This window comes from Ictalurus furcatus, chromosome 13 (assembly GCF_023375685.1).
Source record: "Ictalurus furcatus strain D&B chromosome 13, Billie_1.0, whole genome shotgun sequence".
In the NCBI taxonomy this organism is placed as follows: domain Eukaryota; kingdom Metazoa; phylum Chordata; class Actinopteri; order Siluriformes; family Ictaluridae; genus Ictalurus; species Ictalurus furcatus.
Window position 1 is genome coordinate 19,335,981 of NC_071267.1, and position 288,358 is coordinate 19,624,338.

General features: G+C 38.8%; 11 protein-coding genes across 21 annotated transcripts in view; 5 read left to right on the plus strand and 6 right to left on the minus strand.

Annotated features, from left to right (window-relative positions):
- anapc16 (anaphase promoting complex subunit 16) overlaps positions 1-8,309 on the plus strand; it is an 8,850-nt gene extending 541 nt beyond the window's left edge. The window contains exons 2-4 of the mRNA XM_053639241.1: positions 2,056-2,238; positions 6,987-7,061; positions 7,219-8,309. Of these exons, the coding sequence (XP_053495216.1) occupies positions 2,094-2,238; positions 6,987-7,061; positions 7,219-7,328 (330 nt within the window). The 5' untranslated portion in view covers positions 2,056-2,093 and the 3' untranslated portion in view covers positions 7,329-8,309. The remainder of the gene's footprint in view (positions 1-2,055; positions 2,239-6,986; positions 7,062-7,218) is intronic.
- Positions 8,310-10,606: 2,297 nt separating this feature from the next.
- ddit4 (DNA-damage-inducible transcript 4) lies at positions 10,607-12,985 on the plus strand. Its single transcript, XM_053639240.1, has 3 exons — positions 10,607-10,763; positions 11,288-11,482; positions 11,899-12,985. Exons 2-3 carry the CDS (start codon positions 11,338-11,340, stop codon positions 12,387-12,389), a joined length of 636 nt encoding a protein of 211 aa, XP_053495215.1. The 5' UTR covers positions 10,607-10,763; positions 11,288-11,337; the 3' UTR covers positions 12,390-12,985.
- A 1,304-nt stretch (positions 12,986-14,289) lies between these two features.
- On the minus strand, positions 14,290-29,675 carry dnajb12b (DnaJ heat shock protein family (Hsp40) member B12b). The gene is made up of 9 exons (XM_053639239.1): positions 29,440-29,675; positions 25,271-25,445; positions 24,482-24,627; positions 22,954-23,127; positions 22,613-22,686; positions 20,989-21,098; positions 18,914-19,086; positions 16,041-16,180; positions 14,290-14,911 (listed from the first exon to the last, which is right to left on the minus strand). The coding sequence occupies exons 1-8, from the start codon at positions 29,570-29,572 to the stop codon at positions 16,062-16,064; spliced, it is 1,104 nt and encodes a 367-aa protein (XP_053495214.1). The 5' UTR covers positions 29,573-29,675; the 3' UTR covers positions 14,290-14,911; positions 16,041-16,061.
- A 3,579-nt stretch (positions 29,676-33,254) lies between these two features.
- On the minus strand, positions 33,255-36,342 carry LOC128617035 (cytochrome b-245 chaperone 1 homolog). The gene is made up of 7 exons (XM_053639993.1): positions 36,203-36,342; positions 35,769-35,856; positions 35,626-35,667; positions 34,826-34,899; positions 34,609-34,705; positions 34,350-34,494; positions 33,255-34,102 (listed from the first exon to the last, which is right to left on the minus strand). The coding sequence occupies exons 2-7, from the start codon at positions 35,854-35,856 to the stop codon at positions 33,916-33,918; spliced, it is 633 nt and encodes a 210-aa protein (XP_053495968.1). The 5' UTR covers positions 36,203-36,342; the 3' UTR covers positions 33,255-33,915.
- Positions 36,343-36,428: 86 nt separating this feature from the next.
- On the plus strand, positions 36,429-48,395 carry narf (nuclear prelamin A recognition factor). Of its 5 annotated transcripts, none has more exons than XM_053639990.1 (13): positions 36,429-36,607; positions 36,739-37,169; positions 37,585-37,655; positions 37,777-37,842; positions 38,405-38,530; positions 38,658-38,790; positions 38,986-39,120; positions 39,786-39,904; positions 40,896-41,025; positions 42,039-42,111; positions 43,201-43,338; positions 43,708-43,865; positions 45,751-48,395. In XM_053639990.1, the coding sequence occupies exons 3-13, from the start codon at positions 37,599-37,601 to the stop codon at positions 45,999-46,001; spliced, it is 1,386 nt and encodes a 461-aa protein (XP_053495965.1). In that variant the 5' UTR covers positions 36,429-36,607; positions 36,739-37,169; positions 37,585-37,598; the 3' UTR covers positions 46,002-48,395. The 5 variants fall into 5 exon arrangements, with proteins under 5 accessions (XP_053495965.1, XP_053495962.1, XP_053495967.1 ...); XM_053639987.1 differs by having other exon boundaries at positions 36,739-36,838; XM_053639989.1 differs by having other exon boundaries at positions 36,471-36,488; positions 36,739-36,838.
- A 2,667-nt stretch (positions 48,396-51,062) lies between these two features.
- nherf1a (NHERF family PDZ scaffold protein 1a) lies at positions 51,063-77,901 on the plus strand. The gene is made up of 6 exons (XM_053640396.1): positions 51,063-51,815; positions 63,844-64,014; positions 67,214-67,367; positions 69,879-69,925; positions 75,775-75,888; positions 76,042-77,901. The coding sequence occupies exons 1-6, from the start codon at positions 51,291-51,293 to the stop codon at positions 76,195-76,197; spliced, it is 1,167 nt and encodes a 388-aa protein (XP_053496371.1). The 5' UTR covers positions 51,063-51,290; the 3' UTR covers positions 76,198-77,901.
- Positions 77,260-94,169, minus strand: mbtd1 (mbt domain containing 1). Its single transcript, XM_053640394.1, has 17 exons — positions 94,072-94,169; positions 92,481-92,679; positions 92,258-92,391; positions 92,030-92,144; positions 91,811-91,893; positions 91,594-91,711; positions 91,320-91,454; positions 91,139-91,227; positions 89,972-90,206; positions 89,771-89,826; positions 89,522-89,626; positions 89,272-89,419; positions 89,095-89,177; positions 88,654-88,888; positions 85,410-85,481; positions 81,351-81,612; positions 77,260-77,898 (listed from the first exon to the last, which is right to left on the minus strand). Exons 1-16 carry the CDS (start codon positions 94,090-94,092, stop codon positions 81,494-81,496), a joined length of 1,947 nt encoding a protein of 648 aa, XP_053496369.1. The 5' UTR covers positions 94,093-94,169; the 3' UTR covers positions 77,260-77,898; positions 81,351-81,493.
- A 1,326-nt stretch (positions 94,170-95,495) lies between these two features.
- On the minus strand, positions 95,496-109,674 carry tdrkh (tudor and KH domain containing). The gene is made up of 14 exons (XM_053640395.1): positions 108,761-109,674; positions 105,466-105,614; positions 104,951-105,042; positions 104,544-104,736; positions 104,291-104,430; positions 103,150-103,462; positions 102,477-102,643; positions 102,215-102,390; positions 102,053-102,117; positions 101,802-101,953; positions 101,139-101,252; positions 100,983-101,037; positions 96,985-97,069; positions 95,496-95,630 (listed from the first exon to the last, which is right to left on the minus strand). Exons 2-13 carry the CDS (start codon positions 105,590-105,592, stop codon positions 97,014-97,016), a joined length of 1,650 nt encoding a protein of 549 aa, XP_053496370.1. The 5' UTR covers positions 105,593-105,614; positions 108,761-109,674; the 3' UTR covers positions 95,496-95,630; positions 96,985-97,013.
- A 146-nt stretch (positions 109,675-109,820) lies between these two features.
- tmem94 (transmembrane protein 94) lies at positions 109,821-143,816 on the minus strand. Of its 7 annotated transcripts, none has more exons than XR_008387552.1 (33): positions 143,188-143,815; positions 141,106-141,392; positions 132,940-133,059; positions 132,727-132,854; positions 131,733-131,869; positions 131,390-131,598; positions 131,058-131,209; positions 130,629-130,731; positions 130,439-130,525; positions 130,207-130,323; positions 128,519-128,575; positions 123,916-124,020; positions 123,278-123,451; positions 122,885-123,103; positions 121,448-121,760; positions 120,924-121,097; positions 120,730-120,832; positions 120,429-120,637; positions 119,646-119,827; positions 118,520-118,655; positions 118,255-118,370; positions 118,054-118,153; positions 117,717-117,825; positions 117,427-117,616; positions 115,894-115,971; positions 115,693-115,778; positions 115,524-115,605; positions 115,079-115,227; positions 114,903-114,988; positions 113,899-113,992; positions 111,979-112,161; positions 111,558-111,852; positions 109,821-110,914 (listed from the first exon to the last, which is right to left on the minus strand). XR_008387552.1 is itself a non-coding variant. In XM_053640391.1 (33 exons), the coding sequence occupies exons 2-32, from the start codon at positions 141,127-141,129 to the stop codon at positions 111,780-111,782; spliced, it is 4,095 nt and encodes a 1,364-aa protein (XP_053496366.1). In that variant the 5' UTR covers positions 141,130-141,392; positions 143,188-143,815; the 3' UTR covers positions 109,821-110,914; positions 111,731-111,779. The 7 variants fall into 7 exon arrangements, 6 of the variants coding, with proteins under 6 accessions (XP_053496366.1, XP_053496364.1, XP_053496367.1 ...); XM_053640391.1 differs by having other exon boundaries at positions 111,731-111,852; XM_053640389.1 differs by having other exon boundaries at positions 109,821-111,643; positions 111,731-111,852.
- A 1,848-nt stretch (positions 143,817-145,664) lies between these two features.
- Positions 145,665-186,298, minus strand: myo15b (myosin XVB). The gene is made up of 65 exons (XM_053640443.1): positions 183,617-186,298; positions 182,693-182,757; positions 181,303-181,366; positions 181,015-181,124; positions 180,614-180,688; positions 180,180-180,273; positions 179,972-180,075; positions 179,762-179,825; positions 179,508-179,621; positions 179,216-179,377; positions 178,990-179,103; positions 178,771-178,829; positions 178,473-178,596; positions 176,974-177,069; positions 176,622-176,753; positions 174,747-174,872; positions 174,562-174,639; positions 174,311-174,459; positions 172,911-172,956; positions 172,648-172,772; positions 172,404-172,518; positions 172,111-172,286; positions 170,469-170,559; positions 168,016-168,108; positions 167,861-167,918; positions 167,639-167,763; positions 166,865-166,960; positions 165,329-165,564; positions 164,082-164,251; positions 163,835-163,907; positions 161,892-162,065; positions 161,571-161,668; positions 161,361-161,431; positions 161,092-161,170; positions 160,202-160,234; positions 159,992-160,093; positions 159,464-159,582; positions 159,127-159,387; positions 158,949-159,027; positions 158,699-158,803; positions 158,334-158,499; positions 158,118-158,208; positions 157,525-157,807; positions 157,240-157,355; positions 157,082-157,141; positions 156,635-156,710; positions 156,416-156,534; positions 156,177-156,295; positions 155,917-156,058; positions 154,219-154,330; positions 153,750-154,056; positions 153,326-153,389; positions 153,170-153,242; positions 153,006-153,082; positions 152,815-152,891; positions 151,965-152,095; positions 151,726-151,820; positions 150,305-150,382; positions 150,079-150,175; positions 149,656-149,804; positions 148,322-148,440; positions 148,064-148,197; positions 146,530-146,663; positions 146,278-146,415; positions 145,665-146,159 (listed from the first exon to the last, which is right to left on the minus strand). Exons 1-65 carry the CDS (start codon positions 186,161-186,163, stop codon positions 146,088-146,090), a joined length of 9,831 nt encoding a protein of 3,276 aa, XP_053496418.1. The 5' UTR covers positions 186,164-186,298; the 3' UTR covers positions 145,665-146,087.
- A 5,699-nt stretch (positions 186,299-191,997) lies between these two features.
- asb3 (ankyrin repeat and SOCS box containing 3) lies at positions 191,998-205,102 on the plus strand. The gene is made up of 9 exons (XM_053640337.1): positions 191,998-192,597; positions 196,668-196,826; positions 196,910-197,022; positions 198,773-198,905; positions 199,166-199,343; positions 203,317-203,523; positions 203,604-203,873; positions 204,075-204,208; positions 204,349-205,102. The coding sequence occupies exons 1-9, from the start codon at positions 192,396-192,398 to the stop codon at positions 204,537-204,539; spliced, it is 1,587 nt and encodes a 528-aa protein (XP_053496312.1). The 5' UTR covers positions 191,998-192,395; the 3' UTR covers positions 204,540-205,102.
- Positions 205,103-288,358: the final 83,256 nt, after the last annotated feature.

Genomic DNA, 288,358 nt, shown 5'->3' on the forward strand with positions numbered 1-288,358 from the left:
ATATAAGATGGATCAGATCTATGACCAAAAGTTTGTGGACACCTGACCATCACACCCATATGTGGGTCTTCCCAAAAACTGTTCCACAAAGCTGGAAGGATACAGTTGTATAGGATGTCTTTGTATCCTGTAGCGTTATAATTTCCCTTCACTGGAACTAAGAGGCCCAAACCTGTTCCAGCAAAACAATGTCCCTGTGCACAAAACGAGCTCCATGAAGACATGGATGGATCAGTTTGGAGAGGAAGAACTCGAGTGTCCTGCACAGAGTCCTGACCTCAACCCCACTGAACACCTCTGGGATGAACTGGAACGCCGACTGCATCCCTGAACTCCTCACCCGACACAGGAAATATCACAGTATCAACACTTACACATTTTTGTTAAATCTATTTTTGTTGAGTGTTCCTGTGAATTAACTGTTACTACAGAAACAATCATATACACCATACGGTCAAAAGTTTGTGGACACCTGATCACACACCTGTGTGGTCTTTCCTCAAGCTGTTGCCACAAAGTTGGAAGCACATAATGCTATGGGATGTCTTTGTATACTGCAGCATTAAGATTTCTATTTCACTGGAACTAATCCTAAACCATGAGCCCAAACCTGCTCCAGCATGACAGTGTCCCTATGCAGACAGAGAAGTCCATGAAGACATGGTTTGCCAAGGTCAGGTTTGAGTCCTGACCACAACCTTACTGAACACCTTTGGGATGAACTGAAACACTGACTACATGCCAGACCACCTGACATCATTGCCTGACCTCACTAATGCTCTTGTAGCTAAATGACCACAAATCCCCACAGAAACGCTCCAAAATCTAGTGGAAAGCCTTCTCAGAAGAAAGGAGGTTAATATAACAGAAAAGATGGGACTAAATCTGGAATGGGATGTTCAACAAATTACATATGGGTGCGATGCTCAGGTGTCCACAAAATATTTAGTAATTAGTATTGATAAGCTGTCATTTTGTGTGCCTAGATAATTCAATTCAATTTTATTTGCATAGCACTTTTAACAATGGACATGGTCACAAAGCAGCTTTAGAGAAACCAGGGACCAGGGCTGGGAACTTGTGGATTAAATGAATCAAAACTGGAACAGGTAGATTCCAGACAAGGTGCAGTTACAAGGTATTCTGCTTCTGGCTTACTCATGAGGGATAAATTCTTACATTTAAAATGTATATTCTGAATGTATTTATTTCTGTAAAGCTGCTTTGGGACCATATCCATTGATAAAAGCGCAATACAAATAAAATTGAATTGAACTGAATGTATTAGTTAGGTACATACCAAATAGTTCACTTTATAGATAAACAATTACTGATAGTAGCCTGTGTGTAGCTATGTACAACTTGTCATACGTTCTCTATGCCCTCCGTCCTTATTCTTCCCCAAAGGGACAACCACAGGACCACTACTGACCTACACACACAAAAAACTAGCAAAACAGCAGAGCCACACTATGAAAAACTATCAATCCAGTGTTGTTTTTAATTAAAACCTATGTTCAATCAGCTACATGTTATTCTATGGAACAATGGAGGAGTACTGATGAGAGTATTGTCATAATAATTGCAATAATTATTGTAATAATTGCACGTCTCTCTGACTCCAATAACACTGCTGCAGCTAATACATTCTGTTCAGTATCACACACACTAGCCTGCTGTGTTGGGAATGATACATCACCCATATATTATCTGCTTAGTTGTGGTGCATTGAAGGACAGGGTAGAAGGGTGCTGACAAACTGCAGAGCAACAGATGGGCTAGAATCAGTACATACTTAGTCACCTATATGGTAGGTGTAACTGATAAATTCTCTGATAAGAGTAGATACAAGTTAGATGTACTTAATATCCTAATAAATCAGCTACATAGAGTATAGAAGGCATTGTTTCACACCTTTCATAAGGCACTTATATCCAGAATTGCATGCTGAATATAAAATAGCCCCATCTTTAACATCAAGTGTTGAAGCCCTTTCAGAATATTGTGTTTATTTATGGACTAGACAATCTTTTTTTTTTTTTTTCTTTCACACAGGAAACGCTGCCTTGTGTTGACCCAGCACTCCAGGCCAAATGGCAGCAGCTTCTTCATCGTCCTCCTCCGCCGGAGGGGTTAGCGGGAGCTCCGTTACTGGATCTGGCTTCAGTGCATCAGAGCTCATTCCCCCTAGAAAAGTCCTCTACACTTACCCTAAAGGAGCTGGGGAGATGATGGAAGGTCTGCCAAATACCTCACTTCTATTTTTGCTTTTTTAGTTTTTAAATCCAGGGGATTTTATTTATTTATTTATTTTTTATTATACACAGAGAGTTGAGAATCAGTGGCCTCAGGAGAAGACTGAAATTAATTTCATTGAATCGAATCGACTGGTGTCAGGTCAAGGATACAAAATGGCTGGTAGCAGTATGATGTATATCGAAGCAAGAGTACAAATAAAAGGAGAAGTACAACCCCAATTCCGAAAAGTTGGGACAGTATGGAAAATGCTAATAAAAACAGTCATTTGTAAATGTACTTCGACTTGTATTTAAACAAAAAAACTTATTAAGACAAGGTATTTGATGTTTTACCTTATCAACTGCATAGTTTTTTGAAGGTAAATGTTTATTTTGAAATTGTTGCATACATGTTCCAAAAAAACTGATACAGGGGCAATTTAGGACTAACAGTGATGTGACAAGTTAAAATAAGGTGATGTGAAACAGGTGAGGCAGTCGTCTAATCTAACCACAGATACAAGTTAAAGCCTTACTATGCAAAGCAGAGACCATACATCAACACTGTCCAGAAGTGCTGTCGACTTCTCTGGGCTCGGTCTCATCTGAGATGGACAGTAGCACAGTGGAATCGTGTTTTGTTGTCTGACGAGTCAACATTTCATATAGTTTTTGGACAAATTAGCCGTGTCTGGGCCAAATAGGAAAAGGATCATCCAAGCTGTTATCAGCATCAGGTCCAAAAACCACCATCCGTCATGGTATGGGAGTGTGTCAGCGCCCATGGCATGGGTAACTTGCACATCTGTGAGAACACCATTAATGCAGAAAGATATGTACACATTTTGGAGCAACATATCGGAATCACCTTAATTGCCAAGTACTGTGAGTTTACATGTACAAGGAATCTCTCTTGGTGTACTGGTGCTTGACAATAACAGTAAAATAAAAGAATATTAATAAGATAAACAGAGAAAAAGTTATGAAAATGAGAAGCATAAAAAAATAAAGCAATGTGAACTATGAGCATAAATATAAAGATTTAGGAAAATAAAAATAAGACATAAACTTTACATTAGTGAAGGATGTGCAAAAGTGGGCCAGTGCAAATGCTCACAGTTGAAGTAAAAAGGTGTCGTATAGCAGTCTGAGTTGTGTGCATTAATGTAATGCGTATGAAACAACAATGTGTGGTTGTTCGTTAACATAATGTGTAATGTCCATAGAGGTGGACAAGAGACCATGGTGGGTCCTGAGTGGTGTTAATGAGGCCAGTTGCGGATGTGGTGTGAGGTTTTGGTCTTGATAGACCGCAGACTTTTGCCAGCGGGGAGTGCCTCGAAAAGTTTAAGTCCAGGGTGACAGGGGTCAGCCACAATCTTAACTGCCTGCTTCAGGGTCCAGGAAGTGTACAGGTCATGAAGGGGTGGCAGATTGCAGCCAATCACCTTCTCAGCAGAGTGAATGACATGCTGCAGTCTGTCCTTGTACTTGGCAGTGGCAGCAGCGTACCAGATGATAATGGAGGAGGTGAGTATGCACTCCATGATGGAGGTGTAGAAGTGCACCATCATTGTCTTTGGTAGGTTGAACTTCTTCAGCTGCCACACGAAGTACATCCTCTGCTGCACTTTTTTAGTCAGAGAGCTGATGTTCAGCTCCCACTTGAGGTCCTGGGTAATGATGGATGAAGCGGAAGGAGTCCACAGTATCGACTGGGGAGTCACACGGGATGATGGTGGTAGACTTCAGGAAGAACCACCATCTCCACTGTTTTCACAGCATTGAGCTCCAGGTTGTTCTGACTGTACCAACTCATCAGATGGTCATTCTCCCACCTGCAGGCAGACTCCTCCCCCTCAGAGATGAGTCTAATGAGGGTGGTGTCGTCCAGAAACTTCAGTAGTCTGACGGACTGGTGACTGGAGGTGCAGCTATTGGTGTAGAGGGAGAGGAGTAGAGGAGAAAGAACACAGCCTTAGGCGGAACCATTACTGATGGTCTGGACGTCAGAGACATGTTTTCCCAGTCTTGCGTGATTCCTCCTGTCAGGCAGGAAGTCTATGATCCACCTGCTGGTGGAATCAGGCACTCAGCTGGGAGAGCCTGTACTGCAGCAGAGCCGGGAAGATTGTGTTGAAAGCAGAGCTGAAATCCACAAACAGGATCCTGACATAGGTTCCTGAGGAGTCCAGATGCTGGAGGATGAAGTGGAGGACCATGTTAGATGCGTTGTCTACAGACCTGTTGGCTCTGTAGACAAACTGCTGAGGGTCCAGGAGAGGGTCTGTGATGGATTTGAGGTGGGACAGCACGAGATGCTTGAAGGACTTCATTACCACAGATGTCAGAGCGACCGGTCTGTAGTCATTAAGTCCTGTGATCCTGGGTTTTTTGTAGATGGGGATGATAGTGGAGGTCTTGAAGCAGACTTGCACATGGCATATCTCCAGTGAGGTGTTAAAGATGTCTGTGAACACTGGAGACAGCTGATCAGCACAGTACTGAAGGGCGGATGAAGAGACAGAGTCTGGTCCAGCTACTTTGCGGGGTTCTGTCTCTTGAAGACTCTGTTAACGTCTCTCTCCAGGATGGAGAGAGTCGTACTTGTGGTGGGGGAGGAGGAGGAGGGGGCCTTTGAGGTGTGCAGCTGTGGAGAGGCCTCAGCCCTTACTGTGGTAGAGGTGGTGGGCTGAAGCTGATGGCTGGTGTCATGGGGGATGATGTCTGGTCTGTCCCCAGAGTCAAAGGCTGTTGGCCAGACACAGACTGGGGGGCTTAAGGTTTGCAGTTTGTGATCTGTCTGAGCCCTTTCCATACAGAAGCAGAGTCATTGGCTGAGCACTGCTGTTGTAGTTTCTCAGAGTACAACTGTTTAGCTTCTCTCACCACCTTGCTAAACTTGTACTTTGATTCTTGCTGCCATCAAGAGCAGGACAACACCAAACCACATTCTGCTCAGATTACAAGCACATGGTTGCGTAAGCAGAGAGTGCGGGTGCTAGCATGGCCTCCCTGCAGTCCTGACCCGTCTCCGATTGAGAATGTGTGGCGCATTATGAAGCGCAAAATAAGACAACGAAGGCCCCTTACAGTTGTGCAGCTGAAGAAATGCATCATGGATGAATGAGGGACAATTCCGCTTGCTAAATTTAACCAACTGGTGTCTTCACTCAGCACCCAAACACTTCACCTGTTCTTTTAATAACACTTGTTATGTTACACAGTGGTAAACAGTCGACTGTCCCAACTTTTTTGGAGTGTGTTGCAGTCATCAGATTGTAAATGAGTGTATATTTTCAAAAATAAATTACATTTACAAAGTAAAACATCAAGTAATGTGTTTTCAATATAGTACAGGGTGAACTGAATTTTCAGCTGACTCTTTTTGTTTGGTTTTTTGCATTTTCCATACTGTCCCAACTTTTTCAGATTTGGGGTTGTATAATAAACCAGGTTATTGTCCATATGTGCAAAAGTACAGTGTCAGCCCTGTTGAGTGAGAGTGCCACATGAGTCTTGATCTCTTCCACTGACTGAATGAGCAGTCAAGTTATAGTTGTGACCTACACTTGTCATCCTGGAACATTGGAGTGTGAATGTTATGTTCTACTTGAACATGAAGCACAAAAGGCATCCTCAGATTCTGGCACCTCAGAACAGAGAGGGTTAAGTGCTGTGCTCAAGTTGCAGCTTGGTGGTAGCTAATCAATAGCCACTGTTGCCCCTAATGCTATTGGTAGATGAGCCTAATTGTTTTTGTCTGGGGAGCTTAAGGACATGGGGGTCATTAATTTCCATATCAGATGATTAAAGAAATACTAAGATGGAGGGGGGGGGCACCATAATTTGGATCTCGAAAGGATGGATCCAATCCATTACAAGGTCAAGCCTGACTGGACTATGCACATCTAAAACCATGCCAGACCTTTTGTTTTTGGCCCAGCTATTTAGAAAGTGTCTGGGTCATTTATCCACACAGGGACATGCATTTCCAATCGTCTGCACTTTTTGTCTCCAGAAAGAACAGAGGGCATTAATGAATGAAACCCGCCATTCTCCTTTAGTCCTAATTCTGCTCTGGCTGCATTGGCATATTCTCAAATTGTGTGTTTAGCTAAGTTCTGGCTCGAAATAAAGGGAACATGGGGGTGGGTGGGTGGGTGTGCGCGCGTGCGTGTGTGTGTGTGTGTTATATGTGCATTTTTTGTGTGTGTAATTGTCAATATGGTGAAGTTTTCTGTGAGGTGACATTTAGCATTTTTGCAAGGTCTTTCCAGTGTCACTGCTTCAGAACACAAGACTTTGTGCTGTCTGGTTTCTCTTTAACATGACCAGCTGCAATTTTTTTTAATTATTAACTTCAGGAGAGTGGAAAAAGAGAGACTGTTTATAGCTACTATAATGTAAGTGTTTACAGGAACTAGTCTGCTTCATCAACATTCCACAATGCTAAAAACATAAAATGGACAACCTGTTGTTTTAAAAAATAATAATAAATAAACAGTTGTAATCTCTGGCACACTGCTGTGGAATAAGATGAATTAAACACTTCAGAACATGCCGTTATTGGAAAATAATCAACTTTGGGGGTGGTAATAGTAACTTTGCTTTTCACACCACCCCTCCATTCATTCTTTTCCTATAGTAGCCTAGCTGTGTTTTTATTCATTAATTATGGACCAGTAAGCAAATGTATTGTATCAGATGTTTGAAATCTACTGGACACTTTTACTCTTTACTTTTCAGATGGCTCAGACAGATTTCTGTGTGAATCGGTTTTCAGTTATCAAGTGGCATCAACGCTAAAACAGGTGAAGCATGGTAAGATGCACATTATTCTGATTTTTAAAGCACCAATATCACATTGTATAACAACAATCAACAGTAATTAACTAAATGTCAGTGCTTATGATTACGTTATTGTCACTAAGGTCTCAAAACGCAATACTAATGACTCGCTGGTATGGTTTGCTCTCAGATCAGCAGGTATCCCGTATGGAGAAGTTGGCTAGCCTGGTGGAGGAGCTGGAGGCAGATGAGTGGAAATATAAGCCTATTGAACAGCTATTGGGTTTCACAACTTCATAGCGAACCACTTGCTGCTCACATCAATGCATGAATTGCAATGAATTTTTGTTTATCATTTTACTTTTTAAAGAAAAATTTTTTTTAACCAGAATGGAAATGTTTTCGTATAATTTATTTATGCACATTTCCCATATTTGAAGAACATACACAGGCTGTAGACTTGAACGAAACTGTTTTGGACATTTTAATGGAACTTAATACTCAAATGTAAATATACTTATGTTACAGATCTTGTCACAGCAGACTAATCACGTGCAAAAGTGTACCCAAACTTTAACAAGTGTTTTTTTGTTTGTTTGTTTTTAAAGATGTTTTTGTGGAATAAAACTGCTCTAATCTACGTGATTAAAAAGTATATATTAAATCATTAAAATAAATCATTTTATTGATACTTTCATCCATTTCAAAGAGCTACATAGTAAGTGCACTGTCAGAGTTGCAATTCTAGATATTCTTTGATATTTATTATTAAATTGAAAGCATGAACAATATTATATTATTGTATGTATGTCATTTATTTGTGCTGTTTAGAAACAAAGGCTGATGGATCAATCGATCTTTGCTACAAATGCAGCCAGCTGCCTTAGAAGCCCAAACATATCTTGTTTTTGTCTTGAGTGTACAGAAGCCCTGTGCTATTTTCCACGCTCCTGCACAGTTGCTATTAATTTTAGTGCTGTGGTCTATGAGGTTATCCTCCCCCTCACTGTGTTTGTATGAGAGAGAGAGAGGGCGAGCGAGCGAGCGCATATAGCCTACTTGTACCCGCAGCTGTAGAAACAGGAGAAGACAAAGTGAGAGAGAGTGGGTGCAGGGAGACAGCAAATAAAACCCACACTCTTTGTCCTAAAAAAAAAATGTTAAGTGCTGTGTTCATAACAAGTTCTCAGAGCACTACGCATATGCATACTTAGAACTAATGTATTTTTCATAGTTGTTTTTTAACTATTTTTTTTGACTGATAAAATAATAATCTGTGCAGAGTTGGTGACTGTTTTTTTTTTTCTCTTTGAGAGCAGAATAAACACTGTCCAGTGAGCATTGTTTATATACACTGCGTCCTGAATACTAGGTTTGTGGTACAGTTAGTCCTGCTGGATGTTTTGCATCTGAATGTTTGAGTAATGCAGTACATTCTGTTCCAAAAAAAGGGTGGGACCAAACCTACAGTGTATACGGCTGGATCCTAAACACACTACATTTCTACCCCAACTCACTCATATACTGTCCATAAAACCTGTTTTATGCATGTTCAAATTTTTAACAGTATTGTAACTCGTGGCTGTAGGTTTTTTTTTTTTGTTTGTTTGTTTTTTTACTACTACATATAGACATTCCTAATAGCACTTCCATGTTGTACGTGTTGTACGGGTTATCCTGCCTGCAAAGGGAACGGTTTGTTCAGCCCTCACTCATACTACCAAAACATCCATGAACTCAGGCTAACTGGCCATAATTTTCACACTTTTTTATGAGCCAGCTGAAGTGCACACAGAAGAATGTTGGTCACACAGTTGGTCAAACAGCCTCTGGTAAATCACTAACATATTTTAACTGAGTTCTAAGAATAAACTGCTGTTACAATAAAAGTTAGGAACCATAATAAAACATGCTGAAGGGATATCCTAGGCTAAATGTCATATCCTGATCGTTGTCTAACTACCGGTTACCTGTTAATAAATAAATCTACACAGGGTTCATTATTAACTGATGTCATTTTATAGGTGTTTGTGTGCCATGGGATTGTTTTTGCCTCCAACATGGTTATCTGAAACAAAATGTAAATCAGACTTAGGATTAAAAGAGAATTATTATTATTATTATTATTATTTTTATCTCTAAACATAATTAATTTTCAAGGACCTTATTAGTATACAGAACTATATTGTTCCACCATAAAACATTAGCGTATAATTGACATTCAGACAGTCCACATTACACTTCTAAAACCAAATGTTTAAATAAAGGTCTAAACAAGAGAAAGTGGAAAATTTGTAGGAATATTAGCTATTTCTATATTTGAACTTTACATACATTATTATACATGTATGCATTACATATGTGTGCGCATATATATATATATATATATATATATATATATATATATAGATAGATAGATAGATAGATAGATAGATAAAATTTATAGATGTATGTAATATGTGTATATACATTATATACACATAAATTAGAGGTGTTGGGAATAAATTAATAGCTGTTAATAAGGAATAATAGTGGCACTCTGTAAATTCATATGACTGATATATGGCATTGTTTTTACTTTTTGCATCAGATACATCCGTACCTTTCAAACCAGTTATTTCTGGTCTTCGTCATTCCCAGTAAGTTCTTAAAGTTGCATCAGATGAGCAGTGATGACAGAATGTTGATTCATTTAGGACCATATAACATTACATCATACTGAATTATGTCTCCACAAGAGGTGCTGTAGTAGTACGTGAGCTTGCACCCACCAAATCAATGCACATTTATTAACCTCAGTGTTTTTGTGTGCAGCTTTGAGTGGTTACAAATATTGACAAGGCCACTAAAGTCATGTTTAACCCATAGTCCATGTGCATGGAGTGTACTGAGACAGACACTACCTTAGCTAGCTAGAGGACTGACTTATATGGAGTGATGTAATGTTGCATCACAGGCTGGCAATCTCCTGTGGAACTAGCACCTTTCTGTGTGCTGGATTCTCCTAGATATCCAGCCTGATGCTTGGATGTACAAACACAATGATGTCATAATGCAGCCCACAAATGTGATTCTTTCTGCATACAGAAATGACTGAAATCACTATTTTAATGCATGCATATTTTTTTTAATGTACTAGATATAGTGTTATTTTGTCATTTGTGGATATGTGCATTATTAAAAATCCATATAATGAGGTTGTTTTTTTTTTTACTAAACATGTTCACTTTCATACTGCAATATCACCCATTTTGCAAATGTATTCTTGTTTGTAGCCACACTTGTGCAGCACATAAAATAAACAGCCTACCAAACACTAACTTTGCCCCCAATGCCTATTTAACTCGGACACGGACACACAGATAGAAAGACAGGTTTTGTCCGAACTTGTCCTAGGTGAAACAAAAGACTACTTGCTGTGTTTTTCCCTTCCTCAGCAGACAATGGCTTGTGCGCGCTTCGTGTTACTGGGCAAAGTGGAACGCTCAGAACGTGCGCTAAAAGCTGATTGGCTGACTTGTCTCCGGGGGCGTGAAAAGCTACCGTTGGGCGGAGCTATATAAACAGCTTTGTTCTCGCGCATGACATCAGTGTTTGCAGACGAGCAGATGCAACGCTGAAGGAAAGAGCACTTAACCAGCTTACTCAGCTCTTTGTTCGTTTGAGCTGAAAATTTCTGGTTTATCATCAAATACTAGCAAGACATCGCCTGCAGGTTATATCTGCACGATTTTGGTGAGTGCTTATGTTGAAATCAATGTTACTTTAATGTGCCTGAGACTTGTTTTTGTTTCTATTTAGTCGTTCAGTTTGCAAAAGTAACGGCTTCTTAAAAAATACAAATAAAGACAATAATATGATGTTAAATGTAGCCCACTGAGGTGTTTTTCAGCTTGTACCTTTTTGAAGGAACTCTTAAAGGTTTAATTGTGGAGTTCTTCAACAAGGTGTTTTTTCTCAAAAGGTTCTGAGGAGGACCCTTTAAGAAAGCTGAAGCATTAAACCATATACAGAGAACCCCTGAGGAAGCTTGTTTTGCCTTCCTAAGGGTTTAATGCTACACAATTTTCTGAAGCTCATGTTCTAGACAATTTTTTTTAAAAAAATCTGGATTTCTTCAAGACATTAAAAAGAACAACTTGCTGTTGAATCAACATTGTTTATTGTCTGCATGAGGTGTTTTTTTTGACCCAAGTTGTTTTGAGTCCTGTTTTTGTCCTAGACACACATCTCTAAGTTAAGCTATCTTTTTTTCTCAGGTTTGAAAGCACATTTGACCCTGTAAGAGCTGCACTTTTGGTTAGGAGTCATGCAGAAGACACAGACTGAAGGGGTTTGGGTTGATGGAGCTCCACAGCGGCTGTCCTGGAGCGGCCTGGTGCAGAAACTCAGCAGCAGTAACAGCATAGACTCTGACTCCGAGCACAGTGGTGCAGATGATTGCTCAGATACTGGTAAGTTACACACAATTTTCTCTTCTTTTAAATTATCATTACTTTTTAAATTGCGTGGCTTGTTCATTGTAAGCGAGCTTTCAGTCATCTCACCTTCTAAAGGTTTGAAGTTCGTATTAGGGTTGAGTGAAATCTCTTGCACCTTAAAGGTTACAGTATTTATTGTGAAGCATGGTGATGTATGTGAAGACTGTTGATTTTGACAAGTGTTAAATGTGGTATTTTTGAATTGCTTGGGGTTGGCAAGTGTTTATAAAGACACCTCTGATATCTGCAGTACGCTTGGCTTGGAAAACCGCATTATGATGTAATTAAGTGAGAACGCATCCCAATATGATGCCTGCTGCTTAATGTGAGGTTTTCTTTTACTCCATATTGTGTAAAACTAACATTTTCCATCTCTTCTGTATCTGTAGGTTCTGTATCTCTTCCTGACTTGTCAGCTCTGGAAGCTGACATGTTCTACGACCCAACGGAGGAGAGCCTCTGCAAAGAAGTAGTCCAACAGATTGCTCTTAGCCTGATTGAAGCGAAAGGCTGCACACTGCACTGCTCCAAACTTCTCATCCCCAACAAGCTGCTGGAGCACATAGGGAGCGAGCTGGTGCAGCTGGCCTTGAGTGAGCCGTGTGGCCTCCGGGGGGCGCTCATAGATCTGTGTGTGCAGCAGGGAGAGCTGTTTCACAGTGTAAGCCAGATTGCTGCTGACCCCTGCCTTGTACCCACCTTCCAGCTCACGCTCGTCCTCAGGCCTGAGTCAGGAGGCATCTGGCCGAAGATCCAGGGCTTGTTTACTGCTAAATCCTCATCGATGCCTCTAAGAGGTGCCCTAAAACTCAGCACTGGCTTCAGAGTGATCAAAAGGAAACTGTACAGCTCTGAAGAGCTGCTTATTGAAGAGTGTTGAGCCCCAAGGACCAAAGCTGACCCTTTGAGACATTCTGGCTCACTTCTAGTGATCTGAGGGCTGTTCTCAACCGAGTGACAATACTGTGTGTCCATTGACTTTATACTGAAGACATAACCAGATATTGCAGGTCTCATTTTGTCATGAGGGTGCTCATGCAAAAAGAGCATAGGGTACACAAATGTAAAAGCATTCTTCTATTCACTGATTGCTGTGTATATTCTAGATACTGCATTCATATATTGCACTCCTTTCAGGCAGTTTTTGAACCTGTCTGATGCCGTTTTGTTGACTGCTTCGAAACGTTTACCTCACTTTTTTTTTTTTTTAATTTTCTGAAAGCAACTGTGGCAGCTATTTCATCAACCTGATTTACCTGTGTCATAAAAGATTTCTTTTTGTTTTTATCCAGTGAGCACCATTTCATGATCCAAGTTTGATCCTTCATTAAAATGGACTCTTGGCATCTTAAATGTTTTTAAACACATCGTGACATGCATATTCACTTGTGCATCATTATTTATTTGATATTCAAATACTGTTACATTTTATATGTGCATTAAGGAATCAGAAAATAAATTATTTTTGAAGAAATATTTGCTTGTGATTTTGCTTCTTATCTTCACCACAGTGAGACTTGGTTCTCATTGTGCTGCAAAACATATGGTGTTTGATTTCTGCAAAACGCCTACACTATAGAACAATTAGGCTCTTATTGAAAGTTTTTCTTTTAAATAAGAAACCTTCTGATTTCAGGTTTCCCAAGAAACATGCACAGAAGAAGCTATGGTTCTAGATTTTACTTCCAGAAATGCACTTTGGACAGAATTACTGGATTAATTAGCAGCCACTTTTGCCAGGTATGAATTAAATGTTAATCTTCACTATTGGAGAGTTTGTAAAAATGCTGTTGCAACAATGTTCTACTGACCTTTTTAATAAGTGTTGGTAGAAAATAAGTCCTTTTTTATAAAACTAAAGTCCGGACAGTAAATCGAGTTCAGGAATAAACTGAGGATCCTGGAGCTGTGAACCAGCAACACTAACAGTCATTCCAAAACCAGCTAGAAATAAAAATTGACCACCTTCAGCTATGCAGAATTTAGGGCTTTTTTTTTTTTTTACTGCAAAAGGATCATGACCTTTGCTATAAAAATGCACATAAGTAAAAAGTTCTTGACAGTACATATCAGTTAAGTGCTTACATGGAGTTACACATGTATGAATTTTTGAAGAGTTCTTTAATAAACAAGCTTGTCCATTTGATTTAATTCAGGACCTTTATTCTCAAGTATAGCAGTGCTGGAGAATAAGGGTTTTTCTTGAGGTACCTCATCTATAATAAGCTGATCAGTTTCCCAAACGCATAAAGAGACTGTTTTCTGAAACTTGGCCCGTTTGGATTAGGTTTTAAGAGAGTAGGGAAAACCTCAAACTGTAACTTTCCTCATGTCTGAATTTAAATTACTGAGGTCTGCTTTCAAAAACAAACCAATTTCACAAATTTCTAGTTCATGGTTTACCAACCTTGATATAATTTTTTAAATGGTGTACAAGTGTGTGCTCTTACGAAGTGCTTATTCAATTAGAAAAAATTTCCCAAAGGCTGAAAAGTGTGAGAGAAAAATATACAGTACTAAAAAGGATCCACATGAGAAATGCAAATCCAGCAGAAACCGGCATGATCTAGACGTGAGTACTGACTGCTGTGGAACGTGAACCACTGCACGTTAAAGCTTACATAGCCTGCCAAAATCTGGCATGACTCAACTGCACACACACTCTCACTCACATTCTCATCCTCCTCCCTTCCTGAAACACATACAGAGCCCAGCAGTCCCACCCCCGTGCACACAATATTACACTTCCTCAGCACAAACACACAAAGCACACTAACGTGTAAGGTTGAAGAGTGGCACATAGGACTTTATTGTTCTCTTATCATCCTGAAGAGAAGCATCTCTACAGAATTTTAGTCAGCAATGCAAAATTTTAAAACATATCTAATGTCATAACTAAAAAAAACAAGTCCTGATCCTTGCATAAATACTACAGAGCAGTGTAAAAGTCTAGTGGCGAAGATAAAAGGTTAAAAGTATGGAGTGCTTATTAATGCTTATTTAACATGTTGACCTAATCAATAAAATCCTGCATAGCTAAATCTCAAATGTACAATTATATAAATTAATAAATTAATACAAAGTGACTAGATCATGGTCTATATGGAACCAATTAAAGATATGTATAGGTTCTTACAGCCTGAAGGGAATTAAATGCATTTCCAATTGATAAAAATATTGGATCGTTTCTTAACTGAGGTGTAGCTCAGGTCTGTAAAAGGCTGGAGAAGATCCTTTCCTTTACAAACCCGTACAAGATAATCCTTCTCTAACATAGATATCTCTCTGTGACTCTCTCTCTCTCTCACACACACACACACACACAAACACTTCGAAGTCTCTCTCCTTTGGCTGAATGTCACCAGTTTGCCACCATTTTACTAGGAAGATTCAATTCTAGACCTAGAAAACAAAAGAAATCAAAGTTAAAACAGTAATGCTGATATGAATGTGGCACACACAGTGGGGTGGGGCTGTACGGTCTTCTCACACTGATAAGGGTGAGGTACGGACCACCTAAGAGTAAGGTCACGCTTGGCAAGTAAAGTGCACTAAAGCACTGACAAGGGACTGAAAGGAAACACTGGACAAATGAGAACTCTGCAAACATGTTAATACTGACAAACATTCAGTGCTGCTATAGTGCTGTTTGCTCTCCTTTTCTATAATAAATTCTATTGTTCAGCAAAGTGCTTGAAATGCTACATAAATACACTGCCTTTCACTGGGCCTGATTTATTACCTTCAATAAAGAGAGAGGAAAAGAAAAAAAAGAGAGGCTGGGTATTGAATGACTGTTTATAATTGCTATAACGTAAGTGACAACAGAAACCAAACTGTCTCACAGATAATCCACAACATTAAATGTAACTATACAATAGTCAATGCCACAACGTCATTCATCACTCAATTTAAAATTATAATAGTTGGGAAATTGCTGCGTTATAAGAGGAATAAAACACTTTGGGACATGCTGTTGATGGCAAATAATCCATTTCGGGGTGGTACTGGTGACTCTGCTTTGCGTCGAGACACATCACACCACCCCGTGGCTGATTAGTTTCCTAAAATAACATGCCCCATCGTATTTTATTCCTTACTTAATGCACTGTTTCAGAAAGGCTGCATCGGTGCAGAGCTTAATCTTACCAAAAATCTCTTTATTCATTTTTTTATTAACGTAGCGGATAATGTACAACATACACAGGGGGGAAAAAAGATTAAAACAATGGATTAAATCACATATGATAGGTTAGATCATTTCATCAAAGATTAATAACTGATTACACAGTTGTACGCGTTCGTATTTGTCACGGTGTACGAGCTAATGATAACAGTATGTCCCAAATGTTCACTTTCTACACCCATAAGGATTCAAGTCTGAGTGCACTATAGTCAGAGTGCACAACTTGGAGACGGGCTGCATGCGGGGCTTAGGATGCAATTTTGGGTTGGTTATTTAGTAAACATTACCTAGAGCATAAAGTATAAAGAGGGGCGTCATTCAGGGTCACACTTTTCTCCGCCTCACCTGCCATGTAATGTTGGTTTGTCAGTGGACATAAGTCTGAACTTCGGCCAGTCTGGAGCAGCTGGGCGTGCCCATTCTCTGAGCTCTCTGATATAAGTCACTGTCACCAAAATAGCGTGCACGGTACAGCAAACCCTCCTCTGCGGACACACACACACACACACACACACACACACACACACAGGGACATGATATTCAGTCTGCACATTGCAAAACTGGTCATTTAAACGGTTTTCGTTTCAGACTTGCTGACACAAACAAGTTGTCATGGCAACTTCCCCTCCGCAGAATCATATCCATATGTGGGGGGGGAAACCCACCATGCACCCATGAACCACGCTCAGTCGCTTTGCTGCAGGATTATCAGGGGCTGTGTTTACTCAGCTACTGAGAAAATACACAACGCCACCATCGATACTGATAAAGCAGATAAGCAGCACTTGTCTCAGTACAGGAGTTCGATTTCTGAACTGTAAACATTTTGATACATGGTTTAAAAGGAAGAGAGAAGTCCTTTTCTGCTGAATACTGACGATGAGCTTGATGATGGAGCAAGATAATAAAGACGCAGATTGTGAGTCAGAATGCAAGTGAATTAAGAAACCTGGTCTAAACCGTCCTAAGGCAATTCTGATTAATCATGGTGCAGCATGACGTGCCTGTTTGTTAAGAAATAACCAAAAACCCAAACACAATCGGAGGAAATGCTTTGTGGTTTTGCGGTTTCGTCTGGAGGACGAATTGGGACAGCTGTAGTAGTGCAGAGTCGGGAAACCGACTGACATTCACACACATTTCACTGGACCTGCCAGTCAGTGAGTAAAGAAATTTGACCCATAAAATTTGACTGATAAAAAGATACACAAGAGTAGGACTTGCGTCGCATCTGGGGTCAATTCTCCCTCCTTTCACCCAGGATCCACCTCAACCCTAAAGCAATTACTGAATGAAGTACAGCCAGGTTTTATTTTTATTTTTTTTGCATGTATAAGAAGTGTGCTTAAGTCTATTCTCTGTCTGACTGGAAAAACATGAGGGCCTGATTGTTTTATTTTAAGGTGTAGTACTAAATATCCGAACGGCAAACTTCAATTTCTACTTTCTAATAGAAAGCAAAGCGCACACACAGCAGGACAATAATATGAACGCAGGAATGAGTACGTATTAGCTTAGTCAATGCAAATATGTATCACCTTGCTGGTTTTACATTCATTTAAATAGATTTTTTTTGTTTAAAACAAATGCAACGCAAAGTACAAGGCTATTTTAACAGTCACAAGAAGTTAGTCAAGTTCAACAATCAATGGGCTCTTTTGATGGTTTTGAAAAATAGCAATAATTCATGGAGGTGTGAAAGAACTGCCTCTTATCGATGAGACGAGCATCAGTGCACTTATTCACTGAAAAGAACCCAAATTCCCAACAAGCCTACAGACCCAAGAATCCCTTCATTCTGAACAAATTTCCCATTATAATTAGGATTTGCTGCACACATCTGTGCTATTATTAAAGGGATAGTTCACCCACAAATGAAAGTTCTGTCATCAATTACTCGCCCTCGTGTCGTTCCGAACCCATAAAGACTTCTGTTCATCTTTGGAACACGAATGAAGACAATTTCAAATGATACCTGGGAGATTTATGTCCCTCCATTTACAGTCCATGTAACCAAAACCAAAACGGGACCCGGAAGCGCTGCACTGTTTACAGCAGAGGAAGAGGGACGCTGTACACAAACCGAGTCATGTAGAACCATCTTTGTAACAAAGATGTCTGCAGATTTCTACATAGAGGAGGACTTAAATTTTTTTTTTTTTTTGTCCGTGGTCACGTCAACATCACACGCACGTGCCGTGGATCTCTCGTGAACACGCGTCGGAGATCTGTGCGGAAGTGCAGATATTTCATGAATAAAGACTTCATTTTAGGGGTTGTTCTGCGCACAGAAAGCATTCGTGTCGTTTCATAAAACTGGGATTAAACCACTGGAGTCACATGGATTTACTTTTACGATGCCTTTATGAACTTTTTAGAGCTTGAAAGTTTTAGTTACTTGGACTGTAAATGGAGGGACAGAAATCTCCCAGGGTTCATTGAAAATGTCTTCATTTGTATTCCGAAGATGAACAGAAGTCTTATGGGTTCGGGACAACATGAGGGCGAGTAATTGATGACAGCATTTTCATTTTTGGGTGAACTATCACTGTCAGTGCTATTTTATGAGCTTGCAGTTGATTAATGGATGAACGTGCCATCTCTAATAATTACAATTATACCTAGAGCAGGAATTAGATGTTTATTTAAATCTGGTCTACTCCACATATGTATAATATTGCATCAATCTAATATTTAATGTTGAAATTGATTATACTGTAATGTATTGTATACTGTCAGCAAATGTTACCCATAAAATGCTATTTGCTTCATCAGTCCACATTTCCTATTGCTTATTTTAAAGGAAGTGCCCTAGATACAATTGAGAAACTCGCATCCTGTTCAGCTCTACCCAAGAACAACCTGGCAACCCAAAAAGTATGAAAGGTGACTAGAAAATCGAGCAGCGACTTCAGAAACCTCCGAGAACCCTCTGTTCTCCACATAAACATCGATGTGATACCTTGTAAGCTACTCTAAACTCCAACTCTGAATACAGCTCTGTAGTGAATATTTAAGATTGCTAATCATTACATTATAGGAAAATTAAAGTCCACGTTCGTTACGAAGGTACAAATAAGAGCGAGGATGATCATCTTACTTCTAGTGCATTGCACTAGGTTTGTAAGCTGACAGTATTTAACAGGGATCAACCCATGGCTTCAGATATATAACGAGGAAGGGTGGAAAGATTTAGTGTGTTTGTGGGAAGAGCGTACTGTGTTGTTTCTCCTTCCAGCAGTTGTTGCGGAGGGTGGAGATGTAGTCGTCCTCTACGCTGCGCTCCACCTGTCTCAGATTCATGCCACTGTACTCCTGACTGAAGCGCTCACTCACGTAGTACGGCACATGCAGGGTCTCGGTCAGCCGCTTCTGTGTGTGACCTACAGAACTGAAACCCAAAACAGCATACGTGTTTTAAAACCCAAGAAACTGATCACATGTACAGTTCAACTACGGCTGAGTTATTTAGGGGTTATATTTAGGGGACAGTCTCCAGATAAATGAATTTTAGTCTAGTAGTATAACAACAGCGTGACTGGACTTTTTTATTATCCGCTCATCTGCTCGACTCAATCGGGGAGCAGAAGAGAGAACGAGATACAGAGTCTCTGAAACACTTCTCTTTCAACACAAACTGCATGTGATAGGCAGTCTGGGTCAAAGGGAAGAGCGAAGAGATCATGCTTTCAGGTTATACTGTGGCCCAACTCAGCCCGCTCTGCTGAGGGTTTCAATCTTTCACCATCATTATCACTCAGGGGTTGTCTGACTGAGGAACATGACATGAGATTTCAGTTAAAGACTGCTAGTGAGGACCCAGCTAAGAATGTGAGCAACATACAAAGGCCCAAGACAGAACTTGCAAGGTTTTTTTTTTGTTTGTTTTTTTAAGGGCAGAGAGGCTGCTATATAGATACGGTTTACAGAGTTATTATTTAGTTACTAGTCATAAGTATAAGCCTGAATGCCTGGTCACCTGAATTTGAATTTGTTTCTTCCAGTAACTGTAATCTAATGCTTAATAATTAAGCAAAAATAAATGTGTAAACATGAATCTAACTGCAATTTTATATGTGCCTAATTTGTATAATATTAACATTCCCTTATTTAGGAAGGCCATACAGATTATTATCTGTTCAATTACTTTAGCTTCCAACCTAGGTAACATCTCTTACTATATCAAGAGTCAAGATTTTTATTTGTCACATACACAATTATATACAATATATAACTTGCAGTGAAATGAAAACCTGGCCTACTCCTCTTTAGATTGCTAATTTTATGAGTTTCACAAAACATGATGTGTACATCAGTTCTTCTCTCTGTTTGTTTTAACCACTTGTGCATGTGTATGTGAGAATATGTGTGCTAATAGACTCATATGCATGCATGCAAAAAAAAAAATGTTTATAGTCATACAGACTGCGTGGCCGGGAATTATGTCCGAGTAGCAGAATCAGTCATGTCTGCTGGAGCTGGAACAGTGAATCTAATCATGAATATGATTAGCTATTGATTAACAGGCTACTCAGTGACGGCAGCAGCTGGATTATCCAATAATACTACATGTCCACGCGGCCATCATTTCCTCATAGGTCTTACCATACCTCCAATGAGTGAACAGTCTGGATCAATAAGCCTTCAACTCAAGACCAATCCTGCTTTACCCCTTCACTGAGGCAGTTAGGGGAGGTTTCATCCCATTCCTAATAGTAGCAATAATAATAATAATAATAATGGGATTGCTGGTACAGAGAAATGGTTTAAAATGAACTTTGTAGTGAATCTAGTAATGAACCAGTAAAGAGTGAAGCAATCTAAGCAACACAAGTTAATACTGTTTTCCTTTTAGATTTTTCTAAATAAAGTCTTTGGGGTAAACCTTTTTACAATGTTGTGACAATGTTGTTTCATTTCGTTTAATAGCCTCCCACAGGTGATTAAAAGGTGGTAGGTATATTAACATGAAGTGGCGCTTGTGTGTTAAATAACCTTGTGCCAATTTTTTGCCCCAGACTGTATGTGTAAGTCTGAGTCACTGACTACACACTGCATATCTGCGTCTATGTGTGTGTGTGGGTGACAGTTGGTGAGGAAGTGACAGCGTGTGTGCGGCTGTCAGCGTAGATGGTTGAGCGAATGAATGGCAAAGTGGAGGGTTGTGTGTCTATGCATTTAATATGCAAGACAGATCTTCAAATTATAATGAAATCCTTGGGCTAAAGAAGTATTTGGTGTGTGTGTGTGTGTGTGTGTGTGTGTGTGTGTGTGTGTGAGTATGCAAACTTACGGTCTGTAATTGAGGCTGTAAGGAGGATCAGCCACCATCATCTGGCTAAGAGTGGACACAATAACAAGGATGAGGATGGGCATGAGCTGGACGAAGAAAGCCAAGCCACCCTGTAGCACAACACACAAATGCACACAGAGACACATACACACTTACTTAGGGGGAAACTTAAACTTAACTTATTTAATTTTCCCTACTTATAAACACAAATTATCATAGCATGACCCAAAGCCCAGTCTAGCCATTATATGCTGTCCAAAACTTAAACCTAACCAAAGCTGATTTCAAATGCAGAATAAAGGTCTAGGGTTAAATTAATTCACTTTTATAGTTGAACCTTTATAAGTAAGGTTCAACAAAATAGGCAGCAAAATGGCATGTATATCCTAAATAGTACCTTAAAAATAAAAATCACAAAAAGATATGCAATAAGTATGTGTAACATGGTGAATTATTCCACAAAATGTATTTATGCTACATAACTCATCAGGTTTCTGAAACCGAGAGTCAACATGACACCACTGACTATATTATATAGTCCTGTACACAGCTCACTGCTGACCTCTACTGTTCAACACATGCCAAAGGTCTTGCTGTGCATTCTGCCACCATCATATCCATAAACAATACCATCAAGGGTGAGCAAAAACCAAAGTAATGCACTCCATGAATTAGTACCAAAGCTTTGGATGCTCTACATAATACCTGCTGTGACTCAAATTTTATATATATATATATATATATATATATATATATATATATATATATATATATATATATATATATAAATACTGTGTGGAAACAACAGTTTCACAAAAGTCCTGTATAGCCAAAACTCTTCTGAAGTACAATATATAAGCAAATGTATATGGACACCTGACCATTATACCAATATGTGGTTCTTTCCCAAACTGCTGCGACAAACTTGGAAGCGCACAATTGTATAGGGTGTTTTTGTGTGCATTAAAAATCCCCTACACTGCAACCAAGAAGCCCAAACCTGTTCCATCAAAACAATGCCCCTGTACACAAAGCGAGCTCCATGAAGACATGGATGGATCAGTTTGGAGTGGAAGAACTCGAGTGTCCTGCACAGAGCCCTGACCTCAACCCCACTGAACACCTTTGGGATGAACTGGAACGCCGACTGCATCCCAGACCTCCTCACCCGACATCACTGCTTGATCTCACTAGTGCTCTTGTGGCAGAATGAGCACAAATCCCCAAAGTCACACTCCAAAATCTAGAGGAAAGCCTTCCCAGAAGAGTGGAGGTTATTATAACATCTCAAGGGGGACTAAATCTAGAATGGGATGTTCAACAAGGGCGTATGAGTGTGATGCTCAGGTGTCCACAAACTTTTGGCCATATAGTGTTTAATATAGATAAGATTATTCATCTATTAATCTGATTACATTATATTCACTAATATAACGGCATAATATTGAATTTTCCCCAGCAGCCAATTAAACTACATACTATACCAGACTGTCCACATGAGCATGTAACAGTACTACACATAAGAAAACACTACAGAATAGTGAAGTATTTTGAAGATTCAAAGTCTCAAAGCTGCTGAGTGTTCACTCTGGTTTATAGAGCTGTTTAAGGACACTTTACTTACACCTCTTTCTTCCCTTCTTGCACCACGCTGTTGGCTGAAGTGCATTCGCCCGTTGCTGTACATGTGAACGTTACCTGAGAACACAACGTGACACAAAATAAATCACATAACTATACTAAATATAGTAATGCCTCAAAAACACACTGAGAATGTAACGAGTAGACTACAATAGCTTAGACAAGAGCTCTCAAATACTTTCATGGGATGTGCACATCTGGAAATATGCTGCTGCAGAGAGCAGCACTGTCATGGTGTGCAAAAAGGTGTTTATCGGGACTAAATAAAAGTCTCTGTGTCTAATAGTGCAGTGTGACAAAGCAAACAAACACACAGACACTCACTAGAGGGAAATCCTCCACCGAAGAACATGTTAAACAGATCCTCTGGGGAGATATCAGGCTGGAAGTCTCGCTCGGAGTGCCTTCGTCTGCCAGCGCATCTTCTCACCTCCCCGTACTGGTCATAGTTACGCCTCTTCTCCGGGTTGGACAACACGGCATACGCGTTCCCAATAGCTGCACAATACAACACCGTTAGCGTACAACCACAACAGGAATACACGTGGAACATCTGGAACAGTGGTCAGCAGTATGTAAGGTACACTACCAGTCAAAAGTTTGGAGACACTCGACTGAAATGTTTCTCATGATCTTAAAAACCTTTTGACCTGAAGGTGTATGATTAAATGATTGAAATCGGTGTCGTAGAAAAAAATATAATTGTTCCAACATATTCATTTCTTTCATTAGAAAATGGATGTTTTATTTACAAAAATATATTTTTTTAAATGGATGACCCGAGAAAAATATTCTGAAAAGCAGCCAAAAAGTGTGCAGCGTAGGTGGGAACTCCTTTAATACTGTTTAAAACGCACCTCAGGGGAATTCCTCAAGAAATCGGTTGAGAAAATGCCAAGAATACATTTCTGGAAATTCTAGGCAAAAAGGCTGACCACTTTGAAGATGCTAAAATACTAAATTATTTTGATTTATTTTGGATTTTTTATCACAACATAATTCCCATAATTCCCATTTGTGTTATTCCAGAGTTTTGATGAATTTATTATTATTATAAAATGTGGGGGAAAAAAATAAAAAAGAATGAGTGTGTCTAAACTTTTGACCGGTAGAGTGTATAAAGATGAGTATCACTAGGCCTGTCTCGATAATTACGTTATCGACTTATCGTACATACAGGGGTATCCTCGATCGTTTTTGCTGACCTCGATATTGCCCGTCATGTTTACATGCGTGTTTGTTTACAAAAGAGTGAACGTCACCAACATTTCAGCCACTCGCGCTGCCTCTGTCCTCTCGAATGCTCTAGGGCTGTCAAATTAAAATTCAAACTTCGAATATTCAGCGAATTTAAGATAAAAATGCATGGAATTTAAGATGTGTAGTAGGCACTAGAACCGATTTTAATTAAAACATACTGTTGAAAAGAAAAAAAACGACACACAAGGTATTAACGATGCACTAACAATGTTTTTTGAAGATGAAAAATCTAGAAGGAATAGTTCTAGTGTTTCAAATAATCCAGTCGTAGTCAGTAATGTCGGGGATTGGGCTGCTTAAGCTGCGCAAACTGAAGTTGAACGGTGAATGAAGCGGGTTAATTAACTCACCCAAACACATCCTATACACACATGAGACAATACATCATCCAATAAAAGTAGTTATCGTGACAGGCCTAAATATCACTTCCAGCTGTTAAAAACATTGTAATACAGTGGTGACTTGTTGAAAGTATCACATATATGACATAGCCTGATGTCTATTGTAGAAATAACATAAATAAAAGCATCAAGAGAAGGGTTGGATTACTTTACAATATAAATAAGCAATATAACTAAAGTGTCACGCTCACCTTTAAAAGCTTCTGTAGCACCAGGTGCATGGTTCTTATCCGGGTGAAACTTCAGCGCCAGTTTCCTATACGCCTTTTTAAGGTCATCGTCTGATGCATCTTTCTGCACCCCGAGAATCTCATAGTAGTTTTTACATTGTTTTATTCTACCAAGAACAGAACAACACTGATGTTAGGACAAGGACAGACATCGTATGTGCCGTCTGTGTGAATAAGGGACTAACTAATCTTTATAGCAATAGCTTAGAGACGTCATGATGTAAATCCAGCTCACACAGGCTGGTTTGCGCGTATTAAGATATGAACAGCAAAAAAATTCAGTGCTGCTGAACAGGAGACTTTTCTTGTATGTTGTGCAAGTTTACTGCAAAGCTTCAGCGGAAATATTTCTCATTTGATAAGAGATTTGAGGAAGCTACTCCTCCTCTTTATGTGCCTTGTGGCATAACATGACCGGTTTATTCAGTGTGCATGTTAACAAAGACTGCTTATTGAGTAAACAGTATACAGTATACTATTGACCCCTGTATACTCATGCAGGTGGTCTGATTCTTATCTTTTCTTTCCTTGTGTCTTACAAAAAAATTAAAAATAACACACACACACACACACACACACACACACACACACATTGAGCTGCAATGTCAGTATAATTTGGCATAAATACAAGAAAACCCTAGGACTAGGGGTCACACCTTCTACTTGGAGCAAAGTGCATGCATGAAAGAAGAATTTGGGATGCTATGTCTGCCAGGTGAGAATTTTAACGACACAATCCACTACCCTTACCTTTTCACAGAATCTACTTGCTCTGTAGTGTATGCTTTAGCTGATTCGGATATCTTCTCCTCTGCAGCACTGTGGTTATTAGCACTGGACTCGTTTTCCTCTGGACTCTCGCTGTCTCCTGCAGAACTGTTGTGAGTGGACGCATTCCCATTCTGCTGCAGAGTCTCCAACAACTCTGCAAACACCAAAAGTAAAAGTAAATTGAATACTAGAAGTCAGTTATTAAAACGATCATATATGATTACTAAAATTTAGTCTCAGACTGAAAAAACAAAAACAAACAAACAAAAAAAACAGTAGCTGGAAATAAACCAAAGCATTTCCACACCATGCAAACACTCACAGTAATGGTGGGTGAAATGGCAAAAATATCATATATAACAATGATAACAACAACAATATATCATTTTGCTGAAAAAATATTTAAAATAATAGTAATAATAATAATAATAATAATAATAATAATAATAATAATAATAATAAAGAAGCACCAACAAGGGTCACTATAGGTTCAGAGACTTTTGGCCAGCATTTACAAAAAGAAATTATGTATTTCATGAAGAAAATAAAAGGTAATAAAATTATTGTGCCAAAATAGTTTTAAGGGTGGTAAATAAGATAATGACAATACTTAGAATAGCTCCACAATTCCTGTTAAAACAGAAGTTTTTAAACCAGACAGATCTTGTTCTCAGCACAGTAACCACAGTGTGCATATATATATATCTCAAGATTTTGTGCCAGTGATTAGAACCTGCTTAGGGAATGTCTGTCTTATTTAAACCTCTCATATCTAGTGTCTGGTGTTCCCTTTGTTACTGAGGTGTGTGGTGTCATTATGCCAAGATCTAAAGAGTTCTGTAAGGCCTTCAGAAAAAAGGTTGTGGATGCCTATGAGTCTGGCAAGGGATATAAAAAAAGATCTCCAAATAATTTGAAATACCTCATCTATAGTTGCCAATTGCCAATTTGTCCAGGACTGGCCGTCCCAGCAAATTCAGCCCAAGAGCAGAGTCTGATACAAAAAGAAATCTTCAAGAACCCCAAAATTTCATCACAGGATCTGCTAATTAATTAAGTAATTCCTGCAACTGTTGGTGTAAAAGTGCAAGCTTCTACAATCAGAAAGATATTTGACCTGCATGGGAGGCGTGCCAGGAAAACACCTTTGTTCTCCAAAAGAACATTAGAGCAAGACTACAGTTTGTCAATGAGCATATAGGCAAAGACCAGGCCTTTTAGAATAATGTGCTCTGGATAGACAAATCAAAGACAGAGTTGTTTGGCCACAGTAACAGCAGACATGTTTTGCACAGACCAAAGACAGCTTTTCAGGAGAAGCACCTCATACCAACTGTGAAGCACGGTGGTGGAAATGTTATAGTTTGGGGTTGCTTCGCTGGCTCAGGGACTCGACAGCTTGCATTCATTGATTCAACTAAGAATTCTGCATCATATCAAAGAGTGCTTGAAGATAATGGCTGTTTCTCAATATGCGTTCGTATGCGATCTTGCATCCCTGTGAACTCCTTCTCAAGAACATACTCAAAAACGCAAGTACCGCGGGCACATGAAATTACCCGGATGTGTTCTTGATATGGCAGATGCATCGGTTGCAGACTTGAGCACACTAAACCCGCTTGAAGTCCCAGAAATCATTACAGCAAAACAGTAGCAGATGACAGAGGCCTGACGCATACCTAGAGTTTTAACATCTTTTTAACAACAATAATCTAAATACATCAAAATATGCATCTAAAAAGACTGATTTTGATATATGATTTAGATGAAGATATATATATGAGGTTGTTGAAAAGTCTAATATATCCCTCAGAACTATTTGAATTAAATTGTGCTAGCTTCCATCCTGAGGTAACTCGTTAACTTCGTTCTGAGTTTAACTTCGTTTTTACATTAAAATATACTTAATTGATTTTGGTTTATTAACCGGCTGAAACATATTACTTAGGGAGCACTGAAGAGGTGAGGACCTTGTCCCATAACTAGAAATGTGCTAGGACGGTCCATTGTACAACAAGACGCTCACAGCACATCTAAATTCTGGCAAAAATGCATTCTATGTCCTCTTGTCCTTCCAAGTTCATTCTTTCAAGGTAGCCTGGCAAGACCGATCTTGAGGAAGTAAGTTTGTTCTTGAACCGAGTTGAACCAGAAGTGGACCTCAACAGGATAATGATCCTAAGCAAATCCAAATCCAACTAGCAAATCCAACTAGCAAATCCACCAAGGAATGGCTCAAAAAGAAGAAATGAAGTGTTATGGAATGGTCCAGTCAAAGCCTGGATTTGAATCCCATTGAAATGTTGTGGGGGGATTTGAAACAAGCAGTACATGCAAGAAAACCCTCAAACATTTTGCAACTGAAAGAATATTGCATGGAAGAGTGGTCATAAATTCCAGCAAGCCAATTTCAGAGACTGGTGGACAATAATGCAAAGTTATTTCTGCTAAAAGGGGCAATACTGTATTCTGAGGCCAAGGGTGTACTTACTTTTTCCACAGAAGAATAGCACATCTATATTTCTATTGAATAAATGATTGAAAAAGCTATTTTTCCTTGTGTTTTTTTTTTTTCAAGTATATCAAGAGCGTATTGAAATCATTCTCATGGTTGGATCAGGAAGCCGTCGCAAGGTTGCGATGGACTTTAACAGGAGACATGGCAAACATATCACACACAACATTGTCAAAATTGTTCAAAAAACAAATTCAGAAAGACTGGAACCAACTGAGAAGTGGACGTCCACGAACATGCACTGGTGAAGGCACAACCGACGTGGTGCTAGCAAACATAGTCCACTATGTATAGAGACTTTTGGGGCACCCTGTGCTTCAAGTGTGCCCAAGAACCATAATTCAAACTTTGAAGCGGGGATTCTCACAGTCACCATGTGTAGGATTGTATCAAACTGGTGGACAAGTAGGAAAAAGACTGGAAAAATGTTAAAATTTTCCCACTTCCTGGGCGTGTTTGTGTCTTTTGTGGCTTTACTACCCCTTACCAGCTTCCAAGTTCTGGTACATCTCAGCACAGTTTAACGATTTGTCTGGTCCATAATAACAATCATGTCAAGAAGAATATTAAACTGATGATCAGGCATGTTAAAGTAATGAAAGTGGTAAGAAGTGACTACTCTGACACACACACACACACACACATTATGCGGGCTTAATTTCAGCAGGGAATGTCAGGAAGATGCTGTTAAAACTAGAGACAAAATTATTACTCTGGTAAAACTGTCACCTCTTTTTTTTTTGTCCCCGCTGGATTATGGCCATCATGTGATACTGTGTAATCCATATTGAATCTTGGTGAATAACATTACAAGACAATTGTGATTAGAATAAATGAAAAGACAAATGTTTATCATCAACTGACCAATGAAAAAGACATATACTTTTTGTTCTTTATAAACAACTAGACTGTCTAATCAGTCACAGTATATAATCTAATCTAATCTATCTATATATATATATATAGATATACTCTCATACATACACTCACTCATTCATTCATTCATTCATTCATTCATTCATTCATGACAGCTCAGTGGTTAAAGGCTCTGGGTTACTGATCAGAAGGCTAGCCGGGCTACCACTGTTGGGCCCTTGAGCAAGGCCCTTAACCATCAATTGCTCAGTTGTATAAATGAGATAAATGTACGTCGTTCTGGATAAGGGCGTCTGCCAAATGCCATAAATGTAAATATATATAAAATCTAGTCGAGTCTGTCATAATAAATGACAGTTACTCACACCACACCTAATAACTACAACTCCAGTTTTACTTGTGTACTTATTTCATAGAATCACACATTTGTGACATGTACTTTGCTTGTATTTTCTCATTTGTAAGTCGCTTTGGATAAAAGCGTCTGCTAAATGAATAAATGTAATGTAAATGTAGTTAGAATAAACCTGACAGCCATCTGACACACAATCAATACCCAAAATACAGCCAACATATAGACACAGATAGCTATAACATGTCGAGTTGTACTTCTAAGACACTTATATTATAAAAGCATATTATAAAACAAAGGCGATTGTTGAGTCTTATTTGATATTAAATTTGATATTAGACTAACGCTAACTAGCTTTAATCTAGCTAACTAGGGGAACTAGCTAGTCGACTTATCACTGCTTACCGTGTGCCTTTTCCGTCGGAAACAGTCTCTGTGCTTTTTCTAAAAACCGTTTCGCTTTGTCAGCTTCGTTACTTTTTATTGCTTTGACTGCAATATCGATACACCTTTCCGCTTCGTCCTTGTTCACTTCCATTACGCTCTATATACCATATGAACCTTTAGAAATTAGCTAAATAAATAAACACATAGCATATCTAGGCGGCGCCTTCTGATGACATCAGACAGAGATTGTCTTTTTCTATGTCGCAGACTGAAGTGTTCTCCTTGTGTAACCCGAAAAGATTTAATAGTACATTTTCCTCTAATCGATTGTCATTTTGCAGCTGAATAAACTATATGGTTAATGGCTCTGTATGATCATACAGACAGTACAATAGTACAATAATAACACTACAATAGCCCAGGACTATGAAAACATTCTTATGTGACACATTTTCACGAAATATCCTTATTTCTAGCAATTAAAGGAATTTGCAATATTTTCAGAAATGTCTGGAGTAGTGTTTAGTAAGCTTTGAGATAAAAAAGATTTGAGGTTTTGGTGATATTGGATACACTGAGTGACATCCATACATTTTGCATACCACTTATCCTACACGGGGTCATGGAGGAGCCTGGAGCCTGTCCCAAGGAGCTCAGGGCACAAGGCAGGACCCTGGACAGGGTGCCAACCCATTGCAGGACACAATTGAAACACACACACACACACACACACACACACACACACTACTGACAATTTGGAGATGCCAGTCAGCCTACTACATGTCTTTGGACTGGGGGAGGAAACCGGAGTACCTGGAGTAAGCCTCCAAAGCACAGAGAGAACACGCAAGCTCTGCACACACGGGGAGGAGGCAGGATTCAAACCCCCAACCCTGGAGGTGCGAGGCACACGTGCTAACCACTAAGCTACCGTGCCCCCCAAACGGAGTGACATATATCTTTTATTTTTTTAATCATAAAGAAAGATATTCAAGTTTTTAATAAAGAAACTTAGCACCAGGTGCCTCCTAATCCTGCCAACAAACCATGTCATGCAATAGCCAGAGTGTTATGTAAAAAGACAAGCTTTTTGTACGGTGGAGTAATAATATCCCATCCATGGTGTGTCCTGCCTCACACTCACATACAGTTTGCACTATGACCAGGTAAAGTGCATTTTGAAGATGAATGAATGAATACATTAACTTAGGACTTAATGGTGCTCCGTGCTCTTTGATATATTGTTATGCACATGCATTACAATGATAATAATTCTGGGATATTTCTTGTGGGGTTTTTTTTGTCATTAATCCTGAATTCCCCTTTAAGCTATTCATCTTATTCCCGTATTTGCGCCTTTTCTCCCCACACCCTTTTCATATCTTTTTTCTGACATCTTTTAATAAATATTATGTTAGTAAATGTTAATAAATGTGAGTGGCCAACAATAAGCATATGCATTCCCACATAAGATTACTCAGTAATCATTACCTCCATACCGCCACCATAGACTTCTTTTACTGAAGATGTGAAGGAAATAACAGGGCACTGGTCATATTTAGATTTTTTCTTTGCAGAACGCTACTAGACTTGTTCCATATTACCTTAATGTATATCTATCTATATCTATCTGTCTATCTATCTATCTATCTATATATCTATCTAATATATATATATATATATATATATATATATAGAGAGAGAGAGAGAGAGAGAGAGAGAGAGAGAGAGAGAGAGAGAGAGATAATATGTGCCTGGTTTAACAGGACTATAAAGTTATAAAGGTGAAATCCTACAAGTATGTTATTTTTAGTTTAATACACACACATATCTAAAATCCAAGGATGAACAATAGAATTGTAAAACCCCTTGTTTTTCTTAAATTATATGTTTTGAAGTGATAAGTGATGTAGCATGTTCTTAACTCATTCTCAATGCAGATTCAAAATGAGTTGTACACATCTCAGCTTCTTGTTGAAAAGCTTAATTTGCATATAGACTAATTTACATTCTTTACCACAGAAAGAGAGGTGTTTAGTGTCGGTGTTACTACAGTAAGAATATTGAAAATGGCAACTAATGCTAGTTTAGAATGTTAGCTGAGGGTTGTCTTAAATGATCTCAGTTTCAGCAAAACACACCACCAATTGACTATTGACAAATTGACACCACAAATTGCTACTTATTGAACATTTTGCATCCTGCATCATTCTGCTTTGAAATACTAGCTTGATGCCCAACTCATCACCCTAACCCCCAGGTTATGTGCTAATTGTTCTTATTGAAACAGATTATCAGCATTTTAACTTTTAGAATTGTTGAAAGTTTTAATGATGATTGAGACCAACATGGGCTTCATCACAAATGAAGATGAGACAGCCTACAGAGAGGAGATCAGAGGTGTGTTGTAATGGTGCCATGACAATGACCTCTCTCTTAACATCAGCAAAAAGAAGGAAATGATAATGGACCACAGGAAGTCTCAGAGCGGTGTACACGCTATCTTACATAGCAATTACATATCAATGGAGCTGCTGTGGAAAGGGTAAGGAACTTCAAGCTTCTCAGTGTCCACATCACTGATGACCTCAACTGGTCCCTAGACACCCAGACAATCATAAGGTCTGCCTGCCACAGACTCTACTTCCTGCAGAGGCTGAAGAAGTTTGGACTTAACCCAAAAAACCTCACTGGCTTCTACCGCTGTACCATAGAGAGCATCCGAACTGGGTGCATTACTGTATGGTATGGCAGTTGCTCTGTGGAGTGAACAGCACAACTCATCACAGGCAACAAACTCCCTGTCATATAGGACATCTACCGGTCACGGTGCCTGAGGAAATCACACAAACTGACCTCAGACTTCAGTCACCCAGGACAGAGTTTATTCTCTGATTTGCCATCTAGCAAATGTTTTCAGAGCATCCAGTCACTGACAAGCCAGCTAAAGAACAGTTTTTACCTGCTGGCTATGGCCTCATCATCATCCCAAATATCACCAAGTCACTTGACACACATTTCACTTGTTTTTCCCCCTGCTCCTCCCTCTGCCACTTGGGACACTTACATATTGTCATCTTACATGACTTTAGTGCAATAACGTGTTGTTTTTTCCCTCTCTTTATGTTGTAGCGTATATTATTATTATAGTTATTGTACTTACTTGTCTATGCTGTTCCCCGTGTGTGTGTGTGTGTGTGTGTGTGTGTGGGTGTATCATGTTAGCATGTTTGCCTTGCACTTCCAGGGTTGGGGATCGAATCCTGCCTCTCCCCTTTGTACGCAGAGTTTGCATGTTCTCCCCATGCTTCAGGGGTTTCCTCCAGGTCCCCCAGTCAAAATATGTACATTAAAGGCTGATTAGCATTTCCAAATTCTCTGTAGGCTGCGTGACTGTGCCCTGAGTTGGGTTAGCACCCTATCCAAGGTGTCCCCCGCCTTATGCCCCATGTTCCCTGGGATAGGCTCCAGGTTCCCCTGCAACCCTGTGTAGGATAAGCAGCATGTAGCAAATAGATGGACTTGACTTGAGATCATATCATGTATGCTAATACACTTCTCTTTTTTCTCAAATGATCAGTACACGCCCAACTGCGTTGACAAGCAGACAGGAAGAACTCCTATTTCCCCATTATTATGCATTGCCAATGTAAGTGTTCTTCAGCATGTTATGCAAAATGTATATTTCTTGTGGATGTACCTGAGACATGTCAGTTCATTTATTTTCCTAGAAGGTGCCTAGTTTTACCAAAACTGTACAGGTTGAACTGAGCCTTAGCCCTCTTTGCACTTCAAAGCTTTCCATTTACAAGCGCAACACTGACAATATAGATCTATTCATCAAATTTTTTTTTTAATATGATCACAGTGAGCTAAAATATTTTACAACAAATATATACAGCCTAAAAATCATTACTTTGAGTTAAGTGCTGACCATTTTTAATAATGTCCAATGCCATCATACACACAATCTCATAACTCTTCTAGTGGTTTTTAAAGCCCTTATAGTTTTAGCACCTGTACACATGTCAGGGTCGATGAATGATTGTGCATCAAATCAAAATTTAAAATCATGCAGTACTACCTTCTTAAACCATCCAGAGGAAAATTTGCATTTTTTCTACACCAAAGATTTGGAAAGTATTTTCAAAAGACAGTTTGAATATATAATATCCTATACAGTCTTCTTCTTCTTCTTACTACTTCTTCTTCTTCATCTTATTATTATTATTATTATTATTATTATTATTATTATTATTACTACTACTACTACTTAGCCATACTCACTACCTATTTAGAGCTTGCCAGACATTCTAGGTAAGGCATCTTTACTGAGGTAGACAAAAAGATTACGTTAAGACAGATATAATATTCATGCACTGATATAAAGGGGAATGTTCTCAGATAGCTGCTCATCCTTAAGACTGAGTGTTTGGGTTGTTAATTAGGGTCAATTAAGATTCAGTGTCGAAAACATGTTCATAGGATCAGAGGTCACTGAGTTGGCCGTTCATGCTGATCGCTTGAATCACTGCTCTCGTCGTCCCCCTCCATCCCCAGCTGCTCAAAGTCATCATCATCTTCATTGCAATGCTCATCCTCATCTTCCTGAGTCAGATTTTGCTGCAAAGCCTCGAGTTCCAAAAAGCGCTTCAGAAGTACAGAAAGGTCCTCTACATCACTTAAAAAAAAGCCATAAACACAGTATATCAAAATGTTGCATACTTCTTGTTTTGGGATTATGTCCCTGAAAATGTCCCTTGTCATGCCAAGAAAAAGACATAAAAGTAACTTGTGGGGGGGGGGAACCCAACACATCTACAGATACACAGTGTTTCATGAGTTTGTGGTGAATTATGTAATACAAAGGGTTAAATTGCTTGGCACACTGTTTTAACCCAAATCTAAATGTCTGTTTTTGCACTAACCTGCGTCCACTGAGGGTAGCGTTCTGAGTGAGAGGATGTGAGAATCCAGTGGCCATCCGAAGCACCAGTACATAACCCGTCCCCAGGTACCGCACCTTCTCCTCTTGAATGCTTATATCACGCAAATGCCGCAAATCCAGCAACACTGAAATAGATTCAGCGACAACATTTTTCAATATTGCCGCTTTGCGAATAATATGCTTTTAACATGGAACGTAAGCCGTGAGAAATGTACAGTTATGGCTAACACAATTGACACCTTTTTCTTGTCCTTTTTTCCACAACGTGAGTATCATTGCATACAGACTGAAGGTTTTCAGTTCAATCACACTGTTCGGTTTGTCAAATGTTGCCTCCTGTAGAAATAAATAAATAAAATAAAATCCAAAAATTCCTAAATACGCCAGTAAAGAATGTGTAACTTACAAAATATGAGTGTGTTATAAAACACACACTTATCATCATGCATCTCTTACTTCCCACTCCTCCATGTTTTGTAAGGCAACAAATAGGCAGCCTGTTACATAAAATAGTTTCCATAACACGCTGTCTACAGTGTAAGATTGAAAGAAAGAAAAAAAACATGGTTATTAAAGAAATATATCAGAACCATTTATTGAAAGTGATTTAGATTTAATCAGGTCCACCTAGATGCACTTTGTAGGTATACAATTACTGAATGAAACAGGACCACCACAAGCTTACCGCTGAACAGATGTTATTAGTGTGTTGGACTGCTGACACTGACACTGACACTGACATGGTCACGGTAGTCACATGGTGATACCGTATGTGTGCTGCTGGTACAAATGTATCATGTGCAGAAGTGTTGTCGGGGATTTAAAACACTGCGTATTTGGCCACCTGTGCTCTGGTCACTTTATTAGACACCCACCTTATTGTTGCATGTTGTAGGTGTATATTTAGAGACTGAAGCTCATTTATCCGGACAAATTTTGCATTAATCGTCCTCTGCTGCTTTGTCAGTGCGGGTTTTTAAGACTACTCCACTAATATTAGCAGGATATTTTTGGTTGGTGGGCTATTTCTAATACCAGCAGTAACATTAAAAGGTTTACAAATTCCAGCAACACTAATGCACCTGATACATACTGTACATGTACCACTGTCAGTGCCCATATATTTGGTTGCTTTGCATTGATATAAAGTCAGTAATTGTATATGGAAAGTGCACTTACGTGGTAAGTCTATGTGATAAAAGGGTGTAAAAAAAAAAAAACAAACAAACATATTATTTATATATTGTAATATTTACCTGAACTGTAATATGCTGCTGCGAGGCCAACTGACACAATCCCTGGATTAAAAAAAAAAAAGTAAAACAGCAAGTTTCATGTAAAGAGAATATGCAGTTCCTTGTAAGCTAATTGCACAATGTCAACGTCCCCCCATTCATACCGACAAACAGGGACCAAGATCTCATCCCTGGTGATCTTTTCAGATGGAGAAGTTCAGATGTGTGCTTCTCAACCACCATGTACACCATCTGTAAAAAGAAAGAAAGAATATATATATATTTAGGTTTTCAAAATGAATAACATGGATAACATAAATGAGTGTGCTTAACAGTTGCGCAATTTCCTGTTTAACAGCAAGTGTTTTCATCTAATTGCATAAGACATTAAGTAAATTAGTTCTACTACAAAGTAATGATGCTTGCACATGACGAAAATACATAGACAGAACCATAATATCTTTCAAAGACATCAAAACATGTACATAATGAGGATGATGGGAAGGACAACACCCACACCAGTGTGGCGCATCGAGCCCGGATCAGACGTGGTCACGAGGGTGAGGCTGCAAAAACCCGGAAGCAACCGAAAACTCACCTTATCAGATCTTTAAAGTGTCCGTGAATCGAAATGGTCGGATGCACAAAATAACAGATTTCAATATTATAAGAGATGTTTCCTGCCGGTCCATACGTTTCTATAAAGCCACTTTCGGGGATTCCCAACTTCCCCCAAAGCGCAGTGAATTTTGATTGGGTGATGACATTTTTAAGTTCCGCCTCCTCAAAGACCCACCCACAAATATTCTTATTCGAAAAGGTACAACGGCTGTTTCCCAAACGGCTCCCTGTTGAGATTGTAGTGCGCTACGAAAGGGCGTGAAGTACGTTAGCCTTATACGCCTTTATACAAGTGCACTCGAGGAAGGAGTTCAGGACCAAATTGGAGATTTGACCAATGTTACAAAATGTGCTTTAGACTCTAGAGTCGGAAACTCATGGAGTAAATAATTTTTGTTGTTGTTGTTAATTCACCTTATATAGCCATATATACAAAGCGGATACCTTGTTTATTGTTGTTAATTCGAAATAAAATTATTTATTTTGTTTTTGTTTGGGGAAACAATGACGTAGGTGCGCGTGAGAGACTGAGCGAGAGCGAGTAAGGCAGTGCGGATTAGCGCATGCGCACTGTCCGAGCTAAAGGACAATGATGTGTCGATGTTGTGTCAAGGTATGATAGAGTTTCTTATTTATTTTTTCGGCGAATTTCGATGATTCTGAATAAGCTAGCTGTTACATGGGTCTCGGCCATGTGACTTTTACCTCTGAACTTCTTTATGAAGAACATTCGGACCTCGTTCAGCTCACGTGCAGAGTTCCTGCTCGGACGCTATCCCCAGTGTTTGACCCGGTTTGGTATTTGCATTGGGCTGTTTTAATGTCTGTTTCCGCTAAACTGCGTTTACATACTGTAAGAAGAGAAGGCTAACTGATTTCCAAGTCTAACTGGGATCTTAAACGTTGTCCTCTTGGTTCTAACTCGAGGAGCAGCCGCCTTCTAGGTAACAACCCCAACACCACCCATTTCTGCCACTTTCCCATCAACTTCAGCCTATAATGAACCAGTAACTCATCTGCTACTTGAAGACATAATGAGAAGATACACAATAACCTTGCTTGTCTTTATCCCTGATAGAAACAAAACAGCAATCATGGTCAAACCTATCCTGGGAACCTTTAATTATCAGACACTTTCCTTCAGCTTTGTCTTAATATATGTTTTATGTGATTGCAGTCGGGTTCAGGGTAGTGCTTTCTCCTTTCCATAAGATATAATTACAGAGTTACTTTACAGGATCTGAAGTCCCATCCCACGATAGATGGGAAGATGGTTTAGTTTCAGCCCTGATTTTATTTTCTTCTTTCTAGCAGCTAGACAAATTCATTTGTGCCATCGCTTGTGATTCTTTTTCGCAGGGATTCCTTGCACAATGTCTGAGGTTCTCATCGCAAGGAGAAAGGAGAAATGTGAAAATTGCACGAAGCAGGTAATGGCTTGAAAATATGTAACATTACGTATGCGTTTAAACATTACGAGATGCGTTTACACCGGCGTCTGGTACAGGGACGTGCTTTTAACTTTTAATCATGTTTAATCTGGTTTCCTAGTGCAAGAAGAAACAGAGTGATGAAGCTGGAAGTTTAGAGCAGGACAGAGAGGTTGCCAATGGAGAGGTGATGTATTCTTCTTAAATATCTTTATAATATGTAGGAATATACTCATTCTGGTTAGCCTCACACGTCCTTGGTGCCTCCAGGCTTGGGGGATGGATTCCTGCTTCTGACCTGTGTGCATGTTTGCACCCTCAGTCCAAAAGACCTGCTCTGTACTGTAGGCTGATTGGCATTTCCGAATTGTTCGTAGTGTGTGAACGTGTGTGTTTTTGTGCCTTGCAATGGGTTGGCGTCCCGTCCAGTGTGTCCTACACCTTGTGCTCCGAGTTCCCTGGGATAGGCTCCAGGTTCTACGCAAATCTTTGTAGGATAAGCGATATGGATGTAAATACTTAATACCTGGTGGTGTTAGCATACTGATTAAAGTCCTAGTAACTAATAGAGTTGGTCTACAACCCTCCATGCTTGCCAGATGACTGTGTAAATATTTTACATGGGTTATTACCAGTTTTTTTTTCTAAATGGGGATCAGATGTTTATAAATATTTGTTTCTTTTTAGCGATGTCTATCTAAAAGTACTACCTTCTCCATCTAACCTGGTCGGTATGATGTACTTCCCAGGTGAGTGGTCAACCTGTGTTGCTGAGCGCGTGTCTCACCTGCGACGGCTGTGTGTCTGAGGAAGAGAACCATAAAATCTCCCAACAGAGCCTGCAGGAGATCAACCATGTTCTTGCACTCAACAAGGTAGGAAACACCTTGGAATGTTGCCATAATGTCTGTCCATAAAACCATCTCGGGATGTTTTTTATGACATGATTGGATCTCATGATGTTATTTGTTTGGCGTGTGTGTGTGTGTGTGTGTGACACAGAAATGTGATTCCTTGAAGCACAAAGTCCTGGTAGTGTCTGTGTGTCCTCAGTCATTGCCATTCTTTGCTGTGAAATTTCAACTGGACGTCCAGGCTGCTGCACACAAGCTCTGTGGCTTCCTAAAGAGTGTTGGTGAGTTTGCCTGCCATGTTGCACGTTGTTGCTTCTCACCTCCTTTTGTTTGAAACCTTTTTTATACCAACCACTTTTATTTTTAAATGTGAGTGCATGTGGCAGTGTTTTAGCACTTACTGGATCCTGTGGCTCAATGGCTCAACAGTTTCCCTTCCAGAAAGAAAGCTAGAGATATTTTATCTTTGTCCTCAGGAGTGAAATATGTGTTTGACACAACACTGGCTGCTAGCTTCAGCATTCTGGAGAGTCAGAGGGAGTTTATACAGCGCTATCGACGCAGGCATAGTGATGTCCATGCTATGCCAATGTTCACCTCTTCATGTCCAGGTAAACTCATTCTCATGAGTGTGGTTATGTTTGTACATGTCTCCACCATGTTCTACAGTACATAGTGTAGCCAAGAATAACGACTACATTCGAATATAATCATTCTGTCTTTAAATAATTAGTCTTTATTGGCTTGGGAACATTTTAGTGTAATTTATCGTGATAAGTAAATAAGCGTTATAGTGTGCTGCTTTCTATTATAATGTATATATGTGACACACATGCACTCTTCTTTTGGGGCATGGCTGAGTTGAGATAGCCAAGGCATCCTGCTGTTGTGAGATAAATAGCATTTCTAGTCTCACACCCTCGCATAGAGATAGTTAGAGCCTTAATTCTGCCTCTTTGTAAACTCCTTCCCTCTGTGAATCTTCTTGTAGGGAATTAATTATAAATCATAAATTCTATGGTTACATGAGAGAATTAAAAACGCTGGTGACTACTTAGCTATTAAGTTTCTGCTGGACAATCTAACTATAATAGACCACACGTTTAATCTTCTTGTTCTAGGTAGCTTGACATCTGATTTGTACCCCCCCACGAGTACATATCGCACTGAGTATAGTGATCATAATATCATGTGCTTTCCTGACAGAGCATTTAATCACTCATTCGATACAACAGCTGCCTAACGCTTTGAGTGTGTGTGTTTTGTGTTTGATTAGGATGGATCCGCTACGCAGAGCATGTGCTGGGAAGTCTGGTCACGCCGCACATCTGTACAGCGAGGTCACCTCAGCAGGTCATGGGCTCTCTGGTCAAAGACTACTTCACCAGACAGCAGGTCAGCTTCCCGTAGCTTCACAGTTATCAGTCTGTGTCAAAAGACAGCTGAGTGATTCCATTCCCTGATTGAAATAATATTGTCACTAAATATTGGGTCATCTATATTTATTATTAACGGTCGTTATGCAACGACCCGAGTCTTGAGTGTGCACGGGTTCACTGAAACTGGATCGTTTAAGATTGGAAAAATATTGCCTGGTCTTGTTCCAAGCCGTAACTGTTTAATTTTTGGTTGTATGTTCTAAGATGCTTTTCTGCTCACCACATTTGTAAAGAATGGTTATTTGAGTAACTGTAGCCTTCCGGTTATCTCGAACCACTCCCATGTGTGGATGGCATTTCCACCCACAGAACTGCCACTCAGTGGATGCTTTTTGTTTTTTCAAAGCATTCTGTATATATATACACACACACCCCACCCCACCCCATTCTATAGGGATTTATCTAGCTGGGATTTTCACTCACTCACTCACACACACACACACGCACACCACTCTATAGAGTGGTGTGCGTGTGTGAGTAAAAATCCCAGGAGATCAGCAGTTTCTGACCAGCCCATCTTGCATTACACCACAGTCACAGAGATCACTTTTTCCCCCCTACATTCTGATGTTTGATGTGAACATTAACTGAAGCTCGTGACCTGCATCTGCACGATTTTCTGCACTGTGCTTTTGCCACATGATAGGCTGATTGGATAATTGCATGAATGAGCAGGTGCACTGGGGTTCCTAATAAGGTGGCCAGTGAGTGTATGTACAGTATATAGATACGGATGTATACACAAGTGGTGTTTTTTCTTTAATTGACACGCACAGCAGTAAGTTGCTTACCATCAATCACACTTGTCTTTACTTTACATTTACATTCATGGCATTTGTCAGACGCCATTATCCAGAGCGACTGATGTTTTTTTTTCCTCACGTCTATGTTAATTGTGGAAGAACATTACCGGTTGCCTGAATGAATCCTGTGTTGTGTCTTGGCAGAAGCTGAGCCCAGAGCAGGTGTACCATGTGGTGGTGGCTCCCTGCTTTGATAAAAAGCTGGAAGCGGTGAGAGAAGAGTTTTACAACAGCTTGCTCCAGACAAGAGATGTGGACTGTGTGCTTACATCAGGTAAGAGAGCCAGAAATCTGTGGAGTTCTTCCAAATATAAAAATGTGTAACTTTAGACATGCGTTGATTCCGCTCAGTCACTATCTTTGTTTTTCTATGATTGTGTCCTTCACCTGTGAAACTGCCTTATTCGGTATTATGTCTGAAGCAGTGTAACTTTTGTAACACTTGTGGGTAATTCAAGGATATTAAACTGGTAAACTACCTCATTGCCATCTAGGAAATGTGATTATTAGTCCTACAGACTATTTTCTTAATGGAAATATTAAAAAAAAAAAAAGAAAAGAAAGAAATTAGGGGAGATAAAGTGTATTTCAGGAAATTTTTCATTTTAGTGAATCACGTATCTGCACAGGTTTGACAGACAGATACACACTTAAATGCGTTTCTGCTAGAACTGAATGAAAGTAGGACTGTCAATTTTTTTATTTTTTTAGACAATCTTGACTCTTTTCCATCTTTTGCTATTGCAGAACTATGTTCACAGTACTGTGACTGTTCACTATGTTTACAGGACTGTGTTCACATTAATCAGTTGATTGATTTTCTTTGTTAAAGAGTGGCAAAAGGGGTGTAGTAATACTGTTTGTGTACGATTTCCTGTTAAGTAAGTAATACAACACAGCAGGATGTGCTGTTCTAGGAAAATAATTAACGTTGGGGTTGTGTAATGAAGTGGCGTGACTGTTACCAGCCCAAAGTTGGTTTTCTCATATAACAGCATACCCCAAAGTATTTTGTTGTTCGTATACCACAGCAGTTTCCCAAGGCTACCAATTTTTAATTGATTTAATGAACGACTCCTCATACTTTTTAACCGTTTGTAATGGCATTTAATCCGGTTAATAACCTTTTTCATTTATGTTACAGCCGACACTAGCTTCTATAATTGAAAGCTAACCGACCTTCCGACCGATCAGATTCAGCTTTTTTTTTTTTGGTATAATTGCACATATGTTACTAGGTACCTCATATTCTCGTTTATAATTAAAGTTGTACACATGTTATTTCAGTGGAAATTCTGCACATGATGGACCAGAGTAATGTCTCTGTGGAGGACGTTGAACCTGTTCCTCTGGATCACGTGTAAGTGTGTAAGATTACCAAACGTTCACTGTGGTTAATGTTTGCACTGAGGAAGTAACACAATCTCAGTAACTGAAAGCTGGAGCCTGGGGCATTGAGGCAGTTACCCCAACTATAATTGATTAGCCAAGACAAGTTTGATGTTCAGCACTTATTTAAGTGTTGTTTTGGAGTTATGGAGCTACTTGTGTTAATAAGTCATTTAAGTCGATGTCATCCAAAGTATCTTAGATTTCCAGTGCAACACTAAAGAAGCAGTTGTCACATATCATGGATGAGACATATGAAAGTAGTGTAAATTACACTTCTGAACAGTTTTTTTTTTAAGGCTGAAGGAATTGGTGTACTTTATAGTGGTTTTAGGTGCTGACTTAATAAATGAAAATGCAGAAAGGAAAAGATAAAAGATGATCGTCAAGCCAATTGATCTTATTGATTTCAGGTTTTGATTTCAGACAACACCATACATCATGCAAATCATAACTAGAGGACGACAGATAGTGGATTTTAGCGATACCGATAACTAAGTTGGGCAGTACTTGCTGATAACTGGCTAATCAACCAATTATTGATACTGAATGAAAACATAACAATCAAATTAAAATATTGCTGAACTTTATTACAAAAATAAACAGTGCGGACTGTAGCATAAAAATGTACTGTACTTTTTTTTTTAATGAAATAAATATTAATATATATTAACTATTAAGTATTAAAGTAAATAAAAGATATACATCCAAACTGAACCAAAAAGTAACAAATAAAATATAGAGACTTCCAAAATGAATTAAAAAAAACACTTCAAATAACACAACAAAATTTGTCAGTGATAGTTTTTATTTTGCCTCTAGAGGCCATTCTCGTACTGTAAAATGACAGCGGACCCTTCTCAGCCGCTTTGATAGCCAATAGTTCCAGCAATTAGTTATCGGTGCTGATTAATCAGCAAAACCGATCGCTCGGTTGACCTCTAGTCATAACTCATTATCAGTCCTACTGTCTTTGTGTTGTTATGACCGCTAAAGTGGTCTGGCAGGTTAAAATTGACCATTTTGTGTGTGTGTGTGTGTGTGTGTGTGTGTGTGACAGTTTTGGCGAAATCAATGATGCAAGCTTGATGAGGCACGAGGGTCGAGGCTCTGAAGGCTTTCTAGAGCACATTTTAAAATATGCTGCCAAAGAGCTGTTTGGCCTGGATGTTGATGAGATTGTATACAAGACACTCAGGTGAGTTGAGCAATCATTTAGTTAATGTATAAAATTGGGAAATGCATTAGGCAATAGACCAGGGGTGTCCAATCTTATTCGGAAAGCGACGGTGTGGTTGCAGGTTTTCATTCCAAACAAACAGAAGCCACATCTGATTCTACTGAAAGCCAAGATCCACTGATTAAACAGATGGAATCATGTTTGGCTCCTGCCTGATTGGACTGAAAACCTGCACCCACACTGGCCCGTTGCGGATAAGATTGGACACCCCTGCAACAGACTTAAGGAAGAATTCGTAGAATCCCGTTATTTACATTTTAGTTCAACTTACGACATATTGTCAGTTTAGTTGTCATCATTTCCTGCCATGTGCTGTGTTTCTGCTAGGAACCGAGACTTCCAGGAGGTGGTGCTAGAGCGTGATGGAGAGACTCTGCTTCAATTTGCTGCAGTCTATGGTTTCCGGAACATTCAGACCCTGGTGCACCGCATGCGGAAAGGCAAAGTGCCCTACCACCTAGTGGAGGTTCTGTCCTGTCCTGGAGGTATGAGTGTGTTTCAGTGAGGGTTTAAACTGAGATATCTGAGGATCTTGTTTTATTTTATTTTGCATGTAAAGGATTTTCTTTCTTTCTTTTTCTATTTTTATTGACATTAACACTTTACAACACAGCAATAATCAAACAATTCCCTACACATAATGAAGAAATCAAAACATCAGCATCGAATGAGAAACAAAAGTATGCATTTAAAATCAAGATGGATATATTCGAACCGAGACAGGAGAGTACCCAAAAAGAGCTGACTAAGAAACACTGGAGATGCTATGTTAGACCATAGTACAGGAAGGAGCCTCAGTGTTCTCAAGATATGGATTCCAAATACGATAAAAAGTATCAGTTTACGAATGAACAATACATGTCTGGAGCTCCACAGGAATAATCTCTTATCATTTCATACAACCCCAATTCCAAAAAAGTTGGGACAGGGGCAATTTAGGACTAATAGTGATGTGACAAGTTGAAATAAGAAGGTGATGTGAAACAGGTGAGACAATCATCTAATCATAGTATATAAGGAGCCTCCAAAAAAAAGGCCTAGTCCTTCAAGAGCAAGGACGGGTAGAGGATCAGCAATCTGACAACAGATGCATCGGTGAATAATCCAACACTTTGAGAACAACATTCTCCAAAGACAAATCGGTAGGATTTTGGGCATTTCACCTTCTACAGTGCACAATATAATTAAAAGATTCAAGGAATCCGATCAAATCTCAGTGCGTAAAGGGCAAGGCCAAAAACCACTTCTGAATGCGCATGATCTCCGATCCCTCAGACGTCACTGTCTTAAAAACCGTCACGAGTCTGTAATAGATATCCTTACATGGGCTCGGAGATACTTTGGTAAATCTTTCGGTCGACACCATTCGCCGCTGCAACCACAGATGCAAGTTAAGGCTTTACTAGGCTTTACAAAGCAGAAGACATACATCAACACTGTCCAGAAGCACCGCCGACTTCTCTGGGCTCGGTCTCATCTGAGATGGACAGTAGCATATTTGAACCGTGTTTTGTGGTAAATTAGGTAAATTATATTTCAGAACTGAATCATCGAAGGACATTAAAGAACCTTCCACAAACAGGTCACATAGCCAACTCGTACTAAGGTCGTGGTCCAGTTTAAATCCAGAGTCTGTAACACTAGGCAGAAACTCTGGATTATAGAGAATTGGAGTGAGAAGGGAGAAGGTTTTCAATTATGAGCAAATTATTATGTATAAATATTATCACAATATTCTAGTTTTAAAAGGAAAAAAATGTATGTATTTAAGCGTGAAATAAAATTGTCATTCAGAATAATGGTACACATTACGATTTTATTAAATGTTTTTAGAAATCTACAATAATACTATAAATCAATCTCTGTGGGATATTTTCTGACAATATTTCATTTTTATTCTTATTTGCCTTTGACCCATATGCAGAGCCTTACATAAGTATTCACCCCATTGGACATAATACTGAAGTGGCAATCAATATAATTAGCAAAATTATTTACAAGTAAAATGTATACCTATGCAAGGCACTGTATGTGGTTTTATACAGGATGGGTCTCATGAGCAGCATGCTATTTTTGCCTTCCAGTTAGGGTGCCAGTATATATTTAAACTTAATATGAAGTCATGTTTATTATTACACATCTATACTACAATTATTTTAGATGTCAAAATAACTTGAAACACAAGTTATTCATAGTGAAAATGCTGTATGTGTTTAAAATAACCTCTGTGATAACAAGTAATGCAGACCTCATTTCAGTTCATCCAGGAATTTTTTTTTTTACTTTGCTCTGCTTCTTTACATGCAAATTCTACAACTGAATCCATGTGAATAGCCCTGAACAGTTCTTCATGACTGCTTTGTGTGTCAGGTTGTATAAGTGGGCGTGGACAGGCAGAGGGAGAAGGAGGAAGGCCTGATCGCGCTCTAGTCCAGCAGATGGAGGAAGTTTATAGCTCTCTGTTCGTCCGGCTTCCTGAGGCCAACCCTGAAGTCCAGCGTCTCTATGAGGACTGGCTGCAGGGAGAGGACTCTCCACGTGTCCAGCAGACTCTCCACACTCACTACAACAACCACACACAGTCACCCTCAAACACCCTCGGTTCTGATATACAGTGGTGATGGAGGCCAGAAAAGGGACCTGTTTTATTTCTGTATGTCAGAGCTGGCAAACAAAAGGATCCAAGTAAAGATGTGGGTGTTGCAGACTTCCTGTTATAGGAGACGTGTGACCTCTTAGCAGCCAATCACAGATCTGCCTTTTTAAGTTATGTAACTTTCATTAAGATCAATGAATTGTAAAGGATATCATGATGTCATATGTATTTTACTCTTAGACTAAAATCCTTGAGCATAATAATAATAATAATAATAAAAAAAATGATCATAGCTTTGGGTTACATGGACTGTTAGTGCCTGTCAGGGGGAGTTCCTAAAATAACAAAGTGCAAAAAGTGCTCAAATATTTACTGGTTATTGGTGCCATCACCACATAAATATATTCATTGAAATAATTACCCTCACAATTATTATAATTCAATTATTTTTATAAAACTATATGGTTTATGAACCATAAAAGTTTGCTTGTCCTGGAATATGCTATTATTTTAATTTCATCCAACAAGGATCTACAATACTTCTGTATTTGAGTCAAAAAGTTTGCATACCCTCAGAACAAAAGGAAGAAAGGACATTTATCACAAGTAAAAAAAAAAGGTCAGATAGTATAATGCTAATTACTTCAAAAGTTTGTATATCCCTTTCTGCATGTGATATGGAATATTGATTAATAACCTGTATGCCTTACTGCCATCAACCTTTTTGTGTCCACTTCCACTAAACAGCCATTGGAGCATCAGCTGTAAAATTCTTCCCCATTCTTCTTGACACCTGTTACAACTCTGCCAGATCAGGTCTGGAAGTAGAGAGAGTTATTATAAAACTTTGAAATTGTGCTTTTGGTTCTTTTAAAACTTTGTTTTCTGTTTATTGCTTTGTTACACATAGGATACATCCACAAATTAGTACAGTCATGTGGGGGGAAAAAAGCACACCCCATGGACTTTTTTTTTTTTTTTTAAACATATTTGGACAAACAAACATTTGATCATCTTTGAAACAGCGCCTATTAATAAAATTGATGCACTTGAGCAAAACAAGTAAAAATAGCTTTTTTAATCATTTATTCAACAGAAATATCCATAGATTTAAACTAACAGTTTTAAATCCCCCACAACATTTCAATGGGATTCAAATCCAGGCTTTGACTAGGCCATACCATAACCCTCCATTTCTTCTTTTTGAGCCAGTCCTTGCTGGAGTTGCTAGTGTGCTTAGGATCATTATCCTGTTGAAAGCTTCACTTTCGGTTCAACTTCAACTTTTGGACAGATGGCCTCACATAATCTTCAAGCACTTTTTGATATGATGCAGAATTCATAGTTGAATCAATGAATGCAAGCTGCTGAGTCCCTGAGGCAGCGAAGCAACCTCAATACCATAACATTTCCACCACTGTGCTTCACAGTGGTATGAGGTGCTTCTCCTGAAAAGCTGTCTTTGTTCTGTGTCAAACATGTCTGCTGTTACTGTGGCCAAACAACTCTATCTTTGATTCACCTGTCTGAGCACATTATTTCAAAAGGCCTGTTCTTTGCCTATATGCTCATTGGCAGACTGTAGTATTGCTCTAATGTTCTTATTTGACAGCAAAGGCTTTTTCCTGGCACGCCTCCCATGCAGGTCAAATTTCTCTTCTTTCTGGTTGTAACATGGAAACAGGGACTTTGACACCAACAATTGCAAGACTTACTAGCAGATCCTGTGATTAAATCTTGGGGTTCTTGGAGACCCCGAGAACATCAGACATCTTGCACTTTGCATCAGATGGTCTGCTCTTGGGCTGAATTTGCTGGGACGGCCAGTCCTGAGCAAATTGGCAGTCATTTGAAATCTGCGCCATTTGTAGATTATTTTCCTTATGGTGGAATGATGTATTTCAAATAATTAGGAGATCTTTTTATATCCCTTGCCAGACTCCTAGACATCCACAACCTTTTTTCTGAAGGCCTTACACAACTCTTTAGATCTTGGCATGATTACACCACACACCTCAGTAACAAAGGGAACACCAGACACTAGATATGAGAGGTTTAAATAAGACGGGTTCCACCTGCACCTGCTAATTTTATGGATTTGAAGGTGTGATGAATGTAGGGGTGTACTTATTTTTCCCAGTGACTGTTCTTTTTTTATGTTAATTTTAATTGTGAAAAATACTGCACAATTTAAATTTTGTCATTTGATGGTGTATCACTTTTTTTTTAATAGCCACTGTTTCAAAGAGGATCAAATGTTTGCTTGTCCAAATATATTTATAAAAAAAAAAAGTTCCATGGGTTGTACTTATGTTTTCACATGACTGTACGTTTAGCTTTTTTACATCAATAATCCATGGGGGATGTAAACATTTGCACTTACCTGTGTACAATCATTATTAAATTTGTTGTTAGAGAACTTGGTGGTTGAAAATGAATTCTGCATATCGCCACATGATGGCAATGTGTGTCCCTGTGTAAAAATCTATTCCTGGCCTAGCAGGCACCTGTGTTTGAGGCATTTTTGTAATAGACTAAAGGTTAGTATTAGCGAGCTAGATTCCATGGTTCATCGTGTATCGTTTCACCTTATTTTTATTTGTCATGCTCTTTAGTGAAGCTGATCTTTATCCTTTCACACGCTGAAGCACTCGGCAGTACTCACCAGTATACCTAAAGTTAAACAGTGTATGAGAAAGCGTAGAGTGCTCACTTAATTCATATTTGCACAAGCTTAGATTTCACATTGTTGCCACTAAAATGCCTATTATAAGTGCACTGAATAACAGATGGCGCAATATGTACCTGTGCACAGAGTGACTTTGCTTGTCTGACCACACATCATTTGTTAGATCGATGCAGGATTATAAGTTACGTTGGGTGTGTTGGCTGAACCCTGGTCGATGATGAATGTTCAGGTAATACATAACTACTGTCAGCAGGTTTTATTTGCGTTTTCTGCACTGCTATAACACTGAAAGTTTGAAGATCTGTGTGGGTGGTGAGAGACTGTAAATTTGCAGCATGATTTTCTTTATGAGATCAATATCTCAAATCTGATTTGAAAAGTATCAGGACTCCGTGAGCGCCATATGACTGAGCTGTCGGAAAAAGTCAAAAGTTTTCATCTTTAATGGTTTCTGGGTGAAAACAAGAAAGCAATTTATACCTCTTGTACTGTACTTCAGTTTATCTCTCCTTAGAAAATCCATGTTCATTTGATTGCAGTTTCCTATTGAAAACTCATTACACCGTGTAAGCAGTTAAGTAATCAGTAAGGTTAAAAGTTTGTATCCCCGTTGTCATGTTCTAGGTAATTTATTTAAAGTGTACATTCAGAAGTTTTACAAAACTATTTTTACAAAAATGTTAGAAATGTCTTAAGACGTTAAAAGTTCAAACAGGCTCAAAGATTTGCTGTGATCAGTCAATCAGTAAAATAGCTCTCAACAGAGCCAAAACAGAAAATACTGCCCTTTTACAGATCTGCAGAAGGCATAAAAAGAGACAAGGAAGAAGCCTTATTTCTCACATATACATTACAGCACGTTGAAATTCAGTGCGGTTAAAAAGTATTCGATTGATCTGATTCCTTCAGCTTTTGTCTATATCTCATAATAAATAGTTTTAGATCTTCAAACGAAATATAACATAAAACAAAGGCAACCTGAGTGTAAACACGATAGTTTATTTATTTATTTATTTATTTTTATTGAAGCAAAAAAGTTATCCAACATCTATCACCAATGTGAAAAACTAGTTGCCCCCTTAAACTTAAAATCTGGTTGTGCCACCTTTGTCAGCAATAACTTCAACCAAACACTTCCGATAACTGGAGAACAGTCTTTGGATCATTGTCTTGCTGCATAATCCAGTTGCGCTTGAGTTTCACCTTACAGACTGAAGACCGGACATTCTCCTTTAGGATTTCCTGGTAGAGAGCAGAATTCATGTTTCCCTCAATTATTGCAAGTTGCCCAGGCCATGAACCAGCAAAGCATCCCCACACCATCACACTTCCACCACCATGCTTGACCGCAGGTGTGATGTTCTTTTTGTGGAATTCTGTGTTTGGTTTACACCAGATGTAACTGCACCCCTGTCTTCCAAACCATTCCACTTTCGACTGATCAGTCCACAGAATATTCTCCCAAACAGTTTGAAGATCATTAAAGTGTGTTTTGGCAAAATTTAGATGAGCCTCAATGTTCTTCTGGGTTAGCAGTGGTTTTCGCCTTGCCACTCTTCCATGGATGCCATTTTTTCCCAGTGTCTTTCTGACAGTGGAACACTGACCTTTATTGATGCATATAGAAATATATTAAAATCCTAAACAAGTCCTTAGAGGAAAGGGGGGTGGGGTGGGGTGGGGGGGGGGGGGGGGATTCCACATTTCTATCACATGAATTTTGATTGTTTAACTATTAATATCTTAACATATGGCTTTTGACTGTTTGTGTTACTTGTGATAAAAAGACATTGAGAGCACGTTCACCTCACACCTTCAGGGCTGGAGGTTCGATTCCCACCACGGGCCTGTGTGTGTGCAGAGTCTGCATGTTCTCCCCGTGCTGTGTGGGTTTCCTCCAGGTCCTCCGGTTTCTTCCATGCATGGTAGGCTGATTGGCATGTCCAGAGTGGGTGTGTGAATGTGTATATGAGTGTGCCCTGTGATCGACCGGCACCCTGTCCAGGGTGTACCCCGCCCTGTGCCCAATGCTCCCCGGGATAGACTCCAGGTTCCCCGTGACCCATTAGGATAAGCGGTATGGAAAATGGATGGATGGATGGAAATGAGGTAAGGGTGTGCAGATATTAGCACTCAACTGTAGGTAATATTCGATAGTCTTTTAATAACTTTAACAACAGTTTAAATAATAGTCTGTAAAACATACATAGGCTCAAACAAACAAAAATAAAAATAAGAAACAAACAGGCCACATCATAAGTGATACGTCAGTAGACACAAGGTACACCTCAAGTACCATACTGTTTTGATATAGTAGTTCGTGGAGTCGTATGCGAGATTTGATTGGTCGGTTTTCCTGTCAGTCATACTTACGTCACGGCGCTTTTAAGCACAGCCGCGTCAAGTCGAGTACTGAACACTTCTTAAGTTCAAGATCTTAGAGGAAGTGTCAGACATCATCCTTTACACCAGCACTGACTACATGGGAACTTTTCTCGACAAGTTTCCTTGGGAAGTGAACAGGTTTTAACTTTCTCTGAGCGCACTCTTGTCTTCGTTTCACTTTAATCCTCGTGTAAATCTGTGTTTCTGTCCGTAAGCGTTTGTCAGCTGTAGTTTAGGGCGATGTCAGGAGAGCTGAGGCCCCGACTGTGTGTGTTAGAGAAGGGCAGCGACGGCTATGGCTTCCACCTGCACGGGGAGAAGAATAAAGCGGGTCAATTCATCCGCCTGGTGGAACCTGACTCTGCGGCCGAGCTGTCGGGTCTGAGGGCCGGGGACAAACTGGCGTTCGTTAACGGTGAGAGTGTGGAGGGTGAGAGCCACCAGCAGGTCGTGTCCCGGATACGAGCCGTAACGGGCAAGCTGGAGCTTATCGTCGTGGACTCCGAGACGGCCGAGTATCTCAAAAAACACAACCTGACGTGCAAGAAGGAGTTCGTTAGTGACGGAGTGCCGAGACCAGGGGACCAACCGGGGGGCCAACCGGGGGACCAACCGGACACCGCCGCACAGGAGAGCAACGGCACCGCCACGGAGTCCAGCCCTGCTCCTGGTTCTACCCCTTCTCCTGCCCCTTCTCCTTCTCCTACCCCTGTCCCTGCTGCTAACGGAAGCATGGGCCTCGACACACTCAGCCTGAGCTCCAAGGTAAATTTAGATCAGATAAATGCTTTAATAAATCCGTTATATCCTCTATGGCACCACAGCTCCGAGCTCAGATCACACCCCAGACCCGTTCCCTATCACTGCTGTGTAACACATGCAGACTTCACGTGTCTCATGTGGAGTGTTTCAGCCAGTACTGAAGGCCAACTATGAAAGCAACACACTAATGTTGACATTTATAAATTTCACACCAGGGAACAGATCAGGTGTTTTAATTCAAATGGCCTGTTCTGTATATACACAGCATTTAAACTAGGGGAAATGTATCATTATTATTATTATTATTATTATTATTATTATTATTATTATTATTATTATTATTATTTTCAAAAGGGATTGTTTAAATGACAGGAGACTCTCTGGGGGATGCTGGAAATATAGATGCACAGGAATAAATATTGGGATGTAACAGCTATATAAAACTCACGACAAAACCCCTGACACCCGATGATATGTGTGATACTCCGAACCGTTTATCAGGACTGACATTAATATTATTACAGGATCTATACGATGTGAACATCTTCATCTTATCATAATATCGCCATGCCCTTCCAGCCAGTCTACTAATAGCCTAATTAGAGTGATGGCATAATTTCAATATTAAGCTGGATTTTATTTATTTATTTTACTGGTGTTTCCAGTACGATACAACAACAAGCCAAAGGTGATGTCCAAAGTCTGTTTCACATGGAGGGTGGATCATTTAAAAACAACAGTGCATTTAGGAGCTTTCTGCTGAATGGATATAAGTAATAAGGTTGTCTAAACTGTTTTTTAATACACGTCTCCAACATAATAAATGGGCAAGTGTGTGACTCAGGGGTTCAGTGAAAGTGGTGTGCTTCACCACTAATGCTACACAAGCTCATGTGGCTTTTTTTATTTTTAGCTCAGGATCTGACGCATGTTCGATTTGTTGGACAGCCCGAGTTTCATTTCTGTTATAATGGTTGTTTAGCCAAAGTGACTTGCTAAATGAACAATATGTGTACCTGTGTGGGACTCAGATGCTACAAAAGAGCAAAATACTGATGAATAGATTGTGACTGATGTGACCAGTCTCTAGTATTGTTTTTCTCCTCCTGTGTAAGGGCTTCTTCCAGTCAAACATTTGGAGACACCTGTTCATAGAAGGGTGTTCCTCATTTTTTTTTTTTTAGAGTTTCTATTGTTGTAGAATAATACTAAAGATATTTAACAAGATGAAATCATACATATGGGATTACACAGTGATCAAGAAAAGTGTTTAAAACAAATCTTAGCTATTCTATATTTTAAAGTCTTAACTTTATCCCTGATGAAGCTTTGCACATTCCTGGCAATCCAGCTTCATGAGTAGCTTCATCCAGGAGATTTTTCTTGAAATCCTCAAATAGACAGAGCGTTTCTCTGCTCCTACTCTAAAATAAATGTACTTGTTTGGGGTAAAACGGTTTAATTTATAAAGTATAAGAGACTTATTAAAATGACATTCCCCCCCTCATGAATCAATGTATTCATGGGACTTCATTATTTATATTTGTCTTTTTCTAAATGTCTTTAAGTCAATAATTAAGCAATAAAACAAGACAGGGTCCAAAGTGTATTTCTCTTTCTCTTATACCACAGTGATTTGTCAGTGCTAACAAATTAATACATATGTGTCATACTTCTTATCCATTTATAGTTACATTCAGACGTGTAGAACACTCAGAAAACAGGTTAGTTCCTGTTCTCGCTTAGGTTATAACAGCTGCACAGTCATTCTGTCACTACCCTCTCTCTCTGTTTTCTCTTTTGAAGTGAATAAGGCGAAGAAAAAATGTAGCTTATCATGTTATCCTCTTTGCTAGAGACACTCCCATCTCTGAAAAAAGGAGCAGCTTTACCGCCACTGAAACTGAATCTCTGCAGAAATGTTAAAGCATAAAAATGATGTGTTTAATGTCCCTATACAAGTCCCTGTGTAAGTTGTTACCATAAAATAGATAACAATAAAGTTACTCGTATTGCTATGAGAAACGTATTAGTATAAACTTTGGAAATAATGTCTATATTCAGTCTGGTGTGTCCTAAAGTTTAGCTGGTAGTGTATGACGAGATGCAGACAGAATGCTTATCGGACATTATAGAGATAAAGCTGCCAATTTCACCTTTGTACCCCTCCATAAAGAATCTTCAGTATGATAAGATGTGCGTCATCCCCAAGGTTTCTTAAGGGCTTAACGCTGATTGGTATTTAGTGGTACAAGGTTGAAGAATTTGCACAGCTTGTGCAACTACAGCGGAAAGTGTCTTCAATACGACTTTCCCACTGATTTATTTATTTTTTTTCTTTTTTTCTTCCCCCTGGTGTTTGAATCCACAATGCTTTGCGTTTAAGTGTGCCCTGACCTTTTCTGAAGGATTAGCTGGAATTCCTTTCGATTCAGGATCTTGAGGGCTGACACAAAGCCCTTTTTAAGTTGATGTCTTCTTGACAACAGCATCCTGAGAAAGTTAGGTTACTCAAGCAAGAGTGGAATAAATCATATCACCTTAGCGTTATGTCGAGGCCATGCTGTTCAGGATTTTATGGCGTACTGTTTGTATTTTTTCCAATGATGGACATGGCCAATTAGGCTTTGTGGAAACCATTAGATGTGTAGGTCAATAGAAACCTTTTTATTGTTGCAGGCGCCAACATGGCACATGGAATATCACATCAATAGTATGCTTCTGACATCCCAGGATATTTCGAATACATCAGATAATAATACTGCCAGTAGTGCACCGCTACAGGAAATGACCCAGTTTCAACTCGTATAACATTTACTACAATTTAGGTTGAACAAAACATTTCAGTGTTCTTTACTGTTTCAATAAAGAGATAGTGAGGAAAATGGACACACAGTGCTTACATTTTTAATTTCATGTCATATTGGGTTTATATTTTCTTGTCACTAAGTAGATCACATCTGAGTGCCACTTAAAGAATATTTAACCACAAACGCTGCATTTTTAAGATTCATGGTGTCAACAGTGCGTTACTGAGTGCCAGCTCTTCAGGATGTAATGAGCAGCACTGGTTACTCTTTTTCAGAACAGTTTAGATATGTATATATTACTCTTGCACTGATTAGGAGAGAATCTTTAACCTCAGATCCGTAGCACCAGCGTTGCATACTGTGGTAGTGTAAAAGATGCTAGGTTAATCCAATGTGCAGCAGTGATTGCACAAAACTTTGCGTTTTTATAGAAGGTATTACATCTTAGGTTGCACACAAATTAACTAAAGGTGTGGTATTTAAAGTACAGTAGAGAGAAACGAAGGCAGAACAGAATAGTATCATAGTTCATATAAGAAAGTGCAACGCGTGCTTTTTATCAAAGACTGACAAATCACTAGTTCTAGGGACAATCTGATTTCATAATCATGTAGTTCCCTGCTTGATGAATAGGTTCAACAACCAGAGAAAGAATATAAATCATGCTTCTTGTTGATATTTCGAAACACAAAAGTGTTCTCTTAATGTTTAAACATAATTTATACAGATACACAGTTAATACTAAATGTCTGAGGCCCAGGGCTATAATTAGGCTAGTCTAAGCTCATTGTAAGGCACACAGCGATTGGCTAATAACAATTTAATGTGAGTATACAAACAAATGATCACTCCTTGAAACAACGCCCCACCCCTGCATTCACTCCCAGACATCTCTGGAAAGTTAAAACTAGGACAGTAGTACACAAGTGAGAGTTTTATCCATCTGTGGCGTTGTATATTGTACACATTTTCATCCAAGCAATTACCGAAGTGTTTTTGAAGTCCTCATCATCCATGAATGACTCCTTTGTTGCTGGTTTTCTCTCAAACTCTTGCATTTTATGCTTTTTTTTTTTTTTTTTTTTTTTTTTTTTTTTTCCTGGGATCATTCAGAAGTGAAACCAGTGAATGGCCAATCCTCTGAGTGGCTGTCCATTTAACTCCCACTAAGCCCCCTTTGTTCAAAGCCAAACCCCAGTGGGGTGCTATTTGCAAACTGAGATGAGTTTTTGGTGTAGAACTCTCTCACACACACACTCTTTCTCTCTCACATTCTCTCGCTCAAGCACTCTCACACTCTGTCACACACCCACTCTCTCTCTCTCTCGTTCTCTCTCGCGCTCTCTCTGACACACACACACACACACACACACACACACACACACTTTAGTGCTCTTCAGCCATCTTTCTGGCCTTATTCACAGAACAACATGACCGATGTGGAATAATATTGTAAAAATGTGTTTTTGTATAATGTCTCTGGAGTCGTACTTTTATATCGACGAGCCGAGTATTTAGGATTTAACTGTTGTCTTTGCTTACTTTAGTTTGTAAAAGAAGGGGTTTCTGAATATGAAAGGAGAATGTAGTTGCGTGAGCCATTACAGAACATGAATGACTAAGATACCGTGGTGGAAACTCCCCTGTGTTGTAATCGTTTTAGTTCTCATGCTTTGTAGACTGATGTAGCCTGCTTAGAAGAGGTGGTGCTTGTTCTAATGTCCGTACAATTCCTCAGGTGATTCCTTATCATGTAGTTATTAAGGGTGTTGTTGCTTCCTTTCATCAGTCGTATGATCTTTACTCTGTGTGGAAAGAAACTAGATAATAGAAATGATGTTATTTTATATTATTTTGAATAGCATGGTCGTATTCATGCGAGCACCATTAGCTGACTTTAAGAATTAGATATTTGACAAACCACAATCTGTTATTAGTAAACAGTAACACCACTGATATCATGAAACAAGTTTAGTATGTTCCATTCTGATTCAGAAAAGCTGTCACAACACCCTTTTGCTGTAATTGTGTGTGTGTGTGTGTGTGTGTGTGTGTGTGTGTAGTGATTCTCGTCACAGCACCCTGTGATCACTCGTGTGCACTAGGTTGAGGTGCTTATTGTTCACAACCAATTGTAAATGATAAAACTAGTCAATTTGAGTGTGCAGCAGCTGCTGAAGGTGCGACTAGATGGGCAGGAGGGAGAGACAAAAGCACACTTTGAAAAAAAACCACTTCCTGCAATACATGGTTAGTGTTTTCCTGCCTGTGAAGTGTTTGTTTTCAAAGACAGAAATAAGCAGAGAAAGAAGCAGGGCGTCACTTGGTGGTTGTTGTTTTGTTTTTTTTACATTTTTTATTTTTAAATGAAACTTGGTGGGTGTGTTGTGCTCTTGCTTGTCATTACTTTAGTCATAGGTCTCTGGTTATTTTTTGTGAAGACATAATGTGAGAGCATGTGACCTATACACTATCAAATTCTCCTTTGAATCTATAATCATTGTGTTACAAAAGCAGTACTTTTGCTTACAGGGTGTTGAAGTGTTTTGCTGAGGAAAATTGAGACAGTGAGACATGAAAATCTACTCCTCTGCCTCCACCCCACCTTCAGTCTTCTTACATAAGCTACGAGTTGAAGCAAACCACAGACAGGATCATGAGTGCGCTATAAAGCCATTAACCTTTGCTATGGAGATGTTCTTGATCTTGTTTCTCCTCATGTTTTAATATGTTGAACAGGGTTATTCCTGGAATGAATATGCATGCTAGCAGCAGTGTTTCACTTTATTATGCTACCACAAACTTGTGTAAAAACACATCGAATATTTTAAAGGAGACCATACTTCCATCCATACTCTATACCTCTTATCCTTCCTTCAGGGTCACGGGGAAGCCTGGAGCCTATCCCAGGGAGCATCGAGCACAAGGCGGGGTACACCCTGGACAGGGCAGTGGGTGCCAATCCATTGCAGGGCACAATCACATATACACTCACACACCCATTCTTACAATACGGACACTTTCAGACATGCCAATCAGCCTACCATGCATGTCTTTGAACTGGGGGAGGAAACCGGAGTACCCGGAGGAAACCCCCGCAGCACGGGGAGAACATGCAAACTCTGCACACACAGGGCCATGGTGGGAATTGAACCCCCGGACCCTGGAGGTGTGAGGCGAACGTGCTAACCACTAAGCCACTGTGCGCCCATTTTTCATTTGGCCCTGTTATTAAGACTTTCATAACAGGGAATTCTTATGGAAAACATCTAGGACTGGAGACATTCACTGTTGGTAACAAGCAAGTAACATTAGGAAGTATTACATAGACCACATTAAATGGATTGGCCAAGATGGATAAGTCAGTTCATGTAAATATGGCACAGTCAGTGGTCACAGGCTCCCAACCTCACCATCTTCCCTCCACAAACCTGAGCTCACAGACTTACATGATTGGCTAGTGGTGTTGTGATTGACAGGGTAGAGGTAGTATGCCATCCCTCCCACACAGAAAGCGCAACCAGTTTTGCTCGCTTGGCCAGCTTGACCGGTGGCATCCTCGGGATTTTAACCTGCGATCTCCAAAATTCAATGCGTTAACTCGCCTGATTTTTCCATCCATCTGTTTATTTTCCATATCGCTTATCCTACACATGGTCATGGGGGTGCCTGGAGCCTATCCCAGGGAACTCTGGGTACAAGGGCCATTGCAGGGCACAATCGCATACACATTCACACAGATGAGTGAGCTCATGCATAGAGATTGCTTTGAAGTATACAGGTGTTATCTCTTCAAGCTCCGTTGAATTTAAATAGATTGATTAAAGGCAGTGGTTCGACTGGTTCTCAGCTGACATGGTGTCCTTCACTGCCATCTGCTTTTGAACAAGGCCAGGCAGTTATAGATGGAAACTGTTGCAACAAGGGTGTTTACAGTATTGTTTTCATCAAAATTCCCATTCTAACTGGAACTAGGTGACATGTCGTTATGATGTATCTTAGTATGATCTTGGATTAAAGTTTACATGCCACTGATCTGAAGACTGTATACTAATGAATTATATTTTCACTAGAAAGATTCCCCCCCCCAGTTCTTCTTGCCTGTTGTTGCTTTTATTTGCTCTGGGTAATGGTTATTCTTTCAGGTTAACTTGGCATGACCCCCACAGAGGGAATCTTTTAAAGCGGCACGCCTTTTCATTGTGAGACTTCCATGGCAGGATCATAGGCTCTGGAGAGACAATGGCTGTGTTTCTAAAGCCCATTATAAACCAGGCTTCTTCTCATGAACACTGGAGTAACATGGCCTACAGGATGTAAAAGGTCAACATGACTATGCAGGCTGTACAGTTCTTTGTATTGTATGAATAAGAATTTTTTTTTTTGTTTATCTTATCAGTAACAGACATTGTTGAGTTCAGGTTCTGTGTTGTTAACAGGAAGGTTGTGTTGTGGGGTTAGACGGCAAGATGCTCCATTACTAAGCTGTTGATTGGGCTGGAAATCTGCTTCATTCATTTGTATATCAGATAGAAGCGTCTTTCAAGTGATTCATTGTATCTTCACAAATAAAATGTCTGGGATTGAATGGTTTCCTGCTCTATTTCCTTTTTCTGGTTTGTTGCTGATTATGTTGCGTCAGTAAAACAGGGGTTGTAATGTATTGAGGGGAATGTGGGCCGTTCCTCAAAACAAAACAAAAAACTGAAAAAAAATGTCGAAACGGAAATCACACTTCAGTGACCCACCCCACAAGGACAAACAGCACTTTCAAAACCCCGAGTATCTGTGACTTTACACTTTTTGACCAGGGCTTCACTGGCTCATGACTCGGTTTCTCCACTCCCTAACACAAGCGTACCAGAGCAAACATGTGGCTAATTTATTACTCCACTATACCCGAACCATTGCTAACCTTCTCTAATGGACGGACCGCAATCAATCAAGTGTAACCGACATATAATCAATACATGCCATTAAACCAGGTCACATTTTCTATGCTCGCCTGTCCTTCACTCAAGCTAATTGCTGCTTATTGCACATTGTTAGCAAGCAGCCATGATAAGCACTTGAGACTTTATCTAGAAGTAGGGACTATCTTATCATATGTACATGGTGTGGCACCTTTTTATCAGGGTAACGATGGTCCTCTGCTGAGAGTGAATGGAGGGAATGTCAGATGGCTTGGTCTGTGTATGCATGTGATAATTAAATTGAAGTAGTTATGATTTAATAGTTAGATGCATGGAATTAAATCACTGCATCATCATATTTGAATCATTAGTAATTAGGATTTTACAGCATTGTGGTTCAATTGTGGCCCGTTCCTCTAGGCAAATTGTCTTCAATCCCCAAGGTTAAGAAGGTCCTGCTGATGAATTTCAAAATCTTCTATAAATAAAGATTGGCTAGGCTATGCAAGCACCTTCACTGTCTTTTTATTTTTATTTTTAGAAAGCATTCTTGAATTAGTTTGACTGCAGGTTATATACTGACTCCAGTATATAATGCACCAGTAGTGTTAACATTGAAGCAGCTACATATCATGGTGCTCTCACCCCTGTCCTTCACAGTGGGTAAGAGGATCTTTCTCCAAACCTAAAAAGCTGAATTATTGTAAGAGTTCTATTTTTGTTTAGTTGATCGTTCCACAAGATATCTGGTCTGAAGCACATCTCTGTGCTTCTTTTTATTTATTTATTTATTTAATTTATTGCAGTTCAGTTTATTGCTTATTGCTCTCTGTGTAAGTGTCATTCCCGCTGCTTTCAGGTTGTCCTGCAACTCTTTTTTTAAAAAAAATTTTTATCCCCCCTCCCCTCTCAGTGACTGTTTGCTTCTATCTAACTTTCCTTATTATTATTCTGCGAGTGTGTTGTGAATGCTGCTTGCTGTGTGAAATTGTGTTTTTATTTTTTTTATAATGACACCAGGTGCACAAGATTTTATATATATATATTTTTTGCAGCATTTATATGTAGACCTTGATTTATTTTTATGGAATCTTTACATATTTACAGTTGCATTTATGTAGAGCTTTTCTAGACACTCAAAGCGCTTTACATGGTGTGGGAGGGAATCTCCTCAACCACCATTAGTGTGTAGCATCCACTTCCTTCCTTATTTATGCTTAGGAATACATACTTTTTTTTTTTTCTGTTCATATTTCTCACAAAAGACTGTGTCTGTGTGTAAATGTGAAGTGGACATATGCACTGAAAGTATATTAAATAACAAACAGAAATGTCTGAATATTTACCCTGCCATGTATTTCATTTGAAAATGAAGAGAGAAGATGGATTTAAACGTTCGGTGGCTGTTTAAGTGTATTACACTACTCGCATACTTCTCTTATGAAAGTATCATGAACTCAACATTCATTCATTCTTATTTTTAGTAACTGCCTTATTCTGGTTAAGGTCACAGTGGAATCAGAGCCAATCCCAGGGAAACTGGGCAAAAGGCAGGAACACACCCTGGATGTAACAGGGTGTGTTACACACACACACACACACGCACGCACACCCCAGAGTAATTTTAACCAATCCGTCTTCTAGGATGTTTTTGGGAAGTGGGAGGATAGAGGAAGAACCAGGAGGAAACTCACATAGACACGAGTGGAATGTGCTGCGATGTGCCACCATGTTGCCGTAAACTCCGCAGAAAAGATCAATTGCTATTATAATTATATGTATCATGAGTGTCAGCCAGTATTTCATAATGGTCACAGGCCTAGGTGTACCTTTACATTTAATCTTTTTATTTAAACTCTCAGTTCATCTCATGTTCATTTCAAGGAAGTTTATCTTTGTTGCACTTCAAACTGGTTTCTGAGATGCTAGCTATTTCTCAGCTTCACTGTAGCAAGAGACTTGTGCAACACTGTAATATATTACTTACAACATGTTCGGACGCATTTCCCAAAGCAACTTCGGTCCCTTTACGAGCACGTAATGAAATGCCACAGTGGTGCAGTATAAACCCCATGCATTGGCTTGCTCTGAGCACCCAGATCCTGATCAGGAAGAATCTAATGCTCTTAGTGTGACATATGGCCTAGTGGATTAGCTGTGCTAAACGGTAGTGTGCAAAATGGCCTCTCACTTCCTGCACATCCTTTAAAAAACGCTTGCGTAGTTTCCTGAACCTCCACATCGAGTTTCATTTGAACTGAACATTTGACTGTTAAGGCTCATGTAACAGAGGCTGAGTTTTTTTTTTTTTTTTTTTTCTTTTTTTTTCTTTCTTTTTTTCCTGTGCTCTTCCTGAAGCAGGTACATGGAGATCCACTGCAGGACAGGGGAGATTAATAATCTTGTTTAAGCCTAAACATCACCACCCACACTAACCCTGTTTTGCCTTGTGCACACTCACACTTTATTTTTTTCAGCCTAGTTTTTCAGCCTATCCACTGTGCAGGGAAAGCAACTTTGGTCTAGATGTACTGTACTGTGCTGATAAGGACTGTACACTGTGCAAGCACAGCTTTGTTCTAGGAACCTCATTAGTCTTTTAGAGATTAGAAATGATTGCTATTTGAATATCCGTGACTGATACTGTTCATATGAAAGCTTAGTGGGTAGCACACTTGCCTCGCACCTCCAGGGTTGGGGATTTGAATCTCACCTCCACCCTGTGTGTGTAAAGGTTCTCCCCGTGCACCAGGGGGTTTCCTCCAGGTCCCCCGGTTTCCTCCCCAGTCCGAAGACATGCATTGTAGGATGATTGGCAAGTCCAAAATGTGTGTGTGTGTGTGTGTGTGTGTGTGTGTGTGTGTGTGTGTGTGTGTGTGTGTGTGTGTGTGTGTGCTCAGCGAAGGATTGGGTCCCATGTGCCCTGAGTTCTCTGGGATAGGCTCCAGGTACCCTTGCGACCATGTGTAGTATACGCGGTACAGAAAATGGATTGATTGATTAACCTATACACCTCAAAGCAGTTTTTAGCATATCATGCCATAATTGCCTAGCAATAACTTCTCTAAATAAATGAACAAATACACTTAGCCTGCTGGCTAATTATACAGATTAGTCACATTCAAGCAATTGTTCAAGGATTTGCTCCCCAAACATTAGATAATATTTCCTAACAAAGCTAGTTAGCTAACGTTGGCTAGCTAGCCTTGGTTAAGGATATTCTCTTTGCTAGTTACCTAGATATGTTTGAGGATATTCTCTAATAGTAGTAGTAGTAGTAATAATAATAATAATAATAATAATAATAATAATAATAATAATCTCTAGCTTTGGACATATTTGCAAATGATAGCCAGTTGATGTAGCTAACTTGCTATGTTTTCCCTGGGACTTTTTCTGTCAGATTTTCAGTTTTCTACTACTGAATTCTTTCTCTCACTTCTCGGTACCATGTATGAATGATCAGCAGGATAGTTTGCCACCTAGGAGAGACATAAGCACACATTTTTGTAGGTGTGTGACACTGAGGACTAGACAAATTTTAAAATAAAGATTTTAAGGAACATGCACACCTAGAGCTAAAGGTTTTGAGAAGTTATCAATATAACAAGTTAAATATGTACTTGTTTCACTGAATTCATTTACTTGGAAATACCGATGTTCAGGAGAGAATAGGCTTTTTTTTCTGTCATGAGTGCAGGATTTTTTTTCCCTGGGCCGGGTAAAACCTGGCTCATATATCATCCAGTGCTTTGAAAAAGGAAGTATAAATGACGAGGCAGAATCATTCGTTCACACTCGAGCGGAACGCACGGGCAGAGGGCGCGCTGATCAATTCCGATCTTTTCAATGGTATAACACACCTTCGTATATTTTATACTTCAGTTCTATTTAACAGTGTAGAAATAGAGCAGCTGTATGTTTAGTACACAAACTCTTACTGTTGTCATTTACTGTATTGTACTGCTTTGTTTAGTTTGTACTTCTTTGTAACCACCTTTTAAAATCTTAGATATATTTTATGATGAAAGTGGATTTCTATCCACTTAAGTGCTGTGTTTTTGATTAGTACAGTATGTAATGATTGATACTATTCGATAAATTACTTGATCTTTTTACCGAGCGCTTTTTTTTTTTTTTGCTTCCCGTTACGTAACATTCAATCAGATGTGACTCATTTCTCATGTTCTCATTGTTTAGTGTACGACTGTACTCCCTCTGGATTTCCATTATATCATAAATCTGGTTCATGGCCATTGATCAGTCTTTGGTTCTGACCGAAAATGCATGTTTGTTTCTCACATGTAGGATTCGAAGAATGAGCTGCGTCCCCGTCTCTGCCACATGAAGAAGGGAGCCACAGGTTATGGCTTCAACCTGCACAGCGAGAAGTCCAAATCAGGCCAGTATATCAGGGCGGTGGATGAGGACTCCCCAGCTGAGAAATCTGGACTTCGACCCCAAGATAAAGTAGTGCAGGTACAATACTCCCAACCCCTCCCAACAACTCTGTAACACACAGGTGCTTAGACCCATGTTGACTAATGTGTGTGTGTGTGTGTGTGTGTGTGTGCATATATATATATATATATATATATATATATATATATATATATATATATATATATATATATATATATATATATATATATATATATTATACACACACTATCCTGTCATACCCTGGCTAAAGAAAAAAAGACTTGCAGTCTAGACAGCAGTGTTTGGTGGGGAGTAAAGTGAAAATTTCCTGTTGGAACATGAAAGTAGCAATTTTATCATATCCTTACACGTATGCCACGTTAAACAGTAAAGGCGCCGCTTTCTGTATAGACACTGAGGTACTATTGAAGTGTTTGTAAATTAATCCCATTGTGCCTCCGAGCAGGAGTGGTCAGTGTAATTGCAGACCGTCTGGGAGTAGAGGGATTAGAACAACTCTGCAAGGGTCAGATTGCACCGCTTTTGTTATCATGAAGAATGTTAGCCTGAAGAAACCAGGCCCTAAATAATCCACTTAAAAACTTTGAAGTGGCAATAAGGTATCTAGGCAGAGACGGAAAACCCACTGCATACCGTGCTGTGGAAATAGAACCACAAAAGAGATCGGTCTCTTTTTTAAATTTTTTTTATGGAATTAGTTTTTTATCTTTAAATGCGTTTGAGAAGTTCAAATGTTAACATAGTGTTTTTCTCGCATTCCTTTTCGAAAAAAGAAAATGTTCTGATTTCAGGTTTAACATGTGACCCCTGTGTGTCTGTTAGAATGAAAAATGCAAATACATGCTTGATTTATGTTATTGTTATATTATGTTTTAACATGTATGTCATATATCAAATCAGAGGTCTAAGGTGCTGTCTTTGTTCCATGGGGGGGTGAAATTATTCCAATTGAATTACTTTTATTTGTTTTTGATCACTATCCTTACCATAATTCAGAAATCTGGTTACACTTATTGTAATTATGGTCAAAAGTCTATTCATTTTACCAAATAACATGTTTGAGAGATTTAATGAAAATATATGAGGATTACGTTAACTTACACACACAGGAGGAATAAACATGTTGAAATACATATGTGATTATTTTTGAAAATGCAGCCAAAGGACATGAAGGAGACAAACTTTTATTTCCGCTGCAAATCTCAGTCCTCTTTTTGAACACTTTGTTGAGGCTTACCGTATTGATGGTTTGCAACTCGCTTATGTGAGTCCATGGTTGTAAAGACCCTCCTGAGTTGAATGTACAGAGAAATATCCAATCAGCTGTTCGATTAGCTTGGCGATGAGCATCTATCATGCACCAATCACACAAACGTTCGCCCAAACACTGATTGTTGATTGGCTGGTCATTCTTGTTGCATGCGTACCTTTCCAGTTGAGATCAAGCCACGGCTCTTTTTTTTTTTTTTTTTTGGCAGCACGTAGAACTCTCACCGTTGTTTTTACATTCGTTCTGGTACGTCGCCTAAGTGTCATATTCCGTTCATTCAGCTTAAGGCGCTCCGCAAAAACACTGTGCCTAAGCATTTCAATGGTAGGGAAAACCCTGTGTATTATGTTCCATTAGAAATGTGCTAATTTGAAGTAGAAACCAAGCAGGTTTAATGTGTCTTCAAGGTTATGTTTCTGAATAGTTTTTTTCAGGACCTTATAACTGTGATATAACTGGGCTAGGGATTAGGCAAGATAGTGAGCAGCTGTAGTTTCAGTAATTCTGATCTCTTGGATGCCACAGTCTTCCCTGGATGGTTTGTATTTTGTTTGTAATGACCTAAGATTTGTAATGTAGCTCATCTGGTTACACTGCAGGGTAATGTAGTCGCAAACCTCGGTTGTGTTTTTCCAGGGCTTCACGCCAGTGTTTAGTGACCTAGGGGTTGTAAGCGCCTGTAGCCATCTGGCACACGGTCCGGCTTTGGATTTGTTCCCCACTCCTAATGTGTGCATCTCTAACTGATCCTCTGCTCTCCCCATCCTGATCACTCCAGTCGAGCTCCTTTCTTGAAACGAAACTGGTTTTCATGTCGGCATGAATAATAGTTCAGTCTGTTTTTAACTAAAGATGTTGAATAGTTTATTTGTTAGGCCATTTGATGAATTCCTACTCCGTGTAGTGTCGGGCTTCTCTACATCCTGTTACGGAAGGGATTTCCATCTTAAAGGCCCTTCTCTGCGCTACCAAGACAGAATAGTAATTTGAGTGTTGGCAATAGTTGAAGGAAGGAAAAAGCTTTCACGCTCTCGAAATCGTGTTTTTTTCCACCGCTGACACTACAGCCCAATGCTCTGAAAGTACTCGGATATGGAAAGGTCAATAAAAATTCTAAATCTTGAGGTTTTCCTGACCTTAAAAACGAACGCATACACAGAAAGAGTCAACATGGCTGGGTCTGCTGCTAAGACCTGTATTTAATCACTTATGGATGTGATACAGTTTTGTCAAATTATATGTCTTAAACAAGAGGACATTTAAATTCACTGCTCACTAGATATTCCGATATGTTTCCACTTCGTATTAAACAAACAGCCAAGGATTTTCGGCCTGCACTGGAAACACGCTGTCAGCACATTTACATCGTCATGACTATTGATACAGCATGCTTGTACGAGAGTATGTGAGTGTGTGTGGGTACAGAATATCCCATGTGAAGGCCGCGGGCTGTTGTTTGCTTGCCGTTCTTTAATAGTCTGGGAAATGGGAGGCTGGGACCGGCATTCCAGAGAGCCCACTCCTCTGCCCACGCTCTCCCACATACACATTCCTCAGCACTGAGACAGAACCACAGTGTTTCCTCAGGTGTCTCCTCACACACAGCACTCTCTGCTGCCTCCATATCCACAGAGCTGAACAACACACAGTTGCTTCTCTTCAAGCCCTTCAACCCTTTCTGAGTGACTCGGGGTGCGATTTATGAAAATTTTTGAAGCAGCTTAAGTTTTTACTTGCACACCGTACATTTTTAATGACAGGCTGTTTAAAAAAATAATAATAATAATTAAAAAAACAAGTTAAAAAGAACAAATAAAAAAGGCTAGGCTTAATGTTTTTTTTTTTCTTCTTCTTCTGATTCAACTCATTTTCGCAACTTTTATTCATCTTCTCTCTTCTGTAATAGTGCCTCCATATCTCTATCAGCTCTTCCTGACTCTTCCACCTCTATGTATCGTGTTTCAGGTGAACGGCATACCCGTTCAGGGCTTCCAGCACTCTGAGGTGGTGGCTGCCATCAAGGCAGGAGGAGATGAGCTGCGGATGCTGGTGGTGGATCCAGAAACGGAAGCCTTCTTCAGCAGCTGCCGGGTTCTTCCCACTGAGGAGCACCTCACAGGTAAACCACAATTAAAGCCCTACAGATTATTTACTGACTGTGTGTGCATGTGTGTCTCTTTATCAATCTCTCGATCTATCTATCTCTCTCTCTCTCTCTTTATCTATCTCTCTATCTACCTATAATAAAATTATATTATTTAAGCTTAATACACCATGCAGAACATGAGCCTTCATTTTGGCATGTGATTCCAGACGTTTTTGCATATAGGCATGTTTTCAGTCACTGAACCTTAAGCTTGCCCACAGGCTCATATTTCCCTCACACACACACACACACACACACACACACACACACACACACAGTGTGAGCATGTTGCTGTTTAAACATTAACTCCTAGCCTCTAGCTTGACATGAGAGTATTAGTCAAAGTCAACAACGTTCTTTCAGCAGGTAGTCTTGGAAACTGTGGCCGTAGCAACAGCAGGGACTCAAACCCTAAATATGTTTAATGGCAGAGATTATAAAAGCGCTTTAGTAGCTTTTCTGTATTTTCACCTACATATGACCAGCTGTTAATATGCCATGTTCATAAATTTGGACTTTGCTTATTGACCTGTTGGTTAATAGTTGTCTATTCTGCATTGTCCTACAGATACGGAATGTTTAACTTGGAAGAAGTCACTCATTTATTCGCAGATGTTCTGTCCTTTTACTATCGACCACGTTACCTCATGGTCATAGGACAAAATGAACCACCTTTAATGCTCAGTTTAATAACAGGGTCTCTGCAGCTGCGTAAAAACTCTCCATTTGTCATAAATGACATTATATGGACTAAAGGCATTAATAAATATTAAATTGTCGTGTATTCACATTGTCTATTACATTTTAGCCTTTTTTAGGCTATTCTTAAATGTGTGCATTTGATTTCGTCTTCTTATGTGATTAAAATAATTTGAAAGCGTTTATCATTGCACCTCACACATACAGTGGATAATAGAGGATCTTTTGCATAGCACATATTCAACTGAGGCTAATGTTAGCAACCTGTCGAATTTGCCTTTTACATTTGAAATGTAAATTCACTAATTGTAAAACTGGTTAAAAATACACCACATACGATGCAAAAAATATCTATTCAAAGCCTTTTTCCAGTGATATTTTTTATCTTATGGAGTATACAGAAATATCAGCAGACATTTTATAAAAAAAAATTTAAAACTATTTTTAATATTTGGTATGTCATCACAGCTAATTAGGTCTTATATTATAAATTAATATATATAATAGTATGTATGTATGTATATATGTATGTATGTATGTATATGGGTGTATATTTCTCAATGGAATTTTTTTATTTTTTTTATTTTTTTTTATTTTTTTACATATCTGGACAAGCAAACATTTCATCCTCTTTGAAACGGTGCCTATTAATTAAGTTGAGACATTATCAAATGACACATAAAATGTATATTTTATAGTAATTTTCACAGTTTAAATTAACAACAAAAAAAGTTACATGGAAAAGTAAGTACACCCCTACATTTATCATACCTTCACATCCATAAAATTAGACTCAGGTGTGAAGATTGGGTGCCAGTGATTAGAACCTGCTTAGGGAGTGCAAGTGGAACCCGTCTTATTTAAACCTCTCATATCTAGTGTCTGGTGTTCCCTTTGTTACTGAGGTGTGTGGTGTAATCATGCCAAGATCTAAAGAGTTGTGTAAGGCCTTCAGAAAAAAGGTTGTGGATGTCTATGACTCTGGCAAGGGATATAAAAAGATCTCCAAATTATTTGAAATGCATCATTCCGCTGTACGGAAAATAATCTACAAATGGTACAGATTTCAAATGACTGCCAATTTGTCCATGACTGGCCGTCCCAGCAAATTCAGATCAAGAGCAGATAGTCTGATGCAGAGTGCAAGATGTCTGATGTTCTCAGGGTCTGCAAGAACCCCAAAATTTCAGCACAGGATCTGATAGTAAGTCTTGCAATTATTGGCGTCAAAGTCCCTGTTTCTACAATCAGAGATTGCACAAATTTGACCTGCATGTGAGGCGTGCCAGGAAAAAGCCTTTGCTGTCTAATAACATTTAGAGCAATACTACAGTTTGTTGGCACTGACCAAACACAGCTTTTCAGAAGAAGCACCTCATACCAACTGTGAAGCATGGTGGTGGAAATGTTATAGTTTGGGGTTGCTTTGCTGCCTCAGGGACTGGACAGCTTGCATTGTCAGAAACTGGTGGACAATTATGCAAAACACCTACAAGAAGTTATTTCTGTTAAATTGGGCAATACCAGCTTCTGAGGCCAAGGGTGTACTTACTTTTTCCACAGAAGAATATCACATCTATTGATATTTTGTTGAATAAATGATTGAAAAAGATAATTTTCCTTGTGACTGTTGTTCAAATATTAAGTTCATTAATAGGAACTGTTTCAAATATTATCAAATGTTTGCTTGTCCAAATATGTCAAAAAAAAGGTGTGTGTGAGAGAGTGTGTGTAAATAGTGACTGGACATTGAATTGGCTAACCTTATTCCTGTTTTGTTCTTAGGCCCTCTTCCTGAACCTTATGGCAGCAGAGATGCTGATGATGAAAAGGTAACAATGTTTTTGTCCGATTTATAATATCAGCTTTTTAAATTTGTGTTCAAACCGTATAGTAGTTGAAAAGTGAATGGCAGTAGCAAGTCTACGCCACTTGGCAAACTCGAGCCTACAAGTCTGTTTCGTTTCATTCAGCCCAAGTGAACTTACAAAAAATAATATTGAAACGACTGCTCAACATTTTCACCCTAGACAAGTGATGTCTAGAAGTCACACCAGATCTGTACAGCGCGAGTGCGCTCACATCTTACAGAGCTGAAACTCTGCAACACTTTTCTGCTGCCATTCATGCACATCAGATGTTGGCCTTTACCGTGACTGAATCCAAACCGTAATATATCCCCCAGTGTAGATAACAAAATGGGATGGGAGAGTAAGGACATATGCTCTTAGTGCACAAACCCATGTTAGTTCTTCTTAAATGTCTTTCTTAATATGATATATTTGGAAAACAAGTGTATATTAGGAGTTGCACTGCTGTTAGTTTTTATTAGTCGACCAGTAATTAAAAAAAGTTGTGGACTAGTCGTCTTTTCTGTATTTAAAACAAAAGCAAATGAACTCTGCACACTTTATGCAAAGTGAATCATTTTATTGCAACATGTTCCATTAACAGGAAAGCCAATAAAAATAAAAGCTCCTTTTACAGTATAGTCTAGTGCAATGTAACATGTGGCTTCATCTACACTCCTGGGCAAAAAAATTAATAATAAAAAATAAAATGGGTCAAGCCCAAAATGGCAAAATAACCTTTAATGGTCTTAACAGCAAATCACTGGTCAGGAAATTAGCAAGAATTAAACCAATAGATCATGTAAGTCAGTATTGGATAGCTTTTTCCTTTGATTTCTTTAAATGTTTAAGCCTTATGGATAAACTTGTGCACAGCTTTTTATTGTATTTTGTTTTTATTTTTGTTTTATACACCAGACATGTGTTAGTTTGAATTTTACATCAAACATTTTAATCATTATCATGATTTCACCTTTGTCTACAAGAAGACTATAGAAGTGAATTTCCCTGTTTCTAGCTTTTTTCCAAACACTTCACTGCAGCAAAAGTAAACGAGCAAATGGAGGCACAGACGCTCTCAGGAGTGCATTTGTTTAATTCTTGCTCATTTTCTGACCAATGATTTGTTGTTAAGATCATTAAAAGCTTAATATTTTGCCATTTTGGGCTTGGACAGTGTTGGGTTTTTTTGACCCCCAGGAATGTAGTGAACATACTGTGTTACTGATGTCTGTGCTGTGAGCTGAGGTGGGTGGGGCACAGAAAAAGGAAAAAAACAGTGGGAGAAAAAAATGTTCAGGGCAAAGTCTTAGGGCGACTTTCCTGACTAAGCCAAACCAAGGCGTTTATTCAGTTACAAGTTAAAGGATCACAATCGCTACTGAGTGCCATAAAGCGGTCACTGATATACTTTGAGTTACTGGAGACTTCTTCAGCAGATAAGGCACTCGTGGAGGAGCAGGATCTGGTTTATATAAAGCCTAACACCCTGACGTGTGTGTGTGTGTGTGTGTGTGTGTTTGTGCAAACTTGCCTAATTTACCTCATGAGTTTCAGGCTGATCAGTGGGTCTATTCATATGTATGTTTTTATTCCTTCTTATTTGTCATATTGCGAGTTTATTGTGCATTTTTAAAGTCTTGTGAACTGTTATCTTGGTCTGCTCCTGCTCCTGCTGCTCCTGTGTTGTGGCCTTTGTGACACCGAATTTCCCCTTGTGCATCGATAAAGTACCCTCTATCTCTGTCTATCTATCTACATGTTAAAAGAAGACGTGAGGCGAAAGCAGGGTTTTAAACAAGAAGCTCCTTCTCTGAGAAGTTCTTGTGTAGGAACGTCAGTCAAACTGAGTAATAGACTTTTTCCTTCCAGCATCGTTACAGAGAGGAGATCACATCCTGCAGGGTGGAGCAGCTCTCGAGGGTGGAGTTTGTTAGTCTGGGAGCATTTTAATGAGAGATATAGTGTTCACAAGCAGGACGGTGTGATTTGACAGTATATCCTTAATCGCAATATATAATGACGCAGTACATATTCTGATCTGTATTTGTACCGGTAGAACACTTAATAATTGTGTTTAGTTTTCCTTTATTTTGTTCATTATGTTAAGATAACATAAGAGAAGATGTAGCTTTATTGATGCCCCGTAACGGAAGGTTTTTCATTTTTATTATTATTTTTTTAAACATGGCTCTGCTGTATGATGGCACTTTTGTTATTGCGCATCATGAAAATGACTTCACTGATTATCATAACATATTTTTGTCCTATCTCAAACCATACTCATTAGTTCTTTAATAAGAGAAAGATTTCTCAAAAAAAACCATAACGATTAAAAAAAAAAAGGATTGTTAGGATTGAATTGTTTGAGGATTTTTACACCTTACACTTACTCATGAGACTGAAATGAGCAACAGCAGTCGGTATACGTTACTGAAGGCCCTGGTTTTGCTTTCAAAAAGTTTTCTGAAAAGCCCCAGCTGCGTCCCAGTTCTGTCACGAATGTAGAAGTGTGTTAGAGAAACCACTAGAATGTGGTTAAAACAACACAGTGGCAGGAAGCTCGTGTAATATTCACATACTGAAGGTTTTCTGAGCAGGTATTCTAACTGTATTCCACATTTTAATATCTATCTGCTAGTGACTTCTCTCTTTGTGTCATGTTGGGGATTGGTTATGGGTGTGTATTTTTAAAGGCAGCAGCGAGTCTGTAAAATAAATCTCAAGGCTGCTCTCTAGTGGACGGAGAAGAAGAGAAGGAAGTTGTAGCTGAGGCGTGGTTCACTGTTCACTTTGGTTGTGATATAAGTGAGATATGAACTATGACAAGACATGCATTTAACCACCCCTTAGATTATTTGTCAATAAAAGCACACCCTTAAGTGTTTTATTACATAGCAGTTTGCTGATTAAACAGTTTTATGTTTTTTATATTTTTATTTTTATTATCTATATACACTGATCAGCCATAACCTTAAAACCACTGACGGGTGACATGAATAACATTCTCGTTACACTGGGTGGGATGTATATATTAGGCAGAAAGTGAACAGTCAGTTCTTGAAGTTGACGTGTTTGAAGCAGGTAAAATGGGCAAGTTTAAGGATCTGAGCGACTTTGACAGGTCAAATTGTGATGGCTATATTAATGGGTCAGAGCATCTCCAAAAGGGCAGGTCTTGTGAGTTGTTCCCAGCATGCAGTGGTTAGTACCTACCAAAAGTGGTCCAAGTAAGGACAACTGGTGAACTGAAGACATGGTCATAAGCGCCCAAGGCTTATTGATGCATGTGGGGAGTGAAGGCTAGCCTGTCTGGTCTGATCCCACAGAAGAGCTACTGTAGCACAAATTGCTGAAAAAGTTCATGCTGGCTATGATATAAAGGTGTCAGAACACACAGTGCATCACAACTTGCTGCGTATGGGGCTGCGTAGTCGCAGACCGGTCAGCGAGCCCATGCTGACCGCCGTCCATCGCGAAAAGCACCTACAATGGCACGTGAGCATCAGAACTGGATCATGGAGCAATGGAAGAAGGTGGCCAGGTCTGATGAATCATGTTTTCATGTGGATGGCTGGGTGCGTATGTTACTCCCCTGGGGAAGAGGTGGCACTAGGATGCACTATGGGAAGAACACAAGTCTGCAGAGGCAATGTGACCCTCTGGGAAATGTTCTGCTGGGAAAACCCTGGGTCCTGGCATTCATGTGGATGCACCACCTACCTAAACATTGTTGCAGACCAAGTACACCCCTTCATGGCAACAGTATTCTCTAATGGCAGTGGCCTCTTTCAGCAGGAAAATGCGCCCTGTGACACTGAAAAAATTGTTCGGAATGGTTTGAGAAACATGACAGAGTTCAAGGTGTTGACTCGGCCTCCAAATTCCCTAGATCTCAATCAGATTGATCATCTGTAGGATGTGTTGGACAAACAAGTCCAATCCATTGAGGCATCAGGTCGCAACTTACAGGACTGAAGGATCTGCTGCTAACATCTTGGTACCAGATACCACAGCACACCTTCAATTCAACTCAACTTTATTTATATAGCACCATTTAAAAACAACCATTGTTGACCAAGGTGCTGTAGACTATATCAAAAACCATCAACATTTAACACCATGTACAACATAAATTACAACACTGAACAAACCAGACACTGTACAAATCAGCTACAATTAAAAGCCAAAGAAAAAAGATTGGTTTCGAGTTTTACTCTAAAATCATGCAGTGTAGCGACGGCTCTAATAAAAACAGGTGGGCTGTTCCAAAGCACGATCTCCTCTCAATTTCAGTCTAGCCTGAGGAACATTCAACAGTCTCCGGTTGGATGACCTGAGAGACCTTCCTGGATTGTGAACAGATAATACATCGGAAATATATACAAGTGCTAATGCATTCAAGGATTTAAAAACCAGTAACAAGACTTTAAAATCAATCCTGTAACCAATTGGGATCCAATGCAGAGATCTCAGAACTGGAGTAATGTGCTCTCGTTTACGCACACCAGTAAGGAGCCTAGCAGCTGCGTTTTCTACCAAGAGATGCTTGGTTAATACCCACGTAAAGGGAATCACAATAATCAAGCCTTGGTGAAATACAAGCATGGGTCACCCATTCAAAGTCCTTAAAAGAAAGAAATGATTTTACTTTAGCTAGGACTCGGAGATGGGGGGGGTTTGACTCCCCCTTTTGAGCAGATGCTGTGTTTCTTAGAAATCGACCCCAGGGGCAGCTTATACAAGGAGAATAAAATCCGAGCAAGAATAGAACCTCGAGGGACACCACACATAAGCGGAGCTGCATCCGAAGTAAATTCACCAATATTAACAGAGAAACCTTCTACTATTTAAAATAGGATTGAAACCATGTAAGAGCATTTCCCTGAATGCCCACCCAGTGCTCCAAACGTGAGATGAGAACAGAGGGGTCAATTGTGTCAAACGCTGCACTCGAATCTAACAGCACTAACACGGCAGACTTGCCTGAGTCGAGAGTCCGAGGTCTTGTGGAATCCGTGCCTCGACGGGTCCGAGCTGTTTCGGGGCACAAGGGGGACCTACACAATATTAGGCCGGTTTTAATGTTCTGGCTGATTGTTGTATAATTACTTTTTAATGTTGTGACACTTCAACGTAACAAGTTAACGCTTTCCTTAAAGGAAGAATCACCATGGCTACAAGAACACTAAACAAAAAAATAAATAAATCTGTGCGGCTTGTGCCACCCTGTGAATGAGTTGCTATACAAATGATAATATAAGTAATAGAAAATTATCCCACAGCGCTGTTGATTTCTCAAATCTGGTTGGTTGAGAAGGATTCATTTTCTGCACAGCAGCTCTGAAAGTAGTGCAGCTGCGAATCACAGGTTTATGTTAATTGCTCATGTGAATACGTTCTCGGTTTAACGGAACTTTAATAAAGAGGACCTTCTACTGACCGGTCATCACGTGATGGTGTATTTGGTTGTGTACGTGACAACTGCTGGATCTGTTGTGTCAAGCTCGAGCAGTGTTCAGTGCGTGCCAGTTTGAGACATACCGTAGGGGTATAACCCCGGTGCCCTGGAGAAATTCCCCCATTGGCCGTTCTTGGTCATGGCCTCCTAATAATCTCCATCTCTGAATTGGCTACCTCACTCTCTCCTCTCCACTAATAGCTGGTGTGTGGTGGGCGTTCTGGCGCACTATGGCTGCTGTTGCATCGTCCAGGTGGATGCTACACGCTAACCCCCCCCCATTAATACTATGTAAAGTGCTTTGAGTGTCTAGAAAAGCGTTATATAGATGTAACTGTAACATGCTATTTGAGAATTTGCTATTGTGCAGGTGAAGGAGGAAGCAGTTCAGGAAGCCATGCCGGTGTCAGCGAGTCCCACTCCATCCAACGCTTCCTCCACCGCATCTATCCCTGCTGAGACGGCCAACACTCCCCCATCACAGGTCTGTCTGATTATGACTGATACACACACACACAGACACACACACCATCCTTATCGTCATGTAATGTTTGTTTTGCTAATGTTGACAGTTTAGATACAGCCACATTACATTTCGTTGTCCATCGTGTGACGTTAATGCTGATGTGTGTGACAGGAGAAGGCAGTGGAGAAGAGCGCGAATGCAGCCTCGTCGCTGGATCTGAACATTTCCCTGCAGCAGGCTAAAGAGCGCGCGCACCAGAAACGCTCCAACAAGAGAGCGCCACCTATGGACTGGAGCAAGAGGAGTGAAGTGTTCAGCAACCTCTAAAGCAGCGGTTTTCTCCACCACCATCACGCATCGTCTTCTTTAGATTTCCTTTATTTATAAAGTCCACACTTCCGTCTCGCTCATGAGGCCAGCTCTTCTGATTTATACAGACAACTGTTAAGCAGAAGGGAAGCGGGAAAAAGCAACTTCCTGGATTAACAAAGCCTGAAATCACATGTTAGAAAGAATTGCTGGATTTGTTTTTTTTTGTTTTTTGGTCCCACAATTTCTGTTCGAGTCTCAACAAACACACACACACACACACACACACACACCCCTCAGATGAACATTTAAAGCCAGTGTTATTTTGTCACTTGTGTTTTTATTGATCTTTATAGGCATTTTATTGAACTATGATAGAAATCAGATTTGTGATTTGATATTACTTTATTATGTACAGTGTAGATGTAATTAATGCACAATTTTTTTCCTGTTCACGCTGTTCATAAAGGTGTGTGTGTGTGTGTGTGTTCGCACCACCAGTTCATTATACTGTACACGCATCTGTCCTGTTGAAATAACGTTAATGTTCAGAGCAGTTTTTGTCGCGTAATATTACACTTTATAATGCTGTGTGGTGTGAAAGCTTTTGTCTGTGATTCTTACTTTTTTTTTTTTTTTTAAAGCTGTAAATCATAAATTATATGGAGAAATCGCTAAAACAGAGCTATACACTCTGACTAACCTGGAACATGTGGTTAGTTTTCTGACTGAAGGAAGAAAAGCACTGGTTTTTTTTCTTTTTTTTGATCATAAGATTTGTGTAAATTAGTCTAATGGTCTAATCACATCCATATTCTCAGTCGCGCAAAGTAATAGGGCACATTATACTTCTGATGGAAGAGCTTTGATTTTAATTTTTTTTTAAAGCAGTCATCGCCTCATTGTTTAATTTTTGTATAATGTTTGAGATTTATGTTGGGTTCAGAAGTTTTAGTCTGTTGACTACGGAATTGAAAGGATTTTTATGAACATTCTTAAGAAGAAAACCACTCGCTGTCTATAGCAACTTTAGCTAAAAGCTCTGCCTGGATGAATGAATAAATAAAAAAAGAAAAGAAGTCTATCGTCTGCTTGGGTTTTATTTACAGATCGACACTAAATGCACGTTGATGAATGAGCCTGGGTTTGAGTGTTATGCAGCATTCATGCCCTGTAGGAAAAATGTCATTCCTGGTTTCTTCCTAGGAAAAGCAGCTCAAGTGAATCTGCATGCAGTGGATTTGATGAGTTTATGAGGATTTTCAGAGCAGGTAGCAAGGATTTCTCCGACCAAGCACTGGAAGTGACACAACTGCTTATAGAAAGCATGCTGTGTTCAAAGACCTGATGATGAAATTTGTCATTTTTGTGTACATTTTTTTTTTTTTTTTTCCTTCTCCTAATTAATGCAAAGGGGCTTGGGGGCTTAGTGGTGAGCACGTTTGCCTCACAGCTCTGGGACTCGGAGTTTGAATCCCACCATGGCCATGTGTGTGCACGGAGTTTGCGTGTTCTCCCCATGCTGAGGGGGTTTCCTCCCTGTACTCCTGTTTCCTCCCCCAGTCCAAACACATGCATCGTACACTCAGTGGCGTGTCCAAATCATCCGTAGTGTGTGCATGTGTGTGATTTTCCCATGTGGTGGGTCGGCACCATGTCCAGTTTGTTCCCCACCTTGTGCCCATGCTCCAGGGGGTCGACTCCAGGTTCCCTGTGACCCTGTGTAGGATAAGCGGTATAGAAAATGGATGGATGAATTTCAGCTAATAAATTTCTCCAGGTCTCTTAAAGATTATTAAGATCTTGTGTAAATATTAGATTTAAAATAAATAAATAAATAAATGAATAAAAGTGCCACTTTTAATCAAGTAAACAAAACGGCAAGTCCGAATAAGTCTTGCCATCCTCCAGGAGTTCTCCGAGACGTTAATAACAAACTTCAGAAGAGACGTTTTTAAAAGCATCCTTTAATTCAGTGTAAAATGTTTTTGTCAAAAATCAACAGATACATTTTCACAGCCATGCGGAAACAGTTTGCAATGCTTGTAAACAAATTAACATGTTCTCAACCAACAAGAGACCCCCCCCCCCTCCCCACACACACACACAGATTTGAACTATATACATTAGAAGCTATCAAATCCTATAATCACAGCACAAAAGATCATAGGAAACAAAAGAAAGAACATGTACAGACTCTATGAAAAAAAGTTACAAACCCCACACCCTCACCTCTAATGTACCATGAGGGCTAATGTTAGTTCAGTTTTTATTATTACAAATAATTCAGCTACTTGTATCCAAAATACAGATTTAAAAATGTTTAAGCTTTTTTTTTTTTTTTAAATTTTATTTTTAAGATTTCACTTTTATGTTCAGTCTCCACCCTAAAATTACAGACTTGATTTCCTCTCGTAGATCAAGCGAATGAGTTATCAAATATATAGCACCATGATGTCATTACTAAGGACAGGGAAAAATATCACAAAAACCCGTTAGTATTCGAGACCAGGACGGCGCTGGTCTTCTCGGATTCTCACGTTGCTGCATGCACTGATGATTATCAATCTACTGCACATTGTTATCCCTTAATTTCTTTTTTTTAAATTAGAAACATTTTTTAAACATTTCTAATATTGAATAAACAGGATAAGGCATCACATTTGCTGTAGAGAATTTTTTTTAGCTTTAAAGGTGAAGTTGTGCGTTAGGGTGTGTTATGATTGATTTGAGGGTAGCAGCAAAAATCTCATGCCTTGAAACAGTCATGTCTTAATAGATGCAGACAATTAGGTGAATTTGGTCAAAATTATAATAATAATAATAATAATAATAAAAAAGAGAATAATCATTAAAAATAACGTGAGCTGACATCAAACCAGTGTTGACTGTAATCCTGATGCTATGATTTTGAGGAATAGCCTATATAGAAAACTGAGACTGCGTTAGAAGACCACAAGTGAACAGTCGAATGGAGAAGTAAAAAGCAAAAATATTTGCACAAATGTACAAAGCAACCACTGACGCAAAAACACAGCGATATGACAACATTGTAGCACAACATGTTATTGCTTCAACAGATGTCATATAGAGCTTAAAACAAAACACACATCGAATGCATTAACATCTAGCTCGGTGAAAATCTTGAAACTGGCACATGGAGGAGTGGAGAGGATAAAAACCCAGAGAGTGGAACGGGGTCCGTACGAGCGAGTCTGAGAAGTCACGAGTACTGCGTGGTTTAACCTTATCCGACTCGCACCTGATCCACAGCCTTCGTGAGCCTTGTCAGATGCACAAATGCAGAAAAAACCTAGACGAGCTCAGTGCTGTGGCTCTGCGAGACCGGGTTCGAGTGATAGGGCTTTAGAAAGATTTCGTTTGGCTTCTGAGTTCTGTATTACTCTATGAGGTACTGTAAATGAAAGCATATGCAGGAAAATGTTCACATCGATATGGAAACTGGATTCAGTAATATGAGGAAATAACAATAATAATAATAATAATAATAATAATAATAATAATAATAATGATAATAATAAGAAGAAGAAGAAAATAAAATAAAAAGCCAATGAAATACAAGATTTCCTGAGAAATTCACCAACAGCCTCACTGGTACTGATAGAGATTATAATTATAGAAGAATTATATAAATCACTATGCAAACAATATCTTGGTTTTTTTTTCTTTTCTCATTATAGAACACTCAAGATAGTCCATTAGAGGGAAAGTCTAGCTTCTACAAAATCATCACAGTTTTACAACATATTGTAAGAGTATCTGATTTAGGTTTATAGAATGTAAGTATATATTTATGTGTTCTGATAGTTTCTTCTTCTTTTTTTTTTTTTTTTTTTTTTAAAGAATAAGACATTGTAAAACAACACATTACTGTATTATTGCATATCTTCAATTTTAAGGACTCTTAATATCACAATATGTAACAAATATAAATGTTTGGTAAAGTTGTAAAGTATATTATATGGTGCATGTGAACTTATAAACTCATTTTGCATACGGTGAATTATAGTCCTTCCGATGGTAAGTGAAAACTAGCTATTGCAGGAAGATGGTTAAAGAACCGAGCAAAAGCGGCACGATTACACGTGAACCCTTAGCCGATGTAGATTTCAAACTCATTTTAAAGAGGTAGTACAAAAAAAAAAAATCTTTATTCTGGAATGAATGTTCGGATTCGAACACATCAGATTTAACGATTGCTCTCAGGATAGAAGCGTAATCACTCATTGGTTCAGTACAAAAGCAGAGAGGCTGGTAAACTGTCATGGCATTCAGGGATGAACTCGGATCTCACGTCTCAGCGATACTCAAAAGTCTCCGCTGTGTGAGTTTAAGATCATGGCAAAGTAGTGTTGAGTGGCTAGTAATGTCATGTTCTTCTTTTGTTTATTCTGTGGCTCATAAAATACTTAAACCAGTATATAAAAATGGCTCCACGTACAAGATCAAGAGATAAATCAACACTGGCTTCATATCAAAGAAATGTTCTTGCATATTGTAATGCTGATTAGAGCAGATATCCCCTCTCTGAACAGTTGACTTGTCAGCCACTATACATATTGTACATTTGTTTGTCATTTAATACAATAAAGCTGTAACTTCAACATTTTCACAGGCTGATATACATTTAATTTTACATCCCTGTAGTGCAAAATGTGACAGTGTTTTCCATTAGGCTATACCTCTTCTTACCAGGAAGGTTTATGACCAATAGAATATTAACCCTTACTCCACTACTCTACTATTTAGTTAATGTCATACATATATGGATATACTTTATCAATATAGATTTTTACTGCTCTTACAAAATCCACACCCATCCAAATAAAAAGGGCTTTTTGAAATAAAAATCAGCGCATGAGACACACGGTCTTGGAAAAGAAAAGAAAAAAAAAAAAAATTACTGAAAATTTTACAGGAAAAACAAAACAAAACAAACCAAACCCCAAAAAAAAAAAAAAAAAAAAAAAAAAAAAAAAAAAAAAAAAAACAAACAGCTACGAAAACTTCAAGTACAATGATCACTGAGGAAAAAAGTCCATCTGGCAAACTGATTGAACAAAAGTCAGGAAAAATCCCCTTTCCAAAGAAAATCCCCGTTACGTCTCTCTCGCAGAACTCTTAAGCGTCTCTTCATCAGCTTTTCTTACCTGAAAAGAAAAGGACCTGGCGTGCAAGAGGAAGTAAGGTCACCCTGTTCTCCCAGGCCACGTGTGTGTGTGTGTGTGTGTCGTTCTGAACGGGATTTTCCAGTGCTGTTGGCAGTGAGGTAAGGCTCCAGCAGGGCTGATGCTCACGGCTCCTGTTTGATGTAGTAACCGCCCGAGCCGTTGCTCTCTTGGTCTGATGTGCCCTGGGAGAAGGTGAACTTGTCCACCTCTGGAGTCTCCTCCTTTATCTGCAGCGTGGCCTCTGATCCAAACACAGAAACAAACAGAAGCACAATTCCTTATTACTATACACAGATCATATAACCTCCTAAACCTCAATACCTCCTAAAATTAATTAATCAATACCTAATGGCAGAAGTTTATATATTATACAAGTAAAGTATATATAATGTGTGATTTGCATTTTGACCTTTCTTAAATATCATGTATATTAAAAAGTAAAAATTGTCCATGTGTAGTAAAAGGATAAAACATACTTAAAAAAAAAAAAACCAAACAAAAACAAAAACAAAAAAAACTTAACATTCAGGTCAAAAATATTTAATGTTGATGAGGAAAATGATAGAAAATACCATTTTTGAACAACAGTATAGTAACCTTGAAAAAAACTGACAGTTCAGGACTGTTGCAGGATGCCGCTGATTTCTAGGCAAAATATCTTTTTTTTTTTTTTTTTTTTTTAAAAAAGAAGAAGAAGAAAAAAGATATTAAAAAAAATTCTAAGGCAATTGCTGGCACAAAGTCTGATACAAAAATGGACAATTTGTTACATACTGCATTGGAAAATTGCCAAGTAGTCTAGAGAGCAAGAGAAAAAAAAATTAGGATGTAAATTAAAATGATTAGGAGGAGATTTACCTCCTCCACCTACCTAGAATCAGTCTATACAGGATTTCAGGGAGGGTTTTTTTTTTTTTGCAACTGTTGCAGCCAAAAATGCTTGAATTTGCTGAGGCTTTTTTCAACATGGAGTTTTTTGTGCTTTTTTGGTGGAAAACTTCTTGAATTGGTGAAATTGGAGTTGCATGAAATCGTTTTGCACGCTCTTTCACAGTGATGTTTGTTGGTAAATGAGACCTTTTAGTTGGACTCATGTTCAACGCACGTGGATCAAGTCAAGCGGGTTTTTATCGTCATTCCTCTATATAGCTTGTGTACATTGGAACAGCATGAAGGCGAGTGTTGCAAGGCAGGAGGGTGTTGAGTAATCCTGCCAGACGGCAGGAGGGTGAAGAGTCCATGAGAGGGGTGAGAGGGGTCGTCCGCAATACTGGTGGCTTTGCGGATGTTGAAGGAGGTGTCGATGGTGGGTAAAGAGACTCTGGTGATCTCTTCAGCCGTCCTCACAAGCCGCTGTTAGGTCTTGCGGTCGGAGGCTGTGCATTTCCTGTACCGCACGGTGGGACATCTGGTCAGGACGCGCTCTATCGTCTCCCTGTAGAAGGAGGTGTAGGATGGGGGGGGGGAGTTGGGCTCTCTTAAGATTCTGCAGGAAGTGGAGGCACTGCTGGGCCTTCTTGACTAGACAGGTGGTGCTGAGAGCCCAGGAGAGGTCCTCAGTCATGTGCACACCAAGAAATGTGGAGCTTTTGATTCTGATGTGCAGTGGTGAGTGGTCCACTCGGGTTCGACAAGTGGACAATCACCTGTTTAGTCTTATCAATATTAAGAGACAGATTGTTGTCTCAACGCCATTCTGCGAGCTGCTTCACCTCCTACCTGTATGCTGACTCTTCACCGTTACTGATAAGACCCACATCTGTAGTGTCATCAGCAAACTTGATATGATTAGAACTGAACTTTGCAGCACAGTCATGAGTCAGCAAAAGGGTTTTGGCTGAATGTACATTGTGATGTCACATGATGAGTCTTGGCCCAAATTTGCTGTACTTTTGAAAAATTGCAAGCTCCTCTGAAATATAAGGGAGTTTGCTTGATTTTGTATAAATTTCTACGATCACAAAATCCTGGAGAGACTGTAATATCTCAAACACAGCCTTAAATGTATTATCCATAGGTATTGACTGTGCATGAATGTGAAAAAGAAATGACCAAAAAAAAAAAATCAATTAAAGGAATATTCTAGCACTGTTAAAATCCAGTCTCTGCTACATGTGTAGTGTATGTACAATTGACATGGACAATAATTTGGACATGTAGTAACAGATAACCTGTTTACCCCAAACTCACTTATAATGAACATCCCAGGCCAGTGCAGGGGCAGTCAACATTTTAACATTTATATAAACATATTTTTGTAGAATGCTAATAGGTTATTAAAATGTGTGTGCACGTGTTAAAATTCAGCTTTAAATCTAAAAATCCTCCTTTCAGAGATGGGAGAAATTTGTGGCCGTGTTATACCCTAAAACCATTAGGAACTGAAACTGCCGTCATGTTGAGTCATACTAAAGGTGTGTTCACATTATGTCTGAATAATTGTGATTACAAGCTTCCAACTTAAGACTATTTATGTGCTTGTTAAACTCGTTTAACAAGTATCACCTGGTTTCCTGAAAGATCCGTCGGTGTTATTTTACTAAGAAATCGTTTAGCGCTCTGTCTGAAAGATGGTAAATTCTCACCAGACGAGGACGTCCTCTATTTTGAATTGGTTTCCTCTCAAGGCTTGTTCATTAGCAAACCGAACCTACATCCAGACTTCTATAAAGCTGCTTTGTAACAACAGCTACTGTTAAAGCGCTATATAAATGAACTTGAATTGAATTGAAGGTGTGGCGTGCGCCTAAAGAGAACTAACTGGAGTTCAATGAGATGAACAGCACAGAGAAGAATCGATTTCCTAATTACCATAACTGTGACATGTCGTGAACACACCAAGACTATTATTAGAGTGTTGTAGCTATACGTTCATGCTATATGTTGCAGCAATGTTTATTGATGAAACTCAGCAACTGCCCATAGACTTCTATTATGAGTGAGTATTGAGAAAACAGGTCCTCAATCCTCTTCAGGTCTGTAGATTAGGTCTAAAAGGGTAGAGGGGTGTGCAGGACTGCTTTTTAGTTCCACTCCTGCCTGCTCCTGAAGCAATTCTGACTAATCCCTCCAGTCCTGATGGAATCACTACTTATCTAGGTTATGTTAAAAAAAGAAGAAAAAATGCTGGAGTATTTTAATCTGTGCATACGATCCATGTTATCAGGTTTACACATTCAGGTGCAACCTGAAATTTTTAGAAGTGAATCCCAAACAGGATCTCGGCTTAACATTTACAAGCTGGGATGATGAGGTTCAGCACTATATAAAAAACAGATGATGAGACACTATTTTCATCACGCAGTATTTGAGGGAATATTCAAGTTCACAGGCTTCCAATAGTGTGCAATTAAAAAAAATTAAATAAAAACACGTCCCACTGTATATAAAGGCCTTTTTAATGACGTGTAGTTATATAAACTTTGCACTCGAACAGCTGTGCCTATGTCCTGGCAAGTCGATGTGAAGAACACATCAGGAGCGCCGGCCTGAGGGATTAAGAATGAAATTACCTGAGTTGAGTGAGCGATCGCGCGCCACACCAGGTGGGTGGGGAAGGTAAAGGGACGGAGTCTGCTCTTCATCGCCTGAGAAACTGCTCCTCCGAGACCCGCCAAACCCGAGCGGCCTCCTCCCAACTGGAATCTTCCTCTCTAAACACCAAGCCACACTGGAGTTACCCACGTTACTTCATTAGCCATGCTGCAGAGTTCCACTTCTCACAACCACCCTGCTCAGGTTCCTTCCTTCCCTTCAAATGACTTTAACTGCGTTACATTCTGTTGTCTGAGCACCATGTCGAACGACAAACCAGTCACTTTTCCACCCAGTGATTATCTGTTCCCACCTCCCAGAACTGTCCTTAGCAATCTCTCACCACTGAATTAGTGCCACCATCACTCAACACGCAGCCAAATGAGACCAAGAGCAGAGCAGGAGGACGCCCTGATGGACAGGCTTTTGCCTCCACACACAGTGGCCAGTGAATAGAAAGGGGAAGCAGAAGGAGAGTTGGCTGAAAATGAAGAAGTGACTTACTTTTCTTCTGTCCTTTGTACTGTGGAGCTTTCTTTTTCTGCTTTGTCACATTAGGCGGTGCTTCCCTCGTGGCTGAAGAAAGAAAACAAAAAGTACTCACTGACAGTCAATGAAAATAAAGCTTAAACATATACAGTGCCCTCCACAAATATTGGCACCCTTGGTAAATATGACCAAAGAAGGCTGTGAAAAATTGTCTTTATTGCTTAACCTTTTGATCTTTTGTTCAAAAAATTTCACAAAATACTTTGATCTCATGAATATCAAACAATTGCAAACAAAACATAGGATTATCAAACAAAAAAAATCTTTGTTAAATATAGGTGTGCAACAATTATTGGCACCCTTATGAATTCATATGAGAAAAATATATGTGAAGTATATTCCCATTGATATTTTACGTTGTTTTAGTACACCTGGGAGACTACGAACCAGAAATTGTGCAACCATGACTAACCATCATAAACATGAGGTAACACATAGGCCTAATCCCCTTAGTCGTTCATAAAAATGGGTAAGACTAAGGAATATAGCTGTGATGTGCAGCAAAAGGTTGTTGAGCTTCACAAAATGGGAAGTAGCTATAGGAAAATAGCACAAGCATTGAAAATGGCCATTTCCACCATCAGGGCAATAATTAAGAAGTTCCAGTCAACTGGAAATGTTATGAATCAACCTGGAATTGGGCGGGTGTCTATATTGTCTCAGCGCACTGTGAAGAGGATGGTTTGAGTGGCCAAAAAATCTCCAAGGATCACAGCTGGAGAATTGCTGAAGTTTGTTGCGTCTTGGGGTCAGAAAGTCTCCAAAACTACAATCTGAAGTCACCTACATCACCACAAGTTGTTTGGAAGGGTTACAAGAAAAAAAAAGCCTCTATTCTCATCCAAAAACAAAATCTAGCATCTTCAGTTTGCCAGACACTACTGGAACTTCAAATGGGATTGGGTTCTATGGTCAGATGAAAGCAAAATAGAGCTTTTTGGCAATAAACACCGGAGGTGGTTTTGGTACACACAGAGAGGTAGCCATATGAAAGTACCTCATGCCCACGGTTAAATATGCTGGTGGCTTTTCAATGTTTTGGGTTTTTTTTTCTGCCAGAGGACCTGGACATTTTGTTAGGATACATGGCATCATGGACTCTGCCAGAAAGCTTAAAATGGGCCATGATTGGATCTAGGCCCGTAAACCACTATAGACATTGAGAGGGACACGTCCCCCCCATAATCAGATATTGCCAAATTATGCACCACTATGCATGCAGCCACACAACGCTTCAGTTTTAACAGTAAGAGAGTGCGAGGTAAGCCGTAAGCCATGTAAATAAAGTTTAATATTTGACAACTGTTTTACGACAGAAACGTTAAATGGCCGACAGTAATATTCAGGGATGTAAACATTTATGTGAATCTTGAAATATGAAGTGTTATTGTCAATGTGATGATACGAGAAACATTAACGGAGCCGTTTTCAGTATATTAGATAGAAGATGAACAATGAATGCATGTGCATATTGGGAATATTTTTTATTCCTTCAAGTCTCTTTTCTGGTGAATAAACCCAAAAGTGTCTGCAACCGTTGTATTTTGATGCTAGTCTGTATGTCCTTGTCAAGTCTGTGCTCAAAAAGTTAAAGGGATCGTTTATTCCTGTTATCATTTACTTACCCTAATGTCATTCCCAACCCAAATACTGTTACTTTTCATCACATAAAAGAAGATTATTACCCCCTCTCTCTTTTCCACTCTATTACAGCACTATTCCATAAAATGGCCAAAGATAGTGATCATGTGCTTTAATGGTGCACTATAAAGGCGCCATAAAAAACTATACTCCTAGTGGCCATATGAGAGCGTTGTTTCATATGGACTGCTTTTCTGTATAACAGTGTAAACATTCTTCAAAATTCTCCTTTTGTGTTACACTGAAAACAGCATACAGGTTTGCAACAACTTGAGATAATTTTGTGCAAGTCATTTTGTCTGGCTAGCTGACGCAGTCATGTCGTTTTACAGATACATAATGACAAATAATGAAAAGAATCAAATTATATATTTTTTTCTATGGGACAGCAGAAAAAAAGGGTAAGCTGACAGGAACAGGAAAAAAAGTTAGCAGTATATACACAGTGGAGGTTTTGTAATTCATATTGGTCTGCTCTACTGTTTGGAACATATTATTCACTATATCTGTGCATAATAAGATGAAAGGTCTGCCTGGGGGTAGAGAGTGAGTAAATCTGAAATATAATACACCATCTAAATCTAACTTGTTTTTGTATTGTAATACACACTGACCTTACTGTAGTTATTTTTGTCCTAAATATAAAATGTCTTGCATTGTACACACAATGTATATATAAATATTTGCTCCTTTATTACATAGAGAACTAAAAAGGACAGTCACATTTGTGACCCCACCCCCACCAAATGGTTTGCCCAAATCAACACATCATTAATTCTTAATAACAAATTGATAACAAGAAATAATACAAATACTGCTGAATATCAGTGTGTATATATTATTCTTAAGGGTTCTTTATGGGTTTGGTGGATAGTTGTGGGTTCTTAGCTTCCTAAAGGGGTTAAAAAGCAGCCACAACACTCAATGCATGTGTAATTTACTGTCTACGGTCAAGATAATGGAATCGTGTTGAATCACTATCAATCACATCTGACCAGTTCATCTGGTCAGCACAAGTGTGACTGCTGTATTAAAACCACAGCAACAAGGAGAACACACCATGGTTCAATTCAAATGGACTAAATGCACCATAAGTGAAATTCCTTATGGTTTTTATTCATTAATGGACACTACAAACAGTAACTGAACATAGAAACCTGCTAACTAATAGTGACTGAATGAGCTGTAAGTTTTATTGAGCATCTTGGAGAACCAGTCACGGTTCTTCTGGAGACTTTGACTGTCACACTTGCTTCTTATTTTTGCAGTAAAATCCAGCAGCCGTCATTGTGTTGTTTTTTGCCTGAAAAGTGTCTCTTACTACTTAATATGCTGCTTCCTTTACTGACATACAAACATTTTCCTCTAACATTTAATTTTGTGCTGGAAAACTAATGTTTGGATATCTTAAACGTTTTTGTACTGACTCCATAATGTAGAAGTCGTAAAATAAAAATCGATAAAGTTTGTACTAAAAAAAATAAATAAAAAAAATGCATAAGGTGCCTGAGACCTTTGGGCGGTACTGTAACTCAGTTGTTGTGTAACGCTCACTCACTCTGTGCGGCAGGTGGCTGGAGCTGGTAGCCGGTGACTTGACACCAGCCTACAGGGTAAAGGTCTGGAGACTCACAGTCCACCCACTGGTCATACTCGTCCTCCCAGCCATCGAAATGAATGCGCAGGAGTCTGTGGACGATCCTGGTCACGGTGGCTACACACACCAGACGTGGCTCCATTAGGTCCACCGCCTCCAGCTTCATGCCTTCGCGGAAGCCGTGATTCGGGACCTCCTGAAAACGCCACGTTTAACGACTTAAATACATGAAAAGAAACGTGGTCCACAAATAAAAATGGCACACGCTGTCACCCAATTTATCTGCAATCCTCCAAAACCATTTAATGACATAAAATCAAAAGCAGACTCGCATGAAAAGCGCTTAGATAATGATTAGGTAACAACTCGCAATGATTTCCCTTGTTCTTTATGCAAACTTACTTTGTTAAAGAGCTTCACAGGGGCTGCTATTGAACATGTTTCTCTGAGGTAGTCAAACCATTTGAATGGCAGTTTATTGTACCCTGTGGATCAGGTCAAGATTTTCAATTGAAATAAGTCAAAGCAATTATTTGTGGCAGAAAGCTGCAAGATGTTAACACCTGAAATGGCCTTTACCTCTCGGAGGCGTGAGCTCAATGCTGTTGATTTCACAGAAGCCCACCGGGAAAATGGAGGGAGAGGTGGAGTGGTAGCAAAACCAATCGGAGCCATCTGCTGCTTCTGAGCCGTCGATCCCAATCATGAGGTACCCATCTGCCAACACCTACGAGAGGAAAACCGAGTCCAGGAATTAATGGAGGACGTTTCCATTTATACACTTCGTCTATAATTTATGCAGGACACCGTTTAGGCTATGCGCCATTACCTTTCTTACAGTAGCGACACATATAGCTGAGAGATTGAGAGGGTCTATTGCTTCAAGCTTCATGCCATCTTTAAACCACTCGCCATTCTGGTCTACATCCCTCACCTGATAATGAGATGAGAAATGAACAAAAATGAGTCTAAATTTGCAGTCTCTTCAACTGGTCAGAAAAACAGAATCTTCTGAAAGAGGATCATTTTTATTTAAAATTTTTATTTATTTATTTATTTTTAAATTTTAGAAAATTACCTTGACAAATAACTGGGAAGGGGCGTCCATCAGACCCTCGATTTTCTTTGACACCTCTAAAGAAGGTAGACAATATATTGTAATCATAAGACAAAAGCATTTATGTTTTAGCGATTAAATTTCTCAACCATCTGCCCACTGGCTGTTAATGACATCCTCAAAACCCTAAGAGCAGGTGAACTCACACACACACACACTGACCAGATCTTTTAAAGCGGTGCCCGATGCTCCTCGACCAGCCGATGCAATGGATGAGTGGGCTGTACATGTGACACCAGAAGTCATCAGAACCGTCCTGGCTCTCTTCGTAGACGAGTCGCAGTCGGCCCCCGATCACCTGCTCAACCAGAGCTACACGCGTCCGGCACAGGTGGGTTTTATCCACCACCTCCACACGCATCAGCTTCTTAAACGGGTATTGCGTGCCCTCCTGCACCTGGTAGTTACACAGTAAAAATGGATTTGCACACAGTTGGTCAGTTCTAAACAGAATCCCCTTGCATGTTGCACAAGGTAACAAATGTCTACAACAGTGCACTTTTACAATCAAGTTCAACTTAAGGAATCAATCATTTGTTTTTTAATTAATCTCCATCTTCCAAATCTGAAGCGTTTTTCTCTGTACAGAACACACATTCATGCAAATCTTATACAAATATGAATTAATTCAACTTCAGTAAGCGCTTTATCCTTGTCAGGAAGCCAATCCACTGAAGAGCACCATACATAACACATGGACATACTCCTTCATACTTAGGGGTCATTTAGAGTCGCCAATCCACCTACAAGCAGGTTTTGATTGGTTTGAGGAAACTGAAGAACCCAGAGTGAGGACGTCAGTAGAACCTGTGAAACTTCGCCCAGTCAGTAACCCAAGCTATAAATGTTTATGCAAACTGCTCTTTTTTCAGTCAAAGCTATTTAGAAATTAAGACAAATCTCATTTGTTCTATCACAGATCTCATAACAGAATTTCTCATAATAGAAATGCATTTGACTCTACCAAGTATCCACAACGAAATCCACAAAACCTTCAGGAAAGTAACCTGAATTATTTATTCTTGTAACATTTTCTTATTTCTGTTTCATCCCAAGATTTTCATTATCAGAGTGCGTCGGCTATAGTTTTCAATTTGTGTTATAGTAATATATCTTACTGACAGAATCTACCTTAGACTTCCGTTATAAGAGTCATGAAAGCAGGCTTTCCGTTCTTTTCGCCGGACAAGGAAACATACACACACACACACACACACACACACACACACACACACACACACACACTACAGACATGGGGAAATAGTGATCACGTTGAAAACGTTGGCCAAATACGATTTTACGACAAAAGCCATTATGGAGAATTCTTACCCTTTTAGCAAAGTCAGGGGGAAGAGTTTTCACCCCGGTGAGTCGCTTCACGAGAAACACTTTCCAGTTAGAGGACTTATGCTGGATCGCTACAAAGAAAAAAATTAATTGAATGCATCACCTCTATGCCATTTAATTTATCTTAACTACACGTGTTCCATCATGGCTGTCGATTACTTACATTTAGGAGGTACGAGGGGTTTACCATTCGAGGCACACCACCCGACAGGATGGATTTCTGGGACACACAGATTACGCCAGAAGTCATGGCTCGAGTCGTTATCAAATCCCTCATATCGGAGAAGTGCTTTAAAACCTGGAAGGGGGGGGGGGGGGGGGGGGGGGAAGAGAACGGATTACAATGGTACGTTCAAGCCATTAACAACATACCTTCGGACACACAATTAGAGCAATTTAAAAGCGACACTTAAACAGACGTCAAAATCTGTCTTTACCTGCCAGTTTAACAATCCCTGCTATCCAGTAAACTTTGGTGGAGAGGTTTGTGTCAGAATTGAGAACCTCGACCCTCACACCCTCAGTAATGTCACCCCAGAATAAACCCATGGGTACCTGGAGAACACAGTGTACACAAACATGCGTTGAGGAAATACATGATCGTAACGATTTTCAGTCAAAGTAAACGAGGATCTGCTGACAAACAATACGCACGTGTTTGAAACAGCTCACTGGAGCGCCGATCATATTATTGCTACAAATGTACCGACCCCAGTCGAAGCCCTCGACAGGAATAGCTGTCAGAAATGAAACAGACATAATATAGTACAATATGCACAAGTCTCTTTCACTGTAAAAAAAAAAAAAAAAAGAAAGAAAGAAAGAAAAAAATTCACGCAGAGCGGTTATTGCTTTGCATTATGGTAGGCTTACCTGATTTTGATTTAGCTGGGCTCTGCTGATTCGATTGATACTGTGCATAAGCTGCCAATTTTGCCATGAGCGGCTGTTTCTGTAAGACCTTTGCTTTTTTTGTTGGTGGTTTCCCCTTCATGAGACGAACAAAACACACAGTTCGATATGCAAAATCATGACTGCATACACCTTCGAAAAGGTACTATTCAACTAAAAACACATTTAAACCATACACATTTGAGATACCTGAAGTCTGGCCAATATGCTGGCTTTTTTCGAGTTGGACGAATAACTTCTGGAGCAGGAGACGCTGCAGAACCTCTTTGTTTTGGAGTAAAAAGCATCTCGGACCCCGACCATTCCACACATTTCACAAGTCGCTACAAAGGCGCCCGCAAAAGAAGAAAATCAGCACTTTACGCAATTACGCAGTACGCACTGACTGAACACAAGCGAAACCTGCACTCACCCATGCCAGCTTTTCCATCCGGGTAGGTGTACACCTGTCCGTTGTTCTTGATGATGGGCAGACCGGCAGGAAGACTGCGCTCTTCATCCTCGCTGTCCTCAGTGCTGGAGCTGCTGCTCGACTCCTCGCTGCTCTCATACCCGTCAAACATGCCAAACGAGTCTCTTCGCTTCCTTTCTGACCGTGAAGTGCGCTCAGCCTATCAAAACAAGGTTCAAGTAAACTGGAGGCAGAATGAAATAGCACCGACATTCTATTATTTATTTATTTATTTATTTATTTAAAAACCTGACTGGCCGTATTAAGAGCATGCAAACAAAGTAGTGACCAGAAGCAGAAGGTCAGCAAGCAAGCTGCATGGTATCTAAGAAGAAGAGCATTCATCACAGATCTTATTAGGTATTAGAATTAAACAGCACAGGAATAAATAAAACTGAATACAAACAGAATTTGAATAGATGCATTATATTCATGAAATAAATGTATTCATTTATTACTATTTGTTGCTCACCCTCTAATGTTAACTGTGCAATAATCCAGTTATCACTTTTCTGTATATAAACCAGGTGTTACTCATCTGTATATATTCATATTCTTATTCATCTGCACATACACTGAGGTGTTCATAGTGTACATATTACCATTATTATTATTTTTACTACTACTATTCTTGTTTCTCTATTCCTATTCTATAAATATATTTATAGACAATTGATTCTCCAATTCTATTCCTATTTAATGCGTATTCTTTCCTATCTGTAACCAGGGAATTTCCCCAGTGTGGGGTCAATAAAGTTTATCTTAACTTATCTTATCTTAATATGAACATGATTGTAAAGGGAAATCACTGGAAGGATTTTCAACACTTAATAAAAAAAATAAAATAAAAAATAAATAGTCACTGGATGTTAAAAAAAAAAAAACAAAGGAAAAAAAAAAGCTAAGATCTAGATGGTTTGTAGAAAACGAGAGCAAAAGCAAAAGCACATGACAGTCAGTTGTATTCCCAGATATGGGGAATAAACAGTGAAGTGTGCTGCTCAGGACTCTACAGCACTCATGTTTGCAGGTTAGTGAACAGACTTAGAAACCAGTTACAGCCTTTCTAGCTTAGCAAATGAAATCTACAAGTCGAAAAGCGTTCATCTGAAAGCCTTTTTCACTCTCAATATCAGAATCCCCACAACAAATAGTCCTTATTTTAACGCAACAGGTCCTCTGAGCACTGAGCAGCCGCCTGTGTTTGTTGTGAACACTGTTGGATTGAAGCCAGATTAGCTATGGAGCTAGCCACAACATTACAAACCGAGCTCCACTATGGGCCTCGCTCTGATGTGCTCCACAAAACGCACAATAAAGAAGGCGGCCTGCGGTGAAAATATCCGCTGCATGGATGTCAGTACATTAACACGTTCATTTCAGGACTGAAAGAGCGCCGTTCCGCGGGTTAAGCTAGCTAGCAGGCTAACACTAGCTTTGCTGCAGAACTGACAACCAAAACAAAGAGGATTGTAATGGAGCTAGCTAACAAGCTAGCTCGGGCTATTTTAGAAGCGAAACAAGGAAGCAAGCAGAAGATAAATTTTCTTACCAAATCCCTTGCGTCTTCCATTAGCCCTTCATGAAAGACCGGAAGCTAATGTGAGTATGCTATATAGCAGGCCCCCACTGGCAGGGGCTCGTGCTCAAATATTTCACCAAACGCAAAAAAATAACTCCAGCTGATTATCAACAATTGTCATTGAAATAAGTGCGCATGCGCCCTCTGTGCCTGTTTACTATTGGTCCGGAAGTGATGTCGTCATGAGCAGATCAAACAAAATAAGGTGAGCGATTTTTTACTGCAGAGAGGAGCCGGAGATAAAGCTCAATAAACACACACCCCTGCCTCAGATTTAGACTCTTCATTTCATTTCATATAATAAAATATCTTGCACAAATTGTAAAATAGCAAATACATTTATTAGTTCTTTTTCTGTTTGGAAGTCCATAGTATTACTTAATTCATCCATCCATTCATTTTCTATACCGCTTATCCTACAGGGTTGCAGGGAACCTGGAGCCTATCCCAAGGAACATGGGGCACAAGGCAGGGTTCACACTGAACGGGGTGCCAATCCATCACATACACATTCATAAACTAAGGACACTTTGGACATTCCAATCAGCCTACCATGCAAGTCTTTGAACTGGGGGAGGAAACCTCCGCAGCACAGGAAGAACATCCAAACTCTGCACACACAGGGCCACGGTGGGAGTCAAACCCCCAACCCTGGAGGTGTGATGTGAATATGCTAACCACTAATACTGCGCTCAGTATTACTTAATTCCATTAACTGGAATGCAAACTCCCTATAGTGTACTGTTTTGTACTAATATTGTCCTAAGCCAGTTTCCTGAAAAAGTAAAAAGTAAACAGGTGTGGTGGACAGTACTGATGTGGTGCCAAGCCATGCAAAAATGTACAAGTCAGCAAAAGGATTCTGTAATCAATATGAAATTTTATTTGAAGTAAACGTAAAGTGACGTGGTCGAACATCCTGCCAAGTGTTATATCGATTCTACTTAAACACTCATTCATCATATTAAAATTCTCAATTCTACAATTAGATAAGCTGTGTCTTAGATCAACTTCAGGCCTACATTCTGAATAACAACACTGAAAAGAGCTTTAAAACAGTTCCTATATGAACAAGGAACACTAAATATGAGGAGAAAGAGACCAGAGTAGAACAATACTCTATTTTATTATATTCATATCCTTATAATAGGTGTTTACAAGCATGTTAATAAACCCTGAAATGCACAACATAAATAACAAAAGGTACAGTAAATTAATTACACATGCTTTCAAACAACTTCCATAAAAACTATTTAATCACCCAAGTGCACAACTAGAATAATACTGAGGTTCATTTCCATAGCACACACTTTCAAAGTCCCTGAGCTCCACTTCTCCTCTGGTCATCACTTAAATCTTCTCATGTAGTTCAGTACAAAGTGAGTAAAACAAAATCTGTAACACTGACAGCAACAGACCAGAAAAAAGTGACAAAGAAATAAACAGAACATATAGCACAGTGAGATAAGGCTTGTGTTTGCAGATAGGAAGCATGAGGTCCATGCCAGCAGAGTGTATACAGGTGGTCTCTGAGAGGAAAAGACAAAGAACAAAAACAGTCATTCAAATCACATCAAAACTAATGAGCACATCTTTAATTTAATCAAAATGTATTTAATGGCATATGTAAGGAATAAAACACGATGAGCTGTCTTATTATAAGAAAACAATCAATGACGGGGTGGTGATGATTATTTTCTAATAACAGACCCCTTGATGTGTTTTATTTCATTGTTCCATAAAAATTTGCCAAAGATTATTATGTTATTATTATTTAATTTATTAAAGAATGACACTGTACTTTTTAATCTGATTATAGTTACACTTAATGTCGTGGATTGTCCATGTAACATTAGTTAGATGGTTCCTGTTACAGAAGCTACAAACAGATGTTTTTTCACCCTCTCTCTTTTTCCCTCTCTTGAAATGAATGATAACAAAATGCAGCTCATTTGAACAAGAAACCCTCCTTCCTGAAGACTTTCCCTCGTTGAAAATGTAACGTTACAGCTTTATCCTGAACAAAGCACTCCACTGGAGACTCCTTCCAAAAATGCTAGTTTTCCCTCACAGGAACTGTCACAACACTTACACATTTTTGTTAAATCTATTTTTGTTCAGTGTACCTGTGAATTAACTGCTACTCCAGAAACAATCACATACACCATATGGCCAAAAGTTTGTGGACACCTGATCACACGCCTATGTGGTCTTTCCTCAAGATGTTGCCACAAAGTTGGAAGCTCACATAAGTGAAAGCACACATCCTATAGTATGGGATGTCTTTGTATACTGCAGCATTAAGATTTCTCTTCACTGTAACTAAGCCCAAACCATAAGCCCAAACCTGCTCCAGCATGACAAGGTCCCTATGCAGACAGAGAAGTCCATGAAGACATGGTTTGCCAAGGCTGGTATGGGAGAACTCAAGTCTCCTGCACAGAATCTTGACCCCACTGAACACCTTTGGGATGAACTGGAACACTGACTACATGCCAAACCTCCTCACCAGACATCATTGCCTGACCTCACTAATGCTCTTGTGGCTAAATGAGAATAAGTCCCCACAGAAACACTCCAAAATCTAGTGGAAAGCCTTCTCAGAAGTGTGAAGGTTATAATAGCAAAGGCCGACTAAATCTGAAATGGGATGTTCAACAAGCATATATGGGTGCGATGGTCAGATGTCCACAAACGTTTGGCCATATAGTGTATTAGAATGTGCACATATAAATATAAACTTAAGATTTGCCTTGCACCCATCACTACTGTCAGGGGGGAAGGGGGAAAAAAAAAGAAAATCACATTCTGACCAATTAAATTCGACAGCGCTGTGGTATAAATGGGTAAAAGACACTACATAAAGGTTTATGCTTGTCTTACCATTGTGAATACATGACTTTGGCCTTTTATCAGTTAAACTCGTCTTCAAGAACATCATCTACACTTCCAGATATTGAGGCAACTTCTGCAAAAGATGAAACAAAAGAAAAAAACAAACAAACATGGAATACACAGTGACAAAAGACTACTCAATTCTGTGCACCCGTTTAAAACACTGTATTGTGAACAATATTAAAGTAAAACACACAAATCCCATACTACCCTCTGCTGTGATATTAATTTCTTTATGCTTCTGTGAAGAAACCCCATCTTAACCACATCTTCCAGTTATAGTGAGCAGTTTTATCTTCTGAATTGAGAATTAGCCACTCCCATAGTGCTCCAGTGGACATGCGTGTATTTCATTCCAATCACCATCCACCACAAATGTAGTCGATGTGCAATGGGGGGGGGGGGGGGGGGGGGGCGACTAGCAGTTTATAGCATGAAACATATTATGGAAAAGGTAAATAACCAAATATTTAGTGCTGTACTGCTCCATTGTTTGAAAGTTGGAGGAAATGTCATTGGTAAGACATTTTCCTCATGTTTGTCCCATCCTAAAACCTTTATTTGTTTAGACTGAACAAATTTGTAGTTTGTATTTATTATTTACACAATTATTAACGGTCCCAAATTCTTTAACACAGCCTTCAAGACAAGTGGGAAATCTGAAGTTTCTTCTTTACACCTCAAAGCATTCAAACAGCCTCCACTGGGGGTCAGGAAAAATAGATATTCATAGTAAGCTCATGCTTGTTTGGCTTCTGAGAATATATTGAAAGCTCTCAAATAGCTTTTAAACGTGGTACATTGTTTAGTGCATGATTTATGTTCAAATGGATGTAGAGTGAAGGAGTTCGTATTTTGCCATTAATAGAGTGGAAAAAAAAATGAACATAATATGCTTAAAAAAGACAACTTTAAATTATTTAACTATCCTTCATGTATTTAGTAATCATTAGACATATCAAACACAAAAATAGACTTCTATGTCTAGGTAAGTGGCTTAAAATACACTGATTTTCCATGTTCTTACTTATGGGTACGGTCATGTTAAAAATGATGTGATGAATTTCCAACTTGGCAAAATGTGACCACCTGAGAAAGTCAGGTTTTTTGATTGGGGATTATGAGCTGTACTAATGGACCTACCCAGTTAAAAACTTCAGTTCCCACTTTTTCATGAACTCAGCATTTGAATATTACTACAAGTGCATCTAAAAAAAATTTGAATATCGTGGAAAAGTTCATTTTTTTTTTGAGAAAACACAGTGGACCGACACCAGCAGATGACATGGCACCCCAAATCATCACTGACTGTGGAAACTTCACACTGGACTTCAAGCACGTTGGATTCTGTGCCTCTCCACTCTTCCTCCAGACTCTGGGACCTTGATTTCCAAATGAAATGCAAAATTTACTTTCATCTTCCCCATGATTGTGGTTGTGTGTTCTGAACCAGACTGAGAGATTAAAGGCTCGGGAAACCTTTGCAGGTGTTTTGAGTTAATTAGCTGATTAGAGCTCTTCTCAGGTTGACATTTCTGTATTATAAATTCTTTATTCTGATATTTTGAGATACTCGATTTTTGATTTCCATGAACTGTAAGCCGTAATCATCAAGATTAAAACCAAAAAAAGGCTTGAAATCTTTAACTTTATGTGTAATGAATCTAGAATATATGAAAGTTCCACTTTTTAAATTCAATTACGGAAAAAAAAGAACTTTTCCACGATATTCAAATTTTTTGAGATGCACCTGTATAAGTGAGTAAACAGGGAGTACAGGGAAACCATGCTGAAATCCTGCTCTGTGATAAATTACACATATGCTACAGGTGTGGTGTTTAGTGATTAGGTTACAATACACTAGAATTTTCCTTTACCCACGTTATCCATTAAACCAGCAGCACCTCTTACTGATCCGTCTCCACTGTTCGCCTTCTTGTTTTCAAGTTCCAGGACCTTCTCTCTTAGCATAGCTTCTTCACAGACCTCCTCCGTCTTTTCTTTTAAACCTTCAGCAAGGCGTTCACTTGAGACATTGGTCCTTCCGGTTATTAACTGTTGCTTTTTCACTTTGATCTTAGATGTAGAATCATCAGAATTATTAGCTCCATTAACAGAGGGGTCAGACATAGATTTAGTAGCACCAATGTAAATGACATCACTGTCACTACTACTGCTATCACACACACAGGTAACACTACACTTTTGGTGAGACTTGCTTGGTTCAGATGGATCTCCATCAGGCATTTCTGCATCCTCAGCAATTGACAGGTCAGAGCTGACATAGATTTCAGAGGAGGAGGTCATAGGGGTCGTGTCCTCAGACTCAGTCAGACAGGAGGATGAGGAAGTTGGACAGGAGGACGAGGAAGCTGGACAGGAGGACGAGGAAGCTGTGGATGATGTGGGCGTGGTGGTGTTGAGTGACGTCTCAGAGGAGTCCTGAGAAGACGTAAGGTCATACCAGACACCTCTTATTCCATCACTACTTCTACTCCTACTGCTACTGCTACACACACACTCACTGCAGGTACTGAGAGAAGAGTCCGGTTCCATCAGCTCTGAAGGAGATGTGACATTGCTGCTTCTGCTACTGCTGGAGAATGTCCCAAGGAAGACACTATCACTCAGACTGATCGAATCCAGTGCTGATGTCACGACATCTATGGCAGATGAGGAGTATGTTGTGACCGATGAGAACCCTTGCATATGCTTTACTTGTGTTGCTGCTGGAAGGTCTGAGCAGGTCATGAGGCTCTGGTGAGGAATGAGTCTTGGATCCGGGCTCGGCGGAGACAGCACTGAGCCTGAGGACTCAAGAACATGGCTGACCAGCTCACTCAGGCTCAGAGACGGTGTGGAGTAGAGTAGCGATGAAGAAGGAGCCATGAGGCTGTCAGAGGAATTCCCGTCTACATCAGCTCGCTCGACATCTAAAAAGCTGGGGCAGCTCGAAGAAGACCAAGTCAACTGCTTTGCCACTGATGGACACGTAGAACCTTAACACACGATGTCTAAATTGTTGTTATTTATAGAGAGACATGTAATCTGATAAAAGTGTGATGGGGTGATGATTTGATGGAGGATTTGCCAGGCCAGGCCTTTTACTTCCATGTTGTGCTCTCCGGCTGTATATTGTGTTGAAGACACAAAATTATAAAACTCATGCACATTTGAGTTCAGGGCCATTTTCACCAACAGGGAAAACACTTGATTGAATACTTAGCTGTTCATAACCTTCTCTGAATCACTTTAAGACTTTTTTTTTTTTTTTTTAAATTAAGATCAGGCATAAATGTCACGCCTAGCCAGGAGCAGGAATCAACTCACATTGACTATTTGCTTTTATAATATCTATTTTAAGCACTAGCCATTTCATCAGGTCTATTACTGACTGCAAAAATGTGCAGCCCCATGGGGGGCAAAGCTATGTACCTAAATTAATATATAAAAACAAACATTAAAAGGTGTATATTGTGTAACAAGACAACAATTCAAAACATAACGTAAAATTAACATTAAATAAGTACCAATAACAGTACCAACAGACAGCAGCCAAAGTTTGACCCTTTCAATCTCAGTCCCGATTTGAAGAGTGACATTTGACATTTTGTTACTTGCAAATAATGAAAAATATTTGTGAAACCTAACGCACATCTTTTTGTGGCTTTGTGCAGATTGTATAATTCAATTACTATTTACATTTTTAAACATTAGAAAAGTTACTTCTGCATTTTTTTTGTTCCATTGCTGTTAGCATGAGTCATCAAGGTAATGGGTATTGGGCTAGTAGTAGTCTAACAACTGGCAATTTTGCTTAGGAACACAGGTTTCTCAGCAAGAGTTCTCGTCAGACTCCGCTTATCTGAGTCTAGGCGCAAGTCCTGTTTAATAATCCAAACCTTTTGAGCAGTAAAGACTGCCTCGGTTAAGATCTGTTGGTGTAACCAGTCCCTGAAGTAAACTCTGGCACTTTTGGAACTAACCTGACAAGCTTATGCAGGACATACTCAACTCTGAGGTGGCCCCGGTCATGTCATCCTGTAAACAAGCAACAAGACATTTGTTCGTTTGATGTTTGGAGCCAAGAAAATTTCCCAATTTCCAATTTAGAGAGAAACGTGGTGTTTAATATTACTTACCAACAATTTCTGCAGAGACCTTGGCTCGTCATGGTCTCCTCTCAGCCCGCTCCCCTCATCCTGACAGCTCACTGCATGGCCCAAGCGAATCAATTCTTCACCCAGATCCACAGCCTTATACACACACACGTATGGGGAAAATGTTATGTAAAATATCTGGTCCTACAGTATGTTGGTGACAAATGATAATTTTCCTATAACAGCATGTGACAGCAAGTGTTTTATTCATCTTATACCACAACAAATTGCTATCCTTTGATAGTTACCTTTAACGAAATAGAACGTCTGAAACAAGTTCCAATGATCATTGAACAGCTATTGTGTTAGTGCTAGAACAGCTAAAAACAGACATCCAGACCATTCTTTCCTCGCTCTCTTCCTCTACTCATGGTGAAAAATTACTTCCTACATTCAACATATCAAAAAACGATAAATAAATACTTCCTGTAATTGTTACAATCTCTGTGAATTAGGTGTTACTATAAATGGTGTATTAATATGAGTTAATTGCATTAATGCAAAGTTGTGACTTGCATTACAGCTGGCACTACTGCCAGAGCTGCTGTTACAGAAAATTAAAATCAACACTTCCTGATCAAAACTGTGGATTCAACAATGCTGTACTGTAAAATTATTAATTTTTGAAATAGAAAGTACTCTGACCTTTCCCTGGCTGTTATCATACAGCTTTACACTGGGCCAGGAAGACATCTCAGTGTGCGAGTAACTGCACAGTTTAGCTAGTAAAGGCTTCCACAGTGCACAGTACGTCATTCTCTCAAAGTCATCCAGTGCATCTTCTGTCCAAAAATCTCCTGCAACAATAATAACGTGTAATTATTTGAATAAGAATATGAAATCTGCACTGGCATATGTTTTATTGTCACGGTTTCATTACAAACATGAGCACTAACCTGCAGGTTGCACTTCTGCTAGACTGCACTCAATGGCTTGGAAGGGCAAGCTCAAGAAGTCACTCCTAAAACCACACAGTAACGGCACAAAAGATCAGTCCCAGTAGACACCAACACGAACAGATCACTCAGGTCTCCTTCAGGAACTTCAATCACTCCTACCTCAGGCTGCGTAACTGATCCCGCGGCAGCTCTCCATTGTCCCCAAAGTCCACGTAGTACAGATCAACCAAACCAGAGCTCAGGAGGCCCAGCACTCGAGCCCGGTTCCATGTGCCGTGGTCCTGATAAGGAGCAGCCACAATGTCCCCCACAACTATAGCGTCCACTCTGTGCTCCTGGACAGCACGGACACCCGTTTCCAGTTAACCGTGTGTGCTAAAAAGGTACATTTATGAAACGAGGAGAAACTCACTAAACTCACATGCAAGGTGTCATCGTTATAGAAACGGCTCATCTCAGCAGTCAGCTTGTCCAGCTGAAGCGATCGGACACCTATGATCTGGATCCAGAAGTGTTGGGGATTCTCCGATGCAGACACATACACCTCCAAATGCTCACCAGGCTGGAAGCTCAGGTCTGGACTCGGGACTGGTTAGACGAGACGGATGAAATATTAATGAGCATTCTGATCACTGTACCCTACTGTATACTCCACAATAAACATTCCCTTTTAGGCAGAAAACATTTTAATGCCTTTAAAATGGGTCAGTGTAGGTGATGGAAATGGTAATATTCAGTAGTGTTTAATAAGTATAGAGAACTTTTCTCAGCTGGTTTTAACAGGGTGAAAATTATTTTGGTATACAGCAATTCTGCATTCATTTAGTGTCAGGTCACATGATCAGTCACTTACTGTACCTCTACTACAACAAACTAATACAACTCCCCAACGAGCAAACCAAAATGGTGATCGACTAAAGAGAAGACTAAAACTTTCCTTTGCCCAATTTTAGGAAGTAATGTGAGTGCTATATTTGATGGGAAATCAAAGAAAAATGGGCTTGAACCGTTTTAGGCATTTTTTTTAAACTTAAAACCCAAAACAATACTCTCAGCTACTACATCAACACCACTACTGCTTCTGCTGTGCTTACTTTCAAATTTTGAGTACTCCAATGGTGAAGCTGGTGAGTAAATCTCCTCTTCCTCTGATCTAAGCGAATTTTCCGTTGTGTGGTCCCCACTATTGGCAAACCCATTAGAGCCACTGGCCTGAATCAGTCCCACTTCGGTCAGTGGAGAGAGCAGATCATCTCCATTCATGTTCTCGATGAGAACAGTTTCTGGGCCCTGAGGTTTGTGGACTGGCTCCAGTTCTAGAGCTTTCCTTTTCTGGCGCAGGGCAGAGGACTGGCTGATCCGTTTTCGTACCGTCTCGTTCTCCATCACCTTCTCCATAATCAAGTCCTGAAGGAAAACAAAACCAAAAAAAAGAACAAAAAAAGCCGTGAAACAGAGTTCCTAAAACTAATTAGTGGTTTCAGTGGTTAAGACGTTGGAATACTGATCTGAAGGTCATGAGTTCAAAATCCCAGCACTGCCCTTGAGCAAGGCCATTAACTCTCAACTGCTCAGTTGTAGAAATGAAACAAAATGTACGTCGCTCTCGATAAGGGCATCTGCCAAATGCCATCAATGTAAACGTAAAGGAATATTTCTCCATTTTCAGCCGAATCTCTACAGCATTTGTAGTATGTGTGATTACCACAAACAAGGACTGACAGCTTTCTCTGTCCTGAGAAAAAAACTGAAACTGTTTACTCAAAACTCTCGTCTAAGAGCAGCTGCAGCTCCATTATGGAAAGTTGCTCCAGTCATGGAACGTTAAATAAAACTACATTGAGCAGCATTGATATGAAGTTCTCTAATGTCTGTCTCATAATAATTGATCAACTATAACCGGTGTATTTTTTTTAAATTCTTGTTTTATGGTCAATTATTGTAAAATATTTATTGATAAGACTTCAGCAGTTGCTCTTAGACTTGCATTATAGGATTGTTTGGAGTAGACAGATTTTCTGTTCTTTTTTTTAATACAAGGAAAAATACAGAAATTTGATTCTGTGGTAATTGTATACATGTGGTGGATAGAGGGTTATGCTAAACTATTTGCCTGTTGAAGTTGTATATTGTCCAGTCACTGCGGGAAACATCCCTGTTTTGGTTTTGCTACTTTAGACCTTATATTGAGCATACAACCACCTCACAACCTCACAACATATACAACCACCTCACCTTAGCACGTAGTACTTCTTGCCGTGTCCCCATGATCGTAATCTTGCCCTTTTCCTCTAAGCTGCGACCTCGTTCACGTGGGCAGTTCACCCGAGCTCCTGATGTACGGCTAATTAACTTCAGCGTCTCGCCTCCACGACCTATCACACCAAAGGCTCTCTTATTAGTCTACTGACTTTTTTCCTGAAACAAATGAGGCAGAAGAACAATTTTGAAATCAAGAAATGTTAAGAAGTCAAGTTTAGTGCAGGACCTATGACTCGTCCGAAGGCAGTCTGTGGCACCTCTAAGACATCACTGATGAGCTCGCTGTCACTGGCCAGTTTCTCCAGAGCACATTTAGCCAAGAGGTTCTGCTGCATTGTGCCCTGGAGCAAGAAGCACACAGCGCTCTGATCCTCTGAATTCGGCAGCACGTTTACCTTAGCTCCTGACTTCTGACTTACCTAAACAAACAAACAAACAAACAAATAAACATTTCAACCTTTGCAGCCATTTGTAACCAATTCAATGTCAATCTGGTACAGTTTAGGTGAAAGGTCAGAACAGCAAGCTAAGAAAATGTTCCTATATTATAAACAATTTGATTTTTAATAATCAGGCACTCAGAGTTGCAAAATAAATACAGAAACAAAATAAATCAGGAAAAGAAAAACTCACTAGATCCAGAAAGGTGCTCTGGTGCCTTGCAATAGATCTGTACACGTCGAGGGGCACAGAAAACCTGGACTGTTCTGTCTTTTGCTGTTGAGCTGCAGAGCGAAAAATAAATAAAATAAAAAAAGAGAAAATTGCAGTTGGATAATATCTTTACAATGACTTATCTTATCCAATGATAAAAATCAAACTAGTCAGAGCTGCCTAGCCAGTGCTAAATGGTATAATAACTAATGCCAATTATGTAGACTAGAGATGTCAATCTTCAGGCTATGGTGCATGTAATGTGAACCTGGGGGATTCATTTTTATTTATTTTTTTTTAACCCATCTTTACCAAGCGTGCCAATAATTCTGGAGCTGGCTATAAGCCAGAATACAAACAGAACAGTGACCCCCAAAAAAACCAACAAAAAACAATTAATGAAATGAACCTTGAAAGAGTTTTACCATTATAACCCTAAAATAACAGATCACTACATTAAACTAGAGTCATCACAGCAGGTAAACATCTCTCACCACTGCTGCTCCGAATATGACGGTACAAGATGTAGCCCACTGTGGCCCCTACAGAAAGGCCTGCAGCCAGCACCACCTTCTTCCCTGTGCTCAGGCATTTCCACGGACCCTCCTGTACCACTGCCATTCAGCCAAGCACTGGACTGAACCTGACACAGGAGAGACACGGTATAGGATAGAGTGTTATTGATCTCTGTGTACTGGAATTTCCGTAAAGAACCGATCCCGATGCTCTGAACCATGGACTGGCTCTTCTAAACAAGGAAGTGCATACAAACTAAATAACCCATATTATGGGCAAAACTGGACCTGACACTATGACACTAAGTGTCATTCTCTCTCTCTCTCTTTTTTTTTTTTGGAAATGAAATGCAGTTGTATTTTCCCCCCTTAGTGCACCTACACCTTTTATCTAAAGACATCTCAAGTTGAACAAAACAAAGAATTCAGATAAACAACAGAGCTTGCATTACATTTGAGCATTTATGAAAATCTCGAGTACAGGCAGACTGGCTATTGGCTTGTACCTTAATACAACCTTTGTGAGAAAAATGGCCTTTTCTCACAAACATCGCATTTAATAAATAGAAGGTCTGCGATATTAGATAAGCTCCTGAAAATCACAAGTATGCAGTAAAGCAGCTCAAAAGAGGCTGGACTACTCCACTTCTCATGGCACCAGTTTTGTTGTTTTTTCCTCTCTCAAACATTCCCATTAGCAGCCTCTATGTTTCTGTCAGACTTCCACAAGGCCATGGGGTGTGAACTAATGGGCTGGTAAGGAGCATAGAGTATGGAGTTAAAACCACACTTCACTGGACTACTAGTAAGACAAGATATACCATTTTGCAGTACAGAGTATGCCCACCAGGCAAAATGGTTCTTACTGGAAAAGAAACATGCAGAACTGCAACCACAGAATCCTCTTAAGCTCACCCTCACTTCAGTAAAGACTAAAAGCTCATAAATCACATCTTGGAGCGAAGTCATAATCGAGACAAAGAAGGAATTCTACTACACCAGGAACAGCACCAGTTTTCAATGTACACCCCTTTAAACCACTTTATAATATTAGCATAAGTAATAATCTACTCCCTCTCTCTTGCCCTCTCTCTTGCCCTCTCTCTCTCTCTCTCTGGAGCTCTATGTGCATTCCTGCTGCCACTCACCTTCTGCCTCTATTCCCACATTGACTCCTTAAAGATCTGCACTTCTCAAAAACAGTTTACGTCCAAGACTCAACCTTGCTTTAGTGGATCATCTCACCTGGATACTGTAGATTTGTACATAAAGACTGCTGCTGTAATCAGAAAGACTGTCCTGTGCCCATCCCAGGACAATATGCTCATACTGAACATCCCATAAACACACTTTGTACTGTTCAGCTTTTTCTCTTTACAGATCTATACAGTATCCTTATTGCTTCAGGGAGTTTTTCCTTGAGACTCTGGCTTCCTCATTAAGAATCTAAATCTGCATCCGGCTTACCGAAAAGCTGCTTTGTTTGTTTTTTTTTTGACAATGTCTACTGTCCAATGTGTTGCACAAATCAAATTTGTGTATGAGTGAATTAATTTAAATTAAAGGGACTGTACTGTGGTCCTTCACCTGTTTATACAGGTTTATACCCAGCCTATCCGGATTTTATGTCTAGCACAACCATTAGATTAGATTAGAACTATTGCTTCTCAAAGTAGGGTCCATCAAGCGTACATGCATAGTTATTTTGGTGGAAATCACAACCTTAAGTTATTAACTTTACTAAATGTGTTAGTGAGTTTTTATACACTATATGATAACCTGAAGAATGTGGACACCTGACCAGAAGACCCCGGTGTGTTTGTTTTCTTTTGTATGAAAACCATGGGCATTAATATAGTGTTGGTCCCTCCTTTGCTGCTTTAACAGTCTCCAGTCTTCTGGGAAGGATTTCTGCTAAATTTTGGAGCACAGCTGTTAGGATTCTGGCATAACAGCATTAGTGAGGTCAGGCAGTGATGTTGGGTGAGGAGGTCTGGGGTGCAGTCAGTGTTCCAATTCATCCCAAAAGATGTTTAGTAGGTTTGAGGTCTGGGTTCAGTGCAGGTCGCTCGAGTTCTTACACACCGACTTTTTTCAAGCCATGTTTTCATGGACCTCACCTGTGTCCTGATGAAATTCCCCCATTGGCCGTTCTCGGTCATGGCCCCCTAATAACCTCCATCTCTGAATTGGCTACATCACTCTCTCCTCTCCACTAATAGCTGGTGTGTGGTGGGCTTTCTGGTGCACTATGGCTGCCGTCGCATCATCCAGGCGGATACTACACAATAATGGTGGTTGAGGAGACTCCCATATGGGTGTGATGGTCAGGTGTCGACAAACCATCGAGCATATAGTGTAATGATTAGATTGTTTGACTTGTCCCTTGTATTAAATGCAAACCTCAAAAACTCAAAAACATGTCTTCTGTCTGTGGAAAGTTCAGGAATAAGCTAAACAGCCAGAATATTCTCGCATCAACTGTAATAACGTTCGTGAAAGAAATCTGTTCCGAGAGGGTCTGAAGAATTTATTTTACACTTAAAGCAGTTTTTTTTTGTCATTTTAATAAGCTATAAGCAAGGTGCTTTCTGTGTCTCATATTCTACCCATCAACAATTGGTTTTCCAAAACGGTGGAAAAGGAGCCAAGCAGAACAATTGGCAGTTATTTATTATTATTATTATTATTATTATTATTATGAGGATAAAGATAATATATTACCAAAGAACAGAAACCATCAAAGAAATTCCAATGGTTTACACTACAAATACCATTACAAACCATCAGGTAACCATAAAAACCATCACCATTATCATTAATAGTATCCACTAGACATATGCCACCAGTTGAAGGCAACAAATTACCAGTAGAAACCCACAGGGACCCTTACAGTTTCCATTAAAACCAATTTCCAATTTCCAAATTCCCATTATAACAATTAAAACCATTACAAATTCTATGATTGTTTCTATTGTTTGTTTGTTTGTTTGTTTGTTTTCAGCAGGGATGGCGTCCTTCTAGTGAACTGGTTATACTGTACACAGTGTGGAGATCAGGGAAAGCTAATGCAGTGTTAGTTATCCAAGATGAAGAGATGGATAAGGATTGTATACAAATATAATGCACATGGCGAATATGAAGCATGAAACAGCAGCAACGCACGCACGCACGCGCGCGCTAGTCACCTTCACACCCTGGCCGATTTTAAAACTATATGCTGAACTTAAAGAGCAAGCAAAATGTAAACACTTAACAGATACACTATAATTACCTTTCAAATGTAACCGCAGATGAGAAACGCAATCTTTCACGGTTTAGCAAACGCTGTTAACCTTCTGACCATGAGTCAAAGAAATGTCTTGCTTGCTAACTAGTGCAGGTCTGTAGCACAGCCCGGAATTACACACAGCCGATTGGCTGAGATTTGGCAGGTCAAACCTCGGTAACCAATCACGAGCGGAGCCTACAATGTGACCACGCCCCCAACTGGAGCCTGAGCAGTATTGGCACACTGCTAGCGATGCAAGGCTGAGATGAGAAATATTTTATGACCTCAGTACTAATATTTAAATAAATCAGTATTCAAACTTTGTATGTATGATCTTTATTTATAGTAGTCATTAGTTGTTTTATTTATGTATTTATTCTGAAACCATGTTAGACTAAGTTATTGTGGTTTGAATACATCAAATTCAAGGTACCAGTCAATTAAACTCAAAACTAAATATCTCAAATACAGCAAGTTTTATAAAAATGTATTAAATCAAAATCTGTCACATTATTTTAAAAAATATTCACAGAAGGTCATCACTTTCCTGTTTTATATTTAATACAAAACATAACACCATATATATATATATATAATTTTTTTTTTTTAGAAATGAAGATATTTATTAAAAGATCACAAATCAATTGGCAAAAAAATACAAATCAATGACATCTTAAAAATATCTTAAAAATTTATAAACTTTGTGAACATTCACAAATAGCAATCTTTTCATGAGTAGCTGGCACCAACCAATGCAGGTTTATTTTTTATTGTTCTTATTATTTGCACAATTATTTGTACAATAGAGAGACTGGGCATGTTTCCAAAGGGCTGGCTAAGGCTGATATGAATGATGGAAGCCCCAGCAACATCTGCAGTGCATGCAAGATCCAACATTCTCGAAAGTTTAACCATTGCATTCGTGAATGTCTTAAGTCATGCATATACGTCAACAAAAATTACATGTACATATATTTAATCATTTCGTATATTCAAAAATATTCCAGAACTATACAAAAAAAGTTGTGCAATCATGCTCCATTACACAAGCTGAAAACAGAACAATACACAGAACTGATCAGTGCATTAAAACAAACAAACAACAACAAAAATAATACAAACGTCTCTGCTGATTACCCCAACATGTCACCTTCTATCATTTCTATACCAGCACTAAAGCAGCAGTTAGACTCTCACTCAGTTAACGCCTGTTTCATATCACTGCCCTGTCTGATACACAGATGCTTATACAGATGTTTCAAACCGCCCTGAGGTGGAAACATAGCAGGAGGACCAACACTGTTTGAATACATTCTGTGTATAAACGTGAAGATCTGCCTACATGGTGAAAAGAGTACAGTAAAGACACAAGTCATGATGTTCTGCACATATTCAGACACAGCAACTGTGTGGGAAAAGGCCTTCTTAAATATAATGCACTATCCATGAAAAATACAGACGTGTGCCGTAAAATAAATAAATAAATAAGTGCATCAGATGCAGGGACTATTAAGTAAAGGCTGGTTAAGACTAGTAGGATGGAGTCATGTATAAGCATAAGGAATAAGTACTTACAACACATCTATACTAAAGGTAGTTTAATAGATATGAAAAAGAGCTAAAAGGCATGAAGAGCTCATACTACTCTATATGGTGTTCAGTGAGAGGAGAAGTACATGGAAGATTAGAAGTCGGCAAAATGGGCGAGAAAGTGGAAGAAAGTGATGCAGGCAATCTGAAGCAATGTTTTAGTGGCCACACTGCATTAAAGCCACAGCGAGGTTTTGCTTGGCCTTAAACAGAACATCACCTCTAAGGAAGAAGAAATGCTGGTAAGTTTCAATAAACCATATTAATAATCACATATTGATCAGTAAAGCCCCCTTTTTTCCCCGATTTAAACATTTCTATTTACATTTATTCGTTTAGCAGATGCATTTACCCAACGTGACACTCCGTTGAGGATTCAGAACCTTGCTCAAGAAGCCTGAAGTGGTTCTCTGGAGAGCCTTAGATTTGATCTTCTGATCACTCGCTCACAACCTTTACCTTGACCACTGAGCCACTGATGGTGTAGAATATTTTCGAGGCAATCAGCAAGAGGTAGAACAGCCATAAACTCAATCACACCAGTATAACCCATAACAAGACCGTCATCTGTGGAATCGAATGAAATGGTTAGAGTTCAGAAGTGTAGAGAATCGATTTGCTATAGTGATCCATCTGATCAAAGGATGTGCGAGTAAGCAAAATTTTGGCTCTTATTTTGGCTGACACATATCAAGTCAGAGCATTCGTTAAAAGCGGTTCCACTCTTATAGTGTCGTTTGATAAGCACACCTTTTTATTTATTTGAATAAACTTACTTGAGTTGGTGTAAGTGCAAAACTATCTCTGTGGCAAGCATTAGACATGAGGTATTTGGAAGGATGTACAAAAACATTGACATTTAAATGTATGTAAAAGATTCCTCAGTATTTGGTGTGAAGAAACGTACATGAAGACAAAACAGCATGTTGCTTCTGCTTTCTAAACGCTACCTATAACCACCGAAAAATATCCTCCTAAGTCCTATAGTTCTTTAGCTTATCATTAAAATCCGAGTCAACACACAATGTGCCTTATTAAAACTTCCACACTCGTCTTGCATACCGTTACATTACAAGGTAAGGAGATTGTCCATCTATAATCATCCTGTCATTTTTAAGATAACTTTAGTTGTACACCAATTGTACTAAACTCATAACACTACAGTTTTCTCCTAGCCAAACCACAGGGAGCATGCATACACATAACTCACACCATAAGAGGTAAAGAAAATTTGAACGTGGAAGCTAGTGATGGAGAATAGATGCCGTCTCGGTATTCTGGTGGCTTGAAGCGATGCTGGAACGCACAGAGTTTGTGAGTTAGTGTCAGGAGTGAGGCACTGAGAAAAAAAAAAAAAACAACTCCTCTTACTCCACTGCTCACCAATGGGAACAGTGATCTTACAGCAAAAAAAGACTCGTGTTACAGCAGCTCAGAAAGGAGAGTTCATTCCTAGCTTTGTCTCAAACTGGAGCTTCTGCCTCTTCTGGTAACGCACACGGACCCTGAAAAGGACAAGATTTATATTATAAGCAATTAATGCGCTCTAAAAGGTGAATATATTTCATTTACACAGTCCGACAATCAGAATGAAAACGTTTCACTTCTCTCTCGATCGGATCGGGCCGTACCTGATCTCGTGCAGTTTGACAGCCTCGTTGATCAGCACCACCAGCACAGTGGACAGTGACCCCAGCAGCCACACCTCCATGGGCACATGGCTTAATGTAAAGTCCAGACCTGTCTTGCCATTATTACTTCTGTCGTGCCATAAATGATAATCTATTATAGCCTGCACCACCTGACCCAACAGCCTATGAGAGAGAGAGAGAGAGGAGAAATGTAGAACCAAGCATTTAGTTTAGCATTTAGAGGTGCGCTAACATTACAGCCCCCTTCAAAAGTATTACAACAGCAAGGCCAATTCTCTTGGTTTTGCTATACACTGAAGACATTTGGGTTTGAGATCAAAAGATGAATATGATGAGATGACAGATCAGAATATCAGCTTTCATTTCCTGATATTTATGTCTGGATGTGTTCAACAGCTTCGAGCACGCTACCTTTTGTGTCAGACCACCCGATTTTTAGGTGAACAAAAGTATCGGAACAGATAGTGTTATAGTAAATAACATTTAATATAATATATGCATATCCCTTGCTTACAATAACTGCATAAAGCTGGCGACTTACTGACATCACCAAACGGCTGCCTTTTTCTTTTGTGATGCTTTTCCAGGCTTGTTTCACAGCTTCTTTCAGTTTCTTTTTTTCTCCCTTTAGTAGATGCGTCACTCACCTAACTGATACCACTATTATACGAGCCTACATTTAATGGGTAAAAACCAAAATTTCGGAATTATAAACTAAGGCGATCAAGTGATTATAATAATCAATTGCGACTAGCCAATAATAAGGTAATTGGTCATGGTTAATAAGAATTTAAAAAAAAATAAAAATAAAATCAAATTTAAGTGTGAAGAAAAGTCAAATTTGTAACAAGAGAAAGGGACAAGTTCAAGGGCCATACTGAGGAACCCAACAAAAAAAGTCACAGGAGTATGAGTTTTTTTTGTACTTTCTTGTTGGGGGTCAGATATGAAGCTTGTGGAACACACTCATTAACATGAGAGTATATATGGTGCATGTACGGTGAAGCATGGCGCATGTACTGCTTTCATTCATTCATCTTTAGTGACTTCTTTTTTATCTAGTTCAAAGTCACTGTGTTTTAAATGAACATGCTGGGTATATTTTGAAAAAAAGAACAAACTCGGTTCATCAAAAACACTGCAGGCAGATGCAAACTGTGTCCATGTGGAAAAGGCTCAGTATCCAGCACTCACCAAACTGAGATGATCTCATGCATGGAAGTTTGGATATCTTTCTCTCCAAGCAATTCACAGCAGCTTGCACTCTCCTCTAACAATCACACTCACTGATATTACACTACTGACCTCACATTCTCCATCATCAAAGACACCATTTAAATGCCATTCAGTCTTTCCATTATATTGCCAATGATCATAATTATCTTTGGTTACTGTGCATTAATGAAGTCCAGTAGTCTATAAAAAAAAAAAGAAAAAGAAAAAAAAACCTGGTTGCAACCTATTTTTTTAGACAACTGTCGATGGTTCAAAAGATACAACGTGGAAAATGGATTAATGGCACCAGAAAATAGTGGTATTAAAATGTACCATGTCTTCATGAACCATGTTATTATGCTATCTTTGGCAGTATTACAGTGAACACATTCAGACACAAAATAGAAAGAAGTGATATGGTGATCATGTCAAGGTGCTAATGATATTTTTTTTATCAGCAGCCACACCTCAATCTGTGGATTTGTTCGTCATGTAAGGAGGCTGCAACCTTTCAGTTGTCAACAACTCCAAATATGGAAACAGCTACAGGGATCGAAGAGTGAAGTGTAAAACCACATGACTTCCTGTGAACCACCCCTCTACACCAGTCGCCTAGAACACACACCCCAACCCTCCCACCCCTCACCTCCACATTTGCATGCGATGTGAAACACAGACACTCACACAAGAGGCACGGTGAGACACCACCATGTGTTGCTGAAAGGATTCTTCCTCCAGAGTGGCTGAGAACGGTGCACATAGCTAAAAGAAATAACCACTGAGAGAGAGAGAGAGAGAGAGAGGGAGAGAGAGGGAGAAAGAGAGAGATGGTAATATCACTTAAATAGATCATCATACCATCACAAGTCCATGACATTGCATTACTCAGTGACTACGTTTACATGGACAGCAATAATCTAATTACTGACTTTATTCTAAATAAGATAATATTCTGATTAAGATGTTTACATGAATTGATTTTAGAATATTCCTTTCAAGTTCCCATTTTACATCTTATAGAACATAGATCGATTAACAGTACGTCATTATGTCCCCACGCCGCGCTGTCCGACGTTCCCTCCAGAATTTCACGTATCAACATACAGTTCGTCTTCGTTATGTACCGTATACAGTTCTGGGTGTTTCATTCTTAATTTTATGAAAGCTTCGAGTACAGTTAATTATTTGTCATGCTATACGTGCAAATAGACGACTGCTTGAAGCTGTGGGCTGCGTCCGAAACCGCATACTTACCTACTATATAGTAGCCGAAGTACATGTATTTCACCTACTATATAGTAGGAAAGTACGCGGTTTCGGACACAGCCGTGCTCTCTTGTTTGCCGTCAAACGGTTGAGCACTGCCGTGCGTGTACGTGTCCTGTCGCACAATGCGGTGAAAACTCCCACATGACGTTAATAATGTGATTAAGGTGTGTACATGTCTGTAACGCACGTCGATAACGCGACTAAAACAGGAATACTCCAAGTGTCTTAATTCCATTTGTGTTTACTACGAGTATGATTTTAGTCGGATTAAGGTCATCAATAATCGCTGTTTACATGGTAGTTTCTTAATCAGAGTATTATCTTAATCTGGTTAATATCGGATTAGTGTTGTCCATGTAAACATATTGAGCGATGTTTCACTTTACTCATAATAAGCAGTCATTGTAAGTCGGGCTTACCAGTATGCAGAGCCAGGAAGCCTGCCATGACTTTCTGGATGAGCAGCAGACCATTCGATAATTCATGAAACCACTTTTCAGATGAGCTGCAATCAGAAATAAAGACGCGATTAACCTGTTAATCAATAATAAAAGCATTCTTGGCCATGGTAATCTATAGTGTTTGGTTTGTGTACCTAGCAGTAAAGATATGGGTACTGTTAACAATGCTGTCATTAGCATTTTTAGCAAACACTGTCTGCAGGGAGAATCCAAATCCCAGCAGGTAAACACACACTGTCAGACCAAACTTGAGCAGGAACCAACCCAGGAAGTACTGCTGAGTCTGTGGAGAGAATAAAATACACACTGGCCTTTATCGATCAAAGTTGCATATGAATAAGAGTGTAAATTAACACACAAGTTCATCAGTAGTTTTAATATTCATCCCTAAATGAAATTATAATTAAGTTATATTCTCATTAGTGTGTCATACAGACATAATATGAAAGAACAACTTGTACTCTCACTTGATGCTAATTCTGAGACTAATTTACATACATTTGTAAATGAACGAATAAGGGTTAATGTAACCGGACAGAATCGCAGTGCTCGTTCTCCTCGTCATGAGACATGACCAACCTTACGAGGGATGTCGTCTAGATTTTTCCCAGTAGCCACTGTCATCACGGAGCTGTCTGGTGGCTTCCCCAAGAAGGACACGCTGACAGTCACATGCACATACGTGTGAAAAACATTAGCTGCCATGTGGTTACAAGGTATCACCAAACAAAAAAGTTTTCTTTCTCACCTCAGCAGTGGGTAACAGAAGCAGGAAAGCCAAAGAATGTCTGTTATGTTTAGTGGAGGTGGAAGCTGAGTAAGACAAGCCAAGAACTAGCACCAAAAAAAAAAACAACAACAAAAGAGTAAATTGTCTGTGTAAAATAGAAATATGAATGTTGCAGATTTAATCTATGGTCCCATAGTCAGCAAATGTGCCTGTGGTTACCTGAATGAGGACCAGCGTGAGCTGGCACTGCAGCAGGAAGAGGAAGCACTTGCGAATGCCGTATGTGGTGTGCCTGGCCTACACACAGAACATGCAAGGATACACAACCTCTACTTAGTTCTCATTTCACATTGTTGATTTCATGTTAGGTGCTCCGTTCCCACACAAACAATACACATTATTGCATTGCAGTGTTGGGCTGCAGGGAGCTAGAATAAGGATATACAGTCCCCTCCGAAAGTATCGGAACAGCAAGGCCAATTCTATTATTTTCACAATATGTTGAAGATTTTTGGATTTGAGATCAAAAAGATGAATGAGACGATGGATCAGAATTTCAGCTTAGAACAATTTACAACATGGTTAGCACCCATCCACTTTTTCAAGTGATCAAAAATACTGGAACGTGAGACCGATGCAACTGTTTGGTGACGTCAGTGGGTCACTGGCTTGATGCAGTTATTGCAAGCAAGGGATATGCAACCAAATATTAAGTGTTATTTAAGACGATCTGTTGCTCACCAGTCTGCTCACCAAATGTGTCATGTTTTAAGTCGTTTAACACATCTAGATGTAAATATCAAGAAATGAAAGCTGAAATTCATCATCCCATTATCTCATATTCATCTTTTTAATGCAAACCCAAATGTCTTCAATGTATAGTGCAAAACAACAGAATTGGCCTTGCTGTTCCAATACTTTCAGAGGGGACTGTATACAGGTGCATCTCAAAACATTTGTATATTGTGGGGGGAAAAAAATGAATCTAAAAGAAATTAGAATACTGGATTTTTGATTCCATGAGCTGTAACAAAAAAAAGGCTTGAAATATTTCACTTTATGTGTAATGAATTTATTAACTAGAATATATGAAAGTTCCTCTATTTTAATTAAATTACGGGAAAAAATTAACCTTTCCACGAGTTTTTAAGATGCACCTGTATGTATTCGTGCTCTGTGACTCCAACACCACTCCACTCCCAATGGTCCAATATACCTTTATTTAAATTAAACAACCTGTGGGGAAAAAAAAGAACAGTGTTTCTGTTGCTTCAATGCTTTTCCTTTTTATTGCTTCCTGAATACAAAATTGCTGGAATGCAACTACTGACTAGACTTGACCAGACTACTGCTGTCCTATCACACAGATGAAGTTCATTTGAAGAATATCGTGTAAAAGATAAAACGCCTCTACACCAGCGTGACCCTGCATGTGTATCCCATACGTGTGTTCTGTGATCACATGGTATTTAAAACAAATATCCAGCCCGAACAAATTGCATTTGAACGTTTCTTATTAACATGTGATCTTCAATGGCATCCAAGATTTATTTTCAAATTCTTGAAATGACTTAAATCTATGTGTATGGAGACCCCCCCCCACCCACCCCTCCATGTGCAAAACTCCATATGTGTATAAGTGAGCTTGCAAAGTTGACTTGACACTGATAGTCATGGCTCCTTCGTGAAAAGTGCAGCAGAGGAACACATTTATTCACATTTATTTAAATGCAGCTAAAGTGAGTGTGTTACCTGCTCTATAAGCCTGACCAGGCTGAAGCTTTCACCCTGGTGTAAGGTGACAGAGCAGCTGAGGCTGTTGAGACGTGCACTAAGCCGCAGTGGGGTCAGTTCCTCCATCTCCTCGTTCACAACATTGCCGGAAGCATAGCCAAATGTCTCCCATGAGCACCGAGATGGGTACAGCGGGTCCAGAGAGATACTGCAGTCAAACATGCACAGAAACACACAGCATATAACACACCATGGTGCACATTATTAAAAAAGAAAAAAAAAAAAGAAAAGAAAACAAGTCACCTCACCTGAGGTCACTCTGTATAAACAGGCAGCTGTTATGGAAATTAGCTGAGCTCCCCAAACAGCATGTCACCTCTCTGTTCTCCTGCATAATCTTCATCATCTCACACATGGCTGTAATGCACACACAGGCAACCAAATCAAACAAAAACAAAAAAAAACAAACGTAAATCTTACAACTTATGTTTAAATGTGAATACTTTTAGTACATACCTACCAATTAGAATAATAAATTCTACAGGCAAGTCTCTAAAATGAACCCAGTTAACTCTAGAAGGGAAAATGCTAGATATTTTTCTATTGTGATAAACAATAAAGTAATGCTGGAAGAGAGAGACTCACTTTCAGGAGTGCAGTCGGTGAAAAGGGGCACGAGCAGTGGCACATTGTCAATGTTCTTCAGGTGAGGGCGGACCTGATGGATGCCACGAGGCAGCTTGGCCTACAAAAGATAGAGGGGAAAAAAAAAGAGCGATGTTTAATTCTCTGAGCTGGATAAATTCAGTCACAAAAAAGCACTCCAGTGACAAAGAAATCGCATACTCGATTGCCATCAGCGAGGAAGCTGGGCACGTCGCTCTCTGTAGCCTGGAAGCTGGCGAGATCCGACTGGCCTTCGTCCTCGGCGAGTAACGGGCCCTCGGCATCATCCCGGGAATCTGTTCAGACAGACAACGGATTCAAATCTGATCCCCAGCTCACGGACACACTGCAGATCCATCTCTCCAGTTAAATAGTAGTTGAAAGCATTTAAATTGATCCAGACAGATGTTCAGTACTTCAACTACTACACACATTCTGCACAGACCTGGCAGTAGATCATCATGAAGAGAGCCTGCCTGGCTAGGGCTAGAGGGAGCTCCATCACCATGGCCATCTCCATTAGGGGTCAGAGAGATGTGACAGTTCCAGCCTGTTTCCAAACCCATCTTCTCTGCAAACACCTACACACACACACACACACACACAAACACACACACACACGCGCATGTATAAAAACGTTAACAAATTATTTATGTTATATAAATTCTGTTTAGTTTTATACACTATGGTTTTGTTAGTTTTTTTTTATTATTCTATTCTTTTATTTCGTCTTTCTGTTAAACTATTCTTTTATTTATTTGCTTGTTTGAATTCCCACTCACTAGCTAGCTCACCCCTAGGACAAAAGCCACCAAGATGGGAGAACGAAAGTGCTTCCTAGAAGACTTACGAAGTCACCGTAACTTTTCAAAAGATGCTGATGTGACATATCCGGGATTCAAATTCGAACCACTCGGGAGCCTGTAGTCTTTGTTTTAGTTACCTACATACACTAGCGGTCAAAAGTTTGTGGACACTCGACTGAAATGATTCTCATGATCTTAAAAGCCTTTTGATCTGAAGGTGTATGATTAAATGTTTGAAATCGGTGTTGTAGACAAAAATGTAACTGTGCCAACATATTCACTTCTTTCATTAGAAAACTAACATTTTATTTACAAAAAAAGATATTTTTTTAAATGGACGACTCGGCGTGAAATATTCCGAAAAGCAGCCGTTAAGTGTTGAGCGTAGGTGGGAACTCCTTTAATACTGTTTAAAAACGCATCTCAGGGGAATTCCTCAAGAAATCGGTTGAGAAAATGCCAAGAATACATTTCTGGAAATTCTAGACAAAAAGGCTGACTACTTTCAAGATGCTAAAATATTAAATCATTTTGATTTATTTTAGATTATTTTATCACAACATAATTCCCATTGTTCCAGTTGTGCCATTCAAGAGTTTTGATGACTTTGTTATTATTCTAAAATGTGGAAAAATAAATAAAAATAAAGAATGAGTGTGTCTAAAATTTTGACCGGTAGTGTATAATAACGCTTATAACAAGCGCAAACCGTATGCATTTTGCCAAGAGAGAGTGCACATTGTTCGTTTCCATATTTGACAGTACCTTGCTGCGCAGCTCATCCTCCCTGGAGAAGTAGACGAATCGGATGCAGGCTCCCACCAGGTTCTCAATGAGCCGCACCGTGTCCAAGCGGGCCTGGAACTGTGACGACACCATGCCCATGAAAATCTGCCCGCTCAGGGCCTGAACACAGTCCTCCTTCTCCAAGCCCTCGCCTATACCCTCTGAAACACACACAGAGATACACTTCTATAGTAAATGAAGATGATTATATGGAAACAAGTTTGAGACTGCGGTTCAAAAAATTGTCTTCCTTGCCTTTGTTAGTCTGACTGATAATTTGAAGGTTTTATATAGTTTGCAATGCAGCAGTTATAATGCAATTATTTTAACATATACTCGGTTGTTGTTGTTTTGTTTTTTTTAAACATTGAAATAACATACCTTATAATGCAACTTTGAAACTTGTAGCTTGCAACCATTCATGTAAAAGCATAAAGGAGATTGGAGGGGTGATATGTATTATATATATACATATTTTTTTTTATCATAATACTGTTATATATCCTGGTGCTACATGCGTAATGATGTTTAGTGGAGCCATATTATCAATCTCGAAGTTCAGAGTTTTGTATTCAATATTAAGAAAAACATGCAAGTACTTCAGGAAAAGAGAGAAAAATAAAATGTAAAATATACACAAAATACAAAAAAAGATGCACAAAAATATATTTCAAATGTCCAAACATGTACATGCTATTTATGTACTGGCCAGCCCTAAGGGAGATCAAAAACTGCCTCAGCCTACTTCTCCGTCTCTCTCACCATCTGAGCTCCAGCTGTTGCGGCGGCCGCTGTGTTTGATGGGCGTGGTGCCGGGCAGCTCCACTCCGGAGAAGAGTGCTGGGCCGGGCGCCAGCTCTATACACTTCCCGTTTAGTTGACTTGACAGCGCCACCTGCATGGGCTTATATGCAAATGCAGAGCAGTAACCAGACAGGCATGCACGCTGGTAGAAATCCAGAACCTTCTTCCTGTGAAGAAAGAAAAATAATTCTCATCAATCTGTATGAGACAATTTCAAATAGCCAAGAGGACAGATCGAGTGAGTGAGTGTGTGTGTGACCTGTCAGAGCCAGAGAGCGGGTAGATGTCTGTTCCGTCCCAGAAGTCGGTGCAGGCCTCCAGGATGAGGTCAGCCGAGCCGTGGGAGAGCATCTGTACATTGTCTGAGAAGAAATCAAACGATCGGTGACATGAACGAAGCAACATTTCCTGAGAAAACAGGAAAAAGGCAGAGAGAGGCTGAAGCGTCCTCACTGGTTGTGCTGTCTCGCACTAGCAGGCTGATCAGATGACTAATAGGTGGCTGGCGTTTGGTGACCTGGTGAACGCGGCGCGTGCACGACTCACTGGCCTTGTCTCCGTTAGGCAGCTGGTACAAAGCCAAGTGGTTCTCCTGGTTAAAGAGCTCTCGTGCGCCGGGAGTAAAACCTTAAAAAGATCAGCAGGTACCGGGTCAAACAGAGGCAGCACTAATTAGCTTTTAGCATCTTTTAAAAGCTAAATATAAACTAAACCAGCATGCAATCGAATAGACTGTTACAACAAATGAATACGGATATAACACAATAGAGTCAGTTAAGCCTCAAATTTTAGCTGACTCACCAAAAGTGGAACTGATTATGTTGAATTAATTCGAGGAAGACCTATGTGAGGTTCGTATGTTTGAAAATACATGCATTAAAATCCATGAGCATACAGCATGTGCTGTGCTAGAATTGATTTCCTCAAGCTGTAACAGTGCTGTAATTCTTAAAACGTGCACGCTAACATGTTTTCACCTATGAGGCGAGACAGCTCGCAGAGGCCCCAGGGAACGTGCACAGGGAGCACAGCACCATGACTCTCCTGCAGTGCCAAGTTGGAGAGGTGGTCCGAGAAGCGGCATAGCAGCTGCGTGACCCGAGCGTTGCACAGGTTCAGCATGATGTTTAGTCCCAACGGCTTCAGAGAGGACAAGTGGCCCTGCCAGCCCGAGTCGTCAAACTGAATACTGACAGGGTTCTGCTGGTCCTGGGACAGACTCAGCATCTCCAGATGATAGTCGCAAACAAAGTCCTCCGCCTCACACAGATCATCACCAACGATACACAGCTGGTGATCCACACAAACGTGTACAGACAAAGAAATGTAAGCAAAATGTACAGTAGGGGATAAAAGTCTACAGCTATCAATTCTACAGCTTTTATTGCGTTAGTCGTATTAATGAACAATAAACAAAGAAACACTAAAATTGAAAAATATCACCTGACAAAACTGTATTACTCTCTCGGGACTTTTGGATTCTACTGTAGATACCCAAAGTGCAAGAATTTATGACTCTGGAACCCAGTTACAGTCATTGAGACACACAAGAGATAAGCCTCGCTACTCCAGAGTGCAGTGCTAAATAAAACAGCCTGTGAGGTAAAATTATTAACACACCTCTGCTCATAAATTTACATACCCCAGGAAGAATCTGCAAAATGTTAATCATTTAAAAAGCTAAAAAAATAAGACCCAGGGGGTGTAAACTTTTGAACAGGATGATTGGTGTAAACTGTTTTGTTTAAAGACCTTATTTCTTTTTCATTTAGTACCGCACCTCAGAAGCTAAATAAGATATTTACATGTTTCCCAGAAGACAAAATAATAACAATTTACACCAATCATCCTGTTCAAAAGTTTACACCCCCCCCCGGATCTTAATGTATCGTATTGCCTTCTTGAGCATCAGTGAATGTTTGCACCTTTTGCAATAGTTGTGTACGAGTCCCTCTGTTGTCCTCAGTGTGAAAAGATGGATCTCAATATTATATAGCCACTGTTGGAAAGGGGTCAGAAGATGCTGGAAAAGCAAAGAATGTGCAGGAAGTGGAGGATTTTTCTGAGGAACAGTGGGCAGTTTAACTGCTCAGGACAAACAAGAGACTCATGAACAACTCTCACAAAACATACAAACAGTTGTTGATCATCCCGGTAATGACACACGGTATTAAGAACCAAGCGTATGTAAACTTTTGAACTGTGTAAATTCAGTTAGTATTGTGTCTTGTGGACAATATGTAAACATCTGTGATGTGAAATAGCTGATTCAGGACAGACTAATAAAAAACAAAATGCAATTTTACAGATCCCTGTTATTTATTAAAAAAAATAAATAAATAAAAAGTTGAACATTTTGCAGATTCTGCAAGGGGTATGCAAATTTATGAGCACAACTGTAAATGTAATAATACCTGAGCGCTGGACTCCTCTCCGCCCTCAGTGTCATGACTGAAGCTGACATTGGAACCCGACGGGTGTTTGGAGCGTGTGTTCTGAGGACCTCGACGTGTACGGTGCATGTCGCAGGAGCGGCCCGTATCATGCAACACCTCACTGGACTCCTGCTCGTTAACTAGATGTAGGACAGGTTCACGGGCGTGTACGTTGAGGAGAGCCTCACCTTCCTGAGCCTACAGACAAGACAGTCCACAGGCCAGAAAATGAAATCAGCTGGAACCAACACAACCAGCATGGCCAATTTTTTTTTTTTTTTTTTTTGAAAGTACATGGAGATTTTTGACCCCATATACTTGCTTACTAAATAACAAAAAATCTCACTACACTATATATGTCTACCCAATTACCTCAGCTCTGTCGTCCTCTCCGTCTGTACGACTGAAAGAGTTAACAGACAGGTCGTCTCGGAGATCCTCCTGGCTGTCGTGAGGCGGTTCAACGCGGCCGCTGAAGAATAGCACCGTCTCTGGACTAGGGTTGGGCCAGGACAGAACACCCTGCTTATCCACACAGCATAGTACCTGCGATGGCAACACACACAGACATGCGTTACTCTGCACTTAACGAACCGCAGTTTTTAACCGAGAAGATTCCGTGCTAGACTGAAATGCAATCACGAGTGTGAAAAATACACAACCTTTCCTGTTTTTCCATTAGTGACATATAGAAAAAACACACCACACTGAAAAGCAAACCTTCAATCGCTTTTTTTTTTTTAAATCATGGAATAAAAACACACATTTAAATGCAATGTATGCCGCTTGAATTGCATTTTGCTCTGCTACAAAATTTTCTTTGTAGGTTCAGACTTTGTAATTTTGGATTTTTAAGTAAAAAAAAATATATATATATTATATATATATATATATATATTAAAGTTCCTGACTACACATGTGGAATTAAGCAAAACAAACAAATAAACAAAAACAAACAAACAAATAAAAATGATTCTCTATAATATTGAGTGAGAGTCGGAGGCACTCACTGTGACTGATCCCAGGTTGCGTAGCAGGCTCGAGGTATAACACAGTGTCTGAGATTCTCCTTTCAGAACACCGACCAAATGTCTCCACACACAGCGCAGCATCTCCTACACACACACACACACACACACACACACACACACACACACACACACACACACACACACACAGTTTTGGATTGGTTAATAAAAGTCTGCAGGAGAAAATCTAAAACTGGAGGTTTATATCCAAAAGCCCCATCTGCTTCTTAAAGATTCAGTCGAAAGTCTCACTCACTTATACTCATTCACTCACTCACTCTTCCCTTATTTAAAGAGTTGCATGTACCTAGAAATTTCTTTCAGGACAAAGCTGATGCAGAAGAGCCGATTAGGCTTGTGTGAGATTGTGTGAAGCGGCCCTACTCAACCATACGCTGACACAATATTCACACTGAAATGGATTTTTATACTAAATGTGCAAATTTGATAATGTCACCTTTTAATGATTAACTGCTGTATCAAGTATGTACCAAGCAGAAAAAAACCTTTATTTTTTATTACTATTATTTTTTAAATCACCTGCTGTGTAGAGAAACCAAATCAACACCACTATCTGTTGAAGCTGAAAAATGTCATGAATGGAAAACAGAAGAAAGGTGGCAAAACCTCCCTCTGTGTTTGTGTGTGTTTGTGGGAGGGTAATATTCTTAATCACACCCCCCCTCCTCCCTCCCTCCTGTAGTGTGTTTAAATCCCAAATGGTGAAAAAGCCAGTTTTCCTTTCCCTGGGCTAAGATCAGTCTAGTTTCACTGCATGCACGTTTTGTTTAAAGCTTGCCACCTTACAGCTCCAGGGTCTCCAGTTTGATCCTCAGCTCAGGTTACTGTTTCGCATGCTCTCCCTGTGTCTGTGTGGGCTTCCTCCGGTTTCCTCCCAGAGACATGCTGGGAGGTGGACAGTCTGTGTGAAATGACCCCTAGGTGTGAATAAGTGTGCGAATGTGTGCACTGTGCCCAGGGAAGGACTGGTGTCTCGCGTCTGACCACGATGAAGCAGTTACTGAAAGATGAATGACTGAATGACTGTTTAATTGATTGTAAAAGTGCCTATAAGTTACTGACTACTGACTGCTTAATGCCATACAACATGGCCACTCAAAACTCAAAGTTTTTAGAGCTTTTAGATGATTCAATGGGGATTTTTATTTGTAAAGAAAACTTGACAGAAGCCTAGAGTGGAGTTCACAAGGTGAGCAGCAGCTTCACCAAACCAAGTTCTTGAATGTAAAAGCATGACAGTTTTTAAACAACTTAAAACACTGAATTTTACATACAACCCCAATTCCAGAGAAGTTGGGACAGTATGGAAAATGCTAATAAAAACAAAGAGGAGTGATTTGTAAATGTACTTTGACTTGTATTTTAACAAAAAATGTATAAAGACAAGGTATTTGGCCTAATCAACTGCATAGTTTTTTTTGAAGATAAACGATTGAAATCGATGTATGCAGCACGTTCCAAAAAAGTTGGGACAGGGGCAATTTAGGACTAATAGCGATGTGACAAGTTGAAATAAGAAGGTGATGTGAAACAGGTGAGGCAATCGTCTAATCATAGTATATAAGGAGCCTCCAAAAAAGGCCTAGTCCTTCAAGAGCAAGGACGGGTAGAGGATCAGCAATCTGCCAACAGATACGTCCGCGAATAATCCAACACTTTGAGAAGAATATCATCCAAAGACAAATCGGTAGGATTTTGGGCATTTTACCTTCTACAGTGCACAATATAATTAAAAGATTCAAGGAATTCGGTCAAATCTCAGTGCGTAAAGGGCAAGGCCAAAAACCACTTCTGAATGCGCATGATCTCTGATCCCTCAGACGTCACTGTCTTAAAAACCGTCACGAGTCTGTAAAGGATATCCTGACATGGGTTCGGGAAGACTTTGGTAAAGCTTTGTCAGTCAACAACATTTGCCGCTGCATCCACAGATGCAAGTTAAGGCTTTACTATGCAAAGCAGAAGACATACATCAACACTGTCCAGAAGCACCGCCGACTTCTCTGGGCTCGGTCTCATCTGAGATGGACAGTAGCACAGTGGAATTGTGTTTTGTGGTCTGATGAATCAACGTTTCAAATTGTGTTTGGACAAAACAGCCATCATGTTCTCCGGGCCAAAGAGGAAAAGGACCATCCAAGCTGTTATCAGCGTCAGGTCCAAAAGCCAGCATGTGTCATGGTATGGGGCGTGTCAGTGCCCATGGCATGGGTAACTTGCACATCTCTGAGGGCACCATTAATGCAGAAAGATATGTACACAGTTTGGAGCAACATATGCTGCCATCCAGAGCAGGACAACATCAAACCAGCGCATGATTGCATAAGCAGAGAGTGCGGGTGCTAGCATGGCCTCCCTGCAGTCCTGACCTGTCCCCGATCGAGAATGTGTAGCACATTATGAAGCGCAAAATAAGGCAGCGAAGCCCCTGTACAGTTGCACAGCTGAAGAAATGCATAATGGATGAATGGGGGAAAATTCTGCTTGCTAAATTTAACCAACTGGTGTCTTCAGCACCCGAATGCTTAATAAGTGTTATTAAAAGAACAGGTGATGTTACACAGTGGTAAACAGTCGACTGTCCCAAGTTTTTTGGAGTGTGTTGCAGTCATCAGATTTGAAACGAGTGTATATTTTCAAAAATAAATTCAATTCACAAACTAAAACATCAAATAATGTCTTTTCAGTATAGTACAGGGTAAACTGAATTTTCAAATGACTCTCTTTTTTTTTTTTTTTTTTTGCATTTTCCATACTGTCCCAACTTTTTCAGAATTGGGTTGTACAAAAATACTCATATAGCATACCTAATCGATGTATACGTAAGACTTCTGTCCACAGCACTTGCGTGTTTCATGCAAAGTGAACAACTGCAGACATGAAAGAATGAACTGAAGATCCGAAACAAAATGCTACTGCAAGTATATAAGCAAGTTCATCTATCTATTCATGCATCTATACCATCACCAGAACCTTTCGGATTGACAAAGCTTCATGCGAAGTATCACATGAATTTACATCAACTCAAGGTAATGTGATGACAGAGAACTCATTCCCATGCTGTCATCTCAGGAAGTACAGCCAGTACTGAGAGCAGTACAAAAACATGCAGAGTGTGCATGTGACTGGTGCAGGACCTGCATGAGCACCAAAGCTACAAGCTAAAATAAATCGACAAAACACACCTTATAAAACTTTAGCTCTTAGTATGGCAAGATCAGTTGAGCAAGATGGAAAGATAAACATTACACAAGCGTAAAGGAACAAGAGAACAAAACAGCAACAAATGCCAGTATAAAATTACCATATTTTCCAGACAACAGGTCGTTCCAAAACTTAAGACAAACCCCGTAACATTCAATCTGCTTGGAGGAACAAAGTGAATACACAGTATGTCGCTTCTCTGTACATGGAGTACTAATGAACAGGCATTTTTATTTTGCATGATGTTTTGCTTTACTACTGGTGTAGTGCAGTTTATTTTTTGTCATGTTAGTGCTGCCATAGTGCAGTGCTATATTGTTTCCTGAGCTGAGGCCTTCAACGGAAATCACTTTAGAGGTAGCTTTGGTCTGAAAGATCACTGTTGACGACAGCTTGACATCTAGTTTTCTTGGGTAGATTTTGTAATTGGATCGATCAGTACATTTACATGGACAACAATAATCCAACATTAACCAGATTAAGACGATACTCTGATTAAGAAACTACCATGTAAACAGCAATTTCTGATTAACTTAACCCGACTAAAGTAAACACAAATGGAATTAAGACATGTGGAGTATTCCTGTTTTAGTCGCATTATTGACACACATTACAGACATGTAAACACTTTAATCACACTATTAACGTCGTGTGGGAGCTTTCACCGCATTGTGCGACAGGACACGTACACACACGGCAGTGCTCAACCGTTTGACGGTAAACAAGAGAGCGCAGCTGCGTCCAAAACCACGTACTTACCTACTGTATAGTTGGTGAAATACATGTGAAATACATGTGAAATACATACTTTGGCTACTATATAGTAGGTAAGTACGCGGTTTGGGACGCAGCCCACGGCTTCAAGCAGTCGTATATTTGCGCGTATAGTATGACAAATAAATCACTGCACTTGAAGCTTTCGTGAAATCAAAAATAAAAACCCCCAAAACTGTATACGGTACAATAACTTAGGCGAACAGCCCACAATGAAGTGTGCCGTTAATCTATCTATGTTCTATAACATGTAAAACGGGAACATGAAAGGAACATTCTAAAAGCGACTCATGTAAACACCTTAATCACAATATTGTCTTATTCAGAATAAGGTCAATAATTAGATCATTGTTGTCCATGTAAATGTAGTCAGTGTTTCCCCTACTTCTAATCAAGTCAAAGCACCTAGTTAGGGGCCAGGTGACTTATAGTCCAGAAAATATGGTAACCCAATATTTCTGTGTAAATACATAAGCAATGGCTGAGTAAAAATAATATATGATGCTGGTGGTGGTGGTGATGGTGGGTTTATCCAGAGTGGGGCAACGAAAGGAGAAGGGAAAAATGAGGAATACAGAGGATGTACCTGGGAGGACATCACTTCCGTGTAGCTGCTTAGAGTGTCCTCAGAGAACTTAGCCAGCTGGGACGAGAGAAGAGGTGGATTAAATCCTGTCTGGAGGCGCCAGCGTCTCTAGTCGCTCACCTTTGCTCTCAAGGAACACACTAAGCCTTCCTAGTGCTCACCTAAGCTGAACTCATCAACTCACATCTAGCGTGGTTAATATACATGCCGCATACATCGTATAGAGGGGCTGTGTTAAAGAGGAGCTGGAACGAGAGCTTTAAGAGGAGAAAGTGTTAAAGCCGCTGTCAACTTACTTTCATAATCAGCTTCTTATTATTAGCTGTGGTTTCTGTGGCCAAGCCTCTGCTGACTGTTAGAAAAAGAACAACGCTGCAGAGAGATTTTTTATTTTCGTTTTTCCCCCCAACTGCTGTTTCTGTGTGCCTGGTTTAACCTAGGCAGGACTACTCTGTGGGTAGGGGATGTCATGTACAAATGAGATTTAGCAATATGCTGGTCATTCTTCACCACAGATACAGGAAGTGAAGTTCCTTTTTTTATTTTTTTTAACCACTCAATATTTTTCCCCTCATGAGCAAAACTATATGAAGCTAGTATTTTTACGTATAATTTTTTTTGCACAGTAGATTACAGGTGATATTCTTTTTTTTTCAATAAAGTGAGAGAGTCATGTGACTACAAAGAACATCTTCAACAGCTGCCCATGATGTATCTGTTTGTAAAAGGCAGGCCTGGAACAGCCCATGCTGTTAAGTTTAAGAACAGCAAACTTCCTTTTACATCTAAAGCCATAACTGTGCCCTAACCGCACTGTTGCAATATGATGCTATGTTGATTGGTGTAGCTAGAAGCAACACCCTTAAAATTAGGCACAAAATACAGTGATTTGATTATTTGACTCATGTCTATAAAAACATGGGTTTTGTGGAAGCTCTGTGTTTCCTGCCCACTTTTAAGCACCGGGACTCCTGCCGGGTTGTTTATGTTACTGGGGAGATGCCACTGTCAATCATTATCATACACTTTATGGCAAAAGTTTGTGGACACCTGACAATTACACCGATATGTGCTTGTTGAAAATCCCATTCCAGATTTAGTCTCCGTTTTTTCTGTTATAATAACCTCCACTCTTCTGGGAAGGCTTTCCGTTAGGTTTCGGAAAACATCTGGGGATTTGTGTTCATTCAGCTAGAAATACGTGAATGAGCGCGGACAGGCACTGATGTCAGGTGAGGAAGCCTGGGATGCAGCTGGCGTTTCAGCTCATCCCAGAGATATTCATGCGGTTGAGGTCTCGAGTTTTAGCAAACCATGTCTTCATGGACCTCACTTTGTGCACAGGGACACCATCATGCTGGAACAGGTTTGGGCCCCTTAGTTCCAGTGAAGGGAAATCTTCATGCTGCAACGGCATTCAATGCAATTGTGTGCATCCTACTTTGTGGCAAAAGTTTGGCGAAGAACCATATATGGGTGTGATATTCAGGTGTCAACATACTTTTGGCCATATAGTGTGGCAGATATATCTCCCACAGCCACACAGCTGTATATAAATGTACGCTTCTTAAGTGACAGTATCATGTCTACGTTCTTTGTATCACAGAGAATGTTGTAGCCATGCTGACAGAGGCTTTAAGGTGTTCAAATCAAGGCGTTAGTGAATTACAGCTATGACGTGAGCTCACCAGGCCTGTTGGAGAGTTGCGGCTGAATTCTGCTAATACTCGTGCCTCTCCATAAGCGATGACCAGGACCCACATGATAGGAAACAGCAGAGGTAGAATGGGCAGCACTCCCATCATCTACGTACCATGTGAAGAGAGAACAACAATCATCAACACACCAACACACACTACCATAATGAAGAAGCCTAGTGCTTTAATCTCATCTAGGACTACCTGAGAACAGGAGGTTTACCTGCAGCTGAAAAAAGTTGAATTGCCCTGGTGTTAGACCTGGAGTGCCACAAAAATAGCGGATTGTGTTCACAGTAAAAAATGCCACCTAGAAAAAAACAAATAAACAAACAAACAAAAAAAGGCAGTGATTTGTAAAAGTATATATATGAAAAGTGTAGAATGGATTTCAAGAAGATTCTTTGACATACCAGGACAGCAGGGCAGGCAAACTTCGCTATAAGGGACTGCACCGTGAAGCGTTCATTATCGAGAGCTGTGACTGGTCGAGAGAGAGCGAGATCAAGACTGTTCCTGTTGGTGGGGGGGGGAGGAGTTGGTTAAGTCAGACCACAAAAATGATATAGTCTCATGGTACAATGCTCACTGTATGCCGTGTGACTACATACAGTACATCTCTTCAAGAGCAAGATCTAGAGCTAGCTTTCAGTGTGCATCTACCCTTAACAATATTACCCCATGGCAATCATACCAAATACCCCCCCCCCCACCACAAAAAAAAACATTCCTGAAATACAAATGCATTTTATTAAAATGCGCCAACATTTATCAGAGATCATGAATACAATACAAAGCCATATTTTAGTTTGCTGTAATTTTTGTTTGCTGTTGGGAATTACCTGATATTGTCAAGAATGGGTGTGCGCACCACCCTGAAGAGGCGGTGCTGCTGGGGGCTGTGGAGCCCCTTTCTATTATTTCCTCGAGGGGAGGGAGGAGGGGAGAATGGAGGAAACAGATCTCCGGGCTCCAGCACAATGTGTTCATCATCCTAGTAACAGGCATGTCAAGGTGAGACAGGCAGGGAAGGTCATACAACAAACATGTCTCCTGGGTGGTGCATAGTGCTATATCTCAATAACAAATCAGCTAACACACACACACACACACACACACACACACACACAAACAAACTTAAACCACAGGAAATTAGACACTAACACAAAATCACCTTAATGCCTCTAAGAGAGACGAATGCTTCCTGGCCTGGCCTGAGAGCAATGACATCACCTTCCACCAACAGACTGACAGGTAGGTTAACCAACTGCTCGTCACGGTACGTCCAGTGCAGAGACCAGGACAGAGAGGAAGGTGTGTACAAGTCAGGGTATCGAGAAGAGGCCCATCTGATTGGCTGTCCTCCACTCCCTTCCAAGTGAGCTAATAAGATTTTGTAGAAAATAATGTCAAAAAGTCAGTTCAGTAAAAGTTTCCGGGTTATTCAGTAGAACCTATCGATGGTCGTATAACAGAAACAAAATAGGACATTACTGATAGTTTACATTAGCCCTCACCATTCAGATCTGAAATGATGGACTTCAGTCGCCGCAACATCTCGCTCTTCTTCAGTCTCTGCTGACGTCCAATAAGGACGAGGTTGAGCAGTAGCAGGAGAAAGAGCGCTCCTGCATTCACCAATTCAATGCCTTCACTGATCAGATAGAGGACGGTCAGTTGTATATACACAAGCAATCGTGTATCGAATCGGATTTGTTCTTTTAAAGAATATTTCGCTTTTTAAGTCAAGTGTGTCAAAATCAACCGCTTGCTCCCACTGTAGAATCCTAAAGCACACGCAGTCCTTAACTCCACAATGCAATTTAAAATGTCCACATGGGCACAATTAAGTGCATTTTAGCTGCGGAGGAGATATTCATTCAATCAACACACTGATATAAAATACATGCTTAAAAAAATCGAAAATAAAAAAAGAAACAGCCCTAAAATCATTTCACCAACTAAATCTAACTGACCACACTATGACACTACAAAGTGGCTTATTAATAATAGTAGCTTTACTTAGAAATATTATAATATATTATAATATTAGACTTGTTTTTGGCAAAAAGTAAAAAAAAAAAAAGTATTAAAATACAGAAATAATCACAAAAATATGTTGATATAATATTTAAACTGCAGTAGCAGAATAGCTTCCCAGTTCAATATCTGTAGAACACACATCATTATTTCTTGAACATTTTAAAAGTACAATATAAATGTTGAGGCCTTCTGATTTTTAACATACGCAATATATTCTTGTCGGATGTTTCTAACATCTGTTTAAGCAGTCAGTTATCCAGAAGTTACTATACTGCTATTATACACAAGTAAAACCTGTTTGTTCACAGTTGACCTGATGTAAGATTTCCGCCATAAACTGGGTGCCCATATTTATGGTCCATATTTACCCCTTTTATGGTCCAAATAGTTCACTTCCTTGTGTTTGTTATAGTAATTTACAACATCCAGGAGCAGGTGGATTTGAGACACACCCTCAGCCTAACTCACCTGCCCTTTGGCTGCTTGCCATGGCAACACAGCAATCCCAAGACTACGAGCAACATGAAAGCAGCTCCAGGCCAATGGAAGCAGGAGTGACGGTCATTATGGTGGAGGAAACTCTTCGCCCACAGCTCCTGCATGAATCAAATACAGCTGAAACCGTCGTACACATATGGTATACGTAATGACGCAAAATATAGTAGACTTGGAGTGAATTACCTGGATGGTGGATCTACGCTGGCTGGGCTTCTGATGCTGCTCCAGGAGGCTGGAGAGCTGATCCCGGAGTGTTCCTAAAGCCTGGGCTGTAGTCAGACCCAACACAGTCACTCCTTCCTCCTTAAATAAAGGGCCATAATAATACATCACTGCAAGTACTTCATCATAACACGAATCCCCTATTGGACTGCCTCGCTGCGTCGCAGTCGTGTCGTATTTAAAAACTTAAGAAGCATTTATTTGTCAGATATGCGTTACAGTACAGAGAAATGCTTTTCATCGCGTATGCCAGTAGCAGTTACGCTGCAAAAAAAAATATCTTAGCAAGTGGAAATACCTTGAATATAGTATTTCTTGTTAGAAGTTTACAATAAGCCAAATATATATGATTATTAAACCTATTTCGAGCCACCTGTACTCATTTAAAGCTTGAAATAGTCTTCTTCTATTGGCAGATCATTTTGCTCATTTTAAGCATTTACCTCTAGAAAGAAGCGAAATGATCTGCCAATAGAATAAGAAAACTACAAGCGTGAAATGAGCAATAACGCTCAGAAATAGGTTTAACAATCTTATGATAGGTTCATTGTACTTGTATAATAAGAAATACTAGGTAAATTTCATATTTACTATATTCAAGATATTTTCACTTGCTAAGATGACTTTTCCCAGTCGAGAGCACCGGGTCAGCCATGATGCAATGCCCCTGAAGCAGAGAGGGTGAAGGGTCTTAATAAAGGGCCCAAATGTGGCAGCTAGCAGTGCTGGGGTTTGAACCCCCGACCTTCTGATCAGTAACCCAGAGACTTTAACCAGTCCATACAGGATTTCACAGAGGGTTTTTTTGCGATTGTTATGGCCAAAAATGCTTGATTTTGCTGCTGTTTTGTTTCTTCAAAATTTCTCCACAAGCCTCCTGCGAAAGACTTGCGGAGATTTTTTGTAGAAAACTACTTGGATTGGCAAAATTGCAATTTGCATGAAATTGTCTTTCGCAGTGATGTTCGTTGGTAATTGAGAACTTGTAGCTGTACTCATGTCCGACGCATGCTCGTTGTGAAGACGTCACATGACACGTCTTGGCCCAAATCTACAGTAATTGGAGCAAGCTCCTCAGAATATTGCGGAGATTACTTGCTTTTGCGTTAAATCCTGGAGGAACTGCTTAACCACTGAGCCACCACTGCCCATTTTTAATGCAGCAAGCGTATGTATAATTATTCACACGTATAAAGAAAAAAAAAACTTGCTGTATCCTAAATATAGACCATCATTTTCATGATGTATAATATGTACAATTATAGCTTAATTACCAAAGTGGAGTCATCTCAAAATATATATTCAGAATTCTTATTCAATAATTCAAAAAGTATTTAACAAGGAAAAGAACAGAGGAAAAAATTGAAACCAAACCGTAATAAACAGCAATGGAATATTGTCTAGCTATATATGATATATTATGTCTTCATGTTTTAGATATACTTTGGTGCTTTAAGAAAGTAGCACATGGGTTGAGTACATGTACCATCTGCGAAACAGCACTTCCTCTAGCTGGATGAACTGAGAACTTTCTCTTTTTGGGAAGTTACTCCATACAGAGACTTCCATAATTGTGTGTGAGCGTTTAAACTCTCGTTAAAGCTTTATTTTTTCATGTGGGTAGTGGATTTTAAAACTCTTTAGTCAGACCTTTCTCTATTGATTAAAAATTGACAACAAAAATAAAACATGGGCGAATGCAGGCAGGATTTTGATGCATGGAAGAAAAATCGAACACATCTGCTATGAAGAGTGCACGCCGGCTGCTTTTGCAATTCAATGCTACAAGACGATATGCAATGTAGAATTTTACATGCATTGAATTTCGATGCACATCTCAGGAAGTGCACATCTTTTGATGGATGTTTCATGGTCTGAGCAAGGCAAAAAAACAAACAAAAAAAACAAACAAACTCTTTTCACTGCCTGAAAAGGCCAAAATCAGGAGAGTGTGTTCCCAGAGTATCTTTTTGCACCCCTTTGTAATCTCACTCCCACTTGTGTATTAGCCATGCTCACACTGGAGCCATGCATGGAGCAACCGTCTATAAATAAACCCAACAGTTTCCCACAGCAGCTGGAGAGAGATACTGAGTTAAATCCCCCACACTGAGGGAGCATGTGCAAACATCTGCAGGTTTGTCGCCTGTCTAGGCTTCTTACACATTCACTCACTCTCTTTTGTTGACTCTCTCATATACAAAGAATAATGAACAATTTCACATAATTGGACATATCACTATAAATAAAATGTAAAAAAAAACAAAAAACAAAAAAAACTAGAAGCACTCAAGATAGAATGCGTCCTCGTATTCGAACGGCAAGGAGGTAAAGACACTCGAGGTGAACAACAAGCACAGCTTTTCTACAGTATGCTGGCACTTCTAACACACAGCCTACTCACATAATCCTTCCAGAACCGAGCTGCATCTTTCAGGATCATGGCCAAGTGCGTGTGTGAAGCTGTTAAGCTGACGCGACAGTGTGTGTGGAGTGTGTGCGGGTAGGTCAGGACAAAGTGTTGAACAAAGCGGGGGCTGCTGGATAATGTATGCTGCTGTTTCAGCATCCAGACTGTGAGGTCCAGACACCACCTCTCTGCCCCTGAGCGCTGAGCCGCTCCGCTAACGAGCAGAATACCAAAACTTAGTCACTTTTCAGAGGATAATATTCATTAGAGGTTGACCAACAGTGGATTTTGCAGATAGCGAGAACCGATTAATAAACCGATGGTTATTACAAATGATACTGAATGAAAACATAATACTCAAAGTAAAATATTTCTGAACTTTATTGCAAAAATAAAAACAGTACTGATTGTACCATGAAAATTTACTGTCCTTTTTAAAATGAAATAGATATATAAATATTAGAGATGCACCGATGTATCGGCCGATAAAGGCAATTTTTCACGCTATCAGCCATCGGCCAATAGTTTAGAAACATCCAATGATGAGGGTCGATTATAAGAGGGTGGGAAAACACATCAGTTTTGTGCTGTGCGTAAAGATGATGTCTCTTGTGTGGAATGATGATAAAACTGCAGTTTGTAAGCTCTGTAATCTCTGCACCGCTAAAATTTTATACCGGTTGCTGCAGTAGTGAAGCGGGCGTTTCGGCAATATAAAAAGGTTTATATTACATATTACAAGTTTGATGTCTGTGATGAAGTAGAAATGCTTTTGTTTGTGGTGAGTGAATGTGAAGCCTAACAGGAGTTTTGTTTTTTTGTTTTTTACAATTCAATCACTTTATTCTGTTAATATGAATTAATAACATTCAATAAGTTAAGAAATCTTACTTTACTCTTCAGAATTTAGTTCATGTGTTAATGTTAATGGGAGTAATGTGTTTTCTGTTTATGAGACCAGTTACTGTGAAACAACTTGTTGAAATGGAGAGAATAAAGTTTTTATTTGCATTTCTAACAGAATTGTGGAATTAATTATTCTTAATTTAAAAGACTTTAAAAGAAGGCATAAAAGGTAAAACTATCGGTATCGGCCGATATCACTCTGAATAATCGGTTATCGGTATCAGCTGAGAAATTGAATAACGGTGCATCTCTAATAAATATTCATATATATTGACTATTAATAAATATTAAATAAAATGAAAGATGTACGTCCAAACCGAACCAAAGAGTAACACTCCAAACAACAAATAAAAATAGAGATACCCAAAATGAATCAAAACCACTTCAAATAACGCAACAAAATTGATGTTATTTTTTCACCTCTAGAGGTCGCTCTCGTACTGTATAATGACAGCTGACCCAATTAATTGGTGCCGATTAATAAGCAAAACCGATTAATCCGTCCTGTAGTATTCATCTAGTGTGCAGTGTTAATCTATATAAAATAAAAAACCACTTATGGCTGAAAAAAAAGATCATATAGAATAATTTCATAAAGTTTGGACATCTTCCACATAGATCATGCAGTGCTGAGAGGTGTTTAGGGTGAATAGAGGGATGCACAGACTGCAAAAAAGAAAGGCTCGGGCCATTAAATAGATGCCCTTACCCCTCCGCATAGCAAACATTCATCCGTTTCAGCAAATGAAGCACTTTGCTGTCTCAGCGGCGGCGCTGTGGGCTGGAAAATAAACGTGGGACAGACAGCATCCTCAGTGACCCAGACACAGCTCCAACAAGCAACATGCTGGACCTCTCCTTTACTGCTATGCCTTCCCACAGCTCAGAAATCAATCAGTACGCAATAGACTAACAAGCTGAGGATTTGCACAACTGACACCAAGTTTCAAAAGCACACTGTAAAAAAATTACACACGGCCTCTAAGCAGATTGCACTCCAAGGTAGGTGTAAGAACAAGCTCATTGCCCAAAAAAGGCTTAATTATCATACGGCTAATTCATCTCCGTGTCAGCAACATGTGGATAATACCACCTAAAGTGTCATTCAAACAATTATAGAATGGAAGGGGAAGTGCGAGATCAAGCGCCACCCCTGAACAAAGGGGTACGTGATTGTAATTATTAAATCATTCAGAAAGACATCTGATGGAAACACATTTACCAAATAAATTCCTCGATGCGCATCAAAAAAGTCATGTGACTTTGCCTCAACAAATCATATGATTGGCTAACTGGCTCAGAAAAGTAAAAACAGTGCAACGGCCACAGAACTGGTGCGCAGTGGGTCGCAAAACTGGACTAAACAGCGGACCAAACTCACTGCACAGCATCTCAAATAATTTTTGTCACTCTGAAATGCCCGAGACATTTCTGTCATGGAAATGTTTTGGTATATTTACCTCCCAGAACTGTCTCAGGCGTCAGGCATCCGACTCCGATCACAAGATAATATGAGGTTTGTGATAACGTTTCAGCTGCACGTTCTGAAGCGCAAGTCATTTGTTATATTGGAAAAAAAAAAACCCCAGTGACTTCCCCGGATGCAACAACTTCCTAACAGTACTAATACTCAATACTCAAGTTTCCTCGCTCCTCTGTCCTCCAGCCCGTGACCCGGAAACCGATCGAAGTCTCTAACTGCACCCTGAGGAGGTGAGGAACGAGGGGTGAGGAAGCTTCCAGACGAGCTAGAAGCGAGGATACACAGGTGTATCCCATGCCGAAGTGTTTCTTGTCGAAAAACCTGACACACGTACAAATTCCCCTCCTCCTCTACATCTGCCACAATCTCAAACCAAAAGTCCTTTCATGATATGATGGAATTTTGTGTGAAATATAATTAACTAATAAGATGCATACAATGAGTATTGTAATGAATTGAACCTTGCGTGTCTGGACATGCAAAGCTGCACAGAAGACGAGCTAAATTATGTATCGTACATTAATTCATTGTGGAAGAACCCAGACATTTGACATACATTTAGCTTTATTAAGAATGTTGTTATTAACCAAACTCCAACATCATAATGGGCAGATCCCTGAAGCGCAGCCAGGTAATCCAGCTGAGCACGGCCATCGTTAAGTGACGAGGATATTCCATTCGACTCGCTTCGATTCCTCTCTCCTCGCATCTCATCCTTGCATCCTTCCCTCGCGTCCTATTGGGGTGGAGCTAAGACGCAAGGACAGGAAACAAGGATGCACAAATAAGAAATGAGAAGCACCCTCTGTGCCAGTTTCCCTGGAAGCGATGATTTGGTTCTCTTCAACACATGGGATAGAAACGGTGCTTTATTCGCAAATGTTTTAATGCGATATTCCAATTTTAAAAGTTAAATTCGCAACTTGCATGGAAACATAGCTAGTAATGTGAGCACTTAAAAAGTGATCACTTCAGTTGTTGTCCTTGATTTACATTCAGAACGAGACTTCATTGACGTTACTGGCGGGAAATACCGCTTTGAAGGACAGTTTAAAATGTCTGAGCTGATATTGCTCGAGATTCACTTGAACCCGAAGTGCTTCATATACTTCGTCACTGCTACACTGCAATAAAGTTATTCTTCCTCGTGATCTTCGATGTCCGCATCATTTTTAATCCTCCAAGATTCAAATTAGTGATGAGATTCTCTTTCCGACACACTGATGAGAAATACAGGCGGAACTGAGCAAGTGCCAAAGGGAACATCTTCATACTCAGAAAAACTGATTCTAGTTGTATTTATTTTCAAAATGTAGATAATTGAAAGTGACTAGAGAAAGAGACAAAATTTTTCAGCAGATATTGAGATATCTGAAATATTGGTACTTTTGGAACTTTCATTTTAAACCGTTACTAATAAATATGTTGAATAATAAGTTGTTTAATGTTCAGGGTTGGGAGGGTTACTTGATGACTAAAAATGTATTCCGGTACGGTTACAAATTACATCATAAACAAAATGTAATCAGTAACGTAATCCAAGTATCACGATATGAAAGTAATGTAATCTGATTATTTTTGGATTACTTCAAGGTCATATATGTAAATAAAGTCAAGAGAAAAGCAATATGATAAAAACATGTTCAATGTTTGGATTTGTTTTAATAAAATAAGTAAGTAAATAAGTAAGTAAGTAAATAAATAAATAAATAAATAAAAGATCACTGTCCCTGATGCGGGTAACATTACATCATAAAAGTTAGAGTGACCATATTCTGGTTTTCCAAAAACAGGACACCTGTTTTTTTTTTTTGGAGGGGGGGGGGGGGGTGTCTTAACAGCTTTCAAAACAGTGTTATTATGAATGCAGACTTTAATACACTGAAAAAGACACACTATTAGCATCACATAAATATATAAATATAAATAAAATTGGTTTCACTCTGCCCATGTTTCACATTTCTTTCTTTCTTTCTTTTGAATGTTCATGGAATAAAATAAAATATTAGCTGCCACGAGTGAACCTTCAGCCATCATTGACACATTTTAATGGCCGTGTAATACGAAGCAATGTGATAACATGAAATAAAAAATGACCTTATATGGGCATGGACATTGTTTCGACTCTGGACTCAGGACGGCTTCATTTGCTGCTATTGTCAAGCAACTGTTTGAAGCCGTACACAACAGCTCTTCACCTTCACTGTCATATATCAAGGAAATGCTGGACTTCAGTTCCCATCAGCCACTGAACTGCCATACATGTCACATGACCACCTGCACCTGCTTCACATTTGTTAATGAGCACACTTGTATATATAGCCATTGTCTGCACTGTTTCTCTGTCTTTCATTTGTATTAGACTTCCGTCTTCCATGTTCCTGTGTTTTTGTTCCATGCCACAGTGTTTTGCCTAGTTGTCGTTGTGTCTTTGTTTTGGTTGTTTGTTTGTTTAAATAAAACCTGTTAGAAAATCTGCGATTGCTTCCGAACCTCTACCTTGAGTCGAGACATTCACACGTTCGCTGAGAGTAGGCTAATGGTCGAGAGGCAGGAATTTGGCCAATAGTTGCTGCAAGACTTTTAGAATCGACCAATTGTTGTGCGCGAAGGCGAGAATTACAGAGAGGGGTTAAAGCAACGCAAATATGCACATACATGATACAGTATAGACCATACGCATATCATAATGAAACTAAACCCGAATCCTGGACATTTTCCCAAATTTAAGTATCCCAGCTGGATACTTTTTTAAAGTCCGAAAAAGAGGACGTAATGTCACCCTAACAAAAGCATTTATTAATTGTGCCTTTGCTGTCATGTTTCCCCCAAAACATAGTCCTAAAAACTAATCTATAAATATTCACAACAGAGAATATATAACCATGTAAAAATCAGATTTCTCCAGTTCGCAGGAGAATAATTCAGATTATTTTTAAATCCGGACTTTCTCTTATCAACAAATCAACAAGCAGCAAACAAGGATCATGTGGAGAAGTCGGATGTTTACAGCTCAGTTGAGGATTGTATACAGAAAGCAGAAGTGGTGCTGGGAAAAGCTCGCTAGACAAAACCGTAAAATCGGGCAGCATAGCAAATGTGTAGTGGTGCATCACAGTTAGGGCTCGGGATTACTGATCAGAAAGTTGTGAGCTGAAACGCAGCACAGCCAAGCTGTCAGTGTTGGCCCTCTGAGCAAGCCCTGAAGCATAAACTGTTCAGCTCAATTGCGAGTTGCTTTGAATAAAAGCAAATAAATGAATGAATGAATAAATGCACATCTATCACGTGCCCTCATCCCCAGAGTGAAGACGGCGCAGGAACTCACCTGCATCTTATCGTGCAGCTCCATGGTGACCCGTGCTCTCTCACCATGCTCCGTGAGGAGACGCGGCGCTGGTCGTCAGGGCCGAGTCCCGTCCTGCTGCAGGTAAACACGTCCGCCGGCCCCCAAACGCTAATCCTAACAGTACTGCCAGTGTGAGAAGAGAAACAGCAACCTCGCTCTGAGAGACAGCGTGCATGCAGTGAGCGTCAACCGCCGCCACTGGTTCCCCTTCCGCTACACTGCTTTCTAACGAGCCAGAATTATTCTCATGGGCCGAGACCACTAATCTGTGAGGGTGGGGGGAAAAAACAACAACAAAAGAATGACGTCAACTTGTGCAAGTAAACGTAGTCCAGGGAACCAAATCTAGCTCATATATAATCTTTAACAAGGGAAAGGTTTAGATGTTATGAAATGTTACAGATGCAAGGTTGTGAATTATGCCAGAGATCTTCAAGAAACAAAACAATTCCACATCCACTTAATAGTACAGTAAGAAGGCACAGATCCCCCCCCCCATTTTATAACATGTTACCAATATGAGAGGTCTGAATGTTAGCAAACACGTTATACAGACACCTTCAGGGAAGCGAAGACAATTCTCAGCAAACTTCTACAGCAAAATATCAGAGGCATGAAGAAGGCAGGCGTTAAAACAAGCTGTGTCCTGTGTGATCTACATCACGACTATCCCGGGCACCCAGGACAGGCTATGGACAAGTAGGTTGAGTATGTTTACTTAAGCGTTAGATAGCACGTGTTTGAGAAAATGGTTACCTGCTTCATTTCTCCCATCCACTGACGAGAGAAAGAAAACGAATAATAATCCTACTGACATGTTTATGTTTAAATGTTGCTTCAAGGTGGAGCAGCACATGCCTGCGCTACTCACCGCCTGCTGCACTACACACACGAGGACTTCCACTTGATTGATGGGTTAGTTAATGAATTTATGATTTGTGACTTATGTAAAGGCTTTTCACTAGTTTCACTAGTGTTACTGAACTGAACTCGATTCTATGTCCCAAAAATGTATTCTCTGGTCATTTCTGCTAACATCTACATAAGTACTTTTCAGCAAAGAGGAATAATTGAAATAATTGAAACGCAGCGGTTAAGACATTGGACTTCTCAACAGAATGTTTTTCTCTAGCAACAGTTTTAACTCCGGTATACAATATACTATAGTATTTACTATAACACTACAGTATTTCTTTGCATGTTTCTTTACAAGACTTTTGCACAGAACTGTACAATACAATAATATGTAGCAGTATTACTCAGCACCAGCTTAGCTTCCATGTACAAAGTGTGAGCTATCACCAGGTTAACTACTGTCTGGAAATCTAGAGTTTCTTTTAAATGCATACCAACTATCATATCATATCATATCATAATCAGCTTGACAGAGGTAGAATGAATGCATGAACACAGGCAAGAGCAAGAAGTGTGAGCTGCATGCCTGTACATTCACTTGGCTTGTGCATTCTCTACTAACTTGTCATGACTTGCTTACTACTTTATCTAAATGAGCTACTTACAAGTTACAACATGCATACAAAACTAGATGCTTTAAAAAATATATCCTGTATACATCTGGCCAGCTGTGGCACCTCTGAAATAACTATTGAACACATCTGTAACTTTGTATCTACCGAGGTAACAGATAACCCGCCCTCCTGATTAGCAATGTTACAGATGTTACAGACAGGTCATGTTTCAAACTTGCACTGAAAAGAAACTACACAACAACAAGCTTTTCAATTCTTACAAATGAATGTCCAGAATATTTCCTTCTTCTTACTGGTCAGATGTTGTTTGTAGTATTACTACACTGCGCCGTAGGCAAATCCCAATTCAATCTCTGTTTGATATGTAGTGCACACGATATCCATTATTTCATAACCTATCAAGTGCCCCTAGATTATGGATAAAGCGCCGATGAGAAGTCTTCCCATCCGCTAGCGAGCAGCTACTTCCCAGCTCCTGGGCTTATTATAATGTCTGTAACTACTAATTGTTGCTGCGTTGGCAATACGAAATAAGCAAAAACAAACACTCCTTCAAATAGTGTTAACTTACAGAAAAGAATAGTTACATCATGAATAAATCGTAGCATCATCCGTCAGTCTCACAGCTGAACTAATGCCGAATATCTGTCCCCTAAACCTTGTACTCCTCTCCCTCCAGACGGCCATGTTACACATTCTACAGGGCTTGACTGTTTTTTTCCTTACGTATGCAACTGAATACGAACGGCATTGGCCAAGATCTATAAATGGGCGGGACTTTAGTTCTGTTTTCTCGTCTGATTGGTCTGAAAGACGCAGGCGTAAATGCAGCGACGTCACGTACAGTTGCGGCGGCTTATGTTGAATTCTGGAATCTGATTGGTCAGAAGATGTTGCGTCATATCCTATAAGAGCAGGTCAGTACTACAGTAGTTCCGGCTGCAAGGCAAATCACAGGTTCTTATTCATGCGCTCATCGGATATGTTTTTCTCTAGTAATAATTTACACAGAGCCTAGTGATGGGAAGTTCGGATCATTTTACTGCCTCGGATCTTTGAATCTCGCTCAGCAAAATGAATGAGTCTTTTTTTCCTCGAGTCGTCACGTTCATTTCAGCAGAATATAATTAAAATGTTACATGTTAATTTGCCCAACACATCTAGTACTTACGCATGTTCTTCCCGTGCTGCAGGGTTTCCTCCGGGTACTCCGGTTTCCTCCCCCAGTCCAAAGACATGCATGGTACACGGATTGGCATATCCAAAGTGTCCGTAGTGTATGAATGGGTGTGTGAATGCATATGTGATTGTGCCCTGCAATGGATTGGCACCCTGTCCAGGGTGTACCCCGCCTCGTGCCCGATGCTCCCTGGGATAGGCTCCAGGTTTCCCTGTGACCCTGAAAAGGATTAAGCGGTATAGAAGATGGATGGATGGATTTAGTACTTACACAAACATTGATCACATATAGAATAATAATAAACTATAGGCTAATGCAGCCAAGGCCAAATTATGAGAAACAGAAGTGATTAATTAATAGCTTAGCTGGGTCTTCAGGCTATGCAGTCTGTTAGTTCAGGGGTTCCCAAACTTTTCCAGGACAAGGCCCCCCAAATGGCATTAACATTTGACCGAGGCCCCCCTTTTGCAAGATGTCTTTAAAACACATTAAAAATACAGACTTCTGAATATATCCCCCCTTTTTTTTAAAAAAAATTAATAATTACATCTTATATCTTTACATTACATTACATTAGGAATTGATTGTGTGTGTGTGTGTGTGTGGTTGTCTGAGAGTGAGAAAGAGAAAACATACTAGTGGGAGGGATGAGCACACCAAATTGTTGAGGCCCCCCGGGCACCCCCTGGCGGCCCCCACTTTGAAAACCAATGTGTTAGTTCACCTCACCTCCAGATCCGAGCCGTTCTTGTGTCACGTCACATTTGTCATGTCTGTTCCCTGGAAACAGAAATGATTAGTTCACCTCTCGAGTCTTCGGGTTCGAGTCGTTCGTTCATCCCGTGACTGCCCCATAGGCTGAATGCAGTGGTGAACGAACCACTCGAACCCGAAGACTCGAGAGGTGAACTAATCATTTCTGTTTCCTGTACAGAACCTATGGGGATGTTGCAGCGCATGTGCGGTCAGAAATGAACGAATCACTCTCTGAGACAACTCGCTGTTCCCGAGTCATATCAAAGATTCGTTCAAAATGAACGAATCATTCATAAACGACACATCACTAACACGTAATTTTATGGCAGACGCGTCACATAAACAGATTTAAAATGTGAGTGTGTGTTTGTGTGTGTGTGTGTGTAATTGTTGATATGGTGACGTTTTCTTTCAAAGATGTTTTCTTTAAGCATTTTTGAAATGATTCTCCAGTGTCTGTGCTTCATAACAGTCTGAGATAAAACTGTTACTTAATTTTTAATTCATTTTTCCAACATGGGAGAATTCAGAAGAGAGGATTTTGCAGTTTGTGGGTTCTAATGTGACACGCTGCTGTTTTGGTCTTACTATCTTCAAGAGTGTGAACAAAAGAGAGGCTGGTGTGTATTTGTTACCGAAATAAAGTAAATAATAATAGGAACTACATTGTCTTGTGGATATTCCATGTAAAATGTAACTGTAAATGAATTTTTAAAATAAATAATACAATTGTTAGGGTTGACAAATGGCTGGAAGAGGAATTAAAAAGAATAACACTGTTTTATTGGAAAATAATCAGCTTTGGGGTGGTAACTACACTTACCCTACACTATAAGTGAGACTCTATCACTTCATCATCATCATTATTTTTCTGTTACAAGTGACATCATGATTCCATTATATGTCTGGATACACGTGACATGATTACTTAATTAAATGCATCTTTTCAATATAATGAAATTCAGAACAAACACAATATTTGGATTTATATAGCACAAAGATGAGAATAATTTACATGAAGAGTGACGTGTACTATATATATATATATATATATATATATATATATATATATATATATATATATTATATATATACATATTTCAGAATTGAAGACTTAAATAGACATATTGAGGATATATATTTGAATTTAGTTTTAATAATGGTTTAATAATTTATAGCATGGACTATATACTTGCCTTCATTATTCTTCTGTAAAACAAAGGAATAATCAAAAATCAAAAATAAACAAACATTTATATAAAACATTTGAGTCCAATGAAATTTCAGACTTCAGTACAATTTCAAGTTGGTGACTACATTTTCAGGATAAAAAGGAATAAATCAAACTAATCACAAGGAAGGGGGTCAGATTGTAATCCATAGAGAAATGAACAGTTGTGCATATTCTCACAATAGTTTTTAAAAGTAAACATTAGTAATAACTCTTCAAATTCTTCATCAGCATTCATCCAGGCACTGAGCTGCTTGCTGGTGAGTAGGCCATTCGCAGAATGGTGTAGTGCTTAATAAAATGTTCATGTGTGGTTCCTGGTAGATGCTAGCACTAGCTCCATGATTATAGCAATGATGTGGCAAAGCTCCTTTGCCTGGGTGAGTTGGAAAACAAAATATTCACAAAACTTAGATATCTTTTTAAAACAAAAAGTATACAGCATGTATCAATCCACGTAGTGCGTGTATTAGAAGCTACTTTAGATTTTGTACCTGTTGCAAATAAATAGAGATTTTGTTAACATGTGGTGGGTTGCCAAAGTTGATCTCTACTGCTGCCACTTTTTCCTTCTTGGGACTGACAGATCTCAAGGACTTCACCTGTTCCACTGGAATTGTTAAGGCTGACAACTACAAATTAAACAGAAACAAAATGGCCATCACATTGGTAACACATGCATAAATAAGCGGTTGTGTTAGAATAATCTAATTGCATAGCTGATGTCAGATTATTAGTATTTCTACCTGTGTTTTGGGGTGAAGAAAGCTGATGCGTTCATGATTGACTGCCACCACACAGGGTGATGGACAACCTTTGTGGCTGACTTTCTGAGCCATGAATATATTTGAGCCAAAGAGGTGTAGTAAACTGAGAGTCTCTGAGAAAAAAAAAGCAATAAAGAGAGGATCAATGTTCCTCAGTACATCTACACAGATACTGGTATTGGATATGATTAAGAAACTGTGATCATTTCCTTGTACTCATAAAACATGCTTTGATACCATCATCCAATACCAAATGATATTAAGTGACCTAAGCCTCGTAAACACTAATGTACAGATGGCATGAAATGACAGCAATCTGGACTCAATTATTATTACTCACAGTTAATAATAACAATCAAAGCAAAGCAGACTGCAAACAGTGCTCTGTGAAAATATCAAGAGGAGATACTACAGCATCTTCCTATAATATGGGATTTAAACAGTATCTTTAATAGCGAGTGTAGTCATTAAAATCTGAGCAAGCTACCATGAATTGCATGCACACAAATGCACACAAACGTTGCGAGCACGGAGCAGTCAAGAGAAGTTGTCGTGCATGTGAGCACTTCAGTTCGGCGAGCACCGAGACACGTGCACTCCAGGTCTATGATTCGCAGGGTGCAACTCATGGAATTTTTAACGACCACACTCTCTGATACTACTCTACACACTCGGGCCAGCCGCCCTTGCACTCTCTATTAAAGATCCAGTTTAAACTCTATAACATCTTAAACATAAAATCCAGCATGAGGAGTTCATTTCTAGGAGCACATGCAACATTAAAAAAAAAAGCTAAATAAAAAGCTGCATGATTCTCCTGATTGCTAAGTAGGTTACTGATTTCCGTATCATTACTGGTATTGGTACCAATGTGGACCAAAAACATGTTCTTAAAGTCATACTCGGCCTAAAGAAATTGTTATTGTTGCAGCCCTAGGTCCTATTGATCAATCTTCTTGGATTTGCTAGGCAAAAATGCTTTATTTGAATGTCAACTGGCTGTAGCTGAGGAAAGTCAAACTAAGATGGGTGAGATTTTTACTTTTAAATACTTCTTTATCCTATGCTGACATGTAAACTGAGCAGCATCTTGGCCAGGCACCAACCCTGTTCCTGGAGATCGTCCTTCCTGAAAGACTTTACCTCCAACCATAATCCTGACCATCTAATCATTGCCTTAAGAAGTTCTTGATCAGCTAAAACAGGTGTTTTAGATTTTGAAACCTGCAGAAAGGTCGATCTCAAGGATGACAGTTGGTGACTACTGATCCTGGCCCACAGACTGACGCTATAACACCGGGCTGCCCAATCTTATCCGGAAAGGGCCGGTGTGGGTTCAGGTTTTCATTCAAACCAAACAGAAGCCACAGCTGAGTCTATTGACAGCCAAGCTCATCTGATTAAACAGGTGGAATCAGGTTTGGCTCCTGCTTGACTGGAATGAAAACCTGCACCCACACTGGCACTTTGCGGATAAGATAATTGAAAGATGCGATTATAAATGATCACTGACCGATGAAGCGTATTTTAGCTTCAGCAGGCTTGACATTTGCAATGAGAGAAAAGTGTCTCAGTGTAGCACTGTACAGATTTTGGTCACTGGCTCTGATTCCATCCATATGGGGAAAATACTGCTTGAGCTCTTGCCTAAATGGGTTACAAATCTCATATAAGTGCACAATACAATACATGATCTAAAGCAATTCATGGAGTTTATATTCCTGAGATATATTAGTCAGTACATAATACTGTCTCTGATACTAGATCTTACTGTGTAGGTTGTTGATTGAAGCCCTGAGCGAGGTGCTGAAGCGCAGCCAACTCTGCCACCTGCTGCTGAAGTGTGTTACCAGGCAGGAGGAATTTCCCACTCAGATAATCAGCCAAGATCTGAGAGAAATACCAGCACAGTCACCTGTCTGTCTTCATGACAACACCAATTACAGCTACGTTTGACTTTTAAGCATGGGATAAAAGTTTGTATCCCTTTTTTTGTGTAAGAAAATAAAAAAGTAGGCCATTGCCTACACATTATTTATACAACTGTAATGTGGAATTCTCGACTGGTCAGAAGATGCTGATTCGTTTTCTGTGACAGTGGCTCTGACTGTAGTTCCAGCCACAAGGCAAATCACAGGTTTATATTAATGTGCATGTTCTACAATGTTAACTTGTCTATAGTAACAGCTCACACAGGGATTTACTATATACAGCGAGTGGATGCTCCACATAATTGGTGTTTAAAAAATATGTGTAATTTTTGAAATGGTTGAAGTTTTCTGCCATGGAAAAGTCTTCAGGTCGTCGAAGTGTTTTTTTTTTTGGTGTGGTTTCTTTGTACAAGTTTTTGTTGTTTTATTAACTTCAAGATATTAAGAATTTTTTTTTTAAATAGCTGTTATTACATATGTGATAACTTGTTTCACTGACATTCCACAAAATTAAACATCATTATAAAAGATATGAATTTTCTCATGCTTTTTAAAAATGAATTAAAAATGGTTAGTGTTTGCAAATTGCTGTCATACGAAACTAATCCACTTCGGAGTGGTAACAGTAACTCCATTTCATGCTTGTCTTGTGAAAAGCAGATTGATAGTCGTTTGCATCCCTATCGACTCTCCCCATGTTCTACTTAATTTATTAAAAATTGTTGTATGCTGAGTAAAATATTATTTATGATTTATTTATGAAAAGTTGAAAAAGGCTCAACCTCTCAAGCATTTTACAGAGCGCAGTTAATGGGATCAGTAAAGCATCTCCCAGGAGAACTAAAATTGAATTTACTGAGAATTCTGTAAATGGGAATTTATAATGGGAATTTATAGATTGATAAATAGATATCAATATGTTTAAGGGTGCTTTAAATCATAATAAAAATATGTCAGAAATGTAAACAAAAAGATACTCTGAAAGAGTTAAAGAAAAAAAAAAAGAAACTCTTCCAGAGAGATTGCCCTTAAAGGCTAGTATGATAACGGTTCACATCTTTGAACTTTCTTTGGCTTGTTCGTTTTAGTTTCTTTACTTTTGCCTCAATTCTTCAGCATTCCACAGAATAAAATAAACGATATACAGTAACTGTGCCCAAGAATGTGACAATACCAGATGGTAATGAAACTCGACATAGAGCTCGTTCTCAAAACGCAGGGGATGTCTCCAGACAAGACGATGGAACGAGAGTAAGATTGATTCATCATCCAGCAGGAAGTCAAACACATACTCATCTGGGTGAATGGGACGATCTTGTCCATCTAAAAGGGGAAGAGGTGTGATGTGAGGTGATAACAGCAGAAGACAAGGGATATGATTGGAATGAAAACACAAGATTGCCTTAATGGAAAGTTTTCACACAGACAGTTGCAGTGATGGATTGCAGTATCTGTGTACTTCCAATCTGTAGAGTGGTTTTAGGGTCAGTGTGGTCGTTTAATACACTGTGTGACTACATACTGGGTAGAGAAGCTAAATATAAATGCACATGAGAGAAAAATATGGAGAGGGAGTTTGAGAGACGGCTGCATTTACCCTGTCCACGGGTGGCAAAGATGGAAAATTCGTTCACCTCAGCTGGATTACTCACACCCATCTCTGTGCAAATGTCTGTCATGACTTCAATCGCCACCTGAATGCGCACACACACACACACACCCCTCATATGAACATTTGCACCCTTGTATCATTGCTGCTTGGAATGGGATTTTTTATTAGTGGGTGTTGTAATCTCAAAGATTAAAGCAAAGTGTTTGCTTACACTGAAGCTGTTGACTTTGCATGGGAACTGCACTGCACCTGGGAGCATTATTGGCAACTGCCTAGTGGTCCGACCTGCCTACATAGACAAAATATAGACACATATACTGTACATCCATCATACTAGTATTTGCATTACCATGAGATAGCCTATTATGTAAATGAATTTTCCCTTTGTCATTAGTTAAGAGAAGCTCACCTTAAATATCCCAATTGTTATATGTGGCGGCCTGGAAAAACTTATTACATGGTCAAATTTTGACATTTATACTATACATGTTTACTTTCCTGAACTGATTTTCTTTTCTCTTTTGCATGTATCCAATCAGAAGTAAAGTTATGTTTTAATTACCATTTATTATAAAGTCCGGTTACCCCCAAAAGTGAAAAAGGGAGAAAACTGCAGATTCCAGACCAATTTCACAGAAAAACCAGTTTGCGGTTCAGAAGGCTTGTTTCTGTTTGGATGTGCCTCTTGTCAGTCATTTTATAGACACTCCCCAATGCCCCTTTTACTCCACCCACATCTCAGTCTCAAATCAGCAAGCGACCAGTGCAGCCCTGTAATTCTCATGTGAGCGAAACAAAAACCACTCTGTGCTTCAAAAAAAAACCTTAGTGACAAGAAACACTGTAAAACCAGAATAAACACTGGCAGTGCTTTTCCAGGATGGAGTAATTTGCTATTGCTTAAGGCAATGAAGCTGGTAGAATTCGTGATGTTGCTCCTGGACAGGTACGTAAACACAATCTGTATACAGCTTTGATTTTTTTGACTGGTCAGCTTTACATTATAAATCAAGTAAATACTTCTTTTTTTTTTTAATCAACATGAAGAAGGGACAGCGACTGCACTTGTGAACATCCTCATAAATCATTATGAGCTGAATTTTGTATCTTTATAGTGTAATAGTTTGGCTTTCAATCAGTAGAATGTCTTGAAAGTGATGTCATGACAGTCCTTGCTAATACTAACTCTAGTTAGTATGCTGAGTCTGGTTGAACCACCGTAGGACTTGGTGGGGCGGAGCTTTGTTTACATGGGCAGGAATGGGGGCGGGCTCAAGGAGTAAAAAAAATAAATAATAAAATCTTATTGAGATCTAATTTTGTCAAATTTCTGACAAATCTATACCCAATTAACTTTTAACATGTAATTTTAAAAAAATCTAAAAATAGTAAACATGACTATGAAAACGATCTATTTTTATACTAGCCTTTATTTGTAGTTGTTTTTACTGGCTCCTTTCCTAATGTTATCAGGATTTAGAAAGTAAATAAAGTTAAATAGTTAAATAGTGTACATTTATGTTTTCTTAAAATAGAGGTAGCAAAATTTGAAAATTTGCCATAGTAGCGTTCAATGGGTTTTCCCAGACCGCCTCACATATAAGGCAATGTGCTTAAATATTTACAACTTACCAACATGGCTTCCATCTCCACATAGGAAGGAATATATCTGCGTCCTCCGTAGGTGAGTGAATGTTTGAGATTATTTTCACATGCATGAGACTTGTCTAAACACACACACACATCACATTGATGCATAGTATTTGAACATGACCATCACTGGTTCCAAACATAACTCTATTACTATTAGTAATGTATTATTTAGGAAAACTCTGCATGTTTAAACAGGCGATCTGAGGTGAACACCGTACCTCGGTAAGGGTGGTTGGAGTCCTGACTGTAGCTTCGTAGATGGTGCATCACATACGGCAGTATTGTCGAGGAACAGGGGAAGAAGCCAGTGATCAGCTTTAGCAGAAGCCAGCCACGTACACAACTCTCCCTGCGTAGATCCAGTACAAAAATGACTCACCTGATCCGCAGTTCTACATTTATTTACTTCACGTTCCTATTTTGAAAGCTAGATGCTGAGTCTTAGCACAAACTGTGGAGAGGTTTTGGTTTTGGGTTTCCACCATACTACAGGGCTCCTTATGTGAAATGACAGAAATGTCACAAACTGTGCGCTTGCTGTAATGTTATAGCGTAAAGAAAAAGCACAGCATCACAGCGAACTTGGAGGACTAAGGTTGCGTTTTTCTTTATTGGTATTGCTTTGGTATGTTATGATCTTAGTGCAATTTTAGGATTCAGATCTTTTTTTGTGTGTGTGTGAGTATACCACTAAAATTTTAACTTTTATACAAACTCCTACTTTTGTCAAAACTAAGCTAAAATGTCGCAAAAACAAACGCCATGCTGCCTTTATTGTAAAACAAGCTTTAGTCACTGTTTGTTAGCAGGCTTTATAATAGTTTTATCATTCTATGAACTTTATGTTTGAGCAGGCAGTTACTGGTCTGCAGTAAAGTTCCTATTCAGGAGCAGAATCTAAAAAATAAAAAAGGTTCCTGAAAAAGTCCTTGGTCCATGGATACATGGTTCTTAACTCTCGAATGATGACCATTCCTTTTTTGTCCCTCAGACTCCTTTGACATACCTGTCTCCTACCAAACACCCAAGATACAGAGCATATACTGTACATGTGCACACACCACTTACTTGCGTGGATTGTTGGCGGTCTGTTTGATGATCTGGCAGTAGAGCTCATCCCTGAGGAACTCGTTCTCTATCCCAAGCTGAGTAATCATATCACACATTCAGTGGATGAACGGCACACATATTCTGACTTCTGAATTCTCTAGTATACACATACACAGGATTTACTGCGCTGACTAATATAAAAGGGTCACCTGTAGAATAAAACTGACACACTTTCCTTCTGTCTGATCCTTCCTTAAGGGCTGGTCAGTCATGAACTGCATCACATCTGCACACAAGGAAGCAGAAACAGAAATGTATTTTCAGGCGAGAAGCCTACATGGGTAAGAATATTCATTTATGTGGGTTCACTCACGTATGAAAGACTGAACACCCAGAATGCTGAGCTCGTTGTCTGTAAACAGGATTAGAGACTCATTGATAGGTTCCTGAGAGAGAAAACGACAGTAAGTGGTCGAGTACATGCTTACCATTTTATAACCGTTCATATATTGTTAAATGTAATACATACAGCTGTGTATTGCACCATCTGTTCCAGCTCTCTAACTCCATTGGCTTGGCCTCTCTCATTTGGCCTAACAGAAGGAGAGAAGTTTTTAGACCATTATTCATGTTTCAAGAATGTAGCCCTTGTTATATGGTTTTTCACTTTTTTTCAATGACATTCCACAACATTAACTGTAACTGTAGACAGTTAAAAAGCACGAAAGGTCATTGACTCATACATTTTAAAATTGCAATTTTTACCGAATAAAACACCTTTTTTTATTGATTAAAGAATCGATTTTGGGGTTGCAACAGTAATGTCACTTCATATCAGGCCACATCACACCACCACGTTGTTGATTATGTTCCTACAAAGTGCCTAGGCCTTACTCATGCAACTTCAGCGTCCAAATAAACACCACCCAGTCAGAGAATTTTAAAGTATTAACCTCAGAATAGCCTCTCTGAAGTACTTCCTGGCAAACTCAGTCATATGGTACTTTTGGGGCTCTATCTCTGAGCTGTGGACTGACACCACCTCAACACTGCGCTCACTGGCCACTGACTCGGCACTTGTGCTGATGCGGGCCGAGCGTCTACCGGGGGCCATCAGGGAGGTAAGAGAGGTCCTCATGCTTTTTCTCCTCTCAATCTGTCGGTCCATGCACATGCTGTGGTAGTCTGGAGGTGCACAAGGCTGAGTGATATCAGCTGGGAAAAGACCAGATCGGCCTCCGGTCGAGCCGAACTTCCATCCTGCAGAGACGGCAAACAAATGAAGCACACATTGACATATGCAGTTCAAATGCAATACAATAAAGTGCAATAATAATAATAATAATAATAATAACACCAATCTTTCTGTTGACTTGATGACTGTAACCGTGACGTTCATCTAAAAGGAAATGGAGAACTCACCATCCTGGAGGCTGTCCATTTGCAGCACTTTGATGACATCACCTTTCTGGAAGCTAAGCAGGCTCTTGTCATCTGTCACATAGCTCTTCAGAGCAATAACATAATCTGAACCCTGAAGAGAGACAGATGAAGCATGATTTACAACAAGCATTTAGTTGAATTTATACCACAGCCATGCTGAATACTCAATTTCGACTGGTCAGAAGGTGTTGATTAATTGTCTATAACGGTATTACCGGCTACAAGACAAATCACATGTCTACGTTAATGAACGCATTCTAATAAGTTTCTATAGTAACAAGTTACATCGGGATTTATATAATGGGCGCTCAACATTAACAGATTGAAAAATGTATGCCACAGTAATGACTTCTCTGAGAAGACATTTATTTAGCATTTTTGGAAGGAGCCTTAAGTGTCAGAGCTTTCTATCAGTCAGCGGTAAGACTCTTTCATTAAGGGAAAGTCTTCCGGTCAGAGGGCTTTCTGGCTTCTCAGTAAAACTACAGAGGAAACATTACCGAACATTACAGATAACTATAAACAGATTAAAATAAATAAATAAATAAATAAATGACCATGCCTTCTTTAATAAACACAGAATTGTTAGCCTTGGTAAACTGATGTGGTATAAGAAGAATAAAACTTTTCAGCATATGCAGTTATTGGAAAATATTCAATAACAAACTAACCTGTCGTTTATTATTTTCCTATAATAGCGCATCCACCATGTTTTATTACTTACATAGTACACAAAATTTTTAAAACTCTTCAGGTCTGGTGGTTATGCCATCTTTTGACATTTGGCATTATTTCAACTTTCTATTCAGTGATTCGAACTGAACACCACAACACAAACTCATCGAACACATTATGGCAACAATAAGCAGATCAGGTTTATATATGTTTGTTAATTTGCTCTATAACTGACAACGTTTAGCACATGAACAGTAAAGAAGAGACGACTTGAATGTGACAAGCTTTTGGTTTTGGTTAGATTTCAGTCTAATTAACCCCTTGTCTGAATTCCCTATTTACCCTCTAGTACACTATTTGGCGTGCAGCTGTGTTTGTAGTGCTATCTGTTTTCTATATTGTATACTCTGGACAGTGCACTATAATCTTACTCATAATGCACGGTAAAGTGTACAATTGTACCAAAATGCATAGCCATTTCATTCAGCTTGAAATTTACTTCTCAGGATGGATACCTGAGTGACTAGTTCCATAAATGAATTGAATGAATGAATTGTTTATGTATCAGTAGGTCACAATGCTGTGTTTCCGAAGCCACTTCAGTCCGGAGTCTCCTTCACTGATACCCTATATACAGTAGTAACTAGTGAAAAAGTGAATGAGGAAGCAACTTCACACACAGCACAAGACTCAAAAAGGAAAAAAAAGAAGAAGACAGAATTAATCTGATCTTGTTAAGATAATCTACCAAAGTTTATAGAGCCATAGGACCAAAAAGGGTTAGACCTTGACTTTTTAATCTCTCTCTCGCTCTCTCTCTCGCTCTCTCTCTCTCTCTCTCTCTCTCTCTCTCTCTCTCTCTCACACACACACACACACACACCCTTCAACACTCTTACATGCATATGTACATGGAGTGTCAACTTTGCATTAACACGCCATGTTGAAGGATTATGCAGTTCTCTGAACACTGTCATAATAAGAAGGATTAGGAATGAGCACCTTGGTCAGCTCGATGAGGAAGAGACGCAGCACGTGAGTTATCTGCGGGGCTTGTGGTGAGCGTAGCTGCAGCTCCTCACTTTTCAGGCTGATTACAACGGTCTCAGCACCCTTCTGCTCCACAGACAACATTTCTGCATAGCTGTGTGAATGACAAAAATCCATTACACCAATGTAAAAAAAACAACAAACAAACAACCCCAAAGATATATTTTTGACCCGTTTGAAAATGCTTGTGTATTACTTAATCTTTACGATACCTGTAACTCCGGAGCAGTTTCAGGTGTTTTGGGTTGATGCCTGATGCCTTGACTATCCTCAGCATTTTGATGCCCCGATGTGAAACACCAAGAATCTGAGTATCGTCTCCGTTTCCACCCTGCCACAGGAAGACATACGCATGGATGTACAGTAGATATTAGATCTGAAAATGTGTTTGTGTGTGTCGATTTGGGACATTTGATTTGCGCTCATTTCAAAAGGATAGGAACTTATTTACGTTCATACGGAAGAGACGTGTGAAATAATTTGCCCAGTTGTCTCTGGCTGCCATGACAACCCTCTTCTTCATGGCGTCATCCTGCATAGCGCTGATACTCATTCCGACGTGGAAGCGTGCTGTCAATGACCAGAAAAGCAATCAGATAGAGACCAGGATAGGACCAGCAACTTTAGGATGATTATAGTAGTCGGAAGAGTGGCTTGTTGAAATTCCTACCGAGCAAATCTTTCATTTTGCGCCGCTCTTCACGTGAAATTCGCACACAGGCATCTGAGTAGGTGTCTCTCATAATCTAGAGTTCATAAAGAATCATTACAGTAGGATGCCAAAAAAAAAAATCTACCTTTCAGAAATGCCACAAGTAGAGACCCAGTATGTACAGAGTGTAAAAGTTTGCATCTCTCATGTATTTAGAAGTACCAAAAGACAGAGCGTTTTGTCATGACACTCTCAGCCTCCAGATGTGATTTGAAAACGGTGGTGTATAATATTCGGCTTTCAGAAATGGCTTGTAGTCAATTAAAATGGACAATTACATCTGCATCTGTAGGAAAATAAATCTCTTTCTTTGCCTTATTCATTTTGGCCAGTGGGTGCACAAAGTTTTGTACTCTACTTTACATACTGCTTAGGTCATTGTAAGGCATTACTTTTGTTACTTACCTGCTCACACAGTAAATTCAGGATATATGGGTGAGTGAACTTCTCTCTGGGGTAGAACAACTGGATAAAAGTAAACACAGATCCAATAAGATATGTAACAAAACCAAATGATCACTGCTTTTGAAGGCAATCCATCATTGGTGTCTCTCTAAACAGACCTCTTTTCGCAAGAAGAGCTTCCGAGTCATATGTGAGAAGGAGAAGTAGACACTAGCAGAAAATCTGTGTAGCTGGGAGCGAACACTCTCCTCATTGCCCATTCTCTGAAGCTGACCTGAACAAACGAGATATGAACATAATTACATAATACATAATAATAATAATAATAATAATAATAATAATATTTGTTATATTACATGATATAGTCCTTTATTTTTATTTGCCACTTTTCACTACGTCACATCAAAGCAACCCAGGAACTAAATGTGCACGATTTGACTCACTTAGTCCAGGTGCAGCCATAGGGGGTGGGTCAGGGATGTTATTTGGAAGAATAGGGGCGGGTTCTGGAGGAGGAGTGGGAGGGGTGGGAGGGGCCTGAGAGCGCTGGGAGCCAAAGAGGTCAGCTAGAGAGCGCTGCTTCTGTTTCATGTTGTTGGAGATGGAGCGAGGAGCAGGTTTTTCAAGCTGTGATGGAGGAGCCGGAGGAGCCGGAGGAGGAGGAGGAGGAGGAGAAAATAGTGGCTCTTTTTTTTGTGGTGGAGGAGCAACCCATTGTTTCTGTTTCTGAGAATAAATACTGTTATTAATATTATTATTATTACTACTATTTATTTGTTTTATTTAAAACAAAAGGTGCTTACAAGAATGATTTTTATTATAGAAATCTAAGTAGTTTCCTCTTTTCCTGAAGGCTGCTAATATTTCTGGACTTATCTATACTTTATTTTTAATATGCTGGAATTTTTGGAATGTATCATTTCAAAATGAGGTAGTTGTGTTTTTGAATCCATGCATATATAAGATAAGTATCAGACGTTTATTTAAAAAATAATATAGCATCAATGTTAGAGTAAGTCTGTCAGAATATTTTTACCTTCTGTGAAGAGGCTGTTCCTTTTGCTCTGAGAATGGCCAGTGCCTCCTCTTTAGGGTCATTCTTTTTTGCAAAGTGCTTGGCAGGAACCCTGAGGAGTTCAAATTCCAGCCACACCATTACTATAACCCAACACTGTTACCTCATTCATTTCTGACAGGTGATAAGAGCAGTATAACATTGTCTCGTGCAAATAACAGATGATCACAGCCTTACCTGACAGGCTCATAGACCTTGGGCTCTGGAGGAGGCCGGTTCTGGTACTGCCTGATGATGTCTCGAATGTTACTGCTGGGTTCTGGTTTAGAAGGTGACAGTGGAGGGGATTCCTCCTCCGGTTTTGGTGACTCTGGTGGTTTACTGGGTTCTGGAGGTGGTTTCACTTCAGTAGACAGCACAGGAGATGATGCATAAGGATTATGTTTTTAAATTGTTCTTTGTTTTATTAAATGCTGTAATTACCGGGCATTCAGTAAGCCACAAGTGACTCAAGTAACAAGATAGGGGGTTACATTACAATACAGAGATAAAATACCATATAAGAACACAACTTTATTTTTTTTGGCAGAAGTGGTCCTCACCTTCTAGCTTAATTGGAGATGGAGCTCTGGCCTGGGCTGATGGGGCGGCATAGATAAGTGGTTTGGCGACCCTCGGAGGGGGTTTTGAACGGGGTTCCTGAGTTCCTGTGTTATACAAAAACACAATTCAGTGTGAGGACAATGGGTATAATTGAGATTATTGAACTACATTTTGCATAATTATTAGTCTGCTTTCAGGCTTTACCTTCCTAATCTAACAATACCAGATCTAACAGCACCAAAATCTCACCAATCTTCTGGAAGAAAGCTCTCTTCTCCTGAAATGATTCTGGCTTCTGTGCAGTGGCAGAGTTGTCTTCTCTTGCAGGCTATACAAAATTGGTTTATAGGTTAATGCTTTGTGAATACATACAGAATGACAACTAGAAGCACATGTAAAATCAGACAGAACATACAAGAACACCTACCTGCTCTACCACTGGGATGTTATGCTGCACAGGTGGATTGTTGGGTTTATGCACTATGGTGCGAGTGGGCTCTTCTCGAGGGGTGGTGCTCTGTGAACTCTGAGGTTGTGGGTGTTGTTGTTGCTGCTGTTGCTGCTGCTGTTGCTGCTGCTGTTGCTGCTGCTGTTGCTGCTGCTTTTGCTGTTGCTTGCGTTGTTTTTGCAGCTGCTCCTGCTGCTGCTGTTGGGACAGTGTCATTGCCTGCAGTGTCATCTGCTGGGCCTGCAAGGACGTTCATCATATGGTTAATAGAGTTACTGCTTTGACAACACCAACTAGACGGAGAGTGTATCCTCACCATGAGCAACGCTTGCTGGTTGATGAAAGCTTGCTGCTGTTCAGCCAGCTGTTGGGGGTTGATGGCTGTAGGGCTGGTAGGTAAAGCTGATTGTGCCATTGCACCTGGCATCACCATAGCTATGGGAAAGAAACAAGGAATGTGAACTTGGGCATTATGAAAACTGATGATCACACGTCCTAAGGAATATTGTATTCAAAGGTGCCAACATTGTTTACAAGAAAATTCTAGCAGGTAGGGAGAACAACTTGAATTTTACCATTAAATCCCTAACATATATCAGTGGACAAATGTGCATCTTTCACACCCCTTGAGTGAATGAGCTTTTCTTCTAATTCTGCTGAAATCTAGTCATATTTGGTCTGACTCGGCTTTAGCTGAAAATGCAGAAAAGTTTGCTTTTCATGTGTCTCCTGTATCACTATAGCAAGGGGTCAAAACTGTAATTGCTACGTCTAAACCATAAATGTCGACACTTCTGGTGTATTTGTCAGATACTTTGGTAAGGGCTGGTAAAGGAAGCCATACATGGCATAGGTGGCATCACAGGCATTTGGGCAACTCCAGGCATCATATTTGGCATCATTGGTGTGGCCCCATAGGCTGGCATGGCTGGATTCATGGGCATTCCTGTGAAAAATGTGAAAAATGACAAAATACAGCATGTAATAACCATCTAATGCCATTTTAAACACAAAGCAGTGGACTTATAATGTCAGTGCAATACAATTCACTCACCCATATTATAAGCTGGCATTGGCATAGGAACTCCTGTAAAACAAAGAAAAAGTGTTTTTAACTTTATCCACTACATCAGTAGCATATGTACCATTACCACAGACAAGAATTTCTGTGTACTGAAGAAACAATAGAAAATTTGTCTACTTGAAACTCACTCAGAAAGGAATTCTAAGGCAACTTAGTTTTTGTATAATGCTTTTATGGCATCTTCAGTCAAAGGTATCTTAATTAATTTAACTTTGTGTGATATAACCTTTTAGAGAAGGAAATAGCTTCAGGAAGATTTGGAAAAGTGTAAGCAACAAAATCACTTTTTACTGTATTTGAACATCGGATAAAACTACAAAGCAACAGATTTGTTTAAACATTCTGTCATGTCTCATGCTAACATATTTAAAATGTTTTCACTGATTGATTGAATTCAACAACTGCCTTTAGGCTTCAATTGATAAGTGTGCTTTAGTGTTTTCTGCAGTTTTCTCAATGTTTTCTGTTTTGTGTCAAAATTCTTGATAAGATTAGGATAAAATGTGTAAACGTAACCTGATTTACTAACAGGATCGATGAAGGATTGTATATTTTAAATGGGCAGAAATAAGCTAAATAATCTGTTGTGTCTATGTTGTGTTTTTGCCTTAATGAATATTTTGGGATGAGTGCTTATTAATATGTCAGAGGGACAGGTATTAAATTTGCAGAAGAGCTTTCCTGCCATTTGAAGGCAAAACAAAACCATTATTTTACTTAATAAATAACAGCATGACTACTAGCTGCACAAACAATTGAAGTGATTATTAAACTAATTAGTACTCATTATTTGAGATCGTATTTAAAGCATTTTATTTATGCTTTAAATAAATATGATACATGGGTTGTACTGAGTGTACCTGATCCATTATACATGCTAGGGAGCATCCCTCCTCCTCCCCTCATCCTGCGGTTCAGTATGGCCGTTCGCTCAAAATCCTAAAGCCACACAGCAGCTCATCAGTATGCCAAATTAACAAAACTAAAATGAGCAAAAATTACTCTGAGTGCTATTAAAAATAACCATATGCAAGCCTTAAAGCTGCAATCATGATGGTCCATGTTGATTTCAAAACAGTTCATCACTAACTGTAATGTCCAAATTTAGATTTCAACAAACTGTACTTACTGGAGGTCCCTGATCCAGCACAGGATCGAAAAGGTCATCAACATAGGAATCCAACTTTGGCGCACGGGCTCCTAAGAGGAAAAATACAAATGAGGACTCTAATACAAATGCAAGAAATGAATGTGACTAATTATTAATGCTTTAAAGTAATTCTAATAACATTTCAGTACATTCATGCAGTTATCACACTCTGAGATGTGCTATACTGACCATAAGTGTCCCATGGAGCAGCTTGAGAAGGAGGCAGGCCAGGAGCCTGCATGGAGGGGGCAGGAGGGATAAACTCATCCAACTCCGAGGCCATCATCCTGATTTTGAGTGTTCAGAAAAAATACAACCAACCCATACCACCAAGTTACATAATACATGTAGTTTTTCAATACTGGACTAGACAGCATTTTAATAGGGTTTATCTTAATCTGTGGTGAGAAAATATGCACATGTATTTTTCAGTTTTATTTTCCCCAGTCCAAATATTATAATTAAAATAACGAATTTACACAGTAATGCCTGAATCTGTATATAACACACCTGTCTCCCATGTCACTGAAAAGATAATCAGGGTGGGCAGATGTTTGTCCCAAGGGAACATCAATCTCAGCACCAGCCAGAAGATCCATCACATAGTCACAGCCGTTTAGATCAGACCAGCCCTCTTCAGCTAGCAGAGACACAGTCCAGCCCCGCTGAAGCTCAGGCACTCCTCTGAAGAAAGCACATTCCCTCAGTTAGAATACTTTTTAGTGTTTCTAGTGTTGTTTTTATCTATATGTCATTTCTAGTTTACCTTTAGAATTCTAGTTATTTTCGCTGTATTTTTACAAATACATTTATATTTCATTAATAATGCTTTAAGGCAGCACTGTGGTGCAGTAGGCAGTATTGTAGGTAGTATTGAGCCTCAGAGCTCCAAGGTCACCAATTCAAACCTGAGCTTGGTTTACTGTCTGTGTGCAGTTTTCTGTATAATGTATGTGTGTATGTGTGTATCCAGGGTTTTGTCTTGCCTCATGTTCCTGGTACTGTTGCCAGATTCACCATGACCCTTACCAGGATAAAACAGTTACTGAAGATGAATGAATAAATGAATAATAATAGCACAGTATACAGACTTATGTAGCCAGTGTGTTACACAATCCACATTAAGACTGAAGATATTTTTCATTAAAACCTGAAACTACCTTTGTTTGTAAAATGTTTGCTTTAGTTCTGGTGCAACCAGTTACCATAACAAAGCACATATTTAGTTGAATGGAGTCCACCTGTGTACAATTAAAGTGTCATATGGGCTCAATATAAACACAGCTGCTCCTGAAAGGCCCCAGATAGAACATGACTAAAACAGCATGAAGAAGACCAAGGAGCTAAGAAAACAATTCCAGGACAAAGTTTGGGAAAGGTATTATTCAGGGTTTGGTCATAAAAAAACAAAAACAAAAAAAACATTGAACATCTTGCAAAGTACAATAGCAGCTCGGCTTAGATGAGGCCATCCATCAAAAGTCAGTGACCAGGCAAGGAGAGAATTAGTCAAAAAACCAGCCAAGAGACCAAGCGTAACTCTGGAGAACCTGAAGAAGTAAGAAGCAGTTGGAAGGTGAAGCTGTGGTTACCCAAGGTTCACCTTCCAACAGGACAACAACCCAAAACATATTGCCAAAGCTACATGAGTGATTCATAACAAAGAACCTGACTGTGTTAGAATGGCCCAGTCAAAGCCCAGGCCTCAATCTGATTGAGAGACCGTGGCAATACTTGATGATTTCTTTTCACCAATGGGCTCCATCCAATCTGACTGAGCTTGGACAGTTCTTTGAAGATGAATGGGCAAAAATACCAGGATATAGATGTGCAAAACTGATATAAACATATTCCAGAAGCCTTGCAGCTCTAATTGCAGCCAAAAGGGGTTCTAGCAATTATTGCCCTAGGGTGAATTCTTATGCAACCAACAAATGTTTGAATTTAAATGTTTTTTTTTATTATTAAACTTTGTATGACAAAAAATATTTTGCACTTTCAAATGTCAGACATATTGTGTAAATCAAATCTCAATTAAGTCCATTTCAGTTTCAGGTTGTAACACTACAAGATTTGGAAAGTTCAAGGGGTGAATACTTATGCAGGACACCTTAGGTTTAGAATACTACAATTACCTTTGTCTATGACTATGCAGAAAGACCATAGCCATTGTAATTATTCTGTGTTTACAATATATAGCACACAAAGAACTATATTACATTTACATTACATTTATTCACTTAGCAGACGCTTTTATCCAAAGCGACTTACAAATGAGAAAGATACAAGCAATGTAGTAAAGGATCTACAATACTGTATGTGTAGTGCATAACTAAAGCAGATGTTCACATGTGACATTCACAGTGCAGCATACACACGCACACACACACAAAAAAAACTTTAGTAGGTTTGTACTTCTTTATAAATATCTTTGTAAACATAGCTCTACTGACCTAAAGCTCAGGAGCCAGGATGCCAGTTGTTCTCCTGTGGTCCAGGACTCCACTTCTGCTGTTAGCTTCTCCTCTATGGAAATACAATGTTGTTAACATTGTTGCTCTTAAATGGTTCTTAAACAGCTGCAAGCTCAGAGCATGCATTGTCATGTATCATGTATACATGTAGCATGTATCATTCAATTGTATCACCAGTCATCATTTTGTTTCATTTCCCAAGAAAAACAACCTAGTGGATTCTAACCATTGAAGGTGTTGACCTCCACAACCATCTTCCCCTTTCTCTGATTGGCAGTCCATTCGAGCTGAGTAGGGGGGTGTTGTCTACAGGCAGGAGATGGCAGCTGGAGAGATGTGAGAAGCTTATGCTGACACAGAGAGCGATATTCTCCTGGACCCTGGTCAGACACATACCTGACAGATACAGGAGAATTTCTCAATAGACTGATGATGATGATGATGATGATGATGTGATAAAGGGAGAATGAAAGCATCCCTTAATTTAACAACGTAAGTTGAGATTCCTAGTTGGTAACAATTCTTTAATATACACTACCAGTCAAAAGTTTTTGAACACACTGTATTAACCAATTTATATCACAGCACTGTTGAACTCTCAAATCTGATTTGTCAGAATGTATTAAGGTTTGCTGTGTGTACAGTAAGGTAAATCACTGGTTTATATTAATACACTTATTCTAATATGCTACTGCTTCTACAGAAACAACACATTCACAGGGACTTGTATGGCAGAAGCTTCACATAATCTATTACTAATAATAAACATGTCAGAAACGTCCAGTAAGGAACATACAACAGAAAAAAACATACAGTATAGTCATTGAAATGGAGAAGCTTACTTTTGTAACAGGAAATTCTTCAGGACAGAAGACTTTGAGTATCACACCACCCTGTTTTGGATTATTTTACTCTAACTTCCTGTTTCATTTCCCTGTTCTGTAAGCTTCATGAAATAGTTACAATAAATAAATAAATAAATAAATAAGTATGAAATAGGTATAAGCAAATAATTTTTTTTGTTATTTTATTTATTTACTGGAAAAAAACTCTAGCTCTAACTGGAATCACTGGATCACTCTAACTAGACACTTGTAGCACATTTATTTGTCATACAGTTAACACTAACACTGTCTAGTCTCAACGACTTTCCAAAAAAAGCTCTCATTTAGAAAACCAAAAGGATCTGAGAGTAGGAAATGAGTAAGATCCTAAATACAAATATTTAGGTATATGTTTGAATACACATGTTCAAAAGATTTTTAACTGGCAGTGTATATTGGTTGTTTCTATCAAGAAATACTTTTAACAGCTCTTGATCCCACCTTTTCACTTAATAGTTCAGTGCTTCAGTACTAGCCAAATGGCAAAAAACAAAACAAAAGAAAAAAACCCACAATAGGACTCAAAATAAACATCACACACTGTTATCACACCTTACACTACTGTCATACTTCAGACTGGTGCACATACTTGAGCAGAGGTTTATCCTGTGAAGGAGATGGTGTGAAGGCACTGAGACAGGAGGCCAGGAGAAACCAGGCCCTCAGTGAGCCCTCCTCACCCTCACAACCCCATGTGTGATAGACTAGCTGAGCCAGAATTTCATCCCTGAGTGAAGGTCTGCTTTGGCCTTTCTCCACTATGTAATTCCCCAACATCTGCTCCTGCCATCCAGTCATCTCGGAGTCTCCACAGAAGCGGAGAAGCTAGAGAGAAAGAAAAAAAAAGTCAGTCGCTATTCGTGAGTCGTTATTTTTTTTTTTGTGATTAAGTTGCAGAATGGTGGTGTGGACGATGTATCCTTGTTATTTTCATGATAATGCAGGAGCAGGATGTAACTTGGCGAGCTAAAACGAGATTCAGTTAGAACAAACACATTATCAGGACAAGGTTATGTGTGCCGCTGTGATATACAGTACAATCAAATCAGCTCCTCTGTTTCCCTTTAAAAACCTGAGTGAGTGTTGCTGACTCAGGAAAGTGATATTTTCATAATTATATTTGGTTAGAGTTCACTTATCAATATATCAAAATAACATGATGGTGTTTTCGATCTTCTTGTGCACATTTGTAGATGTGTAAGCGGTTTAATATGTTTCATTACAGTCTAATTATTTTTTTTAATTTTTTTTTTTTTGCCACAGCTCGAACAAAATCTAATCTTTCTAATCTAAATCTTTGGGGAAATTATTAACTGGTTGCTCTCAGATCCAAATGCAACTCTAAATGAGTGTTTTATTAAAGGAAGATGAACTTGGAAGGCAAATCTGTCAAACCTAGAAATAAAAGACTAATAGACAGTACTAGTATAAATCATAACACAATCATAAAATGCTGTGTGTTATAAGTGCCGAATTAAAGTGATAGATGATTTTGGCCTTTTCCAACTATATTTGGATTGTTCCTCAGTTCACTTATTTACAATTCCTTGGTTTGGAGTTTTTAAAATGAGGTCATTTGATGAAATGCTAAAATGTACCATGTTCAAAAGCCTTTGACGGAATATTTAGTTCATATCTGGAGACAATGTATGTTTAAGTGGTTTGAAATAAATAATGTAGAGCCACAAAACTGTGTAGCAAGAAATTCAGGACTTACTTTAAAGAGTTTGCCATTGTGTTCGTGTAAAGAGGCACTCTAATAAAAGCAGTAACAAAAGTATAATTTTGCCCCAAGGTAAAATGATAAAAAAAGGTAAAATTTCTGCACTGACAGATGTTGTGAGTGCAGATGCATTAAAAAAAGGAGAAAACAAATAAATAGAAACACAGTAAAAAACCAAGACTCATAACAAACCAATACACAATACATATAACCTGCTTCTAGACAGAAATATATCCTCTAAACACAAAACAGTAGCACACAATTGAGTTAGAAATGTAAAACATGTATTCAAAACATCACAATACCAAACTTGGAATATTGAAATAGTCATAGAATCCAACATGTAGAGCTCATGATTGTGTGATTAATTGTACATTTGTGTGTCACACTCTCTTCACTGACCAGTCTGTATATCTCCAGAGCTATGCGGGCATCCCCCGGCTCCAGAGAGGTGAGAGGTCTCTGGAGGGCCTGACCCTGAGCCTGGCACCATCCATCCTGCAACAGAGGGAAATATGAGCATCGCTGATCTACATAGCAATTATTAACAGAATTAACCCCTTCTCGCAGTACACTTGCGTTCCATTCCACTGCGTAATGGAAATTGACTTATCAGATGTATATTTACAATCAGTATAAACAAATGAATTATTTTAATCGCCGCAAGTCTGTTAAAAGATTAGTCAGGACACTGTTGGGTTTCTGTGCGTAGAGTATCTTGACTGGATTTAGATGCTGCTGAGCAGGGTGATGGGAAACGTGAGGGGTGTGAGCCCAAACAATTCACCCGTCTCCACAATAACACTGGATAAAACAGACAGCACAACTAAAGCTTTTTTGATAGTAAAACACCATATACAACTGCCACGATAAAAATATAACATTTAAACCAAGTAGGTTAGGTAAAGAAAGATTCATAAAGAAATATTTATGAAAAACTGCAAATTCTTAAAGCTCTGAGTGTACACGAGCCATTAACCGCTACCGTGGACTGTGACATCACAAATAAATTAAATACTGAACATGGGAACCCCCAAAACAGGCAGAAATTCAATTTTTTGGCCTCAGCATGTACATGTACAGTAAGAATAACCATGAACACAGCACATACTGATTCACGCAGCACTCATAATAAGAATACACACGTTTAAAAATACATTTATGTACACACCGTACCTTGAGAACTGTGTTGGCGTATCGGGAGAATGGATAGCTGTCGATATCAGGAGGCAGGGAGAGGCGGTGCTCAGCTTTGACCTGTGGTGGAGCTACCTCTGTGACCCCTGACCCCTGTGGACGCCCTATGATGGATGATGATATAAAGAATAAGCAATGAAAGGAAAGTTGTTGGATAATGGAATGCGGTCCACACATTAATAACACATTACGAACTTGTACCTGTTGAACTACGCAATCGAGCTGATAGATCAGCTGGGATCTCCAGCATTCCCACATCCTAAAATACAGAAAAATAAAAACAAACTACAATGAGCAACACTTGAGCGATTAAGAAAAAAGGGTGAAAAGAAAGCTGAAATGAAAAGAACTCGTACCATCCCTGAATAGGTAGACTGGGATTTGACCACCTGCTTTGCTCTGGTTCTCTTGTTGAGTTCCTGTAACATCAAAGCAAAGCCAGTATTATACTAGCTAATAAACACTCAAAGGCTTTGTTATGAATGACAAAATCCTTTTATTGTAGTCGAGTTAGTTTCTTTTGTGTTTCATCTTTTCATTCTTTCGTGTAAAACATGCTTTCTCAGGTTCGTTTTTCTACCTGCTCTCTCCACTGTGCTATTCTTGGAAACAGAGCTTCTTTTATATACCTGGATCATTCTTGCCCCACCCCAAACATCCAAGTCACATGGAACAAAAGTCCACAAGGCCAACCCTAATCAACCCACCTAATCTTTGGGTATCAATATGACATGTCCTTCACTGTTTCGTTCATGTTTATCACAGGTCTTATACTGTAGGTGTGATGTTTTTTTCATGAGAAAAGTGAGAAATCCCAAAGATTTGCTCTCTCCAGTCATGTCTCCTTAGAATATCTTCTTAATAGTAACCCACTTTATCCTGAACAAATTAGCATTGAAATCAAATAAACATTTCTTCGCTGCTCTCAGTTAAAACAATGAAAGTAAACAATCAAAATCCATGTCATAATATTATGCCGTGAAATAGGACATTGCCCAATCTTAATTAAACTGACAAGAAATGACAAGAAATGGGGACGTAATAAAGAAAACAACTAAACAGAAATCTAATGCTTCAACATGCTTCGAGATTATTTCAGCACCTCATTTTAGAAAAAGACAACCCAGCCATGACTACATGAAGGACTACTGTAAGTATGTTGCAAGTTATGCTGTAGATAAGCTGCAATCAACAACTTCTCGAACACCCATCTTTTTTCACTCACTCTCTCTACATCACTCTCACATTCTGCTAACATTTCATGATACATTAACTGGATAACTGTAATATAAACTCCAGAAGAGACGAAACAGAACATACCTAAAGAAATGGTGTGACACGAGAAGTTGCCAGCCGAGAAGAGCTCTTAATAGATGCAGGCAAATACATGTAACATCTCACTAAAAAAGAGGGTTTGAAGTCCAAACGGCAGAGGAGTGTGACAAGGTGTGTGTTTTAAAGCGAAAGACAGAGAGAGAGAGAGAGAGAGAGAGAGAGAGAGAGAGAGGAAGCTTATTGGGAGCAAAGATGAAAGGGCATAAAGACAGGAAAAAAATTACCAAGCTGTAACAGTACTCATGACGCACTAAGACTAGGGAGTGTGCACTTTTTTTTTTGTAATGTCTTTTTTAAACATCCCTGCAGTTTCTTTATGGAAAATTTCTAAAGCTGTTGAAGTATAAATCTAAATATGTTGAAGTATACATCTACACATATACATATACATATACATTTCTTACTCTGAATTATAGTCATCTAATTAGCTAATGTGAGGTGGAGAGATGTAGCTCCAGCCACACAAGTTTGTGATGCAGTTTGTGAATGTTCATTGGAATTATGGTTACAGGTAACACCAACCTGTTGACCTATGTTAATAGCGACAGAACTTGCGACCATAGTTGGCTAACGATGCTTTTGGGAAACACACCCCTCTTTAGTTTAAATAAGCAGGGTGGTTGGTTTTAGTTGGAATTTTAATTTGTTGCAGTGGCGTTTAATGTATGGGGATGCACTGTAATGAGTAAGAAATAAATCAATTTTCAACTAATGTCTTCAAACTGCATAAATATGGGCATACAAATGAACAAATATTATTTATAAATAATATACATAAATATTAATATAATCTGTCTTACAACTCACTAAGATAAAAGACTGTATATTTAGGCAAGGTCACTGACACTGGCCACTGGCATTAGGGCATGTGTTTCATGCCCCCCGTCTACGTATCGCTACACCGCTGAATCATTCAAGGCTCTTTTCCCTCACTGTGTCCTTAATTATGTTGGTGGTGAGGTCTAGTACTGTGGTAAATATTTAATCAGTTAACAGATTTTACATTTAATGAGACCTGTGGCAGGTGATGTAAACTCATACTTTGACCCAGCTGTGGAGATATAAAAACCAAGTCTAGAAAAAGTGACAGAAGGGTGAGGTTGCAGTTTATAACACGGTTTGAGTAATAAACTGGTGCTGGTTGCCTAGCAATGGGCACAACACAGGACAGCCCAATATGAGTCGTCTCTGTGATATATGGTATGATGTTATATGTGACACTGAAGAGGAAGAGAAAGAGAGAGACAGAGAGAAAGAAAGGAGAGCAACACACACACACACAGAGAGAGAGAGAGAGAGAGAGAGTGAGAGAGAGAGAGAGAGAGAGAGAGAGAAAGAAAGGAGAGCAACACACACACACACACACACACACAGAGAGAGAGAGAGAGAGAGAGAGAGAGAGAGAGAGAGAGAGAGAGAAAGAGAGAAGTGACAGACACAAAGGACAAACAGAGAGTGTTTGTCATGAACCTACCCTCCACTTTCGTCTCTTGATTGTATTTCTAGTAATCATAAGAGCTGCCCAGAATTGGTTAAAGGAGTGCTTCAGTCTCTTATAATACTTCCTGTAAATGAGAGACAATATATAACAGTTACCGCTTATCATAAGATATCTTTTTTTTCTTTAAATACATTTACATACACTACCGGTCAAAAGTTTGGGGACACTTGACTGAAATGTTTCTCATGATCTTAAAAGCCTTTTGATCTGGTGTATGATTAAATGATTGAAATCGGTGTTGTAGACAAAGATATAATTGTGTTGTTGAGAAAGATATAATTGTAGTGTTGTAGACAAAGATATAAACTAATGAAAGATATATCTTTCATTAGAAAACGAATGTTTTATTTACAAAAAAAATGAATAAATGGATATAAATGGATATAAATGGATGACTCGGAGTGAAATATTCTGAAAAGCAGCCAATAAGTAACCAGCGTAGATGTGAACTCCTTTAATACTGATTAAAAAGCACCTCAGTGGGATTCCTCAAGAAAGGGAGTTGAGAAAATGCCAAGAATACATTTCTGGAAATTCTAGGCAAAAAGGCTGACTATTTGAAGATGCTAAAATATTATGTAATTTTTATTTATTTTGGATAACATAATTCCCATAGTTCCAGTTGTGTTATTCCAGAGTTTTGATGACTTTATTATTATTCTAAAATGTTTGGGGGGGGGGGATAAAAAAAAAGAATGACTGTCTCTAAACTTTTCACCGGTAGTGTATATCTCAACCAGTGAAGTTATAGCATTCAATTTCCCCCAAATGTTAAAAAGGAGTAAATTACATTTAAAACTTTCATTCTGGCATCATGGACATTTTGACTGAATCAACTGAACTGATTAGCCTGATTAGGTTTATGTGTATTTCTCTATGCCACATGCAGTAGCCAACAACTTGATCAAAGCCTGATATTCACTGTTTGACAAAATCCCATTTGAATAAAAAGGTCTAAAAACATGCAGAATCAAACCTAAAGAAGGAAATGTACTACATGATGTTTACTATGATGTTTTCATATAGTGAAGATATCAATTTTGGCAAAAGTGTATCCTAAAATATTTTCAGATTTTTTTTCACATGCATAAGTATATCCATTCATCCATCCATTTTCCATACTGCTTATCCTACACAGGTTCACGGGGAGCCTGGAGTCTCTTCCAGGGAGCTCGGGACACAAGGCGGGACACAAATGGGGTGCCAACCCATCACAGGGCACAACTGCACACACATTCATACACTATTTCATTTGGAAATGCCAATCAGCCTACAACGCATGTCTTTGGACTGGGGGAGGAAACTGGATTTCCTGGAGTGGAGAACATGCATACTCCTCACACACAGGGTGGAGGTGGGATTTGAACCCCCAACCTCATGGGTTGCTAAGCCATCATGCCCCCATGCATAAGAATATGCATATCAGAAATGCTTAAGACAATAGCACACAATGTCAAGACAATTTCTATTATATTCAAAGCATGGAGGGAAACTGGAGTTCAGGAAACCTGGACTTTCACTTTCAGTTTAAACTTTCTCACTTTCACTTTCCCTTTCAGTTTAAAATACTGTTCTTATCTCCTGCTTTCCACCCAGCTGTGCTCTCAGATCTGACCTGGCCTGGTGACCTCTGATGTGGGACTGGAGTATAATGGCTTTCTGCTTGAAGAAACGGAAGTTGCGTCTGCAGATAAAGCCACGGATGTTCCTCTGAATAATGATGGCTGCCCAGGTCTGAGTGCTACTCCATTTCTGCTCCACTTGCTGGTACAATAATTCCTTCATAAACACCTGAGAGTGTGAGGGTTAATTATAGTTGCGAGTATAAGAGCATACATTTATCTAAATTGTCTTTAGACAATACATATATGAGCCTGTCCCCTCAGAAATGCTCCATTTTTGCTGTACCTTGGTCAGTCCTAATTGATACTGCGTGTCCTCAGCACCAATGGACTCCAGCAAGGAAACGACCAGTTCTTTATCAGAGAGGTTTACAGCCCGCTGTGCTAACAGCACACCAAACCTAGCATTAGTGAGTGTGTGTGAAAGAGAGAGAGATTTTGAAGAGAGATGATTGCTTAATAAATGCAGAACCTCATTTTGTTTAAATTACCTTCTTGTTAAACATTAACAATAACAATAAATTCAGCACCTCTCCATGAAACACTTGAATGGGATACGGATAGGAAATCCCTGTTTTCTAATTTGAACTGTCTCTAGGATTCCTCCGTGCTTCAACTGTGTTGCGATGTACTCCACGTCAAATATTCCAGGGAGCTAAGACAGTATGAAGAAATGAAACAAAATACACAACCATGTAAATTATTGCATTTTAAACGAGGCATTGTAAATGAGGTATTTTATGACTTAAGTATATGTAATTTGGTGTAGATAAAATAGGCTGAAAGAGTTTACCTTTACGTAATTCGGCTTAAAACATCGGATAAATGTATTTTTACACCTGAAAGAGAGGCAGAGAGAACATATCAACTTTTTTTTCTTTTTACCAACTTAGGAATCAGAAACATAAACCAAATGGCTCTATTTTAATTCAAGCAAGAATGCAAGTGTAATTTATTGATATAACAGTAGCATAATCTCATTCAGAATCTCATTCTAGTCCACTGCGCATCTGTGAGCTCATGTAAAACCCCAATTCCAAAAAAGTTGGGACACTGTGTAAAATGAAAACAAAAATAGAATGTACTTACAGTAAGTAACACTTACTTTTCCAGCCTTTTGTTGCCCTGTCCCAACTTTTTTGAGACGTGTTGCAGTCATCAAATTAAAAAATACCTTATTTTATTTCTTAAAATGGTACATTTACTCAGTTTAAACATTTTGTATGTTTTCAATGTTCGATTGTGAATAACATATGGGTTTATGAGATTTGCAAATCATTGCATTATGTTTTATTTACATTTTACACAGCGTCCCAACTTTTTTGGAATTGGGTTTGTATGTGTAGATAGCTTCAATTTAAAAGACGTGGTTGGCTGGCTTCACATATAACGTGTTAGCCCTCAACCTCCCCAGCTGGTAGCTATTGTATGATATGGGAGAGTTGGCTGGTGGGTGGGAATTGGAAGGTAACCAAATGGGGATATGGGATAAAAACAAAAGACAGACATATAGTACATACTGTAGAAAGCATATTTTATGAAGCCAGATATTTCTACCTCTACAATGTCAATGTACCAGCTATATTTGAAAAATCTAATTGTATTTAATCCTTTTTCATTGACTAGCCACTTTCATTGTGGATCCAGAGCCTATGTCAGCAACACTGGGCACAACGTGGGAATACATCCTGTATGGAACAGATGTTCACACACTCATTCACACCTACGGCCAATTTAGAGTCGCCAATTCATCTACTGGCATGTTTTTGGGAGTTGGATGGATACCATAGAACCTGGAGGGAAGCCACATAGACATGAGAAGAACATGCCAAACTCCACACAGTCACCTGAGTGATTGAACCAGGGACCCTGAAGCTGTGAGAGGACAACATTATGTCATTGCACAAATGTCACAGCATTGAGGATAAGATGAGTTAATCTGACTGGGTACCTCTTAACCATATTTATTTAATAATGTATTACTTCTAACCGGACCAATGTTTACTTTCATGACCAATTCATGAAATTACCAACGATAATTCTGGCATTCCCACACACCCCAATTCTGTGATCTAATGCCTTTTTTTAAATGTATTTTTGTATTTGATTCCATGATCACATGAATAAGGTCCTTAGAATACAGCACAGTTCAGTGAGAACACAAAAGTATAATGGTGGTGAGTTTTTGAAGACCTGTCCAGCCGTGTGATGAGTTCGGTGAGTGATTGCTGAAAGTGTGCAGCTACAGTTGAAGCCTGGTGCCGGTTTCCTCTCCCTCTGGCACGCAGCTGTTTCTGGTGGATGTAGTGTTCCTGCACCTTACGGAACAGACCTGACACCATCTGCACACACCACATGCATAAGCCTTGAGGAACATATCCAATCCACCATTCCTCACTTGAGTATGTTTAGTAAGGCAAAATAAAATGCAGCTGAGACTCTACCTGTAATCTACTGCGTGCAAAGAGCTCTAATACTTCTGCACGAAATTGGTCGTGGTTTTTATTCAGGAAGTTGTGAACCTATTGGAAGGAATACAACAGTTATTTGAAGCAGTGGTCATGACTAGGTGAATAATGAAATCTAAATCAATGAAGGAAAGCATGTTATTATGAAGTTAGCTGCTTGCCTGGTAAGTAACGGCTCCTGCATAGTGATACACAGTAAAGACGGGCAAAGGAATCTTGGGCTTGGCATAGTAGGGACTGTTGCCATGGTGATAATGACATTTCTGCAGAAAGGTGTGGTCTGTAGCCTGACACAGTGAAAGAAAAAAGGGTGAGGGAAAAAAAGACACACAATCTCTCCAGAACAACTCAGTCCTAGTCTGTTGGCATTTAAACATTTTTTTGAAGTACCTCTGAACTCAAAATACATAATTTTTAAATGATTTGTTATTTATTATACCACAGTTGTTTATAGCTGTTACAATATAAGTGATAACAGGAACTAACTTGTTTTTACAGACATTCCATAACATTAAATGGATAAAGAGTATAACATCATTGTCACGCTTTCCACGTAATGCAGGTTAGGACGGATGCAAGTGCAGATAAGAGCTTTTAATAAAGAGAGGCAGGCAGACAAATCCAAATCATGAGACAATAGCGTGGTCAAGAAACAGCCAGTGGGTCAGGTGATCTGTAAACAGGCCTGAACTAGGCAAGGCAAGAATCGAGAATGAGGAACAAGAAGCAAGATCAATGAACATGAAACTAAATGAGGAACAGGGTACAAACGTTTGGTACGTTGATAACACTCAATACTTCACAAAGAGTGAATGCCTCGAAAGTCCTTTTAAACTGTGGTGTGAATGTGTGAAATTTTGTAATTGTTGGCAAACTGCTGTGGTATAAGAGGACACTTTAGGACTGGCTGTTATATGAAAACAATGAACATTGGGATGGTAATAGTATCACATCACCTCATTATTGATTATTTTCTTATAACAGCATGCACTGCTGTGTTTTATTCCTTACATATAGAACATACGGTACATACTGTAGACTGGTGCTTGGGTCAAATTTACAACAGACACATTCTCATTACAAAAACTGATTCATTGACTGTTTGTATGAACTCAGTTTGCGATGACTTAAAAATGGCCAGAAGCTTAATCTATCATAGTCCAATATAGAGAGATCCATTTGACAGGTTTGATTACTTTATATAAATCACTAAGAATATGAAAATTCTATTTCAATTCACATTAGCATTTAAAATAATTACCTCAAAATTTTTAAGTTGTTAAATCAATTTCTTTAAGCCAAATACACTTAAATTACAAAGTTTGAGTTAAATTTTTGTTATATTTAAGTGTATTTGGCTTAAAGAAATTGATTTATCAACTTAAAAATTTTGAGGTAATTAGTGTCCTCAAATTTTTTGAGTTAAATGACCTATCCGGTTTTACAGTGTAGGTGTTAAGAATGGCAGGAGGATGTTGGAGTCCTTCCAAATGATTAGGTTATGTTTTTATAGATTCTAGCACTTCTATGAGTGTTAGAAATTGAGTATATGAGTGGGATCCATTTTCCATACCACTTATCCTACACAGGGTTGTGGGGGAGCCTGGAGCCTATCCCAGGGGACTTGGGGCACAAGGCGAGAGACACCCTGGATGGAGTACCAACCCATTGCAGGGAACAATCTCACACACACCCATTTACCCACTCCGGAAAATTAAGAGCTGCCAATCAGCCTACAATGCGTGTATTCAGACTGGTGGAGGAAAGTGGAGTATCCGGATAAAGGTATACAGATGTCCTCATTCAAATGATTAAACTATTTATTATTCTAGGTTTCTAATAATATATCTTTGTAACATTTAAATGTACATGCTTCATTTAAAAGTATATTTTCATGTCACACAGTGTGTATTTAATGAGAATGGTAGACTGTGGCTAAATATTAGAAATCTGGTTTCCCTGCCAGATATCAGACACCAGTTGGATGAATAACTACACTCAGTTCTATCAGAAACAAGAATGAGGTGTGTAACTACCTGAGGCAGACATGTTTGATCATCCAGGATGCGGAGGATGCCATACGGCCGAGCGGAAATGAGCTCAAGACAGGGATGGAAACTCCTCATGGTCACAGGATACCATGGGATCTGCTCAGAGTTGTATTCCTCCTACAACACAAAGCCAGCCACAAAGCCAGCCACAAAGCCATGACAAGAAACAGAAATAAATGTACAATGGATGTACACACCTTTTACATCTTTTACAAACAAACAGTATTTTACTAGTGAAAGCCTTTTAGGGATAAACACATCAGTTGTGTCATGACGTTTTAACGTTACATGCTATTTGAAATGTTTCAGTAAATAAACATAGTGTACACATACTGACCTGTTCCTGTGACACTAGTGCTTTGTTCATAAATTGTTGGATCTGCTCATTGGCAAAATTAATGCACAGTTGCTCGAAGCTGTTCACACCGAGGTCCTGTAAGAAAGTGTCTGTTAAAAATGTAGCTCATATAGCAGTGCATGAGTTTTAAATATAACTTATCACAGTCTCTATTTCGGTGAGTGATGATATTGGGTTAAAATATTTAAAAAGAACTTGAGATTTTTTTTTTACACTTTAGTGGACAACTCTGTTCCAGAACATCCTCCATTCTGCAAAGTTTAGTTTCTGTCCTACTCACATCTAATTTGCAGAAGTGTCTGAAGATCAGGATTAGCCAGACTATGGATGAGGTGTACCAAAGTGGATTACATTTAAAAGAGTTTTGAGCTAAAGGAAGTTTGTTATTTGTTTAAAAAAAAATGGCTCATCAAATCTACCATAAAACCTTCAACCTCTGATTCAAATTTTTAGATTTGAAGATTAATTCTGATTGTCCACCCTGATGGATTTGCCAGTATAAACAAGTAAACAACAAATGTTACTCTTAAGAGTAATCATTTTCAATACAACTAGCAGAACATGCTCTATAAAGTATAACTTCAATGTTATGATTAAAAAATAACTTTTGTAATCCATCCATCTAATATATGCCATTTCCTCTCCTTTCTCTCCTTTGATACACCATTACTATCTATTTTCAGACATCTCACTGTACCTTTATCCAAATGCTTCTATCTCCATTATGTCTATCATTATATGATTAACATTTGTTGTATATGAAGTTTGTGTGTGATGATTATTCACTAATTTGTTGCATAAGCTGTTTGTACATGATGATCATTTGTTTATTTTTTTGCATAAGCTGTTTGTATGTGATGATCATTTGTTTATTTGTTGTATAAGAAGTTTGTATGTGATGATTATATGTTTTGATTATTTGTGTATTTTAATAGAAGAAGTTTGTATGTGATGACTGTTTGTTTATGTGCTGTATAAGAAGTTTATATGTGATGGTTATTTGTGTATTTTTTATATAAGCTGTTTGTATGTGATGATTATTTGTGTATTTTTTTAATATAAGAAGTTTGTATGTTGATGATTGTTTGTTTGTTTGTTGTATAAGAAGCTTGTATGTGATGATTATATGTTTTTGTTATATAAGCTGTATGTGATGATTATTTATTGATTTCGTATATAAGCTGTTTGCATAAGATGATTATTTGTTTTTTGTTATATAAGATGTGTGTATGTTTTGATTATTTGTTGATTTGTTATGTGAAACTTGCTTACTGTTGGACTTTGTAAAGTGACACTGAGTTCGAGAAAGGCACTGCATAAATTAAATCTAAATCCCATTTTTCATAAATACTAACTTTCATCTCACCCAGGTTTAAAGCTTTGTTGTTGTAAGAGGATCTGTGTGCTAGATCATGTGGCAATATGAAATAGATGTTAAAGATTATCGATATCATCATGGAAGAATATCAAAGCCTAACCTCAAAACCATAAATGTCCACGATGCCAACAGTGCTGTCCATCTCTGTGGGGATTAACCACTCGTTGATGCGCTCAAGCAGCCAGTCAAAGAGCACAGCGTAGAGGGCCTTGGCAATGGCATCCCTGATTCACAACCAGACAGGCAGTGCTTTACATACACATACTGTATATATGTATACATACACACAGTCTAACATAGATATTTTGGAAAGAAAGAGACCTCAGTTTAAAAAGTTAAAAAGTGATGATAAATTTTGTACATGAGTGTATTTTTAACACCTTAGTGCCATTCCCCACCTGGATTCAATGGCACACTCCACAGACAGGGGGCAGTAGATCCTATCATAAGTGGTTTCCTGTGCACAGAGGTGAGATAATGACAACAGTGTCTCTTTTTGACATCCATGTTGTGTTGCCAGCAAGGAATAAGGAGAGGTTGATAATATATCAGAACAGGATATCTGAAAGTAAGTGTTTAAGTGAATATTTCAGTGTTGGCTGATGGATGGTGCTCACTGTAACTCTGTGCGTAATAACAGTCTGCAGGGCTTCAGCTGACACCTGTAATAGGTTACCCACTCTGCGAGCTTCAGCCTCACTAAAGATCCTTGCCACCTCAAACGACTCACTCTGGATATATCAAACACACACACACACACACACACACACACACACACACACACACTGTATAAAAAAGTTATGTAGTGTAAGCATTTAAGTATTACAGTAACTTTGAACACACCTCATAAGAGCTGAAGCAGATGTTGCCTAGCTGTAAAATGGATGACAGAATGGCCCAAATTGTGCTTATCTGATCAGCACGTAAGCCAATTGTCTCCAAACATCGTAGAAGAAGCAGGAAGTCCTGCTGGTCATTCTTCCCTTGCAGCTCACAGGCTCCGCCCTGCATTACCAATATTGCAAAACAAACTATTTCTACTATGTATAATTGGATGCAAGGGTATGTCATAGATTATCAGATTTGCAGGCACTCTATCTTCAGATCATTGCACTTCATAAGACTGCATTCCCACCTGGTTGAGGTAGTAGTAAGTCTCGGCTCCCTGCAGGTAGAAATCCTGCTTGTCCCATTGATTCATCCCAGCCAACAACTCATAAAACACATGATAGTTCCTTTCCTCTTTGGCCTACAAGACAGAAAAGACTCTTGCTGACCATCAAGACTATATATATATATATATAAACTGCTTAAGCTTCAAATCTCTACATTTTTCAAATGTAAAAATAAAAAGCAATAAAAAAGATAAAAATACAAAGCAAACTGTACCTGGAACACAATTCGTGATTTCTCTAGGAGATATTTTGACAATGAAGTCCCGACAACAACACCACTGACAACACATTTTACACATCTGTATCAGCGAGCTGTTTAAATACATCGTTGCATTTCCATTGTTCATAGAAGAGCACAAACCAGACATATTAACCTTTGAAATAATACATATAAGATACACACATTAACAGGGACTATACATACCTCCTTATGTGTATGTGTAGGTATTTGCCAAAACGACTAGAATTGTTGTTGAGTATTGTCTTGGCATTACCAAAGCTTTCTAATATGGGCAAAACATCCATTGGCTATGGAAACAAGAAAGCCTTTATAAAATATTTTCTGGTCCATTTCTTCTCAACAGAAATATAATGCAAAAACCGTGGCAGTGTATGTTTATTATTCCCAGTACCTGACGCAGGTTGTCATTTCTACCCTGATACATAGAGCTCAGGTAGTGAACAATAAGTTTTGCTGCTTCAGTCTTCCCAGATCCACTCTGCCCACTTTAGAGACAATTTACAGGACAAACACACTCATTTTTATTCATGGCTGTATGGATGTAACCAAGACATTATTTGATACAAATACATATATATGTAGGAGTACACTATTCATTGTTTTTTTTTTTTTTTTGCTCGAGTGATGAATTGAGGAAATTTCAGACCAGAGCTTTTCCAGTTTAGGCCATGCCCACTTTGGGTTTAAATCCAAATACAGATACAGATATTAATAATTGAATCACTAAACATATGCAGGTACGGATACACATAGTGGCATTATGTTACAACCATAATGAATAGAGGCACATGCTGGCTAAAGAGAAAAGGAAATAATAACTCTCACCTTATTATGATGCATTGCTCTTGTGTGGTATTTTGAGATTGGCAAAATGCAGCATCCGCAATGGCATAAACATGACTAAAGACAAACACAATATCACAAGATCTGTCAAACAACTCCTTAAAGTAGAGATGCACTAATCTGATACCGAGTATCATTATCATGGTTGATACTGGTCTGAAACTGACCTATGCATATTTGAACACAGGATACAAACTGTCTTAAAGCATGCCATCAAACAGAAGACGCATTGCATACTTGCAAAATGTAATGTAATGTAATGTAATCTAATCTAAACAGAAGCTCGTAGAATGCGGTTATTTAAAAGATATATTACATCAGTGACAGCTATCGGTTGAGGTCTAATATTAATATCGTATCATGGACAGCCTCTGACTACTTACGGTGGATTACTGTGCTTCTCCTTGCCTTGGTACTGCTGTCTCAACTCCGCTGTGTAGATACTGAGGGGCTTAAAGGGGTTGATTGATATCAGCATATCGCCGATATATGTCTGTTACAAATGAAAATGAACTATATTAAAATGCAAGCCTGCAAAGTGTGTTTTATTGAAAGGTTTTGATGCAGAGGCTATTTATTCAGTTTTGATACAGAGGTATAGAGAATAGAGAATATTGTTTATAAACTACAGGAATTTGTACAACCCATTGATGAGAATAGATAATACATACATAAATTGAGTCCCGGTGAAACCGCTTCTTCAAATTCAGCAACACTGAACTTTCACACACCTCTCTGCAAACATACATGCAAAGCAAATATAATGTGCACTGTAACTTCATCATGCCAGAGATTTGAATTGCCAAAGATTACCAGTATTCAATTCTCAAAAAGGGCTTCATCTAACACACTAAAAAGTTATTTGGCTTGTCTCTCTGTAGGAACCCTTAAAGTTTCTATGCAGAACCTCATGACACAAGATTTCCCTTTCAGAAACTTTTTAGAAAAATTAGAACCACATATGTTCAGCTACCAATCTGTGACAAGGAGAGACGACAGAAGCTTTGTGCGTGACATAAAAACAATACACCCTATCTTCTTGAACTGCTGATTATGAAACATTGTAGGGCAGCTGACAATGCTTAGAGGAGAGTTCTCTTCCATATATATGAGCCAAAAAAAGTATGTAACTTTGGCTTTATGAAGTGCTCCAGGAAGTCTGCTACCTGGTTGTCACCACACACTTTCTCCAGATTCTATGTTAACATTGCCACTCCCATCTACAAATACCTTTCTAGTTAGTCCTACGTTGATGTGGTTCCTCATCACATTGTGGCATATGTTATTCAGTTGATTATCACTGCCCCTGGTGGTTAGGTGCAGTGAAACTGAATAGCATTTACGTAGTGTATGCAAGAACCCCCAGTTTCTTCCAGAAAGCGTGAAAGATAGCTATATGACATTAGTATTAATTGCAAATACTGCCTCATTCATCATTTCATGACTTTGTTGGAAGGCCTCAGCATACACACATACTTACAACCACAAAGATATCCATGTGATTGTCACCACTGCTGGAGGTTATGAAGGGTAATAATAATAATAATAATAATAATAATAATAATAACAGCAACAACAACAATACTTCTACTACTACTACTATTACTATTAACAACAACAACAACAACAACAACAACAACAACAATAATAATAATAATAATAATAATAATAATAATAATAATATGTCTAATTTATATAGAGCCATTCCAGAGTTCAAGGATGCTTTACAGTATCAATACAATAAACCATATACAATGAACAATCATGGACAAACACAAAATGTGAAAAACAATGAATCAGACACAGAAAAAAAAACACTGTACTGATAGTACAATCACTGCGAGAAAACATAGCAACACATTAGGACAAAAAACACTGAGAAAACAGATACGTTTTAAGTTGGGATTTGAACTCAGATGGATGTGATGAACTCTTGTGACAAGCCAATGCTACTCTAATCAAAAGGGGTGCGTGAAAGGACATCTTTTCCTGCCAGAGAACAGGAGTTTCAAACTTACCTGTGAAACAGCACTATGAAATACAATGCATGTTGACACTCACTCAAGTTGTGACAGGTCCTCCACTTCATCTACTTCCACAGCTTGGCTGCTTCCTGGCATGAATACCTGAGGTAGAGATTTATGTCAGCCTCACACTCCCTATAACATCATAAACAGCTGAACAGTGAACAGGCACAGCAGGTACAGTACACACATGAGCACGTATATAGGGATTTAAGCAAATATGAATACATTATTCAGATTGAATGGATAATGTACAGATGCACAATATTGCTTTTTTTGGTTTCGACTCAACAAAAAAATTCATGTGAGCAGGTTTTTACTTTTATTTGGAAAGTTCATGTGTGATCGAACAGACATGAAGCTTGCGGGACAAACGAAGACTACATTCATGTTGATAAACATACATCCTTAGTAACTGCCTGGTCAGGGCCACAGTGATTTAAAATCACCTGCTATTTTGTTTATATTTGGAGAAATACAACTAACTAAATTCATTTGAAAACATCATGGGTAGGTACAAATGAAAACAACAACTTCTTGTGCGGGAAATCTCTAGTTGGAGCCAATTAAGAGCTCGAGTGATGTAGCTGAGGTTGAAGAACTGTCAGAGCCAGAATTCACAAAGCATGCTAAAGTGCTGGCATTGCTACCTCTGGGCTTTTTCAAGTATTTTCCATTTTAGGCCATGCCCACAATGAGTTTAGATCTGAATACAGACAGTAATATTTGGCGATAATAAAAACTGTCAACAAAACAGATACAGATAGTGGTTTTGTGTTAGTACTACAGTATCAGGAGCACAGTGTATTTACGTGCAAAAGGGGAATTCTCTAACTTCAACAGATGAAACATAAGCCGTTGAAATAACATCATGCATAACGTCACAGATAAATGTATTATCATTGATCATTAGGAGTAGATTTCGTTGGCAAACAATGCAAGATACATGTACAATTTATACCTGAGTGCTGTTGAGCCTGCTCTCCAACATATTCTGAGCTGGGTCCTCTGACACCCATGGTCCTCTTCCATCACGTATAGGGATCGTTTGGGCATGTTCGTCATCTTCATAGACAGTCCACTTAGTGAGTTTCTCTCTGGTTTGATGTGGTGGCAGGTTTTCACTGCGCAGCCAGTCCTGAGGATCACTACACATTTGGTGATGCTGAGCCCAGTGGAGTTCTATCACTGATGGGAGAAGGCCATCACCCATCAGTTCAGCCACTTCTCTATCTTCTTCCTCTTCATAAAATGTTGTCCCCAAACCATCTGTCCATGGTTCAGCCTTGGCAGATGGAACTGCCTGGCCCAAATTCTTATCCCTCTGGTCACCATCAAATATTTGCACAATTCTTCTGCTTCCTGCCAGAACAGGCCTTGACAAGGCTAGTTTAGTAAGATTCAACTGTGAGCCCACAAATTTGCCTTTTGCTGTTTGCAAGGCACTGACATCATCTTTATTGTCTAGTGCTGGTACTGTATTGTCAATTTTTGTTTCTTTTCTACTTTCTAACACTTGTTCTTCAGAGTTTCTCTCAGCTTGACTTGTAGCATTCCTCCTCTTAACAGACTTGAGTAGGTTAAGATCTGGCTTCACTGGAAGCACCAGGCGAGCACCAGGTTTGGGAGGTTTACGCTCTGGAGTGAGGCCATCGCTTGTGCTAGTGCTAGCAGAAGCAACAGTGTCTTCACCTTTGCCAATTTTGTTCATTCTAGGAAATACAATTGCATATTTGGCATCTCCTGAGTTGGCCTTTTCTTCTGGATCTTGCGGTGATGAACAAGCTTCATCACATGATTCTCCTGGGTCTTCAGAAAACTTTTCCTGTGTATCTGTTCTCAATTCTGTCTTTGTATTTTCTGGGATTGGTACCCTTTTATTAGTCTTTATGGAACTGCCAGCCATTTTTAAGGCCATCTTCTGGCAGAGGAGGGACTTTTTGCACTTTGTGGGACTATTCTTCTTCTTCAAAACCAGGCTAGGCAGCCACCTTGAAATTCCAATCACTTGCGTGACAGCAGTGAATTTTCGCCGAACACTGGACCTCCGGGGAATCTTCTTTTGTATCCAGCCAGAGACACGATGCAAGGTAGCCACTCCTTTCTTCTGTGCTATCAAACGTTCTGTTGACTTTGAGGATACTGCATCTCCAGTCTCATGTGTTTCTGTTGCTGTTTGTTCATTCATTTTCTTCTTCTTTGCCTGGTATCTTAGAGAGGCAATCCTTGCCATTCCTAAGCCCAATCTTACATTTTCTGTTTTTGGTTTCTGTGTAGTTTCTACATTCATTTCATCCACTGACTGGTCTACCTTGGTTGAATTTTTATTTTTATCATCTTTGCCCTTGCCTTTCATTGTAAACAACATCAGGGACTGTTTGTTAAGCAAACCTTTTGAAACTTTTGATGGACTCACTGTTTCTTCTTCCTTCTGAATCGATTCTATCTTGTTGACTATCTTTGATTTACTTGCCAATTTTAGGATCTTGGACTTCCCTTTCACTATATCAGTCTTACTGACTGCCATCCTATTTATCTCAGCTTCTTCTGAAGCTGGAGCCTTTTCATTGGGCTTCTCCACTGTAATAGGGTCTTTTTTACATAGCATCTTAGTTTTCAGCAAGACTTTCTGGCCTTGGAGGTTTGAAGCCAGCTTGAGTGGTTGCGGCTTCTTGGATGGAAGAGTAGGTTCCTCCTGCTTGTCATCAGCTTTATCACTGAGATGCTCTTCAGATTCTACTTCCTCCTCACTGCTGGTGGATTCCTCTTCAGACTCTACTGTAATTTCACTTTTTATGGCTTCATTTGCCTCCTCCTCTCCTTCCTCCAATTGTTTCTTTGATTCAACATTCACCGCTTCCATTACTTTGACATCTGTGTCCGATACATCTTCCTCACTGCTCACTTTACTTGCTTCTATCTCAGCAATTTCCTCGACACATTTGGACACTTCCTCTGTCTCTTCTTCACTCATTTCCTCAGAATGTTCAGATTTCTCTTTTTCACTCTCAGATTCATCTTCCTCCGAGTCCACTATTCTATGACCACGCCTTTTAATGCGAACTTCATGTGTTTTGCTGGCTATTTTGACTGCAGAGGGTTTTAAAATAGGATTCGATTCTTTCCCTTTGCTTACTTTGCTTGTGACTCCATTACTAATAGCCTTAGCAGTTAACGGTTTGTCAATTTGTTGCCTCCCCTTTCTCCTTCTTTTAGGTGATTCAGTTTCTTCATCTTGTGACTTCTCAGCTTGGTCCGTCTTTCCATTTTTCACCTTATCTTTTTTGGACTTCCCTTTACTGAATATATTTCTTTTTTTGCCTTGTACCTCACTACATTTGCCTTTGTCGTTCTTTTTTCCTGTGCCAATCTCATTGGTGTTAGGGAGAATATCAGATCCTGTCTTTCTCCCTTTTCTTGTTTTGATTGGTTCTTCCTTTTCCTTCTTGCTTTCCTCGACTTTCTGTTTCCTCCCTCTTGCCTTGTTTGCTGATTTTGCAGGAGACATTATGTAGAATTATATTTGCCTGGTTGACTTCTTCCCAGTTTTTCAGATGTTAGGATATAACCTACAGATTAACTGCATGTGTTATTACGTGTGTTATTGACAAATACATTTAAGTCAGACAGTCTTCAAGTTGTGTACAACTGTTTTATCATTTGTCTATAAATTGTACTTTACTACTGTCAATTTTGTATTGCAGTAGTAAACTGAAACAGTAAAGAGACCCATACTAGCAGGGGACAAGATCATATATCATTTCTGTCAGCTAAAGCTAATTCAGTGCACCTGAATTAATGGATATCATTAGGACTGGATTTCAGTTATTTAGCTTGCATGATCTTGCATGTAATATGGTTTGGGTGAAAAGCTAGACCCGTTTATGAAAGTTGCTTAATCCCTTATATTACCTAACTTTGGGTTCCATTCTGACCACAGTTAATGAATAATACTGAAATACTGAGATTACATCTATAATTCATGTCCCTATCCCATGTCTGTAAAATAAAATACCAAAATACACAAAATACACCAAAGTCCTGCTGTTGTGCATGTACTGTATATATATATATATATATATATATATATATATATATATATATATATATATATATATATATATATATATATTAATCTATACATTTTTTTTTACATATGCTTTGAGACTTAATCATCAGATCCAGTTTATTACATAAAAGAAAACATTGAACCACTACATCAATGCAGAATGATATTACTTACTTGTCTCGATTGATGCACTGGAGGCATGTTGAGGCTGTTCTGAGCATCTTTGTCTTTCCTGGGTATCACAGGAAATGACCACCAGAAATGTGCTTCGTAATACCAACAACTCTGTAGTGCCTCCAAAACAGACGAGTGCAACACTAGGGTCTTGTGAATAATTCATGTTTGCATGGTAACCCACACACTTATACACCCCATTCATATTGACAGCTGGTGAACAGACTCTGGAAAGGTGAGAGGCAGCGCTGGGGGAGTGAAAAAGGTGGCGACATATGAGAGACCGAGACAGAAAAGCAGACATGCTGAAGAATTCCAATTGTGCATCTGAGCAGGCCAAAGACGCTTCTGATAAATTTAGCTTTCTCTGTAATTACATGGAAAATGAGTAATAAAACCATCATTAAGCAGAGTCCTTTAAAGTGTGAAAGTGATCTTTACATTAATTTAATGATTAAGTGACTTATGTAGTTACTAAAGATGATTGTGGATATTCTCACTCAGACAGTCTAATGATTGCACTTGTTAAAATCTATGCTTAAGTCTAATCCATTATACACTGGATAACTTCACCTGGACTTAAATCTAAAACTCTATTGAAATCAAGAATGACCCTGTTGCTTAAACTGAAGAACACACTTAGCACTGCAAGCCACACAAATTCCTGGGTACCATCATCCAGCAGGACCAACACAATCATCAGGAAGGCCCTGCTACACCTGCACTTTCTGCAACAGCTAAAGAAATTTAAGCTGTCACAGACGCCACTGGTCCTATTCTACAGAGCTACCATATAATCAATAGTCACATCCTCCATTCCTGTCTGGTTCAGTGCTGTAACTTCACACTCCAAACGCAAGCTACTGCGCCTCATCAGAAGTGCAGAAAAAATGATTAGCTGTTAGCTCCGAACCCTCACTGAGCTACACTCATCCAGCATGAAGAAGAGAACAGGGAAAATCGAGGCAGACTCCTAACATCACTTTCAGCATTTCCCTTCAAAACAGAAACCCAGAATAAGAGCCCTGAAATCACTTGCATAGTTTCTTCCCCCAGGCTACAATACTTCTAAATAAAGACTCTTCCCACATCTCTCCCTGCTGACATAAGTCACTTTAATACACAGTACAATTCAACTGTAATTGCACCTGAAGGTACTGCAGGTACAATTACATTGTATTGCACGTTATTGTATTATACTGTATAGTATTGTATCTTACTGTATCATATTGTATTGTATCGTATTGTATTGTATTGCATTGTATTGCAGGCTATTGTATCATATTGTATTGTATAGTATTGTACTGTATTGCATTGTATTGCACACTATTGTATTATAGTGGCGGCTGTGGCTCAGGTGGTAGATCGGGTTGTCCACTAATTGTAGGGTTGGTGGTTCGATTCCCGGCCCACATGACTCCACATGCCGAAGTGTCCTTGGGCAAGACACTGAACCCCAAGTTGATCCCGATGGCAAGTTAGCGCCTTGCATGGCATCTCTGCTACATTGGTGTGTGTGTGAATGGGTGAATGAGACACAGTGTAAAGCGCTTTGGATAAAAACACTATATAAGTGCAGACCATTTATCATTAACCATTTATTATATTGTATAGTATTGTACCATATTGTATCGAATAGTATTGTATTGCACACTATTGTTTTATATTGTATAGATTGTACCATATTGTATTGAATAGTATTGTATTGTATTGCACACTATTGCATTATATTGTATAGTATTGTACCATATTGTATTGAATAGTATTATATTGTATTGCACACTATTGTATAGTATTGTATTGTATTGCACACTATTGTATTATATTGTATAGTATTGTACCATATTGTATCGAATAGTATTGTATTGTATTGCACACTATTGTATTGTATTGTATTGTATTGTATTGCACACTATTGTATTGTATTGTATTGTATTGTATTGTATTGCACACTATTGTATTATATTGTATAGTATTGTACCATATTGTATTGAATAGTATTGTATTGTACACTATTGTATCGTATTGTATTGTATTGCACACTATTGTATTACATTGTATAGTATAGTATTGTATCATATTGTATTGTACTTAGTGAATAAAAATATTGTTCTGATTCTAAACAATATAAACAGAAAAGAAAAATTAAAAGTTTGTGAAAAGTCTTTTGTTGAATCCAATTTTAGTAAAAAATAAATAAATAAAAGAACTTCAAAAGTTTTCCTTTCTATTTGTATACTTTAAGACTGAATCTTTGCCATAATAAACAGAAAACTGACAACTGTGACACTGTTCTTGCTCAGGAATTCATTAAGCATTAAGCCTGGTTCTATCTACCTGCTTTAAAGAAGGTTTCTAATGCACTGAATTTTCAAGGGAAAATGAAACTTATTCTTTCTAGCTGCATTCTGGTGCATTTTTTCTCCTCAAAACATTAGTTGTTCTATGTCCATGTAATGTGTTGGGTCTGAACACCCCCTTTAAAGGGTGGAATCAGATGTCAGCAAAGTGTTTGACCTGAGCCTATTAGAGAACAAAGCAACACTAAATAATAGATGACCAAATTCTTGGCTCTACATGTACAGTATAACAACTGATCCAACCTGAAGCCATTTCTTCACAAAGGGACTTTTCTACACCTAAACATCCCTGGCATATGATCTATAATTTTACAGTCATCTGATAGACTTAATTTTACCATTAAGGGCCTGTCTTCTGCTTGTCAGGCTGGTCAATGAAGCATAGACAGCATCTGTTTTATTACTCATGCACATCTAAGTATCTTAAATAGCACTACCCTCATAGTCTCCTTGGATGCTGAACATTCCTCAGTGAATTTCATAAGAATGCATAGTACAGTCTACATTTATATCATTACACCTAATGGATTTCACTGTAGAAGTGTGTATAGCACAATGGATGCAACCTTGGATCACCCGAGTTAACAGAATGATCTGATCCCACAGGTGGTAAATATCATTTATACAGTACATTAAAATGTATAAAATGTATGACTCTCATGTAACTGCTCGCTCTCAGATTCTAATGTGACTCTAAATGAGTTCTTTATTAAAGTCAGACGCACATGGAGGGCATAAACATGTTATAGACATAAATAAAGACTCATAAGTGGCACTAGTCATTTCTATCAGTCCTGATGTAGATTGTTAGAAATTTGCAATAGAATGCAATTTGACCCACAAGCCAGCACAATTCATGAACTCTTGTTCTCTTCGACAGCATGTCCATCCAACAAATACACAAACACATTATTTGATGTTTTACTTTGTGAATTTAATTTATTTTTGAAAATATACACTCAGTTCAAATTTGATGACAGCAACACACTCTAAAAAAATTGGGACAGTCGACTGTTTATCACTGTGTAACATCACCAGTTCTTTTATTAATACTTATTAAGTGTTCGGGTGCTGAGTGAAGACACCAGTTGGTTAAATTTAGCAAGTGGAATTTTCCCCCATTCATCCATTATGCATTTCTTCAGTTGCACAACTGTACGGGGGCTTCATTACCTTATTTTGCGCTTCATAATGCGCTACACATTCTCAATCGGAGACAGGTCAGGACTGCAGGGAGGCCATGCTAGCACCCGCACTCTCTGCTTATGCAATCATGCGCTGGTTTGGCATTGTCCTGCTCTGGATGGCAGAATATGTTGCTCCAAAATGTGTACATATCTTTCTGCATTAATGGTGCCTTCAGAGATGTGCAAGTTACCCATGCCATGGGCGCTGGCACACCCCCCATACCATGACAGATGCTGGCTTTTGGACCTGACGCTGATAACAGCTTGGATGATCCTTTTCCTCTTTGGCCCGGAGAACATGATGGCTGTTATGTCCTAAAACTATTTGAAATGTTGACTCATCGGACCACAAAGCACAATTCCATCTCAGATGAGACCGAGCCCAGAGAGGTCGTGGGAATGCAGCGGCGAATGGTGTCGGCTGACAAACGTTTACCAAAGTATCCCCGAGCCCATGTCAGGATATCCATTACAGGCTCATGACGGTTTTTAAGACAGAGATGTCTGAGGGATCGGAGATCATGCACATTCAGAAGTGGTTTTCGGCCTTGTCCTTTACACACTGAGATTTGATCGGATTCCTTGAATCTCTTAATTATATTGTGCACTGTAGAAGGTGAAATGCCCAAAATCCTACCGACTTGTCTTTGGGGAATGTTGTTCTCAAAGTGTTGGATTATTCACCGATGCATCTGTTGTCAGATTACCGATCCTCGACCCGTCCTTGCTCTTGAAGGACTAGGCCTTTTTTTGGAGGCTCCTTATACACTATGATTAGACGACTGTCTCACCTGTTTCACATCACCTTCTTATTTCGACTTGTCACATCGCTATTAGTCCTAAATTGCCCCTGTCTCAACTTTTTTGGAACTTGCTGCATGCATCAGTTTCAAAATTAACGTTTATCTTCAAAAAACTATGCAGTTGATTATGTCAAACATCAAATACCTTGTCTTTATATATATATATATATATATATATATATATATATATATATATATATATATATATATACACACATTTTTTATACAAGTCAAAGTACATATACAAATCACTACTCTTTGGTTTGATTAGCATTTTCCACACTGTCCCAACTTTTTCGGAGTTGGGGTTGTATGTAAAGCATTTGTGCCACAAGACTGAGTTTTAGTTATTTGTGATCAATTATTTAGCATTGTCAGAAAGTAACATTGCTGCCTGAGGTGCAGGAGATGCAATAAGTAATTATAATTTATTATCATTTAAAAAATAATAATTTCTGCTTTTGTTAAAAACAAAACAAAACAAAAAAAACAAACAAAAAAAACGAAAATAGGAACAGTAATCACATTAGCTATGCTTAATTATTCATGCTATTACCAGAGTAAGCACAGGACGGGGTTCTTTTTTTTTTAACAAAATAACAAAATTAAACAAATGAAAATAAACTGAAACACACACACACACAGACAAAGAGAGAGAGAGAGAGAGAGAGAGAGAGAGAGAGTGTGTGTGTGTGTGTGTGTGTGTGTGTGTGTGTGTTCTGGCGACTTTTATTTTGACAAAGGATGTAATTTTCCTCCAGAAGCATCTTCCTGTCGCTTGTTTCGGTGCAGGAATATCTTCAGTTCTTTCGTTAGAAGCTATCGACGTCACGTTTAAAACCAAAATAATAAACTTTACGCGCATAGTTACTTAACTAGTTAGCAGTTATCCTTAACCAGTAGTTGTATAGCGACATTAATGTTGCAGGTCTCCTGTTTAGTTATCGCTTCACATTAGTATGTAGCGTGTTAGAATAAGTCTTTTTATCTCCTCTAAGAGTTTGTTATGTAGTTACACTTTCACACTACTGGTGATGTTTAGTGTTCATTTTTTATCCACATCAGTTAGAGCATCAGTTTCCGGTGTGTCCGAGTTATTAATGTGACAGCAGGGCATGTGGAGAGAGGAGAGGTGGTGGTGGTGGTGATGATGATGTTTACAGAGTGTTATCAGGACACTTGTTCGGCGGTGGCGCTGGCAGTGAGGAGAGGAGAGGGCAGGCTGGTGCAGAAACTCCTGAGGAAAGGCCACTCGGTGGATGTGAAAGATAACCGCGGCTGGAACGCTTTACATGAAGCTGCTGCTGGAGGACATGCGCAGTGTGTGCGCTTCCTGCTCACTGCTTCCGGTCAGTTACACGTTTCTTTTGGTTTTATATATATATATTAGGGATGTCACGATACCAAAAATCTAGTAGTCGGTACCGATACCACTAAAAGTACACAATACTCGATACCAAAGTCGATACCATGGTGTGGTTTAAAAATAAATAAAATTAAAAACTCTCCAGGAGGACATCCTCCTCTGATACTCGCAAAGAGGGAGGGATATTTTAGTTATCAAACACTGTCTGACAATGACTACGTTTACATGGACAGCAGTAATCTAATTATTGACCTTACTCTGAATAAGACAGTATTGTGATTAAGGTGTTTACATGAGTCGCTTTTAGAATGTTCCTTTCATGTACCCGTTTTACATGTTATAGAACATAGAGCGATTAACAGCACGCGTCATTACGTCACCGCGCCACGCCGTCCGACGTCCCTCCAGAATTTCACGTATCAACATACAGTTCGTCTTCGTTATGGTACCATATACAGTTTTGGGTGTTTTTATTTAATTTTTACGAACGCTTTAAGTGCAGTTAATTATTTGTCATGCTGTACGTGCAAATAGACAACTGCTTGAAGCCGTGGGCTGCGTCCCAAACCACGTACTTACCGTCTTTATAGTAGCCGAGATACATGTATTTTTCCCCACTACGGGCCTATAGTTGGCAGGTATGCCGTTTTGGATGCAGCCGAACTCTCTTGTTCGCCGTAAAACGTAAAACCGCCGTGTGTGATCGTGTCCTGTCGCAAAATGCGGTGAAAACTCTCACATGACGTTCATAATGTGATTAAGGTGTTTACATGTCTGTTATACACGTCCGTAATGCGACTAAAACAGGAGTACTCCACCTGTCTTAATTTGATTATTGCTTACTTCGAGTATGACCGTAATTAGATTAAGGTAATTAAAAATTGCTGTTTACATGGTAGGGTCTTAATCGGGTTAAGCGTGGATTATTGTTGTCCATGTAAACGCACTGAATGACTAATAAAACAGTGGGGGCTACAAGTTCTAAACGTGTGCGCACACACAAAAAAGGAGAAAGAAATGCAAGGTTTTGAACTACTAAACTTGCATGTATGTATATGATCCTTTGTTAACAAAAACAACAGGTTTATTACATAATACCTATTACAGTCTTTTCTTTCATAGTTATGGAAACCAAATAGCACATGCCGATAAGTAAAGTCAAAGTCAGATTGTATGCTGGTCTTAATAAAATTACAAAGATCATACCAACATTTTGAAGTGTGATTACAACTCCGAAATAGATGAAGGACTCTCGCTGATGAGTTGTTGCAAAAACAGCACCGAGTGTCTGTCATTTTTAATTCTTTGAATAAAACATTTAACTGGATAAAATTTGTGTAACAATTTGAAAACAACCTCTTTGAGTTTGTTAATCAAAAAAGTATTTCAGTGGTTTTCCGTACAGTTACACCCCAAACCTGTCGGTCCGATGATAATGTCACACAAACACTTTCTTTATCTTGTCTCTCAGTCACTTTCTTATTCAGTTTATTTTTTAAATGCTTTATTTGAACATTCTGTTTACTGTGTGGTACAGCCAAAGTAGAACATAGCAATAAGTATTAAGAATAACAGCAATATAAGTAATAGTTAAAGAAAACACAAACAACACCATTGCTCAAAACAGAGGTAGAACTAGACAGTAACTAAAATAAATAAATAAATAAATCAAACACAGAATTCCACAAAAAGAACATCATACCTACGGTCAAGCATGGTGGTGGCAGTGTGATGGTGTGGGGATGATTTGCTGCTTCATGGCCTGGGCAACTTGCAATAATTGAGGGAAACATGAGTTCTGCTCTCTACCAGAAAATCCTAAAGGAGAATGTCCGGTCTTCAGTCCGTAAATTGAAACACAACTGGATTATGCAGCAAGACAATGATCCAAAGTATAGGAGTAAGTCCACCTCTGAATGGCTCAAAAAAAGCTAAATTAAAAGTTTTGGAGTGGCCTTGTCAAAGTCCTGACTTTGTCCTGACACAAGCTGTGGCACGACCTTAAACAGGCAGTTCATGCTCGAATACCCTCCAGTGTGACTAAACTAAAGCAGTTCTGCAAAGAAGAGTGGGCCAAAATTCCACCACAGCGCTGTGAAAGACTGATCTCCAGTTATCAGAAGTGTTTGGTTGCAGTTATAGCTGCTAAAGATGGCACAAGCAGATTTGAAATTTAATGGGGCAATTATTTTTTTCACATTGGTGATAGGTGTTTTGCTTCAATAAATAAAATAACAACTGTATTGTGTGTTTACTCCGGTTGCCTTTGTTTTAGGGTTCTATTTCGTTTAAAGATCTAAAACTATTTAGTATGAGATGTACACAAATACAGAAGAAAAAATATTTCACAGCAAATTTTCTTTTAAACCCAGGAACATACATTATATTTTTTGTCTGAAATGTGGTCTCTTACTTCATACGTTGCTTTTCTCTAAAATGTTTTTGTACTGACTCAGTAATGCAGAATTCATCAAATAAATATCTATAACAAAGGTGGTACTAAAAACAAAAATAAGGTGGTAAGACTTTTGCACAGTACTGTACATTTATTGTATACACAGTAGAAAAGTGTGTATAATTGTATATAATTAGGCTTTACTATACATTGTAAAGATGAAGAAAATGTTATACTTGTATTAATAATGAAATAATAGAAGAAAAACCCTTTGGTAATTGTTATTGGCAACCAGGTTACTTTAAATCTACTTTTATTTTTGAATGACTCATCAGCACTGTCCTACCCTTAAAAATGGCTACGTAGTGTGTACGTTGTTTCATACCTTTACAATTAAAAGTGAAATGTTGTCCTGCAAGGTTCTATATAGAACAGTACTGGTTGATTATCGTTACCACAACAGGTGATTTAACAGCTGCAGGAAAAAAGTTTTTTTTAATGGGGACATGCTTTATTAAATTCTAAATTTGTGCCCTGAGAATTAATTGTGCTTAGCAAAGTTCATTATCCTATGACTGATATTTGTGTAACATATGCATGCTGGTATGATCACATCATTGCCTCGTGAAATTATTAAGCACTATTATTGTGGCATATGCAGTGGCATATTGTGGCATTGGCGGTTAAGGCTCTGGGTTACTGATCGGAAGGTCGGAGGTTCAAGCCCCAGCACTGCCAAGCTACCACTGTTGGGCCCTTGAGCAAGGCCCTTAACCTTTCTGTTCCAGGGGTGCTGTATCATGGCTGACCCTGCACTCTGACCCCAACCTCCTAACATGCTGAGGTATGCGAAGAAAAGAATTTCACTGTGCTATAATGTATATGTGATCCATAAAGACCCATTATCATATGCGAGTATAAAGTGAGTTCATTTACTCAGCCTGTGAAATTGCTCTGTTTTCTTTGTATCAGTGAAGACACATACTGTAGCAGTGACGTTTTTAAAGATCTTTCTGAAGTGTCCATCATTCTCTGGTTAAAAATAAATAGAAATATTCCATTCAGATAAATATGGTCTGAAATTAGTTTTGCTTTCAGTAATGAAAGTGATGGTTTATATTTATCGAAATGAACACTTAATAATTTACTGTTTGAATGGAAAATTGTTCAAATAAGTCTCTATAATAAATCTCACAATAATTTCAGACCTAACTGTGTATGTTCCAAAACGAAAGCCAATAAATAAATGAAGAAAAAAAAAACCAATCCAATTTGATCTGGATTAAATCATAATTCTTTGATGATCACCCTGCTAGACAAAGCAGTTCCACAGTTCTGTTCACCTGACGAGCCGTGACGGTTTGGGAGAGGAAAAAGTACTAATATATAAAGCCATGATAATAAATAAAACTGAAAACATTAGGCAATTATAGTGAAATGAAATTTCAACGTTGGCACATTTTATAAGGTTAATAAAGCACTATATATCTGTAATGTACACATGATTCTGTGCATTTTACTTCCATATTCTCCCTGAAAGGTCACATGACTCAATTTGCAAACTGTCCTACTATATGTAAATACAAGTTTAAATGCCACATCTATAACGTGTGAACTAATTTAATCTTTCCAACATATCCTTTTGTTGATCTGTCCAGATAGCGGTGAAGACTATGTGAACTCACTGACTCACAACTCGGAAACACCTCTGTATTTTGCGGCGAAGAACGGTCACTTCCGGGCAGCACGGCGCCTCATAAGGGCTGGGGCAGATCTCAACAAGATGTCCAATGACCTCTCCAGCCCACTGTTTGCCGGTACGAGTTCGCATATTTACACGCACGATTAATTTTTACATAATGTACTGTCCTGCTGTATTTATTTTCTGTTGTGTTGAAAGCTGTGGATAGCGGCCATAAAGAAATCGTAGAGCTGCTGGTCAGCGAAGGAGCAGAGGTTAATGGAACACACTTCATCTCCGGCTGGTCCTGTCTTCATCAGGCTGTTTACAAGGTACTCTTAAGTCAGAGTTGTACTTTAACTGTGTATCTTTAATCCATCTGTAGCATTGGTTCCAGGACCAGGGTTGGGAACATGTGCGCTAGTGGGCAGACCGTGACTGAAACATCCCTGACTGATATTTTAACACATTTCATGCCAACTATAATAGCAAACATAGATACTAGGAGACGGTTAAGCATACTTGGCTTCTCTTTAGCTTTCCACTATTGTCATGGCTGTTGTCATGGTTTATTCAGTCTGCTGCTGATGTCACATCACACCCTCTACCCATTGTTTAAGGAATAAAGCATGACTGGGTGTACTGTTATAGGAAAATAATCAGTGACGGGCTGGTGTGTTGCAGCTCGACACAAAGCGATTACCACCCCCAATTTTTTCTATATCTGAATAACAGAACATTCCAATATGTTTCATTTCTTTTTACACCACAATAATTATTATACACATTTAAATTTATTAAAGAACAAAATGTGATAATTTTTTTTAGAGTGGATATATACGGTTTTATATTTCCATTTAATATTGTGGAACATCCACAACATCCAGAAGTTAGATCCTCTTATCACTTATGTTAAAACACCTGTTGTTCTTCCCTGAGCATTTAACAGTGCTGTGATATAAGTGGGTACTGTATCTTGCAAATGGTCATTTATGAGCACATGCACAATCAGTGGCTCAAATGATCACAGGACTTACAGTGCAGAGAAGTCGTTCTTATAGTCCGACAGCTGTCAATAAAATATAGTCTCTGTGGCGCATCTGAGGTTTTGTAAAGAGGAGTCTGTGAATCATGAAAAATACTTTTGGCCGATAGTGGATTTTACAGATAACAATAACTAAGTTGGGCTGTACCTGTCGATGACTGATTAATCAACCGATAGTTTTTTAAATTGATACTGAATGAAAACATAACACTCAAATTAAAATATTGCTGAACTTTATTACAAAAATAAACATTACTTGACTGTACCATGAAAATGTACTGTGTTTTTTAAAATTAAATAAATATTAATATACACTATTGATCAAAAGTTTAGACACACTCATTCTTAATTTTTTTCACACATTTTAGAATAATAATAAACTCATCAAAACTCTGAATAACACAACTGGAACTATGGGATTTATGTTGTGGTGATGAATCAAAATAATTTAGCATTTTAGCATCTTCAAAGTAGTCAGCCTTTTTGCCTAGAATTTCCAGAAATGCATTCTTGGCATTTTCTCAATAGATTTCTTGAGCAATCGACCCCGAGATGCTTTTTAAACAGGATTAAAGGAGTTCCCACTGGTAGTGTATATATTAACTATTAATAAGTATTAATGTAAATAAAAGATATACATTTAAACTGAACCCAAAGAGTAACACTCCAAATAACAAATAAAAATAGAGACATCCAAAATTAATTAAAAAAAACACTTCAAATAACACAACAAAATTAGTCAGTTATAGTTTTTATTTCGCCTCTAGAGGTTGCTCTCCTACTGTATAATGACAGCGGACCCTTCTCAGCCGCTCCTGCACCGGACACAAACGGGAAAAAACTATCGATATGGATTTTTGCCCTCCATGACCGATAGTTCCACAATCGGTTATCGGTGCCATTTTAAAATGATTTATAGTGCCACCTTTAGACTAAAACCAAAAGATATTCTTTTGTCATTAGTCATGGAATGAAGGCTTTGGCCTAGATGTCAGATGCCAAGTTAAAGTCATACTTTTTTTTTGTTTCTCTTCCAGGGCCACACAGAGATTGTAAAATTTCTGGTAAACGTGTGTTCTCTTGAGGCCATGGATGATTACGGGATCACGCCGTTGTTCGTTGCTGCACAGTACGGACATCACCAGTGTCTAGAGATCCTTGCCAATGCTGGTGAGGTTGTTATTCAATGATTTCCCTCAGCTGCTTATGATTATTGTATTGTGTACTGGGCAGTGTTTGTTGTTACTTTTTATTACAGCATTACCATATCGCACTGCATGACACTAGTGTTTATTATGATATTGAGTTGCTATATTGATCAGCAGGGAAATGCAGAGCAAGTGGGAATTCAAAGAGGGGGCTATAGAATTATAACTGCAGATGTTACAGCATGTGCAAGCATGAATGATTTTTATCTGTAAATGCTGTAGGTGCAAATGTGAATTGCCAGGCGAAGGACATGGCCACCCCGCTGCTCATTGCAGCTCAGGAAGGCCATTTATCATGTGTGGAGCTTCTTCTGGCCCATAAGGCAGACCCAAACCTCTACTGCAATGAAGACCAGTGGCAGCTTCCTATCCATGCTGCAGCCCAGTTCAGTCGCATCAGGTAAGTGGAAAATTCTGTATGTTTAATGGTTAAATACAGTACATTGTGTATGCAGCATGCAAAGGTCACACTTACATGCACAGTGTATTGTCCCAAAGCCAAGGTTATAATCGTAAACGAAAACGAACGAAATAACGAAAACTAGGTGTGAAAAAACATTGTCGTTAACTGAAATCGAAATAAAAACGAGGCATTACAGAAAAACGATAACTAACTAAAACCGTATTGTCTGTTTGCAAAACTAACTTAAATAAAATAAGACTATAGAGTAAAAGTCCTTAGTTTTCGTCTTTGTCAATGTCTTTCATAGAGCAAATATCTTTCAGACTTGACATTTCCGACTGGGAACTCAGAAATTACGACATTCCATGTCAAATTGAACACAGCATAGTCCATGCTCCTCGCCTGGCATCATGGTGGTGCCGAAAGTCGCAAGAAAGCGGCAGAGTCCTATTTGGGATTACTTTCAATACGACTGTGTGTCAGATAAAAGCAAGTGCCTTGCAGTGGAAGGTGGTGAAATATGTGGACAATTTATTAAAGGGAAAAATCCCACGAATTTGAAAGTACATTTGAGAAGCGCGCACAAGGAGGCAAACCTAGCTTACATTAATAAGGTAAAGGAGAACGCCAAGCCCCCCTCCCCGAAACAGAAGCTAACCCCGTTACAGGGCTAGGCAGCATGACCGAGACAACTGTAGGACAGAGAACACTACAGCAGTGCTTTCACTGGCGAACCGATAGCTGCTGGTTAGTAAATACGCAGGAACACCACAAGCGGGAGGAAGCGCTGGTTAATATGTTTACTGATACTGGGATGTCTACACAACTCTGTGAGTCGATTGCCTTAAAAAAGTTCACCACTTTACTTGAACCAAAGTTCAAAACACCTGGAGCTGCAAGGGTCAACAGCCTTATTGGAGCTAAGATGGATACGGCAAAGCAAAAATTAAAAGAGATCATTAAGGATGCGAGGAAGCTGAGCCTATGTGTAGATGGTTGGAGCAAGAGAGGATTAACAGCATCTTTCATGGGTGTGTCAGCTTGTTTTTATCATCCGCCTGGAAGCCAGGTTCACCATGATCTGCTTAAACTGCACCAATTAGAGCACCCACTGATCAGACATTAGATGCATGGGGTATAGGAGAAGACAAGGTGCTGCTCATTGTGACAGATAACGGCTCCAACATTGTCAAGACTACGTGGCTGCTCAGGGATAAAAAACGAGAGCAGAGCCGTGAGTCAGATATGTACATTTTATGTACTGGTGTTATTGTTGAATACGTATTTCTAAAATTGTATGATTTTTTTGTTGAGTTTTTAATTACACAATACTACTTCTGGCCTTGACAAATAACCCATATTACAAAAGACTAAAACTAACAAAAAAAACTAAACTAAAACTAAGCATTTTCAAAAAATAGAAACTAAATTAAACTAGCAAACCTGCTTTAAAAACTAATTAAAACTAAACTGAATTTGAAAACATAAAGTCAAAACAATGAAATGCAAAACTATAATAACCTTGCCCAAAGCAACAGGTAACTACATGATCATGCATGTGGTCCATGACTCCTATGTCTACCACACAGTAAAGGCACTGAAGACACTGAAAGTTGGTCTAGACGAGAAACAAACTGAGTATTAGCCCTATGGAAAAAAACACCACTAGTCATAATAAAGGCATGTACGTAGTGTAATTGGTAGAGGCACACTGTGATTTATAAACGTGCTATTTTGTAGGAACCATTTTGCAGCAGTACACCAATTTTACATTGAAAATTAACTTTATTGTTATTATTTTTTTGGTTGCGTTAAAGACTACCTCTACATTTAAAAACAAATCTTAATCACATGATGTTCAGTTGTAAATGGGATTTATACTATAGGTTCTGTGTAGTTCGTGCATTGTTTACTGATATGAGAGGCTAACATTTTTTCATTGCTGTACTTACCCATGGTATTATCTCTCCAACCAGGGGTTCTACAGTAGTAGCAAAAAGATCATATCCTCATATTTTAAGACATGATATGATACATGATATCTAACACAATATATACAGATCTTGTTCAAAATCTTCCTATTTTAGAGATTTAGATGGTAGAAAACTATAAAGTCTGCTTCCATTGAGTGTAATTGTTATTAAAAATAACATTTAAACTTTATAATAAAGATATCACAATACCTATTATATCTCAGGAAATTCTATATAATGTTTATATAGAATGGGTGTGTGTGTGTGTGTGTGTATGTGTGTGTGTGTGTGTGTATATATATATATATATATATATATATACACACAGTATCTCACAAAAGTGAGTACACCCCTCACATTTTTGTCAATATTTAATTATATCTTTTCATGTGACAACACTGAAGAAATGACACTTTGCTACAATGTAAAGTAGTGAGTGTACAGCTTGTGTAACAGTGTAAATTTGCTGTCCCCTCAAAATAACTCAACACACAACCATTAATGTCTAAACCACTGGCAACAAAAGTGAGTACACCCCTAAGTGAAAATGTCCAAATTGAGCCAAATTAGCCATTTTCCCTCCCCGGTGTCATGTGACTTGTTAGTGATACAAGGTCTCAGGTGTGAGTGGGGAGCAGGTGTGTTAAATTTGGTGTCATCGCTCTCACACTCTTTCATACTGGTCACTGGAAGTTGAACATGGCACCTCATGGCAAAGAACTGTCTGAGGATCTGAAAAAAAGAATTGTTGCTCTACGTAAAGATGGCCTAGGCTATAAGAAGATCGCCAAGACCCTGACACTAAGCTGCAGCACGGAGGCCAAGACCATACAGCGGTTTAACAGGACAGGTTCCACTTAGAACAGGCCCCACCATGGTCAACCAAAGAAGTTGAGTGCACGTGCTCAGCGTCCTATCCAGAGGTTGTCTTTGGGAAATAGACGTATGAGTCCTGCCAGCATTGCTGCAGAGGTTGAAGGGGTGGGGGGTCAGCCTGTCAGTGCTCAGACCATACGCCGCACACTGCATCAAATTGGTCTGCATGGCTGTCGTCCCAGAAGGAAGCCTCTTCTAAAGATGATGCACAAGAAAGCCCACAGACAGTTTTACTGTTTACTGGAACCATGTCCTATGGTCTGATGAGACCAAGATAAACTTATTTGGTTCAGATGGTGTCAAGCGTGTGTGGCAGCAACGAGGTGAGGAGTACTAAGACAAGTGTGTCTTGCCTACAGTCAAGCATGGTGGTGGGAGTGTCATGGTCCGGGGCTGCATGAGTGCTGCCGGCACTGGGGAGTAACAGTTCATTGAGCGAACGATGAATGCCAACATGTACTGTGACATACTGAAGCAGAGCATGATCAGTATGCAGTATTCCAGCATTATAACACACCTCCAAGACGACCACTGCCTTGTTAAAGAAGCTGAGGGTGAAGGTGATGGACTGGCCAAGCATTTCTTCAGACCTAAACCCTATTGAGCATCTGTGGGGCATCCTCAAATGGAAGGTGGAGGAGCAAAAGGTCTCCAACATCCACCAGCTCCGTGATGTCGTCATAGAGGAGTGGAAGAGGACTCCAGTGGCAACCTGTGAAGCTCTGGTGAACTCCATGCCCAAGAAGGTTAAGGCAGTGCTGGAAAATAATGGTGGCCACACAAAATATTGACACTTTGGGCCCAATTTGGACATTTTCACTTACGGGTGTACTCACTTTTGTTGCCAGCGGTTTAGACATTAATGGCTGTGTGTTGAGTTATTTTGAGGGTACAGCAAATTTACACTGTTATACAAGCCGTACACTCACTACTTTACATTGTAGCAAAGTGTCATTTCTTCAGTGTTGTCACATGAAAAGATATAATCAAATATTTACAAATCAGATTTTCATCTGGCTTTACAACCGGGGAGTTTATGAAACTTAGTAATCAAGTTTGGCTTGTTCTTTATTTTTATTGTCCTACTAACCTATACTCTTATTACTTGTAACCTTCTACAGTATTCTAGAAAAATTGATCCCGGTGACAGACCGGACATGTGACCGGGGCGAGGGAAAAGTCAGTCCAGTGTATCTGGCAGTATTTAGTGGTCAAGCGGAAAGCCTTCGGCCTCTTCTCAGAGAGGGCTACAGTCCAGATGCTCAGAGCTGCAGTGAGTTCGGATATTGCTGCCCGCTAGACATGGCTCTCTGGTGTAACTCTTGGAAGTATGAAAGCATTAAAACACACTTTACATTTTTTTTATACAGTATTACAGTGTTTATAGTACATCTCCTTATCCTCTCAGTGCGGGCGATGATTTCCATCAGAGCAGAGAGATCACAAAAATGCTGCTGGCTGACGGAGCTTGCGTCAGCCTGCCTACATACATGTTGACATTGCAGGGCCACGTACCTGAACATCTGTCGCTCATCCTGGAATATTCTGGCCTGCCTAAGGGCGAGCACCTGGAGGCACTAGTTCAGGCAGCGCTTAATAAAGTGGCCCATGCTTCATTTTGGCTTCCACTGCTGCTCAAAGCAGGACTAGACCCTCTACTTCTCCTTCAGCAGAAAATGTAAGAAACAAAGAGGCTTCGAAGATTTCTTCCATGTCGATTTATATTTAATCATCAGTGATCCTGATTACCCCTTCTTTTTTCTTTTTTTTTAAAAAGTAAATGATGAAGACACTTGTGGGGAAAAACGAGTGGTTTGCATGTTGCTCTCCGCCTCCTCCATGTATATTATTTCCCATGTGATGTTTTAATCATCTGCAGGCTACAAGAGGCTGAATCCAGAGTACTTAATTTCTTGCTGGAGTTGATTAATTGGAAGACTCTGCCATCAACATTGCTTCACATCCTGTCTCAGCGCAGAGCAGAGGGCACTTGGACGCCGCATAAACATTTTGGTAAAGATCATTAAGAAGGCACAACCAAGCTACATTGAGAGAGTTAATATTACTGCTTCTCATCTCTCCAGTAAAATGGCTCCATATGTCACCATTGTACATTGTGTGTTGTAACTCTCTTTCCTGTCTCCGTGTTCCAGAGAGTGTTCCTGATCTGACTCATCTGTGTAGACTCGCTGTAAGAGCTTCAGTGGGCAGCGCTGCTTTGTCTAAACCTGCCTTTGTTCGGCAGCTGCCTGTTCCCACACTTCTGCAAGACTACATCCAGTTCAGTGACATCTCGAGTGCTTACACGTTCACGGCCTCAGCTAACCGAGATTCGGCTAATTAAGTCATCTCGCATGTTCCGCTCACAGTATTTTGTATATATGTTAATAAAACACTACTGAAATTAGACTTGCTTCACGTGTTCCTTTCCTTTTTAATGTTCAATTTCCTCTTACACAGCAGGCTTTCAAACAAAGCTGGAGTTGAAATTCACCTCTGCTCCGTGTCTTTGGTCTCCTCGTTATCTCCCTTCTCCTTCTCGGCTTCTCTCCTCGCTATCTGTCTCCAAGGTCACACAGGCACAAGACGCATACTCTCTTCCAATGCTAATTATGGACTCTGGCACATCTGTTCGGGTTGGAGGCATATCTTTTCTTTGTCATCATATTTTTTTTTATTATAAATTATCTTCTTACATTTTATGGAAGGGCGCTGCATGCTGATAAAAGCTAGGAGTGTATTTCTTTTTACTCCACAGTGTATATGTGTGGAACATCTTCAATATTTCCTTGTCCATATGTTGGCGCACAGAATTTCAAGTATTATGCTTCATCTTGTAGCATGTGCCGTTAGCACACACACGAATCTTAGCACGTTTCCCTGTATTGAGAAATAACCTGGAATTACCTGTTTATTAAGACTCTGTTATAATGGGATGTCTAAGGGCAAGAGGTAAATTCTGTAAGCAAACATTTTTAATATCTTATTATGTAATGAAGTCGTTTTGAACTGCTTTATCAGGGGGAAGGTTGTGATGGATCCTGGGCATGAGGCAGAATAGAGCATGTATTGGATGCCAGTCCATCACAGGACACCATGCACACACACACACACATTCACACATTCACACACTCATACAGTTCAAATTCAATATCACAACCTTAACAATAGTGCTTATGGTGAAACAAAAATGTCTTACCAAAGCTGGTCTTTTGTCATTTTATCTAACAGTATAGTAAATCCTAATGACAGTTCATATAGGCTTTCCTATGGTTTTGTTGTATCCATGAGCATTGTGATGGAAAGGCAACAACCCTGTTGCTAACACAAAATTCTTTCCCCTGAAAAAGTAGCCACACTTCTGAAAGGATGGATTTGAACAGATTTAAGATTTAATTTCCAAACACTTTTGACTGAAATATTCATGAAAGCTACAAAAGTGCTTTGCATTAATACTTGATATGTAACTCCCCTAACATCTATTCTTAGACTTCCATTATAATTTTTTTTTATAGGGATATGTCTTTTGGAAATTAATGTCTGCCCTAAACCCACATAAGATGCAATTGTGCCAGATGGTGATTAGTTTGAAAAACAACTGTGTATTCCTTTCATTCGTATAGATTATGGGTGGCAGGTAGTGTTGCTGCCTCACAGCTCCAGGGTTCAGTCCTGAGCTTGGGTTACCGTCTTTGCATTTTCCCCCCATTTACATGTAGGTTTCAGGTTTTCTAGTACTCTAAAGAGCTTAGGTGTGAATGAGTGGGTTCACATGGTACCCTGTGATGGACTGGTGTCCCATTCAGAGTGTATTCCTATGTATACACAGAGTGTATTGTGCCCAGTGTTCCTGGGATAGGCTTCAGCTGTACTACTACCCTGGCCAGGATAAAGTGGTTACTGAAGATGATTGAATGAATAAGCATACAGTCGTGAAAGAAGAAGCACACTCCATGGAACATGGACATTGTTTTTTTTGTTGTTGTTTTTTTCAATTTATATATTTTTTTAAACATATTTGGACAAGCAAACATTTGATCTTTGAAACAGTGCCTATTAATAAAGTTGAGACACCCTATCAATGACAGTGATTAGAACCTGCTTTGGGAGTGCAGGTGAAACCTGTCTTATTTAAAACTCTAGTGTCTGGTGTTTCCTTTGTTTCTGAGGTGTGTGGTGTAATCATGCCAAGATATAAAGAGTTCTGTAAGGCCGTCAGAAATAAGGTTGTGGATGCCTATGAGTCTGGCAAGGGATTTAAAAAGATCTCTAAATTATTTGAAATATATCATTCCTTTGTAAGAAAAATAATCTATAAATGGCACAGGTTACAAATGACCACCAATTTGCTCAGGACTGGCCGTCCCAGCAAATTCAGCCCAAGAGAAGATTGTCTGATACAAAAAGAAGTGTCCAAGAACCCCAAAATTTCATCAGAGGATCTGTTAGTAAGTCTTGCAACTATAACTGTCAAAGTGCATGCTTATACAATCAGAAAGTGATTGCTCAAATTTGACCTGCATGGGAGGCGTGCCAGGAAAAAGCCTTTGCAAGACTACAATTTGCCAGTGAGCATATAGGCAAAGACCAGGCCTTTTGGAATAATGTGCTCTGGATAGATGAATCAAAAATAGAGTTGTTTGGCCACAGTAACAGCAGACATGTTTGGCACTGAGCAAAGACAGCTTTTCAGGAGAAGCACCTCATACCAACTGTGAAGCACAGTGGTAGAAATGTTATGGTTTGGGGTTGCTGGACAGCTTGCATTCATTGATTCAACTATGAATTCTGCATCATATCAAAGACTGCTTGAAGATAATGTGAGGCCATCTGTCCAAAAGTTGAAGTTGAACCTAAAGTGGACCTCAACAGGATAATGATCCTAAGCACACTAGCAGATCCAACAAGGAATGGCTCAAAAAGAAGAAATGGAGGGTTATGGAATGGTCTAGTCAAAGCCCAGATTTGAAACCCATTGAAATGTTGTTGGGGGATTTGAAACAGGCAGTACATGCAAGAAAACCCTCAAACATCTTGTAACTGAAGGAATATTGCATGGAAGAGCGGCCAAAAATTCCAGCAAGCCAATGTCAGAAACTGGTGGACAATTATGCAAAGCACCTACAAGAAGTTATTTCTGTTAAAGGAAGCAATACCAGCTTCTGAGGCCAAGGATGTACTTACTTTTTCCACAGAAGAATATCACATCTATTGATATTTCTGTTGAATAAATTAATGAAAATGCTAATTTTCCTTGTTGTTTTGTTAAAATATATCAACTTCATTAATAGGAACGGTTTAAAAAATGATCAAATATTTGCTTGTCCAAATATGTCAAGAAATCCAACAATTTCCATGGGGTGTACTTATTTTTCACATGACTGTATAAGTTATTTGCCATATGGATGATTCTGATTTGGAACTGTATTTTTCCCCAGCATGTTACATTCTAAACTGTTATATTAATAATCAATTGTAATGAATTCAAACCAGTATTGGCTCATTACTCAACTCTAGCAAGGCCAGATATGTATTTAGAATCCAAGGAATGTATTGACAGTTAATTATAATGCCATCAGCCAACAGTAGGGGGAACTATTGCTCTGTTAAGCATCTCAGCACTCCATTTCCATTTCTCAGTGGGGCCATTTCAGCTCTCACCTCCTGCTCCTGCTCACCTCAAGCTTTTCTGAATTCTGAGCAAAGTGGAGGCTGGGTCTCAGGAACTCGGAGCCTTGTTCTAGACAATCAGGCCGCTTCTCTGTGGGAGACGCCATGACTGCCAGGTATCAGCAATCATGGGCATTAAGGTCCTGCCTGTACTGCTGGTAAGCTTTATTCCAACAGTTAAGGCTTTGATTTGCAATCAGGCTTTTTTAACTGCAATCGAAAAATTCCTCTCTCGCACACAATGTCTGCATTTACTGAAGGATTATATATTGAAGAAATACATTGTTCATCACATTTTGCTTAATAGGTCATAGGAAGGATGTTGCCCTTGAACATTCCTCAATTTCCAGCAATTTGTGTTTTTAGATGTAAATGCACAAGGAGCAGCTGATAAATAAATGGGCTAGCAGGAATGGTAAATGCTCTGCACTTATATAGCATCTTTTAACCTTGGCAGTTCTACAAAACAGTTTCCACACACACAAATGGCAGCATGCTTGCCATGCAAGGCATTGGGAACAACTTTGGATTCAATGTTTTGCCCAAGGACACTGGCATGTGGAGTCACGTGGGCCAGAAATCGAACTACCAACCCTGCCATTAGTGGATAACCCGCTCTACCACCTGAGCCACAGCCACTCTGGATAAATCCTCCCTCTCTTTGAAGGCAAATACCTAAAAATAAGGCTTGATTTTTTGCATCCACCTTGTCTTACTGGTTTAGCTTGGATTCTTTTTTTTTTTAACTTTTGTAGAACCAAGAGCAGCAGTACCACCATACAAAAAGCCACAGAATGGAATGAAACAGAGTTTGGGGTTGATTTCTTTCTAACCCAGACTATAGCTTCACACATGTCAAGTATTTACACTGTCGGAAACACCCCAAGATTGTGTACACACTGGGGCTAATTTACTTCAGCTCGCTTTGCTGACATCCATAAATTTTCATTAGCAATGACTGAGAAGAAGCAGTTGAAATACAAATTATATAAAAAAGTAATAAACATAAATGAGGTGAAATACTTTATCACTATCTCTAGCGCCTTTGTTATAACTTGAAGAAAACAGACTAATCAAACATTGTCCAGTCAAAATGCAAATGACATGAAGAGACGTAAGTTTTATGTGGTTTTATGAATGGAAGTGCTGGGTAAAGACAAGCGCAGCTTTTCTGTTTATCATGTTTGCCACTCAGAAGAGACACGGGATGATTGTAGGCTTGAAACACTTGACTTAAAAATAGCAATCAAGAATGGTGCTGCCTTTCAATGAGAGTGTTCCTATGTGTATAATTTTTTGTCCATGATAAGACCCCATCCTACAAATCCCAAACATAATCATTTTCATAATAGTTACTGATAAGTAGTAGAATTTGTTCAGCCCTTGCATTGATTATCATGATCACTGAAAATCACTGATGAAAAAATCTGATACTTCAACCGTATATAACCCGAGTGAAGACTCCTTATTTTGTCCCTAAGTAATACAGAGAATTGTGCGTGGAATAAACCTACATAATTGATCTTCCCCATATGTACAACGTATCCACCTTTGATGCAGCGACGGAGATATATAAAAAGGCACACCATCATGCAGCCCAGAGCTTCTTCACCTTGTTTAACTCCTGGCTCTGGTTTTGCTTAACGATCAACACGGCTCACACTGTGGAACACATTGAGTAGAAGAGAATGCAGCAGGCTTTTGAAGACTACATGCAAGAAGATGCTTTTGAGGTATACAGATTAGTGCTTGCAGACAGTATCATTACACACTGTGCTATCAAGCCAGCACTCTCTCCTTGGTGAGAAAAGAAAATAAAACAAAACCCTAAGATGACGTGTGCACATTTCAGCTCTGCTTTCAGATTTAACACCAGCTGGCACTGATTTAGTGCTTTGCTGGGCCCGTTTAGTGTCGGCTTTTAAGCGGTAATGGTTTTTGTTTGGTCACATATCTGATTTTAGAAAACGTGCTGAATTTGACTGGATGCTGTACGGGCGGTGTTTTATTTTCCTTTTCAGTAAGAAGCCGGGCTGGTTCTCAAAGCCATGCTGTGCCCTTATCGGCTCATTATCCTTTTATCACCATGGATCTGGATCACTAGGACACTGTTGCCTGGCGACCTGCTGATGGGAATATATCCTCTCTATATAAATGATTTACTTGAGGTAGAAAACTTTGTTTGCCAGTGTTTCTCTGACTTGTATCTTCAATACAATTGTGTTGTGCACCACAGCAGCAGGAACACCACTGACATATGAAGATGCTGTAACAAGTAAACGAAACTGTTTCGATTTCAGTTGTGTGGCAGGACTCTGCAAGCTGCACTCTGTGAACCACCAAACAAGCATCAACATCTAAGAGTGTCTTCCTATTTCAGGAAATCCACAGCCTGTATCCACATTCTTCAGTGCCTATACTGGTATCCCTTCCGGCTAGCTGGCTGCTTGCTAACAGCTAATGTTTCGTGAACAGTGAAAATAGATGCTTTCATACCAGGCAAAGCAGAACATGCCTCAAGCTAGATCTATAATAATAAGTCATCACCATCAACATCATCCTCATGACAAGACAGTTTACACCAGTTAATTAACAGCTGGAATGTTTAGAACATTTTCAAAGTTAGACAGTTAGCATGCTACTGTTTTCAGTACTGAAATAGTATTACTTTATAGTTTGTAATTGTAGCAGCCTTAGCAAATAAAGTCCATTGCAAATCTTACTTATCTGACTTAATTGGCAGGTTGCACAACACTAACCTCATCTACTGTAGTGAAGTTCCTTTCAACCGTCCTGTCCCAAAGAGCATTTGTGCAGTCTTGTGGTTGCGTGTTGCAAAGCTTTAGGGCGTCCCATATCTCATTTGGGGGTTCAAAGTGGTGCTTGTATTGACAAATCCCACACTGACCCAGACCTTAACAGCAGCCGATCTCTTGCTAAAGATCTTGCAATATTGGCTAGCATTAATCAGTACAAACTGAATGAGAATACAGAGCAACACATAACAGTAACAAATTCCTGGGCAAAAAAAATGGGTCATGCCCAAAATGGCAAAATATTAAGCTTCTAATGGTCAAAGAACAAATCACTGGTCAGGAAATTAGCAAGAATTAAACAAATAGATCAAATAAGTTAGTATGGGATAGCTTTTTCCTTTGATTTCTTTAAATGTTTAAGCCTTATGGTTAAATTTGCAGACAGCTTTTTATTTGAATAAATTAAAAAAATATATATTTATTTTATTTATCTGGGGGCACGGGGGCTTAGTGGTTAGCATGTTTGTCTCGCACCTCTGGGGTTAGGAGTTCGAATCTGGCCTTCGCCCTATGTACACGGAGTTTAATTGTTCTCCCAGAACTTTGGAGGTTTCCAGCGGGTACTCTGGGTTTCTTCCCCAGTCTAAAGACGTGTTGTAGGCTGACTGGCATTTCCACATTGTCCATAGTGTGCGATTGTGCCCTGCGATGGGTTGGCACCCCGTCCAGGGTGTCTCCTGCCTTGTGCTCTGAGTTCCCTGGGATAGGCTCCTGCGACCCTGTGTAGGATAAGCAGTACAGAAAATGGATAGGTGGACATTATTTCTTTTATTATTTTATTTATTTTATTTTTTACCTTATTTTCATATTATACACCAGACATATGTTAGTTTGAAGTTTATATCAAACATTTTAATCATTATCATGATTTCATCTTTGTCTACAAGAAGACTATAGAAGCGAATTTCCCTGGTTCTAGAACACTTCACTGCAGCAAAAGTAAACGAGCAAATGGTGGCACAGAAGGTCTCAGGAGTGCATTTGTTTAATTCTTGCTCATTTTCTGACCAATGATTTGTTGTTAAGATCATTAAAAGCTTAATATTTTGCCATTTTATGGCTTTTTTTTGCCCATGAGAGTATTTATTTAACCACAGTAGTTACATTGAGACAGAAATCTCTTTTTACAAGTAAATCCTAGCCAAGAAGGTAGGACATGCCAAATAACACTTTCACAATATCACTGTGAATTAATTAAAAGTGTTATTCATCATGTCTTGAGTCTAAATGGTGCGTATTTATAACAAACTCAAACTTGTTATTGAGCAGCATTTGGGTTCCACTTTCGTGGTCCGATTAAACCGAGGACAGTATATAATTTCATCTACAGCCTAAAGGATTTGATATGGAACTCTTTTGTAATCTTTTCGTAGCTGATTTCACTAAGGTCAGTCGACCATATTAGCAGGTGTGCTCTTGTGCAGTTTCTGTTGCGGTAAAAAGACTGACAAAATGGCAACTTAATTCATTTTTAAACATAAAATGACAAACATTTTACTTTTATGAGTAATAACATTGAGACCGTGTCCCGAATGCTCTGTTATTACACCCATGTACCATTGAGGACTCGAGGGAGACATGAAGGAGGACCACAGGGCTTAGGGCTTTAGTCTTTAGTCTTGATGCTTCCTTTTCTCTATTTATTGATGGGTTGCTGCCTGATGTTTTATCTGTAGAGCACTATCTACTATACTCATGATCCAAGAAACTCTCAGAAAGAATTGCATTGTGGCAGCATATAAAGCACTACAGATGTTCAGTACGGCCAGACTAAACCTTACCTTTAGAGCTAGCCGTGTAAATCAACTAAAAATACTCAACTAAAGGTCCAATACCATAAAATTCCATGTTTACAAAGCGTCAGATAAGCAGCTAACCTGACTGAATGGTGATAACAGTTACCTTTTATTGAGTAACTATTATTGATTCGTTTCTGGCTATCAATAACACAAATGAATCAGTTCAAACTGGTTATGTTTTGTTTTGTAAGGGTGTCAAAAGTGGGTCATGTTGCCACTTTTGACTAGTGCCGTGGCCTCTGAACAGATGAGATACAGTCCCCTCCAAAACTATTGGAACGGCAAGGCCAATTCATTTGGTTTTGCTGTAGACTGAAGATATTTGGGTTTGAGCGCAAAAGATGAATATGAGAAGAGAGTTTCAGCTTTTATTTCCTGGTATTTATACACTGTAAAACCGGATAAGTTCATTTAACTCAAAATATTTGAGGTAAATAATTACCTCAAAATTTTTAAGTTGATAAATCAATTTCTTTAAGCCAAATACACTTAAATATAACATGATTGAGTTACTTTTTTTAATATATATATATATATATTTAAGTGTATTTGGCTTAAAGAGATTGATTTATCAACTTTAAAATACTGAGGTAATTATTTTCCTCAAATATTTTGAGTTAAGTGAACTTATCCGGTTTTAAAGTGTACAGTGTATCCGGAAAGTATTCACAGCACTTAACTTTTTCCACATTTTGTTATGTTACAGCCTTATTCCAATATGGATTAAATTCATTATTTTCTTCAAAATTCTACAAACAATACACCATAATGACAACATGAAAGAAGTTTGTTTGAAATCTTTGCAAATTTATTAAAAATAAAAAACAATAAAAGCACATGTACGTAAGTATTCACAGCCTTTGCCATGACACTCAAAATTGAGCTCAGGTGCATCCTGTTTCCACTGATCATCCTTGAGATGTTTCTACAACTTGATTGGAGTCCACCTGTGGTGAATTCAGTTGATTGGACATGATTTGGAAAGGCACACACCTGTCTATATAAGGTCCCACAGTTAACAATGCATGTCAGAGCACAAACCAAGCCACGAAGTCCAAGGAATTGTCTGTAGACCTCAGAGACAGGATTGAATCGAGGCACAGATCTGGGGAAGGGTACAGAAACATTTCTGCAGCATTGAAGGTCCCAATAAGCACAGTGGCCTCCATCAGCCATAAATGGAAGAAGTTTGGAACCACCAGGACTCTCCCTAGAGCTGGCCGCCCGGCCAAACTGAGCGATCGGGGGAGAAGGAGCTTAGTTAGGGAGGTGATCAAAAACCCGATGGTCACTCTGACAGAGCTCCAGCGTGTCTCTGTGGAGAGTGGAGAACCTTCCAGAAGAACAACCATCTCTGCAGCACTCCACCAATCAGGCCTGTATGGTTGAGGGGCCAGACGGAAGCCACTCCTCAGTAAAAGGCACATGACAGCCCGCCTGGAGTTTGCCAAAAGGCACCTGAAGGACTCTCAGACCATGATGAAACAAAGATTGAACTCTTTGGCCTGAATGGCAAGCGTCATGTCTGGAGGAAACCAGGCACCAGTCATCACCTGGCAAATACCATCCCTACAGTGAAGCATGGTGGTGGCAGCATCATGCTGTGGGGATGTTTTTCAGCGGCAGGAACTGGGAGACTAGTCAGGATCGAGGGAAAGATGAATGCAGTAATGTACAGAGACATCCTTGATGAAAACCTGCTCCAGAGCACTCTGGACCTCAGACTGGGGTAAAGGTTTATCTTCCACAGGGCAACGACCCTAAGCACACAGCTAAGATAACAAAGGAGTGGCTACAGGACAACTCTGTGAATGTCCTTGAGTGGCCCAGCCAGAGCCCAGACTTGAACCTGATTGAACATCTCTGGAGAGATCTGAAAATGACTGTGCACTGATGCTCCCCATCCAACCTGATGGAGCTTGAGAGGTCCTGCAAAAAAGAATGGGAGAAACTGCCCATAAATAGGTGTGCCAAGCTTGTAGCATCATACTCAAAAAGACTTGAGTCTGTAATTGGTGCCAAAGGTGCTTCAACAAAGTATTGAGCAAAGGCTGTGAATACTTATGTACATGTGCTTTTTTGTTTTTTATTTTTAATAAATTTGCAAAGATTTCAAACAAACTTCTTTCATGTTGTCATTATGGGGTATTGTCTGTAGAATTTTGAGGAAAATAATGAATTTAATCCATATTGGAATAAGGTTGTAGCATAACAAAATGTGGGAAAAGTGAAGCACTGTGAACACTTTCCGGATGCACTGTATGTAGATGCACATATAACATAGCACATTTTGCATGAGACCACCCAATTTGTAGGCGAACAAGAATACTGGAACATGTGACTGACAGGTATTCCTTGTTACCCAGGTGTTTCCTGTTAGATTGATTGTTTAAACAATAAATAGCTCTGAACATTTACTCTTGGCTTTAGCCTTCAGTTTCACCTGTGAAGACTGCATTCGTTTTTAAAAAGGATAAGCCAACATGAAGATCAGAGAGCTGTCTATGGGAGACAAGCAAGCCATTCAGACGCTGAGAAAAGAGAATTGAAGCAATCAGAGGTATTGTGCAAACATTGGGCATAACGAACATCTTCATCACTGTGGTATAGATTAGTTTGCATACTTTATTTAAGTGTAGTTCCCTTAGATGAGTAAAGGTACCTGCTTCAGTCTCCTCAATCGAAATGGATTTATTACTTCCACAGACTGCATAGAAGTAGCACAGTCTTTCATGGCTCCTGCTGACTGCCAGGCTAATGTGTTTTTGCACATCAATGTGTGATTCCATGTCCCATGTCTTGAGTTTCCTCAGTCATTGAATTTGCTCAGTGGTACCTTTCAAACAGGCCATTATGTGCTTGTTTGAGTGTGAACTAACCAGGAGAAATGAAACATTTTAATGAAACATAATGTAGCATGAATTCCATAGTTATGTGTCTGTTCAAATGCTTTAGTAGGAAAATGTCTAAAAAGGTTTGATGGCAAAAATTTAATAAAATACCATTGTGTTCAATCAGGGCATAATGTAAAAATAAAAATAAAACATTAAAAGTCTGAACCAGAAAATGGTGCATTTGCATTGGTGCAAATTGGAAGAGACTCAGTGCTGTTTTCTCCGCAGATGAGGCTTCACCAAATTGAAACCTTGGTATTAGAAGATTCTATCTAAGTTTTGAAAATTTTTGAAAATAAGTTTTGACACTTTGTAAATATTGTAATTTGCATATATATCTTAACAAAGCCCACAGTTCAAGGTTATGTTAAATTTACACAATTCTCAAACTATAACTTTGTAATTTTCATTTTATAACTTTAATTCTTTATGATTTTAATTATGTAAACACAAATACAGTTAGTATTCATCAGGTTCTATCTGGTTGGTTCTCATTACGCAATCCCTTAGCCTCAATTACATAACTCGGAAGAAAAAAAGCATGTATAAGTTCATTAAGACCAAATTATGATCATTAATGCTTTTCAATATGTTTTATTTTTCTGAACTGTATGATATTTTCACTTTCAAATTATGATGTTGTGATATTTTCCAGTAAAATTCCATCTAAAAACTTTGAGTAATGAAGTAATTTTAAACATAAATTAGAACATACAGTGTATGTTTATGAGTGCACACATATACACACACACACACACACACACACACACACAACACACACACATACACACACACACACACACAATCTCATAAATTATCATAAAATGTGCTAGCTGACTTTCAGTCCCAATTATACTGGAAGGTTGAGTTTATTATGCACATTGCATGTAACATTAATGAATTAATGTTGGTAATATGTAATGCTATTACATATTATCTAACATTAGATACAATATCAGTTTTCTGTTTGCTGAATTTGTAATATGTAAATGTTTACACATTGTAAGTTCAGACCAATCCTATGGGGTTAGAATTGTTTCACAATTCCAAATAAATAGATTACGATCCATAAATAAATGTAGTGAGATTTACATAAATGAAACAAATTCACAAATGCATTGAATGAGATCCACAAATATAGCCTATGTTAGTAGTTTCACACAAATAAATAAAATGAGATTTGCAATTTTTTTTTTTTGTCATAAGCACAACTCTGCTTTGCATTCATTTGTGGATCACGTCCTGTATGTTTGTGGATTATTGCACGCATTTGTGGATTTTGAAACATTTCTAGCATCAAGAGTGCACACCAATCCACAAATAGCTGGACTCCACCCACCGTCTACTCAAGCCAATCGGATAACGGCCACATTGCGCTGACCAATCGTAGCACGTTCTCGCTCCAACCAATCACGTTTTGTTTTACAATTAGGACGGAAACAGGGTCATATTGCAATGAACTCACATATATCATCTAACAGCATCATTGTAACAATGTCTAAAAGAAAACCAGCAACATTATGGGTCATAAATGCACTGTTATTATAGATGAGAGGTCTGATGGTTTAGTAATGATTGATTCAATGATTCAGTAAGTATTCATTAGAAAACCTAGAAAAGGTTCCTGAGTCTTTTAGCACAGTTTGTTTAGAGAATGTAATGATTAGCCTGTGAATTGGATGACGCTGGTCGCGCTGTGTTATGGCAGGCTGCCTGTGAGGACAACATTTTCTTGCCAATGCCATCTTTTCCTGATACACAGTCTTTTAATCTCACTACACTCAATTTGCTGTAAAATTACAACTAAGGTTTCACCGTGTATTCGGTAGCGATGCAGGAAACACTGGTGAACACATATATTCTCTTAAAATAAAGAATTTATGACCCATAATGTTGCGTGTTTTCTTTTACATGTTGTTACAGTGATGCTGTTAGATGGTTAGAACCACTCTCCTGTCATCATTCCTCTTGATCGACCACGTTGGAGAGCCTTCATTATATGTGAGCTCAGTACAATATGACTCTGTTCCTGTCCTGATTGTAAAACAAAACGTGATTGGTTGGAGCGAGATTGTACTATGATTGGTCAGCGCAATGTGGCCGTTATCCGATTGGCTTGAGTAGATGGTGGGCAGAGTCCAAGTATTTGTGGATTTGTGTGCACTCTTGATGCTAGAAATTAAAAATCCACAAATGCGTGCAGCAATCCACAAACGCACAGGACGCGATCCACAAATGAATGCAAGGCAGAGTTGTGTTTGTGACAGAAAAAGATATTTGTAAAAAAATTATTAAATTATTAATTAATTAATTAATTAATTAATTAAATAAATTTATTTTTATGAAACTACTAACATATATTTGTGGATCTCATTCAATGCATTTGTGAATTTGTTTCATTTGATTTTATTGTAAATCTCTACATTTATTTATGGATCGTAATCTATTTATTTGGAATTATGAAACAATTCTAACCCCACACAATTCTGTTTGTCCAAACTATTGCTATGCTATTTTTCGCATCCATCTCGCTATACTGAGGCTACATGTCTCTTCTTGAGGCTCTCTTGTGTCAGTGTGCAAACAGAACATGGATATTGATTGATCATGGCTGCCTATGTTGCATATTCATCCTGGATTATAACTGGCTAGCAGACAGAACCTTACAAAACCAAGTAGCTCTGTTTGGAGACAGAACTTTTAAGTATTATTATTATTATTATTATTATTATTATTATTTGATATAATGATAGCTGGCATGGTGGTGCAGTAGGCAGCGTTTTAACCTCACAGCTCCCCTTGTCTTCACTAGCCTACATGGGTTTCCTCTGGGTTCTCTGGTTTGCTCCCACTGCTGAACAACATACCCTGTGTGAATGTGTGTGCATGGCGCCCAGCAATGGACTGACATCCCAGATAGGGTGTATTTCCTCCTTGTGCCCAGTGTTCCCAGGATATAGGCTCCAAATCCGCAGTGACACTAACCAGGATATGTCAGTAACTGAAGAAAACCCCCACCATAGTACTCTTTTTAAAGGTAACTCTTTTTAAAATAAAATTTCAACCTTAATTGTGAACAGGATGATTGGTGTAAATTGCTATTATTTTGTCTTCTCAGAGACTTGTAAATTACTTATATAGCTTCTGAAAAGCGGTACTAAATGAAAAAAAATAGATATTTAAACAAAATACTAACAATTTACACCTATCAACCTGTTCAAAATTTTACACCACCCCGGCTCTTGATGTAGTGTGTTGCCTTCTTGAGTATCAGTGAATGTTTGCACCTTTTGTAATAGTTGTGTACAAGTCCCTCAGTCGTCCTCAGTGTGAAAAGATGAATCCGTCATATAGACACTGTTGGAAAGGGGTCAAATATGCAGAAGATGCTGGAAAAACAAAGAATGTGCAGGAAGTGGAGGATTTTTCTGAAGAACAGTGGGCAGTTTAACTGTTCAGGACAAACACGGGACTCATGTGTCAGGGATTTCCGCCTCGCCCCGAAGGCAGAAGCGTGCAGCATGCATTCTTTAGTCTTGTTTACATTACCATGTGTGCTTTAGTTTTTATTCATGTCCTGTCTCCTCCCCTGTCTTGTTTTTGGTTGTTTTCCTCACGTGTCCTAATCAGTTAATCAGTCTCAGCGGTTCCTTGTTATCCCTTTTGATTAGTTGGTGTATATAAACCCCTCGTGTTTCTTTGATCATCGCAAAGTATTGTTTCAGTGTTTACCGAAGATCATTACCAAGACGTTTTGTTTAATGTCTCTCATGCCGGTTTTTTGACTTCTTGCCTGTTTCTTTTTTCTCGTGTTAGCTTTACCTCGTTTCATCTGTTTGGTGATTGCCTGACCCTGTGCCTGTTTTTCACATGTATTTGATGATTGTTTTGGATTTGCCTGCCTGCCTTTAAATAAAAGCCTTTAACTGCAATTGTATCCGCCTGCACTCCAGTTACGCGATATCACAAAACATCAAACAACTATCACAAAACATAAAAACAGCCATTGATCATCTCAGTAACAACACAGTGTTAAGAATCAAGCGTATGTAAACTTTTGAACCTTTGTGTAAATTCAGTTATCATTTTGTCTTGTGGACTATATGTATATAATATTGCTTATTCAGGGCAGTACTGAATAAAAACAAAAAAACAAAAAAACAACCAAAATGCAATTTTTATGATGCCTCTTATTTTTATTGATTTATTTTTAAAATTATTAACATTTTGCAGATTCTGCAAGGCAAATGTAAACTTATGACCACAACTGTATATAAGTATATACGAAAAAAAAAAAAGGTACGTTTGCTTGTCCCTCATGGAGAACCCTTAATGGAAACCTGCCTTTCAGAGAGGGTTCCACATAGAACCCTTCTAGGTAGATAAGAACCCTTGACTATCAAAAAACACTCACAACCCATTTTTATTTTTTATTTTTATTTTTTAAGAATGTAGGACATTAGCCAGTGCAATTTTCCTTTGTGTGCAGATAACAGAAAATTAGAACTCTCCCAATATTATAAATTATGCATGCAATCTGTCTATATGACTTGATATCTATGACTATATTTTGTTAATTCAGTACAGTGATAGCTGAGCTCCCATGTTCTTCATTACTCACAAGAGTAGATTAGCACAAATAATTGGTTTGGGTTGATACTCGCCTCACGTGTGGGTTCCAGGTGCAGACTAGTTGCTGAATATGTGAAGAAGTTGCTGATTGAGAGAAATCTGTAATACCCTGGTGAGGTAAACGTCCCTTTAAATAATGACTGCAGTCAATCACCTGGACATTGTGTTAATCACTGCAGCACAGAGCCAGGCAGGAAGGAGAAGATGGAAGAGATTGCACCAGAAAGGTCGCCAGAGCAGTGCCTGCAATTACAACATAGACCTGAAAGCTATTTTTCCCCCCATCCAACTATCCTCTCGTTTTTGTGCTGCTCCTTTTTGGTATCTGCATTAGTCTTTCCAAAAAGCGCCAAAGGAAGCATCTAAAGAAAATTGGACCAATTTTCTTCCTGCGCTCTGGAGTATTAGATGAGAGTGGTAAACTCCAGACTGTATTCCAGACTTCAGTCTTCAGCTTTTAAAATGCAATCTTCTGTCCTGTTACTAGGAGTACATCATGTTGTACAAGACAGTGTTTGCATATGAGAATTTCTGTCCACAGTCATATGACTTTGACAGTGACCTACCTCAGATGATGTTCAATTGCTCTCTCTCCCAGAGCTCAGCAGTGTATTTAACCTCATATTTGAACTTTTTGTTTGAACAGTCTATTTCACACCACTGCATATCTTCAGTGTTAAGTCCATAATCATGACCCCATGCACCCCCTTCCCCTCCTCCACCTTTCCCAACAGAAAACTTAAATATCTGACTTATCTTCCCTGGCTTAAACAGAACGGAGCACTATCTGATGTAAGAACGTCAAAAGAGAAGGTTACAGTGGCAGCCGCATTAGGGGAAAAAGAGAATTGTCAGATCATTTAAATGCTAATTATCCATTTTCAACCCCTCATAAACTTTAACTGCAAGCCTTTGAAATTGGAACAAAAATAACATCTTGTGGAGGAATGTTCCTTAGGGAGATGAAGTCCTTTTTTTGAGCAGTTAAGGGAGCAAAATGATACTGTGGAAGAACTTTTTGAATCTTGCTGATCTCCTATCAGGAGCTCCAGACATTCTGGATGCATTACAGTAGGCTTCTGATATGAAAATTTTGTTATCCCACAGTGCTGTTGAATTCTCAAATCTGATTGGTCAGAAAGGGTTGATTAGTTTTATAACAGCAGCTCTGGCTGTAGTCCATCCATCCATCCATCTTCAACTGCTTACTCCTTTTCAGGGTCACGGGGAACCTGGAGCCTATCCCAGGGAGCATCGGACACAAGGCGGCGTGCACCCCAGACAGGGTGCCAATGCTCAGACTGTAGTTCCAGCTGTAATTCAAATTGCAGGTTTATATTGATGTGTTCATTCCAAGCCATGAAAATTTCTTCAGTAACATCTAAGTCACAGGGACTTGAATTGTGCTCCACAAAGACTGAAGAAAGAACAATAAATGGATGTTAAACAAATATGTGTTGCTGTATAACATAGGGGGTCATGATGGCTTAGTGTTTAGCATGTTTGCCTCGCACCTCCAGGTTTGGGGCCCGCGATTCCTGCCTCCGCCCTTTGTGCATGGCATTTGCAAGTTCTCCCCATGCTTTGGGGGTTTCCTTTGGGTACTCTGGTTTCCTCCCCCCATCCAAAGACATGCGTTGTAGGCTGATTGGCATTTCCAAATTGTCCATAGTGTGTAAATATGTGTGTGTGTGTGTGTGTGTGTCCACAGTGTCCCCTACCTTGTACCCCGAGTTCCCTGGGATAGGCTCCAGGCTCCCGGTGACTCTGTACAGAAAATGGATGGATGGGTGGGTGTTTAACAAAGGAAAATAGATCATGGTTGATATGGTGAAGTATTCTGTAAGGAGACATTTATTTAACATTTATGGAAGCAATATCAGCAAGTTTTCTGCCATGGGAGAGTCTTCAGGACAGAACACCAGTTTCCTCTTAATAACCCCTTTATTAACTTGAAGAGAGCGAACTAAGAGAGGCTGTTGAGGGAATGATTTTTATAGCTGCTATAATATAAATAATAACAGTAACTAAATTGTTTGGCAGATGTTTCACAACATTAAATGGAAATACAAATGATTAATACTTACTGAAATATCCTCACACAATTGCATGCACAGTAGCTTTATATACACATCAGAACTATGCACTGTTCATTTTCATTGTTTCCTATACTCCCACTCACAATGAATTGTGCTAATGTTGTGCTAACTTTCCTTGATATACCTTGATATACCTTGATATATGTCACTTAGTGGATTAACAGAAAACACATCTATTGAAATGCCACCTCAAAGGAAAGCACTGATTCATTTCCTTTCAATGAATGAGAGAGGAAAGAGAAAGCCAAGCTTCCCTTTGATGGGCAACAAATGAAATAAAAATAATATAATAATCTTTCTTAAGTCTTAATATGTTGTGGTATGCCTCACTGAGCTGCTGTGGGCATTATGGAACCCAAACTGCCACAATTACTATCTCCTAATATGATTATTGATCATCTAGCTGGATCGATGGCAAACAGGAACAGAGTGATTACCATGCAGTCTTTGTTTACCTGTGAGGTTGAGCGAGAGCGGTGATGAATGCAGCCCCCATAACAGAAGTAATTCCACCAACAACTAAAGCTCCAATAAGGTTCTCAATCACATGACAAGACTGCACTGTTAATACATGTGCTATGCTATTAGTGAACTCCAACACTGCCTCATTCTTCTTTCGGTTTGTTGACATATGACATCACACTGCTGTTTGAGAATCTCTATTATAGGCTCTGCTGGAGGTTTGGACTTCAATCGCCATTTTTTTCCCCAAGTTGTCAGGATTATTTAAGGTTGAAATTCTGCATAACAGTGTTGTATTATTTATTAAACAAAAAGGACCAGACTCTCTAGCAAAAGTAAACATTTCTTGGTTATAAGTCTGTCCTGCTGCAATGGGTTGGCACCCTGTCCAGGGTGTCCCCTCCCTTGTGCCCTGAGTCCACTGGGATAGGCTCCAGGCTTCCCACGACCCTGTGTAGGATAAGCGGTACAGAAAATGGATGGAAAACTGTGCTGATAATTTACTTAACTGAGCACATAATATACGCGCAGAAGTTCACCTTTTCACCATTTAGGTATAAGCACAGGACACATTTAGTAGGGATGATGAAAGAATATGATCAATCAGTTAAATGTTTACAGATGATTAAACAAATAAATAAATTGATGGCTTTTTTTTGTTATTCTATTGTTTAAATTAAATTAGCTATCAGTAATACAGTTAATGGTTCTCTTACTGGAGGGTCATGGTGGCTTCGTGGTTAGCACCTCCGGGGCTGGGGATTCAAATCCCGCCTCCGCCCTGTGTGCAAGAAACTTTCATGTTCTCGTGCTTCTGGGGTTTCCTCCAGCTGCTACAGTTTCCTCCCCAGTCCAAAGACATGTGTTGTAGGCTGATTGGCATTTCCACATTGTCCGGGGTGTGTGAATGTGTGTGCGATTGTGCCCTGTGATGGGTTGGCACCATGTGCAGGGTGTCCATCAACTTGTGCCCTAAGTTCCCTGAGATAGACTCCAGGCTCCTCCATGACCCTGTGTAATATAAGCTGTAAGGAAAATGGATGGATGGATGGAAGGTTTTCTTATGGGTCATAAGATCGATCTTGGAGAACAGTTCCTTATTTAATCATCATTATTTAATTATTTAATCATCTATGTGAATTATATATAGGATTACCTATATTTAACTGTATTGTTTATGTATGTGTCATTTACAGTTCTGTACAAAAGTCTTAGGCACATGCAAAGAAATGCTGTAGAGCAAAGATGCCTTCAGAAATAATGAAATAAAATGTTTCTCCATTTAATAAAAATACTATAAAGAGCAGTAAACAGTAATAAATGAAACAAAGGCAATATTTGGTGTGAATACCCTTTGCTTTAAAAAAAAAGTCGTCTCAGGTAGAATTAGTGCAGTTTCATATGGAAATGAGCTGTAAGTTTTATTGAGCATCTTGCAGAACCAGACACGGTTCTTCTGGAGACTTTGACTGTCGCACTTGCTTCTTCTTTTGCAGCAAAATCCAGCAGCCTTCATTGTGTTTTTTTGTCTGAAAAGTGTATCTTGCCACTTAATATGCTGCTTTCTTTACTGACATACAAACATTTTCCTGTAACATTCAATTTTGTGCTGGAAAACTAATGTCGAAAAAGTAGAAGTCATAAAATAAAAATCTATAGCAAAGTTTGTACTAAAAACAATAGGGTGCTTAAGACTTTTGCCCAGTACTGTATATTATTTATCTACATCATCTGTATGAGTCAGATGCAGTCATCAGGCTGAAATATTGCAAAGGTATGTTTTAAATTTCAGTGAAAAACACCATGCGCTAAAAAAACCCAACCCTTAGTATCATCCCACATTATCACTTTTAATACATAAAAACAACTGGCTGATAGGTGAGAAAGTTGCTATGTTAAGGTTCTGGATTGCTGAAACTTGGTACTGCTGATAACATTATGTTATCTAGTTCATGTTAGCCACTGGACAATCTAGAACACATACAGCAGTTATACATGTTAAGTAAAGTATTAAATAAAATGTAGTTGTTTATGAAACAAAAAGTTCACTAACATTTATGGAAAGAAAAATCCTTTTCCATCTCTGTTTAGTCCTCCATGCTTGTCTAACCCATCATATAAATCTGGTCTGATGAAAAGAACGATGGTTTTGCCTAAAGTAATAAGTATACAAGTGATGTGATACAACAAATGTGGCCAAAATAAAGCATGAACAGAATTTCTATGAATCAAAATTTCTCCAATGGATAGAACTTGCAGTTCTTATCCTTTACTTTGTGTCAAAGGTTTTTAAAAAATCTAGTATTTTTGAGTATATCTAGTGCCTGAGACATCATTATTATTGATGATGTATTCTCCTGTAGTAAACCAAGTCTTTTGCCTGGTTCATTTTTTATGCATAGCCATTCTCTCTCCATGCTCTCCACTGAGGATGTTGTGTCACATGAGGGAATTGTGTGAATTATCTTGTCTTCCTTTTGTCTGAGTTTAGTGTGATTCCTTGCAAGTCCTGGAGATGCATGGTAATTCACAGGGCTGTTTCAGGGGACTACATGGAGCTTTGGCTGATTGAGGCCAGCCACAAAAGAAAAATCTCTGCTGAAGTGCAGCTGCCTCCTTCTCAAGGTCTTCTGAAGACAAAGGCAATCAGCTTCATTTGCTGTATGCCATTCACAACTCCAGAGCAAGGATATAATGAAAGCAGAATTCTTCGAGGAGACGTTAGACTATGAAAATGCCGTACCGTGAGCAAAATATCTGACTCTGCTAAATACTGGAGAATATGGAGAATGATCCTTTCACTAGCCTCCACTGTCACAGTTACCATCTTGATAATTGTATTTGCTGAATTCTGTGTTTAATGTTTTATCACCGTTTCAAAATGTCTTCATCTTGGGCTAGTTGCCATGGTGATGGTGTTGCGTTTCTTTCCCCCTCCAGAAATAAAGCTCCGCTCCTCCATACAAATGGCTTTGAAGCAGCTGCTTTCATCCTGCAGCAGCAGAATAGGGTAAACTATAGCCCATTTGCCCATCTTTGATGCATTGCCTTATGGAAAATGTGGTTGCTTACACCCTCTGTCACAAACTGCTAAGAGTTTTCCTGGTGTATAGATATTAAAAAAAGAATGAAAAAAAAGATTGCACTATAATATGCAACATGAGGAGATTAGACCTAATTCATGCAAGATATTATTCCATGCTTAGAGCTCGGTCTACTGTGGTGATAAAGGTTACTGTAAAGCATATGCCTGAGGCCATGGGCTTGAGACAGGCATGTTCAGCTCAGAAGGACAGATTAGCAGAGAGAGCAGAGGAAAGCAGGATCTGTAATCAGGGATCATTAAAATCACCTCACCTGACGTTCAGGCGCACATAATCAGCTGTCATCCTCCATTAAATTACAGCCCTTCACCTTGCCAAGATTAGAGGCTGTCCATTCTGCAGTCTTTCGACTGAGCTTGCACTCATTTTCTTTAAACACCTGTCAGTGATCAGGCTAGAGTTATAATTACATTCCAGGACATCAAAGTGGAAAGCAAAAATGACCAGAATTTGAGGCAAATAAGGTATTGCAGAACGGACACAGAACATTCATGTGACAGGCATCATACAGTATGAGGTAGGTTCATTAAGGCATTATTGTTCAGATATGTTCAGGTATTGTACATACTGAAGAGTACATAGGTGAAGCATTATCACTGACAAAATACTGTATTAATTATACATATGATACATCATGCTAATTCCTTCAGAATTCAGTTATTCATTTTAAAGCATAGTGTTCAGTAATTGCTATAAATCATTCAACAACTATATTCAAAGTAATAGGAAAATGTCTTAAGTTACAAGAACGAGTGAATGTAAGTCTGGATCAGATCAGATCAAGTTAGGCCCTGGGAGTCAAAAGTACTGTACTATAAAGATGGAATACGATTTCTGGATAAACATATTGTTGTGCTTTCGTCTTGGCTTACAAGTGTCCGTGGAGGCGTGAAGAGAAACACACAACAAAGAGAATCCGTTGCGGGAACTTTACTTACTTATTAAGCACAAACTTACAGAAACAGAGTTATGCTCTTGCCCAGTGCTGATGGATTTGTCAACAACCATCCACACCAGAGCATACGAGCATACACCCTTAAAAACATAACAAAACAGTCCACTAGTTCCGGTATAATGACGTAGCCACATCTGATTGGCTAATACCGGACTCATTATTAAGACATATAAAATAACTGTAACTCAACAACTGTAATTAACACTACAACAATATTGTCATATCACAGCAAACCAGTGACTACATTTCTCATCCTGCACTGCAACCATGGCCGTCATGGACTGCAATTCCCAGAACACTCATTCATTCTAATCACGCACACCTGCATCCAATCTCACACACAATCACACCACAGTTTAAAAGGACTTTCTAGGCATTCACTCTTCGTGAAGTATTAGTGTTATCACAGTACCAAGTGTTTATACCATGTTCCTCAGTTTGTTTCATGGTCCTTGATCTTGTTCTTGTTTCTCGTCTTGATTCTTGCCTTGCCCTGTTTATGCCTGTTTGTAGGTTGCCTGACTCTTTGCCTGTTTCTTGACCTTGCTATTGTCTTGTATTGTGGATTTGTCTGTCTGTCTCTCTTTATTAAAAGTCTTTAACTGCACTTGCATCCTAACCTTTATTACAAGGATTACGTGACACATATGTCCGTTAATTAATGTTGCAGGAGGACAACTGTAGAAAATCACAGAGATACTGTAGCTGTTGCACTAAAAAGTCTCATTTTAATTTGAATGGATTGTTTTGACCTTTATTATAACCACTAGTTGTAGTGTAGCAGTGGTTAAGACATGTTCTGATCGGAAAGTTGTGAAAGTTCAAATCCCAGCTCCGCCTATCAGCCACTGCTGGGCCTTTAACCCTCAACAAGCCATTAACCTTCAACTGCTCAAGTCACTCTGAATAAGGACGTCTGCTACATGCCATAAATGTAAAGTGTATAGTCGCACATGTTAAGATGGATAGGTCACATGACCATAATATGTCTGTAGGCTCAATAACTTACCTTAACTTCCCAGAAATCTTTTTAAACATTGTCTTATATTTTATTGCTCTGTGTTTTAAACTCAGTCAATACTTATGATATGTTTGGATTGAGTGTAAAGGCAAAGTGCAAAATCTCTTTTCCTAAAGGATGTAATGGAATCTTTATCAACCTGACAATTTAGACAGGATATATATTGGCTAGGGTTATTTCTACTGATCACTTTATAGATGGTGGAAATTTTTCCAGGTGTGTGAATGTGCAGACTGTAAAAAAAATACTGATCTTATGGATTCGGACAGGACTAAAATCCCCGGAGATACTGCAGTAATAATTACATAACCCCCAAATTCCCCATGTAGAACTATTCCAATTTGAACAGGTCCCAAGAGGTAAAGGTTGCTGAATATTCTATAGCAGTGCAACTTCAAGATTTTTTTAATCATCCATCTATCCATTTTCTATACCGCCTATCCTACAGGGTCACGGAGAACCTGGAGCCTATCTCAGGGAGCATGGGGCACAATGCGGGGTACACCCCGGATAAGGTGCCAATCCATCGCAGGGCACACTCACATACACATTTACACGCCCAAGCATACACTATGGACACTTTGGGCATGTCTACCATGCATGTCTTTGGACTGGGGGAGGAAACCCCCGCAGCACGGGGATAATATGCATACATATTACATATTACACACACACAGGGCAGCGGCGGGAATTGAACCCCCAACCCTGGTGGTGTGAGGTGATGTTTGTGTTTGTAATTATTAAAGACGGGGAACATACTGAATACATAGAGGAGACGTTGTGTCAAACAGTTTGATCATCATACAGCTTTATCACCAAACATAGTTCTTACCATCAGCTGTGGATCTCAAGGAGACAAACTTGTGAGCTTTCCTCTAGGGGATGACTCCATGGAAAAGCTCCCAAATGGTCTGCTCTACCCCATACCATGCTGCCCTGCTGTGTGCACACACGAGCGTGAAATCACACCATAGGACTTCCAGAGCTTATAGAAATACAGGGTGTGATGCGATGTGCTGTAGAAAACATTTGGAATTCTAAATAATAATAATAATTGTTACATTCGATAACCTGTCTCCTACATGCAAGAAATGTATTTTTAGTTCTTGCATTTGTTCTTCTTTAACAAGTCAGGCCGTCTGTACCAAGAAACATTTCCGAGCTTGTAGAGCTATTGTGTTTGCAAAATGTAGGCCCATGATTTCATGTTTCAATTGTTAAAAATAGTCATGAATTCTTTATGTGTAATGCTATTCTACTGCAGGAGCTGAGCTAACAGAGCCAGTGCTCCTCATTCATCTTCAAATGAATGATTTAAAGGCTGAATATTTTATAGCATTTTGACATTTATCTGACATTTGATGTCTTCATCGCTCCCCTGAAAATATGCAAATGTGAAAGTGAATGCCATGCCCTATCAAGTCATAGTGTGTCATCACTGATCTTTACAGAACGGCTCGACAGGCTAGGGACAGATTTATGTAATGCTTGCACAAAGACAAAGGTTTAAAGCAGCCATCTCTGAAAGCCTGAAACATCCCTCTCGCAGCCTTACCTAGGATGTCGAGTGTCTGTGCTTGGTGACCAACTGGGATCAGCCTTGTGGTCATCGGGCTGGAATTGACTGAACAAATATGTGCCTTTTATTATGGTTACTCCGAGAGAGGCAGCCGTGGGAACCTCTCCATGGGGTATAGGGAGGCTGTTGCTATGGCAACAGCACCTCAGCATAGGAGTGGGAAAGCAAAGGTGTGCTCTTCTTCTCTGTTTGAGCTGTCGGATGTGTGCTGAAAGGTTTTACGATATAGCTCATCAGCCAAGCTCTGCTGAAGAGGTAATCTCAGGATCCTCGAAAACGGTGACAAGCAGAGAAACAGTGTATATTTTAAGAGCATGTGTGTGAAATGATAATTAACTGTGCGTGTTTGTTTCAAACCTAGTTGTCCTGAGCACTTCCTTCCATCATTAGCCTTCCTTTGTTCACCACTTGGTTCTAAGTTCGATCTTCCCCTCAGCCCACTGGCCACTCTAAATGACCTGGCCAAATGCCTGTTCAATCAAGTGTGTGAGTATGCCTGAGTGCCTTCTCAATGAAAACAATAAGAGCTCACTGTACTGCTGCAGGGAGTCCATTTGTAGAGCATGATCAATGAAAGTAAAAATGAAGGTGTGTCCACTTCCAAGCTCATGATCACTTGAAAGTGAAAGGTTCTACAAATACACACTGTAATATAATAATAATAATAATAATAATAATAATAATAATAATAATAACACTCTTTAGTTTTTCAGATCCAATTAATCAGAAGGTGATTTTCTATTACAGCAGCTCTGATAGTAGTTGGATACATTGCATTTAATAAATTGAATTAAAAAAGGGGAGAAAAAGTTTGTCTAATTTAATATATCACAGGTGAGTCAATGAATCCCACATAAACCTACACATGTGAATAAGAATGTATCAAACCTTATTAACTTGTCAGCCTTAATTCTTTTGCCAAATGAAATCATAAACTCCCCCAGTTTACTGGCTGTACAGAAACCTACTCGTCTGTTCACAGAATAACAGTAGACTCTCCAGCAGAGTGTGTGAAAGCACTGATGGGCCACTGGATTGTGGAGGGTCTCTGATTAGAGGCTAACTGGACTAATCTGTGGCGGTTCCTGGCATAGGCGATACAGGCAGCTCTCTAGGGTGCCCTGTCAATGTGCTGTTCTCTTTCCTCCCACTACAGCTACTGTCTGCTCAGCAGCTAAGCAGCAGGATATGAGGGAGGGAAAGAAGGTTGTTGAAAAGCACATCAGATATGCAGTAGTAAGCAACCTTGGGTATTAGAACGATGCTATATAAATTGAACATTCAAATGAATGAACAAACATGGATCATTAACATGGATATACAGCATTCATTCACTCCTCCTTAGTAACTGCCTGGTCAGGGATGTAGTGGTTTAAAGTATACTACTGGTTTGTTTATATTGTGGGAAACAGAACAAACTAAACTTGTTAGAATATATTACAGACAGGTACAAACAAAAATAATAGCCATGTGAGTCATATGCACAAAAGTCCTATGCACATCTCTAGTTGAGACTGATGTGAAACTCGAGTGATGTAGCTGAGGTCTGTCAGAGACAGAATTCACAGGCCATGTTGACAGTGCTGGAATTTCTACCTCTGAGTATTTTCCAAGTGTTTTCCTTTGTCTCCAGGGTAGAGCGGTTGGGTTAGAACCACATAAAACCACAACAACAGCAACAACAACAACCCTTTCCAGCTATTTTGATCACTAAACAGATACAGATAGTGGCATTGCATTGCAACTAAGAGCATAGAACCAAATTTGTCCTTGCTTAAACACATTGAAGAACTATAGAAGAAAAAAATACAGAAATGCAATGTATAGAGTCTGATTAAAACTGATCCTGTTTAAATCAAGCCAATGACACGTCATCAATAATGAAAAGGTCAGAACCATTAAGTGCTAAATATGAATGGAGGTCATATATCATCATGGAATTACATCATATGTACTGTATGTTATATTTTGGAGTGGTCAGTAACTATTTTATTAAGGGGTAGGGATTATGGTAGCTCAATGGTTAAAACATAGGTCTACCCATTGAGGGGTGTGAGTTCAAGCAGCCACTGCTGGGCCCTTGAGCAAGGCCCTTAACCCTTAACTAGTCAGTTGTATAAAATGAGATAAATGTTAGTCGCTCTGGATAAGGGCGTCAGCCAAATGCCATAAATGTAAATTAAGACTTATGACTAACTCGTTAATATTACCTACTGTACTGCTAATGCGGTCTCATACTTACATCATCATAACTATTTCAGGTTTGTTGTATGTATGGTTATGTCATTGAATAACCTAATCGAGGACAGAAACAACAGTGTAAACATGAAAAAACATCCATCCATGCTTTGGCTAGCAGAAAAACATGCAGGTGTGTACCATAAAACACTGAATTCAATGTGAACTCTCTGTGTTACTGTACAATGATGATAACCCACAAAGAGTAACGAATGCTGTGGGTGGAACTGGAAGTGGTTCTATGTAATATACAATGATTCATTGCTTATCACTGATTATACACGCATGATGTGGTCGGTGAATGTGTGTACAGTGAGCCAGGCTTGTGACGCATGTGGTTCAAGGCCAGAGAGCAGCAGAGACAAGACAGACACTGGTGTGCATAAAATTAACACAGATACACTAATAGAAATACATTTTTCTAAAAGGTTCTTTGGATTGCAGATGATTCCATAGAATTTTGAAACAAAATCTTTTTTGGGAATCCTTTAAGGTGCTAGATTTACCTTTCCCCGCGCCAAAGATTCCTCTGGTTTCCCAGTGCATTAGAAAATGAAGCACATATTATTAGGGGGGAAAATATCTGCAGACTATTTTAGGGCTAGAGTGTTGTGATATACTGAGTTACAGTAAATACGCTCAGCAAATTAGAATCGTATTCTTTTAATTCAAATATGAAAACATTTTTCTTGTTTTCAAGTTTTTTTTAAAGTATTAATTTATTTATCAGCAGAGGATAGCTATTTATCTTTGAAGGTAGAGACAGTGTTCTAACTCAAGATTTTTTCCAACGAAAACCACATGGACTTATAAGATATAACTTTCCAAAAGTACAATGTTTTACAACTGATGTTAATATTATATATATATATATATATATAATCTGTATAACATACAGGAGAGTAGAGTTTTACCAGTATGTAGTGGCATATATTACGTTTCACATGTAATGCTAACCATATAATAAGTAATAGAATTTGTAGAAGAATTCTGAACAGATCTCCATCCTTTTGTTGCTATTTAAAAAATGTGTAAGCACTTTAAACCAATGTTTCCTTGCAGTGATCATAACCTTGCATGAACAAAAGCTCTGAAAATATCACTAGGATAGTCACATAATACATCACCCTTGACCTTTCGGTTGCCTTGAAGAGAGGGAAAAAGGAGCTGTGCTTAGGAACTGAAGGGGTGTCAAAGCCTGACTAGGCTTCCACAGACCTTCTTCCATTTATACCTTCCTATTTACAGTAAGCAAAACATCACGATCACGAAATAATACCCTCAGGCCAGTGCTAGACAGTATCTAATTCTTCTTCAGGTTGGTGCACAGGCACTTTATAATACAAACACTCTCAAACTAAAGAGATCTGTATGTGTGATCTTTCACAAGTTAGATAAATATATTCTGAGAGGCTTCATGCAGGAGATTTTGGTGTCATACTTCATCTGTGCCACCAAGAAGAACCTAATTTGTTAAACAATTATAGGTGCTTTTGATGAGAGGTCAGTAAGTGTGAAATGGGGAACTTTTTTCCATGCAGGAGAGATAAGAGGAGAGAAGTGTGAATGTCAGTAATTACAGCAGATGCCTGACTCGAGACCACAAAACATCACAGATTTTCCAAGCATGTAGAACTATCAGCTAGAAATAGACAGTGTGTAACATTGCATTAGGATACAAGATGGGGTCTTATCATAAAGTACTCCAGTTCAAGTATGAACTGTTAATAACATTGTAGAGTGTGTGTATGTGCCTGTGTTTGTGTGTGTGTGTGTGTTTGTGTGTGTAAGGGGGTTGTGTATTGGTGGAGACCATTTGGCTTGTCCCAATGAGGAATAATACTTTTTTTTTTACATGACCTCTAGCTGCATGTTGCCGTGATGACTCAGTTGTGCAGCAGATGCGTGCTAAGAGCCAATGTGTCAATGTGGACTCATTCCAACTCAACAGCTGTGAAAAATGACAATGCTCGTCCCTGACATCATTTATGAGGCCATTAAACACCCATTCCTCTGTGATAATGGCATGCGTTGTTTCAGAAGACAGCGGCCTCTTTAACATCAGGTCACGGGTGTTATTACAACTTTCCATATATACAGTACGAGTCAGAAGTTTGGACACACCTGACACCTATTTTATAAAGGGATATACTTACAATTTGTCTCTAAGACATGTATGAAGAGTTAAGTTACTGCCTAAGTAAATGATTTTCTTACAAAATATAACATTTCAAATGTATTAATTCAATCATCTATCTTTGTGGTGAACGCCATCCGGGGTGTCCCGAGTCCCCTGGGATAGGCTCCAGACTCCCCGTGACCCTATGTAGGATAAGCAGTACAGAAAATGGATAGATGGACCTTTTGGTGAATCTGGAGCCAATCCTGTAAGCACGGTTATAAAAAGTAGTGTGACATGGATAATGGACAGGGTCATGACGGGTAGAAATAACCAGTTGTCTGACACAACATACAAGAAATAAATTTTCTGTCTTTTCATGTTGAAGTGGGATGACAGCAAAAGTGCAGATCAGCAAAACAGGGTTGTAAAAGTGGAACATGACATTAAAGCTTTTGATTGAAGTCAGGAAAGTACTGATTTGGCACTGTGTTCGCGCTAACAGGGGGTCTCGGTTTTGGACCAAGTGGGCTGGAAAGGATCATCTGTGCTGGCAGATTTCAAATGTCACACCCCCTGTTGCACTATTCCATCCTTGTCAGCACAGGTGTATTCATTCCTGCCCCCCCCGAAAAATAGCAACTGAGCACAAATGGGTAAAGTCTGGCTTACGTCCAGCCCAATTAGCATTGCGTTATGCCAACAAATTACACTTTAGCTTACTATAAGGAACCAACATGTTCACATTTAAATAATTTTTAAAATTTTTTTATATATATTCATCTCATGATGTGTTATACATATTTTATAATAAGTCAGAAACATGCACTAAACTTTGTAGCTAACTTTAGTATGCATGAAAAATTCTTAACATAAGTAGTGTTTGTAACTACAAACAACCTGCATTTTCTAACTAACTATATCACCAACAGCAAGCAATCCCCACTTAGCATAGAACATTACGTCAAGTATATAAGGTATGACAATTAGGATAATATATCATATACAGTATTTATCACCAATCTATAGTGACATATACAGTATATGATATGAGATATAAAATGACTGAGATATTAAAATGAATGAAAACAAATGATCTACCCATTACTTCCATTAATACCATCACCAGTGGTAATACCATTACTTCTGTAAGAGCAACCATTCCCACCACTTATCCCAAATCACTCTATTGTAGCACAGGTGAATGTAAAGTGAATATGCACTTAACTTTAGTCATGCCTATTATCTGTCATACATTATACACATTTTTTTATGGAACTGTTTTTGTTTTTTTTTTAATACAAAAATTTTATGCAAACACATGTGCTACCATAAGTGATTCTCACACCCAGGAAAAAAGAAACCATCTAAAATAAATAAATGCAGCATTGGATATTGAGGTGTGCGTGTGTGTCAGTATGGTGCATGTTTGCTGAGCTGAGTTATTGTACATTATGCTAGCTCTAACCACGTTAATGTTTATAACATTATAACCATTGGTTACAAACTATGCAACCAATGATTATAACATTATTGGTCTTGCCAGCCAGGCAAACCTTAAATGTAAAGTCCCATTTTCTAATTTACGTTTGATTTCAACGTTTGAGATAATTTTTTAAATTCTAACTCAACCCATATTTTAAAATGGCACTACTTGATTGTGAAAATAGGGGCTACAAATTATTACGGAATATGCCTCAGTTTAACAACTACATCTGCTAGGTGGGATTTTTAAAAACTTAAAACTCAAAGAAAAAAATTATGGTTTATTTGCAGTTGTAGTTGAATTAAAGTTTATTTGAATGATCAGACTTTTTGTATTTACATTTTCAAAAAGTCTGATCATACAAATAAACTTTAATTAAACTACAAGAACTAGACTTCTCTTCTAATTGATAGCAGCTCCATTTTGTTAGATGTCAAGAGCCACAGCTTTAAATACTGATTTACAGCCAATTTTAATGACTTGACCCGACCTCCTGTGTCTGTTCAGTTAAGCTCCTGACTATTGATTAGATTTGATCAAAGCAACAAGAAGAAGGTAACTATGTGGAGGTCAAGAATTTCTAAAGGTACTTGATGTCTGGCTTAGCCGTAAATGAAAGTCGTACTACTACAACAACACAGTGAACTATCACAATGAAACATTTTCATAATGGGGTGGCTGTGGCTCAGGTGGTAGAGCGGGTTGTCCACTAATCGTTGGGTTGGCGGTCCGATTCCTGGCCCACATGACTCCACATGCCGAAGTGTCCTTCGGCAAGACACTGAACCCTAAGTTGCTCCCGATGGCAAGTTAGCGCCTTGCATGGCAGCTCTGCTACCATTGGTGTGTGTGAATGGGTGAACGAGACACAGTGTAAAGCTCTTTGGATAAAAGCGCTATATACGTGCACCATTTTATAATAGTTGGCTTATGTGAATTCAGAATAATCTTGAGGCAACGGTGAATTTGAAATTCTAAATCAGCAAGGCACTTATATGAAATTAAATTTCTGCCAAAAGTATTGAATGTAACTTTTCAAGAAACAAACTAAAATATGAGAAAGAAGAAACTAACACTCTTAAACTAAAAACAGTGAACTCAGTGGCAAAAATTTAATATGGTGTTCAAGCATATCGTGATTGACAAGTACAAAAATTCCAAGCAGAAGTAGAGCATCAGGATGAATCAGGCAGGTCTAGAGGGTGAAAGGAACTACAGCAGTAGACATGTATCAAGTCTTACACTATTGCAGTTTTGTAGTCCTACAGCAGGTATTGTGCTGTGGTATATGCTGTATGATGCACCATGGTCCTATGGATGAGCTGACAACACCCACTTGACTTGACTTGAGGCTGGGTTTTTGCATTCAGTTGCATTTCAGGGAGGAAACCAGGTAATATTGAGACAAAATCAGAATGGGTGCTTAAAAAACATGAAAGCATGTTGTCAAAGATAAGAATGTGTCACACCCTGCATAAATAAATGTAAAAAAGAAAAATTTGCCTTTGACTCTCTACAGCAATTTTAGTATCAATCCATCAATTTGGCATGAAACTCAGAATTGCATCCCTGTTGATAGGCAAAAAATGGGTTAAAGCTCCTCACTGCTTTGTGCCAGTGTGGCATGAAAAGAGAAATAAGGGAAGAAAGTGATTGTAAAGACTGAAATTTGTTAGTAATGTTCTCAGTCAGTTCCCTCCCTCCTGTGGAGCGAGACCTTTGGTGAATATTGAATGATGCTAATGTCAGGCTGCCTCCAAAAGTCATTCTCATTTTCTATCGACCAAAGCAAGAAAAACAATTCTGCCAAAGCAGCAGAGCAAGCCGTAATGAAGCAGCGATGACAAATTAGAGCCAAAATTAAATAAAGGAGATTACATAAAGCAAGGGTGTAGGAGCATGAAATGCAGATGGAAAGATGGCCCAGTTGTTCAGTGGGGAGAGTCAGTCAGTGCTGACATGAAGGACTCCTGCAGTGGGGCTTTGTCTCACATTTTGCAAAACATATGCTCACATTATTATATAACTCTGAGGATGAGCTTGGATTTCATCTATTTTATTATTTTATCATGTTTTTACTATTTTCCGTAAACATGCACCATCCATCCATTTTCTGGCCTGGAGCCTGGAGCTCCCCATGACCCTGTGTAGGATAAACAGCCTGGAGCTCCCCATGGAACCTCTGGGACCTCGGGGCATGAGGCAGGGAACAAACGCATCACAGGGCGCAAATGCACACACATTCACACACTACAGACAATTTGGAAATGCCTACAGTGTATGTCTTTGGACTGGGGGAGGAAACCAGAGTACCTGGAGGAAACCCTCAAAGCATGGGGAGAACATGCAAACCCTGCAGGGCGGAGGAAGGAATGGAACCTCCAATACCGCCGGTGCAAGGAAAACATGCTAACCAATAAGGTTAAGATATTTAACCAGTACAAGTGTGTAATGGTATACGATTCCCCAAACTATATGAGCTTTGTTTACATTAGACAATTTACAAAATCTCTTCTTTATTCTTTTTTGTAGAAGGTGTACATGTGAGATTTCTTTTTAAAAAGAATTGCGGTACATGCCTTTTAAACTGGCCAGACCCTACATTTCAAATATTTAAAAAAAAAAAGTTTCATTGTGATCATAACACATTGTTGCATAACATTTAGAAATACTGTGTTAGATTATAAGCCACACTGTTAGTCTGGAGCAACTGTTCATTCTTTATGGATCATCTGTAAAATAGATCTACCCAAAGGTTAATGATATTCCACAAAAAAAAAAAAAAAGCTTACCTGCGACTTCTCTCTTTTGCGAGTATAGAGAGTAGGTCAGAATCTGTGAGGAGGTCAGATAATTTAATAGCTATTTCAGGATTGCATTATCATGAGTGAATGTGCAGTGGTGGCATTTGAAAAAGGAAATTGCACATGGATTACTACTGTTGCTACATTATGAGTAAAGCTACAGGGCTTTGTTTGCTCAGGTCTGGGGAGGGGAGTGAAGTCTCTTGAACAGTGTTATGTTAGGGCTCACTAATTATGAGAAAAATCAGCTACGCCTGGCCAAACCACACATCTGCTTACAACTCCTGGCCGCCTGTCTAATGCACCACTGCTGTTTATTTATCCTCAAGTAGCACTCAGCTAAAGCAATTTCACAAACATGCTGTAGAGCTGACGGACTGTTATTGGGCTTAGTCCAACCTTAAGCTTCGTACTCTATAGCTAAGATCTTTTTTATTTATGTTGCAGCAGCCTAGATGGACTAATTTGAATTGCAAATCAGCAATTACATGGGAGTGGTGAAATTTCATTGACAATGATACCAACCCATTCAAAGTATTGGGCTGCATGTTTTTTTTTTTTTTTTTTTTTTTTTTAATTTATTTTATTTTTTAAGAAATATATTTGAAATCAAAAGCAAATAGAAACAAATGAGTTGCTTACTTCCTCCCCCCAAAATATGACTAACTACAACATGCAAAACATGGTACCTATATTAGTATGATCTATACTGTGTCTTTCAGAATAGGGCTTATGCATGGTTTCTTTCAGTTTGCTAACAACCTCAGTAATCTGCATCTTAAAAGGAAAAATAGTTAATAAAATGTCAAATCACATCTAACAAAAACATGTCCATTTTGAACTTAGTTATCTTGCAAGGCTAATGAGATTGAAGGCAACAACATCAGTTAATTTATTGATCAGTGTTGATGCAGTATTAACAAGAACACAGTTATTAAAAGTCCCCCTAGTGTACTGGAACTAAAAATATGCTGCTAGTGTTCAACTCTACTCAGTTAAATTCAATTTTATCTGTATAGCACTTTTTAAAACAAAAACTGTCACAAACCAGTTTTACAGAAAACTGGAAAAACCTGAGATGGACAAGACACAAAAAAGGATCCGATCCATTTCTGGGTGACAGCGTGAGGTGCGACTTTAATTATTACAGTATACCATGATATAAAGAAAAGGGTAAACGTGTAGACTAAATACAGCAGTCTTTATGATTCTTAAAAGGTGCAAGTCTACAGGATCCAGGTGAAAAAAAACATTAAAATGAAAGGTTAGCCTGTTTTTGGAAAAAAGCAAGTCTCCGTGTATCCAGAGCATCCAGGAGAGAGTGTAATGGATATTGCTACAGGAGCTGAGTCACAGGTGCAGAAAGTTTAGATGAAGATGCAGGATGAGCAGAATAGGAGAAGAGGATCAGAATGAATCAGGCAGGTCTGGAGGATGAGAGGAGCCACAGCAGTAGAAGTGTGTCAGACTCTGGCACGAGCATTGCACTGGGCAGCAGGAGTGCACATACAGCTCTTCAGACAGGTTATTAAGTATGCACTTCGCCTACATAGGCTTTAAAGAGTGTGCACGGTGATTATATTATCTGTGTTAGCATGAAAATTAGCTTTGTCAACTAGCAAAATGATATTCAATATTCTTGCGAGTTGTTTATTAGCCAGCCTGCTGCTAAAACTTAATGCTGTTCTGACATGCTAGTCATTGTATCTTATTGGTAAGTAATGCTTTTTTTTAATGTCTACTTCATAGTTGGAGCTTGAGGTAACCTGTCCTTCCCTTCAATGCTGGTAATAACCTCCTCCTGTTAGAAACTTACATATCCTGTATTCATTTTACCTTCTGAATGTCAGAGTTTTATCAAGGAAGAGATCTGCACATATATTATTTGGGATGTCTTAAAAATAACAGCTTAGTCATCCACAAAAACCTCCTACGTGTTCAAATCTGGAGAAAGTTGTCTTTTTGCTTTGGCAATGACAAAAAATATCAATAGGCTAATTTGGAACATAAGCCAAAAACACAACATGCCATCTGCCATGTGTTTTCTTTCTACCAGCCTGCACTGTAAAGAATTTCTCTAATTTCTACAACAATACAAAGTCTTCAAACTACAAATACAGTTTTGCACTCTATGTAAAAAAAAAAAAAATAGACAAAGAAACAATATCATATGAATGCCTTAAATGTTGATTACAATAACTACTTGGCAACTTTGCTGCCAGTGAGTTACTGTCAGCTGACAAGTTCTGATTGTTTACAGTGTGTATGAAAAAGCAGGAATGATTATTAGTTTAGTAAATCACTATGTTTAGACATGATATTCTGTATATACTGTATATGAGAACTGTTAGTTATGGATTTGTTAAACAAGCACTGGTACAGGTAGGTCCATAAGTATTTGGACAGTGACACAAGATTCGTAATTTTGCCTCTTGTGTCACTGTCCAGTTATTTGCGGTCCCGAAAATTGTGTCACTGTCCAAATCCTTATGGACCAGTCTGTACGTAAGTACGTGTTTTACTGTTTTAAAAAAATGCAGTGTTGTTTTAATTTAGTCTATTTAATTTGCTTATGGACAATTTAAGATTAGATAATTTTTAAATATGATTTCAGTGTGAGTGAACACAGATTTGTTATGAAATATGAGAACTCAACCTCAAACCCCAGGTCTATCAAACCCCCTCCTTCCCCAACATTCACCATTGTTTGTATATACAGTATTCACGCACAATGACTTATCAAAGAGAGCATGTCATATTGCACAGAAATGAAAGAGCAGGAGAAATATTAGTGGAGAAATGTGGGTGAGTCCAAAATGAATCTAGGAACAGTTAATGCGTCAGTGTATTGTGATTGCTCAAGCTCTATTTCTGTCTCTTTATGCTGCTGGTAACAAATGGTTCTTGTGGACTGACTTGTCTATACAGTAGATACAGTTTATAAAATAATCCAAAACACAGACAAGTTAAGTACACGTAACTTTGACAGACAGTTTATGACAAGCTCAAATACCACATCAAAATCTTCATAGAAAGCCTGCTCAATGTAGAATTTTATTGAATTTCGTGAGAAATTGAGAGGCTGTAGGGCTGCACCTATAGCAGCTGATACACATCTTTATTATGTTTGCAAGGAGATACAGTGCCCTCCACTAGTATTGGCACCCTTGGTAAATATGAGCAAAGAAGGCTGTGAAAAATTTTCTTTACTGTTTAAACTTTTGAACTTTTGTTAATAAAAATCACAAAAATGCTCTGCTCTCATGGATATCAAACAATTGCAAACAAAACACAGGTTTATAAAAAATATATTTGTTAAATACAGGTGTGCAACAATTATTGGCACCCCTATGAATTCATATGAAAAATATATTTGAAGTATATTCTCATTGATATTTTATATTTTTTAGTATACCTGGGTGACTAGGAACAGTGAATTTTTCAAACATTCCCTTAAGACATTCATAACAATGGGTAAGACCAAGGAATATAGCTGTGATGTGCGTCAAAAGGTTGTTGAGCTTCACAAAATGGGAAGTGGCTATAAGAAAATAGCACAAGCATTGAAAATGGCCATTTCCACCATCAGGGCAATAATTAAGAAGTTCCAGTCAACTGGAAATGTTATGAATCAACCTGGAATTGGACGTGTGTCTATATTGTCTCAGCGCACTGTGAAGAGGATGGTTTGAGTGGCCAAAAAATCTCCAAGGATCACAGCCGGAGAATTGCAGAAGTTTGTTGCGTCTTGGGGTCAGAACGTCTCCAAAACTACAATCTGAAGTCACCTACATCACCACAAGTTGTTTGGAAGGGTTTCAAGAAAAAAGCCTCTACTCTCATCCAAAAACAAACTCAAGCATCTTCAGTTTGCGAGACACTACTGGAACTTCAAATGGGATCAGGTTCTATGGTCAGATGAAACCAAAATTGAGCTTTTTGGCAATAAACACCAGAGGTGGTTTTGGCGCACACAGAGAGGTAGCTATATGGAAAAGTACCTCATGCCCATGGTTAAATATGGTGGAGGCTCTTTAATGTTTTGGGACTGTTTTTCTGCCAGAGGACCTGGACATTTTGTTAGGCTACATGGCATCATGGACTATCAAATATCAACAGATGTTAAATGAAAACCTGACTGCCTCTGCCAGAAAGGTTCAAATTGGCCGTGGTTGGATCTTCCAGCAGGACAATGATCCAAAACATCCATCAAAATCAACACAAAAATGGTTTACTGACCACAAAATCAAGGTCCTGCCATGTCCATCCCAGTCTCCTGACGTGAAACCCATAGAAAACCTGTGGGATGAACTGAAGAGGAGACCCCACCAGCGTGAACCTTGAAATTTGAAGGATCTGGAGAGATTCTGTTTGGAAGAACGGTCTCAGATCCCTTGCCGTGTATTCTCCAACCTCATCAGGCATTATAGGAGAAGACTCAGAGCTGTTATCTTGGCAAACAGAGGTAGCACAAAGTATTGACTAAAAGGGTGCCAATAATTGTTGCACACCTATATTTAAAAAAGATATTTTCTTGATAAACCTGTACTTTGTTTGCAATTGTTTGAAATCCATGAGAGCAGAGTATTTCTGTGAACTTTTTGAACAAAATATCAAAAGGGTAAACAATGAAGACAATTTTTCACAGCCTTCTTTGCTCATATTTACCAAGGGTGCCAATATTAGTGGAGGGCACTGTATGTACAAGTGTATCAAACATGAATAAATGTGCAGAAGGCCAGAAGATCCAAAACCATGGCTATATCACACACACACACACACACACACACACACACACACACATGCAAATACACAAAAGTGATGTAATCATTCTCGCTCTGGGGCTGTGACCATGCATTTTCTTCGCTACTTGATAATTACTTTTGATGTCATCCTCTGAGTCAGAAAATGTGTGCTTGTGCTAATTGAATGTCAGTTTTATACAAACTCTCTGACCTAAAGAAACATGATCATGCTGTCAAAAATATCTAAATGCACCACAGGTCATGGCCCATCTTAAAGAGAATGACAAAAGTTACTAAGCCAATAAAACCTGGGTTAAAAATATGGCAGTCATTTTCTAAACATGTAATGTCCTAAGCTGTTATCACATATGATGACATCAAACCTTCTGGCAACTATAATAACAATTACTGATAATTGTCGCATGACATTGTTATACAACTAGACAAAAATTGACATGACACCTAATAACAGCTTATGACATGTGCCATGTCACTTTTATGTCCCAGTAGCTGGCTTTGCTAAGTGTGCTCTAGTTGGCATGTTTTATTGCATCTTGTTTGTCAGATCCTATGACACATTTCTCCTGACATCTGTCATAATGCTGAATAAAATCAATTCCATATCCACGCCAACCTCACAAGAAGAAGGTTGAGTTCCATCATGACATACAGTATTTTGAGCTAAATCTATGATATCATAAAGGGCCTGTGAAGACATTTGTCAGAAAATATACAGTATTTTGACCATTATTTGTGAATATTGTCATGGTTACTTTACAACAGTGTTGTGTAGAATCAGGAACACTGATTTACAACTGTGTTACGTGTTTGACAAATCTATGCTGGTATACAGTATCCTAACAACGGCATGAAATGTCATTATCTACCACAGTGGGATCAGATTCTCTAATCAGAGTGGGGAGAAGGTGTGGATTCATTTTAGATTCTTTATAACATCATGGCTCGGACGGTAATTCAGGCTGTGACATGAATGACAGGTTAATATTAATGCGCTCCTTCTAATACGCTATTGTTTCTATAGTAACAGCTCATACACTGGCACTTGTACTGTGGATATGCCACATAATCTAAGCCTTATTAAAAAATGGAAAATAAAAACAAAACAAAACAAAAAAACTATAATCATTGAGGTGAGGTTTTTTGTTAGGAAGATGTTTATGTAAAATTTATGGAAGGAGTCTTGGATGTCAGTGCTCTGTAACAGCTACAATGCTTTGCAAAGTTTCCCAGCATGGAAAATCTTCAGGACAGAGGAGTTTAAGCTTTCTGGTTTCTCTGTAAAATGACAAGCTGTGTGTGTGTGTGTGTGTGTGTGTGTGTGTGTGTGTTTTGTCTCATTTTGTTCCACAACATTAAATGTAAGTATAAACCTTTAAAGAGCACAACATTTCATCCATGCATTTTCTGTACAGCTTATCCTACAGCAGGGGTTCCCAAACTTTTCCAGGGCAAAAAAAAAAGTTCCCAAACTTTTCCCAAATGGCATTAACATTTCACCGAGGCCCCCCCTTTTACAAGATGTCTTTAAAACACATTAAAAATACAGACTTCTGAATATATACCCCACCCCACCCTTTTTTTAAAAATTTTTTATTAATAATTACATCTTACATCTTTACATTACGTTACATTAGGAATTGATTGTGTATGTGTGTGGTTGTCTGAGAGTGAGAATTCATTTTTCACACCAAATTGTTGAGGCCCCCAGCCCCCAATTTGAAAACCACTGCCCTACAACGCATGTCTTTGGACTGGTGGAGGAAAACTGAGTAGCTGGAAGAAACCCCCAAAGCACAGGGAAAACATGCAAACTCCATGCACACAGGGTGGAGGCGGAAATCGAACCCTCAACCCTGGAGGTGTGAAGCAAATGTGCTAACCACTAAGCCACCATGCCCCTTTACAACAGCTCATTCATTAATAAAATAAAAATGTTAATTGTTGGCAATTTCCTGTTTCTAAGAGTCTGAAACTGGCTCAGGCAGCAGAAACTATTATGTTGACTAGTAACGTTGACTCCCACTGTTAGGCCCGATGCCTAATTTAATATGACACTATTACTCTATTACTCTAAGCCTTGTATGCAGGTAGAAGGGTACGACCTATCCTTATTATTGGATATGTAGATGGATAATTACCTGTCCAGTGGTTATGGTATGTATAATAGCACAGGAAGTTTAAGCCTGCTTTAATGGATGCCTTTAAAGTCATCCAAAATTTTCCCCATGATTATGTGATAAAGGATACATGATCTAATATCAATTCAATGTATTTTTACTCATGATGCATATATATCTGTCCTTTGTTCACTCATAATTACACTTGTCGCAGACACCCTTATCCCTTTCATACAACTGAGCAGTTGAGGGCCTTGCTCAAGGGCCCAGCAGTGGAAGCTTGGTTGGCTGGGATTTGAACTCACAATCTTCCAATCAGTAGTGCAAAGTCTTAAACACTGACCTACCACTGTACACATATCTGGGGGGTTTTTGGGTCAAGATTTTTTGTCCTTGATTATGTTTTCTCTTATTAACCTTTGGTGTTTTTCTCTATAATCTCTGGTGTTTATTGAGTGTGTCCTTTGCACGTACACATCAGTATAAAAGCCGTCCAACTTATGTTTAGACTAAAGAGTGCCCAGGTTGTCTTCGTGCACGCAATAAACCATCTCTTTTATTATAACTCGGCTCTTTGTCTCCTGATTCTTCCGTCATCTTACTTCTGATGAAACTGCAGTATTTTGATGGTCACCCAGAAAGATTTACAGCATTTTGTGTTGGGGCATATCACACCACCCTGGCTTGGATTATTTTCACATAGCAGCATTGTCTGTTGTGTATTATTCCTTACATATAGTATATCACTACAGTTTTCAGTAAGTATTTATCATAAATTCCATCATAATATACACTAATTTGTAAAATCAAAGCAATTACGTCTGATGTTATTGCATTAAATATTATGGCAGCTATCATGACAAATGCCACTAAAGGTAATATCACACTCATATTGTATCACTGGACATGACATGCTTATGACATGGTTCTCTCAGTCTGATGATGCAGAGTTTAGGGAAATTGTTTAAGATATAAATTGTTTAACTGAGTAAAGTTCTGTTTGTGGAGATGCAAGGTTTATGCAGCTCATCAATAGTATCTGTTGTTTTTTATTGGTTTCCCAGAGGGCCTTTTACTCCTGTGGTACCAAATCACCATTTCCCTCTTTATACTTTTCTGCACTTATTGGTTTATAACACATTATAGTTTGACACTAACTACAACACATGCCACTTAGCAATAAGTGTTTTATAATAAGACACGTATGTTTGTTTTTAAGGTCAGTTATGGACCAAAATGTTAACTAACTGAAAGGATGTGGTTTGGCTGTGGTTTTATATATGATATATTCTGTAATTAAATTATACAGCCTTTAACAGCCTTACCGCATATCAGTTTTTTGAAAACATTATCTGAAGCCTCCAGATATGGAATATTATACAGTATATACAGCTGTGGCCTGTTTATTCAGTTTATTTATGTCAGTCTCTCTCTCTCTCTCTCTCTCTCTCTCTCTCTCTGTATTGCAGTGTCTTTGCTATATTAAACCCTCTGAACTAGTGAAGACTAATTTCGGATATCCAGGTGGCATACACTGTTAGTTTCACTCTGCAGCTTCTGTGCATTGCCTCTAATCTACACAGTACAATAATTAGCCATTTATGTCAAGTTTTATGAATTGTTATGACTGTATGACTATGAACCACATAATCTATGACATTAACGTTTGTCTAAAGTTGTTTTCCGAGTTACTGACCATTTAACTGTCTTTTACCAACCTCCTACAATCTGTATTCCACTCATGGTGTACCATGTGTACTAGCTGCATCTCTCTCTTTTCCATCTCCTGCATCCTCCCCCCTCCTTTCTCTGATGCTCGGCTTGTCTCCTGAATGGCGGCCCGTTCTTTACACAGGGCCATTAAGCTTGGGAATTCTCCATTGCCAGTGAACCAAATCGTCATGTCCTGTCGCCTCTGTCTAGAAAATAAAATGCAGAGCAAGTAATGAAAATGAAAACAGAAGAGGTTTTAGTTGAAACAAAGGAAAGGATTAAGTAAAAAAAAAATACCTTGTAATATTTTTCTCGGTACTTTTATATAGACTTATTTCTTTTTAAACCGTTTGCTCTTTTCTAATGGATGCTGCATTTTAGAACTTCTTTTATAAAACTTCATTCCAGTTAATATTTTATCCCCACATTCTATTGCAAATGATCTATCTTTATTAATGGATGTTTCTGATCATCAATAAATAGCAGGGGGAAAAGATGGGAGATGGGATGAAATCAATTGGTTTATTATTTTGTGTAAAAATACTCTATGGTGTGCTTTTTTCTGATTTTTAAAATGTAGTGTACAGATACTTGGATCTCAGACTATGTTATATACTAAAGCAAATATGTATTTTTTATTGTGATACTACTTGGAACATTATCACATTTGAGGAAAGGGTTTCTAACAAAACGGACAAAATGACTTTTTTAAAATTAAACTAACTAACTAAAACAAAAACAAAAACAAAACAAACACAGCTTGTGCCAGTTCACTGGCTCTAAATACATTTGCATCTGCGAACGCTTGTGCTCATGTGTATGTAAAGTCAAGCAAGCAAAATAGAGGACTTACAAATGTAATCATTTATATGCAAATTTTCACACAGAATTCCAGTAATGAGATGACATTATGAAAAGGGACAAAAACGACCCTGACGCATGAAATCAGGACTTTTTTCTGCGAGTATTTAATTAATGCAATCATGAGCCTTGGAGGTAGATCAGCTGGGTGATGAATGTGCTGCTGCTTCAGGATGAATACTGGTCTTGAACATTTATTTTATTCTTTGCTGCATTTCCCCTCCTCTCTGTTTGCCAGCTGATCACAACGTAAAGACTTCTTGAAGGTTAAGGACATCCAAGGCTTGATTTCAATAAATGTCCAGTATCTTTTATACTCATATTAATAATGTAGGGAAAGTTCCTTCCTGATGACCTTGAGCTTGCTGTGTAGATTCCATCTGAACCTCTACATTCAGCTGAGTGGATTCAGTCCCTAGAGCACATACACACAAAAGAGACATGGGTAAAAAGCAAACATTCAGGCAAATACCTATTAAACCCTGATTCAGGCAGGGGTTATATATTAATTGTAAGCATACGTGTGTGTGCGTGTGTGTGTGTGCTAGAGATTACACACACAAGTGATAAAGAGAGTGCGGCAAACCGCTATTTAGAAAGACTAATGCTTCAGTAGTTCTTTATTTAAGGGAACGAGGTTTGCTTTTACCTCAGTGGAATGGAAATATAATGGAAATTGGTATTTGCCTGGATTATCCTCGCCAATCTAAACATCCTCAATGCTTTGACAGTGTCACACACGCCGCTTCAAGATAAATTGCAATAATATGGCCCTGTCTAAAAGACCTGCCTCAGCAGATTGATCTCCTACATCTTCTATTGGAATTTCAGACAAGTTTGATTGTCTTAATTCTTATGAACTTGCATTCACGCGATGGTCCGCATCTCCAGTCATTTTTTAAAATAAATGTAGAGCTAGTTCCACCGTTGACTCATTATAGCCTGCATGCAAATTATGATGGCAAGGAAGAGAAATGGGCAGTGGGGAAAAGAATGGCTGCCTGGAGCTGCTATCAGTGGCTCCAAAGCTCCTTGTGCTTTTATGACCTTGTGAAGCAGACCATTCTTTATCATTATCAGTGGTTGTTAAGAGGCAAGCTCATCTGTATGCCCCTCATTCAGTGCATGGCTCTCTTGCACAGCACACACATTGGCATTCAAGTCCAGGTGTGGCTCAACTACAAAAACACAAGCCAATGATAGAAGACCAGAGCGCAGTGCACGAAAGCTTTTAAAGCTTTATACATGTGCTAAAATCTTTGTTTCTGAATTAATTAGTAACATAGCTAATAGGCATTGATTTGATTCTGCTTAATGGTGTGAGTTCCTTTTGAAGCACGCAACTGCTAATACAAATTATAATAAGGATTGTGTTTTAGCAGGCAGTGTTATCTGGTCTATGGCTCCACTCATACAATGTCTGGTCAGAGACACTAAGTACTCTGGTTACTAATGGGACACAGCTGGACTGTAAAGCCCTTTAATGTAGAAGTGTAGTACTGTTTTTGGCCTTTTTCAATAAATGATTTATTCCACAGCAGACAGGCGTTCCATGTAAAACACAGTATTAACGGGGCTCTTAATGGTGCTGGCAAATGACAGCATGACCAGACGCCAGGATTTCTGCAAAGCTGGCGACTCAGCAAAGTGATGCAGAGAGTAAGTCTCTGTTTTAGCCTAGTCTGAACCAATCATGAAATGATAATGAAGCAAATAGACAAAAAAAAAAAAGCAATCTCTAACAAGAAAAATGAGCAGAAGTGATGCATTGTGCACACACAATTTTCCATGACCCTCTGATATTAATGCTTTTCCTAATTATGCATATGAATTCAACCATTACTCAGGCATGCTGCACTAAGGTTTTCTCTCGGTGTTTGTATATGCTTAAGTAAAAGCCCAGTGAATGTGCAGGGATTCAGGTTCCTGTGCTGTCTCTGATTGATGGAGTAAGAGGAGGAGCTGCCTGCATGGCCTGTTCCCATCTCACAGATTCATGAGTCAATCACACAACTGCAAATAACTCTGGCCAGCAGCAGCTCGGTGGGGAAAATGCCTCTTAGAAGTGACATCCTGCACAGGATGAAATAGAGTCTGGCCTGCTCGGCCAACAGAAATCCCATAGGTCCTGCCATAGAAGTGCCTTTTTGAAGGTGAATTTACAGCTTGACCTCAGGAACAGTAAAGGTTAAGATGAATCCACCATGAAGGCATAAACCATATAACATACACAGGCATAATGCACATACTACCTGAATTGTCCTCCATGCATCCCTCACTACGATGCTGCAGGCCTGTGGAAAAAAAGCTCATATTGCTTCACTACCAAATGGGGGGGATGATTGTATTTTAAAATTCAATTTACTGAAACGGACTGAAGAGAAAATGTGTCATCAGACCTGCAGTGACCTACTAAGGAGGCGGTGACTCTGACTCTACAGCTGAATTGAGGTCAAGTATGGAGTGGGCCATGGGGTGTGTGGCTCAAGCCCCAGGTTTTTCTGTGTTCCACTGCCTCCTTTCAATCTGCAGAGATTGAACACTCTCTATGGAGATGGCCATTACCTCATTGCTCTCTTTAGAATGTGCTAAATGGCTAAGTATACCTGTATGAAAATCCTGCGCTTTGTATTATTTTCAGCATTAAAACACGTACTAGTGATTCACACTAGTAAGTCGTAATGAATGACTCGTATTGCTGAAATACACCACGATGGTTCAATAAACAGCCTTCAGTGGAAAGAGCATTATAAGTGACGAAAGTAAGTATTACTGAAATAGCACTTGTAGTGTTCCTGCCATGTCATACGTAAGTAGGCCTGTATGTGTGAGGACTTGTGATTCACTTTTATTTTTATATCCTCTGCATGAGCATGAGCAGGGGAGGATGACACATGTGGGCTGAAAATATTAACAGGGAGGTGAGTTAGAGAGACAGCGAGAACTTTGATCTCTCTCACACACAGGCAGGTGTGCCTCCGAACCAGACAGGTCTTGTCACCCTCTATATCTGCCCCTTTGTACACACACACCACACACATTTATATATATATATATATAAATTTATATGAGAAGGGGTCTGCAGTGTTGCCTGTGTGGCGACTCATATTTCCAGACAGTAAATGGGTGAGAGGCGTGCAGAACTAAGGAAGTGCTTCCTTTCAGCCACTCCCTTTCACCGCTAAGCTATATACAGCACAGCACTTTACAAAATGTCGTGCTTCTCGTTCCTGCGATGGCTTTACAGTGAGGAGTCATGGCTCGTACTCATATATTCTAGCTGCTCTGAGAGACATACTGGCTCGTGTTGACACAGTGCTGTACACAAACCCTGTATATCTTGACCCTGCCTGTGACTCTCCATTCTGCAGCATTCAAGAGACTGATAAATAAAATATTTGATTTAGCTTTGCAGCTTCTACTTAAAGGATTCGGTCGTGTGAATCAAATCCTGCTTCTGCAGCAGTTAAAAAAAACACCACAGGCCCTGTAGGGACTTGTGTACAATAGGCCACCTTCCCTACCTATTATTTATAGCTCTGTTTCCCCACAATCCAAGATGTTCACTCAGAGGGAAAAAAAAGGCAAGAACAAAGCAGGCATGACATTTTTCCAGCATTGACTGAGTGCTGGTTCTCATGGGACATACTGAACTCTGCTAATTGCTCTCTGTGATATAGTTCCCATTAAGACAGTAGGAAAATGTAATTAAAATTTTGCGGTAATTTACAGGAGAGATGTTGACACCATGATGAAATCGCGGCAAATTTGTATTTTTTTTTTTTTGTTGTTGTTATTTGTTTTGGTGCTAAACCTTGCAATTGTAGCTTTAGCATTGCATAAGATCCAGAGGGAAATAAGCTGGAAGGTAAGATTCAATTTGACTCTCACTAAAGGAAAGATGCTAGTGGGCGTATGTTTTCAGTTTAAGGGTTGAATCTGGGTTCTTTGCTGGGGGATTGAGTAGACCTGATCTTCTAGATTAGATGAATTACTATACTCAAATATGAATTATGTACCTGAAGCAGGTCTGTATTTCCCATGTTGCTGACATGTTGCTGATTGGATCACTCATCACAGTGATGGGATTTGTATTGAATATTTCACCACAGCATGACATTTCTCCCACTGAAGTCACAATACTTAAATCAAAGACATTTTCAGTATAGGCATTCATTTGTAGACAGGGCTGAAATTTACCTGGTTGGGGTCCTAAGCAATATTTTGAAGCTCGATTATGAATGCTAATTAAATGCATTTGCAATAGCATCTATTCCTCGTACACATCATACACAGTCAGAATTGACTACAGTGTAAAACACTTCCTGTCTTCCTGTTTTAAACACTATTGCACTATAGCATATCTCTATATGGGATCACATATCAGACATTATTTCACAGTAATAAAATCCTTGAATCTGATTGGTTAGAATGTGTTGATTCATTTTCTACAGTAGTGCTATGCTGGCTGCAAGGCAAATCACAGATTTATATTAATGCACTATTAGTAATGGCTAATTCACAGGGGTTTTTAGTGGATGTGCCGAGTAATATAAGTTTTAATAATAAACAGATTAAAAACATGAAATGTTACAATGAAATATTCCACAATATTACTGTAAATGTAACTATAATTGGATTAAAAATTTCCACAACATTAAATAAAACTATAAATGGAGTAAAAGGTTGTTTGTTAAAAAATTTATTTGTTGGTAAATTAAAATAAATTACTTAGGGACTGCGGAGCCCCTGCTTGTACAGTATATAGAGCACACACACTGCATACCCTGACATCACCAGTATTTCGATATGAATTTTGAAGCATCATTTCTAAATCATGAAAGGCGATGTGTGTAATTTTGTGGATGTTAAAATATGCTGGAAAAAACATTACACACATAATAAACAAAATTAGCATTAAATAAAAAATACATTCAGGGACTTGTACACAACTATTACAGAAGGTGCAAACATTCACTGATGCTCAAGAAGATAACACAATACATTAAGAGCCAGGGGGATGTAAACTTTTGCACAGGATGATTGGTGTAACTTGTTATTGTTTTGTCTTCTGGGAGGCATGAAGGGCAGGACTAAATGAAAAAAAAAAAAGATATTTAAACAAAATAATAACAATTTACACCAATCATCCTGTTCAAAAGTTTACACCCCCTGGCTGTTAATGTATCGTGTTACCTTCTTGAGCATCAGTGAATGTTTGCACCTTTTATAATAGTTGTGCACGAGTCCCTCAGTTATCCTAAGTGTGAAAAGAGGGATCTCAACATCATATAGCCACTGTTGGAAAGGGGTCAAATATGCAGAAGATGCTGGAAAAGCAAAGAATGTGCAGGACCTGGAGGATTTTTCTGAACAACAGTGGCCGGTTTAATTGCTCAGGACAAACAAGGGACTTATGAACAACTATCACAAAACATGAAAACAGCCGTTGATCATCCAGGTAACAACACACAGTATTAAGAACCAAGGGTATGTAAACTTTTGAACGGGGTAATTTTTATAAACTCAGCTATTATCTTGTCTTGTGGACTATATGTAAACATCTGTTATGTGAAATAGTTTATTCAGGACAGGACTAAATAAAAAACCACATTGGATTTTTATAATCGCTCTTATTTTGCTAACAGTAATAAGATTGAGCAGATTCTGCAAGGGGTGTACAAACTTTTGGGCACAACTGTATATTAACCTGTTTAATAAAAGATGGTCCAAATGAATCTTTGGTAGACCTGAGACAACCATACGTTTTCACATTTCAAGCATATTTTCAAGGATGTTGCTACATGCACTGTAAATAATATATCCTGCACACTTTTCCCATCCTAGTCCATCCCTACTACTGAGTATGTTTAGCAGGGTTTATCAAGGACACTATAGTTTCAGTTATTCAACCTCTAGGTTATGGCCAGCTCTCTTCTGCTAACTGACCTGCTACTGTTTCTCTGTAGCTGTTATCTTCGCAAAGCGAGGTAGCACAAATTATTAATCATGGTAGACCTGAAACAACCATACTTTTTCACATTTCAAGCATATTTTCAAGTAATATATGTAAAAAATATATCCTGCACACTTTTCCCATCCTAGTCCATCCCTACTACTGAGTATGTTTAACAGGGATTAGCAAGGATACTGTAGTTTCAGTTATTCAACCACTAGGTTATGGCCAGCTCTCTTCTGCTTACTGACCTGCTACTGTTTCTCTGTAAACGCCTCATGCTTATATCCTGAGTCTCAGACAATTATATGTATATACACACATAAAAATTCCAAGAAGGTTTTTCCAAGACTTATGACTGGCTTTTAGGCTACAGACTGAAAGACCTCTACAATTTCTCAGCATTAATGAGCTGTTAATAATAGCTTGGGCCATTATATCCATATAACGAGTAATAATTTCATGGTCACGCCATCAAGGATAGGGCAATTTGTGCTTTCTCATTAAGTTAGCAGCTGTATGTTTAATCTAGGTTAAAGCCTTCTAAAGCTTCTCTACCCCGGTTCTACAGAAAGCATTATTTCATGATTTTTTGTCTCTTAACATCTACTGCGTAAAGTGGAAATGGATGGTGTCAACTGTTGAGGGTCTCTCAATCTCTCATAGAGAATTGTATTTAGAATTCCTGTTTTTGTAGTTCACCATGCTGAAGTCTTTTCTCAATACCCCTTGATGACCCTCTCCATCTAACAGTGTAAGTGCGGACATCTATTCTGGTAAGTCCTGTTCCAGGAAGAGTAGACAGACTGAGACCTCCGCTTCCTCACTCTGACCTACATGATAAGTGTTGTTCTTCACTTTCATTGCGCACATTTCAACCCCAATATTACGTTACTTTTCTAGAAGAGAGGACAGTATGTTTTGGTATAGGTCATATACCAAACAGCAGTTTAGTTAAACGAGACACACTGAGCACCTGTACTTACATGGAGTGACTTGTTATTTACCTAAGGATAGTTCGACCAAGAGCTGAACAAGGTTAACATTTCCACAGATATCCACAGTGAATGACTCATGTGAGAGCAGTAGTGAAATACCACAGTATATGAACCAAAGTTCTGATATATTCAGCTTGTCTAGTGCAGTTAAATTAAGTCCTTTAAATATTTTACTTTTGATCAAATTTGCAATGGTGACACACTGAAAATAGAAGCACTTCAAAACCTTCAACATGTCTCTTTGTACGGTATATACAGTACCCTCCACTAATATTGGCACACTTGGTAAATAGGAACAAAGAAGGCTATGAAAAATTGTCTTTATTGATTAAACTTGTGATATTTTGTTAAAAAAAAATTCACAAAAATACTCTGCGCTCATGGATATCAATCAATTGCAAACACAACACAGGTTTATCAAAAAAAAAAAAATTGACTATTCATTTTCCCTCTGATGGGAAATCCATTGCAACTATCTCAGGAAATTCTCCTGAAAGGTCCCATTTCATTAACATAACAGTGACTTGGGTGAGTTTATTATGCACTGTCAAATTGAAGAGAGTCTATCATAAAAAAAAAAAAAAATGAAAAGAGAAATGAGGAAACAGCACAGTGGTACGCGGCAGAGAATGCCATTGAGTAATGTTATATTTGCTTCATTTTTGGCAAGCAAGCAAAAAGAAGTTGATACTGACACTCAGTTTGGAGCATAGCATCAATAATTTAATGTTCAAATTGGTAGAATTGGTTGCTTTGAGTGCGAAATTGTCTTATTGGCTCAGCTTTTTAGCATATATCCAAAATGTTATCCAATTTGCTGAGCCTGTGAACAATGGTTTAAGTTAGATGAATCCAGTTGCTATATTGCAAGCCTTGACAAACTAAAGAAATAAATTAAAGTACATTTTTGCTGCTAATTAGAGATTATTTATGAAATTAATTTGCTAAAATAATGGCAATAAATGTATTATTTATTAATGAATTAATTTTTTAGTATGGGTTTGTAGAAGTGCCTCTAGTTTTAGTTTTCCTCACACCTAGATTTTGTATGATTGGTAAAGTAGATCTGTCAGTGTAATTAATCGTTTGATGATTTGTGTGTTTATTATGAACAAATTTATTCATTTTAAAACGTCCACAATAATAATTAGCAAGTTATCTAATACATTAGATACAACATTAATTAGTATGACCCAAACAGAAAGGAAAGCTGTTTTAGTATTTTGCAATATTGCTGTTTTTGCAAAGGTTTAATACTTTGCTTGGCAACTTGAAGTCTTTGTTGAAAAGTAAGGGTGGCCAGGGCTTTTCAGGCACAGGAGGACAGAAATGCTTTTGTGGGATGAGATAATAAATGAGTTATTGCAGTGTTCCACCCCATATTTACCAATTGTATGCAACTAAAAAAATATGTCTTAAATGCTGTGCTAAAAGGGGCAGCACATTTTTAACCTGATGTAAATTGACAGCTACAGTGCCCTCCATTAATATTGGCACCCTTGGTAAATATGAGCAAAGAAGGCTATGAAAATTGTCTTTAATGTTTAACCTTTTGATATTTTGTTAAAAAAAAAAAATCATAAAAATACTCTGCTCTTATGGATATCAAACAATTGCAAACAAAACACAGGTTTATAAAAAATTACTTTGTTAAATGTAGGTGTGCAACAATTATTGGCACCCTTATGAATTCATATTAGAAAAACATATTTGAAGTATATTCCCATTAATATTTTATATATTTTTTAGTACACCTGGGTGACACTACTGGAACTTCAAATGGGATCGTGTTCTATGGTCAGATGAAACCAAAAAATAGCTTTTTGGCAATAAACACCAGAGGTGGTTTTGGCGCACACAGAGAGGTAGCCATATGGAAAAGTACCTCATGCCCACGGTGTCACATATCGAGGTTGAGCCAGAAGCAAGTGCAGATAATGACATTTATTTAAACAAACGTACTATGAGACAAAGACACTAAGACAACTTGGTATAACACTGTGGCATGAAACAAAACACCGAGACATAAACAACAAGAGTCTAGGACAACGAAAGACAAGCAAACAGTGCAGACAATGACTATATATACACACACACACACACACACACACACACACACACACACACGAGTGCTCATTAACAAAACGTGAATCAGGTGCTGGTGGTCATGTGACAGCTAGTGCAGTGGCTGATGGGAAGTGGAGTCCAGAGTTTCTTGATACATGACAGAACCCTCCCCCAAGGGCGCTACTCCCGGAGCGCCAAAAATTATACATCCTCCATCTGGTGGTCCTGGCCCCCTGGGCAAAATGTCCCCAGCAGAACCAGGAGGCCGAGCGGCTTCCACAACGGCACAGGGAGGCAGAGATACTTCCTCGACTGAACATGAAAGCGGAGCGACGTCCTCACCAGAACATGAAAGCGGGGCAACGTCCTCCACGGGACAGGAGAGGGGAGCGAGGTTCTCCGCGAGGCTCCAGGGGGGGCGAGGTTCTCCGCGAGGCCAGGGAGAGGAGCGAGGTTCTCCGTGAGGCCAGGGAGAGGAGTGAGGTTCTCCGTGAGGCCCAAGGGAGGAACGATGCTCTCCGCGGAGCATGAGGGGGGAACGATGTCCTCCGTGGAGCAGGAAGGGGGAGCAACATACTGAGAGCAGCTAAGAAAAGGAGCGACGTCTTTAGCGGAACATGGAGGCAGAGCGACGACCTCAGCCGAGCAGGAAGGCAGAGCGACGACCTCAGCCGAGCAGGAAGGCAGAGCGACGACCTCAGCCGAGCAGGAAGGCAGAGCGACGACCTCAGCCAAGCAGGAAGGCAGAGCGACGACCTCAGCCGAGCAGGAAGGCAGAGCGACGACCACAGCCGAGCAGGACAATAAAGATAATTTTCACAGCCTTCTTTGCTTGTATTTACCAAGGGTTCCAATATTAGTGGAGGGCACTGCACATCAATAAAATTTACAATATAATACTTATAAAAACAAGTTACAGACTATTAAAAAGGTGTATGCAATTTTGTAGCGAACACAAGATGCTTACTGTACATTATTGTGTTACATTTTATATGTTTACTGTGGAAAAATCTTTCATTTCTTTAATGGTATTATTTGTACTCTCAGCTTTCACTTTCTGTTGTTTTTCTAAAAAGATATATTTTTTTAATGTAAACAAATTGGAAAGAAGCCTAAGGAATACTACATTACACTATAAAAATAATTCATTACTTAATTTAAAGAAAATAAAGTTAACTTATTTGGCTTGTTGGTTTGTATTATGTTAAGGAATGCCAACTTTATGTTAGGTAGTATAAACTTTATGGTTTTTGTGTTGAAGTCTTAAATTACAATAAGACACATAATTGGTACCTTGACAATGATTTAACTACTGTGTCACTAATTGCGTTTGTTGCAGATTTGCTCTTTGGAGATGGAAACTTGTATGATGAACATGACAGTATATTTGGAAAGAAGACAAAATGAAACTGCAATCCAATTTCCCAGCATTCTGAAAGTTTTCTAGTTTCTGTTAATTAGTGCTTCTTTAGCATCAGCATTTTCTTCACATAAAGAAAAGGGTATCCTTTGTATTTAAAGGGTAATTATACATTTATTTACATTTGTTTAGATGAAAAAGTTATTAAGCCTAAAATTTGTTATATTCAAAGCATGCAATTTAACGCCAGAGTGTGGCACAGTGGGGCAGTAATAGAGGTAGCATTGCTGCCTCACAGTTCCAGGGTCCCTGGTTGAATCCTGAGCTTGGGATTACTGTCTGAGTAGAGTTTTTCAAGTTCTCCCATGTCCATGTGGGCTTCATCTGGGTTCTCAGGCTGATTGGCTATGCTAAATTTCCCCTAGGTGTGAAAATGTGTATGGTCTACTATGATGGACTTGTGTCCCATACAGTTTGTATTCCCATTTCACATCCATTGTTCCTAGGATAGACTCCGGGTGACCAAGATAAAGAAGTTATTAAAAATGAGTGTAAAACACTCTTCCACGTTGCCTTCAGGTGAGGGATATCTCACATTATAATTAGTTATGAACACTCCACACAGGCTGATATGATGAAGCATTTCAGTCCACACCTATGTAGGTTAAATTTACAGAAAAGTTTCACACTGATATTCTTGTCTGGAGAACAGAAGCAGAGATAATATACTGCTTTGAAAAGCAGGCATTGGTGTTGGATTGTGTTTTTTTTATCTTGTACAAAGCTATTAATTTAAACATTTTTTGTTTGCTTTCACCGTGTTCATCTGGAGAAGCTTTTTATCTTGGATGTAGAGGTTGTAAGTGATCTTCACATGAGGCATTTTGTCAAAATCCCTTCTCTGGCTACAGACCAAAGCTTTTGCTCTTATTTTGTCAAATGCTGCTCTGAAATGGCATGCTTATTCGCCTTATGCAAATTGCTACTTAAGAAGAAGCAAAAACAATAGTTTATACTTCTGAACAATGTATATATATATATATATATATATATATATATATATATATATATATATATATATATATATATATATATATATACATATATTCATTTCAGACTATTGTATAAAATATGTGGTGCATATTTAGCCACTCATAATAATTTAACAAGGATGTTAGATAAGCATTCGTTATACAAGCTAATTGTTACATTCTTAGAATCAAAACACTCATGCACACATAACTCCAAGTTGATTGGGTGACTCTTTATGAATCTCCAAAGAGATGCCATATTAACTGCAATCCCACACATATACAGTACTTCAATTCCTGATCAGTGCTGAAACTCATAGTGCTGCGTTTGTGCTTTGTGATTTTTAACCAAGATTTTTAACATTTGTGCAAAGCACAGCTCAGTGCTGTGCGAAATCCACATCATCACCAAATGCAAACTTCATATTATTTTGTAATATGCTGTAAGAGCAGTTTGTTGTTTGTGGTGAGCACACGTATTTATGACTTGCTGCAGCTATTCTGGCCTCCGCCTCGAAAAGGATAAACTCTATTACGGAAGCTGTCAACACCATCACCCAAACTGTCAGCTCTATTATCCACACAACTGGCAACAAGAGCCGTACCTAAGAGTCCTCTCAGCCCCTGAGCCTGCCTAAGACACACAATAAGGCTTGATTCTGTTGGCATTATTTTGTATTTATTGTACTTACACATTAATATGGAGTATAATGGTCAATTAAAGCAATTTATATATGCAGGAATCTGAGGCTACATTGGGCACAGGCCACTGTAGCCTCTGATTCTTGTTCTTGGCTGATAGGAGTGAAACCTGATGTGGTTTTCTGCTATTATAGCCCATCTGCCTCAAGGCAAGGCATGTTGTCCTTTCTGATATGATTTTTATTTTGCTCATTGCAGTTGTAAATAATGGTTATCTGAGTTACTGTAGACTTCCTATCAGCTCGAACCAATCTGGCCATTCTCCTCTGACCTCTCTCAACAGCAAGGCATTTCAGCCTGCAGAACTACTACTCACTTGAAGTTTTTTGGTTTTTGCACCATGCTCTGCAAGTTCTAAACACTGTTGTGCATGAAAATCCAAGATGTTAAGAGATCCCTTATGCCCAACAGGTGCAACAATCCTGATGCACACCTCTAGTTTCAAACAGATGTCCCATGAACCTTAAAACAAAATAGTACATCTCATATTTATTTTAGCTCGTATTTATATTTGTACCCTTTTAGAACACATTTGTTCATTCTGAATAATGTATCATATTCAGTTACATCTCTAATACATACTGTATATGCTCACTTCCTCACGTACCTTGTTCACTTCAAAAACATAAAAGAAGAGGTGTCACACGGACCGTTCATTTATTCACAATATTTTTTCTCTGGAAATCTGGAAATTCCCAAGTTGTTAATTAAAAACCATGAAAAAGAAAACAGCCAATATACCAACAACAACACTCAAACGTTTCTCTCTCTGTCTATTTCTCTGTCATACATACACATACACACATGGGCGTAACAGTGCATTCTTTGGGGAGGTTGGCCCCCTCCCCCCAGTGTTGAGGAAATACCAGTCTGTCCCCCCAGTATACAGTACAAAATATTTTCTATATGTCCCCCTTTAATGAACCCTGCCAACGGATCTGTCTTTTCTTTATCTATTCTATTCATTTATGTCTATTCCTTTTTAATATATTTCCGTTTGTTGAGGAAAATAGGTGTGTGCCCCCCCCCCCCCATACACTTGGTTGCGCTCAAACTCAACGCAAGTCCGTTGATATGTTTTAGCAGCTCAGCCTGTAAGAAATGGAGACAGCAGCCAAGAGTACAAAAGTGCAGCAGAACATACGAGCTTTTATTCAGACAGTAACTAACTAGATACCTACATAGTAGGTAACCTTACCTTAGTATAGAAGGCATCATACCATGGCTTGGTTTGTTCTTAAGAACGTCAATTAACTTTTGATATTTGCACACCCACGAAGTAGGCTAGGCTAACGTCAGTTCCAGTTTTTGGTTTCATGGTAGGTTATGGAGCAGAGAATACATCTGCCCACAGGACGTCCACAGCACCCTACAATTTCCCCATGCTGTGGGAGCTTCTATCACTCAGAAATCATGTGAATTCAAACGGTAACTGTAATCCTAAAACTATGTTCTAAATATGCGAATTTTCAGTATCAAACTTTGGATGTTGGGGGGGGGTCCCCCCAATGTCCATACCATGGTTACGTCCTTAGATACACACTATATTTCTCTTCCTATTAAGGAAGACTGAATCTCAGGACGTAACTCTTGAGCAGTGCTTACCCCTGTTTCCCCTGATATAACGCAACTGTTATGTGCTTAACATCATCTACAGTATGTTTGCATAAATAAGTACCTTATGCTAGTTCCCTTATGCTAGTTTTATGTTTGTGTGTGTACATATGTAAACTATTCTATGAACATGTGAATAAAGTGAGAACAGACTGCTTTGTGTTCTTTGTTACACATACAGTAGGACTGAAGAAAAGGGACATCATTGCAAATTGGCATGTAAATTATGATGGAATATGTTGATATTGGCTCTGAATACACGTCCCTACAGCAGGTTATTAAAAATTACAATTAGTGTATAATTAATGAAGCATGTTATGCCTTATTACAGTCATGGGTCTCCTATTTACAGCTTAACACAAGCAGGTTCTTTCTCTCCTTAACATGCACATTTGCACAGCATGGGGAACGGGTGAAATTTCAAACCAATTGACTGTTCCTTGTTTCCTCCTTTGTATCATGATGTGTGAAATGTGAAGACGGGAATATTTAATCAACCCCCCCATTCACGCACAACCCCCTACCCCTCCAATTGCTAAAGTGCTGCCAGAAAATGTTCTAATTTCCCAATGTGTCTGCAAGGACATATGCTGCTAAATGTTATAAATTTTTAGCACATTTTTCTTAATTATTAAAATAAAGTTTCATGAGAGAATGCAAATATTCTTTGTTGAATAACATTCACCAGTGGAAGAGGTGTGATTTTTATCAGCTACTGTGTTAATGCAGATGTTAATCATTGATATCTGTACACTTTGTGCAGATTCAATTCAATCTATCCAGCACTACTTTCTTTAACTGTTTACAAATTGCATCATTTCCACTTTTTAATTATGTTTCCCTAGGAATCCGAACACCGCAAATTTTTTAGTTGCTGTTAAGCAGAAAATCTTCTCCATTGTTTATTCTAACCATATTCATAAATATATTTCTACTGACTCAGAATAGTCTTCTCACTGATGAAATTAGTTTTGAATCCACGCAGACACACACACACACACACACACACACACCAAATTCAATTTGTCCAAGGCCCAGTCATTTTCAATGGTCTATAATATATGCATCCATAAAGAAATACCAAGATCTAATGAAATATCAGAGGAATGATTCTTTCAAGAGCAATAACAGATTCCTCAATCACACACTGGGAGGTGCTGTATTGGTACACTGGTACACTATGCTTGTTCCCAAAGGTACAAGCATTGTAAAACAAAAATTTAGAAATATATACCATAATAATGGACAGTTGTATTTCTGTAAAAGACTAAAGCTATAAAAGCTGTACCCTTGAGAAACCCATGCCAAATGGCCTTAAATCACTTTGCTCCTCATGTTCCTTGCTGTAAGATTTTATGCTTTACTATGGGTTTATGATAAATATCAGTAACAGAAAGTACAAATATGCTTAAGAAAAACTTAGGAAAAACTTTATATATATATATATATATATATATATATATATATATATATATATATATATATATATAATTTAGCATAGAATTGCAAATCTGTAAAATGTAGTTAGCTAGCTACCATGCTAATGATATGAGGGCATTAAGCGCATAGTATTTATATAAAATATATATTTTAAAATATTAACAATTTACTTTCGGTTTATAATTCACGTAACATGTTTGCACAGTAAAAGTGACCTTGTCAGTCAATATAATAGAAAATAAAGATAAATAATAAGATATTGCTCATATTGAAAGACATTTAAAAAAATATATTTCATAGAAGTGAATGTGTTTGGGTTAGAGGGCTGAGTGTTGTTTTGAGGGACTGTAAAATGTTAATTTTTCATAATCTATAATGGATGAATCATGGAAATGGATGTTTCAAGCATGAGATGTTAAATGAGTAAAGACATTAATTCAAACAAAAAAGGAATATTTTAATGATTATATGTATTTCAAGTGGATGGTTATAGTGGACTTGGGCAGGCAAAAATGATGTAGGTAAGCATTCCAGTTTTAAGTTATTTATCTGAAGGTTGTTGTGAAGGACACTTTAGCAATGTTTAAAATGGATTATACCTTTATTTTGCATACATATTTGCAAAGGTACTATCAGTGGGACACAAATGATGCCCAAATCATGTGACACAGAGAAGGTATTACACATTTTGTAGCAGGAGGATCCTTGTTGGATATCTACAGCAGGCTGCTGAAGTAAACATGGAGCCTACAATTACAGTCTTAAAACAATTTCTGTGTTGTTTCTGCAGGGAAACAAGAACTAATGTTAAGATGTGTTGGCCCAAGTGAAGCAGGCTTTTTAACATTTGCATCGGTAAACAGTATGTGACATATGAAATTGCTATGTATGTGTTACACCACAGGTGTTTAAGTAAATAGTTTTTTTTTTTTTTGCCATTTTATAATTTTTTATTGATAAAAAAAGTATTGTCTTAATTGGCTGGGTTTGTCAAAACACTCTGTACATGAGAAGCCAAGCTATAGCCAAGCTATACTTTCTTTAAAGTGTTATAGTTAGTTCTTTGGGGGCATTTTGTAACCCTTCCAAACAACTTGTGGTGATGTAGGTGACTTCAGATTGTAGTTTTGGAGACTTTCTGACCCCAAGACGCAACTTACCTCTGCAATTCTCCAGCTGTGATCCTTGGACATTTTTTGGCAACTAGAACCATCCTCTTCACAATGCGCTGAGACAATATAGACACACGTCCAATTCCAGGTTAATTCATAACATTTCCAGTTGACTGGAACTTTTTAATTATTGTCCTGATGGTGGAAATGGGCATTTTCAATGAGTGTGGTATTTTCTTATAGCCACTTCCCATTTTGTGAAGCTCAACAACCTTTTGCCGCACATCACAGCTATATTCTTTGGTCTTACCCATTTTTATGAATAACTAAGGGAATTTGACCTATGTGTTACCTCATATTTATACCCCTGTGAAACAGGAAGTCATGGCTGAACAATTTCCTGTTCTTAGTCACCCAGGTGTAAAAAAAAAAAAAAAAAAAAGGAAAATATCAGTGGGAATATACTTCAAATATATTTTTCTCATATGTATTGATAGGGGTGCCAATAATTGTTGCACAGCTATATTTAACAAAGATATTTTTTGATAAACCTGTGTTGTGTTTCCAATTGCTTGATATTCATGAGAGCAGAGGAATTTTTTGAACAACAGATCCAAAGCTTGAACAATAAAGACAATTTTTCACAGCCTTCTTTGCTCATATTACTATGACTCCGATAAAGATATATATGTTGATCCCTTCAATTATTAATGTATTCAGTAAGTACTACTACTATTACAGTAGTATCTGTGGGTTAGGTTTGGGCTTATCCAAGAATCATAGTTTGTGGGTATGGCAGGGGGTCAAAAAGCTGGCAGGCTACATTAAAAGAGGATAGTCTATAATCATTAGAAAGGGGAAACAGGCAAGGGTCAAGACCATGAACAACAATATACAATCCCAACACTCAGAACATAGCTTGGATTTAACGAGTCAATAAATGCATGAGAAGACCTTGCAAAGATACAAAGCAGATCTTTGGAACTGCAACATGTGCTGAGAAGGGGAATTTATGATACATATAATCATCCCCCCCGACCCCCCCACCCCCCATTGCTTACTCAACTGCAATGTTCGTGGTTAAAATTGTGGGTTGAGCAACAACAGTGGGTGTGGCATTACAAATCTGTCTGTGCACTTGCAGGACTACCTGACAAGACCCCTCATTATACGAACATGACCAATTGTGTAGGGTGAAGGCCAGCACATGCCTCACACACTCAGAAGAAAGTGTTAACTGCCATCTTCTGCATACGGGAGCTCTCAAATACCCACAATTGGCTAGGATGGGAGGGTAATGCCAGCCCTCCCACTCAAAGAGCACAGCCAATTTCACTAATTTGGATTCCCAGCCACGGATGGCTGTGGCATTGAATTCCTGATGATAGATTGAGCATTTTTCTGTTGCTCTACTCAGGAGCTTGTTTTCGACTGTGACCGGGGACTTTGGCATGTTGACTGTTGGCTGTGAACCATAGCAGTAGCATATGTCTTATTATCAGAGATAATAATGACAGCATGGTAAACTTTGTTTGCTAAAAACTCACTCATAACAAAAGTTTAAAGAAGTTGTCAAGGCAGCCAACATTTAAGAATTGTTGTTGTGAATTCTCCTTTTTGAGAGGGAAAGATTTGTGGTTATGTGGTTTCTTCTTCTTATCTATCCCCCAAAAGTGGATTGGCTACTCTAAATGTGCCTCCAAGTGTGAATGTGTGTGTACACAGTGCCCTGCGATGTACTGGTGTCTCATACATGGTGTATTCCCACCACCCTGACCAGGATAAAGCACTTACTGAAGATGATTGAATGAAAATTTTGTGGTAACAAGAATAACTTTTTACTGTATCACTATATATACACCAGTGTCCAAAAATTGGACCAATATTACTACATAATATCCGCTTAGCTAAGACTTTCTCATGCCTGTCTTATTCTAATATCTTAAAATGTACTGGTTGCAGTTTTGAATTGGCAACATTTGTGATACACAATTGTGTATGTTTAATGCGTTTTGAATTCATTCAACAACTGCCTTTGGAGTGTATGTGAGGTTTGATTTCAGGTTCTTTGTCCACCCCCCCAGTACAAGGGAATATGTTGACATATGTACACTACAGACGCAGTAGAAAGACATTAGGTTGAAAAAGAATGGACTATTCCTAGAAAAGAGCAAGTCAAAGAGCCATGATTCAGCCATCACTCTGTTACGCCAAGATCACATTATGCTTGTACCCAAAGTGACCTTTTGATGCAGATTAATATGGCATACCTCCTCACCTAATTCAGTTAGTCATTCTGACACGGCATTGATCATCGGGGAACAGAGCACTGAGACATTGCCACGGCAGCAGTGCGGATGCAAAAATCATAGAGCACAAGTACTCTAATAAGAGAGAGAGAGAGAGAGAGAGAGAGAGAGAGAGACTGCAATGTACAGTATACTGATGGTAAAGTGCTCTCAAAATGGCTGCTCTGAGGCAAGTCAGCTCCCAGGTGGTATAATGGTGGCATAGTGGTTAGCACGTTTGTCTCACACCTCCAGGGTTGGGGGTTGGATTCCTGTCGCCACCCTGTGTGTGCAGAGTTTGCACGTCCTTGTGTGCTTCGTGGGCTTCCTCTGTGCACTCTGGTTTCCTCCCATAGTTCAAAGAAATGTGTTGTAGGCTGATTGGTATTTCCAAATTGTCCGTAGTGTGTGACTGTGTGTGCCCTGCAATGGTCTGGCTCCCTGTCCAGGGTGTCCCCCACCTTGTGCCCCAAGTTCCCTGGGATAGGCTCCAGGCTCGCCGTGACCCTGTGTAGGATAAGCGTTATGGAAAATGTATGGATGTACTGTACATCATCATTCTCTCTATTCTAAAGATATTCACAGTGTCTTTTTGCAACATTCAGTGCACATGCCAAAAATGCAGAATACTTACACTACTAACATGCTGAATATCTGCCACTTGCTAAATTAGCCTTTATTGTTTTTATGTTAACTTTATCACTACTCTGAAAAAGCTTGGCAGTCTGCTACAGTCTACAGAGAGAGAAGCAGTGCATGTGTAGCAAAATGAGGGCCAGCGGGAAAGGGTATTTATCTCTCTTCTTCAGTCTCGATCTTTTCGTTCTTGCCATGTCAGCTGTATTAGGTCTGAGTGAAAATGTATGGAACTGTATGTGCATTTATCTTTAACAAATTGTGCTCTTTACATTAAGCATTTCAATTTCTTATGTATTATCTGCAAAGCTAAAAGCTGCCTGTGCTAATCTTTTTCCCACTGCCATTTGCATAGGAGTATTGCTAGCCCAATTAAAATTCTTCACAACCTTTTGCAGCTAAACATGATTGCAAGACATAGTAGACCAAAACAAAAATAAATGACAAAAAAGTGAATGAAAATGAAGTGAAATCGACTCATGTGAATGATATCTGTGGCAGCAAAACATGTAATTGCTCAGAAATAATCTCAAATAAACACCACAGAAATACACAACCGTTAATGAAGAGTCACACATGAATAATCCTGTGATTCGCACATGTGTATTTTAGCCGGTAACATTTAACAGATTTTTCACGTGTATTTTTCATATGTACTACATATGCTTTTATTTCCCCAAATTATTCTTCCACATGATTCATTTTTAATGTGTTTGTTTTTTCACAGGATTCATACATTTTCCACACATTCATTTTTCACATGTAGGGTACGTGGATATATTTTCCTCGTCATCACATATTACTCATATAATCACATTTGAAAAAAAAAACCAACATATGCTCATGTGTGAGATTTAAATCTTTCTTCTATTCCTTCTTTTCAAGAACAAACCATAGAGCAGTTGACCTTTCTACTGTGACAGTCCAAAGTGGGCATTAACCTTTTAAACCCTAAATATTGCAGGACTTAAGGTAGTGTACAAGGAAGGAGTTTGAGACGGAGCCACGTGAAATCACGAGGGAGAAAAATGGTGTGTAAAAATGAACTCTTCCATCCTACTAGTGTTTAGATTTGCACTCGGGCATGTTGTTCAGTAATTGGTGTGTTGGTGTATTTGGCTGTTGTGATGCTGTGTTCCTGAAAAAGCACAGCGTGATGCAGTGTAGAGTGTTGTGCTGGCGGGGCTAGACAGGCCAGCAGGGCACAGACAGCTTCAGCAGCACGGACACACAGGGGCCACACGTATCCTCCACAGGGGCCACACCGCCATTTGAAGCTGAGAGAACGTAGCAGCAGTTCAGATCGGAGAAGGGGGGGGGTTCTATTATCTCTACATACTGCATTATCTGGGGGAAGTGAGAATGCTGACATTTCTGTACGCACCTCTCTCTGACTAGAAGCAATCCAAATGGCGCATCTTACCCACTGAGCTTTGTGTGATGTGCTTGTGAGACATTGCATGTGGGAGTTTCCGCGTTCAGCTATTTTTGTGCTTTGGGTTAGCATTTGAAAACTTTCTGAATGCTTGTGTCTGAGGGTTTTGTGTGTTTGCATATGTGAGTGTGTGTTCGAATACCTTAGAGATTTTGCAGCATATGGAGCTGCACCTCTAGAGGATGCCAAACACCTGATCTGCACTATGAGCAGAGCTCAAGGAGGAGCAATAGCCATCTCTCTGCCCTGTATTTTTACTTTCATCCTGCAAATTACCTTGATATGTATAACTCACAGGTCTCAGGTTGCCTCTTTGCCTTTAAGCACAATTTATTCCCAGAAAGTTATCAACAAACAACTCCATTCTGAGAAAAAGAAAACGCAAATATGTATCTAGCAAAAAGACACTGGATATTTTCATTTGCTACAGTTCAATATGCTGGTTATAATAATCAGCCATTTTGAATACATGCTATAATTAAACCATAATTATACTCACTTAGGGTTTGTAGTGGCTCTGTACCTTTGCTCTAGTGCTTCAATGGCCTTGAATTTAGCAGTGCTCTGGGGAAGTGATCTAACTAAATGTGATTAATGGAATGTTACCTCGGTTAAGAAGGTGGGGGAGGTTGAGGAGGCAACAATGCTACTGTAGTGGCAGTTCTCTTTAGTTAGCTTCATAGGCAATAGCACAGTAAATTTCCCTCTTTTTCAGTGCCTTACATGGTTTTGACACCTCATAATAAGGGTGGCAGTATTTACAGGTTGTTTTTCTTTGTAGTACTCAGTCAGTGAGTTTACATGGACAACAATAATCTACTATTAACCCAATTAAGACAATACTCTGATTAAGAAACTACCATGTAAACAGCAATTTTTAATTACCTTAATCCGATTAAAGTCATACTCGAAGTAAACACAAATCGAATTAAGACATGTGGAGTATTCCTGTTTTAGTCGCATTACCGACGTGTATTACAGACATGTACACACCTTAATCACACTATTAACATCGTGTGGGAGTTTTCACCGCATTTTGCAACAGGACACGATCACACACGGCAGTGCTCAACTGTTTTACGGCAAAAAATAGAGCACGGCTGCGTCCCAAGCCGCCTGTAGGCCTGTATAGGCCTGTAGTAGGAGAAATACATGTATCTCGGCTACTATATAGACGGTAAGTACGCGGTTTGGGACGCAGCCCACGGCTTCAAGCAGTTGTCTATTTGCACGTACAGCATGACAAATAATTAACTGCACTTGAAGCATTGGTAAAAAAATTTAAATAAAAACACCCAAAACTGTATACGGTACCATAACGAAGACGAACTGTATGTTGATACGTGAAATTCTGGAGGGACATCGGACGGCGTGGCGTGGGGACGTAATGACGTGTGCTGTTAATCGAACTATCTTCTATAACATGTAAAACGGGTACATGAGAGGAGTATTCTAAAAGCGACTCATGTAAACACCTTAATCACAATAATGTCTTATTCAGAGTAAGGTCAATAATTAGATTACTGCAGTCCATGTAGATGTAGTCAGTGATAGCCCAACAAATGTGTATTCAGAGCACAAAAGTTACGTCAAAAAGTTACTCATATTCAGACACGTGTTATGGACATGTTTAAGTCAGTTTTCTCGACACCCCATTCACACCTTCAGAGTTCACACCTTATTTATTTATTTATTTAGTAGAAGTGTCTGTAGAAGACACTAGACATCACTGTTAAATGCAAGGACCTGTCTTGAAGCACGGAACAATCAGGGATAGAGAATGCAGACTAAAAAAAGAAAGATTTTTTTTTTCTCCAATCATGTCAAATGTACCATGATGTGATATGAAAGCAATAGACAATTCAAAAATGAAGAATAAAAATGATAAACATATTGATATTGTATATGAATGCGAAAATGGACAGCATTGAAATAAACATCTAATACGAGTCTAGTAAATTGCCAGTATATTGCTGCATGAACATTCCTCGTTGTATTGATCACATTAATAACTATTGTACAAATTTGGTTTAACTTAACAATATGGCTTTGACTCGCATTATTCAGCAGCTCATAAAATAGCACTTGATCCAGCGCATCTGCTATTTTGCATTTTGTTTATGTATTTTTGCATTGACAATGCCCACAACATGAATTTCAGCATGACATATTGTGACAACTTAAAACACTTTAAATTTAAAACATTCATCCAAGGTATGAATTGCATGTAAATGAAGCTCACCTTTGTTTAGTCAAACTCCCCCCTGTGTGCGTAATTGTTGCATAACATGTGCAGTTAAGCCTGAGATTTAAATGCTCATTTCTTTAGCTTCTCACCACTTGTCTATAGAGAGAACGGATTTGTGCACAATGGAATCACATATGCATATATACATTCCCCTGGCACTAGCTTTGCTGTCCTGGTTGGCTGAGTTTGGACCTAATTAAGCTTTTTAAAGTAAATACTCTTGTACTGTTGCATGCTGGCTGCTGGTGCAGCTCAGTGCTGGTGATTGTGCTTATATCCCTGAGTTGAGAGAGAAAAGGCGAGCTCACACTTTCATTACTTTCTCATTTGTTGATTTTCCCCCACGGCCCTGTGTGACGGCTGCTGCAGAAAGAGCTTAGGAAGCCATTTCTATGCCTAATTAAGACAGACACTTGCAACACAGCATCCATTTATTACAAAAAAAAATCCCCAGCAAAAAACAGATATGATGTGGGGTGAACCGTACATACACATGGGTCTGTAGAACTGCTGTTGCTGTATCAGGCCTCCTTTGCAGTGTTGACATGCTGGAAATAAGCTCCAAAGCTCTGCTCCTTTCTGTTTTGCACATTGCATCGCCTTGTGGATTGCATTCATTACTAATAAATACTCCTCAATAATAAAGAGAATGATCCAGCCCATTAATTTTTTCTCTAAAAGTGGCAGGTTCATTAGGATAGAAGAAATTTAAAGTTTGGAGAAGCAGTAGAAGATATGTCAACCCCAGAGAGATTATAAAAAGCTCTTCATGTCTGTGCCTGGAGAGGATTAGCCACTAATGCTGTTGTTATGGTAATGATGAGCACATTTATAATAAAGACCGCTGGGCTTCCAACCTGCAGCAAGGTGTGTTTCTAACTGATGAGCAAGGTGTGTTTCTAACTGATGAGCAAGGTGTGTTTCTAACTGATGAGATTTTACTGTGTGTATGTATATATGTGTATGCGCATGTGTGTTTGATCACTTGCTAGGAAGCTCCCAGGAAACCTATAAGACACAATAAAATAACTGAATTAGAAAACAATCAACTTCTGGTTGGAATGACACCACTCTCTTCTCTTGGTAATTATTTTCTTAAAACATGGCATCCCAAGGTGTTTTATTCCTCACATATTCTTCTTCAGGGCATGGTGGCTTAGTGATTAGCATGTTTGCCTCACTCCTCTGGGGCTGAATCCTGCCTCTGCACTATGTGAATGGAGTTTGCATATTCTCCCTGTGCCTCAGGGGTTTCCTCCGGGTACTCCGGTTTCCAAAGACATGTGTTCCAAATTGTCCGTAGTGTGTGAATGTGTGTTATTGTGCCCTGCAATGGGTTGGCATCCCATCCAGGGTGTCCCTTGCCTTGTGCCCCAAGTTCCCTGGGATAGGATCCAGGCTCCTCCATAACCCTCTGTCAGATAAGAAAGATAGAAAATAGATGGGTGGATGGATAGTCTTCTTCAATTCACCTTCAATTAATAGTTTATTATTGCTTGTCATTTTCTTAGCATCGCTACTTTTTCTGATGCCATTTGACAAAACAAAGCCCTGATAATATATATATATATATATATATATATATATATATATATATATATATATATATATATATATATATATAACAAGCTCTAATTTGCATGTGCACTAGCATAAATTGTGTGCACAAGTGGACACATTGCAGGTAAATTACTGTATATCATGTCCAAAGTAAGAGGAAGAAACAGAAAGAAATGAGGTTTCAGTGTATGTTATTTGTTCTTAAGAGCTGTGATGAGTTCAGATTTTTAAAAGATCCCGAAACGTTAAACTTAAATAGCCACACTCATACAATTGCATAACAAAGAACTAGACATTGACATTCATCAAATAAACTGCTCAAATACAATATGTATGAAAAATAAAAGAGTGTGTGCTCTGCTTTTACTGTACTAATATTAAGTCATAATTTGAAGAAACATTCGGAAAATGTTGAGATACTGAGGCATAATTATGATAAACCTTCTCATTACTAAAACCTAGGGAATGGAACTGGCAGAAACAGACTTATGCAAACATGTTATATTTGCCCTCTGGTTGCAATAATATATGCATACAATTGTAGTGACAGGCTTAGTAAGGCACACTGTGGGTACTAAATTAATCCAGTTGCGTTGACACATGTATTGCCTGTTTTTTGCATTTTAGATAGAAATGCCCCAAAGCCAAACACATAAAAAGACATGTAAATAACACAGTTCTCCGTAGACCATATAAGTATATTAGCATTAGCACTTAAAATAAATAAATAAATAAATAAAAAACACCCACACGTATGTGGCAGATTTGAGTTTTTAAGTTATGTATTTTTCATAAGCCACTCCCTTTGGGATATTACAGACTGACTAGTGAATTGAAAACTTGCCCCATCAAGGCTTAAATTCTCTAAAGGCACTATCTATTAACAGACTTTCCTTGCAGCAGATACAGCTGGTTTCTAGTTCCTTCTCTGTGCCTATTTGTTTGTCTCTCCTACCATATCTCTCTCTGTCTCTTACTATGCTTGTGTGTGTTAAAATGTCTGAGCTGGACATTTCTCACAGATATAGAGAACTGCCAAGGCTTTGACACTGAATGGATGCACAGGTATGGCCTCTTTATTAACCTTTCCTTTTAACCGAGCCGGTCTCTTCACACCAAGCCACTTCTCTTATCGAACATACGGCACAACAGAGATTAAGTGCACAAAGAAAAATCAGCGAAGGGAAATGGATGTGTGTGACACGGGGCTGCATAAAGAAACAGGGCTGTTACTTGAATTTGGTACACTTCAGAATGCATATGAAATAAACTGTAGCTGTAAAAATTTTAGAGGTTAGCACTTACTTTTCCAGCCTTTTGTTGCCCCCCCGTCCCAAATTTTTAGAGACGAATTGTAGCCATCAAATTCAAAGTGCCTTTTTTTTTCATTAAAATGGTACATTTCCTCAGTTTAAACATTTTATATGTTTTCTATGTTCTATTGTGAATAACATATGGGTTTATGAGATTTGCAAGTCATTGCATTCTGGTTTTAATTTACATTTTACACAGCGTCCCAACTTTTTTTGGAATTGGGGTTGTGGGGTTGTGTGGATTAAGAGTGCAAATAGAGTGTCACAATCAGGTTTCTAATCATTAATTAGCCTGCCCTTTTCCAGAAACCACAATAATTAAGTATTAAGCAGGTAATGTTTACAATTTAATGTAAAAAAAATAAGGAAACATATTAATTACCCCTATGACATGTTACCAAATCATAATGTCACACAGTCATTGTTATTAGCGAATGCCAGGGGGATATGGCACATGGCACATGGCTTAGTGGTTAGCACATTCGCCTCACACTGCCAGGGTCGCGGGTTCGATTCCCGCGGCTCTGTGAGTGCGGAGTTTGCATGTTCTCCCCGTGCTGTGGGGGGACTCCGGTTTCCTCCCCCAGTACAAAGACATGCTGATTGGCGTGTCTAAAGTGTCTAAAGTGTCTGTAGTGTGTGAATGTGTGTGAACGTGTGATTGTGCCCTGTAACCTGCCTTGTGCTGGTTGCTCCCTGGGATAGGCTCCAGGTTCCCTGTGACCCTGAAAAGGATGGATGGACTAACAATGCCACAGCCATGATCTCTGGCTGGGCGGGATGGCATACTCTCTCTCCACTAGCCAATCATGGGCATCTGTGAGCTCATGTATGCAGAAGAGGGTAGATAGCACTTTCTTCTGTGTGTATGCTACAAGTCACCTGTCACTATACTATGAAGTCACCAGTAGGCATTTTTACTACCGTTTGCCATAGTAACATTTATCAATGGATAAATGTAGGCATTTTTACTACCGGTTGCCATAGTAACATTTATCAATGCACAACTAGCATTCCATTTTTGACAATAAACCAGTTGTCTTCCAGCTAAAATTAAACATGAAATGTTTAGCTTAGCTTATCACCTTTAAAGAATTGCCTTTAAAGCAAAAATAATAGCTAGTAAGTATGGGAGGCTACGTAGATGCTCCCACACTTACACTTACCCGTTGGTAGCTGCTGCACCAACTCACTCCAAATTTGCATAAAGTTAAACCTTTTTCAATTTTGTAGCATCGATGGAAACACCCACATCTCGTCGTGTAAACGTACCTTTACACTTTTCAGTTTTTTACCATTCACTTTTCATCATGTCACCGGAGAAAACTGTAGAGAGCATCTGTATCGTGGATCTGAATAAATGTACTTCATCAGAAATAAAAAAACAAAACAATTGATTCTGAAGGATTTGTATGCCACAGTTCAGTCAGGGTTTCTTTTCCTTGTGTTTGGAATCTTTTAAAGGATGTTATCACATGCTGTGTTTGTAATCTCTAAGCTAAACTAACAAGCCCTTTAAAAACCATCATTACCCACCATGTGCAGATGTTTAACTAATGCTTGCAAAACACATGAAATGCAGCAGGAACCCTGTATCGATGATATATGTGGAGGATTTGAATACACAATGAATTATCCCCAGTCTTTCAGTCTAAAGTGTTTTTCTTTTGCTATTTGTGCGCCACGCTGCAGCGAGGAGAGAATGTGAGAATGGTTAACTGGTATAGATTTAAATGACGCCGTTTCCTCATTTGTATTCCTGACACAGGCACGCACACGTTCAGTTGGAGACGTGCACCACACACTCACTGCCTTGTTTGACTGTCTGTTTCTGTCTGCTGATTAGCTTCTCTACAAAGAAATACACAAAATATCCTCTGATCGTTCCTCTTACACACACACACACACACATATTGATACACACACACACACACTTACTCATGCACAACTTGTCTGTTGCATTAAACAGGCATACAAAAGAGAGAGAATAAGAAATAATTATTACCATTATGCACAACAAGTTCCAAAGGGATTATTCATTTTAGAAGCCTGTGATATTTGCATTCTGTATGCAGAAAACAGATAATTTGTTTGAATGTGAAAGCAGTTGCTTGAATTCCGTTTTTTTACATTGGAGTAGTGCTGCATATGAATCACTGTGAAATCTGTTCAGTGGGTAAAATAGTGCTCAACAGTCCCTGTCATACAGCATTGGCATCAGTTTGTGCCTGAGGGACACCTACTTTCAATTCTGCACTAATTCACATTAGAATAATGTTGTGGTAAAGTAACCTGTGGTTGTCTTCGTTTCATAATATTGTAAACGCTAGTGCTTCAGTGCAAGCAAAGAAAATTCATCTACAGTATGCACAATTTTTATAAATGATGCAGCTTTGAAATGGCATTTCAACAACAGAATACAAAATATTTAAAGACTGTGTCATGCAGGAAGACACACTGATTAATTACAGGATTGTGTTATTCATTACTACAAATGTTTTCACATTTATTAATAATATATGAATGTATAACTCAGCACTATACATCCATCCATCCATTTTCTGTATCGCTTATCCAACACAGGGTCATAGGGAGCCTGGAGACTATACCAAGGGACTTGGGGCACAAGGCGGGGGACAACCTGGATAGGGTGGCAACCAATCACAGGGCACAATCACATACACACTACCATTCACGAACTACGGCCAATTTACATATGCTAATCAGCCTACAGCACATGTCTTTGGATTGGGGAGGAAACCAGAGTACCTGGAGGAAACCCTCAAAGCACAGAGAGAACATGCAAACTCCGGGCACACAGAGAAGAGGCGGGATGCAATTCTTACATAAGCTGTTGCATAAGAGGGAAAAAAATAAATAAATAAATATATATATATATATATATATATATATATATATATATATATATATATATATATATATATATAAACACAAACTTGTCTTTCAGCCAATTACTCTATATCACTCTATATCTCTATATCTCTAGATCAGCCAATTACCCTAGATCTCTGCATGTGAAGATTATCCTTTCACTCCATGTTTTAGATTAGGCAAATACATTGGTGAATCTCAAATAATTGTTTTTGATTGTGAATTTGTGTTGGTTAAATTAAAGATCCTAAACAGTTACATCAAACACCTTAATCTCTGTTGTTACTTTGAATGAAAATTTTCTCCTCTTTTCAATTTAATTAATGTTTGCTGTGAAAACATTGCACAAATCATTTAATTTAAATTAATAACAATGCAATTTACTTAACAATTTATTCCTTCAGAATACTGATAGTTATTAAAATCTTGCTATTTTCCTGTCAGCCCTTTTTCGTGGAAATAACATGAAACAATTGCGTCCTTCAGATTTACCTGTACACATTAATCTTCACAGAAAAAATAGCTGCCAATTCCTTATTTAGGCAATAAGCTTTCTCCCATAGGGATTGTATTTATTAGTACTGGTTGTGAAGTGTCATGGTGGGTGCTGTGATGGGAGCTGAAGTGTGCATGCTGTGACAGGGGAGGAGCTCCTTGGTACTAGAGTATAAATTTTAAAATAGATGTAAAATCCATTAAATCTCATTGAGCAGCACACAGAGCAAAGAAATATAGAGGAATTGCCACTCTCAAGAATGCTTATACGACCGAGTCCTGATTTAACATTTATCACTGCTTGAATAACAGACAGAGCTACCAGAAATCAATTACATGTTGAAATGCTGTAGCTTTCCAAAGGCTGAGTGTAAACAAAAATCACACACCGGTAACCTGCTTGAGCTTTTAAGGGGTATTTATTTATTTTATGTAGACAAAGGGGAAAATGAGAACAGGTATGCATTGATATAGTCTTGAAGTGGTATTTTGGGTTAAGAAAAACGTAGAATATTCTTTAGTTAGCTCCAGGATTGAAATGTACCACAACCACACCATAGATGTTTAATGAGTTCCTCCACTTTGGACACAGGGTGAAGTCAGACATCTCATTTAACTAGGAGATATCATTACAGAAGTAGGGGTTCCAGACTGGGCTAGATGAATACGAACCTGAATAACAGACTCCTACAATATGGTTCCGCCACTTCACTCTTTCTCATTTGTCTTCTCATATCGTAGTGATGTCCTTGGAAAAAAAAATGGATCTTGGAAAAAAATGGACCCTAGTTACTTTAACATGCAGTTATGAAAAAAGTAAGGAAAAAAATGGAATATGTGGTCAGTCAGATTTAAGAAAACATCCATCCATCCATCCATTTTCTATAGTGCTTATACCACTGGGTCACGGGGAGCCTGGAGCCTATCCCAGGGACATGGGGATAGCGGGGTACACCCTGGACAGGGTGCAAGTCCATCACAGGGCACAATCACATACACATTCACACACCCATTCATATCCTACTGACACTTTGGACATGCTAATCAGCCTACCATGCATGTCTTTGGACTGCTGGAGGACACCGGAGTACCCGGAGGAAACTCCTGCAGCACAGGGAGAACGTGCAATCTCTGCCCACACACAGGGCCGTACACAGTAAGCCACTATGTGCCCTGATTTATGAAAACATTACGTATATTTGGAAGTTTCTCATCAAAGCATTATTTCATTGCTTATACTAAACTTCATTTAAACACTTTTCTAATTACGCTAGGTAGTGAATTATGTAGTGTGAGCGTCAGCAACTCAAATAATAATAATGTAAATTAATTACGTTACAAAATCTTGCAAGGATGCTGGCACTGATGGGAGCTATAACCATAGTATTAAATTAACACAACTAAAACATGTGATTAAATAGTGCAGCAGTAATGTGACTATTGCGGAATGCCAGTAACCTGGGTTTGATCCTCATTTTGGGTGAAAGTGTGTCATGTGTGTCATTTTTTGAGACGCCCTTATCCATATCTCCTTTATACATGTACAAAAACAAATTGTGTTAATGTAAGTCAATTAAATCACATGGAATCTGTGTACACGTTTGAATAAAATAAATTCAATGAGCTTTCTTCCCCCCTGTGTACGCAGGATGCGAGTGTGTATACTCAGCATGTGTTTTATTAGGGTGAATCCAATAATCATCTTCAAAGTCCACTGTGGCCGTCAAAGCACGGACAAACTTCAAAAAACAGGGAACAGGAAATAGATGCAGACTTACAATGAATGAGACATCACAAAGACACAACAGGGTATAAGACAAAACAGGGTAGTAGTAGACAAACTACTCTAGATCTAAAGAGAGAATGGGTGGACACAATCGAGAAATACACTAATGAGAGGACAGGAGTGGAGACAAGATTAGAATCAAAATGAAAGCACACTACATGGACTCAAATCAAAGTAAACAGGAGCAGTTTTCGTCATGCTGGATGTCATACTGCACACTTGAGAGGAGGAATTTGTGACAGATTTGATTTATGTCTGGATTCCTGGACTCGTCACACTTCTTGCAAAGGAACAAACCATCACAACCTTCAACTATTGGAGCACGTATCTCAAACAGACATTTAATATGTTTCTGTCAAGATGCCACTGGTCAGTGTAAACTTTTAAATAAGATAGTTTTACTAATTTTTTGAATATCCCGTGGATTATACTTTTATTTGTGACTGAAATGTGCCAGTCTTGGAGAATTAAGTACTTTTGTGAAACTTTCTTCAATACCCTGAACTTTATTTATTGATTGATTGGTTGATTTTTTAAATCTTGGATTTCAATGCCACATTTTATGCTTTTGCCCATCACATACTTATTCACCATCTTGGATTTTGGATCTTGCCCTGCACTGGCATCTACAGAATTGCATGCAAATTCCTTATATCTTATCTTAGCCATAGGATTTTTGCTGGTAACATTCAAATTGTATTCTGCTCCACAGCTTCCTTAACCTAAATTTATTGGTAAATAAATATTAAAAAGAAATGAAAAATGCCTTAGAAAATAGGCTAAGATAAAAACAGCTTTTATCAAAACCTGTTTAGTTTACTGCAGTTATTTGCTTATTGGATTGGTGTAAAAGTCTTTTCTGTCCCAATCACAGAGTGTTAAATTATTGTGTTTAAATTATTATAGTCTTATAGACGTTTTTTGTATCATATTATTGGTGCTTGCTTTTCATACAAGAGACTTTTATGTTAGACCTGTTTATTTTTGTACAACACTTTGGGCAACGTCAGCTGAGTTTAAATGTGCTCTATAATAATTTTCCTTACTTATATATTTATTCACTTCCCTCCCTGGGGGCTTCGGTGTAGCGTGTCATTTTGAAGCATGGCTCATGGTGCTGATGTGTGGTAGCTATGAAGGAAACTCAACCAAGAAGTCAATGATGTGCTTGAGGGTAAGCTTCTGGGAAACAAAGGAGTTGCATTGGGATAAGCAGTGATGTATTTCCCTGCATCCACCATCTTTGTTTCTCTGTAGGATCTCTTACCTTGTTTTAGCCATCCCTCCAGCTCCATCCTCTAGACATGTGCCCTTGCTTTGACTTTGGTTGCTGTCTATGGTCCTGCATGTAATGTGCTGGTGTTTTGGGGGGGGATATTGGAACTTGTCTTAGAAGTCTGGCTTCACAATGTCAAGACAGACATAAATACAGGTTTAGTGAGCTGGTATTTCTACTTCATGGTTTTCCAGGGCATAGTGGGAGGATTCATATTTTGTTTAATTAAAAAAAAAAAAAAGTTCTTCCAGTTTAGTCAACACCCACCCCAGATATGGATATTTGGAGCATTAAAGAAATTGTGATACATCTCTAGTATTTGTGTGCAAGTATAAGTGGTTTTCAAATGCTGTTTTAAAGACCATTAAGACTATACAGGTCTCTTTTTGCCACTTTGTGTAAACTCATGGTTTAATTATGCTTGTGAACTCATGTGAGTGTGTGACCTTTTCTGAGATGAAATATAGTCACACCATACATCTTATATGTCAAGTTTTTTTTTTTTCAGGTACTGGGATAAGAACAGTACTGTTTCATGGCATTAATATAAATCCCAGAAATGTAATCTGATGCTCTTTTGTAGGAGCTCCATTCTTCTGCTGCTAAACATTTAAGTGAGCATTATTAAATACAGGTAACCTAGCTCATACATATTTCATGAAAAGGGTATTCAAAGACTAATGTGTCCTGCTCAGAACTGATCAATCTACAAGGTATATAATAATGGATTTTGTTAGGGCCATAATGATCAAACAGTTTAAATCACTGAATCAATTATTATCAATTAGAATTGATTAGAAATTATTATTGAAAGGATAGGCAACTGTACAAAATAATTCACAGTATTTTAGATATCATGTGTACAAAATAATTCATATTTTGAAACTGATGTGTAAATTGGTTAGCAAGGTGATTTCCCCATAACTCTGATACTTAAAATAACCCTTCTCTATATTATCATTTGCCAATTAATAGTAGCCCAATCTCAGATTCTGAACAAAGTTTGTCAAATCTCATTGCATCATATAAAATCTTAGCATCATATTTGACAAATCAAAATGGTCAAATATCGAATTATTGCTTTACGAATCCAAGTTGTATTGTATCATATCACAACAGATTTATTATTATCGTCAAATACCAAATCATTGTCTTAAGAATCAAAATCATAACCTATTGTGTTGAAGCCTGAGGCTTACACCTCTAGTACACAGAGGAATTGTGCTAAATTAAACCATCATTTATAAGAAATGCACTTGTATTTTCAACAATGTCAGACTCTGGAAGAAAAGTTCATGCTTATGTAATCTCAACTGTAACTTATTTCACAGTGCACCCCTGTTTCCTGCAATAAAAACACCTACTAAATACATACCCCAACCTTTAGTGATAAATCCTCCTAATCCTCCTCATGTGGTTTCTCTAAGCGTGAAGAAAAAGCTTTCTGTATCTCTGACGCTGTTGCACTCTTGGATTTGGGCTCCATACAGCCTTGTGTTATTGAGGGGAGTAGAAGAACTCCAGATGGCTCTGCTTGTTCAAAGCTCAGCACACCGTGACAAACACCTTCCCCAGCTGCTCCTCTCATTCAGGAATGCCGCAGGATACAGAAGTCTGGCTCGGGGATTTCATCCCCACTTATACACTCGCAGCTTCCATCACTCCACTTTCATTACAGTAGAGTGGAGACTGATGTTAAACACATTGACTGGTAGACCACAGAGACGTTGTGGTTGTTAACCTTCTACATTTCTTCTGACTAGCGTAAGTATTACTTTACAGGAATGTACTCCTGCTCATAAATTGTATACCTGCACTATCAACATCTTGTTTGTGCATTTATACCGAAGCTCTCTACCGGAAGGGACAGAGCAGACTGTTTTTTCTTAGGATGCTCAGGTCCTTTGATGTGAGCAGCAACCCAGCAAACACAAACGCGCTTTCGACGAAGTCAAGCGAACCCCCGCCGTTGAAATGAAAGCTACCGGTAGTCGAAAAGAGGCTTGTTCCCGACGAAAAAAAATCATCGACATCGAATATACGTAGAAAAGAAGCTTGAACAATGTTAACATTCTTGAAATGCTATATTACTTTGAAATTATGTGAAAAAAACTGATTAATGAAGTTACTGCTGTGTAATTTCAAAGAAATATATCTAGATGTGATTGTTCATTGTTCACTAAGATTTGTTTTTATTTAATTTTTTGATAGCGTATTCTCCAATTTACTGGAATACGAAATCTCTTGCATAAGAAACTGCACATACGAAACCAAACATACGAAGCTAAGCACACGTATGTGCAGATATCGTCCCTAAACCACGTTGGATTTCATTGTACATATAGGCTATATCTTGAACTGGTATGTTTGTGTTATATATGAATGGATTGTTAAGTAGATTATACTCTAGACATTTCCATGATGTGTAAAAATGTTGTTTATTTTATATACCTGAATAAAAGATTCTGAAGTCACAATCCCTTCATTGCTAATATGTGGTCGAAATCGCATTTAATAAATACGAAAGTTGATCTGATAGTGGTCGATATTGCCCGTGAGTGATAATAGGGGACAGTACACGATACAAGAGATATAAGAGAGTATACTCTCTTATATCTTATACATCGATGATAAGATTATACTTTGATTGGATTATACTTTGATTAAAATATTCCATGTATTATCACAACATAATCATATGCTTAATATGTTTAAATGCTGGTTTAACATTAAGTCAGGGGCAGCTGTGGCTCAGGTTGTAGAGCGGGTTGTCCACTAATCGTAGGGTTGGCAGTTCGATTCCCGGCTCACGTGACTCCACATGCCGAAGTGTCCTTGGGCAGGATGCTGAACCCCAAGTTGCTCCCGATGGCAAGTTAGCACCTTGCATGGCAGCTCTGCTACCTTTGGTGTGTGAGTGTGAATGGGTGAATGAGACACAGTGTAAAGTGCTATATAAGTGTGCCATTTACAATGATTTAATCGAAATCACTCTTCGTTTCGATGTATAATATCCGCTTAGAGCCATTACATTTAGAGGCTTGGTTTCAACGATAAAATGCGTATAAAAGTGTCACCGTTTTACGGCTCGAAAGCGGCTTGATTATACGTCATATCGACGATAATCTCTGCAACTTTTTGCCGACTATTCGATGTCGAATTGTTTGCTGGGAAGCTACTGCAGATGTTCTATCAGTCTGTGGTAGCCAGTACCCTGTTCTTTGTCGCGACGTGCTGGGGAGGTGGAATTAAGGCTGGGGAGGCTTAACAAGCTGGTAAAGAAGGCCAGTTCTGTTGTTGGTCAAAAAACTGGACAATCTGGAGACAGTGGTAGAGAAGAGAATGAGAGACAAAACCTGGTCCATTCTGGGAAACCGCACTCATCCACTGTATGTTGATCTGCGGCAGATGGAGAGCACCTTCAGACACACTCTCATCCCACCCAGGTGCAAGACGGAATGCTTCAGATGTTCCTTTGTGCCCACAAACATCAGACTGTACAACACATAACCACCCCCTCCCTTGACTTTTCTTTACTACACTATATATATTGGTTACATATCACTATTTCATAGTATTGTAATATTTATATGGTTTACATATCACTATTTCATAGTATTGTAATATTTATATGGTTTACATATCACTATTTCATAGTATTGTAATATTTATATGGTTTACATATCACTATTTCATAGTATTGTTATATGTCTACACTCATTATACTGTACAGCTGCTATATGTATATAGTATTGTGTATACTCTACATATGCGATATGTATATGTGCTGTATGTATAGTGTGATTATATAGTTGATTGTTGTATATATTGTTCATATGAAAATATATAGTTTGTGCTTATGTTTATACATATTTATATATGCATCCACTGTATTATTTAAATAAACCCTGCATTTTTCTCCTTATTATCTCTATTTTTCTTCATGTGTTTTGCTGCTGCTATGACACCTAAATTTATCCATCTGGGGATTAATAAAGCATTATCTTATCGTATCATATTGTATCTTATCTTATCTTATCTTATCTTATTTGTTCAGTTATTACCTGCAGAGGGAAAAATCACTAGCTAGCTCCTTATCTGAAAATAAATTAGGTGTATTTGTATACACCTGATAAGATGTGCACTGATCGTAAAAAGAGAGGGGAAAACTCTAATGTGGGGGTTGTCCAATTACTTTATTTATCTCTGAAACTTTAAAAGAAATTATTTCTTTTTCTTTTTCTTTCCTCAGTCTTTTTGCTAGCAATCCCAGTGGTTCATACATCATTGACACATTAAAATTAATCAAGCATTTCACTTATGGTGGTATGATTAAAATGGTATTTTGATCAACTATTTTGCAGGTGTAAAAGACACATAATCCTCACAAGGATTTACTTTCTTTTCTAAGGGTTTCAAGGTTCACTGTTTACTGTGACCAAGAGCCTGACACATTAGGTGCAATGTTCTCACTTTGGTAAGTGGCAATCATACTTGCAGGCCTCACCTTTAATTCTGACATGATGATTGGCCCCTTCCTGAGTGTAAGAATTGTTATCAGAAGTACACGCACACACACACACACACACACACACACACACACACAGCATTGTCTCACTCTTTCATCAGCAAGCCCAATCATAGCTGACTTGTCTCCTATTCAGCAATTGTCAACAGGCCTACAGAATAACTAACAAAGGCCTTTTATAATGTTGATAATAGAGAAGATTTTGCTTCAGCCTTCTGTGATGCCAGGATCAAGGTGTATGATGGAATTTATAGTTGATTTCAACTTTTGGAAGAACAAAAACTCACATAATATCATCCCAAGGGTAATGAGAGTTGGATTAGTACAAAATACCTTGAGTTAGAAGCTTTACATTTTTAACATCCCACTTCAATCTGTGGTCTTACATCTACTGCTTGCAAAAGTTTTCACAGGGCTCTGCTCTAGGGCTCCTGTTTTGTTTCCTTATATATGCTATGTCTGGGAACAGACATTATTCATAGACATGGTATTAGCATCCACGGCTATGCTGATGACACACCGCTATATGTTTCAGCAAAGCCAGATAACAGACACCAGCTCAGTGACGAGCTGAGTTGGATGCTGAGTACCATCCTCCTACTTAAATCTAACAAGACAGAAGTACACCTACTAAAACTGTGGGCAGCTGGACGTAAGCTTTCTGATTATGAATTAATCATTATTGGCCATTCAGTGCAGCAGTGAAAGACCTTGGTGTGATTACTGATTCCAGCTTCTCATCTAAAGCTCATGTACATGCATTTATTCATCTCAGAAACATTCGAAGCTATGCAATTTAATGGCTGTACATGATGTTAAAAAATTGTTTTTATTACAGCTAGGTTGGACTATATTTATGCATTACTGTCTTGATGTTCCAGCGGGTTCATAAACATGCTCCAGTTAGTCCAATATGCAGAAGCCAGAAAGTTTATATTACCCCTACCTTGTCCACATGATATTGGCGCCCAGGAAAAATTCTAACTGATTGTAAAATATTGCTAATGAACTATAACGCACTGAATGGTCTTGCCCGACAATCCCTGAGCAAAATTTTGGTCTATCATGGTCTTCCATGACTGCTTTATTCAAAATGTGCAGATTCTTTTTTGATACCTAGAATAATGAAGATGGCAGAAGGAGGCAGATAATTTTCAAAGCTCCCCAGATATGGAATAGTCTTTCTGCTTGGTACCCAAATGTATAGTGGGGGAAATAAGTATTGGATGCATTAACTGTTTTTCAGTAAATATATTTCCAATGAGGCTATTCACATGAAATTTTCACCAGACTTTGGTATTACCTCAAGAAGTCTGGAAATATAAAGAATTCACAACATTAAAGTCCAAAAATGAAGTTATGTGCAATGAAGTGGAATGACACAGGAAAAAAGTATTGAACATGCTAAGAAAAAGCACTTCTCCAAGGCAAGGTAATGTTGTGAATTCTTTATAGTTCCGGATTTCTTGAGTTAATACTGATGTCTGGTGAAAATTTCATGTGAATAGCCTCATTGGAAATATATTTACTGAAAAAAAATGTTGACGCGTTCAATACTTATTTCCCCCACTGTATTTCCAGTCATTAGATCTAGGTTGAAAACTTATTTGTTGAGTCAGGCACAGGTGCAGATCTGGGGGTTCCTTGGCATAGAGAAGTATTGTTAATTGGGATGTTTCATGCTGTTGCCCTCCTTCTGCCATGTGATCGCTCTGGTTTGTTGATGGTAGAGTGGCTGGCTGCTTTATGTCCCAGGGTGCTCTCATGCCTGGGTAACCTCCTGACTCTCCCTTTTAGCTAGGCTGTCATAGCTAGAGCTGACAGAGTCTCTCACGATATACAGCTTTTTAAACCACTGTAGGATAAGAGCCTACCGAATAATCTGTTCCCTCTCTTGTTGTAGAGCCGTGCTTGCACTCCTGATCCACACCAGATTGTGACACACTTTTGCAGTGGCTCATCCCACCCTCTGGACTTCTACTGTAAAGATCTGCAGTTTATTTAAAAAAAAAAAAAGTTTATGCCCAAGTAACACCCTTACTTCAGTGGATATTCTCACCTGGATACTGTAACTTTGTACCTAAGAACTGCTGATGCAATTATAAAGTATTTCTTCTCCTTATCCAGGACTCATATGCTCATACCGAACATCCTTTCATCAAACTTCATACTGTTTGCCTTTACACTTTACACTACAACTATATACTGTAATGATTTGTAATTCCACTATACTCAAAATTTCCATTTTGAGTCTGGTTCCTCTCAGGGTTTCTTCCGCATCTCATCTTGGGCAGGTTCCCTTGCCACTGTTGCCTCTAGCTTCATCATTAGGGATCTAGATCCGCATCTAGATTGATGTAAAGCTCCTTTGTGATAATATCCACTGTTAAAAGTAATACACAAAAATATTGAATAGGATGGTATTGAAAAGGCACATTAATGCTTATTATTCTCAGAGGTATATGTGTATATATGTGTGCACACACATATGCAATTAGTCAATCGAGACCACTGATACAATCTGTAATGATTATAAATGTGTATATTAAATGTTGAAGAGTTCTCCAGCAAACCCATGGATTTCATGTTCGTCTTTAAATAATGGCAGCTCAGGTTGTGCACCGATGGAGAACATCATTAAAACCAGACCATTTTTCTCAAATTGACTGGTGCATGACGCACATGATATATTGGCATGGAAAATGATGAAGCATTTAAGATACTCTCAAGCCAATTAAAAGCATGTTACATATTTAACCTTTCCAATTTTCTGCGTCTCTGTGAAGCTTTTCAGCTTTTGCAAATAGCATTCATTCCAATGAAAGTTTTCTTACCATTATAGAACAGAGCAATAGAGTGAATGGTTTTCAAAAATGAAAGTCTTACTGGATTGACAGTAATAAACATTGTAAGCCCCAAACGTATTGCTGCAGTTGGCTTTAGTACTTTCATTAAAAAAATGTCTACATTTGCCACAGTAACTGCTAATAAATGTAATATATGCTTGGTGCTTTTTGGTCATTTGTGAGCGATGCTTTAAAAAGACAGTTATTCAAAATTTGATGTCATATTCCCTCGGCACTGAATGTTTATTACACTATGGGGGTATTTTATGGTAACTAATGAGCAATTACAAATTGCAAGGCTCATTATTCCCTGAAGCATTTGTGACCAAATGAAGCTCTGTCAGTCACGGACACATATAAATACCTGATCTTTCTTATAAATCACATACACCTAATTAATAAGGTTAGAAGGTTAATCAGAAGCTCTTTGTTTACAACAAAGTACTTACTACATAAGCCTCTCATGCTGAATATTTCCATGCTATAATCCTTTTTTATCAGGATGTTCCTGTCTTTTCTTATGAACTCTCACCACTAAAGGTGCCACTAAACTGAAAACATGACCATGCCATTGTGTATGTATGGACATACTTGGCCAAATGGACTCACAATTTCTTTGAACCCTGTGCTGGTAACTTTTAGAACAACTCAACAGTTTTACAGTAAGATAAAATAGCCTTTTCCTTTACCTTTATTCATATGTATATTATATATACATATCCTATACCTTAAGACTATATTCAAACATAGAATCTGTGCTGGTCTTATTGTGATCCATATCAATCAGCCTAAATTGCAAAGAAAGGGATTACTTTCCTCTCAGCTAGCCTCCGTTCGCATTTCTCAATGAGTCCGCAAGGCTACCGGACTGCAGTGCGCAGGTGATCAGGTCTCCTCCCAAGATGCATGAATTAGTAGTCTGTAGACATGCATGGAGAGGGAGAAAAGGAGTGAGAGAGGGTCCCATTGCACTCAGCAAACATCAGCAGGCATGTATCATCTTCATTGACCTTATCAGAGTGGTGCTCATTGGGGGCCAGCACTCTGGGGCCACTCTGACTGGCTCCAACACTCTCTCAGCCTTATTAGTGTGCTGCAGGCATCTCCGTATCACCATGACAATCTGCTGCTCATAAACAATGCAGAAGCGATGGGACATCCACTCGGACTAGAACAGACATGATGGTAAGGGGAAAACGCTACAGACACAAAACCACAAATACCTTGCATAATAAATGTTTTCAATTCCCTGTACTAATGCTCAATTCAATTCAATTGATTTATCATGTGATTTTAATAATTGACATAGTAACAAAGAAGTTTTACAGAAATTTGGTTATAAAAATTCCTCGTAGAAGTGTTTCTGTCTTGTCTTCTGTCTGAAATTAAAGTGGGAGGAAGTTACTCAGCATCCAGTATCTAATGTTCCTCAACTTTATAAGGCT

Coding starts and splice junctions, on each gene's coding strand:
- mbtd1 (XM_053640394.1), bottom strand. CDS start 94,092: ATGGAAGACGCAAGGGATTTG. Junction 92,392..92,480: donor GGATGGAAAAGCTGGCATGG/GTGAGTGCAGGT, acceptor GCGCCTTTGTAG/CGACTTGTGAAATGTGTGGA. Junction 92,145..92,257: donor GCATATTGGCCAGACTTCAG/GTATCTCAAATG, acceptor CGTCTCATGAAG/GGGAAACCACCAACAAAAAA.
- tmem94 (XM_053640390.1), bottom strand. CDS start 141,129: ATGGAGCTGCACGATAAGATGCAG. Junction 131,210..131,389: donor TCTCTCTTAGAGGCATTAAG/GTGATTTTGTGT, acceptor GCCTGTTACTAG/GATGATGAACACATTGTGCT. Junction 119,828..120,428: donor CAACAGCTGGAGCTCAGATG/GTGAGAGAGACG, acceptor TGTGTGTTTCAG/AGGGTATAGGCGAGGGCTTG.
- tdrkh (XM_053640395.1), bottom strand. CDS start 105,592: ATGGCAGTGGTACAGGAGGGTCCGTGGAAATGCCTGAGCACAGGGAAG. Junction 104,737..104,950: donor AGAGCACCTTTCTGGATCTA/GTGAGTTTTTCT, acceptor TTGTTTGTTTAG/GTAAGTCAGAAGTCAGGAGC. Junction 101,253..101,801: donor ATGATAACAGCCAGGGAAAG/GTCAGAGTACTT, acceptor TGTGTGTATAAG/GCTGTGGATCTGGGTGAAGA.
- narf (XM_053639987.1), top strand. Junction 39,121..39,785: donor GTTCACCTCTTCATGTCCAG/GTAAACTCATTC, acceptor GTGTTTGATTAG/GATGGATCCGCTACGCAGAG. Junction 39,905..40,895: donor ACTACTTCACCAGACAGCAG/GTCAGCTTCCCG, acceptor GTGTCTTGGCAG/AAGCTGAGCCCAGAGCAGGT.
- dnajb12b (XM_053639239.1), bottom strand. CDS start 29,572: ATGGAAGTGAACAAGGACGAAGCGGAAAGGTGTATCGATATTGCAGTC. Junction 23,128..24,481: donor TGCTACAGAAGCTTTTAAAG/GTGAGCGTGACA, acceptor TGTATTGTGCAG/CTATTGGGAACGCGTATGCC. Junction 22,687..22,953: donor CGGTGGAGGATTTCCCTCTA/GTGAGTGTCTGT, acceptor TTGTGTTCTCAG/GTAACGTTCACATGTACAGC.
- asb3 (XM_053640337.1), top strand. CDS start 192,396: ATGATGATGTTTACAGAGTGTTATCAGGACACTTGTTCGGCGGTGGCG. Junction 192,598..196,667: donor CTTCCTGCTCACTGCTTCCG/GTCAGTTACACG, acceptor TGATCTGTCCAG/ATAGCGGTGAAGACTATGTG. Junction 198,906..199,165: donor AGAGATCCTTGCCAATGCTG/GTGAGGTTGTTA, acceptor TAAATGCTGTAG/GTGCAAATGTGAATTGCCAG.
- ddit4 (XM_053639240.1), top strand. CDS start 11,338: ATGCAGAAGACACAGACTGAAGGGGTTTGGGTTGATGGAGCTCCACAG. Junction 11,483..11,898: donor AGATGATTGCTCAGATACTG/GTAAGTTACACA, acceptor CTGTATCTGTAG/GTTCTGTATCTCTTCCTGAC.
- LOC128617035 (XM_053639993.1), bottom strand. CDS start 35,856: ATGGTGTACATGGTGGTTGAGAAGCACACATCTGAACTTCTCCATCTG. Junction 35,668..35,768: donor ATCTTGGTCCCTGTTTGTCG/GTATGAATGGGG, acceptor TTTTTAATCCAG/GGATTGTGTCAGTTGGCCTC. Junction 34,900..35,625: donor AGCAGCATATTACAGTTCAG/GTAAATATTACA, acceptor CTTACACTGTAG/ACAGCGTGTTATGGAAACTA.
- myo15b (XM_053640443.1), bottom strand. CDS start 186,163: ATGTCTCCTGCAAAATCAGCAAACAAGGCAAGAGGGAGGAAACAGAAA. Junction 172,957..174,310: donor CTCATCACACGGCTGGACAG/GTCTTCAAAAAC, acceptor CCTCTCTTTCAG/GTGTAAAAATACATTTATCC. Junction 158,500..158,698: donor ATCTCCAATTAAGCTAGAAG/GTGAGGACCACT, acceptor TGTCTACTGAAG/TGAAACCACCTCCAGAACCC.
- nherf1a (XM_053640396.1), top strand. CDS start 51,291: ATGTCAGGAGAGCTGAGGCCCCGACTGTGTGTGTTAGAGAAGGGCAGC. Junction 51,816..63,843: donor CACTCAGCCTGAGCTCCAAG/GTAAATTTAGAT, acceptor TCTCACATGTAG/GATTCGAAGAATGAGCTGCG. Junction 75,889..76,041: donor CCAACACTCCCCCATCACAG/GTCTGTCTGATT, acceptor TGTGTGTGACAG/GAGAAGGCAGTGGAGAAGAG.